General features: G+C 35.9%; 1 protein-coding gene and 2 long non-coding RNA genes across 20 annotated transcripts; 1 reads left to right on the top strand and 2 right to left on the bottom strand.

The window, feature by feature from the left end:
- The first annotated feature begins 8,045 nt into the window (after positions 1–8,045).
- Positions 8,046–213,863, top strand: nol4lb (nucleolar protein 4-like b). Of its 18 annotated transcripts, XM_087306223.1 has the most exons (14): positions 8,046–8,416; positions 8,543–8,908; positions 49,609–49,764; positions 59,025–59,136; positions 72,795–72,904; positions 113,309–113,456; positions 200,808–201,154; positions 201,829–202,008; positions 202,175–202,363; positions 204,504–204,623; positions 204,712–204,916; positions 207,751–209,493; positions 213,323–213,430; positions 213,696–213,863. In XM_087306223.1, exons 2-12 carry the CDS (start codon positions 8,576–8,578, stop codon positions 207,960–207,962), a joined length of 2,112 nt encoding a protein of 703 aa, XP_087162349.1. In that variant the 5' UTR covers positions 8,046–8,416; positions 8,543–8,575; the 3' UTR covers positions 207,963–209,493; positions 213,323–213,430; positions 213,696–213,863. The 18 variants fall into 18 exon arrangements, with proteins under 18 accessions (XP_087162349.1, XP_087162344.1, XP_087162346.1 ...); XM_087306218.1 differs by having other exon boundaries at positions 204,501–204,623; positions 207,751–213,430; XM_087306220.1 differs by having other exon boundaries at positions 207,751–213,430.
- On the bottom strand, positions 119,907–121,243 carry LOC147831270 (uncharacterized). The gene is made up of 3 exons (XR_015523388.1): positions 121,152–121,243; positions 120,221–120,317; positions 119,907–120,035 (listed from the first exon to the last, which is right to left on the bottom strand). It is a non-coding gene; the product is annotated as an uncharacterized LOC147831270 (long non-coding RNA).
- On the bottom strand, positions 139,169–145,653 carry LOC147831271 (uncharacterized). The gene is made up of 4 exons (XR_015523380.1): positions 142,236–145,653; positions 142,010–142,187; positions 141,005–141,909; positions 139,169–140,949 (listed from the first exon to the last, which is right to left on the bottom strand). It is a non-coding gene; the product is annotated as an uncharacterized LOC147831271 (long non-coding RNA).
- Positions 213,864–214,745: the final 882 nt, after the last annotated feature.

The raw sequence follows: 214,745 nt of genomic DNA on the forward strand, positions 1-214,745 counted from the left end.
TCTCAAACCTCATAGATAGTTATGTGGGGTGATGATAATGATGATGATGATGATGAAGGGCAGTGCGGTGGCGCAGTGGTTAGCACTGTCACCTTAAAGCAAGACGATCGCTTGTTCGAGCCTTGGCTGGGTCAGTTGGAATTTGTGTGGAGTTTGCATGTTCTCTTCTTGTTCGCGTGGGTTTCCTCCTGGTGCTCTGGTTTCCCCCACAGTCCAAAGACATGTGCTATTGGTGAATTGAGTGAGCTAAATTGTCCATAGTGTGTGTGTGTGAATCAAAATGTATGGGTGTTTCCCAGTGATGGGTTGCAGCTGGAAGGGCATAAACTGTGTAAAACACATGCTGGATAAGTTGGTAGTTCACTTCGCTGTGGAGACCCTAGAAAATAAAGTGACTAAGCTGAAAAAAAAATGAATGAATGGTGATGATGATGATAATGATGATGATGATATTGTCAGCCTATACTGATGGGCTACAAAGATAACAGGTTCCAGACAATTCCTTCATGTTGTCCCAACACAGATCGATTAAGATAACAATTGTTTTTTAGAAATTTAAGTGGATTAAACATTTATTAAATATTATAAAACTATTAAGTTGTCCCAAAAACCCTTTAAGAATTGTTTTGTTTCAACTAATTTTAAACAAGTAGTTTAAACAAACAGCAAAAATCATTTTAGTGTACTCAGAATACTGCAGTTGATTAGTTTCTATCAGGAATTGTACTTTTACATTTACTGCACTACTTTAACCAGCACTCACTACTTTTGATTTTTTTGTTCTCCTCAATTGGGATTGGCTATAAAATAAAGATGTTTGCTGATTGTTATTATCATTTGTTGAAACAACACAGATTATTGTGGGGTAACTTAATTGTTTCATGTTCAACCCAATTCAATTTGTAAAAACTAATAAGTTAACTTAATTTAAAGTTTAACTTAATATGAGTGTTAACTGTCAACTGCTGGACACTCATATCTTATTAGTCCTAGGAGTTCAAGGTGCATAATCATTAACATATCGTCACAGCTAGATTTTTGCAGCTTTTTTTTTTATTTAGAGATTTTGATATTTATCAGCTTGCTCTCTGTCTGCTTATTATAGGTGAATTGTTGTAATGCATTCTTACATTGAGTTAATCTCACATTTTAATGTTATAGTTCACAAATGGAAAATAAATTAATTTACACTTATAAACATCCTTTAAAGAAACGGCACATTTTTAATTTGCAGGGTATAAATTATTTTCACAGCATACTAATCACTACTTTTTAATCATACTAAATACACTAATATTGTTTAGAACAGATACTTTTAATCTACTTGCACTACAATGAAAGGTACTTTTTACTTGAGTATGATTTTTCAATAATCTTTCCACCACTGAGGCTACATTCACACTGAAAGAATAAGTGCTCAATAGGGATATGTTGCTCGGAATAATTATTTATTCATTTATTTATTTATATACAGTTGTTGAAGTCAGAATTATTAGCCCCCCTTTAATTTTTTTATAAACCATTGTAAGGACAAAATTATTAGCCCCTTTAAGATAATTTGTTTCCGATAGTCTACAGAACAAACCATCATAATAGAATAACTTGTCTAATTACCCTAACTTGCCTAGTTAACCTAATTAACCTTGTTAAGCCTTTAAATGTCACTTTAAGCTGTATAGAAGTGTCTTCAAAAATATCTAGTCAAATATTATTTACTGTCATCATGGCAAAGATAAAATAAATCAGTTATTTGAAATGAGTTATTTAGAAATGTATTGAAAATCTTCTCTTCGTTAAACAGAAATTGGGGAAAAAATAAACAGGGGAGCTAATCATTCAGGGGGTTTTATAATTCTGACTTCAACTATATGTATTTTTGGTTTGGCTGTTTAGATGATTTGAACTGAACTATGCAAAAGACGGATATGCATGCAGCATGCTGTCATATACTGTAAATATATATTTAATAATCAAATTAATCAATGGTTAAGTGTCATATTGAAGTAGCCCTTCAATCGGAAAGCAAGCGCATGGCACAATACCTTCAATTTTAGCTGAAGGAGATGCAGTTTTAATTGAGGGGGTCCAAACAAAACTTCAGACATTTACTATCAGATTTATAGGCCAAATGGAAGTGCCCCAAATCAGAATCAAAACTTGATTCCAAGAACAAAGATTCCATATGGTTTGGGGATGTTTACACTAATTGTGAAAAAAAAGAGTAAAATAATGTCTGAATGTAGCCGTAGTGTGTGCTCACACTTTTGATTTTTGAGGTTTGCTGCCATTATTATCTCATAAGATGCTACCATAAAATAGCATGCTTGCTACATTGTATGTTATACATTGAAAAACAGGAATTGCTGCTGTTATTTGAAATTATTTTAAAGCTTCATAAATGCCCTTTTTTGATGTAAAATGGCAGTGTAAATGCTAAGCAAAGCAGGAACAAATGTAGTGTTTCTTTTGGCCCGGACCAAACAAACTGCAAGAGCAAACACATGCTTAATTATATAGAAGAATAAAATAAATTTATATAAAATACATGCATTTCATTATTTTAATTATATTTTTTATTTAGATTGTTGGTAGAGCTGATCTGTTTGTGAATAGGTATTATAGGTATTTGAAATGCTCTTCGCAGTGTTTCAGTAATATTAAGGCACTATGTAAAAGTTAGCATCATCTGTTAAATTTAACTTTAAAGTTAATTACTCACCTTTGCTTCATGCTAACTGTTTGCTATTGAAATAATTTGCTTAAATTTCATTAATAAAATGACAAAGAAACAGAAAGATATAATTTTTATTAAACACAAAATGTAAAATAAATTAAATGAATAAAATATAATGAATATGATATAATATAAATTAATGTGATATAATTCTCATAGACAGACTTGTTGAACTAAATAAAAAAAATTAGATTTTCATTTAATATGTCAGGATCAACATAATTAGCATTTTACATTTGCCTTAACGGAAGCAGTCCGAATTGCACAAACCCATGCACACAAGTAAGTCAGCAGGGATAAGCAGCACACTGTACCCTACACCCACTCACAGCCTCTGCTGATGACTGCCGTCATAGCAACAGATAGACATAACTACCCACCCTTACACAGAGTCCTGTATAGAGCAGAGCCTCACGCACATACACGTATCTCCAGTCCCATGTGGAGCCAGACACAGACATACTGCACAGGGGAGAAGAGGATAACAGAAAGCCGACACTCCACACATACAATACATTTCAGACATTAATGTTTACACACATTCTTATAGTACATTTCAACGGATCCACTGATGAAATGTGGCCCACAAGGACTGCTTAATACACTGTTAAAAGTAACGAAGCCTAAAAAAAAGGGAGTTTTATTCAAGTTTTTTATTATCATACAATAAAAAAAAGAAATATATATATATATATATATATATATATATATATATATATATATATATATATATATATATATATATATATATATATATATATAAAATTAAAGAACCATTTTTATTCACAGTTTAAGGAACAATTTTATCAAAACAATCCTAACTTATTTCTTTTTCAGAGTCGATTTTAAAGGTTCTTCATAAAACCATTGATGCCAATAAAGGATCCTTCATTTTAAGTGTCTATAAACGCTTCAAATAGTCCCGTATGCTACTGGAACATGGTGCTGGTACTGGAACAGCGGTTGAGATTTCGACAGACAGAGTGACAAACATTTCAGGGAAGAGACTTAAGTGGGCTAACCACAGATGACTGACCACTTTTCTAGAAGCAGATGCTCGCTTCTCTCTTGGGCCACAGCTGAAAAGGGGAAAAAAAGGCAGGGAGGGAGTCAGCAGGGTTTTGAAACCCACTTTCACTTCCCAAAGCAAAAGGCTATTTCAATACAGCTCGTTCTAGTGCTTTGTTTCTCTCTGCCTGTACTGATAACTTTTGCTGAGTGCGAGCGTTCAGGATGAGGGCGTGTAGAGGAGACAAACCTACCAGTTCCAATTCAGGAACTGGAGTTCACCCAAAAGCGAAAATTTGCTGTTCATTTTTCCTCAGCCTCAGGCCATTCAAAGATGTAGGTTACTTTTTTCCTCAGGAGATCGTTAAAGAAGATTTTTAGCTGAAAACATGGTGCTTGGTGGTTCATAAAATGGAACTTAATACACGTTGAGAAGCTTTAAAATCTAAGAGAGAGTTAAATAACTACAGTATAAGCCTTTTTTTGTATAGGTTTGGTGCTAAAAAAAATAATGTCGGCAAGATTGTTGCAAACAATTTATGTGTTGAATTTAAACAAACAAATGAAATGTTGTAATATTCAGTTTAATTTGTTTCTTTAAATTCAGCCCAAATAAATTGTTTACAACCACATAACTTAAAATAAATTGAGTAAATCCAATGAATATTAAAAAAAAATAAAAATTTCAGTGATACTGCGTTAAACTGTTGAACAACCATACTGAAATTTAAGGGATAGTTCATCCAAAAATGAAACAAACTCGCTTTTTACTGACCCTCAAGTATTTTCAATCCTGTATGAGATATTTTGAAGAAAGCTGAAATCCTGTAACCATTGAGTAAATGACTTCAGCACTTTTCAAAATAACTTATTTTGTGTTCAACAGAAGAAAGAAACTCTTAAACATTTTAAACAAAGACCAAGTAAATGATGAAGAAATGTTAGTTTTTGAGTGAACTATCTCTTTAACGCAGAGATGCCCAAACTAAGGCCCGCGGGCCAAAGTTGGTCCGTGGTAACCTTTGATTTGGCCCACCTTCTCATCTGAGAAGAAAGGTAGAATGATGGCGATAGTTAAGAGATTGTCGAGTACAATTTTATGTAAGCTTATATTTGTTTTATTGTTAAGCAACAAAAAAAGCTAACTGTAGTTCAATGTTTCAATTTAAGTGATTTTAATAAGTCTTAATTAGTTTAAAATGTGCATACTGTCACCTGACGGACAGAGAACAATGCAGAGACTTTGGTGAGTGAATCAAGGCAAAGGCAGATTCTGCTTGGCTAGTGTATTCAGCATTCAACTCCACTGTAATAAATGCGATTATGTTTTTATGACATTTTATTGCAAGGCATAATTAAAAAATATTTCAGTATTAGGTAGTATGATTTAAAGGAATGTTTTCCATTTATTTATAAATATTATGAAATGAATTAGTAAATTACCTATTGCAACTTAAATGTTAAATAGTTTGGTATATTTATCTTCGGCCCATGACTTGTAATAATATTTGGTTCTTGGCCCTTCATACGAAAAAGTTTGGCCATCCCTGCTTTAACGAGTTCTTTTTAGTGTATATAGCACCCCAAAAAAAAAAAACCTTTGAAGACAAAATTGTGTGTGTACAGTAACAGTGTAATGTCTGTCTAGTGTCTACACTAATGCATGATAATGTTCTGTTTAAATGTTTAAATGCTTGTGCTCTTTAAAAGCTGAATGAATTCTAAAAGGTTGTCAGAATCATTCATCAACTGGAAACAAAATGCTCGGAAAGAGATTTCAACAATATATTTCATCCTTGTCTTCTGTATAAATGTGGAGGTGTTATATAACGCATACATGTGCTGCTACTCCTTTCTATTTAGAATGAATTTGAAAGCATTGTCTTTAATATTGTAACTATTATAGACTATTTTGAGGGATGTGAACGGAAACAATGGCCCCAACATATTTCCTGTTTTACATTTTTATTTCTATAGTTTCCAAGAATCCAAACAGCTCCACATATTAATAAATAATATTATGATAGCTGTTTTAACATTCAGTTATGATTGAATTGCCTCTTGTTAGTTAAGACATAGATTGATAACAAGCTGGAAATGTTCATTGGCCAATGAAATGACCACATTGAAATGGTCTATAGTTCCCAGTCCTGATGTGTTTTTTTTTTTTTTACACTTTTGCATTTATTAATTAGAAAAAATCCCCAGCAGAAGCTGATTTTATGAAGTCTTGTATCCTTTGACAATACAATTATCATTCTGGTTTTGACATTTTGAAACAGGAAGTTTGAATAAGACATATTGAAGGCTTGTCTCTTTCTTGACAATAGGGTCTAATACTAATTGCCTGCTGGCGGGGGAGGGGCATGCTTAGAGTGCATCTGATTGGACACAAATCATTATAGTGCTGGATAAGTCATCAAAAAGTTTTGTTTGTTTTCCTGGAAAAAGTATTTTGAAAACTTTATTTTCAAGAGTGCACTTGAAAGTTTATGCCTTCGATATAAACAGATATGGAACAAAAAATAAATAAAAATTAAATGAGGTCAAGCTGTCCGGAAACTGAGCAGTTTTCCTGAAACATCAATAAATATGCGGAATTAAAACTTTTGAAAAAGGGTTTGAAAGCTCTTTTTAACTATTCCACACAACTGTTTGTAGATTCAGCACACTGCATGTGTATCTGTATGTTGTGTCTGAGCTGGACACACAGCACTCAGAGTTACACAAACGCACTCAGCTCAGCACAGAATGTCCAGGCTCACTGTTCACTCAAGGTCTCCTCCATCGCCCACAATACTTCATGGGCTGCAGTAGTATTTCTCTCTGATATCTTGGATGAGTTCTCCAGCAATGGAACTCACAAAGAAAGATTATTAATCATTTTCATTTAATTGAATTATTTAACCTTTATGCTGGTGAATGCTTAAATATTATCAATTAATTAAACCTGATAACAATTCAAATACTAGAGACTTGTGTTGTGTGTACATGTGTGTATTCATGACAAATCAGAAAAGAGATGCCACCTTAGTAAATCTGGTGTTCTAAGTGCACATGGAGTTTTTGTGTAGATTTTTTTTTTTTTTACTGTTAAGTCTGTCTAATCTCTTAGGAAATAGCCATGCTTGATGCAGAAGCAAAAGTTAATATTAGTAGAACTTTAATTTAATAAAACTCTACAGTCTATATACTAAAAATACATAATATATGATACATACAATAATCTCTTAATAGTCTTACAGTATGTTAATCGTTTCATTTACTTCTATTGTATTTCTCCTTAAGCATTGTAGGAGTAACTTCTAATAATATCCCTCCAGCTTTATGGAAATGAATAAATTAATCAACTCATCAAGGCACAGTTTTTCTTCTTTAATTAACTTAATTTTGGGATTTTTCGTGATTTTTTTAACACAGTTTTTCCATGCATGTACAAAGTGCAGTTTACATTTTTTTAAAGCTGAGAAAACATAATCAAAATGTAACCAATTTCACACACAGACACAAACACACATGTGCAGGTATGCGTGAAATAATCTTGCATGTACTGTATGTATAACTTGTATAAAGATTAGAAGAATGTGCATTTCCTGGTAAGCAGCTGTTTGATCTACAGGTATTTAATTAAATAAATAAAAACAACAAGTGCAATATCTCTATATCTGCCATAATTTTTATACGCTGGAATCTAGTTAAAATAATCAAAAATATATGCAAAAAATATGATGATGTCTATGATCTATATAAAATCTTATTCAGCAAACAATGATTTATTTCTGAAAGTATCTTGTCAGGCATGTTTAAAACAAGAACCATTTTATGAAATGTTTAAAAACTATTTAAGGTTTACGGTCAGGTAAAGGCTGTTCTGAACTGGTTTTGTCCTGCCTTCAACTTCTGTGTAAATACAGGATACTTAAAAAAAGGCCAAGAAATAAAATGCACCTGCCCTGCTCCAGCTCAGCCCAAGTGAATCAAGACAACGCCCCACATTCATTTGATGTATATTTTCATTTAAGAATAATATAAAATATTTTATCAAATATAATTGATATAAAGTGAATTCGGCTTTGTGTACTTTGTATGACATACAAGGAAATACTATATAAATAAATAACACAACGCAGTTACCTCCTGCCCAAAATTGGTTTCTATGTACTCGCGCTTTGTGTTGTTTTGGGCATATGGGTGCGTGCACTTCCTGGATCTGGACTGTCCCACCGCGAATGTGGGACATCGCTGTTAACGCATCCGTCCAACCGCCTCGTGGATCAGCTCAGCGCTGCGCCTCATCTCTCCCATTACCGCAGACTCCGGTGCTCCTCGTGGACGGGCGCGCGAATCTGCGAGCTCATTCAAACAGGTGGTGAGCGGTTTCAGGTGGAGCAGCAGCTCATTCACTGAGCGACCGGCGCAAGAGCTTCAACACGCCGATAGGACCACTTGCTTTCCGTTACAAGGACTCAATTGTGGCTGCTGCGCGTATTAACGCAATCTAACCGCCGTGCTTAGGTTATTTAGTCGAAGGACAGTTTGCTTTAATTAGCCCTCAGCTTACAGGTGGGCGAAAGCCGTACGTAGGACGGCCCCTCTTTCAGTTCCTCAACAGGAGACGCGGGACTGTCATTTGTTTGTCATCCTGTGGGACAGAAGAAACGGCTCCGTTAACAGGTGCGAGATCAAACAAAAAATACTACAAGGGAGTCAAGTCGTGTATTTGTGCAGTGAATAGGTTTAATTTGCATTCGCGGTAAATCAGGAGCTATCTCTTTATTAAAGCATTTTTTTCTTTCGAAGCCTCTTTCGTTCCGGAGGAGGACCGACAAAGCCATGTCAACCAAAAAACGGGTGGATTTAACGAGAAGGAGCCGAAGCCCCGCGGTGTCCGAGGCGGAGATGTTTGGTGATTTTCAGGAGTGGTGCCTTCGCACTTACGGGGACTCCGGGAAAACAAAGACCGTCACCCGGCGAAAATACAACAAAATTCTGCAGACCCTCTTACAGAGCGACGACTCGGAGGGCGTCATTATCGAGAGCAACCACATCAACGCCAAATTTAAGTTCTGGGTGAAATCTAAAGGTTTCCAGGTGGGCAGGAGCGAGAGCGAGAACGAGAACGGGGCAGCGGACAGACCGGTCCTGTACGTCCCCATCAAGGCAACGGTTAGTATGGGTGCCCTTCTCCCGTCTGCTTGTCACACGCGTAATAGTGCGCTATATTTGCCTATGCAAATCCTGCGCCACGCGCACAATGGCGCACATGTTTACGCATCGCTCGGCCGGTGAATCTCGTTTTCGGCTGTATGTGTGTAGTTGAGCTCATGTCACTTTCAGGTCTCTGATAACCACTTGTTCGTGTCGTGTGCCACTCCGCCCGGTATCCACGGGAACGGAGGCAGCTGTGCCACAAAATTGTCCCTGAGCTCTTTTTGTTACCACTATGTGCCACAGCTTACAGACAGCAATTTAATGTTATTAATATTAATAACATTTACAGCTAATAAAACTAATATGCATATTTCAACTAGATCGGGCATCGACACAGCCTGCTTGACCTGTTGTCCACAGGTTATCATTATTAAAACTAAATACTACATTTTCTTAGAATGGTGTCAGGAACCCAATGCAATTAATAAATGTTTTTCTTTTTCTTAGAGTGCTAGTTAAAGAGGTTAAACATAAATGAAATGTGCCTCATCAGTTCTTAAAGTGTATACACAGTTATGATGATGCTTCTAGTTTTTAAAAATAGTAGTTAAGTGTTACCAGCATGCAGCAAGGCATTTTGTTATCGTGTAAGATTTATGCAGATAACAGAGAAGGCAGATTTTAAGCCTCATGGGTGTTTAAGAAGTCTTTTATATAGTGACATGTTTTATTTATTCTAAATGTCAAATTGTACATATTGGAATGTTTTATTATTTTTTTGTCTTTTTTCACTTTATCAATTGAACTTGAGTAAACGTAAATGTATTCAGTGTTTATAAGAATATTTTATTACAATTCACTATGGTTATACAAATTAACATTTTCCTCTTCTTTCTTTTGTACATCCATATCTTTAATTAGTGGACAGTATGTAGGGTTAGATTGATCAATGTGTGTACAAATATGAATTTACACCAGTTTGCCTAAAAATAGTTAGAAATTGTTATTTTTAGTTATAAGTTGATGATTTTTTTCTTTGCTTGCGCTACTGGTTTATTGATTATTTTTTGCGCATAATAATGTGAATTCATTATGTTTGTGTATGTTGTTCTTATGCCAGGCTGAGACTCAGTCTTTTATAAATATCTCTGTGCATTGGTTCAATCTCATTCATACATTTTTGTAATTTTAACTAAATATCATTCATTGATTCATATTCTTGTCGGCTTAGTCCCTTAATATTGCGGGGTCGCCACAGCGGAATGAACCGCCTTAACTAAATTTAACTAAATATAAATATTTTACATTGGTTCAGTTAACTTGGGAATCCCAAGTCTCTTGTTTTATGCTCTGTTCAGTGACCTGAAGTCCTGTTTACATCTTACATTAAGATGCATTTGGTGGATCAGATCACAGTATGCTCATTGGGAAGGTGTCTGTTCTCTTTTTGATCAAATAATGTGAAATAAACATGGATACAATCACAAAAGGAGACATAGAAATCAGTAACAGTAGCTTTTGTTTCTGCTCAGATAGCCACCAATCTATGCTAAATAGATGGTTGGCGTTAAGCATGGAAAGATACAGTAACCGTTTTCAAGGTATATTGCGGATTGGAAAGGTCAAGGTTTTAAAACCCCAAGATTTCCCCCAAGATTTTCAGTGTTTTTGAAACTAATGAGGACAGAAGTCAATGATTGATTTAGAAGAATTATTGAATATTATTTGTATAATTGAATTATTTTTATTTTATTATAATATTAATTATTTAGCTTGACATCTTTACTGTTCCAAATGATTTTAAATCTTTCTCAAAATAAAATATATAGTGTTCAAAAAGGTAAAAAAGTAAATTTTTTTAACCAGACATTAAAAAAGAATTTTGTTTTAGAGCAGTAACCACAAAATCCTGAAACCTTGATATTTTCATTTAAGGTTATCAATCAGAATCTTACCCAGTTAAAGAACATTGTTCTTTTTACATTAAAACAAAAAAAGAATTTTCTAGTTTAAATCTCATTTGGCTAGAGCACTAGAGCAGCATGTCCCGTTATGTTTAAGAATTAGGTCAGTAGACAGAGAGTATGATGTTTTTTATGGCTGTTCGAACACGTGTTTTCAGCTAACTCTAGAAGTGGTTGAAAATGTACAAGCTTAAATTTTTTACTTCTGTATTTAGCATTGTCATCTATGTCATCTATGTTATTAGGTATGCTTTACAGAAACATTTTAATACCAGGTGTAGATTCTGGCGGTATGATAACCTTGGATAAAAATATCATGGTTTCACGGTATCACATTATTGTGAATACTTACCTCAAACATCTTCTTTTTAAATGTCTGAGGAAAACAGTTAAAAAGATTTAATTGTTTTATTTTAATACAATAGATTTTAATTTTTAAGAATTTAAAATATTTTGGAGCAGTAAACATGTAAGGCTAAATAATTAAAATAAATCTTTGACTTCTGCTATCTTCATTAGTTTAAAAACACAGAGTTCAAAAGTGTGGAGTTTGCATGTTCTTCCCGTGTTCATGTGGGTTTCCTCTGGGTGCTCCGGTTTCCCCCACAGTCTAAAGACATGCGCTAGGTGAATTGAATAAACTAAATTGTCCATAGTGTAGTGTGTGAATGATAGTGTATAGGGGTTTACTAATGTTGGGTTGCTGCTGGAAGGGCATCTGTTGCGTAAAACGTATGCTGGATAAGTTGGCGGTTCATTCCGCTGTGGCAAACCCTGATGAATAAAGGGACTAAGCCGAAAATGATGATGATGAACATAAAGTAAGCCACTCCATTGTTCTGGTCTATAGCATGCTTGGATGTCTTGTTTTGACCAGTAGCTTTTGATGTAAACGATCCTTTTATAGATACTGGTGCCCTAAAAAAATAATAATAATAATTTAAAAAGCAACTTAAATATACAGTAGGAACAGTATATTAGAAAATGTTGGCGGTTTTACAACCTTGACTTTTCCAAACCGCGGTAAACCTTGAAACCGGTTATTGTCACATGCCTAGTATAAACAGGGGCTGAGTGTTACATTTAGGGGTGATCCCTTATGCTTAATTTATGATGTGCTTAAAAAAGAAGTCTTAATTTCTTTCTTTCTTTCTTTCTTTCTTTCTTTTCTTTCTTTCTTTCTTTTTTTCTTTCTTTCTTTCTTTCTTTCTTTCTTTCCCATTATGAACAGCCTTTAGTGACATGAAATGAAATTCTTTCAGCATTTGCACTTGTATGTATTGAGAGGCGTTTTGCAGACATGATGCATGTGTTTAATAAGAACGACTCTTGTGCTTGTGTTATCTTTCTCCAACGATTAATCTTCATAATGTCTTTTTTTCTGAGCTAAGGAGTTAAGGTTTGGAGCTGTTGACTTTATTATAATAATTGACTAAACCCAAACACACCTGCTGATTTGGCTCCGTGAGACAATATGGCAGTGTGTGGTGGTGTTATTGGTTAAAAGACAAGTTGGCGGTGCGTGTTTGTGTGAGTGCAATAGAGAGAGAAGCAGAGGCGAGGTGAGCAGGTCAGCTCTCAACTGAACAAATGGAATAATGAGGAACCCAGATGGAGATTCATCTTCTGACCGTTTCACTGATAAAGGAAGGGAAACTGGTATGATGGAGAAGTTAAGATGGATGCGCCCTCCACTCGCTCTGTGTACCCTCATAATGAAGAGGCTGCCCCAGATTTGTCCTATTCAAATACTATTTTCGCTCACTCTCTCTTGCTTTGGGTCTGTGTGTGTGTGTGTGTGTGTGTTCTGCTTTCTATATGAGACGTGGCTCCCATTCAATTCACTCAGGGGGGCTAATTGACAGGAATAGGAAGAACCAGGAGTGATTCTCTCACTGTTCGATTAACAGCACAGGGACTGCATTGCAATGTGCATGCAGGTAACACAAGATCCTGATTGCATATCTAGACACACCAACCACTGACAAATGGCTCTGACCTGTTGGTGAGCTCAGTTTAAAGCTAACTTAAAGCTGTTGCAGGACTTGTCTCGCAGTGTGTTCATGTTATATGCATTTTTTGGAGATTGTCAGTTTTGTGTGGTGAAAAGTATGTAATTTTAAATAATTTGAACTTGTAAAAGGTGACTTGATGACCTTTTTGGTTGAATTTTAAAGGAATAATTTAGTTCATAATGAAAATTCTGGTATTTATTCACCTTAATGTTGTTCTAAGCCCATGTTTTGTTATATATTTTTTAATGAAGCATAAAGTTAGATAATTCTCTAGAAAAGGTGTGTGTATAGTTTCCATACACCAACAATATGCATAAAGTCTTGTAGGAATTTATGCATAAATGCAGATAATATTGACTGAAACATTGGTCAGTCCATCACATAAAACTATTGAATGGCAGAAAGAGATATTTTATTAATATTAAATTGTTATAATTGGGCAGCTCAGTGGGTTAGCACTGTCACCTTTTTTGCATGTTCTCCCCGTGTTGGAGTGGGTTTCCTCTTGGTGCTCCGGTTTCCCCCACAGTCCAAAGACATGCGTTATAGGTGAATGAGAGTAATTGGGTGTTTCCCAGTGCTGGGTTGCAGCTGGAAGGGCTTCTGCTGGGTAAAACATAGTTGTCGGTTTATTCCGCTGTGGCAACTTCTGATAAATAAGGGACTAAGTCAAAGAAAAATGAATGAATGATATTGTTATAATAATTATTATAATTCATAATTATTAGCTAATAAAAAATCTGAAATTAAAAATATTTTATTTAAAACAAACTGCATAAAACTTCTAAAAATGAAAGTGAAATCTGAAAGATTAAAAAAACCTCATTTATTTAAAAAAAAATAGCTAAAAGCTCATAACAGGTCATGTAAAGATAGGCTGTTCTTGTAATTTTTAAATGTAGGCAATATCAGATTCCAGTGTGAACTGAACACAATGCTGAAGAATTACGGTAGTCAACACAACATGAAGTCACTCTGAAAACTGTAAAAGAAGTCTTCGCAGCCATGCATATTAATGAAGTTGCATCTCATTCTCAATAGAGTGTGCTGATTGGTTGAAGTCTTTCTCATGAATGAATAAAAAGATGTGCTAAAAAGCTCTATTACGTCACTTTGTACCGAAGATACAGACGGTCAGCCTCCATGCTGGAATTTACGCAAGGATCTCATCATCGTGATGTTGCTAAAAAAATTTCTTTTCAAACCGGAAGAACGAATTTGCTCTAAACAATGATAAAACAACTAATTTTTACTTTTTGTTGAAATATGTCTCCTAGTGACGCATATTTTTAAACTAATTTCGAGAGAAGCACACACTTATAATTGATAGCAGCTGGTTCATTGGCTATCGCACGATCCACCAATCAGACGATTGCTTAATCACTTTAAATAACCAGAGTATCTTACCTTAGCCATCTTCGTCTAGAAGAATCCTCCCTTCCACCCCTACTCCTTCCCTTTCCTTGTCAGGGCAGCATAGAGGCTCAATGGTTAGCACCATTGCCACACAGCATGAATGTCACTGGCTCAGGTCTTTACCTGGCCAAGTTGGCATTTCTGTGAGGAGCTTGCATGTTGTCACCAATTTGCGTGAGTTTTCCCTGGGCTCTCCGGTTTCCTCCCACAGACCAAAAACATGTTACATATGTAAATTGACAAAGATAAATCAACATCATAGACAAGTGTTTCCATAGCCATTCATAATCTACATTCACCATTATCAAGCAGGGGAGTTCTCGAGACCTACCTGAGCTCAAACCCCCCTCTCGCCCTGCAACAGGAGGGAACCCCGGGCTCAAGGATCTCATGAGCTCAGGGCTATCTCCCGGGACAGCATGCCAAACACGCTTTATCATCAGCAAAGGGCAAACTCTTGAATTTTTGTTTTTAGCTGTCTGACTGTCAACGTCTCAAAAAAATGTTTTTTGGCGTTTCGTCACCCTTTAATTTCTGTTCTGATTGAAAATCTGATTTGGGCCATGTTTCCCTGCAGTGTGAAGATACTGACTATATGTTTTACAGCTTCACAGCCTCTAGAAACAATGAACTCTTGTAGAACTCTTAAATTTCTCTAAAAGTTCTACTTTTCTGTTGTGTTTTAAAAAACTAAGCGAATGGGTTTGGATAAAACACAAGTAGAAGTAAATAATGCCGTACTGTATTCGTTTTATTAACATTACTGTGTCTAAAATGTCTTTTTCCAATGATTTGAAGTGAAATCTACTGGCAGTTCTGTATTGTTTACATATTTCTGGTATGATTGTAGCACAGTAGTAGTTTTATACGGGGATTGATCAGCGGCACGCAATGAAGATAATAATCAGTCTGTTGTTACAACCGACAAGCGGTTTTCTCTCAGACACTTGCTGTATTACTCATCAAAACACAGAGCTCAAAATAATGGGAATAACACAGACATCATCCATACATCAAAGTGGGTCCTCATCTGACCTGTTGCACTGCTTCATAACATACATAAGTGAAGGAGAGTTATGTGAAAATGATGAGGTAAAATCGCTTACGGGGATGAAGGCGTGACAGGAGAAGAATGAAAGAAAGAGAATTTGTCCAAATCAACCCAAGACAGAAACATGACAGTGAGACGGAGTGAGAGAAAGCAGAGGGGATTTCAGGAGAGAGAGATAGAAAGAATAAATGATGAGGGAGAAAGAGGTGGCTGGAGGAAACAGTCACACAGCCATCACATGCAGTTGACACCAGCGTCTGTGGACACTATTAATAGCCCCTAACGTTCCTCTCTTTCCTCCCCTCTTTCTATCTCTCTCTCTCTTTCTCTAACACACTGAGCAACTGTTGCAAAAAAATGTTGTTCTCTATTTTTTTTTGTCCTGGAGCTTCTTTAATTTGGTGGGGTGGGGTAGGAAAGGGAATTGAGAATTTCAGGAGACTATGACAAGATTAAACACAGTAACTTCAAGAAATATTCTGGCTCTTACACAAATTAGTACATTTTATTTAAAATACTGAGAATACCTCTGAGAAAAGTTGAATGAAGGTACCTTTATTTATGAAGACAAGATCACAAGATGCTAGTTCAGTAATGTTATTTCAGTTATAATATTTATTTTGCTCAAACAGATGATTCACCTCAAAAAACCAATAAACCAAGAATGTCCTCATTATTTACTCCCATTCAAGCAGTTCTAAACTTTTTCTTCTACTGAACACAAGACAAGATATGAAGAGTTCAGATATTAAAACCTCTTAGTTTTATAATTTCTATCTAAAATCCTTTGTGTATGTTGACATATTTTACTTTAAAGATCAAGAAAATGACTTATTTTTGCCATAAAAGTAATATTATTGAACATACACAAAGGAGCCTGATAAAAATGCTGATTTCAGACGGCATTTAGAGGTTTTTGCATCTTAACTCTTTATATTCAGAAGAACGATGGTAATCAGCAGCCATCGACATCCATAGTTACCAAATATACTATAGCAGTCATTGGTTGCTGGTTTTCCAACATTCTTCAGAAAATCTTGTTTTGTGTTAAACAGAAGATAGAAACCAAACAGGTTTGAAATAACTGGATCCCTTTAACTGTGACTGCCAAAACTTAATTTAACCAGGTAAATTGTTTGTTGACTAGAGTCGTCATAGGGCAGTAGTCTCAAACTCAATTCCTGGAGGGCTGCCTACTTAGTTTAGCTCCAACCACCTCCAAATCACACCTGGTTAGTAGTCTTGAACACCTTGATTAGTTTGATCAGCTGTGTTTGATTAGGGTTGGAGCAAAACGGTGTTGAGCTGCGGCCCTGCAGGAATTGAGATTGATGCTCTATCTAGGGAACCAGAATACATTCATTTGATTCACTTGAAAAACAGCTTTTTTTAAAGGCAGCATTTGATAAACATAACTTTAATGATACATTTTATTAATGTCACTCACTAACAGACAGTGTTGTTCTGTTTATTCATGCTGCAGTTCTGTCATCTGTTTCTTTAAAATATCAAGCTCTTTAAAAAGGTGGATTTTGATTGGCTATTAATGTTTTTATCAAACATCTTTTAGATACATTTTTATCTTTACATCATGAATCAGATTATAGTTGGGATGTATGGCTGTATTTACAGTACATGCAGTCTCTCAGGAATTTAAGATAATTTGTATTCTTTATTTATTTATTTATTGTGTTTTTAGTAGAAGAACATCTCATAGGCTCTTTTTGTGCATGGCATCTGCAAAAATGTTACTCTGATTTACTAAAAATAACAAACCTAGAGGAGTCATTTACCCTGTAGGTACTATTGTTGTCCTGTATATTTTTTTATTTCAAGAGTTCACACTTACATATGCTTGACATCAACTCAACTCAACTCACTTTATTTCTATAGCACTTTCACAAATCACAATGGATTACCAAAGTGCTGTACATAAAAACATCAAAAGCAGGTTTGCCATGCTGTCCCAGGAAAGAATCTTATGCTTAAAGATAATTGATAATTGATAATAAATCGCTCCTGCCTGGTCAATAATCACATAAAGGGAGTCTAAGATCAGGTACAGGAGATCTCGAGACCTATTCCCCCTTGGTATAGGGAAGAAAAGGAGGAGATAGGGTGAAAGAGGGGAAATTTGGTCTATATATTGTAAGCTTGAATCTAGGGTTGTAACGGTATGAATTTTTCACGGTATGATAATCGTCTAAAACAATACCACGGTTTGACGGTTTCGCGGTATACGGTATGTTACAAAATAATAGAACAGTGAAGCAAATTTGACTTTTTCCAAATAATATATTTTTAGTTACTATAAACAACACCACTTACAATGAACAAATAAAAATAAGAAAATAATAAATAATGTGTCAAAGTCCAAATAAAGTCCAAATAAACATGGTGCAAATCCTCAGTAAAAAATAGATATAAATATTTACTATACTATAAATAGTTACATAACGAAACTAGATTCAATATGGAACATCCTTAGGTTTTATGTGCCAGCATGGATATGGTTGTCTATCGATATGGATTTGGATATGGTTGTCTGCAATGCAGACAAACAGCTGCATCTTCATTTGCGTCTTTTGAAAACAGCAAGAGCAGCAGTTCGTCTTTGCTGTGTCACTGTTTTGTCATGTTTCTGTGCTGCTGTGCATGCAAAAGTACTTAGTATGAGAATTATTTCATGAAAAACTTTTTTTTTTTTTGCGTTTTATTTAGCCGCGCATAAATGTACAGCCTATCTCTCATTCCGTGTTGTTCAAAAAGCTTGGTCCACAAACAAAAGCGAAACCTATACTTATTGGTTGTGATATAGCGAGTTTGAACCAATCTGGGCATGGAGGAGGGACAATGCATCAATGTATCATGTCTGATTTGTCCGGAGACACAGTGACGAGCGTTTCTTTGTCAAATCAGCGTTGTCAAATGTTGATGACGTAACCGCACTGGTTCCGGAGCCTCTGAAAGTCCGCGAATGTTATGTGATACAGCACTGGAAAGCTGAGATTCTCTTCTTTATGCCAATCTTTGAATTGTATGAATCGGATCAGCGGATCAAAAGTTATTAAACATTTAAGAGCAATACTTATTTTTAGCCGCGGGCGGCTGTCTCGGTCTTTAAGGGTTAAAACCGTTGATATGCAATTGTTCATGGTATGATAATCGTGCACGTTCAAATCGTGGTAAACCGTCATACCGGTATATTGTTACAACCCTACTTGAATCAATCTGTTTGCATTATTGCTGATTACGGATGAGAGGCCAGCTGTAATCAATCATATCACATGCTTCTCTAGAAATTAGTTTGTGCAGCTTCACTTATTCATTTAAAGGCCCCATGAAATTAAAATGAAACATTTTTAGATGTTAGTTTGTCTGTTCATTTTAAGTATGTCTATTAGCTTTTGTGCTCAAAAACAGTGACAACATTTGCATTTAGAAAATATAAAACAATTGTCTCCTCTGCCTAAATGGATCAATGATTTATTTCTCTTCAAATCTCGACCAATCAAATTCTCTCTAGTATCGGACATGCCACGCCCCCTTCAATATGCTTCTTACCGTACGTTCACACCGAAAGCGGCGAGAGCGTCAAAATAGCCGGAAGTCATTCATTTTCAATGAGAGCCGGCGGCGATAGGCGACGATAAGCGGCGAGGAGCAGCGCGGCGCGTCTTCGCCGGCGTGAGCGTCGAGGAGAGTTGAAATGAAGTCAACTTTATGGTAATGAGCTATGACGCGGTTCGGCGGCAAGCAATCAGAATGAAGAAGTCCATCGATTGATAGCAGTTCAGGGAACACAGACCTGTGAACTTTGGTTCCGACCACAGTTGTTCCCAAGGGTTTGATTATTGCGGTCGCCGGATTTCCAATTATTTACAATGTTTTCTTACAGGAACATACATTAAATAAGTTACTGGCGAGTTACTGATGTTCATCAATGTTATGTAAATTTATCTTTAAAAAGCGGGAATCTCACGCGATGTGACAGTACAAAACAGTATAGCTGCTTCAGGATATTTCAGACATATGGACACATATTGGATAAATAGAGCAAAGCCACACCACATGCAACTTGATCTTCCATTGTTATATGAATTTGATAAGAAGTGCGCAACATTTTCACGCTAAAAACATGTCTTATGCAGGAATGTAACTGATAATGCTGCAATGGCTCCTTTAAGTACAAGATCAATGTAGCGAGTTTTGACGCTCTCACCGCCGGAGCTGAAGGCAGACAGCGTTGTCGCCAGGGCGGCCAGAGCGACCTTGGACGCTCTCGCCGCTTTCGGTGTGAACGTACGGTTATTTGCTTTTCATTTGATGTGCTTGCGCTCAGCCACTCTCACCGGCAGAGCGGTGATAAAAACAAAAGACTTGCCTATTCTTTTTAAAGGGGAGGAGCTAATCTGTGTCCCACCCTCTCGTGGTTTTTTCAGTTGAGATTAGGTTAAACATCGAATAGAAAATGCACATATCAAAGCACTTCATGGATCTTAAAGGAATTGTCTGCATTTGTCAAGCTTTACACCATGTATGCAGCCTCTGAAAAAGGGGCAAATTTACAGTATTGTTTTGTTTTAGACTGTGTTTTATTGCATCATATTCATCCTTTAGCTAACTGAAATATGTGTAAAATGTGTTCCTCTCTGTCCTTAGTTCTCTCTGTGTACAGTATGTGTGTGTCTGCTCTGCCTAAGGGAGCATCTCAACTGGGATGGCCTGTTTTATCAGTCCATTCATCTCAGTGCCCTAAAGGAGCTCCAGACGCCGTGTTTCTGAAAGACCCTCCCTCAGCACACATTGGGTGGGAGTGTTTGATGGTTGTTTGTGTTTGTGGTCGGCCATGTGCAGGTGAAGAGTAAAGAGGACGTGGTTGTGATGGTTAACATCATTGTGGGGCGTACCCCTGCAGATGAAGTGGGTGGGGTATATGCAGTGTCTGTTTGGGCAGTTGGTGTGCTTTGACATGTTTACCAATGTTTCTGTTTAGGGATGGGCATTTTGGGTCTGTTAGTGTGTGTGTGTGTGTGCGCGCGCCGCGTGGATATTATGAACTCCTATTTGTTAAACAATCTCTATCTATCTATCTATCTATCTATCTATCTATCTATCTATCTATCTATCTATCTATCTATCTATCTATCTATCTATCTATCTATCTATCTATCTATCTATCTATCTATCTAGCTATCTAGCTAGCTGCCTGCCTGCCTATCTACAGCATCCATCCATCCATCCATCCATCCATCCATCCATCCATCCATTTCTCTGTCTGTCTGTTTATCCATCCATCCATCCATCCATCCATCCATTTATCTATCTACAGCATCCATCTATCTACAGCATTCATCCATCTGCCTATCCATCCATCCATCCATCCATCCATCCATCCATCCGTCTATCCATCCATCCATCCATCCATCCGTCTATCCATCGGTCCATCCGTTCGTTTGTCCGTCCGTCCATCCATCCATCCATCTATCCATCCATCCATCCATCCATCCGTCCGTCCGTCCGTCCGTCCGTCCGTCCGTCCGTCCGTCCGTCCGTCCGTCCGTCCGTCCGTCCGTCCGTCCGTCCGTCCGTCCGTCCGTCCGTCCGTCCGTCCGTCTGTCTGTCTGTCTGTCTGTCTATCTATCTATCTATCCATCCATCCATCCATCCATCCATCCACCCGTCTATCCATCCGTCTATCCATCGGTCCATCCATCCATCCGTCTATCCATCGGTCCATCCGTTCGTTTGTCCGTCCGTCCATCCATCCATCACCTTTTTTTTTCAATGTACTTTTTCATGCGGACGGCAAAGATGAGCTACCTCACGATAGCCCCTACCCCCAGTCACTGTTACCTGGGGCTCAAATATCTCTTACACACACAAAAAGCAGGTGTAGGGGAGCAGCTGGTAAGATTAGTGTCTGTCTGTGCGAGTGTGTGTGTGTGTGTGTGTGTGTGTGTGTTAGCTGGTTCAGGACAATGATCTGAGTGGCTAATCTTTCAGAACAAGTAAAGAGCCAGAGTTTGCCACTTCCTCCGACTGCCCTTCAATGCCTCTTGCTTTATTTGGCTTCACAACACCGAGAGAAGCAGAGAAAACATCTCACTCTCCTCTTTCCCTCAGATTAGCACTGCCACACACATACACTTGCGGTGGTCCTGACCCCCCTCTGGTAGTTGAGCAGCTGTAGATGTAGCTCCAGCGGTAATTGTGGTAGTGAGTGTTCAGGCTAACAGGAGCAGAGGAAGGAGGGGGATGCGAGGAGAGCTGATAAAAAGACCAATGTATTGGAAGAGAGAGAGCAGTTCTGTTGCAGAAGGGGCCCTACGGATGTTTGCAGAGCAGCTCGTGGTCAGCATGTTCTCTAGTACACACACAATGTCCTCTACTCTGTGGGACTTCATTAAAGCCTAATACAGATAACTGAATGATTCACAATAGAGAAAACTCTATTGCCTTTACGAAACTGTCAGTGGCATTTGCTCACATAGAACGAATCATGAAGATGTTTGGGTGTTACTATGCTGTTTTTAAAGATGTTTTGGGTGGTTGTTTTGCTTATTTGCTCTCTAGCACCATCGTAAAACCCATCTTGGTGGTTATATGTCCACAGCTAAAAAAACAAGCTGCTCATCTTAAAATAACGACACACTGTGAAAAAATATGCTTTTCTTGCTAAGATCTTTTGTCTTGTTTCTAGTCCAAAGGTTTTAAAAACTTAAGCAGCATCTTCTATCTAGACAATTGAAATTATATTGTATTGTTTTCAGAAATAATAAGTCCTAATTAAGTGAGTTTTTCCATAAAGCAAGTAAAATAATCTTATTTCAAACCAAAAAACAAGGTTATTGCATCATTGGGAGTTTATTTAGCTTGTTTAAGAGGAAAAAACACTTAATTTTGACTTATTTCTAAACAAAACAATTTTACTTGTCTAGAAAATGTTTCTTGATTCAAGGATTTTTTGATATTTGGACAAAATATGCGATTAATACACATTTGATAATACACAACTTGATTTCAACAAGTAGGGTGGTCCTGGTCTGAAACAACATTCCAATCAGCCAATCAGAATTAAGGTATATGTTTACCAAGTTTAGGTTTACGGTTAGGTTTATGCACTTCTACATGAGTGTTGTCCAACTGTTGTTATGTGTTTGTTAATAGTTTACTGTTATGGGGTAGGGAATAGGTATGTATTACATATTCAAGCAAAAATGATGTTCCAGGATCAACATAGCTGTTCATCCAGGATTGCATCATACTTGGCAAAATCATGATGTACATTTGATGCACCCATGTACAGCTCTGTAAAGCCAAGAACCCATATCATACACCTGCCACAATAAGGCGCAAGACGCGCTTGGCGTGATTTGTTGCCATTTTACGACTATCGCAACCCTAATTTTCCCCCTTTGCAACATGCTTGGTTAAATCAGTTTAGTCATGACAATTTGCATTTGTATAATGTTATTTGCAGAATTATTTATAATATGCATATTTGTATTTGTTTTAATAGAAACAAGATTAGATTTGTCCAGCTGTAGGGATTTGGACATGTACGCGTCACTATATGGAACATAGGAATAGGATGTGTTTGGATAGAGCTTATTGACCACACTTTGTTCTTATTGTTCATTTATTCATTTGCTGGATTCATTAGAACTGAATTTAGAAATAGTTTTGAAACAAATATTTGTGCTTAACAAACTAAATTAAATATGTAGGATAATGGATCTATATATGGGTCTTCAGTGAAGTGCGTAAAACAGTTTCCTTCCTCCACAAAAGTAAAGGAGTAAAGTAAAGAGTAAAGTAAAGAGAAAGTAAAGAGGCTGAATGGAGGATGCTCACTCTTGATCTGCGCTGCAGATGGTCTAATGAACTGTTTTCTTGCTAGTGAAGTGTTCAGTTTTTCCACTTAAAAATTTAGTTTCATGTAAAGCAAATGCTGCATGGCATGTTGCAAGGGAATGGTAGACGAGACTGATTTGTTTAATGCACGTTAAGCTCAAAACACAACCATAACCAGGGCTCGAAATTAACCTTTTTGCTTGGTAGCACCGGTGCTCCTAACTTTAAAAATTTAGGCGCATCAGCCAAAATTTAGTCGCACCCACCAATTATGAGCACCTATATGACAAGTTTTATACAAACATATTTATTGTATTTGAAATGAACACTAATCAAACTAACAAGCAAAAAAATAATACATATATTCAAGCGTGAGGAAAATATGTCTCAACGAAATCCCGTTATCACAAGAAAATACATTTTTATAACAGAACTGAGTGAGCAAAGCATACACGAAGCACTCACTGGCCCTGCACACACTGCTTGAATGAATCTGTTAACGGTATAACTTTGCTGTTCTCACAAGTGCTGTCTGATATTGCTCTGATGGTTTCGACACATACTGTACCTTATTATATGCATACATGTTAATAGCAATACCGGTCTTTTTAGGAGTAGTGATATTAGTTTACTCAGTGTAAGTCTGTTTGCGATGGTGTACGTGGAGTAAAATTTGACATATAGCTGCCCCTTGCACGGCGGACAGCATCTGGCGATTATATGAAGGATTAAACAGAAGCTCTTGTGCTAGATGTGGCAAACAGTTACCTGAAAATCCCATCCCACTGACTTTTAATACTGGACTTGAAGCCAATGGAAGTCTTCTACTCTTGGAAAAGTGTAGATGGTATTGACAGCTGATATTAACCAATCATTCGCGTTCAGTGCTAGAGCAGTGGTGGGCCAATAAGAAGAGCGCTAAGGCGGGGCAAGCAGTACGGACGTGGATTTGTTTACTGCAGCAAGTTGACATGACAACTGTTTTAAACCATTCCTGAGCGCTGCGTTTCGCGTTTCAAGTGCAAACAAAGAGCTGAGAGATGCATTCTGCGTGAATGTCTCCCGAATCCGCGCATGTGGTGAACATTTTGCAGTAAAAACTGGTCGCACACAACAATTTTAAGCACTCGCAGAAATGCTCCCAAATATATTTTAAGGTCGCATAGATAAAATTTCGGGCGCATATGCGACCAAAATGGTCGCAATTTCAAGCCCTGATAACTCATTAAGAGAATAAGCACAACCCTGTTAGACCATGCACCGGGGGGCAGAGCATTTTTCCATTCTTAAAATAGCAAAAGTGTATTCCGAGACGCCCCTAATGCTTTTGCGCCATGTGTTTTACACTTTGCACTTAGATCGTTAAAATATAGCCCCATATGTGTAAACATTGGTTTCACCTACTCCCCCTTTGGATGGTAGAAATAGTACTTTTACTTCTATAGTTTAGTAGTTTGCTTTGAAGTACTGTATTCAGTAGTACTACTTGTGCATTACAATGAGCAGTCCTGTGAAAGAGATGTAGAGTGAAGCAAAACAAGAGGGAAAGATCCTAACTAAATCTGAATGCAAGTGGTCACAAGAGACACATTTGAATTCATGTTAATGCCAACTGGAAATGGCAATGGGTCTCAGCTCTCCACTTGTGATCAGATCACTGTAAACACGTGCTAATACCAAAGTACCGTATGGGCTTGCTAGGATGTTCTGTGTGGTTGTTATATACAGTAGGTAGTTTTTAACTAGTGCTGCACAATATATCAGTTCAGTATCAATGTGCGCATCTGCAATAATCACTTTGCATCACTTTGCTCGTTAAATCTGGATTATAGTTGACCAGGAGCTATAGAATTGTGTTAAAATAATGTATTTATACTGTATTTATACAATTTATGCAACAAAAAAGTTTTTATCTTTGTTTCCAGTCCAAATATCTACATTTCAAAGTGAAAACATGATTATTTAACTTACCCCACTGGCAGATAATTTAGCGTGTTTTAAGTAAAAACTCCTAATTTTTGCCTTATTTCATTTGAATTTTAAACAAAACAATATTTTTACTTGATCTTTTTTTTTTTTTTTTAGATATTTGGACTGGAAACGAGAAAAAGCAAATGAATAAAAGACACAATGCATTTTTTTGCATAGGGATTATTCAGATACTGTACCTAAAAACTGTTAAAACCGTCAAGTAGTGCTATTCAACTATCTTATGAAAGTACATTTATATCACAATATTTATTGCTGAAAAATAAAATATTTTTTTTCCAACATCCTTCAGCCCTAGTTTCTACCACCATTGTTGTTTTATAAAGTGTGTTATTTGTAAAGTGTGCACTTATCTTAGCTTAGCATAGATAATTGAATCAGATTAGACCATTAGCATCTTATTTAAAAATGATAAACTAGTTTTGATAATTTTCGACTATATAAAGCATGACACTTCTGTAGTTACATTGTGTACTAGGATGGACAGAAAATGAAAAGCTGCTATTTTCTAGGCTGATTGAAATTTTGAATCTAAAGGCTGATTCATACTTCTGCGTCGAGTGTTCGCCGTGACCCACAACGCCTGCTTTGCAGTAGTTATGCATTTATACTTATGTGTGCTGTTTGCGTTGCTCTGCAATAACACTTCCGAAACGTTAGATGGCAGTAGAGTAGTGTTCCTCTGTGTTGAGTTTCTTCACAGGTGTTTTGTTTTTTCTGAATGCTACAAGGAGCTTAATCTCGCCCATTCATCGACGGGAACCGGCGGATGTGCAACAACTTTAATCATGAGGTAAAGACAAAACAAAAGTTTCCATCTGGCTCGTGGCTCTCAGCACTGCCCACGCTCATGATCCGTAAAAAGTCAACCAATCACAGAGCTTGCGCTACACTTTGTTGCAACATGTAGTTAAATTTTTTGAGAGGTGCGCATCAGCCATGGTGAGGGCTATGTGACCATACGTGTTCTTGACACAAAAGTATAAATCAGCCTTAATGGGTGGTGCATGTATAGGGGAGGTGTCTGGCTGCAGACCTGGTGCAGTGCAATCTGGGCTGCATCCAATGCTTTTTAATGGGCTCACCTAACCCCACTCCTAACCCTACCCATCACAGTGACGTTACCTGCTCCATTTGAGTGCATTGTCTCTGACATTGCATTGCTGAGTGATGCAGTCTCAGCTTGCATCATAAAGGCTGCATCCAGATACTTTTGCAATTTCAGGTGTTATTTAGTATTAGTTTTATTATCCTCAAAGTTTCTTGAAATTTTTTCCAGAATGATAGTATACTACAGTTTGTGCATTTGCCGTGATCTGATTCAATGATCTTTGCTAAGCTAAGCTAAAAGTGCTCCCACCAAACACAAAGATTAGCTGAATGGATTCAAATATTTTAAAACTCAGCTATTTAACTCTCTTTTCAAAAAAGTGTAGTGTTCCTTTAAGCCCTTTGGGTCACTGACACAATAAAAAGAGCAAATCCCCAAGCATATGTAACTATGTTTAGACTATATGATGTAAAAGTGAAACTGAAGGTGTGGTATGGTTGAAAGTTGCCAGTAAAGTTGCTATGCTTTTTTCTAAGGTGCTTTTGATGGTTGATTTAAGTTTGTTAGTGGCAGTGGGATATACAAACACCTTATACAAAATACTTGGCTGGTAGAGTGTTGCTAAATAGTTTATGAAGTGCATTAATAGTTTGTTCTCTATGAATTTTTGGATAGTGATTGATTTGGGTAATTGTTTTTTGATCCAAGTTGTTGATGGCTACACATCCCACAAAATTGCTTTTGTTTATAAAGAGTCCTGCTGCTTATAAAAAAAAACATATGCATAAGTTTAATACTAAAGCTTAGTGGCTTGTTCAAATCACCATTTTCAAGTATTAGCATCAGCTTCAGCAGGCACCACCAATAAACTGGTCTCATGACATTGACACAGAGGTTGGATGTGGAATAAGAGATTAGAAGGTAACACTGCATCACACTCTATCATAGTGGAACTAATTGATTTGAATATTGTTGGTGTGAAGCTACTTTTGATATCTGCGAATAGAGAGACCAGTCTTGAATATTCATGGGGGGTTCAGAAGGTTCATGTCTAAGGCAAAGATCAAATCAAGCCTTTCATTCAGAGGAGGGTCTCTAATTTGGCCTCCCCAGGAGACTATCTGTGGCCATAGATTCAGCTGCGTAGCCGTGAGGACACGATAGTGAGACCGAGAGAGTGATTATTTATGAATTAGAGAAAAGAGGAAGTGTCGTTCCACTACCCTGGAAGTCCAACAGAAACACACACACACACAGCTGGAGGGAGCAAATGACAGGCCAAAATGATTAGTTTCATTTATCACCCATGAACAGAGAAATGAAATAAGTCTAATTTTCCTGTTAACTAGAAGAAGATTAATTTTATGCCACGCAATACACTCTAGGTATTCACCCAGTTCAGAATTAACTGATGCAGTGATAGTGTAGAGGGCTTCTATAGACTCCCGGTAGCCATGCATTATGGGGTTTACAATGCTGATGTTGTGGATATTTACGATATGAAAAAGATATTAAATAGCCAGTTTCCACCCCAAGTAACAAATTTAACTATAATTCTAATAATATTAATAAAATTTCCTTCGGCTTAGTCCCTTATTTATTAGCAGTCGCCACAGTGCAATGAACTGCCAACTATTCCAGCATGTTTTTCGCAGAAGATGCCTAGCCACAACTGAGTGCTGGTAAACACTCATGCACTCTCACATTTATTAAGTTACATTCATAAAGCAAATTTACCGCATGTCTTTGGACTGTGGGGGAAAGTAGAGCACCAGGAGGAAACCCATGCGAACACCAAGAGAACATGCAAACTCCACAGAGAAATGCCAACTGAATAATAACTGATAATAATAGCTTTATAAATATACATTATATTACATAAGCTGAAAAGAAAACGAATGAATAATAATAATAATGATAATAATAAATGTTATATTGTGAGATGTATAGTCACACTATAGGATATACAGTATATTTGCAATTTAATATCTCATTGTGACTAATATAAAAACACAATTTGCAGTTAAAATATTAAGGATCTGATTGTCAGTTCAAGACAGAGAATTAGTTCCTGCTATATGGAAAGATTTAAGAAACCACTTAATTTTCTCTAGATTTATATTATTCTGTGAACTACTGACCACATTTTTTCAAAGTAAAAAAAAAAAACTATATAATTTAAAAAATGTTGCACCCCACAAAACGTTATAGTTTTCAGATGTTTTATTTATATTTTAGAGAACAGTACCAAACCTCAGAACAGTTAACTAATGAATATTTGGTGTAATAACCCTGATTTTCAATTTGTAAAAAAAATGTTGTAATACCTTTTTTTTAAACTGCCAGTTCTTTATTTAACCTTACATTGTAATTGTCACAATCACCAGCGGTCTAATCCTGTCAGATTAGATCCTGCTGGTTAACAGGCAGATTGCTAATGGACTACAAGTCCGCCATTGCATGGACCACAAGTTTCAGTTATGCACCGATCACACGCACCTGTTCCAGATTACGCTGATTGCACACACTCACAGCCGGAGGATCATTATGGACTAATAACAAAGACTATATACACAGCACACACACTTCATTGCTGAGTCTTTTGATCAGTATTGTGAACATTATGAAACGATTACCAGAGATCTGCCAGGGTTAGATGATTTTAGATCATTTATGAAATACACTTTTTTTGCCATCATTTGTTTTTAACATTGCAAGTCATTGCTAACATTTTTGATGATTTTCACCTAAAGTTTAATGACCATCAGAATAATTTCTACAAATTTCTATGAAGATCTAAGCATCCCTTGTCATAATACACCTGAAACATGGATTGCTGCAAAAACTGTGTTGTAAAAAGCGTTTTCTCTCAATTGAAACATTATATTATCAATCGTGGAGAAATTAGGAAGTTAATATGGTAATTTCCACCTGACAGTGTCAATAATGTGTTATTTTATATTGTTATTTTACTATTTAAAATCCGAGTCTGACATGAAGTGTTTTAGCTTTGTATGGAAAGATATCAAGTGCACTTTCTTTATTTACATTTCTTTCACAAAAGAATATACTAGAGATGCTCCAATCGAGATTTTTGTAGCCGATATTGAGTAGAGATTCCTCGTCATTGTGATCAGCCGATACCAGGTACCGATTCTGATGCTTCAAGCTTTATATAACGTTGCCATTGCATAAGCACATTTTCCCTCTATGTTTGAGATCTCGTCTTACCTAAGAGAATAAATTAAGCATGTTGCACTCATATAATGGTCAGAAGCAGCAGAAAAAAAAAACAGTAGATAAAAATGGTAAGAAAAATAACTGACAATACAATTTGGAAACATCGCTTACATGTTTTAGCGCTGTGAAAAAAAAAAATTAGCGAGTATAGATCGAGTCGTGAAATTTGATTATCAACTGATCGATCAGAGCATCCCTAGAATATACTATTTATACTACAAAATGATGTAAAATGTGATGCATCTAAAGCAATGACATAGCTATTGGTCAGTTTTGGACAAAGACATGTAGTCATGTAGTAAATGCCCCTAATAATGGAAAAAAAAACAGCACAAATATAGGCTGGTCCATTGGCCTGGATTCTAATGCTGCATCTCTTGCGTGAATGCAAGAGCTAACAATATAGCGGTAGTCACTCATCTTCATTTCCAGTGTCAGCATCTCAGCGTGTCTATAGTGACTGCAGGACAGCCTGCGAGAGGTGAGTGCCTGTATTCTGCTCTCCCTGCATTCCTGCCGTTGCCATGGCGAAGAGTGTCTGTGCTCTAGAGCAGGATAAATTAACAATGTTTTAATTGGCTCCGGGCTCTGAGTAACAGTCCCTCTTATCGCGACGCTGTCATTTGCTCTGCATTTCCATACACTCTGCATATGCATTCACTCAGGTGTGCGTGTTTGAGGCCCTTATAAATCCTAATGGAGCAGTGTAAGCCAGAGCGTGTGTCCAGTCTTATTTCCAGCTCACACACACATACACACAGCTCATGCCCCGTGAGCTATTACAGCCAAAACATACAATGTCAATGCACTTCACCAATAGAGAGCACAGCACTCCATCGAGCAAGCTAATCACGCACCTTACAGAAGCACAAGGAAAGAAAAAGAGATGGCGAGGGGAATACGGGAAAGAAGAGAAGAGGACAAAGAAAGAGTTGAGAGTATATAGGTGAAAAGCCTTGTGGGACTGAGAGAGGGCAGATCAAGAGAGAGAAGGTCTGCTCTGAAAGCTACAGCAGGTCATATTTAACATTGCTCTGCTAGATTTTGTGGGGATAGTTCAGGCATACCAATAAAAATCTTCATGAGTGCAAATTTTGTTTGGGTAAAGTTCCCCAGTTTGAAAGACTTCTGTGTGAGCTGAGGTTTATACATAGGTATGCCATTTACAATAGACAATGAACCTTTTTTTTCTTATGATAATACACCTGAGGCACTGTCCTACATTAAATTGAACCCTACAAGTATTTTGAGGTTTTGAAGTCTTCAGGCAAGGCTAGGAAAACAAGCGAAACAAGTATATGAAAACATAAAAAAGTAAACAGTTTTCTGTAACACTTTACTTGAATGGGTGTTCAACCTTTATAATTATAACATGACATGTCTAAGTATAATGTGCAATCAGCAGAGATGTATAGTAATGAAGTACAACTACTTCACCACTTAAGTACTAAAAGGCTGTATCTGTACTCTACTGGAGTATTGATTTTTTTCTCCTACTTCCACTTTTACTTCAGTACATATTTTCGATGAGTTTAATACTTTTACTCTGATGGATTTTTTTTATGTGCTGCATTGTTACTCATTACTAGGGGTGTCGAAATTATTGATATTGGTTCAGTAATAGATCATAAACAGTTATTATATTTTGACGTCATTTATCTACTATGCGCGATGTCGCAGGAGAATACTATGGCAAAGGAGGCGAGGGCGAATAAATAACGCTCCTACTACAATGAAGGCGGCACAGCACACAAGCCGCTATTTCACTACTATGGAGAAATCTTTACCTCTCTCTCTCTCACACTTTGGATATTTGACCCACTGGCTTGTTTTTCTCTCCTCTTGGCTGTTAAAGCGATACTTGTGGATCCTGACACAAGCGTGCCTGTGGTGCGAGTTTTCTCCACTGTGTCTATTACGGATTAACTAATATCCGCGTATAATGCGCATATAGACTGTAACCGCGGCTGTTCTTCCCGCCATCTGTGAACAGCACTTTTATTTCTAAAGCCGAACGCAGCCCTTTCTGTTGAGCAGGTGAAAACAATAACCAATCATATGGGTGTAAGACCTCGCCTGTCAACGATCAAAAAGCAAGATAATATAAGTTAATATAATATATAGTATATATTATATTATGTATAATATAATATAAGTAAGATAATATTTACATGAGTTCATTTGATATCAATGCTCTTCTGTGCATGTGTTGGAGTTTTGTTTGATACATTCAGAAAGAGTGTTTTCTTTGAGCAAATTAAATTCTTTGGTCAAATTAAGGGTACAGTTCATATACTGTATCTTACTGCTGTATTAAAGAACAAAATTGTATTACAAATAATTTATAAATATAAATATATTCATAGATTTTAATAATAAAAAAATATGTGTTGTGAAGAAAAAATCTAATTATGTATGGAAAGCATCGTCAATGCACCGAGATGCACCGAGAAATCAAATTGCACTGAACGAATGGCATGATAATCGTAACCGAACCAAACCGTGAGACCAGTGTAGATTCACACCACACTCGTTACAATTATAGACCTTTTTCTTGGCTGCTATTTTAGAACTTCAGTTTACAGCATTTACAACCGATAATTTGCGCTCCAAAAATGGGTTTCAATAGCGTTTTGAGTGGATTACGGAATGTTTTTGTGACACACAGCTTTGAAAGGTGTGTGTTAAAGCTGTTATAATCTGTCAGATCTGAGGTTCAAGCACGATAGAATCACGTGCCCCTCCTAATGCCTTTTGACTGCTTTTTTTTTAATAACAACACAATACTTGTACTTTTACTTTCAGTAATTGAGTAGTAAATTTTGAAATAAACTACATGCAATACAAAAAATGTTGAATACTTTAGTACTTCCTCTTAAATATGGTGCTTAAAGAGCACTTCAACTTTTACTTAAGTCACTTTTTTGATAGAGCACTTGTACTTTTACTTCTGGGTCTCTAGTACTTTATACATCTCTGGCAATCAGTGTTCAAACTATAACGTGGCCTTTGGGGAGCCCATTTTTCTAGGGAGTGGTGGTTGGACAGGGGTTGTCCCTTTGTTCTTGAGAGTCCTTTGCCATTTATGGCCTATAAAACGCACAGGATCCCTGTCCTTAAACAGCAATGTATAAACAAATCTGTAAATATAGAACTAATATTTATATAACTGAACTAATATTACAAAGTAGGCTAAATGAACAAAGCACCACAACAGTTTCGGTTTACTTTCTCGCTAAAAAGTGCTTGTTTTTCCATCAATAACTTTTTTGACCTTTAAAAATATCTTTTGCAGGATTTATTTTTACATGAACAAACAACAGCAGCCTAAACAACAGAACATGTTGTCTAATTTAACCTGCAGTGCTTCTGTGAGAGAAATTAGTTTATATAAAATCAACAAACACGAATATGTTTTACTTAACATCAAAATAAATAACCCAGTCTACTTTTTTTCTATTTGCTCTATAAGATCAAGATGATGATATTAAAGACAGCATATGCTTTTTATTTTACATAGGGCTAGAGAATGTCATGGCATCTCACTTTTCACTCCAGTAAAACATGATTGTGAATTGGAAAATGAAAGAAACACAATTGAAAGGGGTTCTGTTTTGTCAAGTTTACCCTGCTTTCAGCTTAATTGTCCAACATGTTTACTACAGCAATGTCATGGTGTTTAAAAAAGAAGAATTGTGTTGGCCCCCTGTATGAAGTAAATAAAACGAAACTAGGGATGCTCATAATAAACGATCAACCATTAACCGAAAGGGTGCATTTTCAACCGATTAATGGTATCAGTTAAATGATAAAAAAATATTATTACATACATTTTTAAAGTTTGGCTGCATAAGAGCCAATCACAGTGAACGCGCATGAGAGAGGCATCTTTTGAATGGTTTACCAATGTGCTCGCAGTTGAAAAAAGTCAATTCTGAGCAGTAAAAGCGCCTTACGTCAGTCATGTCTTTTTCATTCTTTAGTCAAATAAAAGCAGAGGCAGGGTTTCCGTGGATTAAATGCATATTTTCCGTGGAGCGACTCATTTGAGGGAGCCTGCTATTTTTATTTGAGGGAAGAAAAAAAAAACATATGATTGGACAAACAGCATATGCCGGTTCTTAAAAAGGATTCAGTCAGTGTTTTTGTTTTGTAATCTAAACTTGCCATTTAAGTGAAAAATATCTAAGGCATATTTATTTATTTTATTATTTTTATTTAGTTTATTCTGTTTTTCTATGCTGTTGGAAATGCTGCAGGAGCTTGAAAATGTGCTGTTGTACTGTGTGCTGTTGTTCACATGTTAAATCCTTATTTTAAAATGCAATAACTAATTTTTCAGACACAAACTGGACACGTCAATTAAAAAAAAACAATAATAATCTGACCAGTTATTTCTTAATATTCGGTTTAATGAGCGGCGGTTGTCAGTAGGTAAAATGAAATGAAATGAGCATCCCTAAACGAAACGCAACATCACATCATTTGTTCGGAAAAATGAATAAGCATTGTCTCAACGTCCATATGAAAGCATCTGGCTGACTTTGCTCCTCAGCGCCCCCCACACCTTGATGCTCATGACAAGAATAGAATGTGTAGTTATCTTTTTGTGAGGTGTAAATTGCCTTCATGCATGAATAAATTATGGCATAAATGGAATAAATTTTTGCACTTTTACACACTATAATCTATGATTACATTACACAATACTGAAACCGCACGTCAAAATTACACTTTGTCAATGTTTTTTAAGACCCCCAAAAATCACACTAATCATATTTTTAGAGGAGCACATGGCTTATTTAGAGGAGCCGCGCTCCCCCTAGCTCCCCTGTAGTTCGCTCCCTGTGTGCAATGGTGACATTGCTTGAGATGTGTTTGTTATGACAGCATGACAAACCTGTCACTGACTTTGACATGACTACTTGACATTATCAAGACAACATATCTTGTCATAAATCTGTCATAAACATAATTGTCATGAGGCCATTATGATTGTGTCAAATTTTATTACAGCGTCATTGAGGGCTGCACGATGTTGGAAAAATCTGAAATTGCAATAATTTTTTTTCTCTGCTATATAAATTGCAATATAAATAAATTTCATCAGATAGCTTGAATAGCTCTATTTGGAAAGAAAAGAGTATTTTAGATTGATTGGGTTGATTTTGTAAAGGAAAAACAACACAGTAGAGCAAAGAAAAAAATCAAATAAACAGTGCCTTAAGGTTTTCCGGAGAGTCAAACAGTATTCTGGTACAGAAATTGAATAATGAAATGTAAAATAACACTGTATAGTCTTCATTGTAATAATAATTCTGAAAAAAATTATTCTTCATAAAAGTTACAGGTGTATTTTTATGTGCCTGAATTCTTTAAACTCTTGAAATGCCTTTAAATGCATGCAAATTATAAACGTTGAGTCTGTTATGGTTACACTTTGCAATGACTCCACAAATCCACAAATAACTACAAAGCCAACTGCAAATACTGTGATGTGACTATTGCTGACACACATATTGCAATATCGATGTTGAAATGAAATATTGTGCAGCGCTAGCGTCATTAATATTTTCTTGACCTCAACTACAGGGGTACAAATTGATCATTAAAATACCGTTAAATGTTGTTGACTGTTGTCGTGGGTCATGTCAAGATTATAAAGGTTTCACAACAGTCCTATGAGCACCCCATCAAGTAAATTACCCATTGTGTCTATTAATAGAAATAATTCATTCATTCATTACTTCATTTTCTTTTCCCTTTTATTAATCCGGGGTCGCCACAGCAAACTCCACACCAGCGACCTTCTTGCTGTGAGGCGACAGCACTACCTACTGCGCCACTGCATGGCCTAAACGAAATAACAAACACAACAAAACTACAATTTCCTAAATTTTAGACAGAGGTCTGGTTGCAGACTTGGTGCAGTTGAAATGTGAGCTGCATGCAATGCTTTTTTAATGCTCACACCTAACTCCAACCCCTAACCCTACACCTTATAGTGATGTCATTAGCTCCATTGAGAACATTGTGTCTGCCATTGCAAGTCTGAGATATGTAGTCTCAGCTCGCAAATCCATGTCTGCATTCAGATGCTATTGAAATTTGGAGGTCACTGTGTAGTCTTGTTTAAGTTATCCTATTATAAATTATATTGTAAATAAAAACTCCTAAAAAAGTACTAATTTCTTTCCAAACAAATCTGAGTTTGGCATTAGCATGTGGCTATGCTAATGAACTAACACTCTAATTAAGGAGCGTTCATGTAATTATGTTATCTGGTAGTTACAGAATTACAGCTACAAACACTTTTTGCAGAGCAGGGAATTTTTTTCGAGCTTCAACTTGTACCACTTGAGTGCTGCAGATTAATTTAGGCATTGAAAGTGTTGCCATAGAAGCAAACCATTCTGAATCTGGGGACATGAGCCGCTCTGAGTAGAAGGTTGTGTGTTGTCATTTCAACATAGCGTGAATGCAACATTACTTTTGCATTGCCGGGCCTTCTGGTCTGGATGGCTTTGCAGCTTTCGTTGGCCAAGCACTGGCCAAAAGGCCATTTGACTGACAAAAACAATCAGTCGAAGTTCATTTTGTTCAGTGTCATGTTTGTGGTGTGAAAGTGTAGACGTCTTAACAATTATAGAAGCGTGCAGTCAGTAAATCATTACAACAAGAGCGACATCTTTAGTCAACAAGACATCAATATGGCATGAACTTCACACTGTTTAGTTAATGACAGTAAGGGTGTGGCGACAACAAATGACAGTGTTGTGTAAATTATTAAAGCATATCCACACTAACAATTAAAATGACTGGATTAGACATGGCAAGCCAGTACTTGGTGATGTTGTGTCATCGCAAAACATTTTTTGTTCATTTTAGTAGGGCTTGGCGATATGGCAAGAATGCAATCTTGATAGTTTTTTTTTTTGCCATATTGAATGATAACAATATATATTTCGATATAAGCTGTGAATGCTTCCAGATTCAATAGAGTTATCCAAATATGACTGAAACCACAAAATCTAGAGGGTTCATTATATGGCAGAAGATTTTTGTTGGCTAAAAATTCAGTACATCTCTAATATCAGCTCACTTTTAGATTCTCATTGTTGCACTTTTTTTTTTGCTGTGTGATTGGCTCCTAGATTAATATATAGTAAAAAAAAGTCCAGAGCTTATCATTGTTATTGACATAAACTTTGTTGCAATGTGATATAATATAATTTATTGGCCCAGCCCTACTTTTTAGCAAATAAAATTTACACTTTAGCTATTGATATTTCTTTAAGATATAAATATGGACTATTTAGATACAAACATGCACGTTTAAAAAGTACTTCCACAGAGTTAAGTACAGTTTCTAAGAGTGTATGATAATTGACATATATTCTCATTAAGAGATTTTATTGTATGGAGGAATAATTATATAATTATGTCCGCTGCCTGTGAATTGGTGCATTGATGATGATGATGATAATAATAATAATAATAATAATAATAATAATAATACCTTTAGGCGCCTTTCAAAGCACTTTACAGTATATAGAAAGCACATCATAAAACACAAGCTGTGTAAAGCAATCTATTCAAGCTAATCATTAAAGGCTATCATGAACAACTGAACAAACTGAACAAAAAAAAAAAACTGAACAAAAAAAAAGCCCTGCAACCAAATGAATTCATCTTAAAGTTTGGAACAGATAACAATTCAGCAGAATATAATCTCAGTGAGCGCACAAATGAAGAAGATCAGAAACATAGTGGGGTGCCAAGTTATGATGAACTTTGCATGTTTGTATGAGTAGGGTTTTGTTTTGTACATGATAGTTAACAGGGAGCCAGTGCAGGTGCAGAGAATTGGAGTTATGTGATCAGAAGCATGTGAGCACTGAGCAAGTAACTATCTTAGCTGTGAAATTCAAAATATTCTGAAAAATTCTGATGTTGCTTATCATGGATGCCAAATAAGAGAGAGTAATAATAATTCCTTACATTTTTAAATAGCGCTTTTTCTGGACACTCAAAGCACTTGAAACATTTTTTGGGGGAATCTCCTCATCCTCAACTAGTGTGCTGCGTGATCGAGGAAACAATTATCATATGGGGATGGTTAGGAGGCCATGAAGAACCTCCTGGGATTTTTAACGACCACCTCGGTTTAAAGTCTCATCCAAAAGATTGCGCTCACTGAGCAGTGTACAGTCCCTGTCACTATACTGGGGTGTTAGGATCCACACAGACCACAGGTTGGGCGTCCCCTGCTGATCTCACTTCTAGCAGCCATCTAGCTTTCCCATGTGGTCTCCCTTCCAGGTTCTCACTAGGCACAGCCCTGCTTAGCTTCAGTGGGCAACCATAGGCGAGTTGCAGTAAGCTAGCTGCCAGCTGAGTTATAGTAATCAATTCATGATGTAACTAAAGCATGGACAAGCAAGATGATTTCGTGTGGATATCGGGGGATTTGTTTTTCATAACAAAAACAAGCACACGTGATCTCAAATCAAGTCATCCAAATATTTTAATCTGATTCGCAAACTTGTTTGAAGCACCTACATGTGATACTCGGAGATAAGTTATCATTATTAATGATCTTTTAAAAAATATTTCTGTATTGAGATTTTACATTTACAATTTAAAGCTGTACATTATCACTCCCCTATCACAATCATGGCATTAAAAGCAAAAAAATAAATAAATATAGTAAAATAAAATATATATCGTTCCAGACTTTCTGAGTTGACAGTGAGAAAACAGAGAGTACTATATTTGTTCAGTCCATATGTTATCATTTAACATGAGAGGCTTGGCAACATCTAAAAGAAGGCATATTCAAAATAAGTCCATCTTAATAGAAGAAAACTAAGACAGGTCATATCATCTTGAGTCACAAAATCTTCATCCAGGAACATTTTAAATGCATTTGGAGTGTTTGCATGTCCCCAAAATTCTTTTGTACATAAAAGGCCAAAAAATAACAAAACACAATATTTTTTTCCTATTGTTGGTTCAAGGTTTTGTCATGTTACCACCCGAAATCTGAGATGAAACTCTTGTATTACAAAATTCAGCATTTTTTTAAAATGTGCAATTTTTTGTTTTCACTTTTTCATTTGTAATCGTTTTTTTGCAATCTAAGTTTTCTGCACTAATTTGGGCTAAATAATGTATCTTAGGTGATTGCATAATTAAGTTTTTGGAATAGTTTGCGTATAGGGAGCTTGCCAACAATGCCTTAAAACGCTGCCTCTGTAGGACACTGGTTTTGGAAACATGCAAATATGTGCATACTCCTTCCGTCTAGCTCTCTTAGTCCTGCAAACACGCACAGACTCCATGATTTAGCCATCAGCTTGTTTATCTACGGAGCCATTTGCCAAGATTAGCCCATAAACTGTGACCGCCTGTCACTATTAGCACTAACCCAGTCAAACTCATTCCACTCCCACTCGATCCTGTCCGTCTACAGATAAAACCCTCTTCACGCCTCTCATGCTGCCTCTTCTTTTCTGTCCTGTTCCTGTTTTGTCTTTAAAACTCTAGATTTACTCAAGAAGCTAATCTGCCCCCTGGACGTGTTCCAAAACATACAACACTTGTCCTGGAAGGGGTATAAAGACGCTGCTAAAAAATTAGGACAGACAGGTCCGGCCAGGCCCCCCAGTCTTCAATATTTCACTCTCCCTTAAGCGTACATTTTTGTGTCACTATCAGCAGGTTTTCCGCCCTGAATTTGCAGTGCCGAGCTGGGCATGTGGTGCAGGTGCGCATATGTACTTTGCGAATTTGTGCAATTTTTGCCGTTATCGTTTGTTTGTATCTCTGTGTTTGGGCGGGGGGTCGTGTCTGTCTCTTCCTTTTGGCTGAGCACACATGTCTGAAGGGCTTCTCCCTCCACTGAACTCTTCCAGCATCCCTCCATCCCTTGTTTCCAGAGAGGCGGAGACGTGGGGGAGCTGCCGTCGCCAGCACTCCTGCTCCGACCCAGCCTGTCTCCTAGCAACAGGGCTGTTTGGTCCGGGACCTGGAAGCAGGAGAGAAACAGAGTAGCAGAAAGGAGAGAGTGTTGAGGGAGAGATTAAAGAGGGAAAAAGGAAAAGCTGTAATTATCCGGTGCTGCTAGAAGGGACGAGGGGCCTGGAAGAGCGGAGGAGAGATGGAGCGAGGGAGAAAGACGGTGAGGTTCTGGGTTAGAGGTGCTGGTGCTCTGAGAGGGGGGTATAGGAGAAATTAAGGCAATGGGGGAGGTTTCTGCTGCAGGGATGGAGGGAGAGAAAAGTATAAAAACGCACAAGCATCTGATTATAGAGGTTGGAGTGGAGAGAAGGAATGATTCCCCTTGCTCCTTTTGTCCTATGTCTAAAATGGTGGCCTTCTGCCCAGCCGGTCAGTGGAAATTTGACTTGACAAAAGATTTAAACTTTAGAAATTTTACATTTAGTTTCCCTGCAGGCACAGGACATCAACATAATGTCAGATTGACGTTGTACACCAACGTTGTGGGGACGTTGGATTTTGTTTGGAAAAGAAAATCAGGTTGACCTGAAAACCCAATGTCAGGTCGACGTCAATGTCCAACATCCAACCTAAAATCAACCAAATATCAATGTCTACTTATGTTACACCTTGACGTTGTGCGGACGTTACTGCTATGACTGCTATCAGATGTTGGATTTTGGTCACTTTCCATCACAACCTAAAATCAACCAAATATCAACATTATTTGACGTCGTTAATGTCCTTAGACGCTGGTTAGACTTTACATTTTGGTCACCTGACATCATGGTAAAACCTAATATTAATGTCCTATTATGCTGTGTGCCTGCTTTGTTAGCTCTCAAACTATAAATAAATGCTAATTTCTACTGTTCAACTTCGAAATTATTATTTTTTGGTGCTCAAAAACATTGTAAATGTTTGCCTAGACTGAAAATTAAAATGAGGTGGTCTCAGCTAGAAAAATACAAACATAATTGTTAAATCAGAGACCAGAGATCTTTTTGGCTCGAGACTTCCCGTCTCATTCACTTTTATTCATTTTTAGACATTAAAAACTGCTCGTTTCACTGTTTGATGTTGCAAACTGATATTTTCTTATTAGATTATTCTACTACTGTATAATCACGCAAACATTTGTTTGTGGAGCCAGTAGTTTGATCGTTTTCTGCCGTCTATTATTCCTAGTCATTTCTCCCATCAGGCGACTGAATCTGAAGTTCTAAAACAATCGTGAAAATAGGCGCACTTCTGCATTTTAAAATAAGGTAAAAAATGGAACAGTATGCAGTTTTCTGGCAGCATTTCGGTTTGTAGCTTTACCAAACATCAGTAAACCATAGTAGACCACACATTTTGTTTATAGACTAGGTGTTCTTAAAACAAGCCCAAGCACGTCACCTTAGGAAGATCACTTGCATACCTTTGTATGGTTTTGAACATTTAGGGCCAGATTGGGCAAAACAGGGCAAATTTGAGAGTTCAATTCCAAAACAGGGCTGATGGGCATAGACATTTCTTCAGATGATTTGCAGACATTTCTCCGGGTGCTTCGGTTTCCCCCACAGTCCAAAGACATGGGCTATAGGTGAATTGAATCAACTGGCCGTAGTGTATGTGCGTGAATGAGAGTGTATGGATGTTTCCCAGTGATGGGTTGGGGATGAAAGGGCACCCGCTCTGTAAAACATATGCTGAAAAAGTTTGCTGTTGATTCCACTGTGGCAACCCCTGATTAATAAAGGGACTAAACAGAAAAGAATGAGTGAATGAATGATTTGCAGACAATGCACACATTTACGTAACATTTCATTTACAAATCAAACAATGCAAATTAATGTATGGTCAAAAAAGCCAAAACTCATAATGTTTGGATGATCTACACTCTCAGAAATAAAGGTATGTGAGCTGTCACTGGGGTGGTACCTTTTCAAAAGGTAAACATTTGTACTTAAAGGGTCTATATCGGTGCCTCAAAAGTATTTATACAATTTTTAAGAAGAACACTTTTGTACTTTTTAGGTACTAATATGTCCCCTTGAGGTATTAATAGGAACCTTTTAGGTATTACTTTGTAAAGGTACCACCCCAGTGACAGCTCACAAACCTCTGTTTCTGATGACGAGGCATGGCGCAAGGTTTTATTCTCTTCTGGGAGTTGGTGGGACTTAGACTAATAATTCATATGAATATTTTAGCCTACTTCATAAAAAATTGCTATATAATAGAAGCAGCTAATATATTGTACATATATTAAACAAAAGAATAGCTTTAATTTGAATTCATTTTACATTTTCTGGTTTTACTTAAAGTAAGCCATATCTGTTTGTGTTTTTGAAAGTTCTGGCATTAGAACAGATTGTACGCCGTCTGAGGGAATGAAGATTGTGCTACCATTACGTGATTCACAGTAGTTGATTATTCCAAGTCATTTTTCATTTCCTATAGCAAATTAAAAATTACATGTTTGAAAAACATGTTCCTATGATATGTTCTTCTGGCATTCCAAAAACATTCATGTGGGAAAAATCGTTTACCTTACAATACACAGTCTCTGTTCTCTGTGCCGTCTCCTTCAGCAACTTTTTTTTAATTGTTAAACAATGGACCCTTTTCACAAGACTATTATGGCGCATTTGATGGTCCTCATAATCTTAAACCTTTGACAGATTTTAATATTTAGATTTTAAAAATATATATGAATATTTATATGCATTTATCAATGTATTATATCATCTTTGCTTCAAATTACAAAAAAAACAATGACCCCTTATGTTAGGTGTTTCTAATGCACCGTCTATGGGGTTGACATTAAATTTGACTTTATTCTCTATTTGGCTGCCGTTATAAGTCTCACACTATTTTTCCCTCTTTTCTGTGTTCTTGATAACTGTGCTCTTGTTCTGTTTTCTTTTATTATTTCAGAATATATATATATATATATATATATATATTTGTATACTCTCCGAGTATACTTCGAGTATACTCTTCTAAGTTTACCCAACCATGACATCTTCCGCTACTAAGAAACTTAGAAATGGTGGAGTTATCCAAAATTTGAGGTGTGCAAACATTAGTAAATTGCATTTCGTGATTCATGATAAATGCTAAAATTTGCGCGTGACCTGGTAACTTATTTAAATGCATATTCAGTAGGGTCAGGCACAAAAATAGCTGTGTCTGACTACTTTATTAAAACTACTTTTTAAAAGTGCTATAGAAATAAAGATGAACTAAATAGTAAATACTGGAAGCAATGTTTTAATTTCTAAAAGAAAATTTGGGCTGGCACGAGATGTTAGTAAATCTGGCCCCTTGTCTGTTTTTGGACCATATCAGAATCAAATATTTGACAACAACAGACCTCATTCATTGGTTGACAAAACTATAAAACAAAAATGTAATAATTAATTTACTATGCTCAATCGCTCCATCAGATATATATTTACCTCCAAGCAAACACTACATAGGATTTTAGCAAATCACAAGTAGTGAGAGATACTTTTATGATGCCTTCATAAATCTTTATAGACACTGAATTTTGCAAACCTGAATTTGGACCTTTACTGATGCATACCCTCTTCGATTTTACAAGCAGCCATGATGCTTTCATTTTCGATCCAACAAAATCTGCTCTTTATTTACATCCATGCATGTACATGTTGTGCACGAGATGCCATGTTGCATTGGCACAAAGAAAATGCTAATGTGGGACTGTGAGTGTGTGTTCAGGACAGCCTGGTTTTGACCTCTCAGGGTTCGGTGACTTTGACCCCGAGCGGGCATTGGGGGAAGGGGTATCTTTCTCTATCCTGCCCTCTCTGCCTTGAGGTGCACCCTGTGTGTTAGTACAGGCATGCGCGAGTGTCCTGTCTGCTGTGCCTGAAGGTGCTGCGCTGACCCCCTCCCTCTCGTGTCCCACATTGGCGCGTGTGGTCGGGCTGCTGCTGTCACACACACTATCGTCCCAGGCCGCTGATGTGCCCCGCAACGCTGGGAAAAGGGGGGTGAGGGGTTGAAGGCTGGCCGGCATCATGCTACAGCAGCATGAATCTCTAACAAACACACACACATTGGCAGAGCCTGGCACACGTGTCCTATCTCCTGAAGTTAATGTACTGGAGTGGAATCCAGCAGTAAACATGTGTGAGTGTGTGTGTCACATTACTGCAGCGTTTCGCCGCATGCCCCATCGGAAGTTTCTTGCTTTGTGCAGCGCCATCCTTACATATCCGTCTTTTTCTACACATGCCTTCTACGTTTCAAATCATGGGTTGCATGTCTAGTTTGGGGGACAAAAGGAAATCACTTCCAATAATACGGTTGTGCTATACATAATTCATCTACATAAGAAAAATTAAGTGACAGGTTAGATTGGGCATGAGCTGTGATTTTAAACATATAATAAATAAAAAGAAATTGTTATTGAAAATACCATCACAGTTTTTTTTTCATGGCATTAGCATCACAAGCAAATCTGTGGCCAAAGCTCTTTTAGTTTATGGTGTTTTGTTCATCCAGATTATTTTCTCTTTGCATTTCCTACAGCACACATATATTTAATATCCAGTATGTCTGTAATATTGCCTTAGACTTGTTTTTTGGGATATTTGTAGTCTGTCTGGAGTAATTTGTTTATTAATTCATTTTCTTTTCGGCTTAGTCCCTTTATTAATCTGGGGTCGCCACAGCAGAACGAACCGTCAACCCATCCTGCACATGTTCTAGGTAGCAGATGCCCTTCCAACTGCAACCCATCCCTGAGTAACATCCATGCACGCTCATTCACACTGATACACTACGGACAATTTAGCCTACCCAATTTACATGTACCGCATGTCTTTGGACTGTGGGAGAAACCGGAGCACCCGGAGGAAACCCATGCGAACGAGGAGAGAACATGCCAACTCCACACAGAAACACCAACTGAGCCAGCTTAGGCTTGAACCAGTGACATTCTTGCTGTGAGGCGACAGCACTACCTACTGCGCCACCACGTCGCCCGGAGTAATTTGTTAATTAATTAATTAATTCATTCATTCATTTTCCTTCGACTTAGTTCCTTTATTCATCAGGGGTCGCCACAGTGGAATGAACTGCCAACCTATCCAGCATATATTTTACACAGCGGATGCCCTTCCAGCTGCAACCCAGTACTGGGAAACACCGATACACACTCATTCAGACTCAAAGATACATACATACGCTACGCCCAATTAGTTTACCCAATTCACTTATAGCGCATGTCTTTGCACTGTGGGGGAAACTGGAGTGCACGCCTGGAGGAAACCCACGGCAATACGGGGAGAGTATCAAATCTCAACAAAGAAATGCTAACTGAACCAGCCGGGATTCGAATCAGCAACCTTCTTGCTGTGAGGCGACAGTGCTAACCACTAAGTCACCATGTTGCCTAATTCTAATATGTTTCCTTTTATATTCAATGGAGGATCTGATTTACGGCAGTTTAATGAAATGTATTCCCATAATTCAGACCAGTGGTGTGGGCTGTTGGGAAAAATTTAGATAGGCAACAGGATGATTTAAGTGGAATAAAGGGCTTTATACAGTATTTATATATTAACACTTTCAGCATTTAAAAACCAACAGCAATTTTTTTTTATAAAATTGTACAAATATCTGAGCATATAAACATATAAAAAAGGAGCAGATTCTCTGCATTTAGCCAGCAGGTCACAAGATGTTAATATTAGGTTAGATTTAGACCGTTATGTCAGGTGATCAAAATTTAATGTCTAGCCAGCATCTAAGGGTAATGTTATTTTGACATCTAATAGCAACGCCAAATGACATTGATATTTGGTTGATTTTAGTTTTTGTTGAAAAATGACCAAAATCAAACGTCCAGCCAACATCTTAAACCGTCACATTGCTGTCAAATACTGACATTTATTTATCAGGTATGGCAACCTAAGTCCAACATCTGATAGATGTCACAGTGGTAACGTCCACACAACATCAGATGTAACTTCATTAGACGTTGATTATTGGTTGATTTTAGGTTGGACTTGGACATGCTGATGTCGGCCTGCTGTTGGGTGTTGACGTCAACCGATTTTCATTTCCAAACAAAATGCTACATCCCCACGATGTTGGGGTAATTCTGATGTCATGTCATGTAATGTCATGATGTCATGATGTCAGCCAGATTTTTTTTATTTATTAATTAATTAATCAATTATTTTTATTATTGGGATACCACAGTTATGGCAAGGTGGCAAATGGCAACACACAGATATATCAACAGTATCTCAGTTTTGCGTTATGTGAATGTAAATGTAAATAGTCCATGTAAATAGTGAAGCGAGCTCAACTGGCTTGTAATAAGACCCAAACTCACCCACTCTCATTAAGAGAGTAGGGAAAAACCTTTTTGACAACTTGTGGGGCGCCTTACCAACCATGTTATTTCCATTGTTAAACTAGCAGTAGTGTATTGAGACATGTCCTTCTGTAAGTGCAGCTTACGCCATTAAAACAGGGTCCTCTGTTTACAGTCCACACTAACACAAATACAAACATTACCAGATTAATCCACTGTAGAGAAGGTCTAAAAGATTTATTTTGCGAAAGCATCTCACTGTAGATGATACACCATAACATTGAGGATAAAAATACATTTTTCATATAATAATTTATGATGAATAAATGTGATACACCTTTGCGTTCATGATCAAAATCCCTGTATGAGGTGTCTGGGGGGTCTGAGCAGAGACCATGTTGGAGGTGAAGAACTGAGGCTGCAGTAGTGGGTGATGAAAGGAAAGGAAGCTACAGATGCTGGGTTGAGTTTCCTACTTGCTAGTCCAACTTCGCCTTGATGCTGTGTGTCACATGACCCTTCTGCCCTGCACATCTACCCAAGGGGCCAGCAGTGGTTACCACGGTAATGAGGTTGTCCCTCCGGTGGGATCTGGATCCCCAAACTACCATTTACTGTTCAGCAGACCTGATGCTGTACAGACAAATAAAAAAAGATCAGTATGTGTGAAATATGCCCCTCATTATTTTTTAAAGCATGGAGTTTCATAGTTTTACATGAAAGCACCATGCTGTGACCATAAATACTGTATATATCATGGACAATGTATTTGTGATGATTATTCTTGCTTTAAGTCTGGTCTCTCCATTGCTGCTCCTCATATGGGACAAGAGAGGGTCTCCCCAGAATTGCTCTTTCAGCATTTAAAAGTCCCGCTGAGAGCCAGAGCCTTTGTAGTTCTCGGTTCTTTCTCCATTGTTTTGATTTTAGACAGCCTTCTAAATTCAAATGAGTTATTCTGCGCATTATGTATTCTGTATTATTTATATTTAATTATTCCTCATTTTCTTTGTTTAAGAGGACAGTTTCTCTTTGCTTGGGCTTTCTGTGTAAATAAAAATCTAAAGTTGCTATGAAATGGAGGTATGACAGATCGTTTCATCCTCATTCTCAGTGACATAAACCAAGAGGCAGTTCGAAATTCAAGCTTGCAGTCTATTTTCAGAAAGTGAAGGGGTTTTTAGAGAGGATACTAATTGGAATCAGTGTTGTGACAAAATCAGGTTCTTCCTTGAAATCATGTCTGCATCAATTATCAGTTAATAATGACACAAAGAAAGCACATGGCAATTATCTTAATGTAAAATATGTATATTTAACTTATATGTATCACAGTTCACTGACTAATGGCTAAAAATAGAAAGTGAATTACATTTTTTCTGTGATTAAAATATTTGGTGTTTAACATAATTAGATTTCTGTTATATTTATATGTACTGTAAAAGTATCAGTTTATTAACAGCTGCCTATTGCTTCAAGGGTTTTTTCTGTTTACTGTTTTCTGTCATTATATTTTCTGTGATGATGAAAATGCAGTTCAACACTTTAATAAAACCTTTAGCAGTGTTGGGGGTAACGCATTACAAGTTACTCGAGTCATGTAATAATATTAGTTTTCTAAGTAACAAGTAAATTAACACATTTCCAAAAAAAAAAAAAAAGTAATAATATTTGAGTTACTTTTTTGAAAATGTAATGTGAGTTAGAGCTGGGATAAATATCGTTATTATATCGAATCGCAATAAAATGTATCTCAATAACAATGATATGTTAACTTTTTTTAACCTCCTTTTCCCCCAATGTATCTTATTTTCTATTTTTATATGCTACGTCTCTGTCTACCCCTGAAATGAGTGATGGTCGAAGGGGTCCAATTTCGCCGCATGTAACAGTGTTGTGACAAATAAAGGTTTTTCTTCATATTAGAAATGGAAATAGGCTGAAAATATGTTGTTGTTTAACAGACCCTCTATTTTTGTGGTTTCAGTCAATGTTGGCGTACTCTTTTAAATCTGAAAGCATTAACAACTTATATCGAAATATATATCGTTATCATTCAATATGGAACAAAAATGATCAAGATTGCATTTTTGCTATATCGCCCAGCTCTAATGCAAGTTACTTTTTAGTTTAATTGATTCGCCTTTTAAAAAATAAATTAAAATTAAAGTAGTCACATTGGATTACGCAGTCAATGAGACAATGTGTTCATTATTTTGAACGCATTTAAGAAAAGATAAAGGGGATTGTTTCAATGTACAGTGGTTTTACTTGAGACAAGGAAGTTCTGAAATAACATTATGCTAAAATATTATTTTTTGTGGTTTTTTTTAAGGTAATTTTAGGTGTAGGTTATACAGTGCATTGTTAAATACAGAGCCCCTTCCATTAAGTTCTGAAAGAGATCAAGCCTTAGACAGGTAATAAACAGTGACGCAAAAGGAACTCAAAAGTAACGTATTGCATGACTTACTGTAAAACAAGTAGACAACTAACTACTTTTTGGGGAGTAACTCAATGTTGTAATGAATTACTTTATAAAGTAGCTTTCCTCAACACTGATCTTTAGTAATTTAAAACAATAAAGTACTGGCAGCTCAGTACCCTGCACAGTATATCATTAAAAAATGAGTTAAAGTGTCCATAAAAGTCACTTTGTTAAACTTTTCAACATCAAAAATGCCCTGCACAGAAATCAAGGTTCAATTGCCCTTTTTCTTCACATATGACCGGATGCAGGCATTTGAATCTTTTTGTCTCATTCACTTCCATTGATTTTTAGATGGTAAAATAGCTTGTTGTGCTGCTTTACTTTGCAAACTGACATTTTCCTATTATATTATACTAATTTTGGCAACTAATTTGGTTGTTTGTTCAAGTCCCGGTCGAGTTTGCATGTTCTCCCTGTGTTTGCATGGGTTTCGTCCGGGTGCTTCGATTTCCCCCACAGTCCAAAGACATGCTTTAAGTGAATTGAATAAACTAAATTGGATATAGTGTATGGGTGTTTCCCAGTGCTGGGTTGTTACTTTAAGGGCATCCACTGCGTAAAGCATATGATAAAAATGTTGGTGGTTCATTCCGCTGTGGTGATCCCTCATAAAAAAGGGCCTAAGCCGAAGGAAAATGAATGAATGAATTTTTCAAATTTGTATGTACAGTAATGAACTCACTTGTTTGTAGAGCAAGTAGTTTTTGTTTATTATTTCTAGTCATTTATTAATCTGGGGTCGCCACAGCGGAATGAACCGCCAACTTATCCAGCATATGTTTTGTGCAGCGGCTGCCCTTCCAGCTGCAACCTATCCATAGGAAACATCCATACACACTCAAACACTGTATACAGACAATTTAGCTTACCCAATTCACCTAAAGCGTATGTCTTTGGACCTGTGGGGGAAACTGGAGCACCCTGGAGGAAACCCACGTCAACGTGGGGACTCCACACAGAAATGCCAACTGACCCAGCTGGGGCTCAAACCAGTGACCTTCTTGCTGTGAGGCAATAGTGCTACCCACTGCGCCACCGTGACTCCCATTAAACCCAATTGTGTGTAAAACAGACATAAATGGTCATTATGGTTCAAACTATAATCGTCACAGCATGGTTTTGTCAAATTTGTGATCAGGGGTTAATAGTGTACCCATTATAAATAATCTGAGATAAAACAACCCAGCTTTTTTAGTGTATGTTTCAGAAATCCTGCCGTGATAATTGTTGTTGTGTCGATGTAAAAGCATAACAGTCAAATCATTATAAGTAAATATCCTGTGTCTGTACTTCCAGTGTGTGGATGGGGTCCTGGGACCGGACGGCTCCTCTCTGAAAAGGGTGGCAGTGGTGGAGGACTTCTATGACATCATCTATGCCATGCATGTGGAGATCAGCAGTGACCCGGCCAAAGCCCCCAAACACGCCGGACAGAAGAAAACCTACAAAGCGGTGGGTAAAGCGAGGGGCTTCTTTCCCTGATAAAACATGGAAGTGTGTTTTTTGGCCTCATGCAGTTTAGATTTAATACCCCGTGTGGCTCTTTCTGCCCGCCTGTACATGTGTGTCAGGGAAAGTGTCCCGTACTCTGTCAGGCTGATTTATTTCCCCTGTGGTTGTTCTGAAGAGCAGCGAGGGGCTCGTGGTGTGAGCTGCTCTCCTGCTGTGTGTGTTGTCCTGGTATGATTTGTAGCAGAGATTCGCTGGCCTCTGTGAGTTTTGGGTGAATCAGTCAGAATATGCTTTATTAGACAATAAAGAGAAGCTGGAGGCAGTGCTATGTGGGAACCTCATTTCTTTGCGGCTTTGTTTTTTTGTAACTTTTTTTTCTGCATTCGTATTCTAAATGTTTTTTACATGTCTTTCTTTCTTTCTTTCTTTCTTTCTTTCCTTCTTTCTTTTCACTCTTAATGTCTTTGTGCATTTTTTTGTATTCCACAGTACATTCATTTTCCTTTGGTTAGTCTTTTATTTATCAGAGGTCACCACAGAGGAATGAATTGCCAACTTTTTGTATTCCACATTTCCTTTTTTATATATTTTTTGTCTTTTTGAATTGTGTGAATGGTTTTCTATTTTGTTTCTGCAAATGTTTTGTTCACTTGGTTTCTTTTATTTATTGCATGTTTTGTGAATTTATTAAACTTTCTGCTTTTCTTTTGGCATTTTGCTTTTTCCTTTTTTTTCTGGATTCTCAATACAGTTTTCTTCGGCCACAGCCATATCAACCTGCAGCCCAAGACCGATTACTCACTGAAGCTAAGCAGGGCTGAGCCTGGTTAGTATCTGGATGGGAGACCACTAGGGAACACTAGGTTGCTGTTGGAAGTGGTGTTAGTGAGGCCAGCAGGGGGCGCTCAACCTGTGGTCTGTGTGAGTCCTAATGCCCCGGTAAAAGTGAAGGGGACACTAAACTGTCAGCGGGCGCCGTCTTTCGGATGAGACGTTAAACCGAGGTCCTGACTCTCTGTGGTCATTAAAAATCCCATGGCACTTCTCGTGAAAGTGCAGGGGTGTTACCCCTGTGTCCTGGCCAAAGTCCCTCTATCGGCCCTCACGATCATAGTCTCCATCACCAAATATCATATCATCTCCTTCCACCAAATTGGCTCTATCACTGTCTCTCCACTCCATCAATAGCTGGTGTGTGGTGAGCGCACTGGCGCCGTTGTCCTGTGGCTGCCGTCGCATCATCCAAGTGGATGCTGCACACTGGTGGTGGTGTGAAGAGACCCCCCCCCCCTCATGATGGTGAAGCGCTTTGGGTGTATGGCCATACACAATAAATGCGCCATATAAATACACATTACATTAAATTTTACATTACATTACATTCTTTTCTTTTCAGCATTTATATATTTTCTTTCTTTCTGCATTTCTTTCTTTCTGCATTTCTTTCTGCATTTCTGCATTTCTTTCTAGACCATTTCAGTGTGGTCATGCCATTGGTCCATGAACATTTCCAGCTTCTTGTCAAACTATTTCACTGTAATGAGGCAATTTAATCATATCTTCATGTTAAAGCAGCCACCATAACATTATTTATTAATATGTGTCTCATTTTGGATACTTGAAAGCTATAGAAATTAAACATGCAAAACAGGGAATACATTAGGACCATTGTTATCGTTTACCTTCCTCAAAATGGTCTATAAATATCTTTATGAATTTCTTTATGTATTGTTGAAGTCAGAATTATTTGCCTCTCTTTGATTTTTTTTTCTTTTTTAAATATTTGCCAAATGATGTTTAACAGAGCAAAGAAATGTTCACAGTAAGTCTGAGAATATTTTTTTCTTCTGGAGAAAGTCTTATTTGTTTTATTTCAGCTAGAATAAAAGCAGTTTTTAAATTTTTAAAAGCCATTTTAAGCTCAGTATTATTAGCCCCTTTAAGCTATTTAACCTGCCTAGTTAACCTAATTAACCTAGTAAAATGTCACTTTAAGCTGTATAGAAGTGTCTTGAAAAATTTCTAGTCTAATATTATTTACTGTCATCATGGCAAAGATAAAATAATTCAGTTATTAGAAATGAGTTAATAAAACTATTATGTTTAGAAATGTGTTGAAAAAATCTTCTCTCCGTTAAACAGAAATTGTATAAGATGTATTTTATTTCAGCATTTTACTTTATATTTGTGCATTTTCCATTTTTTGGTATTTCTTTGACTTTATTTTTGCATTTCTAAATTCATGTTGTAAAGTATTTTATAAACCCTTTATTACTACTTTTATTTACTCTTCCTACTGTATTTCAATTTATTTTTTTCATTATATTTTTATTTTATATAGTTTTTATATTTTCATTTGTTATGCTTTTTTGCATGATTTCTTTTCTCTTTATTTTTGCCTATTTTCTTCTCCTGTTCTGCACTTCTTTTTTTCTTTCTTTTCTTCATTCATTCATTTATTTTCCTTCTGCTTAGTCCCTTTGTTCATCAGGGGTGACCACAGTGGAATGAACCGCTAACTTATCTAGCATATGTTTTACACAACGGATGCTTTCCAGCTGCAACCCAGTACTGGGAAACATCCATACACACACTCATTCACACTCATACACTACGGCCAATTTAGTTCATAAGATTCACCTATTGCGCATGTCTTTGGACTGTGGGGGAAACCAGAGCACCCGGAGAAAACCAACGGCAACACTCAAACTGGGCTCGAACCAGCAACCGTCTTGCTGTGAGGCGATCATGCTAACCACTGAGCCACCACTTCCCCCCTTTTCTTTTCTTTTTTTCTGTCAGCATTCATTTGCAGAAGAGACGAGCTGTAGGTCAGACGTATACAAAGTTGCTGTGAGCATCTTCAGTGCTGTCAGGAAAATTGAGTGTTATAAGCCACTCACTCTCACCTGCCGTTTATGCACATCTCCAGTGCTGCTGCCCTCTTTTGGACACTAACAAAAGTGCATTCAGTTTTTTTGTCACAAATATTACCAATAAATAATAAGTTTGTTTTTTGGTTGTTTCATAAATCATTTATGTTATATGCGATGACATGCAGATATTGTGCTCTCCATGCTAGTGTTGTCAATCGAAGCAATATTTTGATAGAATAACTACAGTATCCTGAAACTATACAAAATCTCTCTTCTACAGTAATGACACCTGCTGCACTCTTTTATTTCTTAAAGGGACAGAAACCTGCTGCCATCATTACTATGAAATGAAATCACTGTGAGGTCTACTGGAAGAACACTGGCTTAATGTGTATAATTATTGTAATGCATCTGGTTGTTTTATTTGATTTAATTTGCTTATGTGCATACTACTGACAGCTTGGTTGTCTTTAGTTGTTAGGCTAGTACACAGGTGTCAAACTCAGTTCCAAAAGGTCCGCAGCTCTGCACAGTTTAGTTCCAACCCTAATTAAACACACCTTATCAAACTAATTGAGTCCTTCAGGCTTGTTTGAAACCTAGAGGTAAGTGTGTTGGAGCAGGGTTGGAACTAATTTGTGCAGGGCTTCGGCCCTCCAGGAATTGAGTTTGACACCCGTGGGCTAGTACAACCCCAAATCAGAATATGTTGGCACTGTATGGGAAACGCAAATAAAAAAAGAAAGTAGGGATTTCTAAACTAATGTTGACTTGTATTTCATTGCAGACAATAGACAAACATTATTTAATGTGTTTCTTAAGATTTGTATTGATTAAACATGTTGAAAATTGGAATGTATGTTTATTTTGGAAAAAATAATAATAATGAGGAACACATACATGTTTGTTGCAAAGTAAAAGTTAATTTAATAATTTTAATAATAAATTTGTGATATTTATTATAGTTTTATGTGGCATTATTTATTTAAATTTTACATGATTTAAAGCAAAGCACTAAAACAAAACTACTATTTTATTTTTTTTTTAAATTTAATTTATTTTATTTTATTATTTTATTTTGGTTTATTTTATTTTATTTTATTTGGCTTATTTTATTTTGTTTTTTATTTTATTTTTATTTATTTGAATTTATTTTGGTTTATTTTATTTTGGTTTATTTTATTTTATTTGGTTTATTTTATTTTGTTTTTTTATTTTATTTCATTTTAGTTTATTTAATTTATTTTATTTTATTTTCATTTTATTTTACTTTTATTTATCTTTTGTTTTTATTTTATTTTATTCTGGTTTATTTTATTTCATTCGTTTTTTTATTTTATTTTATTATTTTTTATTTTATTTTATTTTGGTTTATTTATTTATTTTTTGGTTTATTTTGTTTTTTATTTATTTTATGTTATTTTATTTTTCGTTTTATTTTTCATTTTATTTTATTTAATTTTTTATTTAATTTTATTTAATTTAATTTAATTTTATTTTATTTTATTTTAGCTAGTGAAAATTTAGACATGGAAAATAATTTAACTAACTGGACCCATAACAAATTTAATAAAGTAAATTAACTCCGAAAAATTAGGAGAAATGAAGATGTGCCTAAATATTGTAAATTTAAGTAATGCTGTTGTATTATTTCTTTATATCTTTAGGTTAGAAAATGCTATTGAGTATCATTATTAATATTTAAGATTTTATTTAAAAAAAAATATTATTTTTATGTTTTCATAGGCCAGTGAAAATTTTGCAGGGCAAATAAAAATCCAAACAACTATTCTACATGAACCAGTAGTAATTTAAATATTTTAATTTAAGATTTTAAATGAAGACATGCGCAAATACTGTAAACTGAGTTAATGCTGTCTTAATATTTCACTTTGGTTTTAAAAACACTATTGAGTAACAATATTTGATCTATGACATCGAAGTTTAAAACCCCAGACTCTTTATTGTTCTCTTGATTGTTTCTGACAGCTATTCTAGATTTGCAGGGAGGACAGCCATCTGGGTTTGTGTTCCTTCTCATAGGATCTCCTGCAGGAATCAGAGAGCTGGAAAGAAGAATGTGGAGTTTTTTCTTTTTCTGCCTCTTGTTTCAGAGCTGTGGTGGGGTTTGTGTGTTTAGTTCTGCTTCTGCCTTTCGTAATACACACACACATACATGTTATACCCTCCAGCTGTGGTTGCTCGGCCGCTCATGCTTGTTTGTTAGAGCCTCATGGGAGATTGGAGAGGCACGAGGGACGCTCAGTGTGGGGGTGTGCTTTATTTCTTTGTCCACTTTAATGGCAGAAAGGTGGAAGACGGAGAAACTGAACACACACACACAGAGACAACTGGGTAAAATGATACATATAGAGAGTGTGCATATAAGGGAAAATTATACACTAAGAATATGTCATTTGTTTTCTACACGTCGAGAGCCGATGTTGAATAAATGGCTTAAAAGCTGTGTTTGAGTGTGGAACAGGATTCGTTGTGATTTATAGTTGTTAATCATGTGCAAATTACAAATGATGCACTGTGTAATAATGAATTACATTGTTTGGCTGATAGAGTGTTTGTGTGAAAGAATGTAAGACCATGCTGATCTTCTTTCAGTGTGTGTGTAAGGATTTATGTGCAATTATAACAAGGTCCAAGGAGTTTTATGGAAACTTACAAGTGTTACTTAAGGATAATTGTGTATTTGGTATATGATAAGTGCTAGAACAGGGGTGTCCAAACTCGTTCCTGGAGGGCTGGTGTCCTGCAGATTTTAGCTCCAACTTACCTCAACACACCTGCAAGGATGTTTCTAGAAAGCCTAAAAGCTTGATTAGCTAGTCCAGGTGTGTCTGATTGGGGTTGAAACTAAACTTTGTTGGGTACCGGCCCTCCAGGGCCGAGTGTGAACACCCGTGTCCTAGATTAAACTGCTTGTTTGAATTTGAAAAGTAATTTTGGTGACGTATATAAATAATAGTTAACATTAACACCACTGTTTTGTCAATGGATAAACAGTATTACAGTACAGAACAGTAATACAGTATTAATGTGTTTTCTAAGGTGTTTTCTTTATAAAATCTATCTAAATATAAGCTAATTACACTCAAAAAAAAACATTTTAGTCGCAGCCAGCCAGCCTCAGCGCTTCAGGTGAACTGTTTTTCCATTATAAAATTGCCATGTTTAAGGTCTGATTTCTTGAAAAGTCTTCAATGCCTGTTTAGATATACGATATGAAGTGGGTCTCAGACCAGACAAGGACCACTGCTTTCAATTCCTTTTTTCCCCTGCCATGTCTTTAAAATATGACTATTTATTTTACCCCGGTATTTTCAATGGAGTTTCTGTGTTAGCCTGCTGATCCTGGCAGTGCTAGTGGTTACGTGGTTTTTCATCTCGTTTTATTCTTGAACAACTAAATGAATGCTAAAGTCTATTTAACTGAATGTATTGTAATTACGTTACAACATCGATGCTGCAAAAGCAACCTTATGAAATTGAAAATCACATTAAACATATAGCAGAGGTTTATTGTTGGCTTTAAAACTCTAGCTGTGCATAAAGCTGTGTGTAAGCTAGTCCTGGTTTTAGCTAAGTCCTGTTTGTGAAATCATGCATTGATTGATCAAGTTTATCTCATAATTAATAATTTTCTTTTTAGAACTGTGAAGTATTATCTTAAGTTTTATGTAAAAAAAAAACAAGTTGATAATTTCCTGCAAACTAAGAGATACAATCTGAAATTACTGAGAAGAAAACTGCGAAAGAAAAAAGAAAATGCAAGAGTTAAAGTCAGATTATCAAGATACAAACTCAGAATTACATGAAATAAAGATGGTTAAGAGGAAAATGTCAGTATTTAGATGTAACTGCATGAGAGTATTGTGAAATCTAAGAAAATATTCGTTTTTTGTAAAATTGCTTCTTTTGTTTTTTTTCATCATTAAATCTGGTAACAATGTAAGGAGAATGTGTACTTTTGTAATTAAGTCATTTGAAAAAAAAATCTCAGATAATAGCATTTAGGTGATTTACTTTTGCACATTTATTTGGCTTAGTCTCTGATTTATCAATGGTTGCCACAGCAGAATGAACCATTAACTACTCTGGCCTATGTTTTACACAGCCCTTACAGGCACAACCCAGAACTAGGGAACACCAGTATAATCTCATTCACAAACACACACACTACGTCCAGTTTAGTTCATCCAAATCACTTGTACCGCATGTCTTTGGACTAGAAACCCACGCAAACACAGCGAAAAAAGCCACCGTGCCACTGCACATTTATTTTAAAAATCTAATTATATCTCAGTAAATGAGATAAATAAATAAAGTTAAACTAGCCTAGATGATTGCTTGTGAAACATCATGTAAAATGAAGTCAACAAAAATTAGAAGATTTTCCTCTCAAACAAATTCCAAACACACAAGATCTGAAAATCACGATGCATCATATTAAAACAGATTTTTTTTATGTGCTTGTTTATTTCACAGGGACAATACAGTTGACATTGTTTTACAAAGATAACCAATGTTGCGTACATAGAGCATATAGCATAAAGCTAATTTGCAGCCCTCGTCCCTGGTTAGGTTTTACATTAAATAAAAAAAACGAAACAATCAAGAATAAAACACAATACAAAAAACATGCACAATATTTACAGAGCCACAAACATAAAATGCAAGTCAATTTGCATAAAGAGAAGTGTAAACGTGGCCAACCTGAAAGAATAATACTTAATGCTCACATTGCTGTAAAGATTTTAACAATTCTTTCAGTTTTACAGAAAAAAAAAACTGTTGAGTTCTGATAGTAACTTTAAATGAACAGGCATGGCATTCCATAGATGTGAACCTTTTACTGAAAAGGATGACTGACCCAGAGCGGTTCTGCATCTGCGGATTCTACAATTCCCACTTACTGTCCCTCTAGTCTGTGCCACATCACTGCTGAATTTATGTACAAACTCACAGACTACTTAAGGGGCAAGACCATGTATACACTTAAACATTATAGTATCTTTTAAGATATTATAATACTCAATGAAATCAAAAGCTTTTGGCTTTTATAATGTATGTGTTAGCTTTAGGGTTCTTTAAAAGCTAGTATTCTTCAAAATGAAAAAACATTTGAATCAATATAAATATGAATCAACAAATATGTACTTTTATCTCAATTTACACCTTCCTGAAGACATATATATTGGATTTCATAAAAAATTGTAGATTTTTATGATTATTGTTTACAATAGTGCACATATATAATTACTATCTATCATTCATTTATTCATTCATTTATTTTCTTGTCGGCTTAGTCCCTTTATTAATCCGGAGTCGCCACAGCAGAATGAACCGCTAACTTATCCAGCACATTTTTACGCAGCGGATGCCCTTCCAGCCGCAACCCATCTCTAGGAAACATCCACACACACATTCACACACACTTATACACTACAGCCTACCCAATTCACCTGTACCGCATGTCTTTGGACTGTGGGGGAAACCTAAGCGACCGGAGGAAACCCACGCGAACGCAGGGAGAACATGCAAACTCCACACAGAAACGCCAGCTGAGCCGAGGATCGAACCAGCGACCCAGTGACCTTCTTGCTGTGAGGCGACAGCACTACTTACTGCGGCACTGCTTCACCATAAATTACTATTATTATACAGTATAATAGAAAAAGCATAGAAGCTGGTTAATCAATTGTGAAACATTAAATCGATTCTCCTAAAATGAAAAGAATGAATAAATATACTGTACAAACAACCCATTAAATAAAAATAAATTGAAATAAGTATATGAATATACAATAATATAAAAATAATATAAGAAAGAAAATAAATGAACATATCTCTAATTTAAAAGAAAAAGAATAAATAAACATTTAAAAGTAAATTAAAATCATCCAGATATTAACATCTCCAAATATGAATATAATAAATAAATAAATGAACATTTATGCATTCATTTAAAAGGAATCAATGTCTACACATTTCAGGTTATTTCAAAAATGAAAAGTATAAATAAATCACATAAATGACTATAAAATTGCATGTAAAGCTAGATGATTACTCGTTCACATCTCTTGTACAAAAAGAAATCAAGTGAATGAATAAATAAACAAACACTCTTACTGATTTATGGCTTTCATTTCTTTTCATGTTTGGGTAACTGTTCTGCATTTTTTTTCATAATCACCCTTGTTCCATCTTTCTTATAAATTGCCACTGTCGCCTCTGATCAGAGAACAGTTTACCTTACAAATAGCACAAAAGCTTTGCCACTACAGAATCAGATTTCTTAAGCCCTCAGAGTTTGAATGTGTGAAACCAATGAGTGTTGAAGTGTTAATACTCTTTGTTTTTGTGTGTCAGATAGCGGAGACATATGCGTTTCTGCCCAGAGAAGCGGTGACCCGTTTCCTGATGAGCTGTGGTGAATGTCAGAAGAGGATGCACATCAGCCCCAGCGGAGCAGAGTTCAAAGGTAGCCCTCCAAAACCACACATACACATAACGCAGGGTTACATATTTAGTGAGTAATGCCACCAGATTGTAAAGTTTACTTATTTACATGACTACTGCTTTGATGTGGCTCCAAATTGCATGATGTCACAGCATTTAGTCATTGGAAATACGTTTCTCTGCTTGCAGTACATTGTTGTGAAACATGAAATACATTGCTCCTGATGCATGTCGTTGCACGTTTCAGATTAAAAATCCACTAGAGGGTGCTGTATACATTTTTGCAAATCTGAAATGTTTTTCTTAGGGTTTGTTTTGTTATACGTTTTAAATACACATTCTTCTTGTACAGTTCCACAAAAGGCGGGGCTTATCATACAGATCACCGCTATCTGATCTAAACCCTTCCCTAAACAAAGCCAATATTGTTTTTAAAAACAATTGAAAGAGAAATGTGCACTTCAACTACATAGTTTCACCTTGATTCTACTTTGTTTTTATCTTCTTTTGTGGAACCAGACTCACCAGGCTCAAATCTGAATACATAAACACAACATCATACAAAGTAAGCTATCAACAAAACTGACCTCATCAGAAAATTTGTCAGTTTGGAAATAGATAGTTGAGGCAAATTTATTCGGTAACAAACTGTAGTCATTTTTAGATAGTTTTGTTGGTTTTTATTTGGCTTTGTGCAAAGAACTACAGGAAAATATTATTATTCATTATTATTTCACAAGTGTCTGGAAAACTTGAATTCGATTGGTCAATCACAACATTCCAAGCTATGTTATTCCCCGATAATAACCACCGAACTAATAAAACAGGCTCATCCAGGTACTTCAAATCTTCGAATCTTGACTATCTATAAATACATTCATTCATTTATTTATTCATTTTCTTTTCGGCTTAGTCCCTTTATTAATCCGGGGTCGCCACATCGGAATGAACAGCCAACTTAGCCTATTTAGCCTGCCCAATTCACCTGTACCGCATGTCTTTGAACTGTGGGGGAAACCAGAGCACCCGGAGAAAACCCACGTGAATGCAGGAAGAACATGCAAACTCCACACAGAAACGGCAACTGACCCAGCCGAGGCTCGAACCAGTGACCGTCTTGCTATGAGGCGACAGCACTACCTAATATATATATATATATGCTTGCATGTTTGCTCTGCTGTTTTTAACTGTTTTTGGTGTCATCTTGTGACTCAATAACAACTAGGTTAGTGTATGCTCCAATCAGTCATTTTCATTTTTATCAGTTTTGCTTTAATTAAAGAACTATAAACTATTATGGCTCAGAATAATGTTTTGTTTAATTTTTAAGTAGCCATGTAAAAATCAGGATAAAGTACTGCACATTAAGGCTGTTGTTTTTGAAGAATGAAGCCTTTCAGTCTTATACAACAGCCCTTGGCTTTGCGTCAGGTGTTAACGAACCAGTGCTTATTCTGCGATAACGCCTTTATCCCTTACGCCGGTATTTCTCAACCACATTTCTGGAGGACCACCAACACTACATGTTTTGGATGTCTCCTTTGTCTGTCACACCCATTACAGGGCTTTTAACCTCTGCTAATGAGCTGATGATCTGAATCAGATGTGTTTGGCTAAGGAGACATAGCCTGTTTCTCAATATGTGTTCTTCAGTGATCTTGCATCCTCGTGTTCTCATGTAAAGTCATCATCAACTGCCAAAGTTCAGTTCCAAAACTCAAGACCGCAAGAACAGAGGACGTGTGAAAGTTCCCGCATGTGTTCTTGATATAGAGAATGCACCGATGCAGACTTAAGTGGAAAGCCCGCTCGAGAAGTCACAGAAGTGATTGCGGCCGAGTAAAGGAGATGGGAAGCGCAGCATTTAATTTAGATTTATTATTAAAGTTCAGAGATACAACTTATTTGTCTCAGGAGTTTATCTAAATGAGATGGTGAAAGTAAACATCTCCATGAGAATCTTAATAACGTAATAAACACATTAAGGGTGTTTATTTGCTGATATTTATATTAAAATCTGTTTTTATTTATTTTGTCATACTGTACAGTATTTATTTGTCATCTCAACAACATAGCAAGAATTAGATGCTTTGTTTCCAGTGAAGACTTAGAAAAACTTGTTCATGCTTTTATCAGCAGCAGGGTGGATTACTGTAACGGCCTCCTCATGGGCCTTCCCCAAAAAAAACAGTCAGACAGTTGCAGCTTATCCAGAACGCTGCGGCAAGGATTCTGACTAGAAGCAGAAAATCAGAGCACATCACATCTGTCCTCAGGTCTTTACACTGGCTCCCAGTCACATTCAGAATAGATTTTAAAGTATTATTACTGGTCTATAAATCGCTAAATGTCGGCTTTCAGCTACTACGCCTCTCGCTGCTGGAATCAGCTTCCCGAAATGATCAGATGTGCTCCAACATTAGACACATTCAAATCAAGACTGAAAACACATCTGTTTAGCTGTGCCTTTACTGAATGAGCACTGTGCTGCATCTGATAGATCACACTATTGCGTCTTTATTTTCTTTTTCATTCTCTTATAACCTGTTTTACCATGTTTTACTCAGTTTTTATCTTTTTGATTATTTTTATGTGTTTTTTATTTTCGTATACTTGTCTTTTTTTTATTCTTGTTTATGTAAAGCAATTTGAATTGCCACTGAGTATGAAATGTGCTATATAAAACAGCTTGATTTGACTATTGTGCAACATATATTTGTAAGGTTTTTATCCGTGGAATATATTGTGAAAAGGGGAAAAACAAGAAAACGTTGTATGAATGCTTTAATGTTTAAATCCGTTTCCATTATAAATGCGTGAAGGTCATGTGTCCATCAGGATGAACGCAGCATCTCATTTCTCACAGGACGCGTTCTCGGTTTCGCGGTCTCCCATATTCGTTCTTCTGAGGTAACTTGGCAGGATCAGTCTTCCCAAGAACACAAGTCTGTGAAAATGTGCAAAGCTGGTGGTCTTCCAGGAACGTGCTTGAGAAATGTCACCTTACGTAATACATCCCTGTAAAATTATTACTGTCCTGTAGCTTTAATTTTACTTAGAAACTGCAGTCAGATGTTTTTGCAGTTTCACAACAATGTAGGATGAAACAGGCATTTCCAGTGAGCCTGTATTGGTATTATGCCACTGTCTTCGGAAAGTAATGTCTAGAGTGATGAAATTATTTTTTTTTTGTCATCAACTATAGTGCTGAGGCAACCAAAGATATCTCAAACCATCAGGCTCATCATCACTCATCGCATTTAATGCCTTTAATACCTGTTTGGCATCCATATATCGTCTTCATTTATTCATAGTGACTGAAAATGTTTCCCTGTAAGCTCAGTTTGTCAAAGGCGCTGCCTAGCAACATAGAATGTTAAATATAAGCAGCACAAAAAAATGACAACATGAATATAAAAGCGTTATGCAGGTAGATTTGACCTGCTGACACTTATAGGTATTAATGGCCTCTTTTAATCAGATTTGAACTGAACAACATTTTGTTCACAGGGGTTGTAAATAACAAAGTTTTGTTAAAATGACTAGTTTTAGGCATGATTTACTGAAGAATGAAAACTCTGTCATCATTTACTCTCCATCCATTGTTTCCAAATCAGATTGAACACAATATAAGATAATTTGAAGAATGTTGGAAACCATTAGCTATTGACTTCCATAGTAGGAAAAAGCTGCAAGTCAATGGCTGTCTGATTCCAACATTCTTCAAACTAAATTCTATAGTGTTTAACAGAAAAAAAGCTCATGAAGGTTTGAGTATGGAATAATGGAGTAAATGGGGAGTAAATTTTCATTTTTGCATTACCTCTGCTGTTTCCAGAGAGTTGACAGGCTAGAATCAGTTCATCCTCTTAATTTTTATACATATTCATTTGCATAATGCTTCATCGGACACTTCATTGTCTTTGTTTAAAAAAAAACCCTCTCGTCCCTTTTGTCCCCTGCCCACCCTGTAACGAGTTCCCCCCCGTCACGCCAGCCTGAAGCTAATGAAACCCCTATGGCCACACACACGTGCACACACGCACGCTCACCCAACACCCTCTGATTAGACCGTCATCACTGGAGTGTCCCGCTTGCCTCCCTACACACTGCAATTAGCCCAATTACAGGCCTTTTAACAAAGAAAATGCCTCTGAAGCCAGACTGTTTCTACAGAGAGAGAGAGAGAGAGAGAGAGAGAGAGAGAGAGAGAGTTTGTGGGTGGAATCCACCAAGGGGAGGGATTTGATAGGGAGATTTTCAGTAGGACGGAGAATTAAATTGATGAAATTGGTCTTTTTTTCATAATTTCGGCTATAAGCTGTGAACCCAGTGTGTTTAAATGCAGCAATATAGGCTGTCTTTGTGCTTTTTCTTACTGTATTTCTTTTTTTTTCTTTATTTCTTTCTTTCTTTCTTTCTTTCTTTCTTTCTTTCTTTCTTTCTTTCTTTCTTTCTTTCTTTCTTTCTTTCTTTCTTTCTTTCTTTCTTTCTTACTGTATTTCGTTCTTTCGTTCTTTCCTTCTTTCTATCTGCATTTCTTTCTTTCTGCATCTCTTTCTTTCTGCATTTGTTTTTTTCTGTATCTCTCTTTCTTTCTGCATTTCTTTCTTTCTGCATCTCTCTTTCTTTCTGCATTTCTTTTCTTCTGCATTTTATTTTGCATTTCTTTCTGCTTTTCTTTCTTTGTTTCTTTATTTCTGGATTTTTTTCTACATTTTCCGATGCATTTATGCAATTCTTTATAATTTTTTTTATTTTTGCATTTCTTTCTTTATGCAGTTTTCATCCATTTCTTTCTTTTTATATCTTTTTTTAATGCATTTCTTTGGAAATATTTTTGCATTCTTTTTAAATTGATTTCTTTCAAAGTGTGTTTGCCTTTTTCATCGATTACACATTTTTACACTCTTTCTGTATTTCTTTGCATTTTCATTTCAGTTCTACATTTGTTATTTTCTCAATTTCATTCTGCATTTCTTTCTTTTATGACTTTAATTTCCATTAGCATTTATGTCTTTATGCATTTCTTTGTATTTGTTTTTATCTCCATTTCATTCTCTTTCTCTTTATCTGCATTTCTGCCTATTTTGTGCATTTTTGCTCATTCTGTACCTCAACTTTTTTGCTTTAGCATTTTAAATGCATTCTTAAGGCTTGTACACACTGAGATGCTTTTCGTTTCTGTTTGTGATCAGCGTTTTTTGAGATTTTTTCTGCATTTAAACCCAGATGATTTTCATAAGCATAGAGAACATGCAAAATCACCGCCTGACATTAGATGCCGCTTAATAAAATTCCAAGTGATGAAAGAAAGAAAAGTGAAATGAAACTCATCAAATTCTAATTGCCACTCTCAACTCCTACTGACATTATTGTAGTTGTGGTTATCATACAGCTCTTTGTGCTCAGACACCAATGAAAAAAGCAGCTCCACATGACTCAGTGCATCATCTTCTTCATTGAATGAAAGTGAAACTGGAATCGTGCCTCCAAGTGGTGTTTACTATTACTTCAGCAGCTACAGGCGTGTGAACAAAGGTGTTTATATGATTGGTGGAGAATTTTTTGACACGGCACATCAAAACAAAAAAAAACGAGCATGAGTATGAGCATGACTTTTATGTCTGGCGTTTTGCACGTTGGTGTGCACGATCACATTGGTGCCCTTTGATTAGTCACGAGGCTTTAAACGTAGATGAAAAAGGCTAGCAAAAAGCATCCCGGTGTGAACGGCACTTCATTCTGCATGCTTTTGCATTTTTCCTTCCTTCTTTCTTTGCTTTTCTTTTTATTATATTGTTTAATTATATTTTTTAATGTTGTTGCTAATTCTTTAAAATTATTTCCTCTTAGTATTTCTGAATATCACCTTTCTTTCTACATTTCTCTATGTTTCTGCATTGTTTACACCAGTACCTAAATGATCCATTGGAACTTTAAAGTGTACCGCACCAGTGACAGTATTTGTACCTTCATTCCTGACAGTGTTTAGTCAGAGATTCATTGGATGTCACTGAGCAGAAAATGGAACAGATCATTTGTCATTTTGGTGAAACTTCGATCCCAGTTAATCCAAACCCAGCAGTGCAGGTTACCAATCATAAGCTAGAGCTGCCCTCAAGTGTCCCGCTTGCTGAGATAAACAGAGAGGAAACACCTCGCAGGCCTGAGCTGTCAAGCGTCGTGTCAGCTCTGGGTTTACTGTAGGTTGGGTGTTGCTCATAAAGAGAGCGGCTAATTGGCTTCTTGCCTATGGGGTGCACAGACCTCCCCCATCAGCCGGCCGGACGAAAGTTCACTGCTGAATTATTCAGAGTAATTAATTACTGCACACTCACTCTCTCTTTAATTGACACTCAGGTTGAAATCAGCCGTGATTTCGGCTCTTTTATCCTAATATAGCTGCTGTTGTTGCCGTTTGGCTTAGTTCGGTTTAATTTGTCTGATATTGTACTAGATTTCAGCTCTTTTGTCCATACATATATTTTCTTTTGTTACGGTTAGTTTAATTTGTCTGATATCGTTCTAGATTTCAGCTCTTTTATCCACATATATATTTTCTGTTGTTGCTGTTTGGCTTAAATTGTCTGATATCGTTTCTAGATTTTAGGTCTTTTAGCCACGTATATGTCCTGTTGTTGCTGTTTGGCTTCATTTGTCGGATATTGTACTATTTTACCTCTTTTATCCACATGTATATCCTGTTGTTGCTTTTTGGCTTAATTTGTCTGATATACTAGATATTTGCTCTTTTATCTACATATAGATTTTCTGTTGGTGCTTTTTAGCTTCCTTTGTCAGATGTCATACTAGATTTCAGCCCTTTTATCCACATAAAAAAATCTGTTGTTGCTATTTGGCTCAATTTAAAAAAATAAAGATATCTTACTAGATTTAGACACTTTTATCCACATATATATTTGTTGTCGATGCTATTTGGCTTAATTTGTCTGATATCATACTAGATATCAGCTCTTTTAGACACATATATAACCAATTGTTGCTGTTTCTCTTCATTTTTTGGATATTGGACTAGATTTCAGCTTTTTTTATCCTCATATATATTTGCTGCTGGTGCTGTGCGGCTGTTCGGCTTAATTTGTCTGATTTTGATTTTGATTTTGAATTTGTGCTAGATTTTGACTCTTATCCACATATATAGTTACTGTTGTTGCTGTTTGGCTAAATATATCTGATATCAAACTAGATTTCAGCTCTTTTATCCACATAAAGTTGAAGTCAGAATATTAGCTCCCCTGACTTATTAGACCCCTTGTTTATTTTTTCCCCCAATTTCAGTTTAACAGAGAGAAGATTTTTTAAACACATTTCTAAACATAATAGTTTTATTAACTTATTTCTAATAACTGATTTATTTTATCTTTGCCATGATGACAGTAAATAATATTTGACTTGATATTTTTCAAGACACTTCTATACAGCTTAAAGTGTCATTTAAAGGCTTAACTAGGTTAATTAGGTTAACTTGGCAGGTTAGAGTAATTAGGCAAGTTATTATATGGCGATTGTTTGTTCTGTAGACAGTCGGAAAAAAAATTAGCTTAAAGGGGCTAATAATTTTGACCTTTCAAATGGGTTTTAAAAAATGTATAACTGCTTTTATCTTAGCTGAAATAAAACAAATAAGACTTTTCTCCAGAAGAAAAAAAATTACCAGGCATACTGTGAAAATGTCCTTGCACTGTTAAACATCATTTGGGAAAATATAAACAAAGAAAAAAAATTCAAAGGGAGGCTAATAATTCTGACTTCAGCTGTAGATATTTTCAGCTGTTGCTGTTTAGCTTGATTTGTCATTTATATATAGACAAAGAAAATGTGGTATTAGTAGCACATGCAGAGGACATGAAAAAATCCTATCATTTTTTCCTTTCGCTGACAGGTGGTTAAATATAAGCTATTATTAGATTTGGTTTAACTCGACATCCATCTCTTCCATCTTTAGAAAGTAGAATATCGTTTCAGAATTACTTTTAAGCCAATTCTAGCTTCAACACCATGTTGATGCCTTTACCACACTTTTGGCAATATACTGTAGGAGGCTTATTTTTTTTTTTAAATGGAAAAACTTATCTCCTCCTTCCTATGAGATATTGATAAATGTTTAAAAAAAATTTTAAAAACATTTTTTTGCTTTTTAAACTCATTGAAAGGGTCTTTAAAATTATTTTTAGCTTATTTACTCTCTATTAGTATTTTTTGTGTGTAATTGTAATTTTATTTATGAGGGAAAGTTTGGCAATAATATTAAGTTCTATTTCCCATGCTATCCTGCTATTTTTGTAAAGGTTTGATAAACAGATAAAAATTTTTAACTGTTTAACTGTAATTGTCTAAATGAAGAAAATCATAGACTGAGAATTGCTTGAGGATGAGTAAATTATGGGGTCATTGTCATTTTTTGGTATATCTCTATATTTCTTGAACTATTTTTACCAAAAACAAACCTGTGGTCATTTTCGTCCACATTTTGCTTAGCCTTTTCTTAATTTGTGCAATTTCTTTGCTTAACATTTTAATACTTGGATTTTATTAGACATTTTGTTGTTTCAGGTAGGGCTGCACAATATATTGTTTTAGCTTCAATATTATAATGTGCAAATCTGCAATAGTCACATCACAGGAACTACAAGTTATTTTAAGTTAATTTAAACCATTTGAACACAAGATATTACAATGTTTTCTGCTTTAACAATTAGATTAGAATCAATTGTTTGGGTTTATGTGTTTAAAAATAGAAGAAAAAGTATACAAAATATATATAAATATATATAAACTACATATTTATTAAAAGAAGACATCACAAGCAATGTAAAATTGTGAGTTTTTTTCAAAATAGTTTTCTGAAATTATATTCATGTTGCAATATATATCACAGAAAAACTAAATATTGCAATCTCAGTTTTTTCCCAATATCGTGCAGCCCTAGTTCCAGGTGAAAAATGTGTTGGATGAGTTTATCAATGTGTGTGTTTTATTAGCCTGACTAAGCTGAAATCTTAAAATCTTTTTAGTTTTAAACATTATGATGTTGTTTTTGGTGGTGATCTAATTCCCTAAGGAATGTATTTTGTCTTGTGGTGAATCCATATGAAATGAGAAAATGAGGTTGATCAATATACTGCAAACAGCTCATCCATTACTGAGGGAATGTGTGTGTGTGTGTGTGTGTGTGTGTGTGTGTGTGTGAGTGTCATTATCAGCAGGTAATGGGTTGTTCATGGCTCTTTTAACTCAAAGCTGATAAAATCTATAAAGGAGAAAGATGTTACATGACTAAAATGCCTCCACATTCAAGAAGTCAAGAGGAAATTGTTGTCGCTTTGTGTTTACAAACTTTAGGACACTCAGGAGCACCATGAGTGTATAAGCGCGCATTAATCGCACACAACTACACACACTGACGAGTTAAAAACAAATCAGTCATCATTATTATCACCGTCAGAAGCATTACCATCACGATCCTCACACACATTCACAATGGTGTTTCACACGACTCCCAGGACATCATTACAGTTGTGTGGGAGGAGAACGGGCTTAACTTTTTGTATGCATATTAAAATAATTTGCATATGTAAATTTTATAATTAGGCCTTTGTTTGGCATTGTTAATTTGACAGAGGCAAAGTGTGCCTGCAATAAAGAAAAACTCTGGGGCAGATACTGACCTCTAGTGACTGCTTATAGAAATAACACACAAATCTCGCGCACATATCAGGCCTTAGGATAAAAATGTGGGCTCTTTTCCAAACAGCAGTCACTAGCCGCGTTTCCACTATCGCGCCTAAAGCGAGCGAGCCAGGGCGAGCCAAGGCCAGTGGGGTTTCCACTGTCACTTCCGGGGCCTAATCGGGCCAAAGCGGGGCTTTCTTGGGGCCAGCGGCCGGCCTTTTTCGGCCCGCCGAATACCTTGGGCCAAGGAGGGCCAGCTGGGGCTTCGGGGCGGAGTGAAAGAAGAGGCGGGCAGTTTTCTGATCGCACATGAGTACATGCGCCAAACAAATAAAGAAATAAGGGAAAGAAAACATCTAGCCTTATAGTCTGGGGTCTTTTTGCGTATGATCACCCTTATGTTTCCCTTTTAAATGTAAGGCTGCTGCATAAAATGATAAAGTAGTTTTAATTTATAGTGACGTTTTTTGCTGCGTCCTGCTTTGTTTCAATAACGCATATAATAATCATTACACCATATTAAAGACACAGCAGACAGTAAAGGTTTTCGAGAGTTTTTGTCAAGTTTAAAATGTTTGTGCGCGTTTAATGCCTGTATGTGTGTGTGAGACCAGGCAAGAGCGCTCCTTCACAGCTCTGTTATGCCGCGAGCGGCTTTTTTCTTTCTTTATTTTGGAGATAATACACAATATAATTACAACAGAAGGACATAAAACTTAACAAACTACGTGCCCACTTTCGTAGACTTTAAACAATATAGTGTCATATCTTGATAAAATAGCCTAAGCTATAATGAAATATAATTTAAAGAATTACAAATATCGGATAAATATAAAATCACATTAAATAAATAAACCAATATAAAATAAACAAAAGCTAGCTATATGTAGGTAGCCTATATACAATACATAAATCGAGCCGTTTTAAAGCATATATAGCCTATAACTTTCATTTTACAAAGACCTGTCTGAAAAAAAAAAGATTTTCGATATTTTATAAAAACAATTAACACCGGAGAAGGTTTGAAATATTATTTATAAAGTATTTGGATACGATGATATAAATCAAATCGCGCAAACGGAGCATTATTTGGGTGAGTGAAAGCAGAATCTCCTATACCTTTTTTTCTGTCACCCAGTCATGCGCAGCGCTCGCTGCTTTAAACGCATATGGGGGAAAGCCCAAACACAAAATGTGTTCTATATACTCAAACAACTGTTTATGTTTTTATATGACGTGGTTAAATTTATAAATGAAACTTTAAATAAAGAGCTTTAGTGAATAGCTGCCGAGCGCAACAAATATGGCTATATTATATAAGGCTACTCGCTCTTATGCTGAAACACTTAACACGACTTCTATCAAAACAAGGATGTTATAAAATACATGCCATATCGAGTTATAAAGGAGAATTTCTGTGGCTTTATATTATGGATGTGTGCGCTCTCTGTGATGGGTCCCTGCGTTCGGCGAGAGCAGTCGAAGCACAATGCCAGTTGGTCGGCGAGTAAACAAATGTAATGAATGGAAATACACAGGTCTGTGCGTATAGACATTTCATGTACTGCTGAACAGTAACGTGTCATTTGTTTGTTTCGGATGTCTTCATTTTAATGGTTTCGTTTCGTGATGATTCTATGGTGTGCTTTATCTGCCTCATTCCCGCTGGAGTGGGCGGGTTGTGTGACGTTTGATTCGGGGACGTTCTGGGGGCGGTGTTTGCGTGACGCGCTGTGAGCTATTAGCCCGTCAGTGGACACGCGACATGATTTCGGCCTCATTTCTCAACCTCCCGGGCTATTGGCCCGGCCCGGCCCGATTAAAGCCCTGGCTCGCACTGGCCCGATAGTGGAAATGCGGCTACTGATTAATTGAGTCTTATATATGTGTATATATGGGTCAAAGACAAGATGTCCCATTTTGGTGTTCCCCCATTTAATTTAACTAAGTTCATAAAGATGATTTATTGACAAAAAGTATATTTCATGCAATTAATTATTTCCTTAATTATTTGTGTAAATAAGATTTAAACTACGTTAAAAAGTCCAGTCATCAATTATGTTTGTTCTTATAACATAATATATAATAATAATAATATGATATAATATAATATAGTATAACATAGTATAATATAATTTAATATAATGCAGTTGCGCAATGGGTAGTGCTGTCATCTCACAGCAAGAAGGTCGCTGGTTCGAGCCTCCGCTGGGTCAGTTGGTATTTCTGTGTGGAGTTTGCATGTTCTTTCCAGCTCCGGTTTCCACCACAAGTCCAAAGACATGTGGTACAGGTTACTGGGTAAGCTAAATTGTCCGTAGTATATGTGTGTGAATGCAAGAATGTATGGTTGTGTTCCTATGACGGGTTGCAACTGGAAGGGCATCCGCTGCGTAAAACATATGCTGAATAAGTTGGTGGTTCATTCCGCTGTGGCGACCCTAGATTAAAAAGGGACTAAGCCAAAAAGAAAATGAATGAATGAATAATAGAATAGAATAGAATAGAATAGAATCTTGGATTCATTATTTGCATTCAGGTTTATCATTTAACTAAAACCCCAAAAGTTAATCATATAAATCTTGTTACTTTTATTAAAATAAATGCTAACTCAAGAATAAATTTGTATGTATATAAAATTACAGAAAATATATTTCATCATCTGTGCTAAATTACATTGTTATTATATATTGTGTGTGTGTGTGTGTGTGTGCGTGTGTGACTCATTCTAGAATTGCAGGCCAATTTCGAGCATGTTTTCTTGAACTGGAAGGACATACAACAAAAAAATAATTTATAGCAATCTGAATCCATTGTTAATGTTAAATAATGCAAAATAATTTTTAACAAAGAGTTTCAATTCACAAAAATCTAACCTCTTATTGAGGAAAAAAAACTAATTGGAAAGAAGTGAAGTCTCATTTTAAAATGAATGTTTTTCTTTAATATTAGTCTGTTTCACAGGAGTGTATAAGAGAAAACATAAAAAGCATGGACTTAAAGCTTTTGTGATGGCATCATTGTGAGGTTTTATGTAAACATAACCTTTTAATTTTGGTAGTTTTATTAAATTTAATCATCTTAAATTGTTTTTTAAATGTTTAAATAATCTTGTACACTTTCAGAAATAAAGGTCCACAATCTGTCACTTTTCAAAAGGTACATATTGGTACTTTAAAAGAATATATATTGGTGCCTAAAAAAATTTAAAGTAAATAAATAAATAATTAAATGCAAATAAATAAATAAATGCATCACAATGAGTGAATCTTAATAGTATATGTACAGTTTGAAGTCAGAATTATTAGCCCCCTGTTTATTCCCCCCCCAATTTCTTTTTAACGAAGAGAAGATTTTTTCAACACATTTCTAAACATAATAGTTGTAATAACTCAATTCTAATAACTTATATATGTAATATAATGTGTATTTATGTTATGTAGTGCATTTATCGTGTATGTGGCCATACACCCAAAGCACTTCAGAATTATGAGGGGGGGGGGGGGGGGGGGTCTCTTCACACCACAGGTCAACGGCGCCAGTGCATTTAAAGGCTTAACTAGGTTAATTAGGTTAACTAGGCAGGATAGCGTAATTAGGCAAATTATTGTATAATCATGGTTTGTTCTGTAGACAATCGAAAAAAATATATTGCTTAAAGGGGCTAATAATATTGTCCTTAAAATGGCTTTTAAATAACTAAAAACTGCTTTTATTCTAGCCAAAATAAAACAAATAAGACTTTCTCCAGAAGAAAAAACATTATCAGACATACTGTTTTTCCTTGCTCTGTCAAACATCATTTAGGAAATATTTAAAAAAGAAATAAAAAATCAAAAGGGGGCTAATAATTTTGACTTTAAATGTAAATGTGTCTAAATAGTTAAAAACAATTCAATTAATAAACAGCAGATTTCTTTCATAATAAGTGAGTTTATGTGGCCTCACTTTTTCTTTCTCTTTGTCTTATGTTTTTTTTCTCAGAGAATAACCAGCCGAGTTCTTTGGCAGCTGATCTTATAGACTACAACATGCCTCTTACCACAACATACCTGAAGCAGAAGAAACTGCAGTGCATGAACAACAACGAGCAGGTAAAAACACACTTCTCTAACCTGTGGGTGCACTGGCTGACATATACAAGTCAGTGTGCTGGCATGAGCGTCCTTTTCAGTCCATCCAGATGGTGCAGAAATCACTGTGGGCGTTGTGCTTTACTGACAGCAGGCCTTTTTTTTGCTTGAGTTTGTGTTTATTTATTTTTATTGGACAGCACTGTGTAGTCACCATTTTGTTCTTGTTGCCCTGTGCATTTCAGGGACTGCCTCCAATGTGCTGAAATTCACAGTTTATATACTTTCGACATTTTTTTAGTTGGACATTTTTATTACTTGCATTATTAAAGAACATTATACATTATTGTTCCCAGTGATGGGAAAGGCTGAAAGGGCATCCGCTGCATAAAACATATCCTGGATAAGTTGGCGGTTCATTCCGCTGTGGCGACCCCAGTTTAAAAAAGAGACTAAGCCGAAAAGAATTATTTCTTCATTTGAATAATTGCTGCTAAAATCATTGCATTTAATTTTTTATTGATTTTTAAATTATGCTTTTATAACTAAAAATAAACATTTTGCTTCATTGTGCATGTTAAATAAAATATTTAATATATTTAATAAAATAATTTATTATTTTAATGTTTTAATTTCAGATTTTATTTTAAATTTATAAATGTATTATTTTAATATTTTAATATATATTTTATTTTAAATTATTACATTAATTATTTTAATATTTTAATTTAGAATTTAATTAAAATTTATACATTCATTATTTTAATATTTTAATTTAGTTTTTATTTTCAATTTATTCATTCATTATTTTAATATTTAATTTTTTTTATATGTATACATTTATTATTTTAAATTTGATTTTATTTTTAATTTATACATTATTTTAATATTTAAATTTAGATTTTATTTTAAATGTATACATTTATTATTTTAATATTTTAATTTTAGATTTTATTTTTACATTTATAAATTTATTATTTTGATTTTATTTTAAATATTGACAGCAGGCATTTTACTTAGGTTGAGGTTTTTATTTTTTTTTATTTTTATTTTTATTTATTTTTATTTCAGCAGTGTCTGTAATGTGCAGGATGATGAACTGTGGTCAGCTGTGGGTGGATGTGAGTTTGTGTGCTGTTTTGAAGGAATGGCAGTCGGTTAGTTCCCGTCTAATTAACAAGTGTGTCTTGAGCAGCTGGCTAATTAGCTCAGGTGTGAGAGAACCGGTAGAGTGCCAATCTTAACGGAGAAAGGCAAACTCCATTAAGCCAGTTTGCACACACACACACACAGACAAATATCTTCAGCTCTTACTTCATTTGAAAGTTTGTTTTCAAAAAATGCTGCAAGTTTTCCTCAGAATTGGATGTATTCAGTGACTCTGCCAGTTTCTTTGCTTGATTTTATTAATTTATTATTTCTAAAAACAACATGTGCATCATTTATATAATGTATACATATTATTTTTTGGCTAAATGTACTATTTATTCAATTTTATATTTTAATTTAGTATATCATTTTATTTAATATATAATTTTATTCCATTTTTATTTAAGATTAATTTATATGAAAAATAATAGAAAAACAACATAATAAAAAAGCTACACTAAGAGTATTTATTTAAACTAAATGTATTTAGTTTGATTCATTTAAAACTCATCTTTGTGTTTTAAAGGGGATCAATTATGCAAAAATTACTTTTATAAGGGGTTAAAAAAAACTTGTGCGACAACAGTGTGTGAAAATAGCCAGTCTCTAATGGTAAAACTGTATTAATTCTATCTTTAAAAATCACACTTTATTAAAACTGCGGACACAATTTGATTAACATCTTTTCTTTGTACAAGTCATCAGAGGGGGAAAGTCAATCTCTCTTTCAAACATTCCTAAGTGAGAAGCAGTTGTCCGCCATTTGAGTTTTAGCACCATACCTGCTGAAGATAGTGTCAGTGACTAAGAGGCATTATAAATGTTGAGTTTTAGGATGCACAAATGAACACCATAGTCACCACAGACCTTCTTCTGAGACACTTTTTTGACATTGTCAGTTTTTTACACAGATATCATTAGTCCTGTTTTTAAATCTGCCTCTATGCTGGGGCTTAGGCATTTGAAAAAAGGGGTGGGTGGACAATCTCATTTTAATTTAAAGGAACAGTCATCAAAATTACAATTTGGATCAAAGCCTAAAAGGGGCAGTTTCAAAGAGTTATAAAAAAATCTTCGGTGCTGTATTTTGTTCTAAAACGTTACTTACACACTCTAGGGACCTCAGAGACTTGTCTTCTATATTTTAAAAAGAGAATTAATAGGTACCCTTTAAGATGACAAAACATACAAAGCATAGTTTTAAACAACATTAAGATATTGTTATGACCATCTATCTAGAGGCGATCACATACAAAAACATAAAAAAATATTTTATTATTTTTTACATTTTCAAGCAATATTTTAGAAAAGAAATATATAAATTTATTTACAAACAATAAGATTAATGAAGTATTAACAATAACAGGGATTTATTAAAAGCCAAAATAACAAACAAAATAATCTATTTATTACCTGATAAAAATGTAAATAACAAGAAGAAAAATATATTCACATCCTAATCCAAAAACAAATATCCGAACTACAGAATGAGTAAAACATCTCACTCCCTGCTTCTCATAACATGCATACAATAAATCAGCCTCGGTGGGTATAGTTTGCATGACTAGGAACAGATTCAAAGCAAACAGAGTCAAAAACAAAACATCAAAACAGAACGCCATGCAATCGGCTACTTCTAGAGTTGGGGAGGGCTTTTTCACATAAACCAGAAACCAATCTATTTGCGGATGAGCAATAGGATTCTCACTAGCTGGATGCAGATCATGTCTTTTCATCCATAGAGATACTCCAAAAATACAAACACATTTCCATACAAAAATACTCGATGTAACATTATTACTAGACCAACTATTAATAACAGGGTTCTAAAATACCTTTTCACTGCTGTAAAAACCTGTCTGAATCAGCATTGACCCTGGTCTACTGGTCTTTTCCACCTCGGTGCATATAAAATCGTTTTATACTCCGTATTTTGCTTCCATTTTCCTGTTATTGTGTGCTGGATGCGGGACAAGACATGCTGAAGTTTGATTTCCTCTCATTACAGAGTCTACCTGCGCACTGCAGTCATTTGCTTCCAATTTGCTGAGAAAATTCTTCCAAGATTCTTTTGTATCAAGCGTCCTAATATAAAAGCCCACAATACTTAGAAATCTATGTTTGGAAACGCATACCTTGTTTTTATGTAAGAAGGTTTCGCTTAGAGAAAATTGTGAGGAGCAGACCGGAAGTGCGTGTTTGTGCGTGTGTTGAGGAAACTCATTCCAGAATTCCATTCAAATTGATTAGACCGGAATGACATACAAAAATGTGTCGTTTAAAGTAAACTGAATCTTTTTTTATTGTAAAATAATAATGCAAACTGCTTAAATGTGATGACTAATGGGTTGACGTTTTCCTATATTTTGTGCTTAGCTAAAGATTCTAACTCCAAAGCCACATGTCAATGTATTTTAATCATATTATTTTTACTAGTAAATGAAATATTCACTGAAATAGCACAATAACTGAGTTGACATATGATTATTCTAATACTGATATATCCTAAACATTTTGCACAAATTAACAAGAGAAGAATAAAAATGACATGGCTCAATGCCTTCCAGAGTTTCCCACCAGATGAAGTGACATCCTATGAAGTTACGTTTTTTTTTTTTTGGTTGTTTTTTTATTGTTTTTTTTTTTCTATCAGTGCTTAACAGATTGTTATGCTGTTTTATAATCAGTGTAACAAAGTTGACCAGAATATATATGGACAAAATTACTGGTATTGAAAATATTACTGAGCTTCATATATATACAGTATATATATATATATATATATATATATATATATATATATATATATATATATATATATATATATATATATATATATATATATATATATATATATATATATATATGATGTTTTAAAACTATTAATGTAGAAATATTATTTAGATTATTAGGTAACATTATCAATAAAAATGTATTCAATACATGACAAAGACATGCACCTTTGGCATACTCAGGATTTTGGCCTGCTTTACCTCAAGAGTTACCTCATAATTTTGATATGAGCTGATCATTTGATTTGATAATTATTTAATATTAAGATATTAATTAATATTCATGCTTATCTACAATACAACATTTTGTTCTAATCTAACTAGCCTCTACTATAAATACTACTATATATTACTGTTATTATAGATACATTAGGGGAAATACGTATCGAACATGGGACAAATTCTTTCAGAATTTGCTGTTAACTTTAAATTTTCCCCGGATAATGGTAACTACCATAGGAATTCATATAGGCAAAGAAACCAAATTTAATTTGTTTACAAATTAAGTTCTGCATAATAAAATGAAATGACACACGGATGAACACGTGAAGAAAGAGAGGTGTAGAAAGGCAGTGGAGGCCCAGACAGCAGCTGATATCTCTCGGCAGTTCTTCAGCAACAATCTGCCCTTCATCATTGTAAATTAATATCAGCTGCTTCAGTCTAACATCCAGGGTGACATTTCAGCAGGACAATGATCTAAAACACAGCCAAGTAAACTCTCTAATGCTTTCAGATATAGAAAATCAAGCTGTAGAATGGCCCAGTCAATCACATGACTTGAATTCAATAGAAAACACAAATTAAATATTTCAGATGACCCACAGAAACATCAAGATTTTTACACTGAGTTGAAGTCTGTGAAAAAACTCACACCTGAGCAATGCATGACTTCATTCTCCATGTGAGAGGCGTATTTATGCTGCCAGCCCCCCCCCCCAAAAGCCTTTTATATTAAGTATTAAATACATTTCAGTAGTTCAGTACTTTTTCCTTGTGTCATCTCATTGTTATTACACACAACTCATTTTTCAGATTTTTGTTTTGTTTTAATTTGATGCTTTTTATTAATTTGAGCTAAATCTGATTTGATTCAATATCAACAGTTCTTTTAGAAATGTTATTATTTCCAAGATAAAAAACGACGTGTTTAATACTCGTTTCCCCCACTCTGTATCTGATATAATACAAGTAAATTTAGTCTAAATTTGCAATTAGGTTTAATAAAAAGACACAAAAAATATTAAGACACAATAAAATTTTTTTTTTCTTGCTAAAAAATAAAAAAAAGATTTGAAAAATTGTAAAGCATTCCTTTTTAATAATAAGTTTGCTAACATTATAAAAAAATATTGAAAATATTGGTAATTAGAATAATTAAATGAATATAGAGTATACTGTATATTTTACTTTCTAAAGCTGGAGGATGATCATTTTGAAGGTTAAGTTCCTCCTTTCATCATTAAAGGCTCTATTTTATTTTCCCCAAAGTGCCAAGAGGCTGATGGAGAAAGCCAGAGTAAGACGCACAGACTAAGTGCTGAGATATACAGTAGAAATGGCAAAAAAAGCAACTCAGAAACTGTGCAAATGGCACAAATAAGCAGAGTAATTAACGGAGAGGCCCTGGGCTGAGCACAGGAGCAGAGGATGTGTCTCGATCGGCCCTGCAGGACGCGAGTGTCCAGCTCAATTCAATAAAGAAGGAAATTAGCAGCATCCTTCCTGCAGGCTGCAGAGGGGGATGGAGGAGATTAAGCAGAGAGGGGATCTTCATTATCCTTTATGGCCTTCTTTTCCCCATTTGCTGTTTCTCCTCTTCAGGAAACTCATTTCATGCTCTTTCCTCCCTTAGCTCTTTCTCTCTACTCTGGGGAAAGGTGTGAGATTATCAAATATTCTTGCAAATGATGTTGGTGCGCTACTGTCATAGATAACAGATGATCAAATTTATTTCTTATTAGCTTTACTTTTACATGCATAAATGATCTGTCTGTCTGATTATCTATCTATCTATCTATCTATCTATCTATCTATCTATCTATCTATCTATCTGTCTGTCTGTCTGTCTGTCTGTCTGTCTGTCTGTCTGTCTGTCTGTCTGTCTGTCTGTCTGTCCGTCCGTCCGTCCGTCCGTCCGTCCGTCCGTCCGTCCGTCCGTCCGTCCGTCCGTCCGTCCGTCCGTCCGTCCGTCCGTCCGTCCGTCCGTCCGTCCGTCCGTCCGTCCGTCCGTCCGTCCGTAAATGGCAGCTGTGGTTTCTGTAATTTACTGTACAATATATGGTTGGAATATAAACTGTAAAAGAAACGTCTACCTTACCGTCACTAAAATTACCGTAGCCGTTCATTCATTTATTGTCATACACCAATGCTTTGAAGTACTATAATCTGAACAATGTAGCTTTGTTAGACAGACAAAAACACAACCATATACAGGTGTGAATAGGAAAGACTTACAATGAACCACAGCTCATCACATACAACTTTTCTCACACTATAAAACCTGATAAGTTATCTCAAACTCTTTGAGGAAACTGATTGCTGCAAACCATTTAAGTTTTGAAACAAAATGGTTTGAGTACTGTTAACTTATAAATACGGTACTATATATTGAGTAACATACATAATATGAGTCGCAAATATATCATTTGTGTTAATATTGTCAAACATTTACAGTAGAGTATTAGTAACTTAAATAAGTTCAGTTATCAAATCACTATTAGTTCAATTATTTAAATGAATTAGATCCAAGCAACTGTATAACTGCTCAAATGGTTTAGTATTGCTTTTAGAATTTAAATTAAGTTAACACACAAAAATATTATTAATTCATTTAAAACTCATTTGCTTTGAGTTCTGTTTAATATAATCAGTTACCAAAACTAGTTTTCGTTGATTCAAAAAATATTAATGAAGTTAAACTAATTTATTTCATTTGGTGATTCTCACTGTTAGGTTTTACAAAGCACAAGCAGGGAAACATACTAATATATACTGTAGAAGGGTCCCGGTGTCATTCACACAACTATTAAACCCTAGCATAGTAGCAAAGATAAATTTAAAGTAATGTAATAAACATTTTATATCAAAGTTACATGTAACATAAAACTCTAATTTTCATAAGGTAACTGTAAAAAAACTAAATACAACCATAGTTATGTCAACGAAAAAGCATAAAAGTGACGTGTCATGCAGGGAATTATGGGCAAGAGAAATTATGGTTATTCATAATATACATTAAGGAAAAGTACAGTTAAGCAGGTTATGGATTTTTACAGCACATTTTTATAACTTTTTACCATTAATAAAATCACCGACCTAATTTACAGTATATAGTGTGTTATGTTCTGTTGTATTTGGAAGTGTTTGGTCTAATATTTCTGGGTAAAAGTGTTAAGAATTGTTGAAAGATTTGCCTACATATATTAGACCAGGGGTCGGGAACCCTTTTTTTATAGCAAAAAGCCATTTCTGATTTTTTGGCAAATACAATTTTTAAGAGCCATTGGGGTGTGTGTGTGTGTGTGTGTATACACGCAGTAGGTAGTGCTGTCGCCTCACAGCAAGAAGGTCACTGAGTCGCTGGTTCGAGCCTTTGCGTTTCTGTGTGGAGTTTGCATGTTCTCCCTGTGTTCGCGTGAGTTTCCTCCGGGTGCTCCGGTTTCCCCCACTGTCCAAAAACTTGCGGTACAGGTGAATTGGGTAGACTAAATTGTTCGTAGTGAATGAGTGTGTGTGTGTGTGAATGAATGTGTGTGGATGTTTCCCAGAGATGGGTTGTAGCTGGAAGGGCATCCGCTGCGTAAAAACTTGCTGGATAAGTTGGCGGTTCATTTCGCTGTGGCGATCCCGGAATAATAAAAGGACTAAGCCGACAAGAAAATGAATGAATGTTGGTGTTGCAGTGCATGTTTATCCATTGGCTTAAACGTCTATTCATTGTAAACTTTTTTAATTTTATTTTGCTGTAAATTCAAATTACAGTAAAAAGGGAACTGAAATTGTATTTTCAATAGGAAACTGATTTCTAGTGACGGTTTGTTATTGTTTAAACTGAAAAATATTTTTGAAGGGAGACGTGGCTCGTTCCCTACCGCTGTAGATTGTCTCATGTTAATTTTTAAAGCTTATCTTCATCCCTCTTTTTTTCTTTATCTTTTTAAATCTACTGTTATGTATTTCTGGCATATAGTGGATGTTTTATTCTGTTGACTTGGACTATTAAAAATTAATACAAAGACCCTTTAATCAGCAGTTGCTGTGTAAAATGTGTCTTGTTAATATTTGACTTGCCGTAATCAAGTATCCTTGCAATCTTTATATTTATTGCAGTCTTTTTCATATTAATATTGTCATAGATTCCTGATTATAGATTTTATTCCATCAAGGTTTACATTTTCATGCAATACATGAATAGTCAATGTTTTCTTATAAGGCTGTCTTCGGTTTTGCTGTTGTTTGTAAGTGTTAAATGTATGTTGTTCATTGTCACGCTGAAATATTAGTAGTGTTAAATATGGCAGAGGTGGCAAGTCTTACAGTGTGAGTGAATGTGAATGTCATTTGTTCCTATTAAAAAATAGCTGTATTGTGCCATTTTGTCTGTAGGTGGCAGATTTACCAAGCAATTCTTTCTGCTAACTAACAACCCTTACTAGCTGCACAAAGCTGCCTCACATTTGCTGGCTTATTTTATACACAACTAGAGTTTTAAAAGTGGGGATTTTTCTGTTAACATGATTATTTTGGCTAATTGCTAATGCATTTTTGAGTATGCATTTATTTTGACATGTGTCATATATAATCAATTATAAAATGTCATATTTCTATGTTATATTTTATATAAACGTGTATATGGGATATTAATCCTAAAATTTAAAACAGGTGTCTATATAGATTATAAAACATATAGCTTACTAATAATTAAACACTTTTAATTGATCTAAAATATTAATTTATTATTAATATCACTTTATTATTATTATTAGCTATAACACCATTACATCACTTATTCCATTTTAAAATTTATTTTAGCACTGTATTTCCTGTATTCAGTTTTTAAACTTACTTATTTATTTTTCATTATTCATTTTACTTTGTACTTAGTTTGATTTATCATTTTATATATTTTATTGTGTAGAACATTTTTGAACAATTTTTATGTTATTTATTAGTCAAATTTTCATTTATATTAATGAATTTATCTGATTCTTTTACCCATATTGACATACGATGCATTGAAAGTTCAGATTTTATGTTTATTTTATCTCTAGTTCTTGATTTCACTATGAATTGAACACACAACTTTGGCATTGCAAAAATATGCTATGATTGTCACTTAAAATACAGTAATACATTCAATCTCCGAGCATCAATCTAAATATAACTTAAGAACAATATAATTGCTGTTATGTACAGTTTGCATTATAAGCCACAAAACTGTATTTTCCTTTTCCTTTGAATGTGTGTGCTTCTCTTGAGGGCTCCATTAGTGATTCATGAATCAAAGTGTGTGTGTGTGTGTGTGTGTGTGTGTGTGTGTGTGTGTGTGTGTGTGTGTGTGTGTGTGTGTGTGTGTGTGTGTGTGTGTGTGTGTGTGTGTGTAGGCTATATGAGTGTGTGCATGTGTGTGATGTTAACTGGGTAATAGGAACAGTATCACGATGGAAAATTGATATAGGCTATGTAGGAAAACTGTCCCGATTCTTGTTTGTATTTAATATGAATTCAGTGGAGTGAAGTAAGATGGAGGCAGAAAGGAGGAGATGTGAACTGCTGTAAAGTGATTTTGGTGATTCTGTCCCCTCACTGTACAGTAATTATATCAGGCGCGTGACGTCGGAGTGCGCGGTCCCGCCTCCGTCTTCGGGCTGGTTGCTTGCTGGAGAGGCTCTCGCGACCGCGCACAGATATTGTAGCGATATTAAACGGATAGAGAGAGTGGAGAGGAGAGGGGCTCTGCAACGAGGGGAGACCCTAGAAGAATATTAACAGCACACCCGCGAAGGTAAGGATTCAATTAGACTGGCATGACTTCATTATTTTAAATAGCAACATATTACGGATTTCCCTTCAACTGAAAACGGCGGTTTGTTGACTGGTGCTGCAAGGAGCGCGTGAGAAGGTCGTTATTTGTGTTTATTTGTTCAATAAGGCTTTTAATTCAGAGTTATGACATATGTAACGTAAAGTTGCACAGTTCAAATGAGTGTTGTTTATTAAGATGGTTATACCCTGTACAAACACGCAGCGCGTTTGCCGGTCAAGTTTAACTGTATAATTTGCTGACGGAATTTAGTATTATTTATGAAGTGGGGTTTTTATGTTTAACGAGTCGCAGTAGGGATACCTTGGCAACAGGATAGCGACTGTAGACGCTTAAGATTTGTTTACCATTAGTCAGCTTTTATTTAGTTGTGGCTGTCATATCTGCACGCTTGATGCATTATTGATCTTCCACGCACGTATGCTGACAGATGCGTGAATTTACCTTATTATGTTCAGATATGGGACATTCTACTAGAAAAGTACATTATCAGTCCCTAAAATAAAAACACAAATACAGTGTATAAAGAGTATTTCATCCCACAAATTTCTAAAATGGACTAATGTTTGATTTCTGTGAGTTGTTTTGTAAAATAATATGTGATTCATTTGGTTCTCAGATGTTGTCTTTATTAAAAAGACTTTACAATTTGTACAAACCCTGTCGTTGTCATTGTCCTCCGCCAAATTGAACCTACTAATAGTTTTGTTATGTTAAAAACTGTAATTTAGAAAAAAATACTTCAGAAACAGCAAGTTTAAGTTGTTGTCATTCACAACAACATATTACAAACATGACATTATGAATAAATTCCTCCAATAAATACTAGAAATATTTAATGCAAATAAATTGACAATTGTCCCCATGTTTCTGCCTGTCCTTTAACATTTGCATTAAATTTAACAGAAAATGTGTGCAATGCTATGACTCGGAAATGACATCATTTGACGGAGAAGAAGCTGACAATGATCAAGGGTGCTTTCTATCATTGAATTGTATGATTTATGCTTGTTTTGTGTAATTTTTTTTTAAGGAGGACAAGCTTAAGTCAGGCCCTGTCACATTTTTTATAAGTGAAAATGTACATTTCTGGTAGAATGTCCCATATATATGTGGGAAAAATATGTGTAGGACATTGAGTAGACTTTATGCAAAGTCCTCTCCTTGTAAAAACACTGCAGATATAGGAAAATGTGAGAATAGCATATAAATATGAGAATCTTCAGGCTGTTTTGGAAATTGTTTATGGATCATGACATTGTTCTAGTTTATTGAAAGTATGAATTGTAGCTTTATGAACTGATAATATAGTAATATTTTTTCATTTTATGTTGTATGAATAGATTCACGTCAGATCAGCTTGTTAGAAGCTTTAATGGTGAGAATTTTCCTGGACAATTGTACAGACAACATGATATATTGGATTAAATATCCACTTCCTCAATGCGCTTTTGCTGAACAATTGAAGAGTACGGATGCAAAAACCTCTAAATGCCATCTGAAATGTTCTCCTATAATGAGAATTTTTCTCAACCACCTACGTTTATGTTCCGTTATTTCACTTGAAAGGCAATGAAAAGAACTTATTCGTCACTATAGATGTACAATTACTGAGCCAACACACAAGAGTTGAAGAAAAATACAAATTTTAGAAGAAAATATCAAATGGCTTTCAGAGGTTTTTGCATCTAAACTCTTCAATTATAAATGTGCACTTAACTATGAGAACTTGTTTTAAACACATATTGCTTGTTGATTAGGAAGCTGCAGAACAAGATTCAGTGGTATAACTGTTCTTATTGGATAACTGTGTTTTATTCAAAATGTGTCTGGCATACACTTTGAAGCGTTTTTGTTGTGGGTTTTGTGTAGATCTGGCAAAGCTGGTTCTGCAGGCTGTCGTCGTTATATCGCATGATGGCCTGAAACCAGAGAACCGCTTGCTAACTCACAGATCTCACAAAGTGCTTTTTGCATCATTACATTTCAGAGATTTATGCCTTTGATGATCTTTTTAGGGTGTGTATGATACCATTTCACACACTACTGCTTTGAGTCACTATAAAAATCTTTAAAATAAAGACACTTTTATATTGATAGACATTGTACTCTCGTGTGAACAAGTATTGCAAAAAATAAAAAATAAAAATCTTTCCAAGAAAAAGTTACTCTGCATCGTTTTGCACAATTCATAGACAGCTCAGCAGATATTCCGGAGTTGTTTCTGTCTCTTCTGCTCTTCTGTGCCTCTGGCAGGTGATTTGCAGACTGATGTGGGCGTCTAAGAACCAGAGAAATGTGACACTTGAGTCAAATGCCAAAATTTATTTTTTTCTTAACTTTTTTTCCACATCACCTCATTTTGGCATGATACACAATTCATTTTTTCAGTACTTTTTCTCACATTTTACAGAGCCTCTTACATTTTTTTTGTTTAATGGCTTTATAAATAAAGAGCGAAGAGGGTTGACGAAGGGTTAAAGGCTTTAAAACCGCCTTTATCATCCTCTGCCTTCTGCCAGAGCTTCACAAGGATAAAGCCTACCAAAATAAAATCACTTTTCCTGACCCCCACGTCACACTGTCCAGCAGAAGGGAAGCTCTGTGAGCCATAATCCCTCCCTAAAGCCAAGCTGTTCGGCAGTGAGGATCTCCCTCGCTCCTTCTCTCCCTCCTCCTCGTGCTTTATAGGCATCTAAATAGTCAAACTCATCCTCTCCCATTTTTTTTTCTGTTCCCTTCTGCTTGTTCTCCTTATTCTCTCCCCCTCTGCCTTTCTCAGCTTGAATCTATTGTTCTTTGTATTGTCCCTGCGGTATTCCAATGACTGTCTCTTTTGCTTCTTGGCTCTCCGAGAGGGTCTGTACCATCCTCTGCTCTTCTCCAGCTATTACAAGACACATCAAAATTCCCATCTGGAGCCTCGCGATGCGCGTCTTTCTCAGCGCCACTGTTTTAGTGTCCCATGGGTCTGTATGACCACTTGTTCTCACATCTCTGCAGATGGGACGTGTCGTATCTTAAAGTCAACGTGAAATTTAAATTGACGCTATTTACTCTATTAATGCACACATTTTTGTTTTGAATGTTATTCCAGAGTAAAAAATGACTCATTAAAGGGATAGTTCACAAAAATGCTTACAATTATCTCATCATTTATTCTTCCGCATGTGGTTTTAAACATTTATGCATTCTTTCTTCTGCTGAACACAAAATAAGATATTTTGAAGGATACTAGATGCACATTGACTTTCATAGTAGGAATAAAATTATTATGGAAGTGAATGGGTTTTAGCAGCCAGCATTTTTCAGATCTTTGTGCTCAACAGAAGAAAGGAGCTCAAATAGGTTTTGAACAAGAGAATTTGAGTACATGATGGCAGAATATAACTTTTGGGTGAACAAGCCCTTCAAACACCACTTTGAGAATGATACACATTGAGTGATACATATACTGTATCTTGAAAGAACTTTCTGCTTACCAAAGCTACATTTATTGATCAAAAATACAACAAAAATATATGTATTTCTATAATTTTACTTTTTCTTTATTATATTTTGTTTATCTGTTTTAGTCTTGTCTTTTTTTGTCAGTGATATTGCAAGCTGAGTACTGTCACTGTTAAGCCCAATCACAATTCTGTTTTTTACCTCTTCCCCTACCCCTTCCCCTTGGCCCTTAAAACACAGGGTGAAGGGGAAGGGCTTTAAATTTGACCCCTAAGAAATGGGACACCACTACAACACCCGCACATGTCATTACAAGTCAGCGCAAGCTCGTACTTAATATGAGATTGATGATGGTGACTGCTGTAGTTATTCCAGTTGCGTTATTTTTTGGTATTTATCTACAGGAACTGAAGGCATATATCATGTTATCATAACAGTTTAATGCGGCAATAAGCTCGTAAATGTACTATGTATTTACACCGTGGCCACACCAGACACTGTAAAAAGCTCATTCCCACTAGACTTTTCTGACAGGGTATTCAAGTGTCATCAAGTGATAGATGTGAAAGTATGTTGCGGGACTAACGTTACTGTACAAGAGTTATTATTTAGAATTTTTTATATAAAAAGCATGATGGTAAAAGACAAATTCTGTTATGATTGTATTAAAACATATGCTTGTTAAATGTAAAATGTTGTAATAATGACTAAAAATTCTAATTTGTGCATCTCCTTACTTCCGTGTGCAGCCACGCTGCCGTTGTTGGTGGTACATTCTGGGAAATTCATTTACCCTTTGGGCTGTGTCCGAAACCGCCTACTACTTAGTAGGTACTGTATTTGAATTTAAACGTACTACTCAGCAGTTAGAAAAGTACATTTTATACAGTATGAATGGGAACAGTATGAATGAAATTCAGACGTACTACATTCGTCATTTTGTCATGATCAAGTGAACTACCCGTGTCAGTTGCGTTGCTTCACTCCCATTCATAAATTCTCTTGCGGGGCATCATGGGATAGCGTAGTGTCCATCCGATGCACACTTCAGAATCTTGCTGGAATTAGTAAGTCATCCGGGTACTTCACGCTTACTGTTTTTAGCATACTATATAGTATGTAAGTATGTGATTCTAGGATACAGACTTGGTTTCAGGCGTGGTCAAGAAAAATGTCTGTTTTATCTATCTAGCCCTTTCCCTTAACCTTACACCTTCATGCTAAACAGAATTGGGACCCCCCCCCTCCCTTGCACGTTTACGTATAGGGATCAGTGTTTCCTCTAGGATTTTTTCCAGCTTTTTTACACAAATATACCAACTACCTATGGCGTTATTTCAATAATTCAACAAATGGAGAATCACTTTTTTCTTGCATGCCGATTTTCTCTGCTCGTGCACAAAACTTCTTGCAGCCCTAAAATATATGTTACTCAAGTGCAGATCGATGCTTTATGTAGTACGTATGTCTCCAACATTTATAAGATTTGCTAGGAATATTTATGAATTTCTCCAATAGACCCAATGAGCGGCATTAATTCGTCCTGAAGTAAAGTGAAACGGCAATAAACTCCATCACAATTAAGTTACTGTATGCAAAACTTTATCTATAAATAAGGTATAATTATGGAAACTGTTCAGTTAACTGAAAGCTACGCCGTGTTTGCTGGCCTCACGCATCACGCACCCGTCAGTCTCTCAGCACGTCACCTTGAAGGGTTAAACAAGTAAAGCGCAGCACTACTACCGTTACAGAGAAACTTGCATTGTTTTAATTCACTTACCTTTTAATGCTTTTTGGTGCGATTATAACCCACTATTAAAAAAACAACAATGACTGAATGTCTTGAATGAGAAGCTATGTAATGTAGCTGTGGCTGGATGAATTTTGGTGTCCCCCGCATGGCAGAATGAATCTAGCGGAAACCATGTGGGTGGGGTGTCCCAATTCTGTTTAGCATAAGGTAAGTGGAAGGGCTAAGGGGTAGAATTGGGATTGGGCCTTAGTATGTAATAGTATCCACATTAGCCTTTATTATTGTCTCGCTTTTTTGTTGAAACTATATCACTGTTTACATGCATTCATCATATTACAGTTTTATAAAGCATTGCAATTTACATTACATACCAGTTTAAAGGTTTCCCTTATAAATTTTCTTTTACAGGACTTTTTTTTTTTTGATTTGTCATAGCATTCCGATTACCCAATAAGACACAGCAGGTTTGATCTTAATCATTTCTGCTTGTTTCTGTGCATCTGTGTCACAGAGCAATCTATTATCATTACATCTAAGTGCCCAAACCCAGTATGTTTGTTTGGATTGTTATTGTGGGTTTTTTTCACAGTCCATGTGAGCATCCAACTAACCAATGAGTTGCTCTGCTGATGATGGATCCCCCACCGTGTAATTTCCTGTCTTTTCACGGCTCGTTTCCTCTTGGGCAACATGTGCCTAGACCTGAGGGAGGAATCTAGGATATGACACACAGGCTCCCCAATGCCCTCTCTGCTGCTCTGTGCTTTTCTAGCACTTCACTGTATGTAAGACTCATCCAGCAGAACGTCAGGCCTCCCTGCAGGCCAGCCTGTGCTTTTTCATACTAATTTAAAGTCTGAAAGCGGTCCTTAGGGCGACTTCTCTGCTCAAAAGAAAGCTGGTACTTCTTTGGCTGAATGGCATCTGTATATTCTAACCATGATGGAAATAGATAGATTGCATTCAAAATCCTGTAGTTTTTGAATATTTGGTATTTTGGTAAAGTTTTTATATGTTTAAGCTTTCTGTGTTTCTGAGCATAAAGATACTTTATTTCAAAGGGACTTTGTCATCTGTACTTGATGCAACAATATAAAGTTCAGAAAAGTTTGCTCATATTTGCCAGGTTAACATTGCTTTTACATATTCTGACTAAACAGCACTAAAAATTATCATATTTTAGTTTTAGGTTTGCAGTTAAATAAGATAATATACACTCACCGGCCACTTTATTAGGTATAGTAGTATCGGGTTGGACCCCTTTTTGCCTTCAGAATTGCCTTAATTCTTTATGGCATTGATTCAACGAGGTATTGGAAATATTTCCACAGAGATTTTGGTCCATATTTACATGATAGCATTCACACAGTTGCTGCAGATTTGATGGCTGCACATCCATAATGGTAATCTCTCGTTCCACCACATCTCAAAGGTGCTCTATTGGATTGGGATCTGGTGACTTTGGAGGCCATTTGAGTACATTGAACTCATTGTCATGTTCAAGAAACCAGTCTGAGATGATTCGCGCTTTATGACATGCTAACCTGCTGGTAGTAGCCATCAGAAGATGGGTACCCTGTGGTCATAAAGGGATGGACATGGTCAGCAACAATACTCAGGTAGGCTGTGACATTGACACAATGCTCAATTGGTACCAAAGTGTGCCAAGAAAATATCCCCCACACCATTATACCACCACCAGCAGCCTGAACTGTTGATACAAGGCAGGATGAATAATGTTGTTACGGCAAATTCTGACCCTGCTATTCGAATGTCGCAGCAGAAGTTAAGACTGATCAGACCAGGCAAAATTTTTCCAATCTTCTATTGTCCAATTTTGGTGAATTGCTGTCTCAGTTTCCTGTTCTTAGCTGACAGTAGCCTCAAGATTGGATGAGTTGTGCATTCAGAGATGCTCTTTTGCATACCTTGGTTGTAACGAGTGGTTATTTGAGTTTCTGTTGCCTTTCTATCTGCTTGAACCAGTCTGGCCATTCTCCTCTGACCTCTGGCATCAACAAGGCATTTACACCCACAGAACTGCTGCTTATTGAATACTTTCTCTTTTTTGGATCATTCTCTGTAAACCCTAGAGATGGTTGTGCATGCAAACCCCAGTAGATCAGTGGTTTATAAAATAAAAAAAAAGTTTATGACCAGCCTGTTTGGCATCAACAACCATGCCACGTTAACAGTCACTTAAATCTAATTTCTTACCCATTCGGATGCTTGGTTTGAACTGCAGAAGATTGTCTTGACCAAGTCTACATGCCTAAATGCATTGAGTTGCTGCCATGTGATTGGCTGATTATAAATTTGGGTTAACAAGCAGTTGAACAAGTCTACCTAACAAAGTAATAAAGTGGCCGGTGAGTGTATGTGCGAATTATTTTTTTATTCATTCATTTTCTTTTTGTCTTAGTTCTTTTATTAATCTGTCTGGGTCGCCACAACGGAATGAACCATCAATTTATCCAGCATATAATTTATGTAGCGGATCCATCTCTGCAATCCATCTCTGGGAAACATCCATACACACTCACTCACACTCATACACTACGTACAATTTAACCCAATTCACCTGTACCGCATGTCTTTGGACTGTGGGGGAAACCGGATCACCTGGATGAAACCAGGGAGAACATGCAAACTCCACACAAAAATGTCAACTGACCCAGATGATGCTCGAACCAACGACCTTCTTGCTGTGAGGCGACAGCACTACCTTCTGCACCACTACGTCGCCTGAATGATTTTTCACCAAAATGTATTCACTCTTGTGCAGACAGCAACAAAGAGTTGAGCAGTGTAGTCTGATTTGAGGATGATTGACTCTCATGCTGTTTTTTTATTTTTATTTTTTATTATTGAATGAGTCAAAGCAACTCACAGATGAGTCACATTCAAACTCATCAGTTTATACTACTTTATGAAAATATATTATATTATATTATATTATATTATATTATAACTTGACTAAATGGAAAGAACTAGGTGTTTTGTATAAACCTTTGAAAATGTATTTATTACTTTCAGAAAGTTACTTTATAGTTAAGAAAATAACATAACATATGATACCACATTTTTGTTATATCACCCAGCCTTTATACAAACATGAACGCAGCCATTCAGGCACCAAACAAGGTGACAGAGACTTTCAGTTTAAACTAATTATACCATCACTGAATTTGACCCATATTACAGCACGTAAAAAGAGTTTGAATCAAAATTGCTAAATTCTTGTCCTTCACTTCCCTAAACAGCAATGCTTGTATTTTCAGCAAGGTTTCAAGGAGTTAAATCTGTGTTTTATTTGTGGGATTGTTGGTGGAGGAGGGAAAGGGGTTAATCGTTGAGATAGATTTGTGACTGACTGGATTAGAGGAGAATAGCAGTAGTAGGACCTACAGTAATCCGTGTGTCTGTTGAATGCAGGGTCTGACCTCTCCGAGCTTTGTGTGTCATCTGCGCTTGAATACTGCTAAGTGCTTCTTGCTCCCACAAATCAAACCGCAAATCTTGATCATCATTACTTTTTTCATTGCTTTCAGTTTTTCTTTAAATGTTAGATCTGAAAGAGTTGCTCCTGTAGTCTTCATCCCGCGTCGAACCTCGTCTAGTGTTCCTTGTCTAGTGTTCCTGACAAACCAAATTGATCATGCCCCTTTTGTTCACGCTAACAGAAAGGCTAGGACACTGCAGGCAGAGATGACGGGATCAGTAGCAGAGGTCGTTCACAGACAATAGTGCTCGGCTGCAGAAGCCGCATTGGAAGACATCAGTTGGTCACTGCATACAGAAAGAAAGGGCTGAGATCGGTTGCAGAGGTCATAAACTGCACGGCTGTGCCAGTCGTCTCTGCTGACCTGGATAAAGCCGTTGCTCCAAGGTATATCTTACAGGAAGTGAGGTCATCTCAGATATCAGTATTCTTCTAGTGACATTTTTTGCAGCGTAATCTGGTTTATATATACGCTACCGCTCCTATACGGTCCTGATGGTCAGTTTTACAGTTCGTGAGGACATGAGGACATCTATGCTAGTGCAATCTTATTTCACTTCACACTAACAGCAGGTTGTTAAGAGATTTCCAAGCATAAAAGGCGATAAAGCAAGCCTTTAATGTCAACATTTGTCAAGACATGCCTCACTTTAAAATTCAAGCAGCAATGCATGTGTCTTAGAAAAAAAACATCTATGCCAAAGAAGAAAGAAGAGAGTATGTTTTTGTCTTATCTCAGCAGGAGTATGCATCAAAGACTTATGTGCTTCACGGTAACATGAGACACTTGATCGAATAGAAAAGATGCCTGAATGTTTGTTTAATGACTTTACAGATGATCCGCTTTAAAAAAGCACATTCTTGTATCAGACTTAGAATATACCAGACACAGCCGACATCCCAGCAGAATTTCAGTTTTTTTAAGGTTCTTTGAGGTCCGTGTATAGTGTTATAATCAGGGCTTTACATTAACTTTTTTGATCACCAGACACTGTGGATAGTAGATTTCCAACATTACTAGCCACTTGCCATTTTCACTAGCCACAATTTTGTTGTTTGGAAAATATATTTTATATAAATAAATGTGACTTTGATATGCTTAAATGACTTGATTTAGATGTTGTGTTGTCCCAGATCAGCAGTTACTACACACAAATGGTTGGTTAATCTCATATTAAAGAAATGTTATTGTAAAGGATGATAATTAAACTATATTAACAAAAATAACTGTAAGCAAAAGAAAGCAGGTAAAATACCATGAGTGAAAGTGAAAGGATGATCACGTGCCTGAGAATAATTAAAACGAAAGCAGTGACTGCTGCTTACAAATATATATATTTTTCAATCTTGAGCTCTTAAAAGCAGCAGGACTGTGGGTACACGAGCATCGTTTTTTGTCTAGTCTTTTTCAAAAATAACCGAACGAAGGTGAACGGAAAAAAGCGCAAGTAAACGGGAGCGCGCGCACTTTAAAGTCGCGTGCATCACATCACCTGTGTATCATCCTCTCATACGGTATTCACCTGCTTTGTCTCGCGCGAACACAGTTGTTTTCAGTCGTGCTGTTTCTCGATTCTAAGATCACATTTGCACGCATATTGGGCCATCCTTATTGCCGAGTCGAACCCTGCTTTAAGAAAACTACAATGTAAAAATTATTTCCAACCCTGCCAAAGTGGCTAGCGGGAGCAGCTGTCTTACCCGCCAAAGCTGAATTATACCCGCATTTGGCGGGTTGGCGGGTGTTAATGTAAAGCCCTGGTTATAAAGCATTTAAAATGTTATAATTCCTAATTTTTAACATTAAAAACCTTTCAAAATATATAATAATTTAGTCAAGCTATATTTAATATATCTAGAAAAGTTAAATAAGAGTTTTTGCACATTCAAATAATAGATGGAAGCAGGTTTGATGTGCTGTGAAAACAATACATTATTTTGGTTAAAATAATGTATGTAATACTTAGCAAACCAGCGCTAGACTAGCTATAAGGCTGTTAAAGTGATGTATGGCTGTTGATCACACTTGTGTGTTGTGACATTACTGCCAGATCCAAGTATAGTTGGCAATGCATCACCTTTTATTTTTAGGCAAACTGTGTCTTTTTTTTAAAGATGAATCCACTGTAACATGAAGTGAACATACACAACTGTGTTTTACTAACACAATCTGGAATGTTGCACCATGGAAAAAGACAAACTAGCCAATTATAATCAGTGATTGTGTGTACACTAGCCGCAGAGCGGCACTTTGCAACAAATTCAAGACTGAAACCTGATGCCCTGAATTTCTAGCTGTACAGAAGCACTTATGCTACTTCTAAAAGAGAAATGGATTTGTGATGCAACAGTGGTCATGTCTGGTGTAGACAAGTTCTTAGGACCACAAAGAAAGCAATGTAAAGCAGTTCTAAGAACTGATTTCAAATAGATTCTTATTGATATGCTTTCGACTTTGATTCAGTTCAGTATTTAACTTAAGTTGTTCATGTTGTCTTTGAAATCGTTCATGTTGATGTGTTTGGCAGCACAGGTCTGCTATGCTGCTGATACTGCTTTGATTATTACAAGTACCGAGACTTGCTACTGCCAGTATATTCATAGACTGCATATTCACACACTGCTGCTGCAGACATAACACCTGAAACCCCTCAACAAAGCTGGAGAACATGAAGACAAAACAAACCAATGAAAATCTGATAAACAAACAGTTGCATTAGCAAACATGTACATATCCACAAGTGAGATGATTGAGAATTAAATAAACACTGCACTGCATCTTCTACTATGTGTGCCTGGGCTACCTTGCCAAATTGTTTAACACTAGTGGCCTTGTCGTATCACTGTGTGCCTGGGATAACTTACTGACTGGCTTAACTCTAAAACCATGCACTGTTTTGCCTTGTTATAAACGATATCACGTTGCAGGCTGATAGAAAAAAAACAACAACAACCACTTAAATAGGAATAAATTAGAACCTTGATAAAATAATTTCTATCTTGTAGTTAAATTCAGAATTGTGTTATCATGAATATTTCCACACCGGATGTTTTCATAGTGCAAAGACCTCTGACACAAACATGTCCTATTTGATTCATTTAGTAGTGGAGCAGGGAGCAAACATGCCTTCTGCAAGGAGGGGGGAGAGATCACATGTTTGGAGCAGCTCTGATTCAGGAAGCAGTGCAGGTACAGTAACCCTCCTCCAACCCCCATAAGCCATTGATTTAAAGCTGCGGTTTTATCATGGCTACAACGAACCACTCTGGGTATTCGGTTTTCGAGGTTATTTCCGCCCGTGCAGAAGTGAGCTAGTGAACTGTGGCTAATTTATTTTACTAATGAGCTACATAGATGTCATGATGGTTGACTGGTTTACCTGGATTTATTTTGAAAGAATTTATTTTTAGTAGTGTCTCTGTCACTTTAATTAGCATGCTGTGCTATTGTGTTGTGCACTTTTTGCACCTACTGACATGAACATTGTTGAGGTAAAAAATAATACTGTGCACTGGAGGGTCCTGCATTTTGTTACTCCATCAGTTTTGTGTCTATTGCAAGCTTTTGTGTGACATGCATGTGAGGTTCAGTAAGCTCAACACTAGTGTGATTATACAAGGCTTCCCTGTGGCCTATTCATTTACTAGTCATGAGAGGTTAAAGGGTTACAGTTGCTTGTTACAGCAGATGCTTGTGATCCATGAATTACGTAGAAATGTTTAACCGTCATCTGCATCTTCACAAAGACTGCAAGTGATTTGCATTTTTATTCAATGTTTGACGTAATCTTAAGCGAAACACAATGAGAGGGTGGGACATAGAGTAGCCCTTCCCCTTTTAAAAAACAGCCAAGAATGTTTTGTTTTATCACAGCTCTACCAGTGAGAGTGGTCAAGATCAAGCTCATCAAATGTAAAGCAAATGAAAAGCATATTTAAGGGGGCGGGGCATGTCAGATACTTGAGAGCGTTTGATTGGTTATGATGTGATGTGAAACTGTAGTATGGGTTGGCGTGAATAAAACTGCTGATCCATTTGGGCTGAAGTGAAAAACTACAAGCTTTATATCAGTTTTATATCTTATAAATGCTAATTTTGTCATTGTTTTGGTGTGCACTAGCTTATAGATATTTTAAAAAACATCTAAAGAACTTATTTAATTTCATGGAACCTTTAAGTTAGATTCCTTTTGCATATTCTTTGACTTGGATGCACAAATAGAAAAATAGTGGAAAAATACTTAATTTGTTTTTTGTTTCATTTTCTATTTTTTATTTAGTTTTTACAGAATTCTAGAAGTAAAAAAACTAATATCAGTTATACAGAACTTAGCATACCTCAAAGCCATCACACATTACATACTGTATCTAGTAATAATCACTCTCTCCCTCTCACTCACTATCCTTCGGCTTAGTCCCTGATTTATAAGGGGTCACAACAGCAGATTGATCTGCCCTCTTATAATAATGATATAAAGCATATTAGTAATATTATTAAATTAAAGAATACATGTAAGTAAATAAACAAATAAAAAGATGTTTACAGAGAAGACCAAAATATTTATAGTAACCTTTAACAGCATTGGATCTTAGCTAGGGATGTAGCGATTCACTTGACTCACGATTCGATACGATTCACAATACTAATCTCACAATTTAGTGACGATTTTTTTAACAAAATTATTTGAAACGAGTTTAGGTGAAGAGCCCTTTTATTTTTTCTTAAATGCTACACATTTTTTTTTTAGCAAACAAAACATCTTCTGCCATAAAGCGAATGCATTAAAAAAAGAATAACACAAATTAAAGAAGACTCATTAATATAAAAAAAACTAAAACAGAGACTGTGCTGGGATATTACATTTTTAAAAAGAAATGTCAGCAAATCTCTGTTTTCTGGTATAAGCTGAGGTCTTTGCACATTTACAATGCCCCCTGCTGAAACAAACTCTTTTATTGGGGACTGAGATGGCTGGTGTGGAGAGGTAAGCCTTTCCTAAACCAGAGAGAAGTAAGTACAGATGTGGTCAATAGGCCCTCTGCTCCAGGGAACTGTCCACTGGCATAAAATCTGATTATAAAATTATTCATGATATAGTAGGATAGAGACAAGAGTTGAACATGATTATGAAGATGAATAATTAATATTACCTGTATAATTAATTATTAAAAGTATCAGTGTGATACACTTAAGAAGAGATAATCATATTAAAATATTTTATTTACGTAAGTATTCAATAATAATAAGCAAATTATTCAAATATGCATAAACTAATTTGAAAAGAAAAGGGGGAACCAATCTTATTTCTGATCTGTAACCGATCAACTTTCTTTTTTTGTCTCAAAAAAATCTCTTCACACCTTCGCTATGAAAACACTGATGCACTGTGATCTCTGTAGCATTTGGAGCAAGCGGAGCTGCAAATCCACCGGTCCGTGTGTTTTGGTTTTTTGAGAGTTTTTTTGCGTATAGATGTCTGTGACAGTAGTTTTTCAATCTGCTGACGGTTTATGTGCATCATATTCGTTGTTCTGTTAATCGACGTCTTTTCACAGTCTTTGCACACAGTTTGTGTTTTGTCTGGCGCACTTCACCTCTGTCATTTTACTCTGCTGCCCCACCTCTTGCTCATCTCTGATGTGTAGATAAAGCGAGTTTGCACTTGTAAACACAGCGCCCCCTCTGTTCAAAAAATGTATTGCGATTTGTTCAACATTTCTACCAGTTCGTGTACCATGGGGTTCGTGTATACATGAAGTCACTTGTAACATTACGATTAGTTCATAGGTGATGGAGGACACATTTGTGGAATGTGAGGTTTTAAAATCAATTCTTTTATTTAACAATTACTATTAACTTGATGATACACACAATTACATTGTTAAAAAGAAAAAAAAAGAAAAACTAATTCCAAAATATTAAGAAATCAGCATATTACAATAATACTAAAAGATTCTGAACTTTGCCACTACAGCAAAAAAAAAATTTATATTTAAATAGTAATTGTTCAGATTATATTCTGATAGAAAACATTTATTTTAAGATGTAATAATATTACCTTTTTTACTCTATTTTGACAAAAATGGTGAATTTCACATTAAAAAATATGGCTCTCATGCTTTTTAACTTTGATGTGCATGTCAATGTAAATAAATGTTTATTTAGTTTCATGCCAACTTTCATGCATAAGGTGTTTATAGACATATTGTAGACCTGACTTTTTTTTTTACTAGAAATTAGCTTATTCTCACAAAGTCCACTTTCAGAGCTGCTAAAACCATAATCTGCACAGTTAAAGAAAAAGATTTTGACAGGACAAAGCATTTAATAAGTAGCTTCAAGTGTTGATTGGGAATGTAGCTGCTGGTTTATATGCTGGTTTCCAGGAACAACGGTACTGTACTTACAACCACAAAAGCTGGTCTGGTGTGCTCTGAAAAACTGGCCTTGATCTGGAAAGTGGATTCACTCAGCTTTTAGTGATTTATATTCACTGTGAAAGCGTTTTATTTCACAATGCATAGTTTTTTTTTTTGTTACCTGTTAATATTGCATTGATTTTTTTAAAGAAACGTTAATGGGAGCTTTAAAATAATATCATTCTTTTTCCACTGGAATGTTTAGTTGTCATTTCTTAGACTTGTTCTGGTTTATTGGCAAATTTGAGGAAAATTGAACTTGATGTTGGTTGTCATATTTGTGAAAAGATGGGTTTGATCAGCTCAGAATAGCTGAGGTAAACAGCGACTGTTAACAGAGACATGCAGTGAATTTCATTTCCAGAAATGTTTCATCTTCCTAGTGACTGTACTGATGTCTGTGCATACATTCATGCTTATTAATCTACAACGCCTACTGGTAAATGCTCACGTCATTCAGTGAAATATTGCGCTTGTTATTACATTCTGTGAGAGGGTAGTTGACAAGCTTGATAAAATGACTTTAATTAATGCTTTAAAAAGATGTTAACTTCTCCTAAATGTAGAAATAAAAAAAATAATAATACACAATATTTGAGATTGAAAATGATTTTATTCTCACCTTGTAGTCCTTTGCCAATCTCTCTTTCCCTCTGTCCAATCTGTGAAACAAAAAAAGGCCAAAATAAAAGTATGACGTTTTTGTTCATGTAAATTAAGGGTAATGTAAAGGCACGGTTTAAATACTTGACAATTGCATTCACAGCATAAAACTTTTACTGAAACAAACAAAAGTACTGTTTTATTTAACACTTTTTACATGTTATTGTTTCTTTTCAATAGGATAAAATAAAAAACGAAATAAAAAGCGCTCAGGGGTAGCTAAAATAATGTGTCGGTGCTCTTTGGGTACGTGATTCATCAGAATAAACAGCAAAAGTCAGTCCAAGGCACTCGAAAAATGTGGAAAAAAATATTGACAATAAAGGCTTTTTAATATTTTTTCCACATTTTTCAAAAGCCCTAGATTGACTTGTTTAAACTAAAATAAAAAATAAAATATATATAAAAAAGATATATATATATATATATATATATATATATATATATATATATATATATATATATATATATATATATATATATATATATATATAATAAGAAAAATCACTTAAAATGAAAAAAAAAATTGCACAATCTATTGTCCCCAAAAAAGGAATTTTCTGGTCATCCTTGTTGTATTATTAGTTATTAAAAGATATATACTTATATATAATTTACTATTAGGTATATTAAAGTTAAATAAATAAAAAAGTAAGTATATTCATGACAACTATAGCTGAAAGTTAAAATAATAAAATAACAAAATAAAAGATTCCAGGTAATGTTTCATTTATTTCAAATGAAAATGATTTTAGTTGTACATATATGTAGTTGTACTATATTTGTGTCTTTTTTTATTTACTTGAAAGCCCAGCCTTGCATTGTATTGAAATAAGTGGCAAGTTTTTTTTTAATTATATTATTTTAATAATATTTTATTAAGTATTTTTTTAGTTTAGTTTTATGTTTCACAGAACAAAGGAACTGATTTTAACAAACAGCATCATTTAAACAATGAAGAAAGGGCACACTTTACCTTAAAATCTCATGCAGTTGGAGGGTTGGATGTGTAATGAGGGACGCTCTTGTCTGTCTTCTCTTTTTTTGGCTTTTGTTCTGGGCTCTGTGTGGAATAATGGGCAGGGGTGGAAAGCAAGCGTGCAGATTTGGTTTCTCTGCTCTTCGGAGAGGGAAAAGGGGGCATCGGCAGGCAGAAATAGCTCCCCTCCCCTCGCCTCTGGATCAATGAAGGTCCAGTCAGAATCATTGATCATAGCCCGTCTTCATGTAACAGAATGCTTTATGTTTTTTAGCCTGTGGCTGACAGTGGGGTGTAATATCACAAACAGAAACTGATATCAAAAAGTCTGTTTGTCCTTCCAGTGATTCGATCACATCCGCACTCACATTTTTTTTTCACAGTCCTTTGATCTAGCGTTTTTTTATGTACTTGCTTTGGATAAAAGCTCACCAACTATTTTGCCATCATTTTGTATGTATATCATGTGTGTCAGTGCTGGTGCTTTCCCAGTTTTCCTGCAGGATCAATATTCTGCAGTGGAAGCTCACCGTCTGCAAGATGTTAATCCTCATCGGGGCTTCACAAGGTGTGTTTTTGTGTGAGTGTTTGAGGGTGAATGGATCTGTGTATAAGCGTGCAGGCTTACATGCCTTAGTAGAGTAACGGCACCGTTATCAATACGCTCACCTTTCTGCGTTGAAATGATACAGTGTGCTTCCTTAGGAAACTATTGATCCGACTGAGCGAGGGAAGGCGGTCAGAGACAGAAAGCTCATGTAACATGCCCAGACATCTGTTGGATGTGAGAAATTAGGATTCGACGTGACAGACAGCTGTCAATGTTCATCTCGAAGCTCAGAAAGATTTTGTGACCTTGCGTGTGTTGTGACTGATGGATGTGTGAACTGTGAATGCGCTGTCATGATTTCTTGTGCCAAAACACTTCCTGATGCAATCTTGGCACTTGAAAGTCCTTTGCTTTTGAGGAAAATAGAACATTTCTTCAACAAATAAATGGGTGTTGATATTGCAACTGTATTTTGATAAAGGATTGAAAAGGAAAAAATTAATCAAGGCATTTGATTTGGATAGTTGCTAAATTTGACAAAAAGGTAATATTTTATTATTATCATCTTAAGACGTTTCATTTTAACAAAAGTTTGTGTCTAGATTTTTATATTTTATTTTCAAAATTAAAATATATTAGGGCTGTACAATATATTGTTTCAGCATCGATATCACAATGTGATCATTCACAGTAGTCACATTAAAGGATATGCAATGTTGGTTTTTTATCATAATTTATCATTTGCATGTATTATTGATGCTTGAGATTTTACTATGATTTAAAAAAAAAAAGTTGTACCACTTGTGACATTAGCTATTTATTTATGTGACCTCTATTATTTGTATTTTTATCATTCTGGTACAGTACTTGAATACTGTTAGACTCGGGAAATGATAAAACACTTTGTTTAACACTTTGCAGGGTTCAAATAAGGATTTTTTTCTACTGGCACAGTCTGGCCAGTGGTTGCACTGCCAAAATTTTCACTGGTTCACCAAAAAAAAGAAGTTAATAGCCCCTTTCACACAGTAATACTATTAAATATCCAGAAAATTACCAGAAAGACTTAAGTTCAAAAAGGCGCTGTGCACACAGACAAGGACGTTCCAGAATTTTTCAGAAAAAGACCTTTCACATCCATTACAAAATACTGGTAAATTCTGACCTCATTAATCAGAAATGAGCTCAAAACGTAATAGGGATCCGGCTTGATGGTTTCTCTTTTATTTAAAGCTTTAGCATTCTTGCAGCTTATTCCAGAGACATCCAAAGTCAGAAGTGCGAACCGCAGCTATATGTTTACACATTTGACAACATTACAAATTCTCTGAATAGGTAAGTACTGTGAACAGCTGCGATGAAAACATATGGAGGAACACTTTCGCATGTCGAGATGTACATAATGTGTGTGTGTGTGCTGGCGCTCACCGGAGCACTCCTGCACTTCACATGCACACGCGTCTAGCAGAGCTTTTTAAACAAACAGCGGTTTATCGTAAGCATTTTATTGATCATTTTTTTCCACAGTTAGCATTAAGAAGGAACATAGAAACTTTTTCTGACTAATATCTAGCAGTTAAATGTGTCTGGAAAAGTATCCAAAGGCTTTTATTTTCATAAACAGCATGTATGTGAGTGTGTCTATGTTCTGATTGGCTGGAGTAGACGTCTCACGTCAGATCATTCTAAGTGTGAATGTGCTCTTTCCGGCAATCGTCCTTTTGCGTTCACACAGTGGAGCATTCCGGCAAATTACCAGTAATGGTACAACTTCTCTTCTTGTAAAATTGCCGGAACGAATTTACCAGTATTTTCTAAAAGGGCCTGTTCACACATATAGACCTTTCAGGAAAATTGCAGGTAATTTTTAACAAAAGATGGCTGACTTGCCAAACTGAAGCCAAACTATGTAAAACACCATTTTTTTAGTGTGCTGCCTACGTAAATGTCTGCTTTCAATGCATTGGAAACAGACGGTTTCTTTTAGCCTTATAGTTTGATGTTGCCTCTATGTTACCGTCTCTTTGTTGTACTGGTTGTTAACAGGTTACAGAAAAAACAACTTGCTCACAACATCCAATCACATAAGAGTACAGAAAAGGTAGCATTTAAAGGCTTAAAAGCACAAACTGTTTTTCAATTCTAAGACTGTATTTGCATGCAGTTGACAAATAGTCACATTAATTAAAAATAAAACTTTAGTGACCGATCGGGCCAGTAAAAATCCTGTCTACTGTCCCAAACATCTCTCATGCTGTCTTCAAGCCATCGAGCAGTTCTTATTGTCAAGCCCTGCTTTGTTGTTATTCATGAAAATACTCAAAACCCATTTAAATACAGAAATGCACCGCAAATAGCACAGACCACAACGAAAATGTGTCCATAGTTTACGGAGATGCACTCCCACTGCAGCATCATCCCAATATATCATTAACATTATAAATTCTTTTCAAATAGAGATATTAAATCATCTGGTGAATATGTATTCATATCACAATATATATCGCAAAATAAAATAAATATCGCAATGTTGGATTTTTTCAGTATCGACCAGCCTTAATAATAAATTACATTTAATTAAGTCATTAAGTGTAAAAATAATAAATTAATACATAAATAAATTTATTTAACTTATTGTTATTATTATTAATATTATTATTATTATTATTAATAAAAAAATTTATTAGAAAAAACATTAATGCTAGTTCAGAAAATATTCCTTTTTTCAAAGGTTAAAATGGTTTCTTTCCATTTCTTTATATTTTTTCAGACCACACATACATTTCTGACCAGATAAAAAATGTATATCTGTTTTTTATTCCCTCTAAATCAGTTTCAGTATTGCAGATCTTGATCAGTTTCCATGGCAGCACTTCTATATGCTTAGAATTCCTCCCTTTATTTATTTATTTAAAAGTCTTTAAATTTATTTCTTCATGCATAGGAGCCATGTCGCTGTCCTTGCCATGCTAAGTATGGGCAGAGAGAGATGAAAGATGGAAAAAGGAGGGGAACTAATTGCAGGCCAAACAAGACGAGACACCGAGAACTATCTCCAGTTGCAGCCGCACATGCAAAACAATCACGCAGACACATAATCAATCATTTATACTCAGGAAATACCATGACCGCCTCACTCTTTTTGTTGATGCTACTTGCACGTTTTCCCCATTGCTGAATGAATCATTGCAGAAAAGGTGCTGTGAAAAGTCTAACCCAATTATATCAATACTAAGGGTATTTTGCGGGAGGTGTATTGATTTTTACTGTACGTGCGATGCAAACGCCATTTATCAGGTTAATTGTTTTGGACTTGCCAACTAAACCCAAGGGTTACATTTACAGCACCGGCATCTCACAAGGACACCGGCTTGCCGATATGAGGAAGGGAAGGTTGAAGAGTCAGACAGGAAGGGTTGGCTTGCTAACTGGATTAGCTTTAAATGGCCCTGGTACCAAAAAGCCTCCCCGTAACCCAGCCTAGAAGATCTCTCATCTCTCAGAGCAGCCGGAAGGAGCCAATCTCCTTACAAAAGCCCTTTTACAAGCTCAGGAAAGCAAGTTGCCCTCATGCTTTTTTTAAAGCGGTCTCAGGGAAAGATGTTCATTTGTATTCATATTTCAGTCCCTCTGTGCTTGACAAAACAGCACACCACGCTTCTGAAGGTAAGCATCAATCATTGAAGGTACATTAGGCGTATGCGTGTGCATGTGTATTTGCGCGATGAACCAACCGATACATTAATACACTATCTGTTTAGTTTTCTCCCATTTTTTAACTTGGAAGAAGAAAATAAACAACCAGGTAGTCTGACTCCCTTCGGCAGGCCATTAAAAATAAACTCTCTCCTCCTGGAGTTAATGATTTTTTAAAGACTTTACCCCCTTCACGTCTTAATTTAGACAATTTACAACTCTGTATACAGCCGGGTGGCTAACAGGCTAACCTCACTAATAAAGTCACTCTGCAAATGCCCGCACTCCTGGCTCGCAGGTTCACGCCACGTGAACATAAATCAGTTAAAGCGATAAAAGGCTCCTTTCATTCTCTCTCCCACCCAAAAGCGTATCATTATGAAAGCAAAGTTAATCAAGTAAATGAAAAAAAAAGCGAGACGGGACAAAGGTAACGCCCAGCCCTGGCTGAGAGAAGACCGTCTCCCAAGGACGTCTGCTCTTTGTGTTTTGTGTTCACACACGCCGCTGCCAGACAAAAGAAGCCCTGAAACACACACACGCACATCCCACAGAGCCACTCAGACCCTCCGCAAATGAAAGAAAGCAGGTGATTGGACTCGTTTCTTTCTGTTATTCTCATTAAAGACACAGTGGAGCCGGGATGGAGGAAAATGCCAGGCTGTCCCCGCTCTCTTTATCTGCATAGGCAGCAATTTGTCAGAGAAAGAGAGAGAGGGAGATAGCAGGGTGTCACCTGCATGCAGATGAGAGGAGGCCAAAAGCATGATCATTAATAAACAATAAAAACTAATAAAAGAGCGTCAGAATTGAGCCGTCGGGCTTCAGAGAGATGGAGTCGGACAGATTTGGCCGCTGATGACCTGCATTGTTCTAAATTGGATTAGCCGTGCGGCGCTGATCACGGGCTTGAAGCAGTTAAATGCGATTTTATAAGATTATAATTGAAAAGGAGTTAAATGTCAGATTAATAGCGGCTTGCGTTTGATGTCCTGTTGGACGATGATTAAGGAGGCGCAGGGATCGTCCGTTTCTGACTTCAGCGAGGGAAGGAAAATGCGGCAGAATACATTACGCTGAGTTTGGGGGGGTGGGATGGGTGTGTGGTCCGCTCCTCTTTGTTGTCTACCTGATGGTTTGAGCCACAGCACGTTGCCTTGTGACCTTTTAAGGGTGTTTTTGACCCCTCCCTCTGCTGTCTGTTCCTATCAGCTGACCCCGCTGACTTCTGCTGACCCCTGGGCATCCTTCTTGATCTCTGGAGGCTCGTTTATACACATACATGTATCCGGTTGCTGTATTTGTATGATGCATTATTCAAGTGTTGGATATTGCAGTCGGCACAGGGCTCAACCATAAGGGTGGCCTGTTGGTCGTGGGTCAGCGTGAGAGACTTTTAAGATCACTTGACGAAGAGCAATCACTTCCCTTTTCAGCCCAGAGCTATTAGATTTGTTGGTCTTGTGCATGCCTTAAAAGCTTTAACATTTGTTTTTTTTCCCTGCTGATTTTTCACCAAGATAATGTTAATATGGCCGGCTAATGTAGATGACTAACTAAATTGAAAGATGACTTGTGGTATTCTTGAGTGCATCAGAAAAAAAGCCAGTACAAAGCAATTGCTAATTTCTGCAGGTTATCATATTCTAGCATATGTGCTAAAAAACATAAAATAAAAATAAAATAAAAAAAGATTTTTGAGGGGTAAAGCTTGTTGCAAGTACTCTTTTTGATAACAAAAACATTAAGTTTGAAATATGTCATACATAGGCAATGTTTTTATGAAAGATATGTTGTGAAGTTTTAAATTTGTAGTTTTGAAATTGTAAATAAACCTTAATATAAATTAATATTAGGGCTGCACAATATATCGTTTCAGTAGTTACTTAGTTTTACAGTTGAAATCAGAATTATTAACCCCGTTTATTTTTTCCTCAAGTCTGTTTAACGGAAAGATTTTTTCAACACATATCTAAACCTAATAGTTTTAATAACACATTTCTAATAACTGATTTATTTTATTTTTGCCATGATGACAGTAAATAATATTTTATTAGATATTTTTAAGACACTTCTATACAGCTTTAAGTAGCATTTAAAGGCTTAACTAGATTAATTAGGTTAACTAGGTTAGGGTTATTAGGCAAGTTATTGTGTAACAATGGTTTGTTCTGTAGACAGTCGAAAAAATATATAGCTTAAAGGGGCTAATAATTTTAAAATGTTTTTTAAAAAGTTAAAATCTGCTTTTATTCTAGTTGAAATGTAACAAATAAGAGTTTCTCCAGACAAAAAAAAAATATTATCAGACATACTGTGAACATTTTCTTGCTCTGTTAAACATCATTTGGGAAATATTTAAAAGAAAAAGAAAAAAAATCAAAGGGGGGCTAATAATTCTGACTTCAACTGTATATAGCACATTTTGTAAATACAGCGTTGCCCAAAGTGTTGAGCACCATCAATACTAATTAAAATACTAAAATAAAGTCCTACAGCACATACGTAACAATGAAAACATAAGACAAACCCTCACCATTACAAAGGCTCAGTTGCTAATGAACAAAGATGCAGTTTTAGAAGGGTTTCAAAAACAGATAAAGTTGGAGCGTATCTATTATGGGGTGGAAGCTTGTTCCTGTATTTTGGGGAGATAACAGCAAAAGCCAGATCCCCACTTCGCTTGCACCAAGACCTTGGTACAGAAAGAATAAACTGATCAAAAGACTTTAGTGACCTACCAGGATAATAAACATGTAGGAGATCTGATAGATAAGATAGTGCCGGATCGTTTAAGGATTTATAGAAAAAAATGAATGACCTAACAGGCAGCCAGCCCAGAGAGGAAAGAACTAGGGATATATGTGTTCATGCTTTCGAGTCCCTGTCAGAAGTCTCGCGGCCGCATTTTGGACTAATTGCAGTCTATTCAGGGCATTTAATAGTCACATCGCAAGATATGCAATGTTGAGTTTGAATTGTAGTTGACCAGGAGCTACAGAATTGTATTTAATGACTGTATTATACAGAACTTATATGACTTCTAGTTCAAATATCTACATTTCTCAGTAAAAACAAGATTATATTGCTTACCCCACTGGCAGATAATTTAACTTGTTTTAAGTAAAAACCTCATTATTTTGAATTATTTCTTCTGAAGGTGAAACCAATATTTTTACTTGCTCTAGTGTTTTTTTTTAGATACTTAGACTAGAAATGAGACAAAGCAAAGTAAGAAAAGTATTTTTTTTCATTGTGATTATTCAATTTCTGTACCTCAATACTGGTAAACATCTTTTGAAAATCTTGTGAAAGTGTATTCATATCGCAATAGTTTTTGCAGAAAAATAAAAGATGGAAACATCAGATTTTTCTATATCGTGCAGCCCTAATTGATTTGATTAAATAAATACACTACAAATTTTTGAGGGGTAAAATGTTTTCATTTTAAATAGTATGTTTTTCTAAAAATCCCCAAAGCCACATTTGTTTTGATTAAAAATGCAGTAGGAGATATTATTGTAATGTAAAATTAAAGATTTATTTTATTTTATTTTATTTAAAGATTATTTTTGTTCCTGTAATCTTTTCTGTAGCTATTACTCCAGTTGCCATTTCTAAATTATCAGTTTAAATAAAACTGCATTAAAATTAAAATATATGATGTATTGTAATTTAATGCATTCTTTCTGGGTAAATGTACTAGTTTCTTTTTTTTTTAAATGTACTGAGACCAAAGTTTTGAACAATAGTGTACATAAACATAAGAACTGTGAAAGTGTTGAGATGGAATGTAAAAAAATAAATAAATAAAAAAAATAAATAAAAAATGAGGGTTATAATTATGTTTGAAAACAATTCCAAGAGCTTAAGTGAGACCAAAGTCTAACACATGCCAATGTGTATACTTCCTAATAAACTGTTGATGTCGAAGTAGTTTATGTTTTACTACCTGCATTAAACAGAATTAGTTAATAGACAAAAATTGTATTTTATTATAATATAATTATTGTATTATATCATATATTAAAAACAGGTTTCTCAAATGCTCTATAGTTCTATAATATGTAAATAATAAACTTTTGTCACCATGTTATTAGTTTCGTTGTCACAAAATATGTTGCAGATATGAAACAATAATGTATTATGGTTAGCTGGCTAATCATTTAACAGGTTTTTAAAATCACAGACATTTTTTACAGATAATTCTGTATATATATATATATAAATAGATATATGTAAATACCTTGCTTTATAGTCAAGTATTTGTATTGTATAAATTATTTAAACTGCAAAATCTCCTTTACAGGAGCAGCCGGAACGAAGTGGCCAGAAGAGTATTCCCCATTAATAATACACTGTCAAATTTGCATGTAAAGTGCCATAACCAATCAGAGTCGGCGCAGGGCTGGTGGTGGGTGGTATTGTGTGATTGGCAGCTCTGGGGGGAAAATGCGTCTGTTTAAACGGAGGTCTTGCCGTGTGGCGGGGTGGCGGGCTTCCCTACAACAACAGCCATGAGCAGATGGGTCCTCGCCCGCTGTCCCTGGGGCAGCTTTTACTTTCGCCTGTCTAATAAATCATCCTTTTCCATCCAGCACATTATACACAGGTATTTCATTGCTTTACAAACCCCGGCACAGCATGCGCAGGCCATTGAGCCGGTTTGAGATGCTCATGTTGATAATGAACACATGTTCCAGATTGTAACTACCGAACGGAACCGTCTGGGCTCTTGAGAGTATTCCGAGACATTCATTTGAGGATATAGGTGGTTATGTGATTAAAAGGAGATGATGGCCGTCCTCCAGAAATGGACAGGCTTGGCATGATGCTGTCCAACTGAGCAGGTTTATCAAATTGAGGAGCAATTTTATAAACCAAGGGAACAAATTAACTTTAATAGCCATTATTAGATAGTCATTACCTTTGCATCTATATATTTGTCATATCAAGAGGGATAAGTTCATCCAAAAATGAAACATTGCTGTCAATTTACTCATTCTCAAGCCATTTAAGTTGGAGGTTTTACTTCAGTGAAACAATTAAAGAAGCTTTTTGACTGAAACAGTGTTTCTTGTGGGTTTATTAATGCAATTCAAAGACTACTGGCAATTTGAGAGCCAAAACAAATACAGTCAAAGCCACATTAATACTTCTGGCTCTAGATGATACATTGAGGAATTATTTATTTTTTATTTTTTTGATTTTATTACTCAAAAAAAAGTGAATAAAAAGTCACCTACTGTACATCTTAGATTACATTTAAAGTGAGTTAATTAACTGTGGTTTGTCATTTATGCGTGAAGTATCATTTCTATATCTTTGTCTTTTCAGCATAGTAAACATTTGTTAAATTGTATTTAGCCAAGCCCACAGTTTGCATGAGTGTTTATTCTGGATAATACTTTTGACTGGTAGTTTTCCTTATCCAGCATTACAGATGTACTTGACAAGGATAAAAAAAACACTCATGTAAAGGAAGTGATGCTGTCAAATGTGGCAAAAAACATTACACTGATTTATTTGATTCATATATTTAAATAGCTGCAGTCATCACAGTCGGTGGGTGCTGCATGCTGTGCCTTTAATATATCGAACAGGAAAATGGACTTATTCAGGGAAACAATTGCTACAAATTGCTTTTCAGAACAAATGATTAATTAAATTTCAGGAAGAGATGAATAGACTGTGGATGTATCAGTTTGAGCTTGCTCCTTCTGTTCATTGAGGTTTAGAAATCGAAATTAAGACTATACAAAACTGTGCAGTTTAAGTATCTTAAGGATTAGCACTTTGTTTTCTCAACATAAATGATGCTTTAAATCGTGTATATTTTTATAAACTATATGGCGATATGGCAAAAATCTCAATAAATATATTGCATTTTGAATAATAAAGAAATATTTTTCAATATAAGTTGTTAATGCTTTCAGATTTAAAAGAGTACCCCAACTATGACTGAAGCCACAAAAATTAGAGGGTGCATTATAGACCATTCTGAGGGATGTATACAATCAATACATCTTGTTTACATCCCTCAAAATGGTCTATAATGCACCCTCTAGGTGACGTATTTCATGTTTCACATTTTACATTTCTATAGCTTCTGAGAGTCCAAAAAGTTCTCCATATTGATAGATAATGTTACGATAGCTATTATAACATCAAAATACAGTATGATTGAATCGCCTCATGTTACAGAAAGCAGGAAATGTTGATGGGCCAATGACGTCATCACATTGAAATGGTCTAAAGCACAACCTATTTCCGGCTGATACATTTTCAGTGGCAAAATTCAGTTCATTTCTAATATCAACACACTTTTAGATTCCCATTGTCGCCTATTTGTGATTGGCTCTTAGATTAATACAGAGTAAAAAAGTCCAGAGCTCATCATTGTTATTGACATTAAATTGATCGCTATTTGATAATATCGGTTTATTTGGCCCATCCATATTATGTACCACCATTTAAATGTTTGTGGTCTTTTCTTCTTTTTGGTTTTTATTTCTTAGAGTTCTCTCTTGCTTGCCAAGGATGAATTTAATTAATCAGAAATCTACTGAAATCATAACAATATGAAACTTTACAACTTAGAAAATCTGTGTAGCTTTTTCACAATGTTACGTGATCTTCAGAAATTATTCTGATGTGTTGATGTACTGTTTGATGTTCTGGGCTGGCTGCCTGTTAGTCTTTCTCGTCACTTTTGGCCAATTGAATGCATTCTTAATGAATAAGAGCATTTCTTTCCTTCAAAAAAGTCTCACTGACCTCAAACTTTTGAAAGATATACCACATTCAGGACATCTATACTACTAAAAAACAGTTTCCCTGATGATAGAAAAAGTTTTTCATCTGAACTTTTCACAACCTTACCCGCAGAATGAATTTGTCTGCTAATAAAATATCAGTTTCACATGCGCACCTTAGAAAATATTTCACACATGTTATTTACTTTTAGATGCTTCAATGCATGCTCTTCAGCAGATAAATGTTCTTACATAGCTATACATACAGTAGTGCAAACCGTTATTGATGCGCGTGAATTAAATATTATCTTGTACATGTTCCTTTAATTACAAAATGATTCATGCGCATTCAGTTGATTTTCAAAGCATTCACACTGGGTGCCTTGCCTTGAGGTCAGTCAGAGTGTAAGCATTTCAGAAATGAATCATATTTTTCATCATAGTAGAATAGATACTGGTTAAAAGTTTGGGATCTAGTAGAGTTTAAAAACGTTTTTAAAAAGACTATTGTGCTCACCAAGGCTGCGTCTATTTAATCAAAAATATAATAAAATGTGAATTATTATTACAATTTCAGAAAATTAAAAATGATTTTTAAATGTCTGTATTTTTTTATCAAATAAACACAACCTTGGTGAGCAGAATAGGCTTCTTTAAAAATATTTTAAAAATCTTACTGATCCCAAACTTATAAGGTGCGTCCCAAATTGCAAACTGTTGCATTATTCTACGCCATTTTGTAGTATAACTAGTTTAAGTAGTGCATTCCCACTGAAAACTCTAAAAATAATAAGTGCACTTCAGCTACCTGGACTCATTTAGCCACTATAATGAACTGTGGAATGAGGGACTCTTCACACACTCAATAGTCGCAGCTTTGCCCACGTAGCGGAAGGGGTAGAGCTTTCTGGCGCTCATGTTGGATTACGTTATTTATTTTGGATTGTGAAAGCAAATTTTTTTTTACGAGAGTAAGTATGCTAAAGTATAATAAAGTATAAGTATAATAAAATTAGTTTATTTCACTAATCTGGCAACCATCAAATTTCGTCAGAGAAACAGTTGGAATTTCCGTGTGCCATTGTGTGCCATTTGAGACACAGCTATAGTGTATATTAAAGGTGCAGTATGTAAGTTTGACACCCAGTGGTTGAACTAGGTATTGCATTCCTATGTCAAAACAAATGCAAGCGCAGGTTGCGAAATTGAGGACCAACAGGAGTGAGTGTGACGATCGAGCCAAACAGCTGATTTCAATTGTCAAATAAAAGCAATGGCATGCGTTAGAAGAAATATTTTCCATATTAAAATGAGTTTTTTGTTCTAACCAACACCTCGAATTAATATGTAAGAAACAGTGGCTGCGTCCGAAACCGCCTACTAATCAGTAGGTACTGCATTTGAATTTAAACCGACTACTCGGCCGTTAGAAAAGTATGTTCTATACAGTATGAATGTGAAAAGTATGAATGGAATTCGGACGTACTACATCCGCTATTTTGTCATGGTCACGTGACCTACCTGTATCAGTTGCGTCAATCACTTCCATTCATGAATTCTCTCGCGGGGCATTATGGGATAGCGCAGCGTGCATGGGATGCGCACTCCAGAATCTCACCGGAAGTAGTAAGTCATCCGGGTACTTCTCGCATACTGATTTTCAAATTCTATGAATTTGAACATACTACTCGGCTCTCATACTGATTTTAGCGTACTTTATAGTACTATAGAGTACTATTTATTTTTTTTGCAACTGAACAACAGTATAAACTGTCAATGATCACCTCAGGTACACTTCATGTGCTTTATTCAGTTTAAAATGCTAAAAATGTGAGTTTGATTGCCATACTACTGAAAGCAGCAGCAAATAGTTCACCTCACATCATGAAAATAAAATAAACGATTTGAAATAAAATTTTAGACTCAAAACCAATACATATCAGTGATTCAGCATGTACATTTAATTATGTTAAAGAGGATTAAAAGGGAATAATTAAACGATAAACCTTACCATTTCGCTGGAGTGCAGTAAGAGCACTATTCTGTGCTTCTGAATAACCGTATTTAAATTTCTGTTGTGTTTCGTCTCTTGCAAACAGCCAAATTGCTTATCCCTGCAAATCTCATCACGAAGCATGTTGTTAGGAAACATGATTACAATGTAACCTGCTCACCTAATGTTTACGCTCGTAATATTTATATTATTTGCTAATTAATAACCTCATGTGGAACTCTGAATCTGCATTTCATTTCGGACTCTTCTACTGTCCAAGACAGTAATAAACAAGAATATTCACTTAGCATGTTTCTTAAATATCTGCAAACATATTTTGGTATTTTTATGCTTTAGAAGAGTCAAAAACTTACATACAGCACATTTAAAGCCCCTCGCAGTTCGCACTGTGCTGTATCTGGCCTGTACCTTTGGTGGTCTCGTTGGGCCTGTGTGTGTGTGTGTGTGTATATGAGTGATGCTGTCACTCAGCAGGGGGTGACTGCTCTCTCTGACAGGCCTCCTCATGGGCCTGTTTGCCTGCCAACATCACAGCCCAATCTGACTTACACATCTATTCTAGTTTTTGCACACACGCCGATATGAGCAATCTTGCTTCAGCTGTCGCACTGACATCTCTCTGGCTCTGTCTCTCTCTTTCTCTCTCTCTGCAGGATGAGTGTTCAGTGAGTAGCGAGGAGTTTGATATGAGTGACCCCACATGGATATCAGCTGAACGTCACGGCACTCTGTCTGACCTGAATCACCCCTCCAGCGCGGATAGGATGCACAGCCCGCAAAACGCACACAAGGAAGAGGACGGTAAGAGTTAACCCACTGATTACTCTAGAGGCTCTAGTAAAGCGCGTGTGTGTAATAAGTCATTTCCTTAATCAGTATTTTTCTCTCGTTGTTCGGTAATTAAATATAAACATCTCTAAAAGGGATGCATAGTGTTGCGTTACACTATATGCATACCTGCCATCGTTTCTGCCATCTCTGAAACTCCGGGAGGGTGTGGTGTGTGGGTGGTGTGGGATGTCTAGGTGTCGGGGGTGAGGTGTCTGAATAACACAGCTAAGTAACTGTACTATGCAGCAAGTTTCGGGCAGCCACTGCGATCAGATACTATAAGTTGGCAATCTGGCGGTGTTATAAACTGTACCAGTAAGCTGAGGATGAAATTACGCTAGTTTTCCTGGAGAAATAACAAAACGGGAGGGTGGCAGGAGATGGGTCTGAAATACGAAAGACTGCCGGGTAAAAATGGAAGTGTTGGCAGGTATGTAAATGTTGGATATTTAAAGTAATAGTTTAATTAAAAGAAACATTTATGAATAAAAGGAGGTACAGTAAGATTTTTTTTTTCGATGACTAAATATTTTTAGCGTTATTTTCCTTGTAGTCAAGCCTGATTGTAGTTTTATGTGTGTTATTTGTGTAGTTTACTGCACTTGTTATTTATTGTGTTTAGAATAGTTGAATAGTTTAGAATTAGTGTGATTGTTACTATATCTGCTACAAAAGACAAATGTTTTTATTCTTTATTAAACAATTTTATTATTATTATTATTTAATCTGTTGTATAAAATGGTCTTAAAGTGTCAAACAAGATTATAGCATTTGTTTGAGACAACTTATCGCATACTAAAATGCCATGACAGGCCTAAAAGGAAGATTCTAGTTTATAAATGCATTTATTTTGTCAAATTACAAGGAAAACTAACGAACAAAAAAATATTTCTATAGGAAAAATGGCTATGATAAAGCTAAATTTTAGTGTCACAATATCTTTTAAAACTTAATGTGACATACTGATTTGATGTTCAAGTATTTGATAATATAGGCATCTGTTGTAACTTGTAAATATTATTGAAAGTATGAGTAAAAAGTACTCGAGTAGTGAGTATTACACTGTGCAAAGCAGATGCTTTTACATGCATGTGTTTGTGTAAACGTAACATTCTGTAGTGCATTTAGATATTAAGGCTATTTGAAGATTTCAGTCATTGTACAGTAAACATGAGCCTTATTCTCATGAAGAGATGAATAGACCATCTTCTCATTAGTGACATTCAGATTGAACAGTCATTGCGTGTAAAGATTTTGGACATCTTTGGACATCTGATCAAATTGTTCATGATGTTGCAAAATTATTATTATTTGATTGGATGGGAATCACAGGACTGATTTTTCATATCCCCATAGACAAGAACAAAATAAGGTAGTGACTGCAGGTTGAAGGAAATTAGTGGAGTAAAAGTACCAGTACAGCACTATAAATGCATTCAAGGGAAAGTAAAAGTACACATTTTGAAAACTACTTAGTAAATTACAATTCCTGAGAAAAAACTACTCAATCACAGTCATTTGGGTAGTTGTAATTTGTTACTTTACACCACTGCCTTTCTTATCATCAGATGTAATGCTTAATATTTTTGTGAAAACTGTGATACATTTCTCACTACTATCACTTCTAGCCAGTTTGATGCATTCTTGCTGAATAAAAGCCAGTGCTTCCCACACATAGACTTCACTTGGGCGGGCTGCCCAGGTATAACAATGGCTGTCCTAGTATACTTAGTAACTTTTTTTACTGTTATTATGAGGCTTTTACACTTTTTTGTATCCACCCAATATATTCAATGATCTACAATACAATGATCTATGTGCACGAGACCTGTCAACACTCCCACAGACAGTCTCACATGCTCTGCATACCCACAGAGACATGTCTTTTTGGGACTTAAAAAACTCTGGCTGGGGTTTCTACATCTCCTAAAATGTCTGGGATTCAGCTTTTGCTTTTGCTTTTGCTTTTTAAAGCTGTCTTTAATCGTGTGGGTTTTTGCATGAAAGCGAGAAAAATATTAAATAATTAATTCTTCGATCTAAACGTCTCAGAAAAACTTCACTATATACTCAACTAAACTGGCTGCTAAACAAGTGTACACCATTAGTAATGGTTAATCAATGCATTTGCCTTATTTAAATAATCTACACATTTTATTATTAAAATTTTTAGAGATATTGTCTGTTTTTATTCCCTTTTTTGTCATTTATTGTTTTTAATTTAATAATGTTAATGTAATACATTTGCTTTTTTATATACAGATCTAAAATGCTTTGGCATTCAAGTTTGCTTTGAACTTGAGAGAGAGAGAAAGAAGCAGATTTTACCTGTCAGTCCTGAATAGCGTAAAAGTAAGAAACATAGTGGATTTCTTTTTTATTTCAACAGATTTTTATTTTTTATTTTACTTTAACCCATTAAAAAGAAACAAAGTATATTAGTGTCATAATACATAAAATTACACTACCTGACAAAAGTCTTGTTTTAGGAACAACAAATAATAACTTGACTTCTAGTTAATCATTTGGCAAAAAAGCGTTCTTGCAGGACTCCCAGAGTTCACCAAGATTCTTTGGATTCACCTTCAATCCATCTTACCCCAGACATGCTCAATAATGTTCATGTTTATTGACTGGGCTGGCCAATCCTGGAGCACCTTAACCTTCTTTGCTTTCAGGAACTTTGATGTGGAGGCTGAAGTATGAGAAGGAGCGCTTTCTTGTTGAAGAATTTGACCTCTTTTGTGGCGTTTAATGTAATGGGCAATACAAATGTCTTGATACCTCAGGCTGTTGATGTTGCCATCCACTCTGCAAATTTCTCGCACACCCCCATGCTGATTATAACCCCAAACCATGATTTTTTTCCTTCACCAAACTTGACTTATTTCTGTGAGAATCTTGAGTCCATGCGGGTTCCAATAGGTCTTCTGCAGTATTTGTGATGATTGGGATGCAGTTCAACCGATGATTCATCTGAAAAATCTACCTTCTGTCACTTTTCCAAATGATCAACTAGAAGTCAAGTTATTATTTGTTGCTCTTACAACTAGGATCGTCGACAAACTTTTGTCAAATTGTATAGTTCAATTATGTTTTGTTTGTGGCTTATAGTTAGTCTTGTGATGTGGGTAAATAATGTGTTTCAATCCAGCTTCCACCGCAAGTATATTTCAAACCTATGGGAAGCACTGAAGCCATTCCAAATTTTTGACCAGTGGTGTAGATGAATATATATTCATATATGAATAAAAATTCATAATATATTAACTGGAAAACATATTGTTAGAAATGTACAGTGTTATTTACTTCTGCTAAAACTTTAGGTAAGGCTTAAGGAAAATTCTTATTGAGGTTTTGGGAAGTGTTATTGAGAACAGAGAAAGAGAGAGAGAGAGAGAGAGAGAGTATGTGTGTGTGTGTGTTTTTGTGTGTGTGTGTGTGTGTGTGTGTCAGCAGATGAAGCATGTTCTTTTATACACATGCTGTTTGAGAGCAGTGGAATGGCCAGAATGAGGCGAGAAGAGATGTAGGTATCGATTGTGATCGAGTGGCCTCCTCCCTGCTGCTTTCAAGGGAAGAGAAGGATCTGGACAAAGAGAAAAATTCATAGACGAATGGAGATAAGGAGAAAAAGAGCGATGGAAAGAGAGAGCAGCGAGTATATAGAGTGGTGTGGGCATGTTTTTAAATTGCTAAAGGAAAAGTACAGTTGAAAAAATCATTTATTCACACTTGTATCGTCTCAAATCTGTATTCTCTTCATGAACTTCCATGACCCTGAAGGCTCTGCATTTAGATAATGACGGGCAAAGCAGAGAGCGTTTTTCCTCTCCCTCCCCTTTTCCTCCACCTATGGTGCAAATATAACTGTAATCTTTCTACATTGAAGGCAAGTGCAAAAAGCTGCTTTTGAAAGACACATACATACAGTTTTCTTTTCAGATGCTTAGGATAAACATATAGGCTGAATGCAGACGTGGACACACACCCACACACACATGCGAACACTGAGCTTCTGAATCACAAATCGAGCCCTCCCAGCAGACACCTTTTCTTGCTCCTTCAGCCATGACAAGTGAACTCTCTCTTCAGAGAGAATCAATGAATTCCTATCAGAAATACATTGATTTCGAATAAGATTCAGCAAACTCTCTCTGCTCATGACAGTAATGCTGCAGTTCTTAAAGGGTAATTCACCTTACAATGATCATTTGCTCTTCTGTCACTCGACAATATCATTTAATCTTATGTCACTCCAACACTGACAAAAAGAGATACATATTGATGAACGGAGGTTAACTTTCATAATATGGATTTATGTCTATATTTTTCGGTTTTGCAAAAGAAAATAGTTTAAAGCCCCATTCATATCACCAGTGCTCCTATTCATTTCAATGGAGAGCTGGCCACTTCAAGCGACATGAGTGACAGTGACCATTTGCGACAAAACTTTAGAAAGGCTCTACTTTATGCAAATAAGAAGCGACTTTCACAAGTGATCACCAATAGGAGGGAAGTTAGTGGAGAGCATATGATTCATCTGCTGCAGTGGGGTTATGGCTACACAATTCAGGTTGTGCTCACTGTGCAGACAGACTGGCATTTTCACTTTATATGTAGATATTTAACTTCAATGGCAAACTTCACGCATTGGTTTCTTGTTGACATTAAACTCTTTATCTACCAATTGACATTTCGCTAAGCCCCGCCCTCCCTAGTTACTATTGTTACGCCTGTCAAGCTTTCGTGCCTGGCACATCTTTTACAATATGTATGCGCTGGTGTCAGACATTCCCAGGGATATAACTAGTCATTTTTGGAACACAGGTGAGATATCCAGGAAAGCCAGACAAAAAAAGACTGCAGTATGCATTGCAGGTGTATATTCACGACTTAATGTGCAACCGATTAGAAAATGATTGAATCGAAATTGAAGCTAGGTTAGCCTAGCCACCTCATATGCTGACTATTCAACAGTTTAGTTCATAATACCAAATTAAACCTCTTTTTAAAATTTCTCTATTTTTAGCCAAAAAAGCCTGATAGACTAATTGTAGTGCAATGAAATATAGAGTGACTAACCGACGAGGAAACACGCATGGACAGTGCTTCTACATAATTCATTCATAGAAAGAAAAGGCCAGAAAGGGGAAATTGATGGATTTGTGCCAAATATTATCACCATTGACCCATAACAATGCACAGTACCTATAACTGTCAGTATGTTTGTGTGCTTTTTATACTGTTTCTATTCTAATTTGCAGTTAGGTGAAATAAATAATTTAAAATTCAAATCAAAGTGTCAATAGCAAAAGCGAACAAATAAATCCCAGCAAATATAAATCAGACATAAAATATAAAAGCAGACACTAACCTGCTAAAACATCATCCCCATTAACTAAATCTCCAAAAGATTGCCATTGCCATCTATCACTGAATGTTTCAGCAATATTGAAAACAAAACCAACCTAACTCCGCTCCTTTAGTGCCCCTGCTTGATCCACGCTGACATTTCTCCCCTAGGATTTTAGGTTTTGAAAACTTAAAAAATGTCACGACCCCGTCCAAAATTTTAGGATACCAGTATCAGATTTGTACATGACTAGGTTGGCATTAGTCCCTATGTATTTTTAATAATTATCTAATTAATTAATATTTACGAATTGCATTATAAATGTGTCAATCTCATTGTAAATTCATAGCAGTGAGACAGACCGTCCACATGATCTTCTGATTGGCTGTGATTTCTAATTGATTTTTTTTTTGCATCTCAACTCGCAGTCCAATTTCTTGTTGCAGAAATCCCATCATGATGCTTAGAGTCGAGTGTAAGTTTCAAAAAACGTGCTGCAACTTTCTAAAGTGACTTATATAATGCTATTAGCATCAAGAAGATCCATAAAGTGGACACTTTTGTTTGTTTGAATAGTGCATTTTCAACATGCTGGTAAAATACTGCCATCTAAATGTGCGGTTCCTGGTCAGAATGAGCTGCAAAGTGCATTAGATAGAATGGCATTTCTATTTGCATTTATACAGGCATTACTACATTTTCTATGCTTGTTTGTAAATTAGATTTGGTGCAAGAGAATTAGAGAAGAATTTTAAATAGATGTTAAGAGTAGGGCTGCTCCAAAGATCAGTATCGGCCAATAATCACATTTCATGACTCGATCGGTAGTCGCCAGTCTGGCCAATCTCATGGAGCAATCACAAGTGTTATAGTTTATAGTTATAGCTTACAAGCAGAGGAAGATGCACAGGCGCTCTCATATAGCCTAAGCTGAAGTAAAATAAATGAATTGTTTTCTGTAAAGCTGCTTCTGGCCATGACATGTTCACACCTAAATGGTTATAAGGTATTATATGCAGCATCCTTAATTTATTCTCTTAGGTAAAACAAGATCTTCCCTTAAGGAACATTCATAGAGAAAAATTGTGCTTAATTCATTATGAAGCTTGAATCATCAGAATCGGTATCGGCTGATAACCATGACAAGGAATCGGTACTCCGTATCTGCTGCAAAAATCCTGATTAGAGCATCCCTAGTTAAGAGAGTAAAATAGTACATGTTTCAAGCTCTCCATGTCTTGAATTTCATGGTAAAAGTATGACATTATAAATTATAGAACATAATGAAATGTAAGCTGCTTTGGATAAAAGCACCCCTGGAATGCTTTAATGTAAAACTTTAAAATGGACATAAAAACAGTTGGCGAGTGCTGCTGACCTTTGAATCTTCTCTCATGGAGGTCCGGCGTGGGCACAGGCCTCACTGAGGCCCATCAGATGAGAAAGACCCACTGAACCCTTCTATCAGCTGGAATCTGACAAGAATGTAAAGAGTTGATGATGATGAAGGAGGAAGAAAGATGGAAAAGAGATAAAAGAGAAAAAAGAGGGAGGTCATGTAATCAAGACCACTCTCTTTGGCTGATTAGAGTTGCTCTTGAAAGTGAAATGTTCTGCCACATGAAAAAACCTCAGTCACCTCAGGCTGATTTCAGATTGTCTGAATAGGCAAATGCGATCTTATTTTCTTCTACAAGTTTCTTCTTATAGGTGCTCACATATTAGGTGTAGTCGTCTCTTTTCTTGTCTTGTACCTATTTAACCTCTTGTAAAAAGTTAATGATTGTCTAGAATGCACAATTGCTGTTAATCTCAAGCCAGCTTTGCAGTTTAACCTGTGGACTAAAAACAGATGGTATCTTACTTGAGTAACTTGTTAATTCATGTAGCTGTTGCATTCTTGTCATTTAAACTGGACAATTTGTGAAGTGACTATTTATTTTATATTTAGATGTTGATCTTTAGTAGTTTGTCTAGCTAAATGCTTTAAGGCCTTTGGTGAAAGTACATTTGAACAAAACCATGCCAAAACAAAGTTGCTACTGGAGTTTAAAACAACTTGCTATGGCAGCTTTATGGAAATCTGCAGGAGTGTCTTTTTACACCCACCTCTGTTCACCTTTTTGCAGAGGTATTTTGCACTGACTTTGCCTAGTTTGAACATTAAAATGATAATGTCTTCCCCCTCCTCACAGCACAAATGGTGTAGAGAGTAAGATCTGTTGTAGTGGAAACTTTTGACACGATTGACACAAGTTCAAATCCAGAACTTGCCAAACTCGTTGTTTCCCCCCCCCTTCATTACTTACCATATCACAAAAGCATTTATGGATAGTTGTAGTTGATTGTCTTATTAACCCTAACTGTCTGCTCTACCAAGTGTTTGACCGTGTTTTTGACTGATTAAAATAATGACTGTTAAATAAACTGTTTTAAATAATGCTTTACACTACACAGCATTGTTGGTTTGCAAAAAATCAAACAAACACAATCCTGTTGCATTACTACACTTGATTTTGGTTTTGGTGTAAAAAAAAAAAAAAAAGCAAAAACATGTTAAATGAGAATCAGAATTATTTTACAGAATAATTAAATAAATAGAGATTATTTAGCATAAAAAATGTTTTATTTTGATTATGTTTTAAATAAACTGGTCTAAAACTTTTAACGCTTCTAACTAATTTTCTGATTTTCATAGTATATGTATTCTTGTACTTTTAACATAATCCAACATATCAACCATGTGCAAGAAGTTGATATTTTAAAAATTAAGTGTAAAAAGCTTCTAAATATACTGCACATAAAAATGCAGTTTTTACCTGCAATATGGTGTAAATAGAATATATTGTTATAAGCAGATGCTGCTGAAAAGTTCTCTCTGGCTGGCATCTCCCTTGAACTACCATTGGTTCATGGAGATTATGTAATGGGGAGGTGTGGCTACGTGGCTCTGCCTTTTTTGATTTGAAAGTCCTCTTTTGCTCATTTATTCTGTTCAGTCTATTGAGTATAAAAAACAGAAAGAAGAAACATCTCAGAGGTTGACATAAAGTGTTTTGTGCCTATGATTATTGGGCCAAATTTTTTATTATTATTATTTTTTAAGGAGTTCAAAAGAAAATTGCTGTTAGTTTACTTGCCGTCAGCCCATCTAATGTAGGCAACTTTTTTCTTTAGCTGATAATTAAAGATTGTTAGCTGAAACCCAGTGCTCGGTGATTCATGAAATGAATGTCATTGGCTAACGGGACCTAATGGTTCAAAAAAGGTCCAACAAAACTAATGCGATGATTGGAATGTGCAAGAAACTGAACCTTATAGTGCTCAGCATATATAAGTACAGCCCTCACAAATCTATCTTTTACTTTCGTATTTTTAATAGAAAGCTATACAATGTTATATTTGTGCAGATACATTAGATTAGTCTGTACTGAAGCCAAATCTGGAGCTTATCTAACAAAATAAGTTACGATAACTGTTCAAAAACTAGTACACTCAAATTTATGTTATAGAAAAATATTAATTACACATTTTTAAAAGAAGAAAAATCCAGAATTTTTTTTTTCAATATTTTGCCTGAATTTAATTGTATTATCTTTTAATTTCTAATTATGTTTAGTGACTAAAATATTATTTTAATAAATATATCTGTTTAATAAATCTGTTTTGTTTAAATGCACTAACATACATTTCCTATATTCATTGAGAAATTGATAGAAATGTTCATTTTCAATATTGGGTGTACTCAATTATGCTGAGCACTGTATTTACAACATTATCAGCTTTAATCCACAGCTTCTGCAATCCCCAGCCTTCGCTCAGTATGTTCAGGTGTACCGGTCTTGTTTGTGTAGGTGTTTTACATGTGGTTTGTGTGTGATCAGAGTGTTGTTCCTGACACTGAGGCTCCCGCTGCTTGTAGTCTTGTTTTGGTGTCCTCTCTCTGTGCTAGAGCCCGAGGTCAGACTGTTAAAATGGAGAAAGAGAAGAGAGTGGGGGAATGATTGAGATGGAGCTGCAGAATGAAGAAAATTTACTTAACACCTCAGTATGAGGTAGAAACACACATGTAGTGGAGTTCACTGATTTAGATAAAGGAGCTGAGAACAATGGAGCCATGTTCTCTGAACAGATGCCGTCAAGGTCACGGTCTGCCCCAAAGCACTGCACTTCTCCTGTACATCACTGCACCCCGTGATTGGCCTGGAAAGCTTCATCAGATCCCTCTGTTGTGGTGTATAATAGAGCTGAGATACTGCATTAAACCAGCCTTTATTAGTGATTGAGCCCTGCAGCAGTAAGGTAACTAGTATTTAATAAATGGAAACAAGTGATTCATATTCTTACCTGGCTAGTGTGCATTGAAAAGGGTTGTTAAGCTACATCAATGTAGCCAAACAGAATTTATTTTCGTTGAGTTTTAAAAAGTTCCACATTTACATGACAATGTTTTCAAAATGGTCCATGTTTGCACTTTGCACTATAGGCAAAACACTGTAGGTATACCTGTTCAGTATTTGGCTCTGTTACCCTGGATGTAAACAAGGAGGTAAGTTTATGAAGGAAGTGGTGATCACTTGGCGCTGATGTGTATGTAGAATTTACCATCTTTATAAGATGCATCTTTGCTTTTGGTTGTATTGTGAAGTAAATCCACTCTTTGCTTAAGGATCATTAGCAAACATGAGCAACAACAACAACAACACTATCCCTCACTCCACCTGTGTTGTGTGTTTGTTCATGCTTGCCTTTAATATACACCTGTCATTGTTTTTAATAACTCTCGTTTTCAGGTGTTTACATCGATATTACAATGGCGGTGTTTTAAAAAATTTCTGCTTTTTACTTCATCTTTTTATAGTACTAAAAAAAGACGTTGTCGTGTAGATTAACAGGCAAAATGCATAAAAAGTGCCCAGTTTTTGCCTATAAACATTGTTGTGTAAATGGCTTCTTAGTTAGAGCCTTTACTGTTTAGTGTGGAAATATAACTGATTAATTGTAATTGAGCATGCAACATGTTGCTGACAGCTAGCTCTCTGCAACTCTCATATAGTCACCCACTGAAGCTAAGCAGGCCTTCACCCGGTCAACACCTGCATGGGAGACCACATGGGAAAGTTGTCATGTTAGTGAGACCAGCAGGGGCGCTCAACCTGCGGTCTGTCTGGGTCCTTATGCCCCAGTACATTAATGGGGACACTATACTGTCAGTGAGCACCGTCTTTCGGATGAAATGTTAAACCTGACTCTCTGTGGTCGTTAAAAATCCCAGGATGTCTTTTGAAAAAGAATAGAGGTTTAACCCTGGCATCCTGGCCAAATTTGCCCACTTGCCTCTGTCCATCATGGCCTCTTAATCATCCCCATATCATAAATGTCTTCATCATTCTGTCTCCTCTTCCACCAATCAGCAGGTGTGTGGTCTGGCGCAGTATGTCTGCCGTTACGTCATCCAGGTGCTGCACACTGGTGGTGGATGAGGAGATTCCCCCCAAAAATGTGTAAAGCGCTTTGAGTGTCCATAATAAATATAAATGTAAGGAATTATTATTAATTATTATTATGTCTACATATCACAAAATATCCCCAGGACACAACAAATGTATTATTTACGGTAAATCAATAAAAAAAAAAATAATACAAATAATTAAAAGTAATCTTATTTCAGACAGTGTTAAAATAGGCTTCACATCATACTAAGAGGAATATACTTCAAATATCAATATTAAAAAGACAGCCTTAAAAATAATATGATTTTTGATCACAAAATATAACATGTTAATGACACAGACAGGTACCCTTTGAAAAGATACTCCCCTGAATTTGTACTTTTTATTTGTGATCGGCATGTTCTTATTATGTATTGTAGAATTTTTGTTGAATCACTCTAAAAAGTATCAAACTGCATAAAAAGAGCTCGCTGCACTTTCATAATGTCCAGATGAACACTGGTCACGGTGCACCTTTGTGTCTAATGACAGGTTTCCTGTGTCTCATCAGAGTTGGTCATAAGCTGAAGCTCAGGGTCGCTCCAGCTTGAGTGATTCAGACCTGCTATTAGTGCTTGGATGGATTTGAATGACCTTTGTCATTACATGGGTGGATTTGTTTCAACCCTAGTGGCAAAGTAACTCAAAGGACAAATGCAGCCGAAGCCCAGAGCCTGTGCCGAGTGTCGAGTCTGTATATGTGTGTGTTTGAGAAAGTAGGCCATGTGAAAATGGCAGTGTGACTTTGACGGTTTTCCCTCTAGAGGCTAGGGATAGAGGTCAAGTGTAAAAATAAATAATTAGATAAGCGTGTGAAGCTCCTACTTTTATTTAATGCTCACTAAAGGTGTGATTGTCCTGGGGGCTATTAGACATGGATATCACAATACTGTCCTTATGTCCAACACTTCTCCTGCTCAGAGTGGTCCATGGTGGTGGTATGAGCTTTAGTTTGAACTCAACTGATCATGTGACCAATTTGTCAATATTTAAATGTTGGGGTCATTCATTTTTTTTTGTCAAAATACAGTAGACTGGTAATACTATATGAAATGTGAAATATTAAATAAAATAACTATGTTTACAGATATTTTAATTAACGAAGAAGTAATAAATGTAGTTGATCCTTTTAAATATTTAGGTATAATTATTAACCTAATTTAAATTTTAAAAAACACATTAAGAATGTTTTCTAAAGTGCTAGAGCAAGTCTGAGGATTTAGAGAAACAGTAGGCATCAGTTAACTGTGGCTGCTGTTAAACTTTTTATGAATACAATGATTTTCTTTTGTTTATCTTATTGTGCTACTAGCTATTGTGTAACATTAATACTACATTAAAACTATTGTATGTTATCTATAAACAAACTGTACAAATTTTAGCTAAAAAGCCAAGGAAATATCATCACTGTAACGGTATTGAACAACATGAATTACTAACATTAGGCAATTTTTAATTTGATGCTGATTAGGTTAGATTTCCTGTAAAATTTGTTTTTTCAAGACAGTATCTCCAGCAGAAAAGATGTCTAAAGATACCATTTTAAATTGTTAAGAAACCTGTGTTCTTAAAACTAATAAAGACAGAAGAAGTCAAAGATTCGTTTGAAATATTTAGCCTGAAATGTTTACTGCTCCAAAATATTATAGATCTTTCAAAAAATAAAATACATTGTTTTCACTTTGTAAAAAAAGTTACATTTTTTTACCTAGACATTTAAAAAGAATATATTTTAGAGCACCAAAGATGGAATAAAATACCCGTGAATATTAGTGAGAGCACCACTTTCAATCATTTTAAAACTGTTTTTAAAATTTGGCTTAAAAAAATCAAATACGCAACCACTGATTTTTATTTTTTTGACTATGATGTATGATATGTATTGTATTGTATTGAAAGTAAATATTGCATTATTTTAAATTGTTAAACTTGTTACAGGGACTACAGATGTAAATTAGCTATATAGCTAAATCTGGCACAACATGTCATGTCGTACATTGTCCCTGTATAAATAACTAAAATAAATAAATAAATGAATAAAATATTCTATTTGAATATAGGTTAAAATGTGATGCAGTGATTTTTAGTGGGATTTATTTAGCTTTTAGTCACAAATCATTCTGATATAACTGTTTGCTGTTTTAGAAACATTTCTGAATGCGGCAAGTATTGAAAACTAGGGATGTCCAGATCGGTTTAAGTGATTAGATATTGGGCCCAATCACGCGGTTTCAGACTCGATCGGAATCTGACGTTACCGATATATATATATATATATATATATATATATATATATATATATATATATATATATATATATATATATATCGGTAACGTCAGGTTCCGATCGAGTCTGAAACCGCGTGTTTGGGCCCGAAGTTGAAGTCAGAATTATTAGTCACCCTGTTTATTTTTTCCCCCAATTTCTGTTTAACAGACAGTATATTTTTTCAATATATTTCTAAACATAATAGTTTTAATAACTCATTTCTAATAACTAATTTATTTAATCTTTGCCGTGATGACAGTAAATAATATTTGTCTAGATATTTTAAGACACTTTTATACAGCTTAAAGTGAAATTTAAAGGCTTAATTAGATTAATTAGGTGACTATGCAGGTTAAGGTAATTAGGCAAGCTATTGTATATTGATGGTTTGTTCTGTAGACTATCAAAAAAGAATAAAAAAAAATATTTATATATATATAATTTTGACCTTAAAATGGTGTTTAAAAAATGAATAACTGCTTTTTTCTAGCCGAAATAGAATAAGACTTTCTCTAGAAGAAAAAATATTATCAGACATACTGTGAAAATTTCCTTACTCTGTTAAACCTCATTTGGGAAATATATAAAAAGAAAAAAAATCAAAGGGGGGCTAATAATTCTGACTTCAACTGTATGTATATATATTATTTTTTAACATATATTTTTTAACACTATAGTTATGCAGTGGCACAGAGTTAGACATCTTTCTTGACTTCACATGGAATCAAAAACGTGTGCAGCATGACACTGTTGCAGAGATGCTATTGGTTAAATGCTGGCAAAGTAGAACACGGAAGCAGCTTGAAGCAGAAAGCGCAAGTATGTCTGCGGTCTGGACTCTGGAGGTATTATAATGTTGATAAAGACAACATTGCCATAGCCAACTATGAGATATGGAAACTTGGGATTCTTTGCCAGGTATTGTTTGAGGTGCTATTTGTTTTTATATTATATTATTTTTATATTTACTGTTGCACTGAAGTCCAAAAGTGTAGAATTTATGTTATTTATTATTTGATTGTTCAACCTCTGCTCTGTTTGTTAACAGAGTTGTTGAATGTTAAAATAAGGTTAGTTAAAAAATAAGGAACAATTGGATCTGTTTCTTCCCTCTTCTTTATTTTTTTAAATGTATTATAGACGTATCAGATAAAATTTCGGTATAAGTAGATACTCAAAATCAAATGACTTGGACTCGGACTCGAGGGCAAAAAAACCTGATCGAGACATCCCTGTTGAAAACAATAGAGTTGCTTTTAGTGAAAGACAAACATAAATTAAAACATTAACATTGCAAATTCAGTGTTCTAATTATATTGTAAAATATCTAAGTAATTATAAGAAAGTAATTATATTATATTGTAAAAAAGTTTTTACTGCCACTTTTGAACACTTAATTACATGTTTGCAAAATATAAATGTAATAAAAAAATTATAAAAGTGTTACCAACTCCAAACCTACAAACAGTTGTTGATGTATAGTATAAGTGTGCTAAATATGTTATATATTATGTTATATATATATATATATATATATATATGTATATATATATATATATATATATATATATATATATATATATATATATATATATATATATATATATATATATATATATATATATATATATATATATATGTGTTATTATGATATATTAAGTGTATCGAACTGAGTAATAACTGCAACAAAATGATAAAAGTTCAATCAATTGTGATGAAGAGTTTTGTTCCAAAGCATAAATGAAAATAAATGAGCCAATTCTGTTTAAATACACAGTCATACAACTGTTCGTAAGCATGAAAGATGTGTTTGTGTTTGTGTGTGTGTGAGGATACCTCTGGCTGCACTAGAATGCTTGTCAACAGGACTTGCAGAAAATCAGAGGCCCAAACATCAGTAGATCTGTCAGAGTTAAATGCTCTATCAGCCCTCTCTTTACCACTTCTCTCCTGTACTAACCTCCGTTCATCATCACAGCTCCTGTCACCTCCTCTCTCTCTCTCTCTCTTCTCTTCACACCAGCGCTCTCTGTGTTCATCCTTTAGACAGCAGATGTCTCTGATCTGCTCTGAACTGTCTCAGGGTTTACAGAGATGTCTAATGACAACATCCGCAGCAGGTACAGTCATTAAAAGCAGAACAAGCGAGTGTTGATCCACATTTTCCACCAGGAAACCATTTTAGTCTTGATTGAATGGGCAAGCTGAAGCCCCCAATCAGAGCTGCCACTCACTCAGGGCCTGTTTACACCTGGTGTTCACGTGTGTTTTGGTCAGTTGAGTCACAAGTACACAGGGGAGACACATTCCCGTTTAAATCTGACATTTAAATTCATTTCTACCACTTTCCTACACTTCTCTGATGCAGTAGGAGGCATTTACTGTAGACTGTACTCATTTTTTTTGTCATTTTGTCAACATTTATAAAGCTTAAAGTACAAAAGAAATAAAATACATCATTTTTTTTTTTACATTTGTTTGTCTCTAATACAAAATGTATGGTTATCATAAGCAAAGTTTAAATCAGTTTGGCCAGCAAATCACCAATGCAACACATTATATTTAAAAGAAATGTTTTGTGGCTGTTTGTACACATTTGAGTACATACTTTCAACCAAAACAGTTGAATTTAGTATAAAATTGTGTGAAATCCTGTTGTGCACCTTTGGATGTGATACAAAATGGTCAATACTAGACATTCACTGTTATTCAGTAATTCAATATATAATAATAATAATAAACTTCCACAATATTGATGTCATGGACACTTCAAAATACTGTGAATAATGAATTATTATTTAAACTTTTAGAGTGCTTTTTAAGAATATTTACGTTGTATTTGTGTGGTGTTTATACCAGCACCAAAGGTTTGGAGACTTACTTGGTTAATTAGCTTAATAGTTCAAAAATTTATATTTTAGCACATTAATCAGGATTAATTAATAATTAATCCTACTACATGCACAAATATTGATTGAAAATTTTGTGACTACTTATAGGGCTATTGAACCCTTGCTGGCCACTTTAATAGGTATACCTGTCCAACTGCTTAGAAATGCAAATTTTTCATAAGTGCAGCAACCCAATGCATTTAGGCATGTAGACATGGTCAAGATGAAATGGAGCATCAGAATGGGGAAGAAAGGTGACTTTGTACATGGCATGGTTGTTGGTGCCAGACGGGCTGGTCTGAGTATTTCAGAAACTGCTGATCTACTGGGATCTTCACGCACAACCATCTCTAGGGTTTACAGAGAACCGCCAAATAAATAGAAAATATCCAGTCAGTGGGAGTTGTGTGTGTGCAAATGCCTTGTTGTTAACAAAGGTCAGTTGAGAATTGCCTCAGTAGAACCTTCGAACCTTGAAGCGGATGGGCTACAGCAGCAGAATACCACACCGGGTGCCACTCCTACAGCTACAGTTCGCACAGGCTAACTCATCCCCTGGTTGGATGAGTCTGAATTTCTGCTGCGACATTCGAATGGTAGGGTCAGAGTTTGGCATCAACAACATGAAATCATAGATCCATCCCCAATCTCTGAAGACTATTTCCAGTACCTTGTTGAATCTATGCCATGAAGAACATAGAACTCGGTACCAGTAAAGTGTACCTTATAAAGTGACCGGTGAGTGTATGTAAACACAATGAAAACCTCAAAAGCTTTTATTAATGATTTTAGGTAATATTAATTTCTTAGTTGATTAATGTGTTAATAGTCGTAATAGTCATAATCTGATAAGTTGTAATCCTTTGATGGAATGGAGTTAATAACTATTAAGTATTCTATAAAATGTTGTCTTTTTTGCAAATAATAATAACATAGTAACTGTTATAAATATTTTCACTTTTGATTTTAATCCTTCAACTAACATTTTATAATGAGGCTTTATTGTTAAGTGAAACTCATTGTAATTTAATACGTAGAACATGTATATAAATAAAGGAGAACACAAAGTTATTATACCTGTTTTTTTTGTTTTTTTTTGCAGCTTAGGTAAAAAAAATGTACATCCTCAAAAGCCTCAAGATGAAAATGCAAGATAATACTAGGAATAAACAGGCCTTCACTCACTATTTGCTTTTGGTTGGTAACATAGTACAGACTCAAAAGTGCTAAAAAAAACAACAACAAAAAAAGACTATCTGAATGACACTGCACACGGTTTGGACAAAGAGTGTGAAAAAGACTTTGTATGTGTGTGACTCAGACTAGCAGCAGACTAAAACATGACAGTGGAAGCTTCACAAAAAATGAGTGTTATGGCCGTCTAGTTGCTTTGTGTGAGTAGACTGCGATTATGTGCATGTGGGACTGAATTTACAAAGAGTTCTTTTCTAAAGAGCACAGCAGTGACTGCCCACTTTTTCAGTGGCCTTGGTTCTGGAAGGATATTTTGCTATTCAATTGCTCAATGGGACTTTTAAAAAGTAGCTTTATAAAAGTTCTTCGATAAAGAAATCCAACATGAACAGCTCTGACATCTGCAACATTACAAACTTTTTTTTGTGGTGTTGATGTAGAGCTAGGACTTTAACCTCAAAATCAAAATCTTGATTAATTAAAAATTTAAACTCGATTATGATTAATGAATGATTATTTTATTTATTTATTTACTTTTTGCCCTCATACTGTAGTTTACTGAAAATAAATATGTACAGTATTTGTACAGTAAATATGTTCACACACTCAAAAAGAATATTTTGTATTGCTCATTCAAACTACTTATTTGAAATGAGCTGAAACACAATTCTTGAGATTTCATTGGGACAACTCAATTTTTTTATGTTCAATCCACAAAAATTTGTTAAAAACATTAAGTTAGCTTAATCAATTTGTGTTGGGACAACATTAATGAATTGTGTGAAACCATGCATTTTTTACAGTGCATATTAGAAATTGTTGAATGAAGGGTGCATTACTTGATTTTAAAATAATTGAATGAAACAGACACTACTATCTACTATCCATGATTATTTATTAAACATCGACAATGAACAACTGAAATTAATCAGTGCCGCTCACTCTCGTCACCACTATCAAATCGACTAATTACAAAGCCTTTGAGAGGTGCGTGGCCTGGGTATACGGCCGCATAAAGGCAGTGCCGCACCATACGTGTGAGCTCTACGCAGAAGTATAAATCAGTCTTAACAGAGCGGGGTCACGTGACTCCACACGTGGTAAGGAAAGTGATCGAAAAAATCGGCAAGGAATAATGAGAGCGCTTTTAGGCGCTATGACTGTCGATTTCGATTCATTATTCGATTAATCACCTGGCCCTATGCAAAGCCCTGTTATATGCCACCCATGTTTAAGTTTATGATATTTTGATTTTCTTCTAATAATATAATAGTTATAATTGAATTAATAAATGAAATAACAATGCAGCTTTATCCTGCAAAATACTGGGTTTTACCCATTTGTCAGCAAGATATTCAAATAGTTTAAATTGTAGTAGGATCACTTATTCTTTTGTATATTTTTAGAAGTACAGCTCATAATGAGTTAGTTATTTTGCTAAATGTTGATCAGGTGTTATTTACCAGTTTATTGATTTTACTTTCTCAAAAGACATTTGAAAAAAATGAAAGCAAAGATGTCTGGTATTAATGCACTTTTATTTTGAATATACTTGTTTACAGTATAAATCACTTCTACATTAAATTGAGGGATACACTTCCCTAAATGGTCAGAGTTTTGTAAGGGAATGTATAACTAATTAATTTACAACTATGTAAGGCAACGTCAAATTATTATTATTATCATTTAAGTTTTTTGGAAAGTAATTTTTTCAACAGTTCATAGCAAAGTTTTGTTCCATTGCTTAAATAACAACACAGGCTCATTGTGAAAATGAACCCCATATACAGTTTTGGAGAACTCGAATTATGTAGCCAGAGGTACATATGGCTGCATTTGATCTTTAAACTGAACGATACGGGGTGGTATGACGCTGCCGATGGCTTCTGTTTGTTTTCGCACTAACAGCTGACTGTTTATCTTTGTGTGAATGGCTTTACCGCTATTACCAGTAGCTCACCATGTATGTCGGCATACTTGAGACACAGAGAGGAGTTGACTGCAGCAACGAGGTTTGAGTCCAGCAAAGAACGGTTCCAGAAAGCAGTTAAAACAAAAAGCAAAAAATTAAATAAAGAAGTAACACGGTGAGAATGTGGTAAGATCTGAAAGCTTTTTGCTTTCTGGATTGCTTTTGAAAGCACTGTCGGTTGGGTTGGGTGAAGGGGATCAATCGATTGGTCAGTCAGTCAGTCGACAGCGGCCTCTGGTGGATTTACATGAGAACAGCAGGCACAAATGGCACTTGCAAGAAAAATTTGAGATCTGAAAAAGCATACACAGTGACTTCAGGTGGATTCATGAAAACAAAAACTGCAAAGTAACGTACGTCCTGGGTTGTATTTCAAGATCTGTAGAAATGTATATAGGGGTATGTATCAATATTGAGTCTGGGTTGTTAAATAACCTCAATGCTCAATCCTAGTCTTTTGTACAGACCCTTTTGAGGAATGTAAACAAAAACAATGGTCCCAACGTATTTCATGTTTACAATTATAATTACTATAGCTTTCGACAATCCAAAAAGAGCCACATATTGATAAATAATGTTAGGATAGCTGTTTTAACATAAAGTTATGATTGAATTGCCTCTTATTACAGTTATGAAATAGTTTAATAAGAAGCAGGAAATGTTCATGTGACAGTCACATGACCACATTGAAATGGCCTATATTGGAAAGAAATTGTGATTTTCATCATCTTTTGCTTTTATTCTCTGCACTTCCCGTATCAACATGGCTATCACATGCTAACATCATAGCATGACCTTCTGAATCTATAATGAAGCAAAGTCGTGTCCTTCGGTGAAGTTGATGGCATATGTTTGAGTGACAGGCAGGAGAGGAGCAGGCAGGTTCATTAATGTTGTCAGGTCATTCTCTAAGGTTTCAGCAGGTCGCCGATTCTTATCTGAATCAACCGTCCGACCGGGCAGCTATAGACAGAAATCCCACCCATGCTGATGAGTGCAGCTATTTCCATTAAGCCGCCCTGTCAGTCTTGCGCATAGATGGCCCGGCAAGCAGTCATTTGAAACAGACGCTCGTCTTCGTCTGCTTCCGAACATGATTGTGTGTCCTCCCAACATGAGCCTACGAGGGAATAAAGAGACTGTGTGGGAGAGACCAAGGGCGATAATCACATGATCACCCTAATGGAAATGTTATTAAAAATGCAAGGCCATTAACATATGACATTTCCCAGTGTGTGTTCTATTTGATTATGAGAATGTTTGCCGAGTTAATCTGGAGGACCAGGAGCCAGATAGCGAGGCACGGTGGGGAGGAATACGGATGGCTGATAAAATCTGAAGGCCTCTTCAAATGAGTCCTACAAAAGATTTGAGTGTGAAGAACAGGCCAGTGTTTTCTCCTCCACCCCCCTCTTTAGCACACATGATCAGGCTTCCCCCTCTCCCGTAATGACTGCACATGGGGGCAGCGGCTCATAAAGATGCATTTGGAGATAAAAGGACGAAGAGAATGTGAAAATGTGCCGAAGATCCCTCCCTTGATAAATCTGTAGTCTTTTAAGAGTATAAATGTCCCCTTGCGTCTGGGGCTGTTCAGATTTCGTACTTCCATACTACTCTGCGTGAGTGAATTCAGGGTGTATACAATATCTGACCTTCTACTGTATTTTTGTAATGCATGTGTACTGTGCGTATATATCTGGAATGCTGTATCACACAATGAGATGCATTCAACTTGACCTTCCAATTTCACCGTGAAAAATGTGTAAGTACAGTGAAGTGCAGTGAAATATTTTGTTTGCTCCAAGTAAATGCAAAAGATTCCTTTTGAGCATGGGGTTAAACTGTTGACATGATGTATTGCTATTTCTTTAAAATCGGTATATATTCAGACACTCAAGTTATTGGAGTCACAGGCGGCGCGACTTGTTGCTTGTGCACACAAAACCAGACCAAATCACAGAGACTAAAGCTTTTTCAGTGCCCATATACAGTATACTGGACATTCATGGGTGTAGTTCTATTTCGCTTTTCGATAAGAAGTAAAAAGCGGTCGGAAATAAATTTGCTGCAGTATATATATGTATATACTTCATATAAGTATATATGAATATCTTGCCATTCACAATGACAAATTTGTGAGAAAACGGCAGAGAGCTTCTGATTATAGTGACATGTTTGCTCAGACTTTCCAATTCACTGCCATCTTGTTGGCAGATGAAGTGGATAAAATCGATTGATTATGAAGTATATTTAAAAGTATTGACTATATAGATCTGGCAATGTGGGACTAAAGTTTTAATATTTTTTCTTTACATGACACATCAGCATTATGTAAAGAATAAAACTTTAAGCATTGTCTTCAACGTTGTGCCACTGGATCTCAGGATTGCTGCGAATATCAAATCCTTTTTTTTCATCAAAGAAAGTCCAAAGTCCTTTACTTGAACTCTAGATGGTCTTATAGACTGATAAGTAGGTAGTTGGAAAACATTTTAAACATTTTTTTAAAGGCTGTTGAAACACTGAAAATAAAAAGTGATTAATACATGAAAAATCTTACATATAGCCTATTTACTACTAAGTTAGTAAGTTTTTACTTAAATATAAATTAAACACCAAATAATAGTCAATAGATATCTTAAATGAGCCAATATCTGATTTAAATAGTGGACTAATTTAGTAAGTATATTATGCAGTTTGAAGTAGGGCTGGTCGGTTAAATCTGTATTGGTGTTCATTGACCGTACACCATAGTCTATAACGATAAAAATAAAGTTTGGTAAGAGGGCTATAGTTTTATTAAAATGCGGCTGCTGAGTGCACACCTTGGAAGCAATGCCAATGCCAGGGTGTAAGTTTGTCATTTCCAATGGAGGTGTGTGATTTGCGCTTGCTAATAAGTAGCAAGGCGCACATGGTGTGAAAGTGTTGTTCTCGTGAAGCGTGCGCATTTTCCAAGTACACCTAGTTGAAAAACATCATATTTTTTTACAATGCCCCGAGTGCACTGCGATTCATGTAAGTAAAACTAACTAATCTGCTTCAGACTTTGTATGGAATATATACATTTCAGCAATAACGTTAGATTGATTATCTCAGACAAACATGCCGCATCCAAAACTTATATCAGAGCTGAAGCAATGGTTTGTCTGTTTGTCATCCTCTGAGAAAATACTTTGTTGGTCATCTAGTTACAGAAAGACGCCAGGGAAGCGCGAACGCAAAGCGCATTAAAAATGATGAGGGAAACTACACACTTGTGCTTTTCATGTGCAAGTTTTGGGTTGCGTCATTTTCACCTCAGGTCAGAATAACAACATGTGAAAATGAATGCCGTGGCTGGTTGCAGTGAGGAGATAGTAAATAAAGGATGTCACTGGAGTGGCTTTTTGGTTTCTTTTCTTGTGCATCCAGCCACTAGCACCCCATCTAAAATATGTTTTAATGTAAGGGGTAATATAGTCATCCAACTTCACAATTTGTATTGTTCAGTATTTGAATAATGGTTGGTTCATTTACCTGAAAGTTCAGATTTGATTGTCATAATTTGTTTTATTTACAGAGTTTGAGGTTTACTCTATCATAATTATACACACCTTAAAGTTTGCATTTACACTATACCATTAAACACACTTTGTAACATTTTGTTTATCAAGTTTGACAGTCTCTCTAACCATAGTTTTTTTATTATAAAGAGAGCGGATATTTTGTTTAAATATTTTTGTTTTTGACTATAACATTTTTTTTTGCCTTAGTAATGTTGGTAAATTCAAAATAAAGTGGTTAAAAAATCAATACACAATAATATGAAACATGATATTGTAATAATTTTATTTGCAATATCGCCCTACCCTTGTGTGAAGGATTCACGAGGGCTGCTTAAGTAGTATGTTTATTTATTTATTTATTTATGTTCATATAAAATTAGTTTCGTTTGTTATACTTTTTTACAAATGGATAAATTGATAATTGGAGAAATTATTACGGATAATTTAACTAAACTAAGTGAAATGATATCACGTGGCAAAAATTACACTTTTTTTTTATATAGTACTATGTACACTACCTTAATATGAACTTGTGAATATTCTTATATTACTTATAGTGCATGAGCAAACTGGTATTGTATATCATATATATTGGTTTGTGGAGAATATAGTCTTACTGTACACTGCACTGCACACTGTTCTCCATTTATTTAGGTGTGCACATTTAAAGAAAAAGATGAATGTGTGTATTGGTGTGTGTTGGGGTGCTGAAGGGCTCATTTATTGTGAGAGAGGACGCTTTCCACTGAGCCAAGGCCAGAGGTTGCTTAATTATTAACTGCCACCCCTCAACGCCACCCTCAAATAACAAGCCTTTGAATTAATTATTACACTTATAGGTTTGTGCCTGTGACCGAAGCCTAACAATGTGTTTTGTTTGCAGGATTGACAGCCTGCTGTGATTTTTTTTTCTTTCTTTTTTTTAAGAAGCTACACAAGTTTTTATCTTGGGGCAATTAGATGGCAGATCTCTGATTACAGTGTTGCTTGCTTTTAATGAGTTGTGTGGACTGCTAGATACAATCGTGAATCATGAGGTGAAGTACAAAATGCATGTATTTGGTCACCTGTTCCAGCATGCTCAGCATTTCAGGCCTCGGTGTGTGTGTGTTTGTGCACCTCTGCCTGATTGTTTTATTGTGAGTGGGGTAGGGAGGCTGTGTAAAGGTTGCTCCATAAATCTCCAAAATGCCCCTGAAATTTGGACCCGGTGCTATCAGCTCCTTTTGCTTTTACTGGAGGGTGAATAAAACACCCTATTGGAGCAGGGAGATAAGATAAACTATTATAAAAAGAGGCATTGCACCGTGCCTGTTTGCTCTTCTAAATTTAAAGCAGGTGTGTTCGTGGCACCGGTGACCTTGGTTCGATTGGCACTCTTCAGAGAAAGGGTGACAAACATGGGTGTTTCCTCAGGAGAGATTAGGTAATAGTCTTCCTTTAAAGGAACAGTTCACCCAAAAATGAACATTCTGCCATCTAGGCCTGTCAAGATATCTATTTTTTGTTAGACGATGTATTTCACAAATAAAAAATATATATATATACTGCAATAAACATTTTTATTGTGATTTTAAGGCTATTTTCTGCCAATTATATAATGCCAGAATGACATGAAATATAATATCATCACAGTGCAAGTACACTCTTCCAAAAAACACATAATATTTTATTCATTCTTTCATTTTCTTTTCAGCTTAATCCTTTTATTAATCTGGGATCACCACAGCAGAATGAACCGCCAACTTATCTAGCATTTGTTTTACGCAGCGGATGCCCTTCCAGCTGCAACCTATCTCTGGGAAACATCCATACACACTCATTCACGCTCATACAGTACGGACAATTTAGCCTAACCAATTCATCTGTACCACATGTCTTTGGACTGGGGGGAAAACCAGAGCACCCAGAGGAACATGCAAACTCCACACAGAAACGCCAACTGACCCAGCTGAGGCTCAAACCAGCGACCTTCTTGCTTTGAGGCGACAGCACTACCTACTGCGCCACCGCGTCGCTGTAGTATTTTGTTTGTACGAATATTTAATTTAATTATAGTCATTTTAACAATGTAATAATTGGATTCAGAATGTGAAAACATATAACCCAAATAAATAATAAGAAATATTTAAAAAATGGTGCCAGGTAAAAAGTAACTGTCATGTGGGATTTGGTGGTCAAAAGAGTGGTCAGGTCACAGGCAAAGAGATCAGGCCAGGTGGCAGACTACACTGTTTAAAAAAATATTTTTTAATTTTTTTTATTTATTACACATACAGGACTGAGTCTTGTTTTACTGTTACTGTGGACATTACGACACATTTTTCTTGACTTGCCGAGTTTGACCTTTACTTTGTATCTTTGCTTTTGTACACTGTAAAAATTTTTTTAGTTATTTTACGTTAAATAATAAATAATAAAATAAAATAACGGCTGTTAAATTACAGACATTTACCGTAAAATAAAGTTTCTGTAATTTGCGGTCTGTTATTTTATGGTTAATTTTTGTAATTTGCGTTCTGTTATTTTTCGGTAAATTTTTATAAATTAACGGCCGTTATTTTTACATTGTCAACTGCAAATGTTTTTTTTCCGGCAACCCAGCTGCCAAAAAAAAAAAAAACATTAAATAATGGATTTTTTTACTGTTTATGAAAACAAATATACAAAGCATTGGTCGAACTCGGAAAGGCAAGGCAATGAAACCACGTCATTATGTCCACTAACAGTGAAACAAGACTAAGCCCTGACTTTCCTCTCTTTCTGCACCAGGCACTTTCTTATAAACTCTCCATGATGCACTCAATAAGATTAAAATCAATAAAAATACAAAAATAGAATAAAAATTACCTTTTTGAAAAAGTACATTATAATGTATAACTGCAGATTAGCTATGTATACGCTCGACAGCTGTATTGTCCACCTTACTTAAACTTTTCTGTTTTTTATTGTATAGTGTAGTAATTGGTTATTGTGAATGTCATGTAATTAGTGTTGTAGTTTTTGTGAAAAGAAAAAAAAAGGATTTTAATTTTTAGGTTTTAAGGTCTGTAAGGACAAAAATCACCATAAAAATGTTCATCCTGAATTAATTTTTTCTGCATGAAGAGTGGACACATTCTAATAAAACTTACATTATGACGTTAAACATCAATAGAAGTCTTTAATAAGAAAATGAAATTAACCACTACAAAAATAACAATGCAAATTAAAGTGGCCCTATTATACCTTTTTTAAACAGTATCTTTCATACTGTGTGTAATGTAGATGTTTTTAATCAAGTATTAAGGAATAACAAATCACGTCATGAAAGAATTCTAAACTGCCGAGAAATAAGTCAACTGTCATTCCAGTTTCACTTCTATAACTGATCAATGTAGATGCATACAGTAATATGATTTTATATAACAAGACCTTGTGCTAATTTTAACTCCAGAAATAATGTTTAAAGCTAGGTGTTAAAGCTTTAGTAAGCCACAGCAATGGATAAGGCAAAAAAAAAAATAAAATGGTAAGAAAACAGATAAAAAACTGCATGTACTGATTTCTGAAGCAATTGACAAATTCAATCAGCTGAAAATAAATAATACAACGTTTTAGAGAGAAACCTTTTTTTGTAAGTTAATATTGGTTTTTAGGATTTTCCAATGTGAGATCTTACATCAAGGGACTGACTATATTTTGTGAAAGACCCAGTCCCATTATGGAAAATATCACCCAGGAAATCTCAACACTTTTGTGTTCCTCTGAAGAAATAAAGTTGATAAGGGTGGGTGAATGATGACAGCATAATCTTTTTTGGGTGAACTATTGCTTTAATATGTGATGTGCCACCAGCACCAAGGGCTTTTGGAAAAATAGCAGGCCGTATTAAGAGGCGAAACAGCTTTGGAAAGCAGCATCAAGTGCTGACCTTTGGCACATTTTCTGTGTTAATATCGGTGCGATGTAGCTGTAGCGCCAGAGAGGGATCCATTAGAAAGAGTTGGAAAGGCACAGATGTGAGATTGAGGAGAGGCAGGATAACATGGGATCACCCAGTGACCCAGCTGTTGGTCACAAACAGATGTGAGTTTAGATCAGATTTTAAAAGGGTTGTCGGTCGTACAGTAAAGCCCCACCACACCCACCAACTTTCCCCATCCTAACCAGGCCAGAGGATCAGTACATTACACTATCTGTATCTCTCTTCCAGCGCTACTGAAAACCCTCTTATTAATGTTAATGAGGTCTGCGCCCAGGCTTTTACACTTTTAACCCTCATCCGGTACAATCAGTAATCTCGATGATGCTTAGCAAGGGACATAACAGGGTTTTTTTCCCATACACAAACAAGACTCTGATCTCTTACGTTGTAAAGTGTAAAACTAAATTTTTCATTGACTTGTCAGAAGGTAGTCGGAGAAGATCGATGATTTGTTCTTAAAAAGCTGTTTAGTTAGGATTGTACAGCATTTGTGTAGACCAAGTTGGTGAATTTGTTCCACCCACATTATTTTAAAAACATAAATGTATCAAGAATTCTCAATGTCATATTGGTTATCAGAATAAATAAATGTGATTTTAAGGGTGGTGCATTTGAATGCTACAAAAATGAATGGGAAAAAATCCAATTTTGTTGTTAAAAATATGGTGGAAAACAATAAGAAATCTATGGTAAACTAAAGTATTTCCTTATGTTATGCAGTGTTCATACAGTGTTACAGAACACCAATGTATTGACAGACTAGCACACATTCTAGTCATTTTCATTCATTCCTTCCTTCATTCATTCCTTCATTTTCTTTTTTGGCTTAGTCCCTTTATTAATCTGGGGTCGCCACAGCAGAATGAACCGCCAGCTTATTCAGCATATGTTTTACGCAGTAGATCCCCTTCCTGCTGCAACCCATTTCTGGGAAACATCCATACACACTCATTCACACTCATACACTACAGACAATTTTAGCCTTCCCAATTCACCTGTACCGGGTGTCTTTGAACTTGTGTTGGAAACCGGAGCACTTGGAGGAAACCCACGCGAACGCAAGGAGAACATGCAAACTTCACACAGAAACGCAAGCAACCTACTTGCTGTGAGACGACAGCACTACCTACTGCTCCACTGCGTCGCCCACTAGCATGCATTACTTGAGAAACGTCTTTTCGCCTATCCAAGTTTTAGGAACAACAAATAATAACTTGACATCTAGTTGTACATTTGGTATCAAAAGTGGCTATTATGAAAGGCAAAGACCTCTAGATTACGCTTGTTTTACCAAAATAAAATATGATCAAGCCTTGATTTTTATCTATTTAATTAGGACAGTAAGGTCTGACTTTGACAAAAGTCTTGTCATTTAAGAGAAAAAACATACAGTATCGAATATAAAGCCATGGTGCAGTGGAAAAAGAATTAATATCGTGTATGACTCCCATGACCATGAGCTTGGAGGACTGCATCCATACATCTCTGCAATGACTCAAATAACTTATTAATAAAGTCATCTGGAATGGCAAATGAAGCGTTCCTGCAGGACTTCCAGAGTTCATCAAGAGTCTTTGAATTCATCGTCAAAGCCTCCTCCTTCATCTTACCTCAGACATGCTCAATAATGTTTATGTCTGGTGACTGGGCTGGCCAATCTTGGAGCACTCTGACCTTCTTTGCTTTCAGGAATGTTGATATGGAGGCTGAAATACTGTATGAGCAGGAGCGCTATCCTGCTGAAGAAGTTGCCCTCTCTTTTGGTTTGTAATGTAATGGGTAGCACAAATGTCTTGATACCTCAGGCTGTTGATGTTGCCATTCACTCTACAGATTTCTCGTATGCCCCCATACAAACCATGATTTTTCCTTCATCAAACTTGACTGATTTCTGTGAGAGTCCATGTGGGTTCCAGTATGTCTTCTTCAGTATTTGTGATGACTGAGATGAAGTTCAACAGATGATTCATTAGAAAAATCTACCTTCTGCCACTTTTCCTAATGATCATCTAGAAGTCAAGTTATTATTTGTTTCTATTCTTATAACTGGGATCGACGACAAGACTTTTGTCAGGTAGTGTACAATGTTGTTACTCTAGGGCTTGCAGATTTGAACATTGTGATAACGATGCTGAAACTACATATTGTGCAGCCCTTTGTTACACTGAAAAAACAATCAAAAGCAGGTGGTGATGGGAAAGTGATGAGCAAATGATGAGCCAGTCCTATTCATAAACCGCTTATTCACAAACAAAGAAACATACTAATAATTAGAAGATGTTCAGTGTTAATCTCACAACTGCTAAACTCTATCATGGTAACCCACGACACTACAGCGCAATAAATATTACTTATTAACATTGGATACAGCAAAAAACTCTTAATATACATCACTGATGTGAAATAAAACTAAAATGAACCATATTAACGTCAATAAAATAACATCAAACATAAATGTGTTGTACAGGGAATTCTGGGAAATTCAATTCATGGTTATTCACTTTATGGAAGATTTGTGTTACCCAGCTAACAATTGTGTGTTTAATAGACATCTAATAGACATCTAAATGTAGACAGCTTGGCTAAAACAAAGCTAAACTTGGGCTGTCAGTGAACATCTAATAGACATCTAAGAATGGCCCAAAACTAGACTAGTTGTGAAACAGACCGATCAGACAGACTTTATATGTGTAGTCATTCATTTCTGTTTATTTAATGACTATAGTTTTGGCCTTTTCTTAGGCGTCTATTAGATTTTCACTGACAGCCCAAATTTAGCCTTGTTTTAGCCAAGACGACTAATGTTTAGACATCTATTAGACATCTATTGGTCATCTTTTAAAAAACAAAAAGTGCTTGCTGAGTAACCAGGTAAAACATTTTTACTGTAGACTTTTTACATTTTATTTACCGTCAAAGTCAGTGCCATTGCAGTGTAAAGAAAAGCACTAGCATCCTAAAAAGGAGCATCTTAAAATAAGAAAAAATAATATTTATTTGTACGCCTAGTGTTTAAATCAGTACATGTCAGCTGTGTGTGGAATTAGCAGTGTGTGTATGTTATTAATGCTAGAAGTCAACTACTGATAATTATGTTAAAGGACGTATAAAAAGGCTAATGCGGGGTTAAATCCTCTTCCAGATCGCCATCCCATGTAATGCCTCGTCATGTGTCTGTTGTAACAGCAAACCTATTAGTCATACAGGATTAAACGGTAGTCTGTAGGTAAACTTACACCACATTCATTGTGTGATGATACGTTTCGGTCAATAGCAGCCATCAGGATCCCTTCCTCTTTTCCAGAGAACTTCCTGTTTTTTTTTTTTTCCACAAGAAGTGCTGCATAAGTACTGATATCTTAGACCTTCTCCCTCAGCGCTGGCACATTAGTGCAAGTGGGTTTGTGTGTAATTCTGCCCCCTACCCGCTGAGATGATTGGACGTTGTTTTGTGCCGAAGGGAAATTAGATCAGATAATGCTTTCCCACAATTTTGCTTCAGACCCACAACTGGTGCCTACACAAGTATACGATGAATGAAGTCTGAAATGATTGCAATTTCATCCAGTCAATAATGTGAATTTTTTATACCGGATGTACATTCACCACCTACTTTCTAATGTTGCTCAATAATAGAAATATCTGAACTCTTGTTCATGACGATTTGATTTTTGACGTTTAAACAGACCATTGGAAGAAAGAAAAGAAAGACCAAAAATTTTGTGTTTAAAAGATGTTTAATCGACTTCCAAAAACAGATGTCTTTGCTAAAACAAGGCTAAATCAGTAGTTATGTTTGGAATATAGGTTTTTTCAATCACGTGATACTGGTGACGTGTGAAATTCAGATGGAGGCACGAAGTAAAAACCTGAACGGGAGACATAGAGGGAAGTCCGTATTTTTGTGATTTATACCATATTTCAAAGGAGATATAAATATAAAATAACCACATATGTTTGCATAACTGTTTTATCATGAAGAGGGAAGCGTTTTTTACTGAACTAAAACATATTTGCCTGTCATCGTGGCCGTATATACTGTATAAGCTGTTAAGTTACATGAAAAAAATACTATAGTAAATGCTATAGTATTTGGAAGCATACTATAATTACTTGAATTAAACTGTTGTAGTAATTATATTGTTGCTGTGGTATGAAATAATAATAATAATAAACAAATTATTCAATAGGCTTCAGCTTTCTACGCTATAATTATACACTATCATAGTTTAGTATGCTAGAGTATTCTGTAGACAGAGATGTACACATTATACGCTTTACCATGTGGTTCAAAAACATGTTATTATAAATTACTATAATTTTTAACATTTTTACCAGACATCACAGATTAAAAAACGGATTAAAGCATACAAAAGCTTGGGGGCATTTTCTACATTATTATTTATTAATTTTTGTAAGGGGGAAAAGAAGTGCTCAACAATAATAACCATCTAGTTTTGTCACAAAGGTTGCCTTATTCTTTGGTTCTGTCGATGAACTTTCAACAAACATTCTCGATGTTCATGTTACAGTTGTTTGTTTCACCAAATGCCAGTAAAGACATGGATTATTGCAAAGCAAGCCTGACATTTCATTGCATCGATTACATGTCAGGGTACATTATTTATATTCTTCTGTATTTTATATAAGTGTGGTGGGGTTTGTATCTGATTTTATATAGCACGTTACATATTTATACACATAGCTTGGACTGTAATTTTTATTAGTGCTGTCAAACAAATTATCGCATTCAAAAAAGTTTTACACATGGATGTATTGAATAAATGTTTATTACATGCCGCTCTTCCATTTTTCAGACAGTTTATTGATCTTCCTCTCGTTTATGAGCAAAAACTTTTGGAAGTCTATAAAAGCTGTTCGGCATTTCTTATTTTGACCGATTTCAACAATAATAAACAGCATAAAACATAAACATTGGTAACACTTTATTTTGATGGTCCATTTAAGTTTTAGTAGACAGTCTGTTTAATATATGTTGATACTGCTGCTAAACAGACATTTAACTGACTATAAGAAACTTTACAAGTACATGTCAGCTTGCACTAACCCCAACCTAACAGTCTACTTATAATCTATTGAGAATTAGTTGGCATGTAGATACAATGTGACTTAAATTCAGCAAATGGACCATCAAAATAACATGTGACCTAAACATTTTGATGATCTGACAGCGGTTTCTATGTAAAAGAATCACTTCTAAATTTCACGCGTCATCGATATCGTCATGTAAAAACAACCTATTGCATTTTTCTTTAATAAGAAAAACAGACATAAACTACAATAGAAACGCCTGTATTGAACGAAATTCCAGCATGTGCATCAAAAAAGTCATGTGATTTTTGGTTTCACAGATCATGTGATAACTTAAATAGGTGCAATGGGACAACATTAATGAACAAACCAGTGGACCAACCTCATTGCACATCTGAAGTATTGTTTAGGTCCATCATCCTCAAAAATCTAATCAAAATTGATCAAATCAAAGTGGTTCAGTGTTATTACCTTCCAGAACTGTTTTGAGTGGCTGCGCTCCCAAAAGCAGTGTCTCGTGCCTCCAAAAGCTAGCACTTTTGCATTTTGTATTTGCCTTCTGAGGTGCAAGTAATTTATTATATAAGAAAAAGGGGCAAAGATTCAATTTTTCCTTTGGATATTTGGCACCAGTTTATCAGGAAATGAGGATTTTGTTTTCTTTGAGTCATTGGAGGGAAACATTGCCTTGTTTACAAATGTGTTATGGGTATGTGGGAAGTTTTGCACAGACATATTTGGATAGAAACATAGCTAGTGAATATCTAATAGACAAATAACAATAGTCTATAAATAGTCATCAAATAGACCGATTCATCAGACTTCACATGCGTAATCATCATTTATTATTATTGTTAGATTTTCAACCCCAAATTCAACTTTGTTTTAGCCAAGATGGCAATGTGGATATCTTTTAGACGTCTTTTAAACACAAAATAAAGCTTGCTGGGATGATGTTAGTGACGAGAAACTGCTGATCTACTAATTTTCACATACAGCCATCTCTAGGGTTTACGAAGAAGAAAATATCCAATGAACATACGTTCTATGGGTGAAATGCCTTGTTGATGCCAGAGGTCAGAGGAGAGTCACTACACTGGTTTTAGCTGATAGAAAAACAACAGTAAATCAAATGATCACTACTGAGGTCTGCAGAAGAGCATCTCTGAACACAAAGCCGTTGCAGTCATATGCTTTCTAAAACATTTCATTTCTAATGATTTGTGACGTCTGCTGCCCTGAGCATTGAATGAAAACACACTTGACTGCCCAGAATGTCTTCACTGATCTTGGATGATCAAAGCTAATGTTGAGAGAGATGTACTTACCTGCATTAAAGCTGCCGTACTAGCATAATTATCTACATTAAAGCTATATCATGAAAATCTGCAATGATATAAGAAGATGGCAATTACAATAGCTAGTCTTTGGATGTCTCCTCTAGCGGTAGGCACACAGGGATTGCCCTCTTAAACTGACAGTGGGGGCTTATCCTCAGAAACCAAATTGCCTAATGATATTAGCACTAATTATAAAACTGCTACTAAATTTACCAGAGTGAAACAGGGCTGTTCTTCATTTACTGGTTGAGCTTTTGTGGAAATAAACGAAACCTGCACTAAGGAAGTATTATTCAGACGTGCCATCTTTTTGTTTTTATGATCATTTTAGCTGTTAATGCTATCAAGTATTTTCATTAAATTGTTAATATTTGACCCCAATTCCATTTGCTTTCTGAATTTTAGCTGTTTTTTAAGTAACTTTGTAATATTTTGACATAATTTATTCTGTTTTCTACCTTCCTATTTTTATTTCTGCTCTCCTGTTTACATGCTTTTAGGGTATGGATGTCAGACTTTTTTGTGTGTGTATTTGCATTATATGTATAAAACATTTATTTTGATTAAATGATTGAGTTTTAAACATTATTACACCTCTTTAGTGGCACGTGACTATCATATATTCAGTTTGGATTAGCTGCTAAAGAAACACTTTTTATTATCAATGTTAGAAAATTCATATTTTTTTGTGGGAACTGATATTTTCAACTCATTCTGAAAACATAGCCCTGTATACATTTCTGGAGATTGTGAATTATGTAACCAGAAGTATGTACTGTATGGATGTATATCCTCGTTAAAACGAATGCTACAGAGCGGTTTAATGCCGTTCCTTTTCATACTTACCAGCTGACCGCTAACCTCTGTATGGATGGCTTTTTTGCTGTTACCAGTTTGTCCAGTGACTTGTCGCATACGTCGGAGGATTTAAGATGCAGTGTGTAGTTGACCATGACGACGGGGTTCGAGTCTGGCAAAGAACAGTTCCAGAAAGATAAGATAAGACAAAAGCCAAAAAAACAAGTAAATAACAGGGCGACAATGTGGTAAAATCTGAAGAACATGGTAAAAATCAGGCTGCAGCGAGGGCTTTTCTTTTTCTGGATTTTTAAACTGTCAGTTGGGTTTAGGGAAGAGGGTAGGTGGTGTTATCGGTCAGTCAGTAAGTCAGTCAGTCAGTCGACAGCGGCCTCTGGTGGATTTACGTGAGAAGAGCATAGGCTAATGGCACTCGCATGAGAATTTTGACATCTCAAATAGTGTACACTGCAGCCTCTGGGTCATTCGCAAAAACAAAAACTGCAAAGAACAACTCCTGAGATGTATTTCGTTCTTTCCTGAAATAAATACTGGGGTAAGTAATCAGAATGAGCCTGGGTTGGATGATTTTCAGGATCCTCTAAACCACATTTATATGAACTGGGAAAACTTTGATTAAGCTAATGCACCCTTGCTTAATAAAAAATAACAACTTAAGGGCTAATCACACCGAACGCGTTTTTTTGCGTTAAGTGTTGCCTTTTTTGAAAGATTTACTAATGGCGCATTTTGCACGTTACTTATGAGCAGAGAAGTCAACTCGGAGTGGAAAAAGCAAACGTCAGTCACATCATTTTCATTCTCCAATCAAATGAAAAGCAGAGACGGGGTTTATGTTGAGGTGACAGCAGTGACTCGTGGTTGCTGTTTTGAGTTATCCGGTGCTTATTGATTATTAAATATTAAAATTATACTTTTATACTTTATGCTAAAATTATATTTATATTTTATAGAATATAAAATATAATTTTTTCTTGTCAACAAAAAAGGCAGTGTAGTGCGCCTCGCATTTTTGGAACTCAAAAACGTGTTCGGTGTGATCTGCCTCTTACATTTGAAATTACACATTTGTTGTCATGAAAGCCACATCCACTTGTTAAGTCATAACTAGGGTCAGATAGAATCTGCAAACATTTTTTTGCTATGTCTGTGGAGAATTTTGTTAAAAAATCTGTGGATTTATGTGGAATTATTTTAGAAGTACAATGTAAATCTAATTAGATCCACTTTATTTGGTAAACAAAGCAAGTCTCTCATATGATATATCTACTAAAAGACAGAAGATATTACTTTACAAACTGTATTGTAAATGATATAAATGAACATTTTCATATTAGTCAATAATATTACTGAAATTTATTTAAAAATTCAATAAATATAAGTTTTTATACATTTACACTAGTAAATAAACAGAATTAATAATCGGTTAAAAATCTGTGGAATTCTGCACACACAGATTCTGTATGGGCCTAGTCATGACGTATCGGTGACGTATGGAATACTGTTTCTAGGTCCAAGCCACTACTTATTTAAATTGAGAAAATATTTGTTTATGGCCACTTTTTAGTCATATCAGACATTGAAGTGAATTTTATATATCGGTCTCTGGACTTGCTGCATCACAAATACCAACATTTGAACAATTTATAAAAAATGAATCTCCTTCTGGCCATCGTATATTAGGCATGGATGTATATATAATGCAATATTGATTTTCAAAAGTATTGCATCTACAGTACATCGCTTTGTAAACATTTATTATTACCATTTGATTCGTGTGACGTCACACTTAATTAATTCTAACATTTAAACATTAGACAACATTGCAAAGGATTATTATCAATCTCATTTATTGGGTTTTGAGAATGAATCTGTACAAGCACATTTAAACACGTCACCACAGAACTGGAAACCTGTATCCTAACACCATGTTTTTAGCTTAAACCGTAGATTGCACTCTACAGAGCTGTGTGAAGGCAGTAAAAGCACAAGGTCTCTGTAAACAGCGGCTCTCTGTTTATTGCCCTGTAGACTTTTCTGTCCCTGACAATGTGAGGCCATTTTCATTTTCACCTTCACTGTTCCCCTCCCTTCCTCCCCTCTGTCCTGAATCCAGCACAGTTTATCTTCCGTTCAGCCTTGAGGAGGAGGCCGACTGGAACCTGTGTCTGTGTGTGTCTGTGTGTCTGTGTGTCTGTGTGTTTCAGGGTTGTAACGTGAGGGTTCAGTCCTCATTGGCATACAGATATTATTCTTAATACGAAAGTCTGCTTTATAACTTTATATAATGTAATGTTGGCCAAATCTATCTCTCTATAGAGGGCCATAATCAGACATTGAGGGAGTGTGTACGGGCAGTCAATCAATATGGTGTTTTTATCAGTTGATTCTTACACACTGCTGCTCGTTCTATTGGCCAATAAAGTGAAAATAATGGTGTGTTACTACAAATTCTCTTTAAAGCAAAGTGATTCTTATTCTTAACAGAAAAAACACAACTAAGTGTTTTTATCTTTTAGAAATGAAATGAAAGTGACAGGTTCAAGAAATTGATTGAATAAATAAAATAAAATAAATGGAGCTAATTAAAAATTAAGCTCATTAACATTTTAATGCTGGTAACAAGCTTGTTACTTTTTCTTCTGTTTCACCATGAAATGGAAGCAGGGGCGGACTTAACCAATAAGCGAGGTAGGCAGTCGCCTAGGGCCCCATGAAATCTGAGGGGTCCCCAAATAAATGCCTAAAAGTATAAATTATAGCTATAAACTATATTTATAAATCATTATTTTCCATCATGTTTTTTATGGTGAGGGTCTAACAAATAAAATTTAAACTTTAATTATTACATCTACGCAAACTTGTCCCCCACTCCCGACCTTGAAGCTGTCCAGACAGTCAAAAAAGTTTATTATTTTTAGTTGTGAATTCATTTTAAGGAAACAAATCATTTAAAAAGTAGAAATTGCATTACAATAAAACAGAAAAAGAGAGAAAAACACCAGTATTAATAAATAGAAAATAAATAAAAGGACAGAAGGTGAATTTTAGGACTGTTGGGCACCTTGACTGGAATTGCTTAGGGCCCCCAAATCAATACATCCGCCCCTGAATGAAACATATTATTTTCTAATTTACCAGAATTTAATCTGTATTTAAAATGTTTTGATGTGTAGCATCTGCAACAGCGTTTAGTTAACAATCTTTATAAGAATCATTTTTGCTTGCTTTAAGTAGCATTTTAACATAATAAAAGATGTCAAAGATTTCTCATGGAAGAAACTTTATTTTCAAAAGTGAAATATTTTAATACATGAAAAAAGGAAAGACATGCAAAGACTAAAAAAGACTAAAATAGGGAACCTTCATTTGTCTTTTAGGATAATTGTTTAGATACATAGTTGTAGTAGTAATATAATGTAGTGCAAATATATGGCTTGAGCCCCAGTTGCAGTCAAATTTAGATAAAGAGCTGCTGCTTGTGTTCTCATCTATCCGCCAGAAGACCCCTCCTCCTCCTCCTCCTCCTCCTCCTCCCCCCATCTCTGTGATGCAGCACTGCCCCATCATCAACACACCCACCCGACGCCAGTGCCAACACCACTCTCACACATCCTGTCTCAAAACCAGCACTCTGACTGGCCTTTTCATTTCTTTTGTTTCTCTGTAATAAAAGCAGCTCACTTTTGTTCATATATATATATATATATATATATATATATATATATATATATATATATATATATATATATATATATATATATATACATATATATATATATATATATATATATATATATATATATATATATATATATATATAATTAATAACTGCATTTAATCTAGCCAAAATAAAACAAATAAGACTTTCTCCAGAAGAAAAAATATTATCAGACATACTGTGAAAATTTCCTTGCTCTTTTAAACATCATTTGGGAAATATTTACAAAAATAAAATCAAAAGGGGGCTAATAATTCTGACTTCAACTTTTAAATAGTTATATCTTAGCCAAATAATGTCCTGGTATAACAAACATTATTTGTTTTTAAAAATGGCTAACTGGTTTTATGATCCAGGGTCACATATTGCACTTGTTAGGGACCGAGCACCAGTGGTGCGTAGGCCTTTTGCAATTGCTTTGTTTCTTCTTCTTCTTCTTCTTCTTCTTCTTCTCTTAAATGCATTTTAGAGGGTCTAAACATGCCCAAAATAGTGCAGTTTTTGGCATTTTCAGGCGTTTTAATGAACTCCTCCTAGGAATTTAATTAGATCAACACCAATGTTTGGTATTTTTATCTAAACGCCTTAGCGATGTTAAATTGCGAAGATCTAGAGTTTTGGTTGAAGGGCACGTTCGTGGTGGCCTCACAAACTTTGATGTTTCACCACAAAACAGAAAGTTGATTTCAGGCATGCAGTGTCTGATCTGCCTTAAAATCCACACGTTTGATAAGATTCTTGACCTGAACACATGGTTTACATGCCAATATCTAGTTACAGTCATAGTGCCACCTGCTGGCAACAGGAAATGACATGTTTTACAGTGTACCAAACTCCTCCTAGAAACTTTATTAGATCAAATCCAAGTTTTGTCAGCCTAATCTAAAAGCCTTTGTGATGTGTAATTGTGAAGATCTAGAGTTTTCGTCGAAGGGCATGTCCGTGGCGGACCGACAAAGTTCAGTGTATCACAATGGTGGACAAAGTATTGATAACTCAGCCAGATGTGCCTGAAAAAGCAGTTGGTCAATGAGATTTCCCTCCTGAAGACATCTACATGCCAAAATTCAGTCACAGTCATGGCCGCCACCTGACAGAGTGAAATTTGGCATACATTTATGATTCATACATGGTTCATACATACATCTCAGCTTAAATTATTATTATCCACCGTTCTCCTTCATCCTAAGGCCATTGAACGTTGTTGAGCCGGGGTGTGAGGTCCCTTTCATTGCTGCTTGCAGCTTTAATAACTCTATTTGAGTTATATTTATTCCCATACAAATCAATCTGTTCCACCTGAAAACAGTACATTCCTAATGACTAAATAGGCCATGTTATGATTCCACAATTACCATATTTAAAAAACAAAATTAGCCACATCTACTTCAAAAATTCATTGTTGACAGAGACAGACACACACATGCAAACACACAAACAGGATTCATTTTATAAGTCTATAAGTTTAATTATTTAACTTATTATTAAATTCATTTGAAATGAACATGATCTATGAACATTTTGTAATTGTTATTTTAACGTTGTTTGAGCTGACAATGTGGATGTCTATATTTTGAGAAAGAAAAACACACATTGACAGTCCATAATTATTGACTGCATGATATAACTTATTAGAATGCTGTTAAAATAACCCCATAATTCAGGATATGAAAGCAAAAAAATAAATAAATAAATAAAAAAATGTAAAAATCAATGTATGTTTTTTTTTTTTGTGACACATGAATGATATGAAATATATGAATGAAGTCTTAAAAATGAATACAAATTTCTCACTAACAGGCCAAAGCATAAAATGGTTGTGAATTGTTATGGCATTGTGTTGCCATAAAATGTTTCAAATTGTTTAAAAATAAATAAATAAAAACACAACAATTAATTATGATTTCTTTTTAATTAATTGTGAAATTTTGTATTAATTACTGAGAGAAAGTCTCTTTTACAAAAGTGTAAATTAGCTTAATTCCTCTACAGTTCCACCTGTTCCTCCTGCAGTCGGTGTAATATGTAAATCCACAGCATGGTAATTTCCTGACGACTGAATCAGCCGTGTCTGGACTCAAATTAAAGATGCATATGGAAAGTCCTTTAGAAAAGCGTGTGCATTATTGTGCCCACTCACCGCGGAGAGTCAGACTGGGCTGTTCTCTGGAGGGAGGGAGGAAGGGAGCGAGGGAGACACAGCATATGGAGGTGTGGAGGAGTGTTTGTTCACCAAACAAAGAGAATGAGAAACTGTTGTCCACAATGGCACACAGGCTCCAACCTGACCAAAAGAGAAAGAACAAGACGGCGTGTGTGGTTTTTGTGTGTGTGTCTTGATGGTTTAAGACGATGTTTTCTAGCACTGCCTCAGGCTGGAGCAAGATAGCCTTACAGACAGAAAACAAAGGTCATAAACTCAGCCTTATTATTCTCCAGGAATATAAAAGCCAAAGTTTTCTTGGCTCATCCTGTGTTTTTGCTATTGTTGTGTTGGTTGTGATAAGCCGCCCGCGACACCTGTGTGAATGTAAATGAGACTGTTCTCTAATAGAATCCAGAGGCCTTGACTGGCTGTCACAGGTCAGAAAGACTTCATAATGACTGCTGGATTGCGGCAGGCTGCTGTAAAGGTGCCATCAGTGTGCTGTTGCTAATGGGACGCATGAACCCAAAATAACCACTCTGTGCTGTTCCCACATCACTTGTGTTCGGACTCAATCACAGGCTGAATAACAAAACGGCTCTTTATGCACCCCCCACACGCACTGGGTGGATTCACTCTACGGCACAGCTGAACCAGACTGGCTTTCTGTCTGTGCACATTTCTGTATTTCTGTCAGCATTTCTTTCTTTTTGCATTTTTTATTTTGTTTCTGTATTATTTCTTTCTGACAGAATTTGTCCTTAAATTTATTCTGTATATTATAATATTTATTAATATAATATTAGTTATAATATTAGAATATAATTCTGTATATTATTTTTTCTGTATATTATTTTCTAAATTATTCTATTTAGTTCTTTTTTTTTTATTTAGCCTTTTGGCATATCAACAGTTGCTTCTTTCTTTCTTTCTTTCTTTCTTTCCTTTCGTTTCTGTCTTACTTGCTTCAATTTGCCTTTGTTTGCATTTTTAGCTGGTTTTCTTTGCACTCATTGCTTTCTGTATTTCTTTTCTAAATTTTCTGTCTATTCACATTTTTTTCAGCATTCATTTATTTATGTCAATTTCTATCTTTTTGCATTTTCTATATTTTTATACAGATTTTTTGCCTTTCTGATTTTTTAATTTTGTTTCTGCATTATTTCTTTCTGACTGAATTTTTCTTTAAATTTATTCTGCATTATTCTACATGTTTTTCTGTTTTCTGTATATATTTCTTTCTTCCTCTCTCTTCCTTCCTTCAATCTTTTTTTTCAACAGTTTCTACATTTTTGCTACTTTTTATTTCTGCATTTTATCTGTATTTGATCGATTCTGCAATTGATCCTTCTGTCTTTCAGATTTTTTCTTAAAATATTTTTCTATTTTCAGTTTTTCTGCTTGCGTCTAGATTTATTTATTTTTGCATTGTTTTTGGCATTCCTGCAGTTGATCTTTCTTTCATTTATTCTTTTTTCCATTTTTGAATTTCTGCATTTTCTTTATTACTTGCTATCATTTGCCTTTGTTTGCATTTTTAGCTGATTTTATATTTCTTTATTACAGATTTTTTTTGCCTTTCTAAATTAAAAATTTTGTTTCTGTGTAACTGAATTTTACTTTAAATTTTTGAAATTTTTTTCAGCATATTTTTCAGTATTTTTCTTTAGCTTTTTGGCATATCTGTCATATTGTCATATCGAATTTCTCTCTTTTTTTCTTTATTTCAATTTTTTTATTCAATTGTTTCAGAATTCTTTGCCATTTTTATATCTGCATTTAGTCCATATTTTTGTCTGCAATTTGACCATTCTTTCTTTCTGGGTGAATTTTTCTTCAGATCTGATCTTTCTTTCAAATTTTTTTCATTTCTGCATTTACTTTCTTACTATTGCATTTTTTGCACTTTTAGCTGATTTTCTTTCTTTGCATTCATTGCTTTCTGTATTTCCTTTCTGAATTTTCCAAGCTTTTTCTATTTTCCCAATCTAAATTGAACCCTTTCTACATTTTCTTCCTGTCTGTATTACTTCTGCTAAGTTGCATTGTCCTGAATTTCTGTATTTTTTATACGAAATTTCTTTTTAGTTTGTTTTCCTGCATAAATTCCTTTATACATTCTGCATTTCTTCAGCACAAGTGACATAAATGATAGTGTCAAGTTTATATGTGCTATATCATTGCCTAAACAACTACACTTTTAATGTTTGCTTAACCAACAATAACCCATGAAATGGCCAGCCATAGAAGATCATGAAGACTTGATCTTCAAACCACCCAAATTTTCCACAGAATATATAAAAGTCTCATTCTTTGTTTTTTTTCTATACCTATGCCTTAAGACAGTACATGCTATCAAGAAAACTGTACAATAGTGCCTTTCATGTGTTTGGAATTTGGGGCATAATCTTCTTCACCTCCATGTGTCTGCAGACAGTGTTTCTGCACACACACATACACACACACACACACACACACACACACACACACACACACACACACACACACACACACACACACACACACACACCCTACCCATCCTCCTCCATTGCAATCCATTAAAATGAAAGCGGCTGTTAGTCATTAAGAAAAAAGGAGCGCAGTGGAGGCTTTGTGTCATATGGGTCCAAATAAAAGGCTGCTACCTCTGTTTGCCTGTGCGTCCTCCTCCTCCATCACCACTGCTACTCTCTACATCCTCTCCTCCCCCCTTCACCATCTCTGGGATGCGGCAGTGACCCATCAGCATCCACCACGGGCTCCAAACAGCAGCTCAGGACATGCCTGCCTTCCTTCCTTCCGTCTCTCCTTCAGTGGTACTGTATTGCAGCTCATTCTGCCACTCGTGAAGCCATTGTGCATGTCTGTGCATGTAACATTTTGTGAGCGAAGAATTTTGCAATGATTTGTCAAGTACATGATTGCGGTAATTAGGATTCCACAGGAAGCTTGTTGATGTCACGGTCGGGCACTATGTTCGTGCTTGGCGCTGCGGGCTACAGTAATAGTGAATGAGCATGCGGATTGAGTGGGTGACACGGGGTGAGAGAAAAGGTGGAACGTGCCACTCCCACTCCTACATATTCATCCGCTTAATCGCTTCTTAAACCAGAGGAGCCACAGGCTGCGTCTGCACTCTCAGCTGACCCCCAGAGTTATGTGGGCTGCTCAGACTTCGCTCCTCCACAGATACACACTTGTGTGAGTTTTCACAAGTTAGTCCGCTGAGTGTGTGTGTGTGTGTGTGTGTGTGTGTGTGTGTGTGTGTGTGTGTGTGTGTGCAAAGCTGTGGGGTTTGAGCTTGGAAAGTAGTCGCTGAGGAATGTAAAGAGCTTCTCCCAAGTCTTTGTTTTTTCTATTTCTAGTATAATTGCTTTGGGATTATCAGGGCTGATGTGATTATGAAATTGCCAGTGATTAATTGTTATACAAATAACTTTTGCTTAATTTGGTTGATTTTTTTAAAAGTATAAATGTAATAAGTAGTAGTAGTTTATTCATATTGATCTTGGAGGAATGTGGCCCATGGGAGGAATGACATGGGTTAGAGCATGTCGGTGTTACATTACATTACATTACATTTACTTTCAAATGCTTAAAAACATTTTATTTAAGTTCAACTTCATTGCAGAATTACATTTTTTTAATTATCATGAATGTTTTTTTTTATTACATTATTTTTTATACTTTTTGTAACTAAGTTACATTTGCTGTTATTGCCATTTATAATAATACAAAAGTAAATGGATTTTTGTTAATTAAAAGTTTTAGGTAAATGTTATTTTAAAGTTTTTTCAAAATGTGTTTTGACTGGTAGATATGACTAACAATGTTTAATTGCACTGAAGGCGTGGGCTAGCAAAAAAACAATAAATAAATAAATAAATAATATTTTAAAATATGTTTTCCTCAATTTCTGTTTTACGTGGAGCAGATTTTTTCAACACATTTCTAAACATAATAGTTTTAATAACTTATTTCTAATAACTGATTTTTTCATCTTTACCATGATGCCTGCACATTATATTTCATTAAATATTTTTCAAGACACTTCTTTACAGATTAAAGTGACATTTAAAGGCTTAACTAGGTTAATTAGGTTAATTGGGCAGGTTAGGGTAATTAGGCAAGTTATTGTATAGCGATGGTTTGTTCTGTAAACTATCAAAAAAATTAATGCTTAAAGGGGCTAATAATATTGGTTTTAAAAAATTTAAAACTGCTTTTATTTTAGCCCAAATAAAGACTTTCTATAGAAGAAAAAAAATGATCAGACACACTGGGAAAATGTCCTTGCTCTGTTAAACATCATTTGGAAAATATTTTAAAAAGAAAAAAATTTAATGGAGGGCTACTAATTCTGACTTCAACTGTATATTAAACAAAATAACATTCAAACATCCTAAACAATTCTGTGTGCTGGGCTGAATGCACATGCTGTACATGTAGATGGTATTTTTAGCAGCCGAGAACTCACAAAGGAGTCAAATCAACTTCCAAGAATTCTTCTGTTGGATTTCACACAAAGATCTTTTGAAAGAGACTTTAGAGATGTTTTAAAATGTAATTGGAAATAATGCGAGTATGATGAAAAAAAATAGGTGCTTGAGCATTTTGTCCCTTATATTATCACATCTTGTGAATTCATGTTGTGCTTTTGGATTAGATATCTTGGATCTGTGCTGCATATTTTTAAGCAGAATTACACCAAAATTATTTTAGAAGTGGACCGATATCCATCATTTAAACAGCCTCAGTCCACTTACTTTGCAGGATTCAGATGGCAGCGTTCACACTTGTCCAAATGATCAATCAGACCATTCACCTCAGCGCTTTTGGAATTTTAACCAATCCAAAGCTGCAAAAGTATGATTACACCCTAAGGCTAATCAATAATAGCATAAAATAAAAGAACATATGAGTAATACCAACACAATCTCACGGCAATTCGTAACTTTTTGATTTAGTGGCTATTTCGCATGAATTTGAACGATCTAATTTGTACAATTTAGTTGGACTTGCTCATCCCTCAATGACGGTTGGGTTTAGGGGTGGGGTTTAGGTGCCATGCCTCCTTTTTAAAATCGTACAATTTCGGATGACTGAACTCGTACGAATTGGTACGAATTAACATAAAATACTTACTTTTTCTCGTGAGATCAGGCTGGTAATACTGATAATTATTAGTCAAAACACTCAGACCAGAGCACTTTGTATGATAACTCAATGTGAAGCACACATTACGAAGTCCACTTGAAATTTTCACAAAGCATCCTACAATTTTAATGTGGATTTCACAGCATTTCTTTATTCACATCAAATTCTTTCTGACAGATATGTGCGACTGACGTTGAAAGTGCAGAATATATGTGGTATTTCAGACGATCGCAATCAGATCAAATAATCTTCTCAGAACGTAAATGCATCTGGTGAGAGCTCAGGAAGAGCGAGCAGAAGTGAAGAGCGGGTTTCTTTATGGCTCAGTGTGTTGGGGAGGGGGTGTCAGCTCTCACCCGTTCAAGGCCACAGAGAGAGAGAGAGAGAGAGAGAGAGAGAGAGATGGTTAGAGTACTATAATACACTCCTGCAGCACCACATGCCTGCTCTATCAGTGGAGACGCTGTGGAAAGGACAGTTGGTGACGGGGCAGGAGAAAAACATGGTTGTAGGTCATGAGACGTTATTTGGAATGAGAGAAGAGGCGAATGGAGAAGAGCGATAATGAGAGATGACTCAGAAGATGGGCGATCAGAGTAACTAGGAAGGAGAGGACAGCGTTTAGCTCTGACAGATCTGGTGATTTGCGTTTGTGTGTGTGAGTGTGTGTGTCCTTAATGTGCTGGATCTCTCAAAGGAAGTGTGTCTGAAAAGTCTCTTTAGTGTGGAGTGTGACCACTTTCAGTTTTACACTCGATCCAATTTTCCACTACTCTTTTTAAATGTTCAGCATTATGCAAAATTTTTTTGCAGAATATATTCATTTATTTACATACTGTATATGATAAATAGGTAAAATGTAGTTGTTTCACAGATTGTGGAAACTTTAATGTTGGAAAATACCTATAAAGTCTTTTAGTATGTCATCAAATAATTATTTTCAGGGTGTGAATTATACATTGATGATCGGGCTGTGAAACTTTTTTGTAATGTTAGTTTGTGGAATAATTGCTTCAGTGAATGAAATTTATGTATTTATTTAATTTACATCTAATCTATTAATAAAACGTATCTAAATGTTTAGTGTTTTAAGGGATATTTAGTGTATTCTGACCTACAGTCACCTTTAATTAGCTATTTTAGAGGCTACTGTAGGTCAAACTTTATAAACTATGCATTTAATTTGGCTTTACTTTTATATGTAGATGCAAACACCTATTTTACAAGAAAAGTGTCTTGTGAACACTTAAAAGGCCTCTTGGTGCTCTTGATCTGCAGTTCTTGAATGTTGAATGACTTCTCGTATAGACTGATTGGGGTAGATATGACTTGAAAATAGAACCAACCTTTTTGGGGTGATGAAAAGACTATTTATATTTTAATATTTTAATTAGGGCTGTGGGATTAATCTAAAAGTAGTTAAAATTGACATTCAGAACCGTTAATCGATCAAAATTTTCCAGGTCAATTTTTTGGATTATTTTTGCTGTCAAGTTACTAAACCCAGCTGAACTGAAAAGTGTTCAGCATTTTGCAGCCAGATCTGATCTCTATGGCGTTATTTCAATAACAAATGTTGTGAGTGCAATATTACAAGTTGAGAGCGCAATAATGTAATAGGAGCATGCAAATCTCTTTGCCTCGTGCCAATTTCCTCTGTTCGTGCACAAAACTTATTGCACACTCTCAAATATTCGTCGCTAATTGATTTTTCACTTTTTTAGAAGAAAGAAGAGACTGCTGGTTTCAGGTTTCAACGTTGTATACATAAATCGTTGAGAGTAGATGTGTGTTTCTTTCAATTAACTTAAAATCAAGTAATGCACCTTTCATTCAAAAAGCTATTTCGGTTATATATTTCGGTAAACTATGAGGCAAAACAATTATAATAAAAAAATGATAACAAACAAAAAATTATAATAATAATCGTTCATTAATCGCTAGAATGTTCAATTAATCAAAATTTTTATTTTAGCCCTAATTGCGCAGCCCTAATATTACTTATGGATGTTATTTAGGATACAGATCAGAGAAAACTATTTAAAAGGCAGACCCCCCTATACATTTGGTTTTGATTTCTTTCAGGGATATCAAGCATTAATGAAGGGGGTCAGAACAACTCAAACCCCCCTGTAATTGGTATCCTAATTTCATTTCTAAATATGATTGTTACTTTATAAACTACTGTTACGCTGAATGACATTTTAGTGGATGTCTTTTGTAAATCATGGGGGGAAAAGGCTATATTACACTTTTATTTGTTCTAATGCTTGAAAAGCCCTCATCTTTGACCACTTTAGGTTTATTCTTAATTCCTTATATTTTATTATTATTTTTATTAAATTTAATTTTTTGATTAAATTAATTTGTGGTCGAGTAAGTAATTAGTACACTGTAAAACCCAACAGTCAACCTAATCAAATGAAACGAGTATAGTTAACTCAAAATTGGCTGTAAGATAATTCTACTCATTTGAAAAGAGCTTTCAACTCAGTGTTGAAGGTAATGAGTAAATTAAATACCTCTTTACTTCAACTTAAATGCAGTAAGTTCACAGTACTCGTATAGATTAGTTTTTTCTTTAACTCAAATGGTTTGTAGCAATCAGTTTCCTTAAAGGGTTTAAGTTGCATTAACTTATTGGGTTTTACAGTACTCAGTTGGTTTGAGATCTCATCATTTATTGGGTTTTACTGCGCTCAAATTGCTTCATTTACTCAAATGGGTTAAGTTCACAGTACTCATTTGGATTCATTTTTTAACTGAAATTTTTGTTGCAATCGGCAATAGTTTCCTCAATCAGCAATCATTTCCTCAAATGGTTTGAGTTACCTTAACTTTTTGGGGTTTACAGTGGAAAAAAAATGCAGCAATTTATTCAAAATTGACCATAAAGACATTAATAATGTTACAGTTTTATTCTATCTTAAAAGTTTGTTAACATGAGAGACTTCTTAAAGCATTTAGCAGAGCCCAAACTTCTGAATGATAGAGTATATGCATTCACAAAGAGACATATGAGCACAAGAGCAACATCCAATAGAGTCTTACTGATAGTCATCTAGCATCTGTGATCAGGAACAGCACATTCATCAATATAGTACAGCTCATGTGTGTATAAGAGGAGAGAGAGATCCTGCAGTGCGTAATGAGACGGAGAGGTTGAATATTAAACATGATGAAAATTCTAATGGGGAACAGGCGCAGAATGCCAGTGACCCAGATTAAGATCACCTTTCTGCTAAATCTTTTATGAGGAACAAAAATGGGAGCAAATGTAATTTACAATAGAGAGAGAGAGAGAGGAAGGCTGACCGGAGATGCCAGTGCTGCTTTTGGAGGACACACATGGATGAGAATCAGTGAAATGAATGTTTCGTTGGCTTGTGTTTGTTTGTGAAGTATGAGCAGTTTAATTGATGGTTTAATTTGTGAATTAGGAGCTCACAGAGCATGTTTTAAGAGGTCATGGACTACAAGTGTTGAAGAATGTACTTGACATACATGATAAAGCTCTTATTAAGCTCAATACAGTAACTCTCTATGCCAAAAGTGTCCATTCTACAGTGTGGGCAGATCTGTTGATTATAGATGAAGTGATTTAGTTTTGTTTACTCTGCAGATCAGGAAGTTTGTAGATGAATTAGTTACTTAACAACTTATAGTAAATATGTGAATGTTTGTGTTTTTTATATTACTGAAATATTACTGTTCTGAAATATTAGTATGTGCACTAAAATATTGTTATTGTATTACTAAATAAATACTTTTTATTTGGTTTTTATATATTTATAGTGATGTATTTTAATAAGTATTTTATTTATTTATTTAGTAATTGTACTTTTCAATATTACTATCATCATTATTATTATTATTAGTAGTAGTAGTAGTAGTAGTAGTAATAGTAGTAGTAGCATTATTGTCATATTGATAAATAATCAAACTATTATTTTTTTCAGGGGCCAAATTTAAAAAAAAAATCTATCTATCTATCTATCTATCTATCTATCTATCTATCTATCTATCTATCTATCTATCTATCTATCTATCTATCTATCTATCTATCTATCTATCTATCTATCTATCTATCTATCTATCCATCCATCCATCCATCCATCCATCCATCCATCCATCCATCCATCCATCCATCCATCCATCCATCCATCCATCCATCCATCCATCCATCCATCCATCCATCCATCCATCCATCCATCCATCCATCCATCCATCCATCCATCTATCTATCATCTAATCTGTCTGTCTGTCTGTCTGTCTGTCTGTCTGTCTGTCTGTCTGTCTGTCTGTCTGTCTGTCTGTCTGTCTGTCTGTCTGTCTATCAATTTTAGCAAAATCTTGCACATTACTGGCTATGTGGTGTTCAAAATGTAAGAATATTTTTGAAATTACAATTAAATTCTGAAAAAGCTGCAGACAGGATGCAAAATTGAGAAAACTTGCATAAATTAGAGAGATTAGCATTTTTAACTGAAAACATTAGTGGACATTTTTTTGTGTAGGAATTAGCTTTCCATATACCACACTGAGAATAATTTTGATAATATTTATGTTATACTTATTTATATAACAATATATAGCATAAATAGTTTGTTTTCTTTTAGCTGTTTAAATTCAGCTTTTTGGTACATGATTCATCTGATCATTCAGACTGTTGATTCAATTATTCATTAAGGCAGTTATGATTATGAAGCATATGAATCTAATGATATGAATCATTTATATTTTGCAGATCAAAATAGCCGCCCCATGCTTGTAATAAAACAAAGTGCTGGAAAAGGTGCATTTGTTGTGGATAGAATTGACTGATGTTGTTTGTCAGTGATAAAACAGTTGTTGTGTGTATCAAAAATTAATTTGGGGACTTTGATAGGATATGTGTGAATCTTCTTCAGTGCAAATTACAGGTCATGGCATACAATAAAATGTCTGGCAGATCAATTCCAGCTGTGGTTTTAAAGCTGTCTTAGGTAGGGAGGATTGATGGCCTGGTGTGTGGATTGAGCCACATTATCTTCATGTTGCTGGATTAACACAGGCTATAGTAATCCTGGGATTACATAGTAAAGTGAGATGGTAAGACCACTTACGTCTTCAGCCTGCTGATGAAACTGAACAGAATCAGATCTTGCTGCAGGAACCACTTGTTTTTATTTCTGCACAGCTGGATCTGTCTTAAAAACGCAGTCATCTCCTTAACAACAGCCATGCAGATTCCCTCACATCTGCCGATGATTGCAAACGTCTCCTCGGTAAATGTAGTTCTGCACGGTGTGGGCTTGTGTTTCTGGTCCAGTAGGTTGTCTCTTCCATTTGTTCCAGGAATTTGTGCGGTCCAAAAAGTGGGTCAGTTTTCAAAAACGCTGCTTTAAAAAAAGTATTTTTGTCTTTTGAGGTATCATGAATCATGAGTCTGACAGTGGCAGAGGATAACTATTAGTGATTTCCCTTAAATAATCTGTTAACAATAACAGTTATTAATTGTCATTTTTATTGCTTATGTGGGAAAAGTTTTCTGGGTTATCTATATGAAAGGTGGACATATCCATTGCTATGGTCAGTGACTTTCTTTTCTGCAGTTTTTAAAAAGGCATGAACTTTCCTGTGCTTTTATTTTGATATTTAGAGGAAAGAGTGCAGAACAGATTTTTATAGTCATTTAAATGTACTGGACTGCATCTGGATGTTCAATGATTTTCCCCACTTCATTTTACATCTAAGGCACTTTTACATCTAGTATTAAGATGTGTTTTTGTCAATTCAAGAACAAGTGGACAACACTAAGTACAGGTGTGAATGATGTGTGAAACGTTTTGAGCTTGTCACTTTGACCGCTTTCTGAGGTATTCGAAAATGCATTTGACAGGATTGCTCTAGCAGTGTGAATGCATATTGTTGAATGTGTTTGAACAGCAACTAATCACCTTTGTTGTTGTTAATCTAAGTCTTGTATTCATAAAGTAGAAAGGTTTCTGGCCAGTTCCGATATGTTAATCATTTTCTTTAGAAAGAATAAATAGGCCTTGAAAAAAAGTACTGTTTCTCTTGAAACAGCTGCTCTAATGTACTGTAGCGCGCTCGAACATGGTGTTTTTCATAAGATACAACTTTGTGAATGTTTTATTTTGATGTTTACTGTTAATAATCTTATTCTATTCAAAGCAACATTCTGGGATGCCAGTTTCACTCTTGAAATCTTTGGATGATTCATGTTTTGGATGATCGTTTTTTTCTGCATGATCAATTTCTGATCATTGGTGTAATGCTTTTATTCACTTAATTTAATTACTTTTGATGTTGTGAAAAGTAAACAGATTTATATAGAAAGAAACAAATTTAATTGATGTGGAAAAGGTTGTGTAGTTTCTTTGCTCACTTGTGATCGACTCAACGAAACCACATCAACACCAGATGAACAGGGCGTAATTTAAACCAACATTGCTTTGGTCCTTCTTTAAAAAGTTCAAACTAGGTGATTCCTGATTGAATATCACTGTAATTACATTTCTTGTGATATAACATTTCCCTCGAGACTTTACATTTTAGCTTTTATTTATGTAATGCTTGTAAATCAAGCAGTTTATAAACATTAATAGCTACTTGTGCTGTTAGTATTCATTTTTGGAAGAACTTTGGCACTAGTCAGTAGCATAAAAGCACTTACTGGGGAGGGGGGTATAAAGATAGTAAGGCCCTGTTTGAACAGTTTTGGATAAAGAATCGATGCAACACATAAACGCTTGCCTAATAAAATACATTTCATTTACCGCACATCTAAGTGATTCGGATATTGCATGATTTTGATACACTGCACATTTTTGCGATATACTGCTTGGCCCTACTAAACATGACAATGTGAATGCTTAGTGACCCCTGACTAAATGTATCAAGATAAATATACTACAAGCATGAACACAACCTTGATTGCTTGTTGATTTTAGAGCGATTTTGTGTTTATAATTTGTAGAAAGCATAGTACATGTCTGCAACACATAAGTCAACACATGTATTGGGTGTTGAAAACTAGTCTCAGAATTGATTATGAATAAATATTAAGAAACATTGAAGAAAGATTTGCAATGATTCTGAGAAGTTTTCTTCCCCTACCACTTCTACCACAGTAGGAAACTGCTCACCTCTGTGACAAACGCTTTAACAGGGCACGTCAGATGCTGTTTGAGCTTCGACTATGTTATTTTACCTTAGACTGATTAAACTGCAGCCAGTCTTTCACCTACGCTCTGTGTCAAGGTCCACGTCTGCCACCTGTTTTGATTGAGTTGGACTTGTTCAAGACTCCCCAACTTCCTCAAACACGTGGGCTGGTGTCGATGTAAATGTGAACTTCAGATGGATTTAGTCAAGACTGAGACAGAGGAGTGTTTGGCCCATGAAGCACACATTAACAGAAAAAAGCAAGAATACTCTGCAGGTGCTGACAGATCAAGGCCATTATTACAGCTCAGGAAATGCCAGACAGCTGCTTACGCCAAGATGAAGCTGCTTACTACTTTTAGTCCTGATGTAGTTTCAGCCTTACGTTTTGACTGCTCACAACCGCTTCAAGTTTATTACACACAGAAAAAAGGGCAGAAGCTGGTAAAAATGGAGTGAACCAGATTTGTCATTCGACTAGGATATAAGTTTGTTTACTAGTGATCAAATCACTTGTAGTGGCTAGATTTTCTAATCTTTGTTAGTTTGTTTGTTAAAAATATTAGTTCTGTTTGAGAAACAAGACACTGCTTAGGTGTTTCTCAGCCAGTGTTTCTCAGCCACGTTCCTGAAGGACCATTAGCTCTGCACATTTCCAAGTCTCCTTAACCAAACAGACCTGATTCAGATCATCAGCTTATTAGCAGAGACTGAAAAAACTCCAAAGGAGACATTTAAAACATGTAGTGTTTATGGTCCTCCAGGCACATTTTTGAGAAACACTGCTTTGGACAGTCACATATAACTTTTTTATGTGATTTTGTCTCAGTAAATGAAACAATCCAATATTTTGGAATTTTAGCGATTGGTTTGACATCTGTCTGTACAATGCGACTGCAATTATAACTATGTTGATACTGGTTTATTTATTTTAAGCACACACTGCAGGTTTTTTTCTCCTGCCTCTTTGTTGCCAAGCTCTTCAAAGCAAGGTAAATTCTGCCTTCGAAATTAACCTAGTTATTTTAACTATCAGAATATTTAACCATACAGTCACAAAACCACAACATAACCAGGTCACATCGAACTCAATGTTGTATTTAGATTATTAGAGTACTACATATTAGAGTATGTTTTACTTACAAAGTGGGGTATAAATTTGTAACAAAATACTTGTTGTCAGTTGCAGAAAAAAAAAAGATTGATAGAAGTGTCATTATAAACCGCTGTGAGTTTAACTGCACGCGAAGGGGAATCAGATTTGTCCCGGAGTCTATTTGTGATACAACTTTCCTTCACCTCCTCTTACAGGTAGACCCACACAACTTGTGATATGCACTGGTCACTAATAACAGAATGGAGTAGGGGCACACAGTTAGGTTTTGTTAAAAAAAGTGGCATATAAAATTTACGTTTCAAAACCGCCCAAATTTGATCTGCCCGCCAATGGCATTTTTTACCTGCACAATCAAATTCAAAACCGTCCAATCTGGCAACACTGAGTCTGGACTCTATTCTTCTCTATACGATATTGTAACTCATTTAAAATTCAATCTTTTTTGTTGTGCATATGTGGATTTGTCCTCGCTTTGTCAGCATCTGCTGTTCTGTTACATTCTTATTTTTTATTATTGGCATCACTGGTACCTTGAAGAACCTTTAACATCTGTGGAACCTTTAAATTCCACAAACCATTCTTTATCCCTGTTCTTTGGAATATTAATATTTTAGTTAATCAAAGAAAAAATGCTCACTGAAAGGTTCTTTGGGAAATCAAAGGTAAATTAAATGTAGTTTTTTTATGGCGTCATAGTGAAGTCGCCCTTTTAAAGGTTTTTGTTTTAGTATACATGTAAACTAGATGAAGGGCTTGTAAATTATGATTTAATACACAGCACAGTACTATGAATCTATTCCAGCCATCTTAAGATACTAATGTATCCTTTCAACCCTTCAATGTATGTAAAGAGTATGAGGATGAGAAGAGAATATGAAAGAGGACAGATAGAGGCGGAGATCTCTGAATAGACTGCTGAGTCACACACTTAAGAAGCACAAACCACAGGAAACCTGACCCTCACACACTCCCAATCAACCTTCATCACTAATATTCCATATATAATATGTGTGTCTTAGGATGCACGGCTCACAGTTGATTGGCATTGTTCGCTAAAGAGAGGATGAGAAATGTATGATCATCAGGGTCTGAACTACAGTAGAAGCGTCTCTCAGTGGGCTTTCTGCCATCTCTCTCTCTCTCTCTCTCTCTCTCTCTCTCTCTCGATCTCTCTCTCTTTCTTTCTCTCTGCTGGAACATGAAGAGGGGAGGGGTTAATATGTTTTGACAGCGGCATGTGACTGCCCACCCTAAATGAGGACTCGCCGCCAGTGGCCACACTCCCACTCCATCCCACTGTGTAATTAAATTTAAAAATTTTGTGAGCTACAAAACAGCATACAGTAAGAACTGACCCATTACTGCACATTTAAAGAGACATCCTCCTGCTGTGCCTTCTGTTTGGAGTCTGGTGTGGGATTCCAATAAAACTGCTGTTTAGCATTTTAAGCAGATACATTTCCACATGCATGACAGAACTGAGCAGAACCCAATTACCAATGATGAAACCAGGCAGACCAAAGGCATTTACACTTGAGCTGTCGATTAGAAGTTTGTTTGTGTAAATTACATATATATATATATATATATATATATATATATATATATATATATATATATATATATATATATATATATATATATATATAATGTAAACATGCAGAGCTATGTAAAAAAAAATAATAAGAGACCCCTTATTTTTTCTGGATTTATTTAATATGAGTTTGAATGTTGTTATGATTTGAGAATGTTAATATGTTTTATTATATGAAGGTGTGATAAGATTTGTTCAAAATTTTAAATGTAAAAAAAGACTAACAGTGCTTTGGTCACTTCAAAACAATTTCCTAAAAAATATATTATACACATAGATATCACATTTTGAAAAGAACACTATTTATACAGCATATATAGGACACTATAGACAACATCTTGATCATCAACTTTCTGATGTTGACTGTAATGTAATAAAATGCACTTTTTATAAAGCAACTATTTTCAAACGTATTACACAAATGAGTTTGTATTTAATTAAATTTGTGTTATGTAAGCTATGTGCTTTATTATTGCAGTATAAAACCTGACAGGTTTATCAGCAGCCTAATGTGAAGGGGAGGGTTTTTGTATGATCTTGTGCAACAACAACCGGCTGGATGTACATTGTGCAACTTATTACATGACTACTTGCCACAAACTAAGAAATTAGACACATACTATGGATCTGAGCTGTAATTATTTACTAGCACTTTAATTAAATGTAAAGCTTGCTGAACAAAATTTGTTCTTATCAAACAGCTGGATGCAGCCTATACTAACCTGCTAATTATTATTATTATTATTATTATTATTATTATTATTATTATTATTATATTTACTTGTGTAGTGATGTCAAACAGGCAAAAACAGTGGAGTAAAAGATAAGCAAATTATATTTAACAGTCAAGATCAGGGGACACAAGTCCTTGTCCTGAAGGGCCGGTGTTTTTACATATTTTAGCTTCAACTTGCCTCAACAAACCTGCCTAGAAATTTCAAGTACTGCATACCTAGTAAAACCCTGATTAGCTTGTTCAGGTGTGTTTGATTAGGATTGGAGCTAAACTCAGCAGGACACCGGCCCTCCAGGACAGTCGATTTGAATGTCATCACTCAATTGAATGGGGGTTATTAGTGGTCATCAGCTGAGAGATATGTGCCAGTAGACATGCGCTATAGGTGAATTGAATAAGCTAAATTGGTTGTAGTGTATGTGTGTGAATGAGAGCATATGGGTGTTTCACAGTGATGGGTTGCAGCTGGAAAGGCATCTGCTGTGTAAACATATGCTGGATAAGTTGAAGGGACTAAGCCGAAAAGAAAATAAATGAATGAATAATCATCTAAATTACATCTAAATCAATTTTTTTGATTTATTCTGTAATTACTGCTGATATTTCTTCAAAATTGCATCAAAGCCTTTTACACAATACCAATCTTTTAATGTCAAAAGAGTTAGTATGTATGTATAAAATGTATGTACAATATATATGAGAGCAGCATTATTGAGAGGTGTCACTGCGGTGTTCAGGCTATGCATGTTAACCACAAATGTGCTGTGTGCTGACAGTAAAGGTATTTGCTCTCTTTGGCACACACCACCCCAAACTGCTTTCTCTCTCTTTCTTCATCCCATCCTCTATTATTTTCTTGTTCAGCTTTGGCTTTTCTATTTTTCTTGCACATTCTCCCTCCACACCCCTACAGTATATCGGTTTTGCCTATTACTGCTAGTCCACACTTGTGCAAAGATGCAATAATTCAGTCTCCCATTCTCTCTCTTGCTCTCTCCTGCACTTTCAATATTCCTCCTCTCTCCCTCTAGACCACCGCAGCAGGAGGAGGACGGTTTCTTTAAGACAGCAAATGTTCCCCATAACCCTCCCCCCACCCCACCGCCAGCACCCGTTCCTCCTCTCAGACTGGTGCATTGCTAAAAACCCCCATCTCTTACTTTCCTACCCCTCCGCTTCCTGCATATCTCTTCCCTCTCTCATGACCTCACATCCATTTTTTTGTTTTTCAATCTGGTCTGGCACCAAGACGTGCACCTGCATTCAGAGACAATCGGACATTACGCAGGTCTCCTATCGCGTCAGCTCAACTAAAATTGGAGAACGTGCTTGTGTAAAGTCGTAGCTTAGGCTTGCCGGTGTGTTAGTATGTATAGGGCCTCCGACCAAAGGCAATTTAAGCACAGATTCGCCCCCCGTTAAGTATTGGAAATCATTGCTTGTTTTGAGTTGCACTACAGACTTGCAAATGAGCATGTGTGTGACAAAAGAGAGAGAGATAGGGAGCAAAAAAAGGTTAGCTGCACCTTGTTCTCTCACTAAACTCCTCCCGTCTCTGGGATACAATATTCATTTGCAGTAAAGTGTGACGGTGTGTGTGAAGCTCCTCAACCTGTTGTTCATCTGCTCTCCCTTGTGTATGTTTAAAATAGAGGAGCTCTTGCACATTACAGAGATGCAAGGAGTTGTGAGCAATTATCCGGGCTGTAGAAATACGAATGATCTGAAAAGTCAGAGGCACATTATAACACCTTAACTCATGAATATTAACTAGGTGATATAACATCCAGCTGGTAAATGCGACTGACTTGTTGAAAAGCAGATAAGTTGGCGCCAGCTGTTTAAGCGTGTTTGTTAGTTTATTCTTCTGATAGATAGAATTGTTTATAACACTGGGACCATTCTTTGTTTTTAAACAGCAGCTAAAAACAAACCTTTGCTTAAGGTGGACATTAATGCATAAGTGCAATTTATTTTATTTTATTTTTTTAGGGGGGTTTCAACTTTAAAACCTCTTAAGGCCCAAGGTGTTTTTTACATGCATTTTTTTCTCCTTGCTACTTGGACTTATTAGAACCTAATTAGAATAAAAACCTAAGGATCATCTTTTGATACGATGTACTTTTAGAGAAAAATGATGTCCATAAATGTGGACTTGTGGTCTGAATGTACATAAAACACTTTTTCCTGGCTGTTTTTTATGCATATTTAACATAGATTTTTTTTTTAACATGTTTTGACTATCAGAGTAAAAACTATTTTTTTTCCCATTTTGGACAGTAAAAATATATATGTTTGGGACATTTCATATGCATTTCAAAACAGTTGCAGGATGGCACTGTATGTCTGTAACAAAATATAAAACATTCAAAGTATTTTAAATCAGGAGTTTTCAAACTGTGGGGTGCCCCACCAGGGGGGCGCGAGACATTGAGCTGTGCACTCGAGTAAATTATGATGACGATTTTTATGCGTTCACTAGAGAGAATAATATGATTAACGTAGGCTTTACAGCTAACTATCAGGCACCTTTAGAGTTAATGCGTTCCAGTAAAATATATACAAACAGAATGGAGCGGGTGCTTTTTAAAACGAATGACGGTGAATGAAAGAAAGTCAAACCAGTGAGCCGTCTGACAAAAAAGTTCCTTTCTGAATCAAATCAGCAGGATGCCCTTCTGAATCTTTTACTTACTTTGAAGACATACTGACTATGTTTTACATGGACATCAGTAATAGTTATTTGCCTTAATCTGAATAACACAATAATATAATAACCTGAATTGCTTTTTGAATGTTGTGTCACCAGGCTATTCGTGTTACCTACAGAGTCTCATGTAGGCTAATTTTGTTTCATTATCAATTTCTCGACTTTAACTGCAGTTCCGCAGTTTAACTTTCACTCATAAACATTTCATTCAATCTCCCTGACAAACTGGGGTATTTGGCGTGAATATAAAGTAAGGACTGGTGGAAGAGTGTTTATTTTATTGATACCGCACGTTGCATGGACAGGAAAAAACTTCTGTGTTTTGCGATGTGTGTGTGTGTTTGTGTGTGCGGTCCTTTACTAACAGCCGCATGTGTTGATCTTGTCACAAAATGCAGCGAAAAGTCCTACATGACGGTAATAGTTTGATTGCAGTCTTTACTATAATAATGCCATTAATATATGCATACTCCACGTCTTATTCCATTTCTGTTTAGTTCAATTATGACTTTAGTCAGATTAAGGTAATAAAAAAATTGCTGTTTACATGGTAGACTCTTAATCAGAGTATAAAAATTGTATTAACGTATTGTTGTCCATGTAAACATACTCAATGTTCAACTCAATCACACTGTTCAGCGTGAGTGAAATTGGACATTTGGGGGGTGTTCTAAAAGTTTGAAAACTCCTTAAGAGCTAAATTGTGCTGTCCACGTATGTGGCCACTAAGCCCTAGGACAGGGGTGTCAAACTCAATTCCTGGAGGGCCGAAGCCCTGCACAGTTTAGTTCCAACCCTGCTCCAACACACTTACCTGTAGGTTTCAAACAAGCCTGAAGGACTCAATTAGTTTGATCAGGTGTGTTTAATTAGGGTTGGAAGTAAACTGTGCAGAGCTGCGGCCCTTTTGGAAGTGAGTTTGACACCTGTGACCTAGGAGGTTAATTTGGATAGGATAGTGAAGGTTTCAGGAAAGTATTGGGAGCAGAGAGAGGGGAAAGATCAGCAAAGGACCTTGAGCCGGGAATCGAACTCGGGTCATCGTAAGCATCATGGTTAAGCAGCACTTAACCATTAGGCTATTGGCACCGACAAATGGTGCAATTTTTAATGATGTATGAGCTTGTATCCAATTTATTGCACTGGCATCAATGACTTCGATTACATAGACATCAGTTTTCAAATTATTTGCCTTAATTTGAATAAGACAATAATATGATTAAGGTGTTTACATGTGTTTACATTCCCTTCATGATCACGTTTGACATGTTATAGCACATAACTCAATTAACGTCTCTGCGCTATCCACATGTCCACCAGAGTTTCATGTAATGTTGTGTGTTTCATTTTAAATTTATTGACTACTGCAGTTTGGCACTTTCCCTTTCATTCAGGAACAGTTTATGCATGTCCCCGTGACAAAAGAGATATTGGATGCGAGTATTAACTGCTGGAAGAGTGTAGTTTTAATGGAATACAGCATGCCGTATGGGAAAAAAAACTCCTTTGTGGTCTTTCACTGACTCGGTAGGTGCAGATAATAGTGTCAAACAGCCATGTGTATAGACAAGATGTCCCAAAATGCAGCGAAAATCCTACATGACGGTATTAGTTTACATGTCTGGACTGCTCTTCAGTAATGTAACTAAAATCAACGTACTCCACGTGTCTTAATTCGATTTCTGTTTAGTTTGATTATGACTTTAGTCTGATTAAGGTAATCAAAAATGACTGTTTACATGGTAGACTCTTAATCAGAGTCTTAACCGTATTAAATTGAATTATTGGTGCCAATGTAAACTTCCTCAATGATTCTCGTATGGTCATGGCTCGTATTTAAAAAGTTTTGTAGTTGTCTATTTATTTGAATTTGAACAATCAATAGGACAAACTCACTGAACAGTTTAGTGTAGTATTGTGTGTCATGCATGACAGAGTCATCTCAGATGATAGTTTACATTGGAAAAGGATATAGTATTTACTTTATAATTGTGTGCGACCAGGTGTACTGGTTTCCTTGTGCAGAAAATGAACCTGTATGTTTTATGTACATTCGAGGCTCGCATCACTAGCTGTTATAAAAGACAGAGAGACACTAAAAATGAAAATGAAAACACTGTTTTTCTCTGTCAATGTTTTAGGCGCATAACTTCATGCAAATCGCAAGGTATATGACTGTACTCAAGCGCTTTTCATATAAACTCATGACGTATGTCTGGATCTACAATCTTACAACCATCAGAATTTGTACCATGTACACCAGCCTTTAGAAAGAGTGCAATATGTACAAAAATATTCAGATTTTCTGGGATACCTATAGCTTTACACTCGGTTAGGTAACTGTTTTAGCATTTATTTTTTATTTTTTATTTGAGCTTTTCATCAAACTTCCAAATTTCAGTGTCGCAGCCATGACACTGTTGGATTTTTAGCATCAACCACCAGCCTATGGTGTCACAAAGAACAGACTGAGATCCGCATGTAGCCTTGGACCACTGACAGCAGAACAGACAAACAGTGGGCTGATTCTGGCACAAGCTACTGTCTGTTGCCCTCTCTCTCGATGTGTGTGTATGCACACTTTATGACTGCTATTAGCAAGGCTACAGAGGTACAGTGTACTAAGCTGAACAAGGGAGGAATGGTTCTTCACGGCGTGTAATTTTGTCATTCCTTCAATCTCATGATAGACCCTCCACTCCCCCCTCCACCATCCTTCCCTCCATCTGCCTCTCTATCCATCTCCTCTGCTGTCGTCCATTCTACGCTAAATGCTCTATTTGTTTCCGCCCTCAGCACAGTCATAACTATTCAGAGCAGAAAAATGGTGCACACGCACACGAAACATACCCTGACACTTTTCCGTCAGATGTCTTTCTTATTCCTTACGCTCGCTCATGCCGTTCCTACGGTATATGGCGCTCAGAAAAGATGGAAAGAGGGAAAACAAAATGTGACAGGGGGAAAGTCACTGCCTTGGGCACTCTCTGTCTTTACTTCTCTTATTCCGTCTCTCATTCTCTCTGTCCCATCCCCCTTTCCCTCTCATGGAATTGGGTGAAAGGCCGATGGAAAGGCTTTCACGGGCCTGTCTGCTCACATCCTATTACCAGCTGAATTGCTGCCCAGATTCAGCATCTCAGCTGACCGCAGCTCTACTGTACCTCGAGCCTGACCTCCTCATTTATAATGCGGCTCAGGCCGGCCGCTCAGACCGCAGGGTGATTTTTCTATAGCACCTGCCACTTGTACAATCATGAAGATGTGAAGCGGACATTGCAACATATCATTTATTTCGTTTTGTGACAAGAAAGAAACAGTGGCTCTGGTTGCATTGCTTGTTGATTGGATTTTGATATGTGGGTGATGCTCTCAAAATATGAAGGCAGATGAAGGTGAGCTTGCAGGGTCTGAGTTTAAGATGAGCTTAGGAAGGTGTAGTTATAGTCTAGCATACATTTTGATTAAACACATCAAGGCCAAAATATATACACACATAATTTGTTGACACACTATAACATTCAAATGTGTTACAGAAACAGTACATCTAAAATAATAATAAATTGAGCATTTATTGCAGTGGATCTTAAAGGGCCATGACACCCCCCTCTTTCGATTCAAGTCTACCTCAGAATTTTTTCAAAAAGTGCATCCTAATGGGCGTGCAGCTCCGCGATCAGAGGCAGGAGTGGGCGTGGTCAGCAGAGCAGGGGAGAAGGAGGGGAGCGGACAACTGTTGTCAGCCGGCTTACAAAATGAGACACAAACTGTGAGGAGACTCATGATTTTTCAGTAATTTATTTTCTTGTCGGCTTGGTCCCTTTATTAATCTGGGGTCGCCACAGCAGAATGAACCGCCAATTTATCCAACACATTTTTACGCAGCATATGCCCTTCCAGCAGCAACCCATCTCTGGGAAACATCCACACACACTCATTCACACACATTCATACAATACAGACAATTTAGCCTACCCAATTCACCTGTACCACATGTCTTTGGACTGTTTGGGAAACCGGAGCACCCAGAGGAAACCCACGTGATTACAGGGAGAACATGCAAACTCTACACAGAAACGAGGATCGACCCATTGACTTTCTTGCTGTGATGCGACAGTACTACCTACTGCGCCACATGATTTTATAGTTTGCAAAGTTCAAATGCAAAGAAATAAACAGTAATTTAATGCCCTGCTTCATTGGTTGTTCGTAATTTCATACACACAACCACAATTTATATAATCATAAAGATAATCTTGTTTATATAAACACTAATGAGGACTTCTATTTCAATCCCCGGGTCTGAATGCAGACTCAGTGCCGCAGGTCTCTTGTCTTGCACATTTCAACCATTAGCCCTGTTGGTAATCTAGAGGATTTAGGCAAACACAGCAGCACAACGATGTGTCTAAATGTGAACGAACTCCACTGATAAAAGACAACGTCCGCCATTCTTCAATTCTCATGCTCTCCAGACAAAAATGCTTGCTGCACACAAACAGCTTTGCTGGATCGGCCCTGAAAGCATTGCGGGGAAAAACATGCAACACAAACCCCGTGGATCATGGAAACAAACACATACAACCCTTCATGAACAGCTAAATACTGTGTGCCGTGGGTCCGTGGACACGGTTTCATCCAGTCATCAAGATAGGATCTAACAGCTTGGCACTGGCAGCCTTCCCTTTGAAAAGCACACGCAGTCATGAATAATCAAGAACCAGGCTCGTCTCATAGGATAAGAAAAATCAGCTATGAATAATAATGAGAAACCGACCGTCATTTTTGCACTTGCAGTTTCGCGCTACGTCACCGATTTTGATCCCGCCCCAATAATCATTTTAAACCTGGAATCTGAAATTAACTGAAAAAAGCTCAAAATTATTCAGTTTACTCCACTGTTACAGCTAACAGGTGCTAACATTGTCTAAACAGATGCTCAACACACACAACTCTGTTAAAATCTCAAAAAAAGTACTCAAGAGTTTCTTGAATCTTTAAAGGAACACCGCTTTTAATGAAAATAGGCACCCCCTAGTAGGGTTGGACACTTTGCTGGTACTATGGTAGCATCGTGCTAATATGGCTCCAAAATATAGGTGGTACATTTTTGACCACTTTATATAGCCAAATTTTCTCTTTGTGTAATGAATTTTGTTTGGTATAATTTGCATTTTTATTTTAATGTATTTTTTTGTTGGTCAGTTATCTACAAAATAAACAAAAAGAACTGATGCATTTTAGGTGTAGTGATGTGCAAATAGTTTTTTCAATAATAAGGGAATTATGAATTCAATTCAAGTAGACCTATTATAACATATAAAATATAGTATTTCTGACAAATTTCTTTATTTCATAGATTTGAGTTATGAATTACAGTTTTGCAATACTACTATCACGATATATCAGTTGGTATAGTATCATAATGTGAATTAACTGTATCGTGACAACCCTACCACTTAAAGTTAAACAGTTTTATCATTTTTAATCCAATCAGATGATCTCCAGTTCTGGCAAGAGCACTTTTAGCTTAGCTTAGCATAGATCATTGAATCCGATTAGATCATTAGCATACCATAAGCAACTTTAGATACTGGACAAAGTAAAATGTGTAAATGTGTACAGTATGTCAAGCACCTGTGTTGACACATGCATCAAATGAAGTATACTTTAGCTGTACAGTATGTATATGCTAAAGTTGACATGCCAAGTTTGATGCTGTAAAACTATAAGCAACAAAAGTGTCTCAACATTGGCCGGCGACCAATCGGCGACTTGTCACGACTCTGTCTCTGCATTAACACAGATGAAAAGCCTTTAGAATGCATTCAGCCACAGTGTATTAGTACTTGTGTTTCTTGGGAATTCAACCCATGACCTTGGTGTTGTTAACACTATAGTGTGTCTGTTGAGCTACAGAAAGTTAAAAATAATCTTATTTTTACTAGTAACAAGAAACATTATAAATGCATTTCTTCATAAATTCTTCATGAAAATACTTAAATGGTTTAGAAATATTTTAATAAGAACTCAAAGACATGACTAGTTCACAATTCTATGTACATAAATAATTGAATGGTGTAGTCTTGTGGTATTTTGTTAGAAATTGTGGGTAAGATGACACATACAAGCTTTATTTCTTAGTTCTGTGTAGAGTTTAGACTCTTGGGTTTAGTGTATTGAGGTATTACAGATAAACAAAACAGCCCATTTAAAACAATCCAGAAAAAAAAAAACTCTCTTCTAAAGAAACCCCAGCAGTCCTAAGAGAGAAACTAGGAAGAGAGCAAGGGGGAGGGAAGCAGAAATTAATAAATGACTTTTGGTTATTAGATGTGAAAGGGGGTTCTGAGCCCCTCTCTAATTATCTCTGCTCAGTTTGGAGCCCAAACTGGGGAATTTCAGCCAGGCCCATTAAATCTACCTGATTACGGTCTCTCATCAGCCGTGCCATTAGGATTTACACATTAAGTGTATGTGAGGGGCATAGTTAAACTTCTTAAAATTAAACCCTGCATTCCTCATGTAGATGTGCATTCTCTTAAAGGGATAGCACAATAAAAAAATGAACATTTTTATATATGTTTTTTATTTTATTGAATAATTGTTTATTTAATATAATTTCTAATCTTTTAAATGTAATGAAACTGAATAGAGATTTCAAAGCAGCAAACTGTAAGAGTACCATAAACGTGGTTTGTAACACTAGGCCTCATCTTTGACTCCTCTTTGTCCAATATTAGGGCTATTCACACTGCTCTTAACCCTGGGTTATCATCAATCTAAACACTGCTTTTAACCCCAGATATAGGAATGTTTTACACTTGTCGTTTAGAATTGAAAGCATCACCCCATTTTACCCAAGGTTATGATATCTTGTTAAATAGCAGTGTTAGCACCACTTTTGCATCATTAATGTGGAATTGCAAGGCCAGCCATTTACAGTGTGAAATGTTCTGTTATTTGAATGTTATGGATAGATGGATAGCAACTGACAGTCCATTACTTGCCTTGTATGTGCATGCTTTGGACAGTCACAGAACATGTGTGTTGCCTGTTAAGTCACAGCAAGAAGGTCCCTGGTTGGAGCCTCTACTGAGACAGGAAGTTTGTCAGGAAGGGTTTCCTGAAGGACATGCAGGTTAGGCAAATTGGAGAGTCAGAATTGTCCATGCATGTTAGAGGCATCTCTCCAGGGTGGCTTCCCCTGCCTCTGGCCGAAGAAACTGGGATAGGTTCCAGCCCTATGACTCAAGAAGGTTGTAGAACAATAGAGAGAAAAATATTGTGTGCATGGTACCCGTTTCCTGTCCTGCTTGTGTAATACTTAAATGGGTTACATGACGCCTTTTGAAAATATGTAACAAGTCTCTGGTGTCCCCAGATTGTCTGTGAAGTTTCATCTACAGTACCCTACAGGTCATTTATTATATAATGTGCAATTTGCTACATTTTGTGTGATCAAAAATGCTTCATTTTTAAGCATGTAAGCCTGCTCCCCACCTTCCTTTTCCAAAAGTGCAAAAATTGAAGTGTTTTATTAGTTTATTACTTTTTATTAGTTTGTACTTTTAAGAAACTCTGTATCTCTTTAAGTCCTTAAACAATCACACTAGCACCTTTCACACATACAGACCTTTCCAGAAAATTACTGACAAATTTCCGGAAAGGGATCATGTGTGAACAGGCCCATTTTCACACCGTTAAATGCATTCCAATAATTTTCCAGAAAGAGAAGTTGTAACGTTACCGGTAATTAGCCAGAATGCATCACTGTGTGAGAAAGAGCGCATTCACACTTAGAACGCGCTGACGTGTAACGCATTCACATCCACTCTGTTTATAAAATTAAGTGCCTTTGAATATTTGTCCAAACACATTTAGCTGCTTGTTGTTGGTCAGATAACATTTCTATGTTCCTTGTTAATGCCAACTGTGTAAAAATTCTTTATAAAACGCTTATGATAAACTGTTTGTTTACATTCAAGCTGTAATTTAGTTGCTTGACGCATGTGCACGTGAAGCAGCCGTTGAGCGCCAACACACACACACACATATATTATAAACTTCTCAACAAGCAAAAGTGTTCCTTTATATGTATTTATGGAAGTTTTTCACAATACTTATCCATCCACAGAATTTGTAATGTAGTCAAATGTGTACACATTTAGCTGCGGTTCGCGCTTCTGCCTATGTATGTCTCTGGGACAAAGCAGCTGCTTGAATGCTGAAGCTTTAAATAAATGTGTAACCATCAACAAAAGATATTTAGAGGTAATTTCTGGTTAACGGTGTCAGAATTTACCAGTATCATGGAATTGATATGTGAACGGTCTTTTCCAGAATAATTCCAGAATGTCTTTTCCTGTGTAAATAGCCTTTTTTTTATGGGTGAAGTCATTCTGAAAATTTTCCAAATATTTAAAGCTATCACTGTGTAATAGGGGCTACTATCTAGTATAATAATAATATCACAGAGCTTAGCATGAATTGTCACTTTTTAAGACAAATAAGTGGCATAATGCGGGGATTTTTTCATAGTAGCGTAGAAACTGTATGTGAGGGTAAGCATAATCAAGGAGTTTTCAATAGGCCTTCATATTTAGAGTCCATTAATGAGTGACTTTGAGTTGTGTAACTTTGCATATATTATATATAAAGATCTTATATGTAAACAAAAACATCTTCTGTACATAACTCACACACAAAAAAAACAAAAAACATGTGACCTCTTAAATAAATCATCAAAGGTGTTTTGTGAATAAAATGCATTGTGAAGGTAAAGGGGGTGGGGGGACTATTATGTTCATATTATTTGCTCTCCACTAATGCTTCTTGACTTGTATAATAGATAAGTGTAATATTATTTAAAATTACATTTCACTGAAGAAAGAAAGTCATGCAGGATTGACATGAGAAAAAGGAAACAATTATGACCAAATATTTAAAAAAAAATGTCCCTTTAAGTTTCAGTTTCATAAAGGGGATTGGATTTGAGAGGTCTGTCATGTGTTCATGCTGAGTCTTGCACAGGGCCGCAGCTCTTGCTAGGTGTGCCCGCAGTGAAGATTATCTGCAGTGTCAGGAGCACCAAGACAGTAAAGGACAAACCCGGGAAGATGAACCTCTCACTGTTTTCTGTTTTCCTTTCATTCCAATGCAGGCTTGATTTTACCTCCATCTGTCAGTCTCTCTATGTTTTTGCACATTGCCAGTTTATTTCAAATTCTCTCCTTTCCTCTGTCACTCCATTGACCCGTCCCTCTCTGTGTTTTGGGTAGGGGACAGCTGGCACTGCTACAACACTGGCTTTTCCAAGTAGGGGGGGTACAGGGGAGGGATTGTTGCTATGGCAATGCCAGGCCTTGTGCCGGCATGGGGAGCAGCTCGTGCCGCGTCTTAGCAGGATAATCCATTGTAATCCCACAGAGGGGAGTCCGACACACACACACACAATTGTGCCGCACACACACACACACTCCCTGCAGGGCTGCTGGGGAAGTAGAAGTGAAAGAATTAGCATCTGTTACCGCTTGTGCTCAGGTCAGCTCCACTGAGGCTTGGAGAAAAGCAGGCTGACAGAAGCTTTTGGGCCTCATGTGAATAAAAAATGAGACCCTCCTCATATAAAATTAGTCACATAAGTGCTGTATGACCAGTTTGACTTCCTATCAGGTTCTCATACTGTCCTGTCACAGTGTTCATAAAGACACAATTCTGTCATTATGAGTGGAAACCTTATGGGAATGGAAACACAATTTGATTATGTATTAGCTTACTTCATTTTATGCGTTAAGCACTGGCAGACATGATATGAAGGTAAGCTTCCAAGCGATTTAGAAACAAGTAGAAAATAGTGAATTTTCCATGAATTTTTATTTTTGTACAAGCCCTTAAAACAACATTTGGGCTCTATTTTAACGTTCTAGGCGCAAAGTCTAAAGCGCATGGTGCAAAAGGATTAAGGGCATGTCCGAATGTACTTTTGCTATTTTAAGGACGGAAAAAAATGTTTTTAGCCCCAGTGCGTGGTCTAACAGGGTTGTGCTTATTCTCCTAATAAGTTATGGGTGTGTTTTGAGCACAACGTGCATTAAACCAATCAGTGTCAGCTCACATTCCCTTTAAGAATCAGTTGCGTCGCACAATGGCGCATTTGATATTTACATGGCAGACTTTGTAAGATGAAAAACTAAATGCTTGAGTAGTGAGAAAATAGTTAAATAGACCACCTGCAGCACGAGGATAAAGAACAAGCCTCCTCCATTTTGCCTCTTTACTTTCTCTTTATAATACTCTTTACTCCTTTACTTTCGTGGATAAGGAAACAATGGTGTACGCACTCAACTGAAGACATTCATTAGCCTATATATTTAATTTTGCTTGTTAAGCACAAATATTTGGTTTAAAACTATTTCTAAATCAGTTTGAATTTCCAGCGAACAAATAAATAAACAATAATAATGGAATGTGGTCAAAAAACAGAGTTATATCCAAACACACGTCCAATTTTTTTGCCCCATATGGTGACGCATACGTCTCTAAAATGTGGACAAATCTAAACTTGTTTTTATATCATAAATCATTGTTTTTCATATATTAAATAATACTGCTAATAATAATAACATTATACAAAAGCAAATTGTCATGAATAAACTGAAAAAAGCCCCCTGAGATGAAGGCATGAAGGCAGTGGTTTTTAAATCTATGTAGTAAATAATAATTTTTCTATTATTTTAATCCTTTAGCCCACAATGCACCTATACACACCTCCTTTACAGAATGACACAACCATGAGTCCACAAAACAGGGCAAATGGATTTACTATTTAAACAACGTGGTGCAAAACGTATAAATTAGGGTTTCGCTGGTCTGAAAATGGCAACAAATTGCACCAAACACATCTTGCATCTTATTGTGCCGGATGTCTGATAGGGCCTATTACTTCTTGAAATTGCCTTTTAATGTGTAGTAGAAGTCACATGATTTGAAATCAGACAAAATATAGCAAAGATTTTTTTTTTCGACTTTTGGTGACAGTAAATGAGGGTTTTTTAACTGCACATAATAGAAAAATAGTACATATTGCTTGTGTATAAATACTATACACACTGTATCAGAACAAAGCTGGTTGAAAACTTTAATTGTGTCTAAAATTTAGGTTTACAAGTTTAGAAAATGTAAGTTTGATCAGTATGGTTCATTGCTGTTTTGGACTCTGTTTGACTTTGTATGCACAGATAAAATAGGTGTAAATGATTTTATATCTTTTGATCAAAAGTCATTTTTTATTGTTATCGCTCATAATTGTGACTGTTGTTGGCTGTACAAGGTTTGTGTGTACTGTCCATTAGGAATAATTATAAATTTTGACAGAAAGTACCAAGAATTTAGAGTTTTTATGAAGCTAAAGGCACATGAAACATTCCTTTCGTTCTCTGTGCTCAGATCTGCCAAATGCATGGATAATAGTTAATACAATCAATTACATACCTTTTGTGCACATTTTGTTAAAAAAAAAAACCTCTTTCTTTCCCCCTTTTAAGTGACAAAGAAAGAAAATTATATGAAATGTCCACGTGTCCTTGCTGCTCTGACCAAAGCTCCTTTAATGCACTTCATAATTAGACTTCCGAACATCTCAGTAGGAATTTCCAGAAAAACTCCTGCCGAGTTACTGCTTAGTTAAACTCAGTAAAACGTCAGAAAAGAATAAGTGCCTGAATATTATAAAACTACTGTGGTTTTACTTGAGCAGAAAGTCTGAGCTTTAGCCTTCACACTGGTCATTTCAGCATAACGTCCATAAAATATACAATCTTAATTGCATTTCTTTCTTACACACCTACAGTGAGATATTATGCTGGAATGCATATATTCATGAACATACTGTATATTATTTGGAAAAACAGACATTCTTATGCATGAATATATACATGGATAAGTGTGCGCGGGTGTAAAGAGCTCTGTTCTTTGTCCAAGTGTGTGTGCGAATGAATCAGTGTATTATATGATTGTGACAAATGGAATCCGAGTCACGCCGTGTGTAGTCTCATGGTCTCATAAATTGACCATTGAGTGAGACGTTTGTGTATTTTTTTTCTGCGTGCATTTTGATTTGTTAACATACAGTGACCCTGAAAGTTCTTTGGACATGCTTAGACATCATTTCATTCAATCTGGAAAGATTTTTTTCTTACAGTAACGTTTAAATAAGAGCATATTTTATTGACATTTTTAAATTTCTTTTTTGAACTCCTGAATTTTCAGTGTGTGCGTTCCTAAAGGCATTTCACCATGTGTGTTGAAGCGTGTTTGGTGTGACTTTTGGCATGCTCATATGTGCACGTGAACGCGTGTGCATGTGTGAAGGCCCACATGGTTAAGTAGTATTTTTAGCTCTGTGATTCATGCTTTAGTTGTTCTGATGTGGTGGAATAAAGATGATTTGGTGAACTAGATGTTTGTGTGGCCCGCTGTCCCCTATACACACACTGCAGGAGCCACAGGCTACGCTCTGTACATGACATACTGTAATTTAATTCATTGCCCCATTCCTGCATTAAAGAAACAATTCCCTTAATTAATGCCATGCTTTCTCTGTAGCGTTTATTCAAATCAATGTTCTCCGACTGCACTACAATGAAAACATTGATTTATGCCGACTCCTGTAAAATATGAAATCGCTGTTGTAGATTAAATCATATTGATTAAAATGTTTGTGCTTAATCCTGAGAAGTGTCAGTGTTTAGTCCAAGTAAAGGTTGATTTATGGCTCGTTTTAATTAACAAGTTGTTCTTACAAACGGTGTAGAGAAGTGCTTATTTCTTTGATTGGATAAGAGTAAGACTTAAGCTGTTTTCAGAGGCCAAAAATCTTTTCTAATGGCCACGGACAGCAGAAAGACACAGATAATTGAATATACTCTTTATGCTCTGTTCCAAAACATATAGGCAACTCACCAAGACTAAATCCCATCTTAATAGACCGTCTTAAAGGGATAGAAAAATGAACACCCAAAAATGAAAATGACCTTATCATTTACTCTCCCTCATGTGATTTTAAAGCCTTTATGAGTTTCTTCTGTTGAACACAAAAAAAAAAGATATTATAAAAAACTTTGGTTTCTGGCACGCATCGACTTCCATATCCGGAACAAAAAACATTCCAAAAAATATTTGTAAAATTCTGCATTGATATTAGGGTTGGGTCCATAAATTGTGCCATCGTCCATCACTGATGGCCAATAGACATCACGGTGCTTAGCCTGCCCCTCCCTGCCCTGTAGAAAACGATACATGTCCACACTGGCGTTTCATCTAGCATTTCAGAAAAGATCTCCGTCCACACTATACTGCTGTAAATGCACACCACGTGACCCCATTCACACACACATACACTCTGGCATGAGCTGCAGCATATGAGCACGTCTGAGCTCTAAGCAGTCAGAGGGTGCTTTGAGCATTAAACCACAGAGAGCAGTGCACGTCAGACAGTTTATCGAGGATGTACCGCTGGATTGCGCCTCACTATTGTTGTTAAATGTGATATTTAATTAATCTTTTTTCTATCTAACAACTCTTCTGTCTTTTGAATCAATCAGGTAATGTGTCAGCTTAAGTACACTGCTTCAATCTTTCGCTTTTGAGCTTGTACTTAGTCATTTATGCGAAACCCTCAGATACTGTTGGTTGGTTCTTGTTTGTTGGGCACTTTTTTTACCAACCAAGTTTGTCGTCGCTATTATAATGACACAGATCACTTTGCCTATTTATGTCAGAGTCCTGCAGAAAAAGTCATTGACAGGTGGTCATTTGTGTGTAACTTATCTTTATTTATTTATGATTTGGTTATGGGTAAAACAGACTATGCGGGTCAGGTAGTTGGAACGGTAGACCACAAATAATTAATTTGTTATGAATTAATTAAATATTCATAAATAATTAATTCATCGCCACCTATGACGACAATGTCATCGTCCATCACTTTGTTTCACATTAGACATTGTAAGATGTCAAATTAATCAACATTACCCAACCCTAACTGACATGAAACCTACCTTGTGTCGAACATTATAGCAATGTGCTCTATCAAAAGACCTAATCATGCTAAAACATGTTAGCAATGTTTTAAAACATTCCAGCTGTGGGTAAAAGCATGCATGCAGACCTGCTTTATACTCACCTACTACTATATACTACATTTAATCATTTCATAAATTTAGTCAATGCACTTAAAGCCCTGGTATACTTCAAATTAGGTTCTTTTTCCTTTTCATTTGTGGGCAAAAAGATGTTTGAAAAGGCTGGGTGATGGTCATAATGTTTTCAAACTTTCTGACACTCCCGTGCTGCAGTAGGTGGAGTTATAAAGGTGTTATGCTGCAAACACACAGTTTTATAAAGAACAAAAGAACAGTTTTATAAATATCTGTCAACCTTTAGCATATCAGACGACAAGCACCACATCCTTACATTGTTTTCTATGTGTCGTGAGCAGACACCAAATGGAACGATGTTTAGAACTGTATAAGACGTGGTGCTCTTCTCATCAGTCTTTAAAATCTTTCCACGAGTGATTTTACAGGTGCGGATACATCTGTACTAGCTCTGCTACACGATACTCCAGCTTTTGTATGTTGCTAACTTGGTGATTTTGTGTCGAATGTTTTTCCTCTGTCCGACCTCCGACCTCTGAGACACGAATCACATCAAAGAAGGCTGAGTTTTACCCCCCAACTGCGTGATTGCTACAGACCATTTGTAGCTCAAAGATGTTTAGGAGCCAAAATTAAAGATCCTCTTAACTTAAAATAAAGTTTTTATATAAGCAAATAAGATATCTAGATATTTAGATTTCTTAGATGAACATATCTTAGTTTTTAGATATCCATAAGCTAGTGTGCACCAAAACAGTGACAAAATTTGGATTTAGGGAAATTTAAAAACGTATAACATAAAATCATTTATAGCAAATAAACATGAAAAGCTTGTAGTTTGTCACTTCTGCCTAATGGATCATCGGTTTTATTCACATCACCTCATACTACAGCTTCTCATCAAATCATGATGACCAATCAAATGCTCTCTACTATCTGACATGCCCCGCCCCTTTCAATATGCTTCACATTTGATGCGCCTTCACTGGCAGAGTGGTGATCAAACAAAGCTCTTTTGGCTGTTTTTTAAAAAGGGAAGAAGATACACTATGTCCCACCCTCTCTTTATGTTTCGGTTGAGATTACATCAAACATTTAAAGATTCACATTTCAAAGCACTTCACGGGACCTTTAATTCTCCAGAAAGGAGTTGTTTTGGTGAGCTATTTTTAATTGGTTAAACAAACTCAAAATGAACTTTGTTTGGCTGGATTTTATTTAAACTTGCATCATTTCATTACCCGTTTTTGTGTCTGTGTTTCTTAAGGAAGTATTTTATGATGAGTCTGTTGACAGTTGGTGGCTGATTCTGCACTTTATTCTCCTAAACCCCTGGAGAATCATGGGTGTAGCATTGATTGACTGTCTGTGCAGCATCTTCAACTCAACAAGCCTGCTTTCAATCAGCATGTTTGTGTGTGTGTGTGCCCTTCTGCCTGTTAGACCCTTGCCCTCTTAAACACACACGCGCTCCAGTGTTGTCCTGTCCCCTGTGCACTAAATGCCCCAATGAATCACTGTGACATTCAGAGCAGCCGGACCGCGCTGTCAGCTCGTTCTCTTTCACTTCCTGTGTCTCCGCTCGGGATGAGGCGAGGAGGGGTGGAGAGCGCACAGTGCAGGGTGGGTCTCTATTGTGCAGATGTGAGAGGCAGAGGTCAAGGTGGAACTAGAGGGATGGAAAAGTTGAGTAATGGAGTTTTCTGTCCTTCACATCAGCTTTCATTTAGAGAAAATATCTAAAACTATGTTTACAAGAAATATTAAAATTGTGATCCCATCGGCACCAATAGCCTGGTGGTTAGGTGATCTGACAAATAGCACCATGATATCCTGTCTGCAGCTTCCACTGTTCTATTCCAATAAAAGGTGAAAAAAAAATTTAATTAATTAATTAAATTGTGGTCTTGAACCATAAATCAGTCATAAGTGAAATCTGGAATCTGAGGGTTGAATAAAAAATCTAAATACATAGAAAATCATTTTTAAAGTTGAACAACTTATTTTCTTAGCAATGCACAATACTAATCAAAAAGTTAGTGGGCCCACACAGAATCTGTGCGTGCAGAAATGCGCAGATTTCAGCAGATTTTCAGCCCATCATTGAGTCTATTTATTTACTTGTGTAAATGTGTGTAAATGTATAATAATTCAGTTTTTAAATTAATTTCAGTAATATTATTGACTAATATGAAAATGTTAATATGATTTATTTACAATAAAGTTTGTAAAGTAATATTTTCTACCTTTAAATAAATATATTATATGATAGACTTGCTTTGTTTACCAAATAAGTGGATCTAGATGAATTTGAATTGTAAATATTAAATAAAAGTTAAAAAGCTACTATTTTTAATTACATATATTACATTTTAGTTACGATTTTCCCAAAATAATTCTGCATAAATCTGCAGATTTTTTAATTTTTTTTTTACAAAATTAAAAAAAAAATGTCTGCAGATTCTGTCTGGCCCTAGTTATTATATATTTACAGTAGGACATTTACAACATATCGTCAAGGAACATGTTCTACTCTATTCTATTTTATATTGTATAGATATTTGGGGATGAAAGTGAAATCAATCATCTTTACCCATACAGTGTGTTTTTGGATACTGCCAGATACATATAAATTACAAAAGAATGATCAATTTCAGACAGCAATATATATATATCATCGGGTAAAATTGTATATATATATATATATATATATATATAATTTTACCCGATGATATGAATATCTCTATTTGGAAAGATCTTATCATTTTAGGTTGATTAGAATGATTCTGTAGGCATTTATTATAATGATGATGATGAAGCCCTTATTTGTCACATACACTTTTACATGTAGCGAAATTGGACCCCCGACCATACACAAACATCACACATTTCCATACACAAACATCACACATTTCCATACACAAACATCACACATTTCAGATGACAAAATTTCTTTGTTTATTAGATTTCATAAAAAGATACAATTGAAATAAACAGGGTTTTATTATTTTTTGAGTCTAACAGTATTTGAAATATATACAGTAATTGAAAAATCACTTACTAATGGTACAATTCCTTATAGCTGAATGCTTTTAAAGCCCTCATACAGTCACAGGCCTCAATCACATACAAATTAATAAATAAATTCCAGAATCCAACATTGGATATCCTCCGATGTGACTATTGGGAATGATCACATTGCGAGATCGATGCTAAAACGATATGTTGTGCAGCCCTAATATTTATCTATTTTTAATTAATTAAATAAAACAACTAATTAACTAATAACATTAATTGAAATCGGTATATTTGCATTAACTAAACTTTTTTCCATTAGAATATTTCTCATTTAATTAATTGCATTTATACCCATTTATAGTAATTATTTGGAAATTTAGCAATTTCAGAGTAAAACAGTTTCGTCAGTTTCTTCAGTTGACATTGCAGATTTATTTAATATTGAACCACAGCACTAAAGTCATGTAAGTTGTGTGAAAAATCCTCAAGTGGTAGACACAAACGGCAGATTGTGTGTGTATGTGGTGAATGAGATCGTGTTGGACTGCAGTGGGGGATCTGACTGACAGACTCTGGCTTATCGGAGGAGCACACTAATTGGAGGTCATCCGCATGAATTAAAAAAGCAGTCAATTACACTGCAAGGAGAGAGCGGAGCATCTCTCATTCCCTCCCGCGTGCTGCCACCCTGTTTAGACAGCATGTACATACGTGTGTGCTATTCAGGATGTATGCAGTCTCTGCTCTGTGTCGATCACTGCGGCTCCTGATGAAATGTTTGTGTTACGGCGACTCCTCTCAGGCCCTGCTGTGTGCACTGGATCATTACGCCTGATTGGTCGTTACTGTGAGTCTGAGACAGGAAGCACAGCGGTGCTATCGACTGTTGTGCCTGCACCCCTCTGTGTGTCTGTGTGTGTCACATGCAAACACACACACCTGCTCGAGTAATTGCACAAATAAACATAGACACAATCAGCGACCCACAGACATGTAGATATTAATGTACTGTATTAAAGCAAGACACTGCGGGCAAGCACATGTTTTGTTTTTTTTTTCTATCGTATGTAAAGATAACTGAATATACACTGCTACAGGGATAGTTCACACAAAATGTATTCTCTATTAAATGTGTAATTTCTAAATATATATGTACTTGTAATACAAATTCGTCCTTCAAAACAAGCTGTCGGACATAGGAACTCTATCTTCAAGTTTACATGCTCAAAGAAAACACTCTGCATCAAACAAAACTCAAGCACATGCACAGAACAATATTTAATGTAAATGCAAATGTAAATATTATCCCATTTGATTTTTGAGAGTTGTAGTGAGTTCTTATTCACCTTATTCTCAGCTGTCAAGCGGGCGCTGCCATTTGAATCTTTTTGTCTCGCGACTTCCGGTCACATTCACTTCCATTCATTTTTGACGTTAACAACTGCTCGTTACGCTGCTTGATGTTGCAATTTAATATTTTCTTATTATAATATGCTACTTGGTCTGTGTAGTCATGCAAACATTTGTTTGTTGAGCAAGTAGTTTGGCCATTTTCTGCCGTTTATTATTCCTAGTCATTTCTCCCATAGGCGACTGAATCGGAAGTTCTAAGACAATCGCGAAAACAGGCGCACTTCCGCATTTTAGAATAAGGTCAATACACCCATGATTGATCACACGCTCAACAGAACAGGCTGCGATTGGCTCTGGTGCTGTTCAGCATACAGTAAAGCCAACACTGATGTTAAACAGCCTCAGCGATCAGCTGATCCATTATAGATGGCGACACAGTGGAGGAAACTTGCTCTGCAGACACGCTCGTCTCTGGATCCACAAGTAACGTTATTGTTGTGATAGTCGAGAGGGGAGATAAAACGTTATCTCACGAACACCCCAGCAGGTCAAAGGAACCACAGAGAGAGAGAAAGGCCCAATTCCAGTTTTACCCCTTAGCCCTTCCCCTTGCGTTCACGTGAAGAGATAGGAGTGTCTCTATTCTCTTTTGCTTGAAGGCGTAGGGCTAAGGGGAAGGGCTATATACCCCTTAGAATGGAGATTTTTCTGGACCACATTGAAACCAAGGGGTCAGAAAATTTCCCAGAATACACCAGCCAGCCACAACGACAGCATAGCTGCACCCGAAAGTAAGGAGATCCACAAATTAGTATTTTTTTATCATTATTACAAATTTTTACAACAAACAAGCACATTCTTTAATACATTCTTATCCGCGTTCGTGTTTTACCTACATGCTTTTAAAAAATATTGCTAAAATAAAAACCGCTACATTTTGCGATCTATCATCTATAATAATACCCTCTATATAGCAGTCCCACAACATTCTAACACTCGATGACACTGAAATACCCTGTCAGAAAAGTCTAGTGGCTGGAAATGACCCTTTTACAGTGTCTGCTATAATGCAGGGGTGATAGCGTTCCGGCACCACGCCGGATTTCCGGCGTACTGTGGCTGTGGGGAAAAAAAAATCAGGTTCACGGATATTGATCTGTCATTTCTCTAGATTCACAGAATTCACTCACTGCTGAAAGCGGCGGATTGGTTTTTATTAAGTGCCATTTTGTGTGCTCGTGAGTCATCTTTTGAGTGTAGACGCCATGTAAATAAAAGATTAATTGTGTAATTTAGAGAGCTTTATAAATTATAACGGATCTTTGTGAGATCTCTATGAACTAAGATTAGTGACGCTTTTAGTGATAATAAGAGGAGCGTGCTTTGCACTTTCCAGGCTATAATCCATTCAGAATTTGTATGAAACTTTCGTTTTCGGCACATATACGCTGATATGTTTTGGGAATGACATCTGCATATTTACGCTGGGTTTATTCTCGAAATAACGGTGAAGCAATAGACGGGACAAAAATATATTTCCCCCTTCTCCTTAAACAACTTAGTGTTTCAGCTATGAAAGAGTTCAGTTTTGTATGTAGCCTAATGGCAAAGTGTTTATATTTAGTTTCGTTTTTTATTCAGCTTATTTAGAAAAACGTTTGGAGCATTTTTATTCGTTAAAAATAAGTTTTTTTTTAACGAACAGCGCCCAGCGGAAGACCATCATTGTCTGTTTGATCAGTTTGCCTTCTCAGATCATCACGACTTGCCTAAAATAAAAGATATAAAACAGTTCAAGTATAAAACAATGGTAGCTTAAACGTTAAAGAATGTGTGCTATTAGGCGCATAGTTTGCTTATAAAAAGCTTGCAGGACATCGAGGCGCCAGAGCAATCACTTGCATTTTTTCAGTGGGAGCAATTTAAAGTTATCCGTCATTTTTGCTCACAAAGTACGAGTAATACATCAAAAAACGTTACAGCGTTTTTATAAAATAAAGAAAACCAAAATTATGCGCTTTCCGTCGTCTGGTTTTTGAACAGGAGCGCTTAACAAAATGATTAAAATGTATATGCCTCACAGACATAATAAATATATTTATAGAAAGCTTTAAATTATTACTTAACGAAATAAAACAAATCGAAAACAAAAAAACTCCTTAATGTAATCCGTAAAGATGAATTTCTCTCTAAAGGCGAGTCCAAGAGGAGATTGCCAGTCAGGATCTTTGCGACTCAGAATAAGTTTATTAATAAATAATTATGATATGATCCTTACTCTTTCCTCGACACATTCATTGTTATTTGTTTTTGCCGGTGCTTGGGGCGAGTTTTAGCTTATTGTGTGCGCATGAACGCGGTTTCACAGTAGCAGTTTTAACATGGAGTGACACGACATCTGACGTACAGATGACACTGGCACATGCCACTGAGTGTAGTGACACTTCCGGTGGCAAAACCATATTTAATCATTACGCGACTTTTAACCTAATTTATCGCGTCGCAAGTTAGTTTATTTGCTGAGCTACTCTTTTAATTTAAACGCATTTATTTTATGTATTCGTAGTCATACTTCCGTACGTAATATAGTCATTTGACAGTACATGTCAGTCAAATTTATTGTGGCATGCTTATGTATGGGAGGGGTTACACTTATCTGTTGTACTGTATATTATTGCATCCTGGCAGTTCCTTTGTTCCCTACAATATGGACTTCTCTATGTTTTTAATTCATTCATTTATTTTATTATTTAACTTATTTTCATTTTAAGGTATTTTAAATAATATCCTTTACAAAGTTATAATAAAATGCATGTTGAAAACTCATAACATATATGCATGTAAGATAACAGGTGTCATTTGTCTAATGATTTTTAAATATTAAAGCAAAGAGACTTATAAGATTAAGGTGCTTATAACGTGCTTATACTGACACCTACTGGCACATGTCACAAGATCACTGACATTACTGGAATGTGTCACTGACATTACTGGCATGTGTCACTGACATTACTGGAATGTGTCACTGACATTACTGGCATGTGTCACTGACATTACTGGCATGTGTCTAAAAAGAGCCACTTGACAATAATGATGATCAGGGTTACACATAGGCTGTTAATATATTTGGGCCCAGGGGCCCACAAGTTATGTGTTAAAAGTGCATTGCATACATAGTACCCCCACCCCTACTCACCTCAGGGGCAAGGAAAAAAAGTTCAGGCTCAGGAATTTTTTCCACTATCAGCCCTGTATAATGTTAATGCTGTTTTTTGTGTGTTAACATAGATGAATATGGCCACGGTGTAAATGCAAAGTATAGTTCCGATCTTATCACCACATTAGATCATTATGATAACATAATATATGCCTTCAGTGATTTAATAACAGAACTGGAATAACTACAGCAGTCGCCATCGTCTGATCTCATATGAAGTAAGAGATTGCCATGACATATGATGACGTGTGCAGGTGCTGTAGTGCTTCCCATTTCTTAGGAGTAAATTTTGAAGCCTTTCCCCTTCATGTGTGAAACATTAAACAAAACTAACTATACAACTATAATATAAATTTATATAAATATAACTTTTGACGTTTAAACATAACATTTTTAGATTTAAAAATAATTTGTTCTTTAATTATTGATTTATTCAGTCAGCTGGGGCGGAATGATGTCAGTAAGTAGGATTAAAAGATCATATTTACCTGCAGTGTTCAGTCTTAATGTATTTGACATTGAATAAAGTAGAATGTGGAGATGCAGCAGAATCTAAATAGCCTTTGACTTTACATTGGAAAAACTGGTAGGATTTTACACTAAAATCGGGATGGATGGATGGATGGATGAACAGACGAACGAATGGATGGATGGATGAATGAATGGATGGATAAAGTCCAGGATGTTCAGATGTGCATGTCTGTCAGTATGGCTTGTACTCTGGATGATTAAGGAAAGTGTCCGCAGGAGTGAACTGGACCGGGGCCAGTTGAGTGACATGAGCCGGGGCTAATCATATTTCACGCTTGTCTCACGGTTAAGAGGTTTTATTGGCTGTTATTATTTGCATCAAATGAGAAAGGAGAGCCTGAGGAAGCTGCCACCTGCTTTCAGGGATTCAGATGATGTAAAGACGGTTATCAAAGCCCTTTCTTTTGACAATGACAAAGCATGAGTGTCTGAATGCAGGCTTCTCTGAGCTTGTCTTAATACTACAGTATTGTTATAATAACTCCCTTCAGTCCAGTTATCTCAAAGATTCATTTTGTGTGTACTCATAAAAGTGACAAATGAGTTCTGACCTGCTGGCTCTGGAACTTTGAGCTTAATATTCCCTTTTCTAATTGGTTATCAGATATTTATTGTCTGATCTACTTATAAATGCTGTTTCCTAATTTCATGTATGTTGTTTGCATACAAAATAGCTAAATTGATCTTGTTTTAGTGGAATCATTTAGACTGCAAAACAATGTTTTTTAATAAATGTAATGAGATTTTACTAATAAATTTAGTATTAATGTTATGTATAAATTACTAATTATAAGTTAGAGGTCAAATCCTTTAATTGAGCAAGCATTCACTAAATAGGCTGAATCAATTTCTCCTCACCTGCAGCTGGTGTGTGGTGGTGGTGTGCAGAGACCCACTCATATGATTGTAAAGTGCTATATGTGTACTGCAATTGGCAAATCATTCATTTATTAATCCATTCATGCATTAAATAAATGTCACTAAGGTGACTGTAAATACATTGTATCATGTTTTTTTACAGCCAAACAGCATATTAGAAAACATTCTAAAATAAGTTTGAAGCTATAAATGAAAGAATAAATGAATCAAATAGAATTCAAGTATTTAAAATGATAAAAATTTGTCGGTGGAGGTAGTTTGGTGGTCAGTGTGTCGACATGCAGTATAGCATAACTTACTGTAGGTCTGCATGATATTGTAAAAATCAGACCAATATTTTGTTTGGCCACGATATATATTACGATATCAATTTAAATTCACCAGAGGATTTGAACAGATGTTTGGAAAGATTTCATTAACTTAGATCAACTGTTAATGCAGAACTTTTTTTACATTTATTACAATCAAAAGTAAATAAATAAACAGTGCTTTATGGTTTTCTGAGGAGTCTAATAGTATTCAAGCGCAGAAATGAAACAATCAAATGAAAAGCAACGCTGTCATCATTGTATAAATAATGAAAAAAATTATAATATCTTTATCTAGAATTCTTTCCTCAATTATCTAATCCTGCGATGTGACACATTGCGATATCGATGCCCAAACAATACATTGTTCAGCCCTAGCGTAATTTCACTGCGGGATTTCTAAGACCAAATCCCTACTTGAGGATCTTCCCTGCTCCCATCCCTCTATTTCTCTGTCTACATATGCCTTTCTATCATAATTTGGACAAAAATGTATTGTAAGGCAAAATTAATATTTAAATTCTTACACTTTTGCACAATATTTATGTTTTTCCTGTATTTTTTTTGTTCAATTTAAAGTCTGTCTAAATGAGTTAGTCATTAAATCATTCATTCAAATGTTTCTTTCAAAATGACTTATGATTTAAAAATGAAGAACAAATTAATCATTGAATCATTTTCTTAAACGATTTTCTTAAATGAATTCAGGAACCGCACAGTATATTTGTTTGTGTAAATGTTTTGAATATCATATTTGTTTAACGGAGAGGAGACAGAATGATGAAGCCAATTATGATATGGAGATGGTTAGAAGGCCATGATGGACAGAGGCCAGTGGGCAAATTTGGTCTGGATGCCGAGGTTAAACTCCTACTTTTTGAAGGACATCCTGGAATTTTTAACGACCACAGAATGTCAGGTTTATTGTCTTATCCAAATGATGGCACTCACTACGAAGTGTAGAGTCCCCTCACTATACTGGGGTATTAGGGCCCACACATACTGCTGGTTGAGTGCTCCCTGCTTGCCTCACTAACACCACTCTTAAAAATGGTGGATGAGCAGATTCCCCCAAAAAATGTGTAAAGTGCTTTAAGTGTCCAGAAAAGCGCTATATAGATGTAAGGAATTAGAATTATTATTATTATTATTATTATTATTATTATTATTATTGCTATTGCTATTATTATTATCATTATTGTTATTATTATTGTTATTGTTGTTGTTTTATTATTGTTGTTGGTATTATATTAGTGTTGTTGTTGTTATCATTATTATTAATTTATTGTTAATTAATAATTATAATAATAATAATTACTAATAATAGTAATAAAACATCATAGTAAGGATATTTTGTGCTTTCATAATTTCATAATCATTTTATTTATAGTTATAGTTTCAATCTAACTGTATTATAATAGGTTTCATCAGTCAGTGAATGCTTTTAGATCCTCAAGGTGTATTTTTGTTTGTTTTTGTTTTGTTTTTTGTAAAGAGAAAGATAAAATGAGACATTCTCTTAGTGTTAGAACAAAAAATGATGACATCACAGCTGTCAAATATCACACACCCCTAAACACAGAGCGCCAGTGCATCCCCCATTTGTCAGCTGGCTGAAACATACCTGAAAGAAATGCTCCAGCTACAGCCTCAGTCCAGTATCTGCATTTCAAAAGCCTGACTGCTGCAGCCGTTCACCGAGCAGACTCAAGCAAATAGTGTATTCAGCACATCAGTGCACAGGAGACACACGTCCACCGCAGAACACACTCACACATTCATGGACATTACACGAGCAGCTCTCACATCTGTCATTCAAACACCTCTCCTGAAAAAGCAACGACAGAGGGAATAGCAAGAAAAAGTGGGAGTGTGTGTGTGTGTATATGTGGACGCTTTAGAGCTTTTTAGCAGAGCTGGCAGGCATTAGTCCGGCCTTCCTCTCCCTGCATGAATACTCTTTATACTCCAATAAATATGCGGCTGTCTCTGCCACACTCGCCCCCTCCACACACTCCCTCTCACTCTGGGGCTTATTCTTCCATCCGTCTTTCTTTCTGCCCTTCTCCCTTTCCGTACCACCCGGCTTTCCTTCATCGTCCTCCCTCTCCCATCCTCTGCTCCAGTGTCCTCCAGTGATGGTTTCCCCCTCCCCCAATCCTCCTCTCCCTTCCTCCATCCATGTTCACTGCCCCTGACTCTGACCTGCCTCCCGAACTCACTCCACATCACCCCCCTCCCCTCCCGTTGCTCATCCAATCTCCATCCCGGCCCGTGCCCTCGCCTCTACATCCAATCCATCCTGTCCTCCCTCTCTCTATATATTTCTTTCTTTCCTCTCTCTCGCTTTTTCCTGCTGGCACTGTAGGCTGACCCCAATTCTGCCCTCACTGTTGTTTCCCCCTATAGCTGTGTGTAGACATTACAAGTGCGTGTGCATGTCCTTTTTTTCAGCTCTTTGCATTTAGATTTGTCAGCCAGTCATGTTTTTGATGGCTTTTAACACTTAAAGAAGTGTTTAGAATAAAAGATTAAATACTTTAAATTAACATAATGAATATAAGGCTTTTTAAGTATAATTAAATACAAAATTATGACAGTTTATATTTGTATTAGATACAGTTAGTGCACCTTATAGGGGATAGTTCACCCCAAAACTATGTAGGTAAAACTAATTATTGGTGATTCATAAAATAATTGCAAAAAGAACAGTCTGTGCTAGGAACTGAACATTATTTATAACAGGGGTGCCCAAACTTTTTTATATAAAAGGCCAAAACCAAATATCATTAACAGCCCTAGGCCGAAGATAAATATACTAAACTTTTTTACATTAAAGTTGCCATGGGTAATTTCCTAATTTATTTTATAATATTTAAAATGAAAGTCATCCTAAATCGTACTTACTAATGCAGTGTAACTTATGTAATTCTAACTGCAATTGCAATAAAAACATAATCACATTTATAACATTGTGGTGCACACTGCTGACACTGGTCAAGGACAGTCTGCCTTTGCCTTAATTTGCTTACCAAAGTCTCTGCATTTTCCTGACAGTATGCACATTTTAAACTAAATAACAGCATTTAAATTTCACATTTAATTTCAGTTCAAGTAGCTTAAAATTAAAACACACAAATAAAAGGTTACATTACATTTGAACTGAAAATCTCTAAACCATCCCCATCATTCTCTGTCTATTTTCAGATGGGATGAAGGGCCAAATCATGGGTTACCATGAGCCAACTTTGGCCCACGGGCCCTAGTTCGGGTATCTCTGATTAATAACATATGTAAATAAATTCTTTATTACTTCAGTTAGCCAGTTATTTAATCTGTATGTCTTCTAAAATACACTTTTTAAGATTTGTAGTACATTACAAGTGCACATTCAGTAAAATCAAGTGCACTTCTTTTCATAAGGCTATGACACAATATAATGCAATACATATATACATATATTGATTCATTCATTATGCTTTCGGCTTAGTCTCCACAGCGGAATAAACCCCCAACTTATCCAGCAGATGTTTTACACAGTGGATGCCCTTCTAGCTGCAACCTTATACTGGGAAACAACCACACACACTTATTCAAACACATATGCTACGGCCAATTTAGCTTATTCAATTCACCTATAGTGCATGTCTTTGCACTGTGGAGGAAACTAGAGCACCTGAAGGAAACCCACAGCAAACACAGGGAGAACATGCAAACTCCACACAGAAATGTCAACTGACTGGAATCTCGAACCAGTGACTTTCTTGCTGTGAGGCAACAGTGCTAACCACTGAGTCACTGTGTCACCCTACATATAATTAAAAAAAAAGATTTAATGCAATACATGAAGTGTCCATGTCATTGATTAAAAGAGCACTTGTATTTTTGATGTGTGTATCTGGAGTGTGTTTATTTATCGAAGTGTAATCTCATTCATACCCAGGGGCAGATTTAGTGATTTGGGGGCCCTAAGCAATTCCAGCCACGGGGCCCGAAAGTTCTAAAATGCACCTTATTTACTTTAATTTATGTTTTTTAATGGATTAACATCACTCGATCACTTCTTTTCTACATTTTGTCTTAATGCAAATTGATAATAACAACATGTAAAGCATCTTGTGAAACTTTTTAAATGATTTGTTTTCTTAAAATGATTTCACTACTAAAAAGTATATACATTATATAAACTATTTCATTTGTAAAACTAAATCTTTACCTAATTTGACTGCTGGGCTTCTCCATGATTGAGCATGGGGGATACATTTGCGCAGATGTAAAAGCATTAACCTTTTATTTGTTTAGACACTCATCATACAAAATATGATAAACAATGGTGTCATACGTAATTTATATGTATAATTTATACTTCTAGGTATTTAATTGGGGGACCCTCAGATTTCCTGGGCTCACTTATCTTGCTTATTGGTTAAATACGGCCCTGTTCATACCTCCAGCTTGTTAAACTGGACAGTGTAAATAGCACTGTTACTCTATCAGCTGCCATCTGGTAAAACAGACTTCGTATTGCATGCAGATACAGCCTGACTTTCATCTGTGGATGTTACTAGTACTTCCTGTGTAGTACATTAGCATGCTAACATTGTTAGCATGACAAGAAGAAGTCCTGGCAAGGGGAATCATAAAATATGTACGTTAAAAGGGTCATCATCCAAGACAGCAACATATATGTTCTTGGACATTGCAAATATGGAACTGTCTGTGGCAAGGATGCATGGCGCTTTGGCAAAAACTATTACTTCATGGATACATGCAATAACTAATATAAAAGATATGCTATTGTGATTTTTTTCTTTTCATTTTATTTAACCTACTGTATGTGTAAAAGTCCAATGTATCTATCTTTGTTAAAAGTGTTCTTGTAAGAAGTTAAATACAGAGGTAAATTTATTTTAATTTTTTTTACTTTATTTTTATTTTTTATTTTATTTATTTATATGTATTGTAACTTTTTTTTATACAAATTTTTGTCTTTTCTTGTTTTTGGCTCTGATTTGTTTCCTTTTTTGTTTAATTATTTATCATTTTCGCTAAGGGTGAGGTGGGTGTGGTGTGGTATTAATAGAAAATGCAGTTGGTTGCTAACCTTGTCTATAACAATGTGTGCCAGATTATTTCCAACTGTTCAGTAAAAGATTGGTCACATAAAAAAATCCAAGACAGCAACAAATAGTAATCGCACTTGTAGTCAAAAGTTTCCTGTGCAAAAAAAATTGAGCTGTTAGCTATTTGCTTGGAGCAGAATGCATTTAACACACAGTAAAATATGACCAGCAGTTTATTTGTGTGTTAAAATACGTTTTTTTTCCCCCTCAAATAAAACAATTGTAAGTAAACAATTACTTTGTTCATTTGCACAAAGGTTGTAGGAACAAATTGAATTTTGTATTAGTTGTTTGAGGATCTCGATATTTAACGTTTTGGTCATAGCCACCTATTTTTCTGACCAGTAATTGAATGTTTAGGAAGCTAATGATAATATATTTTGGAGAAATTATCCTGATATCCTATCCTATATAATAATGTATTTTATTGTCCAGTGTGTTGTAAAACTAATTTAGCTTAATATTGTGTGTATTTTCAGATGACTCATCTTCTGAAAGTGGTAGTGGCAATGGCATTCGTACACTGACTCCTCCTTCGGTCGGCGCGGCTGGTGTGAATGACAGTACAGGACCAGGATCGGGCTCATACGCAGAGGTTAACGGAAACAGCACCGCAGCACCACTCGACTTCAGCACCACTTCCTCATCCTCATCCTCAGAGGACCAGCAACCCGTCAACCTCAGTGACAGACTGAGTCAGGCTCTGCCCACTGCTGCCGCCATGCTGGCAACCTTTACCCCCGAACACACAGAGGAGCTGCGCAGAAAATACCCCAAATCCACAGAGCTGCGCCTTGACAGAGACATCAGGGACTACAACAACAAGGTACATACATTTGCTTATGCTAAAACGGTGATCAAAATAACATCCATGCTGTTGGTAATCACCTTTCAATGGCATCAGAATTTTTTTTTTATTTAGTAACAACTTTCGACTTTATTATGGATTGACTTCTCATTAATACAGTATCTGCACACTTGCCACTGTTACTTTTCCTTCACCCTTTGCACAAAACATATTGTGAGTTGTTTTGCGCGTACAAAGCCAGTTGAACCAACAGTCGTGAAAGGAGCTCAATTAAGCCTCATTCATTGGTTTAGCTAGTTTGGCAGTGCAGCGTTTTCCATTCAGCTTGAAGAGCAGAAGAGGTTTGAACACTCAGTGCAAGGCTCCGGTCTGAATAGAAACGTTCATTTCATTCCTCCTTTCCACGGTCAACCTTTATTGCTTCCGTCTTCCTTTTTAATTGTATTGTTTTTGTAAAAAAGAAGAGCTCAAAACTTTCTTTCAAATGAGCGGATTCTCAATCTGAAACGCAGAGCTGGGCACCAAGAACGTCTAAATAAGACGGTTAGACCTTGAAGAATCGGTTTTCATCTTTTCATCATAATACACATCAACTTTCTGATACATCTTTCAGTCCGTGTCCTCCTTTGAAAGGCGTCTATTGGCTCTGGCACACAGATGGCTTACCTTGGTTCCTTTGTGTGTTTGTGTAGTCTCCTCAATACAGCTCAGGCAGCTATGATTCGATAAAGATGGAGATATGTGCTGAGGATCTGACTGTCGGTCGCTCTCAGGCGGCAGATGATGATGACGATGACCATGATGACCACGACGATAGCGATAAGATCAATGATGTCGAAGGAGTGGATCCAGAGCGGTTGAAGGCCTTCAATGTGAGTAGTCATTCAAGTCTGCATAAAGAGCTGTACAGTCTTCTTGTAAACCATGTGGTCTGTCATGGCCTTTTGAATCATGAGTCAAACTGCAAATTCTCAATACATTTCACATTTAAAAGATTTCATTTGTTGAAATTGAGCTGTTTTTTCGTTCTCTGTTTAGATGTTTGTACGTCTCTTTGTGGATGAGAATCTGGACCGGATGGTGCCAATCTCTAAACAGCCTAAAGAGAAGATCCAGGCCATTATAGAGTCCTGCAGCCGTCAGTTCCCGGAGTTTCAGGAGCGCGCTCGCAAACGCATCCGCACCTACCTCAAATCCTGCCGCCGCATGAAGAAAAACGGCATGGAGGTACATGCACTGCTAAACTGAGCTGTCCCTTCTGCGATGGTTAGATGGCTTATATTGCTCCCTGGTGGTCAATACTATACATTGCAGATACTGGGAAATGTAATGAAAGGTTTTTAAATACATTTTTAACTCAGTTTTAAGCTGTTTATTTGTCCATATTTCATTACAACTTATTTATTATTATTAACATATTTTTAGATTGTAGTTTTGTTTAATTATAAAGCAAACATTCTGAATTAATATGTTTCTGTTTTCATGCACATTAAATAATGCGGTGTATAAAAGTCGATAAAATTAGTCACATTTACCAGAGGAAATTCATTTGTCCAAATTTTAGAATGAATTTAGAGGTGTTATGGAAATGTATTCAACGAAATGTATAGCCACATTTTTTAAAATGTTAACACTTATTAATTGTGCTGTATTCACAATATAACAAGACATAATGTCCATCATTTTGTCAAATTTTTTCAGAAAACCTTGCCATAAAAATTGTATGTGCACACTATTGTTTGTACATATACAGTAAGAATTACTAGCCCCCCTCCTAATTTTTTTTTCAATTTCTGTTTAACGGAGAGATTTCTTTAACACATTTCTAAACATTCATTCATTCATTTTCTTGTCAGCTTAGTCCCTTTATTAATCTAGGGTCACCACAGCGGAATTAACCGCTAACTTTTCCAGCACATTTTTACGCAGCGGATGCCCTTCCAGCCGCAGCCCATCTCTAGGAAACATCCACACACACACACACACACTACAGACAATTTAGCCTACTTAATTCACCTGTACCGCATGTCTTTGGACTGTGGGGGAAACCGGAGCACCCGGAGGAAACTCACGCGAACACAGGGAGAACATGCAAACTCCACACAGAAACACGAACTGAGCCGAGGTTCGAAGCAGCAACCTTTTTGCTGTGAGGCGACAGCACTACCTACTGCGCCACTGCGTCACCCATTTCTAAACATAATAGTTTTAATAATTCATTTCTAATAGCTGATTTCTTTTATCTTTGCCATGATGACAGTAAATAATATTTGACTAGATATATTACAAGACACTTTTATACAGCTTAAAGTAACATTTAAAGGCTTCACTAGGTTAATTAGGTGAACTAGGCAGGTTAGGGTAATTAGGCAAGTTATTGTATAACTGTGGTTTGTTCTGTAGACTAACGGGAAAAAATATTGCTTAAAGGGGCTAATAATAATGACCATAAAATGTTTTTTTAAAAATTAAAAACTGCTTTTATTCTAGCCAAAATAAAACAAATAAGACTTTCTCCAGAAGAAAAAATATTATCAGACATACTGTGAAAATTTCCTTGCTCTGATAAACATCATTTGGGAAATATTTAAAAAAGAAACAAAATTCAAAGGGAGGATAATAATTCTGATTTCAACTGTACATACAGTACTGTGTACTTTTTGTTCAACTAAAACATTTAGAGCAGATCTGGGCAAACGCGGTCCTGGAGGGTCGGTGTCCTGCACATTTTAGCTCCAACTCTAATCACACACACCTGCTTATAGATTTCTAGTGATCTTGAAGACACGGATTAGCATGTCCAGGTGTGTTTGATTAGTGTTGTAGATAATTTATGCGGGACACCAGCCCTCCAGGAACGAGTTGGCCCACCCCTGATTTAGAGTCAGTAAGTATTTATGTTTGTTGTAAGTTCTTTTGTTCTTTCAAGGATGCATTAAATAGATCAAAGCTGAAGTAAAAGCATTCATTAATTAAGATTTAAATCAAAGAAACCAGAAAATGTTTCACATTTAACAAAAAAAATTATCTAGATTTTGATGATTTTAAGAAGTGATATTTATTGAGCAATAACTATTTTGGAATGGTTTCTGAAGTGTCATGTGACTGGAGTCATATTTTTCAAAAATATTAGAAAACATATTTTATATCAAAATTATTTGAACAGTTTTCATCAAATTATTGCAGCCCTAACATAAACAACACAAACCAACTTTGAAGTAAAACAGCTGAGCATTACACACTTAACATATCAAATTGAAAAGAATGTTCTCACTATGACCCATACAATTAGTCCACAGAAGTTAACTGTGCTGTGTGTGTCTGCCTGCATGTGCTTGTGTATCTGTGTGTGTATGTGTATCAGCAGACTCGACCCACACCTCCCCACCTGACCTCAGCTATGGCTGAAAACATCCTAGCAGCCGCCTGCGAGAGCGAATCACGCAAAGCTGCCAAAAGAATGCGCATGGATGTCTACCAGGCACACGTAAGGAGCCTTGCATAACTTTGCTATGTACGTTCATGTGTCTTTATTTAAAAAGCGGGTCTGATATATTGGTGTGTTTGTCCCCCAGGAGGAGCCGGTATCTTTGGATAAGGCGGTCTCTCGTGAGCCGGTCTCACTGACCCACTCCGCTTACTCTCTCGCAGCCTCAGCCTACAGCCAGGACCAGCTCTATATTAATGGAGGCCTGAACTACAGCTACCGCGGTTATGGAGGACTGTGTGCCAGCATGCAGCACCCGGTGACTCTGAACACAGCTACTGCACAGACCAACGGTAACTGATCTGAAAATATCATTAATGCTTAATCACACTGTTGCCTTAGCTGTGAAGGATACAAAATGTGCCTTTGTAAGTCTGACCCAAACAAATAACAAATGTATGATGCTTAAGCAATGGTTCTTATTAGGGGGGCCATAAACGGGTATTTTTGGAACTTCTTTTATTATAATTAAGAATAATAATATAGTTTTTGGCATATTAAAGTATGGGAAATTATAAATAAAATAAAACTATAAATAAATTATTTATAGTTCATTAATTTATCTATATAGGCTTTCCTATAGCTTCAACTACTAATATTAGTATTATTTTATTTACCTTAAAAACAATTTCCCCAATTTTTTTTTTTACTGCACGTCAAGTTAAGCCGTTCTAAAAAAAGAAAAACAGTCGAATATTTGTATAGATCTATCATAATGTGTGCAGTATAGGGTTAAGAATATTTAAATAGTATTTGACATATTAAAATTTGGTAAAATGTACTGTCAAGATGTAAATAAATTATATATATATATATATATATATATATATATATATATATATATATATACATATATATATATATATATATATATATATATATATATATATATATATATATATATATATATATATATATATATACACACACATATATATATATATATTTCTCTCAGTAAGTTTTGTTTTCATTGAAGCAGTTTTGAAATGTTTGGATAGCATCAAATTATTTATTGTTCATTAATTTACCTATATAGACTTTCCCAGCTTCAATAAATGGGCTATATATGCACACAGACTTTTAATTTTCAGACTTTTGTCTTTCCATTACAACATTGTCACGCTTAAGACAAGAAGCACTGCAGTAAACTCCATTTCCCCACCATGTTTTTAAAATTTTACAATTAATTTTACCCCAGTATTTTCAATAGCATTTCTGCACTAGTCTGTTGCTACTTACGGCGCTAGCGGTTACACCGTCTTTCATCTCGTTTTACAATTCAACAACTAAATGAACGCTTAAGTCTATTTAACTGAATCTAATGTAATTACATTACAACATTGATGCTGTAAACAACCTTATGAAATGAAAAATAGTCACATTAAGCTTTCATCGGAAGTTGATCGTTGACTTTAAAACTTTAGCTGTGCATAGAGCCCATTACTAATATTGGTATTATTTTATATGGAGCTCTGTTACAGTCAAAAATAAAGCTTTGATAAATTGTTACATAATTTTACAGTTGTTGTAATAATTTGTAGTATATAGTATTTATTGTATAGTGTTGCCAGATATAGCTGACTTTTTCCAGCCCAATAGCTGTCCAAAGCCTGCCAAAACGCAATTTTATGTAATTTTTTTTTTTATTTAAATCTAAATAACCTAATTACTTTAACTTTCATAATGTTTAACCATACAGCAACCAACACTACCAGTCACAGAACCACAACATAACCAGGTCTCATTGAAACACTGCCCCCCTCTCACTTACACACTGCACTTAATGTTAGAGTATTGGGGAATCGAAATGGGTAATAAATTTGTCCTATTTGGCGTTTTAAATTCTTTTAAACATAATTAGGTACTGCTTGTCCATCAGACAATACTTTTGTGTTTGTTCTTGCTGTCAATTACAGAAAAATTATCAGTAAAAGTGTCATGATAAACCGCTGTGAGTTTGACTGCAGGCGCTGCTTGATGCTCGTGCACGCGAAGGGGAGTCAGATTTGTCCGGGGAGTCAGATTTTGATGCAACTTTCTTTCACCTCTTCTTACGTGTGGGCCCACATGGTTTGCGCTATCCACTGGTTACAACTAACTACTGTAAATGGCGTTGGAGCACACACTTATGTTATGTTAAAGTTGCATAAAAAGTTACATTTCTAAACCGCAAAGGTATGAAAACACCCAATCTGGCAACACTGATTGTGCCATTATTATGAAAAACTAGACAGCCTAATTGTATAATGTTTAATATAATAAAATATTAATAATATTTGCATAGATGTGCTTTCTCAATTTGTTTTGTCTGTTTTTAATAAAATAATGCACATTGTCATGGCTAGTAAAAAAATACTTTTAGCAGTTAAACAGGAAATGTTTCACCTCTCAAATTACAAATAAATTGATCATAATAACATGACAAAAACTATTAATTACAGTTGCTACATTTAGTTTTTAATGATTGCAACTAAAAACCATCTGCGAAGTCAGTCGAAACTAACTAAAGTAACTTTGAAATGAAGTTTTTAATTTAATTGTAAATATAAAAATGTGTAAAGTATTATGAAACTTAATTATAAAGCCACTCTTTTCTCCCCGTGTTTGCGTGGATTTCTTCTGAGTGCTCCGGTTTCCCCCACAAAGCAAAGACATGCGCTATAGGTCAATTAAATAAACTAAATTGTCCGTAGTGTATGTGTGTGAATGAGAGTGTATGGATGTTTCCCAGTAATGGATTGCAGCTGAGAGGGCATCCGCTGTGTAAAACATGTCCTGGATAAGTTGGTGGTTCATTCTGCTGTGGCAATCCCTGATTAATTAAGGGACTGAGCTAAAGACAATGAATGAATGAAAGAATTGGTTTAAAAGAGTCATTAAATAGTATCAGATGCTGGTTGTTTCCAGTAAAAATAACATTTTAACTGACATAATTTCCTGTGGGACTTGAGATTAGAGCTTGAAACGAGTGCAGTCTTGGGTTTTTAAGAATTGATACCGAGATCATTCAAATGCAGTTAGCAGTTTATCATAAAATCAATATTTTTTTATCCTCCCCTTAGATCTACCATGTCTGTGTTTTTATCCCTTTTCATGTGTGTAATTACATTTTACTCTCTCCTTTCAGGGCCTACTGATCTCAGCATGAAATCTCTGGCCTCGAACTCATCCTCGTCCAGCTCCAGCAGTCTGGGCAGGAATGGGGGCGGAGCCTCAACTCAGCTCAGCCATACAGAAGTGGCGGCGGTGCGTCAGCTGATCGCAGGATACCGCGAGTCTGCGGCCTTCCTGCTGCGATCGGCAGATGAGCTGGAAAACCTCATACTGCAACAGAACTGAACCCGTCTGCAGCACTCTCGCTCTCTCTCTCGACTACACACAACTGACCCATCATCATCATCATCATTCTCTCTGAGGAAAAGCATCTGGCTCTTAAAGAGAAAACACGCAGCTTCTGCTTTCATGGCTTCAGCGTGGAAAGGAACCTCTGAAGGACACTGCAGTGCTAAAGCTCCTGCCTTTCAAGCCTTCTCCACGTCCCTCCGAGAGCCATCGATTCCTCATGTTCTTTGTTTTTAGCTACTTCAAAGGAGGCCAATCCTCCTGACAGCACTAACTCCATGAAGACACTTTTGATTTGGAGGCGTAATGGAAAGAAACAAAGAAGAAAAAACTTAAGAGACCTTTGTATTTGCTGTAAATAAGCACTCGCTGTGTCCTGAAGCACTTTTCCATTCGTTCTGACCTCTGAATCATTAATTTATGCATATAGATACGCAGGTGGAAGCTCACCTGGAAATACCTCAGCCCGTCTCTCTCTCTCACAGCGTCCCCTTCTCTGTATGTGGGAGAAGAAAATTATCGCCTGTCCGTCCTCGACTTTGCGGTCCACTGATTTGGACATGGAAAGCAGAGAGTGGGAGTGAATTGGTTTCTGTAATTGAAGTGCAGATTTTTTTTTCCACCTCCTCCTAATGTCTTGTGTATATATGAGTATATATCCGATCCAATTCAAGGTATTGATTGCAGAAAAAACACTGGACTTGTTTTGGGACCGGTTTCGCAGATGCCAACACTCTCTTTGTTTTTTTTTTCCCCACTGTACGGGTCGCCTCCTGTTCTCCCCTGTCCTTCCATTTCTCCTCGACGTTCCTCTCCAGGGAGAGGCGGGATCCGGAATGGAAGATGTTAGTCTTTTTATCTGTTGACTTTTCTTAATGGCCATTAATCCACTCTGCTGCTATGGACTCCAACGTAACGCCACAGACCTGAAACCTCAAGCCTCCCAAACACAACCAGAGCACCTCAAGGCGACAAAAACAAGGCAAAAAAAGACTAAATGGAAGCCAAATCCAAACGAAAGATAAAAAAAAAAACTGCCGAGCGTTTGATTTAACACTGAGGGCTGCTTGTGTTTGTTTTCGTTTGATTTGTTGTGTGCTTAAATCTCGCGATCAACTGGGATCGAATCGTCTTTGGCACAAGAGCTTGGCGCAACACACACGCACATGAACACGCATACGACACACTTTCAAGGTCTTTAGTGAAGTGAATATTTAGCAGGAGAGGTTTGAAATCGTGTAGTTAGCGAGTGTAGATTTGTTTAGGGACTGAATGACAGTAATGTCACTGTAATTTGCTCCATTTGCACACAGAGGCAGTGCTGATCTGTGATTGGGTTGCACTGCTCGTGGGGGATGGAGAACCGATATCGCAATGCAGAAGATAATCAAACACATTTATTTCTGGCCCTAAAGGAGACCGACGAACACAGAGAGTCTTTCATGACCCCTGCTGAGGAGCCTTCAGAATCAGTACATCCGTGATCAGATGACCGGGACCGCATGATTGAAAGCCACGATGATGAGGAGTGAGTGTGACCAGAGACTTCACTGCCCTCTTTAGACGCATTTGTGTGCAAATTTTTTTGACAGCCTCGCTCAAAACAACACAGTGCTACACGTTCGGTAATCATTCCTTAATGTGTTATATTTATGGTAGACCTTCACAGTCCAGCCACTTTTGATTTGTGAAGTGGAATGTTGTGCTATAGATGTGAGGACATATGCAAAATCGACAGCGTGAGGCCTCACTATATCTGTTTAATGTCGCTGTGAGACCCTGACCTCTCTCATCATTTCAGACTACCTTCTTTAACGGAATGTTTAAAGTGAACTAGAGTAATTAGGGTGTTTTTTAGGGGAGAGTCCATATTGAACATCTTGAACATCTTCATTTAAAAATAAATAAGAGATGTGTAAAGAAAATTACTTCTATATATAGAAGCAAGATTTTTGCATGGCATAATTGTAATGTCAATCACCTCATTTTTTTCCTTCATAGGACTAACATATCAGAGATATTCTTTAAATAACACTTTTTGTAATTGAAATTACAATTTTGTATTTGAAAAATCAGAATATTGGTGATATAAGTTATAGACATTTAGTCATAAGATATTTTGATTAAACACCAGTATTTTAAACAAATGTATTGCAGTAGGAATTGACAGTAAAAAAAAAAACTGTAATAGTTTGTATTGAACTACTAAGAAGTTTAGTTTGTATGTAATTTCAAAATGCTGAAGTTACATATTAAAATATGATTCCGTTTTGTTTTACATAAATGAGAACTGCTGTAAATTATGCACAGGCATGTATAAATACTATTTACCTACACACACACACACACACACACACCTTTTAGTGTTTTGACATGTTTTTCTGTCCAAATATCTTCACAAGTTTAAAGCAAAATACATTTCATGATTTTGTATGGTGGCGGAGAGAGCTTCATGTGCTGCAATTTAAGAAAACATGTGCTATTACAAAAATGCCAGCAAATTAAAAAAGATCTTCATCTGTTTGGCAGCACATGTGCTGCAAATCCTCACAATGCATACATATCAGAAATGTGCTGCAATCTCCTGCAGCACAAACAAATGAATAAAACATGCTGCAAATATTCACAACGCAAACAATTTACAAAAATGAGCTACATTTGCCCACAACGCAAACAAAAAACTTTAAAACACACTGCGTTTTCACACAGCGCTTTTAAAAACATTGGAACGCAACGAAAATGCTTCAAGTGGACTCAAACGTGATGGACGCTGCTGTGCTGTAAATATTGCTCTGTAAAGTTGTAGGTGATCTTTGAAAGGTGAATTTTTTGTTTGTTTGTTTGTTTGTTTTAATATCCCGGTTCTAGTGTCTTTAGTATTTATTAGCCTAAATATCCATAACCTAAATAGCCGGGTCTGTCATTTTTTAGGGTCCCCTTGAAACATTTCTGTTGTGTTCTATGCTATTTAAAAGTGTTGTGAGTATATGCAGCACATTTTATTCATTTGTTTGCATTGTGAGAAAATGCAGAGCGTTTTATTAAATGTTTGCGTTGTGTGAAAATGCAGAGCGTTTCCGTAATATGTTTACGTTGTGAGTAAATGCAGTGCATTTTATTTTATTTTTGCGTTGTGAGAAAATGCAGCATGTTTTATTAATTTGTTTGCATTGTATGAAAATCAGCACGTTTTCAGAATTTGTTTACGTTGTTTGAAAATGCAGCACGTTTTATTTTTTTCATAGTGAGAAAATGCAGCGCATTTTTGAAACATTTGTATGCGTTGTGAGGATTTGCTGTACATGTGCTGTCAATCCAAATTATATAGTAAAAAATTTATTATTTTAAAAAGCGACAAGTTGACTTTACTTAAAAAAAGTGACTAAACCCATTGTTACTTGGAATACTTAAGTTGACTTAATTGTGTATATTTATGCACATAGCTAATTTACTTAATAATTTGAAGGCAACAGGTTAACTCCCTTTTTAGAGTCAACTAATCATATTAAAATCAGTAAGTTTAATCATCTTTTTAAAGTAAAATCAACTAATATATTTTTGCAGTGTGAGTTAATCTTATTTTTATTTCTGAAGAAAACAAAGCTATATCTTAAGTCTAATGCTATTTTAAATCTTAAGTCGTTTATCTTGACTTCAGAATGTTTAGATATTTGGACAAAAAATTGGAAAAAAAATACTGCGCACATCCAAATACAGACATCCTCTCTTTGATTTCTGTGTTGTGTTCATCTCTCCTACACCTGCTCATGATCTTTTCCACATAGTTCTCATGGTGTTCACTGGTAAACACTGATGTTGAGAGGTCAGGTTGTAGATGATTCTCTGTCTCTCGGTCATCTGTCTTTCTCTCATGGAGGTCTAACACGAGTCCCACTGCCATCACACTCTACTGATCACACATCAACCTCACACACTCTTCTGTGGATTTCAAACACACATCTGATGGAGATGAGACTGCAAAGCGCATCAGTGTGGTGGAGACGCTTAAAAACACATCAGAAACTCTCCAGCTCACTACTGAGAAAAAACAAACAAACAAACAAACTGTAAAACGAGGCAAACGACAATCTTGAACAAGGTGTAAACTTGTCGACGGTTTTGTTTCCATGCTCTGTGTTCTGTGTGTGCTTGTTCAGCGCAGCGCGTCCCGGGGCGGGAGAGTGAGGGGGGATTTCAGCCATAATCAGAGCATCTCTGTCTCACTCTCAGATCCCAGGACTCCTTGTGGCCCACTGTCGAAAACAAAAAAAAAACCTTTTTATCTGACTCCTATTTTTATTATGATTATCTCGATTACTATTATTTTGTAATTCTTTTTGTATCGCAAGTGGTCTTTTCAGAACCGTTTTGTACCGACATCACATGTGACGTGTGTCCTGTATGCCTACACATTCCAGACGAGGATGTCAACATGCCACGCAGCCAGCCAAAACCACGCTCACATCCGAAAGTATAGACGACACAGTATTAGTCCCACTGAGAGCCTGAATCTCCCCAAACACACACCCCAAAGAACGACTATCTCAGTACTGTATGTTCTGGAAAAAATTGTTTAAAAAAATAAATCTGTTTTCTGATTAGCGCCGTGCCTTTAAAGGGGCTGAACACAACTGATTGTCATTAATGTCCCTTTATTGTATTGAAAACCCCTTCAGCTTGTACCTCAGAGCCTTTTTAGTTTAGTTTTGTTCGTTCAAGCAGTACCGCGATCTACTGTGATATTAAAAACGGTCAGACATCGCTCATCATACGGGTTCAGGCTTTGCGTTCAGGTGTGGCGCTGGTTATGGTTGCTGCTAAACTACACGAAATGCTCTGGTTTGATCAGATGTATAGCTCTGAACAACAAAAAAAGACAAGTTGACTTTTATTTTTCTACCACAGTGGTGTACAGCTGCTTTCAAATTCACGTGGTTCCCTGTCTGTTCTCTTTTCTGATTTGTTGGTGCTTTGGATCTTTTCCATCCCGTCTCGGTTTCCTCCTGATTTTATATGTATACCGAAAACCAATGTGAAACTGTCTCTTTCCTTCTCATTTTGGACTCAGTGGAAGTGTGATGTTTACATGTACAGATTTTTGGAGATTTTTCTCTCTCTCTCGCTTATTTTTGTTGTCGATGTTCCCCTTTTCTTTTCTCTTCCCTTCTTCTTTTGATTGCTTAATTCGATCTGATTGCTTTTTTAGTGAAGGGAAATGGGACTTGCAGCAATTTCCATGCATTTACAGTCTGGGAGACCCTCGTCATTGACCCCAATCACTGCTGTCAACAGATACACAAAATGAAGAAGGCTGGTTGTAATGAATCTTTTTCTTTTTCTCTCTCTCTGAGCGTTAGGGACAACGTGGCCGTCTGTTCCTTTATGATTAAAAGCCATTATCACACCCTTCGTCGGGTGCAGACGTCAAGTATTAGAGGACAAGAACAGCAGAGTGAAAACCTCAGGTAAATGATTGCTGTTTTTTAGGTGAAAATATTGGCAACCCATTTCCCCCTTTAATACCATAATATATATGAAATAAATCTTTTTTTATATTTATTGTGTTATATATATATATAAATATATGACGGTGAATACTTTTTTTCAGTACATGTGGCTAAATATTTTAATTCTTTAGAAAAGTGTTGATACATACATATGTGAAGAAACTGAACGATTGAATGAAAACGAAGACTAAAAAATGGATTTTTGTTGTTTAATTCAAAACAGCATGGGCGGCTCCTAACATATCACTTTCATTAATGAAAACCAATGATTTGAGATGAAGCTTTCTCCAATGGGATGTCACTGCTGAAATGACATTGTGACTTTTTTTTTCTCCCAAGCTGTACGTCACAAAGCTAAATATACTAATAAAACCGTGTGCTATATATCAAACTGTGTAGCATTTTTTTCCCACCTTGAATCAGCATCAATATATTGGATCAGACTAGGTCAAATGTGAAACCCTTGACATAAGATTAAAAAAAAAACATCAGTACTTTTTAACTTAGTTTATCTCATATAGGGTATATGCCGAAGCATGCTAATAGGACTTTTAATTTGCCAGTAACCTGGGTTAATCGTTTCCGGCGAACAGTATGCCATTGCAAAATCGGTGCGCTTAAGGTCTGTTTTCTTTAAAAATCAACGATCTCCACTGGCTGAGTGATATCCGATATAAAGAGGGACTCAGATTGTATAAGAAGCACTGCAGTAAATTACATTTTCCCAGCCATGTCTTTATAATATGAGCATTTATTTTACCCCAGTATATTCAATGGAGCTTCTGCGCTAACCTGCCGATTCTGACGGGCGCGTGCGAGCAAACGGCTTTTTGTCTCGTTATACGCTTGAGCAACTAAATGGATGCCAAAGTCTGTTTAACTGATTGTATTTGAATTACATTACAACATCGATACTTTAAAAGGAACCATATAAAATGGAAAAAAAATCACGATAACAGGTCACCGGAATTGTATCAGCATGGGAAACACATTAGCTCGGCATATACCCCGTTATATTTTAAGGGCTAATCTCTGGTGCTTAGATATCAGTTGATTCCAAAAACCGAGATGTTTCTTACCGTTTATTCACACTCAAACAGTTCCAAATCTGTAATAGTTTCTCTCTTCTGGTGAACTTATTTTAAAGAATGTTGGATATTGGTTGCCACTTTCATATACTAATTTAAATAGCTACCTGTTTTGAAAATTCTTCAAAATATCTTCTTCTTTTCAACAAAAGAGAGAAACTCGAACAGGATTGGAACGAGTGGTG

The sequence above is a fragment of the Danio rerio genome, chromosome 23, assembly GCF_052040795.2.
Source record: "Danio rerio strain M-AB ecotype USA chromosome 23, GRCz13ab, whole genome shotgun sequence".
Taxonomy (NCBI): Eukaryota; Metazoa; Chordata; class Actinopteri; order Cypriniformes; family Danionidae; genus Danio; species Danio rerio.

Excerpts from the sequence above, each read along its gene's own strand:
- nol4lb (XM_087306217.1), top strand. The coding sequence starts at position 8,576 with ATGTCAACCAAAAAACGGGTGGATTTAACGAGAAGGAGCCGAAGCCCC. Across the intron at positions 201,155-201,828 it reads TCAGGGACTACAACAACAAG|TCTCCTCAATACAGCTCAGG; the intron begins GTACATACATTT and ends GTGTTTGTGTAG. Across the intron at positions 202,009-202,174 it reads AGCGGTTGAAGGCCTTCAAT|ATGTTTGTACGTCTCTTTGT; the intron begins GTGAGTAGTCAT and ends TTCTCTGTTTAG.